The sequence below is a fragment of the Lethenteron reissneri genome, chromosome 38, assembly GCF_015708825.2.
Source record: "Lethenteron reissneri isolate LAM-NWPU_2019-01 chromosome 38, ASM1570882v1, whole genome shotgun sequence".
Taxonomy (NCBI): Eukaryota; Metazoa; Chordata; class Hyperoartia; order Petromyzontiformes; family Petromyzontidae; genus Lethenteron; species Lethenteron reissneri.
Window position 1 is genome coordinate 4,299,096 of NC_083816.1, and position 231,999 is coordinate 4,531,094.

General features: G+C 50.4%; 10 protein-coding genes, 3 non-coding genes and 1 pseudogene across 18 annotated transcripts; 6 read left to right on the top strand and 8 right to left on the bottom strand.

Moving 5' to 3' along the window:
* Positions 1 to 2,950: 2,950 nt before the first annotated feature.
* SNRPF (small nuclear ribonucleoprotein polypeptide F) lies at positions 2,951 to 7,110 on the bottom strand. Its single transcript, XM_061566910.1, has 4 exons — positions 6,932 to 7,110; positions 4,675 to 4,803; positions 4,183 to 4,247; positions 2,951 to 3,414 (listed from the first exon to the last, which is right to left on the bottom strand). Exons 1-4 carry the CDS (start codon positions 6,935 to 6,937, stop codon positions 3,348 to 3,350), a joined length of 267 nt encoding a protein of 88 aa, XP_061422894.1. The 5' UTR covers positions 6,938 to 7,110; the 3' UTR covers positions 2,951 to 3,347.
* A 13-nt stretch (positions 7,111 to 7,123) lies between these two features.
* MED20 (mediator complex subunit 20) lies at positions 7,124 to 12,777 on the top strand. The gene is made up of 5 exons (XM_061566908.1): positions 7,124 to 7,277; positions 9,657 to 9,799; positions 10,578 to 10,735; positions 11,069 to 11,164; positions 12,003 to 12,777. The coding sequence occupies exons 1-5, from the start codon at positions 7,264 to 7,266 to the stop codon at positions 12,237 to 12,239; spliced, it is 648 nt and encodes a 215-aa protein (XP_061422892.1). The 5' UTR covers positions 7,124 to 7,263; the 3' UTR covers positions 12,240 to 12,777.
* Positions 12,778 to 12,784: 7 nt separating this feature from the next.
* On the bottom strand, positions 12,785 to 16,259 carry CHCHD4 (coiled-coil-helix-coiled-coil-helix domain containing 4). Its single transcript, XM_061566909.1, has 3 exons — positions 16,103 to 16,259; positions 14,431 to 14,526; positions 12,785 to 13,804 (listed from the first exon to the last, which is right to left on the bottom strand). Exons 1-3 carry the CDS (start codon positions 16,122 to 16,124, stop codon positions 13,386 to 13,388), a joined length of 537 nt encoding a protein of 178 aa, XP_061422893.1. The 5' UTR covers positions 16,125 to 16,259; the 3' UTR covers positions 12,785 to 13,385.
* Positions 16,260 to 18,217: 1,958 nt separating this feature from the next.
* LOC133351625 (ubiquitin carboxyl-terminal hydrolase 44-like) lies at positions 18,218 to 36,394 on the top strand. 3 transcript variants are annotated; one of them, XM_061566962.1, is made up of 11 exons: positions 18,218 to 18,799; positions 22,712 to 23,001; positions 23,981 to 24,180; positions 29,130 to 29,353; positions 30,908 to 31,188; positions 31,395 to 31,856; positions 32,235 to 32,525; positions 32,777 to 33,035; positions 33,477 to 33,585; positions 33,969 to 34,186; positions 34,999 to 36,394. In XM_061566962.1, exons 2-11 carry the CDS (start codon positions 22,825 to 22,827, stop codon positions 35,217 to 35,219), a joined length of 2,442 nt encoding a protein of 813 aa, XP_061422946.1. In that variant the 5' UTR covers positions 18,218 to 18,799; positions 22,712 to 22,824; the 3' UTR covers positions 35,220 to 36,394. The 3 variants fall into 3 exon arrangements, with proteins under 3 accessions (XP_061422946.1, XP_061422948.1, XP_061422947.1); XM_061566964.1 differs by having other exon boundaries at positions 22,751 to 23,001; XM_061566963.1 differs by lacking the exon at positions 18,218 to 18,799 and having other exon boundaries at positions 20,759 to 23,001.
* A 5,026-nt stretch (positions 36,395 to 41,420) lies between these two features.
* LOC133351731 (basic proline-rich protein-like) lies at positions 41,421 to 42,741 on the top strand (annotated as a pseudogene).
* A 361-nt stretch (positions 42,742 to 43,102) lies between these two features.
* Positions 43,103 to 51,924, top strand: DNAJB9 (DnaJ heat shock protein family (Hsp40) member B9). Of its 2 annotated transcripts, none has more exons than XM_061566991.1 (3): positions 43,103 to 43,314; positions 46,784 to 47,027; positions 48,875 to 51,924. In XM_061566991.1, the coding sequence occupies exons 2-3, from the start codon at positions 46,799 to 46,801 to the stop codon at positions 49,408 to 49,410; spliced, it is 765 nt and encodes a 254-aa protein (XP_061422975.1). In that variant the 5' UTR covers positions 43,103 to 43,314; positions 46,784 to 46,798; the 3' UTR covers positions 49,411 to 51,924. The 2 variants fall into 2 exon arrangements, with proteins under 2 accessions (XP_061422975.1, XP_061422976.1); XM_061566992.1 differs by having other exon boundaries at positions 43,103 to 43,299.
* Positions 51,925 to 53,665: 1,741 nt separating this feature from the next.
* LOC133351610 (leucine-rich repeat neuronal protein 1-like) lies at positions 53,666 to 64,871 on the top strand. Its single transcript, XM_061566933.1, has 3 exons — positions 53,666 to 53,818; positions 60,020 to 60,745; positions 61,186 to 64,871. The coding sequence occupies exons 2-3, from the start codon at positions 60,229 to 60,231 to the stop codon at positions 63,135 to 63,137; spliced, it is 2,469 nt and encodes an 822-aa protein (XP_061422917.1). The 5' UTR covers positions 53,666 to 53,818; positions 60,020 to 60,228; the 3' UTR covers positions 63,138 to 64,871.
* Positions 64,872 to 69,416: 4,545 nt separating this feature from the next.
* On the top strand, positions 69,417 to 84,105 carry INTS13 (integrator complex subunit 13). 3 transcript variants are annotated; one of them, XM_061567051.1, is made up of 18 exons: positions 69,417 to 69,756; positions 71,137 to 71,302; positions 71,851 to 72,073; positions 72,915 to 72,989; positions 73,739 to 73,941; positions 74,445 to 74,525; positions 75,217 to 75,307; positions 75,502 to 75,630; positions 77,476 to 77,587; positions 78,331 to 78,432; positions 79,167 to 79,256; positions 80,023 to 80,201; positions 80,621 to 80,782; positions 81,268 to 81,422; positions 82,109 to 82,330; positions 82,669 to 82,808; positions 83,067 to 83,205; positions 83,705 to 84,105. In XM_061567051.1, exons 3-18 carry the CDS (start codon positions 71,855 to 71,857, stop codon positions 83,760 to 83,762), a joined length of 2,157 nt encoding a protein of 718 aa, XP_061423035.1. In that variant the 5' UTR covers positions 69,417 to 69,756; positions 71,137 to 71,302; positions 71,851 to 71,854; the 3' UTR covers positions 83,763 to 84,105. The 3 variants fall into 3 exon arrangements, with proteins under 3 accessions (XP_061423035.1, XP_061423034.1, XP_061423036.1); XM_061567050.1 differs by lacking the exon at positions 71,137 to 71,302; XM_061567052.1 differs by lacking the exon at positions 71,137 to 71,302 and having other exon boundaries at positions 77,476 to 77,560.
* Positions 84,106 to 88,727: 4,622 nt separating this feature from the next.
* NUP210 (nucleoporin 210) lies at positions 88,728 to 124,575 on the bottom strand. The gene is given in 41 exon segments (XM_061566890.1): positions 88,728 to 88,931; positions 89,062 to 89,151; positions 89,561 to 89,671; positions 90,293 to 90,533; positions 91,007 to 91,314; positions 91,860 to 91,971; positions 91,973 to 92,010; positions 92,674 to 92,800; positions 93,520 to 93,656; positions 94,375 to 94,598; positions 95,811 to 95,986; positions 96,926 to 97,100; positions 98,254 to 98,504; positions 99,236 to 99,367; positions 99,696 to 99,776; positions 100,467 to 100,646; positions 100,910 to 100,972; positions 101,157 to 101,292; positions 101,771 to 101,898; positions 102,380 to 102,508; positions 104,219 to 104,320; positions 104,752 to 104,856; positions 105,438 to 105,544; positions 106,119 to 106,320; positions 106,812 to 106,985; positions 107,593 to 107,814; positions 108,351 to 108,496; positions 109,770 to 109,968; positions 110,535 to 110,690; positions 111,467 to 111,604; positions 112,626 to 112,766; positions 113,586 to 113,692; positions 115,198 to 115,266; positions 116,194 to 116,337; positions 116,710 to 116,842; positions 117,650 to 117,800; positions 118,061 to 118,157; positions 119,033 to 119,164; positions 119,749 to 119,894; positions 124,025 to 124,131; positions 124,133 to 124,575. Coding segments are annotated over 41 exon segments (5,877 nt in total). The 5' UTR covers positions 124,274 to 124,575; the 3' UTR covers positions 88,728 to 88,812.
* Positions 124,576 to 127,684: 3,109 nt separating this feature from the next.
* Positions 127,685 to 133,289, bottom strand: LOC133351658 (large ribosomal subunit protein uL16). Its single transcript, XM_061567030.1, has 6 exons — positions 133,160 to 133,289; positions 132,372 to 132,430; positions 130,890 to 130,997; positions 129,746 to 129,884; positions 128,950 to 129,112; positions 127,685 to 127,947 (listed from the first exon to the last, which is right to left on the bottom strand). Exons 1-6 carry the CDS (start codon positions 133,180 to 133,182, stop codon positions 127,792 to 127,794), a joined length of 648 nt encoding a protein of 215 aa, XP_061423014.1. The 5' UTR covers positions 133,183 to 133,289; the 3' UTR covers positions 127,685 to 127,791.
* On the bottom strand, positions 128,597 to 128,729 carry LOC133351821 (small nucleolar RNA SNORA70). The gene has a single exon (XR_009756226.1). It is a non-coding gene; the product is annotated as a small nucleolar RNA SNORA70 (small nucleolar RNA).
* On the bottom strand, positions 129,368 to 129,504 carry LOC133351822 (small nucleolar RNA SNORA70). The gene has a single exon (XR_009756227.1). It is a non-coding gene; the product is annotated as a small nucleolar RNA SNORA70 (small nucleolar RNA).
* LOC133351824 (small nucleolar RNA SNORA70) lies at positions 131,505 to 131,632 on the bottom strand. The gene has a single exon (XR_009756228.1). It is a non-coding gene; the product is annotated as a small nucleolar RNA SNORA70 (small nucleolar RNA).
* A 7,157-nt stretch (positions 133,290 to 140,446) lies between the features above and the next one.
* Positions 140,447 to 212,471, bottom strand: LOC133351653 (filamin-A-like). The gene is made up of 47 exons (XM_061567020.1): positions 211,953 to 212,471; positions 181,073 to 181,324; positions 178,147 to 178,244; positions 173,915 to 174,062; positions 173,416 to 173,534; positions 172,834 to 172,911; positions 171,806 to 171,968; positions 171,302 to 171,502; positions 170,904 to 171,041; positions 170,404 to 170,530; positions 169,922 to 170,058; positions 169,019 to 169,212; positions 168,625 to 168,738; positions 168,302 to 168,445; positions 167,550 to 167,673; positions 167,283 to 167,443; positions 166,775 to 166,865; positions 166,386 to 166,555; positions 165,847 to 165,964; positions 164,884 to 165,140; positions 163,979 to 164,332; positions 163,497 to 163,740; positions 162,812 to 162,988; positions 162,225 to 162,387; positions 161,899 to 162,060; positions 161,252 to 161,445; positions 160,854 to 160,977; positions 160,602 to 160,758; positions 158,388 to 158,577; positions 157,498 to 157,739; positions 156,961 to 157,041; positions 155,367 to 155,445; positions 154,728 to 154,868; positions 153,962 to 154,090; positions 152,106 to 152,279; positions 151,279 to 151,437; positions 150,668 to 150,871; positions 149,253 to 149,405; positions 148,942 to 149,067; positions 148,185 to 148,460; positions 147,853 to 147,990; positions 147,291 to 147,406; positions 145,230 to 145,362; positions 144,636 to 144,812; positions 143,819 to 144,043; positions 142,860 to 143,072; positions 140,447 to 142,267 (listed from the first exon to the last, which is right to left on the bottom strand). The coding sequence occupies exons 1-47, from the start codon at positions 212,242 to 212,244 to the stop codon at positions 142,080 to 142,082; spliced, it is 7,845 nt and encodes a 2,614-aa protein (XP_061423004.1). The 5' UTR covers positions 212,245 to 212,471; the 3' UTR covers positions 140,447 to 142,079.
* Between the last annotated feature and the right edge of the window lie 19,528 nt (positions 212,472 to 231,999).

The window sequence follows — 231,999 nt, forward strand, 5'->3', positions numbered from 1 at the left end:
ACTCGTTGGTATACAAACATTAGCGATGCGTGCGTGGGATTAGGCCTCGGCAAGGTAAGGTAAAAGTTAAAAGGTAAAAACAACGAGCCTACCTTTTTTACCTTACCACAATACAATCACTGTACCCTACCTTTTACCCTTTAGCAGGTAAGGTAAAAGGTAAAAAGCAACGAGCTTACCTTTTACCCTACCTTTTACCCTTACCACATACAAATTACCCGATTACAGGGTAATTACTAGGGTACTACTACACATGAACAAGGTTTATAACGGTAAATGCTAGGTAGAGCGCTTTAATCATATAGAATACTCTCGATTATTCCAATTTTACACGCTTTCTTTTAACTCACTCTGTTGTCGTTTTTGTTGTCGTTATTGACGTTGTCATATCCTCAAATCTTGTAACTCAATTTTAACCCACTTCCTAATGTGGAATCGACTGCAAACTTGGTATACTTATGTCATACTCATGACAATATATTCTATCATAAAAAATGTATATATTTTTAAACATTATTTTGTATACGTTATGTTTCGGCTTGGGTATAATTGTCCACGCTCAACTGACGTTGGCTGTAAATCACCACGGTCCCCTTACGTTATGGCAAGCTTCGGGGCCACTTCCTGGAGTCGTGGAGTTCTGCCATTACGGGTACACTTAATAAAAGCGTGTTTTTTAATCAAGTTTGTTTTAATATTACTTATTAAATGGAGGCCACGGACTGCGCCACGGTGCTTTTAGCGTTAAACAAGGCACCGTATTTACCGGGTAATACTTCGCGCTTCCTTTACCCTACCGGGTAATTCTTCCGAGCTACCTTTACCCTACCCTTTACCCTTTTACCCGGTAAAAAGGGTAAATTACCTTACCTTGCCGAGGCCTACGTGGGATAGGGGAAGCGAGAGAAGCGAAACTTCTCCCCCCGAGGTTTGCGTGATGCGCTGCCGCGTGATGGTTACGGAGTGGGCAATGGTGCCCCCTTGTGGGTCGGATTTCACATGGAGCAAATGTAAACTCCGTTGAAAAAAAAAGAGCCGCATTGTCACACATCACTGCCCCTCCATTCATTCGCCGCGATGCCGTTTACCCTCCGCGAAGTCCAGCGAATCGTGGAAAACGCACATCTCCCCATCCACCAGCACGCACATTAAATATATCTCATTGGGCCCTTACTGCTGAAATACATTAACATCGAGTAGTAGGTTTTTACCCTTTTAAACTGGTACAAAACTGACACCAGTATAAAAGGGTAAAAACCCACTACTATATTTTGCCACTGGTAAAAGAGATCTCAGTGACATTAACATGTCTAGGATCTCAACAACGCCCCTCACCACGACTGCTTAAAAGCGCGCAATGCCCCGTTTGTGGACTCACGCGCTCAATTATCAACAATGCAATCCTGATGACGAAGTTTGGAAAGACAAATGGAGTTCACAAGACCCAACAATGTAGAAGATCTCTGGCTTCAATCTTCCATGAAGATTCTGGGCCACAACCCGTGAACCACATCCACTGCACAAACCATGGCAACAGACCGTGGTCCCCCAAAATTGAACCATTGAACATATCACGCCACAATGCCAGTTTCAAACGTGGAGGCATCATCACAGGGATGGACCAAATTTCGATTTAAAGCTTTCGTGACTGCAGGGATTCATCTTCTTGGTTCTTTCGGTAAAGTCACGTAGAAGGGAAGTAATAAAATAATAAAAATAAAACATAATAAAATAAAATAATTCTTACGACGTTTCGGCTACAACGCAAGCAGCCGTCTTCACCTGAAGACCAGTTTAAAAGGGTAAAAACCCACTACTATATTTTGCCACTGGTAAAAGAGATCTCAGTGACATTAACATCTGTCTAGGATCTCAACAACGCCCCTCACCACGACTGCTTAAAAGCGCGCAATGCCCCGTTTGTGGACTCACGCGCTCAATTATCAACAATGCAATCCTGATGACGAAGTTTGGAAAGACAAATGGAGTTCACCTGAAGACGGCTGCTTGCGTTGTAGCCGAAACGTCGTGAGAATTATTTTATTTTATTATGTTTTATTTTTATTATTTTATTACTTCCCTTCTACGTGACTTTACCGAAAGAACCAAGAAGAGGGATGGACCACTTCACGATCGCAATCATCTGACTCAAACGCCTTAATGTACTTTTCGTTGTCCCTCTACACCAGGGGTGGGGAAACTTTTTTTCTGCCAAGAGCCATTTGGATATTTATAACATCATTCGCGAGCTATACAAAATTATCAACTTAAAAATTAGCCTGTTATATTTGGTCAAACATTTAATTAACTCACCCCTGTGATGGCTGGAACTGCTTCTTTTCGGTGAAGCGTGTGATGTTAGCTGATATTGATGTTGCTACTTGCAACTGCTTTTCCAGGTTTGCTCCTAGATTTAATGCATTTTGAGTTCCGCCTGCAGTTGCCTTGGCAGGGCCAGATCAAATGATTTCGCGGGTCTCATAGGGCCCGCGGGCCGGACGTTCCTCAACCCCGCTCTACACCGACATCAGCCATACGGAAAAGCTGCTATCCCACCACGTTTTGACTCTCAGCCAACACCCCTGCAAGCAACAACGTGTCCTGCACAAGCCCACTTGACTTTGCATGTTCTTTCATGTGGTCCATCTTTGCGTTAATATAATTCCAAGCTTGCAACTCTCCAAGCTTCGTTGCATCACTTTCGAATTTTGTTTTTCTTTGTGTCAGCGTTTTTGATCCATGTCATTACAAGTCGTATGCACCAATTAAAATGTTCTCTATCCACACTGGAGTTTATCATCAATGTTATCCATAGGTCACCTTGGCGACACCACATGGGATCCCCTTTACTACTCGCAGCCCCAACTTTGAGCTCATTCCCACGCGTGTGTAGTGTGTGTGCGCGCACGTGTTATTTCTGTGTTCAAGCAGTGATGTCTGGAGACGGGGCTGTACAAACAGGATTTATTTCGTCTATTAAGAACACCGCAGGAATGGAACAACAATCACACCAACATTGTTGGGAGACGTGGAGATGCCGAAGAATCGCTTAGCGTAAAATCACACCTCGCTAAATTCACAATGTCAAAACCACGTGAATGAAACGTCAAACCAATATTGTTGGGATACGTGAAAATGCCTACGAATCCCTTAGTGTGGAACCACACCTCGCGAAATTCACAATGTTACGCATTTTTCTAGCCTCTAAATGCCGCTGAACAAAAAAAAACACCTGGGAGCATGGTACACGTTATTTGAAACGCTTTACAAAAACGCCTTAAAAGTTGATGAACTAATAACAAAGATGCAAAGTGAAAACAAACGGATGTGAAATATCTGGAGGCACGTCACTCCCTCATCTCCCCGTCCTCCTCTTCCTCCTCCACACCTCGCACGTACAGTACGTTGTTACACCTGCGAGCGACAAGAGAGCGGTCATGCACCCGTACAGTCAATTTGTCAATCCAGCAGCCCCATGCGGGTTTTGGGGGTTGTGTTGACCATGCTTCACCACGCTTGTCAGTGCGAGGTTTGAGATGGCGGGGAACATGAATGCGGGAGCTTAGAAGAACAGAAACTGATTTTGCTGCACTGGCCTCTGCTGCCCACAACCTCGTCCTGCATAAACAGGTCCCATAGGCTGCAGGTGGGGGGGAGAGGCCGATCAGTGGTGTTCAGGGATACAAACATTCTATAAAAACCATCCAGCCAGCTTGCACCTTCTCTGCAGCTGCTCCCCTTGCCTGTAAAATCCTCTGGCTCATTGCACCAGACACCCTTTACCACTGTTCATTCTGTAAAAACCATCCAGCCAGCTTGCACCTTCTCTGCAGCTGCTCCCCTTGCCTGGAAAGTCTTCTGGCTCATTGCACCAGACACCTTTTACCACTGTTCACGTGCAGGATCAAGACCTTCTTCCTGTTCCACTCATGACTCCCTCACTCCCGATGAACCATTTGTATTCACATCTTTATCACCTCATGTATTCGTAGTATTAAGAGATGCAGTCCCACTCGACACTTCATAAACCCATATTGCTTCGTATTATATTGTAATAAACATCTGCACGCCCTCACTAGTGTCACCTTTTAGCTTTCAATTCTCCTTATTACTCTTGGTGTTCACAACACCAAGCACGCTTGCGACCGGGGCAAAGCCAGCAGTTGTAGCAACACGACTCACCGGATGAGGATCTCCCCCAGGTGCCCTGCCAAGGCACCATCGATGAACTCCTCAGTGTTGGCGAGCTGCACAACACCGCATGGCAGAATATTGTATGAGACCGTACAGCAAGACGTACATTCCCGATTAATGTCAAGGTCACACTCACCATATTCAGGGTCCTCTGTGGACTACCGCCAACCACCTCTTGACTCACTCTACACTCCACACAATCTCTTGCTTCTCACCTTTCAACTCACTACTGCCCTCCATGCACTCTCCTACTGGATGGCAGTGGTTATTTGGGACGAGAGTTTGCAAAGTAATACAATTCGATACGTGCATGATGAGCAGAGAAACCAATTGTGATGAATTAATCGCTCAGCATCCTGTATTATTTATACTGCAGGTCCTGTGCAGTACATCGAGGCGCGTGGTTACTGGCCACCGCTGCCCAAGGGGCTTGTTAGTGTGACGTGGTCTCGGGACACGCCGCGCTGCCTCGAACCGCACCTGCATGTTCATGTAGCCATCGACGGACACAAGGTATCCCTTGTACTCCATGCCCCACTTCAGTTTCACCATCACGGGTTTTCCAGTCAGGCCGTTCAGGAACGGCTTCGGGTTCATAGGCAGTGAGGTCTGCGGGGAGGGAAGGCAAAACCATAATTGTTACGAAAATCATCACGAGCATCTTCATGATCACCATCATCATAACTGTGATGTGATAATCACTATGATCATCTCTATGAACATAATTCCCATAATTACGGTGCGAATTTTGTGAATGGCGGGAGCATAGAATGCGCAGCAAATCGCAACTTCCCTCTGCTACTCTTCATGCAGCCCCGCAGATGCTAATAGTCCACAGCGTGCGTGGTGGTAACCCATTCAATAACTATTCAGGGTCAACCCCTGCTTAGCTTCCAATGTCTGACACATTCCAAGGGTCTGTCACTGATTTGTGATTACATATTTAAAAGTCAAGCTTCAGTTCCAATATTCACTGTGTAATAGATTTAAAACATGTGATGGAGCATTACCACATGCCATCAAAATATGAACTGCTCTATATATTCTACTGCAAGGACGCTAAAAAAAAAATATTGCTTCCAACATGTATTTATTTAAATGTTTGATTTGAAATAGAAAAATCAAACAGAACAAATGTTAAGTTAAATAAAGTTATAAAACAATTCCAATAAGAAAGTAATAGGACTTTTCAAATCGCAAAAAATCGTAGCCTTTGTGATTTGCTAATCGCATTGTTTCAAATTGCGATTTCGATTTGAAATCGATTAATCGTCCAGCCCTAGTCGTGGGTTTGATCCCGACGCTCACGTCTGTATATTTGGAGTTTGCATGTTCTCCCCGGGTCCCCCGGGTTTTCCCTTTACATTTATAAACACGCGTTCAGATTATATCCATGTGCTCATTCGTCTCTCCTTCGTGTCCCCCCTCCCCGTGTCTCTCCCTCAGCGTCTCCCTCGTCTCTCGTCGTCCCTCTCTTATCTCTCTCCTCGCGTCTCCACCGTGCATCCCTCTCCCCGCCTGTCCCTTCCCCGTGTCCGTGTATCCATCTACCCCGTGTATCCCTCCCTGATCCATCTACCCCGTGTATCCCTCCCTGTGTCCCTCTACCCCCGTCTCTCTCTCGCAGCGTCTCCACTGCGCGTCTCTCCCCGTGTCTCCCTCTACCCCCGTGTCTCTCTACCCCCGTGTCTTCCTCTCCCCGTGTCTTCCTCTCCCCGTGTCTTCCTCTCCCCGTGTCTTCCTCTCCCCGTGTCTTCCTCTCTCCGTGTCTTCCTCTCCCCCCGTGTATTCCTCTCCCCCCGTGTCGCTCTACCCCCGTGTCTCTCTCCCCCCGTGTATTCCTCTCCCCCCGTGTCTCTCTCCCCCCGTGTCTCTCTCTACCCCCGTGTCTCTCTCTACCCCCGTGTCTCTCTCTACCCCCGTGTCTCTCTTCCCCCGTGTCTCTCTCCCCCCGTGTATTCCTCTCCCCCCGTGTCTCTCTCCCCGTGTCTCTCCCCCCGTGTCTCTCTCCCCGCGTGTCTCTCCCCGTGTCTCTCTCTACCCCCGTGTCTCTCTCCCCCCGTGTCTCTCTCCCCCCGTGTATTCCTCTCCCCCCGTGTCTCTCTCCCCGTGTCTCTCCCCCCGTGTCTCTCTCCCCGTGTCTCTCCCCCCGTGTCTCTCTCTACCCCCGTGTCTCTCTCTACCCCCGTGTCTCTCTTCCCCCGTGTCTCTCTCCCCCCGTGTATTCCTCTCCCCCCGTGTCTCTCTCCCCGTGTCTCTCCCCCCGTGTCTCTCTCCCCGCGTGTCTCTCCCCGTGTCTCTCTCTACCCCCGTGTCTCTCTCCCCCGTGTCTCTCTCCCCCGTGTCTCTCCCCCCGTGTCTCTCTCCCCGTGTCTCTCTCCCCGTGTCTCTCCCCCCGTGTCTCTCTCCCCGTGTCTCTCTCCCCGTGTCTCTCCCCCCGTGTCTCTCTCTACCCTCGTGTCTCTCTACCCCCGTGTCTCTCTTCCCCCGTGTATTCCTCTCCCCCCGTGTCTCTCTCCCCGTGTCTCTCCCCCCGTGTCTCTCTCCCCGCGTGTCTCTCCCCGTGTCTCTCTCTACCCCCGTGTCTCTCTCTACCCCCGTGTCTCTCTTCCCCCGTGTCTCTCTCCCCCCGTGTATTCCTCTCCCCCCGTGTCTCTCTCCCCGTGTCTCTCCCCCGTGTCTCTCTCCCCGCGTGTCTCTCCCCACGTTGCCGCCACAATGAGGCTCCCACTCGTACCGCCATGTTGGTGTCGAGTAGTAGTCGCCGCTACCCACGAAGGCCTTCCACGCAATAACGCGGGGATCGCGCGGTCGATGAAGTTATAGAGAGATAATCGCGAGCTGGTGAGGAGCTGGTGAGGGGCTGGTGAGGGGCTGGTGAGGGGTCGGTGAGGGGTCGGTGAGTTGGTGAGCGGAGGACCGCAGGAGGCGCCTCGCTTAGCCTAGGCCCGAGGAGGAAGTCACGCGGGGCGCGCGGGGCACGACGGGAGCCGTGGACCACGTGACGCCGCCGCGGCGCCCAATGAGAGGGCGCGCGCGCAGCTCGAGGTCACGTGGCGCGAGCGAGAGATGGGGGTGACGAGGTGAGGGCGACTCTTCCACTCAACTCACCCTCCACTCACCCTGTACTCACTCGCCCTGTACTCACCTCACCCTCCACTCACCCTCCACTCACCTCACCCTGTACTCACCTCACCCTCTACTCACCCCATCCTCTACTCACCTCACCCTCCACTCACTCACCCTGTACTCACCTCACCCTCTACTCACCCCATCCTCTACTCACCTCACCCTCCACTCACTCACCCTCCACTCACCTCACCCTCCACTCACCTCACCCTCCATTCACCCTCCACTCACCCCATCCTCTACTCACCTCACCCTCCACTCCCTCACCCTGTACTCACCCTCTACTCACCCCATCCTCTACTCACCTCACCCTCCACTCACTCACCCTCCACTCACCTCACCCTGTACTCACCTCACCCTCTACTCACCCCATCCTCTACTCACCTCACCCTCCACTCACTCACCCTCCACTCACCTCACCCTGTACTCACCTCACCCTCCATTCACCCTCCACTCACCCCATCCTCTACTCACCTCACCCTCCACTCCCTCACCCTGTACTCACCTCACCCTCTACTCACCCCATCCTCTACTCACCTCACCCTCCACTCCCTCACCCTGTACTCACCCTCTACTCACCCCATCCTCTACTCACCTCACCCTCCACTCACTCACCCTCCACTCACCTCACCCTCCACTCACCTCACCCTCCACTCACCCGATCCTCTACTCACCTCACCCTCCACTCACTCACCCTTCACTCACCTCACCCTCCACTCACCCGATCCTCTACTCACCTCACCCTCCACTCACCTCACCCTCCACTCACCTCACCCTCCACTCACCCGATCCTCTACTCACCTCACCCTCCACTCACCTCACCCTCCACTCACATCACCCTCCACTCACCCGATCCTCTACTCACCTCACCCTCCACTCACCTCACCCTCCACTCACCTCACCCTCCACTCACCCGATCCTCTACTCACCTCACCCTCCACTCACTCACCCTCCACTCACCTCACCCTCCACTCACCTCACCCTCCACTCACCTCACCCTCCACTCACCTCACCCTCCACTCACCTCACCCTCCACTCACCCGATCCTCTACTCACCTCACCCTCCACTCACCTCACCCTCCACTCACCCGATCCTCTACTCACCTCACCCTCCACTCACTCACCCTCCACTCACCTCACCCTCCACTCACCTCACCCTCCACTCACCTCACCCTCCACTCACCTCACCCTCCACTCACCCTTTACTTGCCTCACCCTCTACGCACTCACTCTCGACTCACGGACCCTTTACTCATTCACCTCACCATCTACTCGCTCACCCTCGACTCAGTCGCTCACCGTCTACTCACCTCACCCTCGACTGACTCACCTCACCCTCTACTCACCTCACCCTCTACTCACCCACCTCACCTTCACTCACCTCATCCTCTACTCACTCACCTCACCCTCTTCTCACTCAACTCACCCTCTACTCACCAACCTCAACCTCCACTCCCTTATCATCTACTCACCCATCTCACCTTCACTCACCTCACCTTATCTTCTACTCACCTAATTTAAATTTCATAGTCAGTAGATGTTTTAATTTACATTTTCTCTTTCCAAAATATTATCTGGCAAACACACCGAGACACCGTTCTTTATCGACATCAATACAGTTTTATGTAAACAGCTACCACTGTCACCTTGCTGCCATACACATTTTTGATCTGTAGAGAGAAAGTCGTCATCACTTGCGTTTACCACCCGACTCAACCTCAAATGAGTACCTGGTGTGGTGTATAAACATCGCCACTGGGGACACAAAGGCGGCCGGGCGTGGTGCTGGCCACCCAACCTATTGTGTGCCGTGCTGGCCTTAATAGGTGCTCGCTAACAGCACTTGCCCGAATAATCAGTTTTAGGCTATACGGGGGATCTTTGTCTTTTGGCGTCATCTGGTCCAACCCATGTGAGTGTGAGACTAGGCTCTAAGGAAAGCTGTCTCGGGTGTGGACCAATCAACTTCAAGGACAGTGCACATTATCAGAGTTATGTCTTTTGTTTGTATTATGACTGCAGGAATTGCGGTCTATGCCAGGGGTCGGCAACCTACGGCTCCGGAGCCGCATGCGGCTCTTTACGGGCTGCTTCTTGACAATATGTACAGTATGTACTCAGATGCATTGCGGCTCTTGAAATACTGAATTTTGTACCGAATTGGAAAGAAATGGCTCTTCTTGTTATTTTGGTTGCCGACCCCTGGTCTATGCAAACATGACTCCTTGTAAAAAAAAGGTGTCAGTTTTGTTGCCAGATAAAAGGGTAAAAAAACAATTATCATCTTTGTCTTTGTACCAATGCGGTGAACGGCGCCGGCGTGTGTGTGTCAGCGTGTGCCAGTGGCCGCTGGCAGATGGCAAGAGCATCCAGCAGAACGTGGAGATACTGGCCAAAAAGCTGGAGCTGATGGGCGCCACCAAGCAGGCCTCCTTCTTGGTGGACTGCGAGATGTACCACCCGGTCTCCAACACGGGTGAGGGGGCACGCACGGCGACTCACCTCGTCATGTGCAGTGTGATTCGTGTGCGAGTTTCGATGTGGTGTGCGTGAGGTGTGTGGTGGGTGTATGGTGTACAGTGAGGGAAAAAAGTATTTGATCCCCTGCTGATTTTGTACGTTTACCCACTGATAAAGAAATGATCAGTCTATAATTTGAATGGTAGGTGTATTTGAACAGTGGATTTTGTTGTTGTTATTCTGTCTCTCACTGTTCAAATAAACCTACCATTAAAATTATAGACTGAACATTTCTTTGTCAGTGGGCAAACGTACAAAATCAGCAGGGCATCAAATACTTTTTTCCCTCACTGTATGTCCTCGAGCTCACCTAGGCCGACTTGTCCTTCATTGAGTACCTGGTGCAGTGCCCAAACTTCAGCATTGGGGAGACAAAGGCGGCAGGCCGTGGTCCTGGCCACACCAGCCGATTGTTCGCCATTCCGGCCTTAATAGGTACTCGCTAACAACAGCCTGTTAGAGGCTGTATGGGGGACCTTTACCTGATGCTGTATATTTGGAGTTTTCATGTTCTCCCCATGGTCGCGTGGATTTTTCTCCAGGTCCTGCGGGTTTTCCTCCACATTTAGAAACGTGCATTTAGAGTATTTGGCTGCTATAAATTTCCACGTGATAAGCGGCTTCCTTGAGCTATTGCACTGTACGTAGCCAGGTGTGGGAGCATCTCCGATTGCCGATTGACCATATCGTTACCCCCCCCCCCCCACCGCTATAACGATTTCTCCATATCACAGGTCAGTCCATGAAGTACTTGTATGTGATGCACAACTCGGAGTACCCGCTCAGCTGCTTCGCGCTCTACGAGAACGGGCCCTGTCTCACGGCCGACGTTGGCTTTGACGCACTCATGCTGAAGCTCAAGGGCCTCTTCCAGAATGCCAAGAGCAACAAGGTGAGTGGTGAGGGGGGCGGCATGGCCCCCTGACTACCACGTCCACACTGGAGATCCAAAGGAGAGGCATTGTGATGGTTCAATCGGTGAAACCAAAGTTACATTTTGGGTTTTTATTGCGGACTCAGGACACGGGCCCTACCCCTAAATAAACCATAAAACCAAATACTATCTCTAACCCCAACTATATTAACCATCCAAACCCTAACACTTTCCCCATCTCATACCCCTACTCACTGTTTCCCGTTCACTCTAAGTGCTGCCGTTGCCATGAGGTGGCCGTGTGTCTGGACTACCTGCTGTATTAATGAGGCCGTTATCGTTTTATCGCAGGTTGAGGCACGAGGAACGCGCTATGTTTATGCAGACTTCCTCATCAAGCTCGGCACGGTCACCATGGGGCCCAGCTCCAAGGGCGTGTGTGTGGAGGTGCGATGCACAATTACAAGCAGCTTCCTCCCGTCAGACTCATGGGGGGCATGGTTTGGAGGGGACCGTGTGGTGGGGACGGCAGTCCGGGTTTGCATCTGTTAGCCAATACACATGACTTCTTTAAACATCGTTCACAATGGTTAATGATAGGTTGAACTCATAATAATCGTTTTTGGGTTAGATCGCGTTATTTATAAATGTGTCGTAACCCTCCACCACCCAACACGGCCAATCAGCAAAAAAGTGTCACGTTGACAAAAGACAAATAGTTCACTACTTTAGCCCACCGGTGTGTTGAAGAGTGAAACCACAACATTTACAGTTTTTGAGTAGCACGACATTTCGCTGGTAATTGCATCCAGCATCATCGGGCAATTTGCCAGAATGGTGAGGCTCTGCTCTTGCTCCCGGTCTTAAATAGAGCAGCAGCAGGGTGACGTCATCATTTAACTCATCAAGTGCAACGATTTGAGGTGGAGGGGGGGTTATTGTAATTATATACTAGATTGGTAATCAGGAAATTGTTACGATGTGAGGTTGAACTCACTCCAACGACCCACACAGTGGATGGGAAAGCCCTCATTGTATATACAAAAGGTGTTATATATTTATATTGTGAGCTAAAGTTCCAATTTTACTCTTTGGTTTCGGTAAAGTCACGTAGAAAATAAATAAATGAAATAATAGCATACGACATTTATCATGAACACAATCGCCAACCAAACCCTACCTACACCAGACACTGTCCCTACACCTAACAATAACCACACTAGCCTCGTGCCTGGCAGGCGCGAGCTGACACTCTGCTCGTCGTCTGGATGTGTGGCGAGTGCAGGTGGAGTACTGCCCATGTGTGGTGCCCAGTGACTGCTGGGGCCTCCTGCAGGAGTTCATGCAGGCCCTGCTGGGCCCCCATGCGCCCGTGAGTCCGCCCACGGCTGGCGCGGGCCGGGCCGACGGGGCCACTGGTGGCGCGGCACTTTACACCGCCGCTGACACCATGGTGCAGTACATGGAACTGTTCAACCGCATGCGCAAGCAGCAGGGCCCCTCAGCGCCCACACAACGCTAGTCTGTCGATTCGCGATTTGGATAAAGTTCTAAAAACTGGACAATTGTAAATTACTGACTGAAGGCCTGACCAAATCCCCTTTCATAGATCCCAGTCTCCAAGGAGGCATTTAGTCAAGAGCACCATCCGCTTGCTACATAATAACATTTATATTTATATGGCAGTTAACTTTTATATGGCAGCATATGTGACTGTGTTTCGAGACGCTCTACAGTGGGGGGGCAGAGGTGGATATCGGATATCAGGGATTTCTAGGTTATTTTCAGGATGTGGTGAAGAGAGGAGGGATGGGTTGGATACACTTAACAGAGCAGCCACAGGCAGATGAGAAGAGGAAGATGTAAAACCCAGAGCTGAATTGGAGAAGTGTCTCAGCAGTGTGGACAAAGAGAGTTCCGGACAGCAGGGCAGGCAGCAGAGGAGTGACCTCCCATTGAGTAGCGGTTGACTGGAGGTGAAAAACCTGAATATTATTTTGGTTTTAAGCATTCACAAAACAAATCTCATTGTATTATTTAATAAACCTCACAAATGTGTAGACGCTGTATTTGTTACACGTTTATTTAGACAAGACGAGGGCCGTTGGGGATGAACTCCACCGGCAAGCGAAACGTTCGGTGTTCAAGATCAGTGCATTTAATTCGTATGAATGTATGTTGAAATTCTTTCGCACTGTAAGTAGCCAACTGTGCTAATCACCCACATGGTGAGAAACGATGTCTCCAAACATGTACCAGCATCACAAATGGGTGCAACGCTTGAAGATCACGTCTCTACGCGTCACACACAAAGAGAACATGCGAATCACAGCATGAACCGAGAGTGGGCTTTGACTTCTAATTTAAGCGTTTGGGTCTTCACGACTCCGTTGGCCTTAGCTCTGAGATGTATAAATACAACTTTATACACAGCTCGTATCGATCAACGGTGCATCATGACCGCCCAACAGGCGATGCCGTTTACGGACAAAATCACACGTGGAATTCATCTTTTCACCTGCTTAAAACTCACCACTTGGCATCGTTTACATCAAACAACGACGACGCAAAGCAGGTCGCAAAATAAAAAAGGAAGAGTCAAGTAGGCATGGGTATGCGATGCCACGGGAAGCCCTCCTCCTGCACAGCTACGCGCGTGATATGCCCGTTAACTCTGACCCGCGGTCGTCGCACGATCAGTGACTGTGGCGGCTGCCACCTCCCCGTGCCCGCTCTCCGGGACCTCACTCATGGCTGGCGACTCAGTAGTGGCCAGCTCGCCGCCCTGCTCGCCTTTCGGTGCGTTTTCGTGCCGGTTTGCTGAACCCTCGGGGGCGACCGGAATGTCAAGGTCGTCATTTGCGAGGGCGGTGGTGGGGTCGTCGTCCTGCGGGTAGATCTCCGGGTAGCGCTGCATGCACTCCTGCATGTCACGGAAGTGGTCGATGCAGTCGGCACCGCGCATCTCCTCCTTGCTATTGTGGAAACAGGAGAAGGCTGACTTGAAGGCGTCGCCGCACGGCCCGCTCGCCATGCCACCCAGGCACGGGCAGTTCCAGTTTATCTCCCCGCTAGGCAGGATGAGGCCTGTGTGAGTGAGAGAGCGGGTTTAGCATTGTGGCATTTTTGCCTCGTCACTATTTGAACAAAAAATCTTCCTACGCTCGTGGTGCGTGCATCAAAATGTGCATGTACGAACGAACTTTTTTATTGAATGCGCTGGATGACCAAATCGCTCAGAAAGCACCCGGTCTTGCCAGATATTGCAAACTAATCAGCGTTAAACCTGGATAGCACTTAGATGATCACCATGGTTATTAGATTCCAAGATTTGGCGAGAATGGGAGCATTGCCAGTGATTTGCTCATACACCAGCAACAATGCTCATGCCTCTTTTTAATAACATACTTAATTAAACTCACAAGCACAGCAGTGGCACAGCGTATCGAGTGTGCAGGCAGTGCAACTGCACCAGGGCCCATGGTCCAAAGGGGCTCAGGCACCAGGCTATGAAGAGGTGGTGGTGGGGGGGGGCAGAAGTTGAGCAGTTGTGGGGCGCGGGGGGGGGCATTTAATTTCATGCACCAGGGCCCGTGCCATTCACGCTAATCCACAGCTTATAGATTTCTATCATTTTCAGGAGCACTGCGCAGCCTGTATGTGAGCTCTGTGTGTTAGGGTCATGGTGACAGAAGGGAGGGGAGGGGACGCACCCTGTTCATCGTAAGGGTCCGGCTCGTCCTCCTTGAGCTTGGCTTGGCTGGGCACCTCATGATCCTCCTTTGTCACAAATATCACGCGGTCCTTACCTGTGTGGGCAGCGGGGGGAGGGGCAGGGAGGAGAGGTGGATTTGTGCCGAGATAAGACCACGGCTGCAGCTAACCTGTAGACGTCCACAAACAATCTGGTCCAAGAGCTTTCCCATTCTTCATATATGCAGGAGCTAGATGGATTGTTGCATCGTAAGATCATGAGAGATGGCGACGGCTTGTGGACCGATAATGGATGATACTGTATAGATGTGTACATGTAAACAGTTGATGACATTGATGCCGTGAGCGATACAAAACCATGCTTTTTTACAAAACCGGTCACCACTGAAATATTCACGCAGACACTGCACGACCAGCCACCCTAATCGTTCGGTGATGTCACCTGGATTGTGCCCTTTCATAAAAATTGTGTAACGTAACCTCGCAGCGCAGTGAGCTTTCTTTAATGTGTACGGGAAATGGGCCCCAGTCTGGCTCCTCCAGTGGTGACTGGTGTCTCACTTTACTCATTGCCCCCTTACCCCTATTGGGCTCATCCAGCTCGGTCCGCTGAGTCACGAAAACATAGGTTTGCCAGGCGCCCAGGGCGGTGGACGTGGCGTAGAAGAGCAACTGAGATTATAGACTTCAGACGACTCGAACATAACAGACTTGGGGTCAATTATCAGCGAAACGTCGTACTAAAATTTTAAAATGCTGTTGATTCTCTCTCTTCAACACACCGGTGGGCTAAATAAGTGAATTGTTTTGTCCTTTGAAAAACGTGACACATTTTTTACTGTTTGGCCGTGTTGGGTGGTGGAGGGTTACGACACATTTATAAATAACGCGATCTGAACCAAAAACCGATATTATGAATAATACTGGTCGCGAAAGCCTACGTGTTATAATTACAAAGCATAACTTTTAGCTGAAGTTACAATTATACGGTCGTTGCAATTAATCGTGTCACAATTACAAGTGTAATCAACCCCACGTATGGTGCATGTGGTCCCCATCAACTGGGGGATTGCTTTTACAAGTGGGGCAGTGCCCCCAATATAGTTACTGCAGATTAATCTCTGCACGTTGTCACATGACCCTTCTCACATCGACCGAGCAGTCTGGCCGGACACGACTATGAACCCCTCAACCCAACACGCCGTGAGACGCGGAGAGGCCGGGTAGGGTGAACCCCGCGAACTCCACAGCACCACGTGTGACCTTCCCAGCGCTCGTGGTTCAGTCGGGATCCATCAGTGCCGGAGTGCTCCACCATAGGGAGCCTCCAGAGGGAGCCAGACCCCAAAACTCCACCCGAAGCGCATCCACGCCAGGAAGCATCCACCTACAGTCCTACAGGGACCTCCACCAAAGAGCACTTCCACCCTCAAGAAACCTCTACCACAGGGGGGGCCTCCTCTACCTAACCCCCCCAGGCTGCTCCACGCTGGGGACATGCCGGCTTCACGATGCTACCCCCCCCCATTCCGTGACATTGGGCGCATGCGCGCTTGCGAAAGCTGCGAGTTGTGTTGTAAAAGCGGCTTTGGTGTCGTTGCTCCCCCCCCACCACCACCCCCACCCCCCTGTACAGCCGCGATGTTCTCGCTGTGGCTCCCCGTCGCTCACCTTCCTGGCGGCAGTAGGACATTGCGTCGCGTGGCCCGGGCCGGGACTCAAACGCACGTGCGCGCTCAGCGCTTCGCACTCGCTGCGACTGCTAGCCCCGCCCACCACAGCACGTGACGCAAAGAGGACCCCACCCCCAACAGGCGAAGGGTGGCCGCGTCGAGTGCCTGACCGGTTCGCTTGTTACTCTCGACTGCGAAAACAGGACCCTGCGGGGTGGGCTGGTAGGAATAATACTTAGTACCGGTACAGAGATATCGACCGGGTATAGAGGAGTGAAAGAAAAAATTACTGTATTCTAGTGTAACGTTAATTAAAAGTGTTTGTTTTGACAAGAAACGCTGTGAGATTTAAAGACTCGTAGTCTTTCATTTCCAACACCACCCTCAACACCACCCCTCCCACGGACGGACGGACGGACACATTAATCTATTGGTGGTCTGGTCCACTTCGTTCCTACCAGTATAATTTATACTTGAATGGAGTCGAAATTGTTTTTGATTGATATGTAGCATTTTTGTTCGATTGATTATTAACTCAATTTGGAGCGATAAATTGATACGAAAAAATGTAAACGAGCACTCGCGGAGATGGGGTGGGCCAACCGCAGCGAGGGAGTGGGCGGTGGAGTTGTATCGATTCCCCAATCTTCGCCTTTAATTTGTCGATTCGATTCACAGATCGATTATATCATTTGTGACTACGGTGCCCTTCTAAATAGAGAACTACTGCAGGGATTTTCATGAAGAAATCATGCCCCAACATAAGCGGTGCATTAATCGATTAGTTGTGCATGCGATTAGACGCACGAATCGCGAAGACAAACTTCAACTATAATCGCTAATCGATCCATCTGTGCGTCATGCAAGCTTCCACGTCCGTAATGACATCATCACGTTAACACACGTGAGCACGCGAATGCCTGTGACGTCATTACGTACAATGGACGTGACGATATTAATTTGGAGCTTTCGTGACTACAGGAATTATTATTTGGTTATTTCGGTAAAGTCACGTATAAAGATAAAATAGTGAATTAAATACTAGCATACGACGTTTCGATTGCAACACAAGCAATCATCATCAGGTATAAATTCAATAGAAACACAAATCTAGTATACTTAGAAATGTAATGTAATACAACAGAGAGTCGGATAACATAACAGTCAACACCCTATCTGGTTGATTACGTTCTTCCTGAGAATGCTAAATTTGAGAGAGAGATTAAACACAGAACCAGAAACATAGACAGACATATAAGCAGACAGATATCACAGAGATACATAGAGAGCAGACATATGCACAAAAAGAAACTACGCCTCTGTGTCGAGGCTTTAAATAGAGAAAGGGGAGGGCGGGGGCGGGGAGAGAGGGGGGGTTAGAGAAATTAGCATGTCCATGAGTAGCACGATGAGTGGTACGGTACGAAAGCTTGAAAAAATTAGGAGGCAGGGAGAGAGACACACTAAATTAACTAACCTAGCAAACATTTCGAAATGTAATGCAATGCAACACAGAGGGTCGGTCAACACACAATTAACGCATAGCCTGGTTGATTACGTTCTTCCAAAGATTGCTAAATTAGAAGTTAAGTGTGAAATTTGAAAAACCCAGACACGAAGACCGATACACAAGCGGGGGTGAGGGGCGGGGCGCGGGGTGATGGGCGGGGCGCGGGGTAGGGGCGGGGTGATGGGCAGGGCGCCGGGGGTGAGGGGCGGGGCGCGGGGTGAGGGGCGGGGCGCGGGGTGAGGGGCGGGGCGCGGGGTGAGGGGCGGGGTGAGGGGCGGGGCGCGGGGTGATGGGCAGGGCGCCGGGGGTGAGGGGCGGGGCGCGGGGTGAGGGGCGGGGCGCGGGGTGATGGGCGGGGCGCGGGGTGAGGGGCGGGGCGCGGGGTGATGGGCAGGGCGCCGGGGGTGAGGGGCGGGGCGCGGGTGAGGGGCGGGGCGCGGGGTGAGGGGCGCGGGGCCTGGGGTGAGGGGGGCGGGGCCTGGGGTGAGGGGGGCGGGGCCTGGGGTGAGGGGGGCGGGGCCTGTGGTGAGGGGGGCGGGGCCTGGGGTGAGGGGGGCGGGGCCTGGGGTGAGGGGCGGAGCGCTGGGTGAGGGGCGGGGCTTGCGGAGCGCGGGTTCAGCCACGAGCCTCGCGGACCGCAGCACGCGGGGGAGTTGCGCGTCTCAGCTCCCCCGACTTAGACCCTCGACCCGGGGCCCCGGGAACATCGGTTCCACCCTGGAACCCGGTCGCTTTTGTAGTTCGACTCCTCAACTCGCTGACGCTGGCCCTCACAACTCGGCTATCGGAGGACCGGAGCCGAGACGAGACCCTGAACCCTGTTGGCGGGTTTCGGCTTTGACACGGGAGTCTGAAAGTTTCCTCTCTGAACCCTGACCGCAAGGGGACTCCAAGGAGACCTACGTTCAATTCCCAACCAAGTAGCCTGGTTCTTCTCCATCTCGGCTCCACCGTGAGGGTCACGCAGAGACCCAGCGCGGACCCTCGGCCCGGCTGCCGGCCACGTCCTTGCTGTCGTCTCTCCCCGTGTCCCAGCTGCCGCACGGCCCCCGTGACCCCGGGGGTCCCGCCGGGGTCACCGCCTGAGCGCCACCGAGACCCCCCTGTGGCCAGGAGACCCAGGGATATGGTGCTGCAACTGGGTTCCTTCCTCTGTCTCTCCTCCTCCTCCTCGTCGTGCTACAGGTAAGCGCGGCGTCTCGTCGTGCCCACGCCAGCCATGACGCCGCAACTTTGTCCGGGGAGGCCCCGCGGGGCCGCGGGGAGGAGGAGGAGGAGATGGAGCCGAGGCCAGAGAGGGCCCCGTGCTGTGCCCCTGTCACTGTCGCTTTGTCTGCCCGGGGGCTTTTGTTTGGGCCTCGCCATCACCCCGCTGCTTTCAACACCGTGGTGGTGATGGTGTTGGGAGTTGTGGTGGTCGTTGGTGGTGGTGATGGTTGGGAGTTCGTGGTGATGGTAGTTGTGATTGTGTTGTTGGTTAGTGGTGGTAGTGATGGTTGGGTGGTGGTGGTGATGGTAGTTGTGATTGTGTTGTTGGTTAGTGATGGTGTTGGGAGTTGTGGTGGTCGTTGTAGTAGTTAGTGATGGTGGCGGTGATGGTTGTTGTGATTGTGTTGTTGGTGGTGGTGTTGGTGGTTGGGAGTTCGTGGTGATGGTCCCCGGTAGTTGTTGTGGTCGTTCTTGTGGTGCGGTGATGCCAGCGGTGTTGAGAGGAGTGCGTTGGTGGTGATCATGGGGGCAGTGGAGGTTGTTATTGTAATGAGGTGGTGATCATGGGGGCAGTGGAGGTTGTTATTGTAATGAGGTGGTGGTGATCATGGGGGCAGTGGAGGTTGTTATTGTAATGAGGTGGTGGTTATGGGGCAGTGGAGGTTGTTATTGTAATGAGGTGGTGGTGATCATGGGGGCAGTGGTGGTTGTTATTGTAATAAGGTGGTGGTGGTTATGGGGCAGTGGAGGTTGTTATTGTAATGAGGTGGTGGTGGTTATGGGGGCAGTGGTGGTTGTTATTGTAATGAGGTGGTGGTGATCATGGGGGCAGTGGAGGTTGTTATTGTAATGAGGTGGTGGTGGTTATGGGGGCAGTGGAGGTTGTTATTGTAATGAGGTGGTGGTGGTTATGGGGGCAGTGGTGGTTGTTATTGTAATGAGGTGGTGGTGATTATGGGGGCAGTGGTGGTTGTTATTGTAATGAGGTGGTGGTGATTATGGGGGCAGTGGTGGTTGTTATTGTAATGAGGTGGTGGTGGTTATGGGGGCAGTGGTGGTTGTTATTGTAATGAGTGGTGGTGATCATGGGGGCAGTGGAGGTTGTTATTGTAATGAGGTGGTGGTGGTTATGGGGGCAGTGTTGGTTGTTATTGTAATGAGGTGGTTATGGGGGCAGTGGAGGTTGTTATTGTAATGAGTGGTGGTTATGGGGGCAGTGGTGGTTGTTATTGTAATGAGGTGGTGGTGGTTATGGGGGCAGTGGAGGTTGTTATTGTAATGAGGTGGTGATGGTTATGGGGGCAGTTGAGGTTGTTATTGTAATGAGGTGGTGGTGATCATGGGGGCAGTGGTGGTTGTTATTGTAATGAGGTGGTGGTGGTTATGGGGGCAGTGGAGGTTGTTATTGTAATGAGGTGGTGGTGGTTATGGGGGCAGTGGTGGTTGTTATTGTAATGAGGTGGTGGTGGTCATGGGGGCAGTGGAGGTTGTTATTGTAATGAGGTGTGGTGGTTATGGGGGCAGTGGAGGTTGTTATTGTAATGAGGTGGTGGTGATTATGGGGGCAGTGGAGGTTGTTATTGTAATGAGGTGGTGGTGATCATGGGGGCAGTGGAGGTTGTTATTGTAATGAGGTGGTGGTGATTATGGGGGCAGTGGTGGTTGTTATTGTAATGAGGTGGTGGTGATTATGGGGGCAGTGGAGGTTGTTATTGTAATGAGGTGGTGGTGATTATGGGGGCAGTGGTGGTTGTTATTGTAATGAGGTGGTGGTGATCATGGGGGCAGTGGTGGTTGTTATTGTAATGAGGTGGTGGTGGTTATGGGGCAGTGGAGGTTGTTATTGTAATGAGGTGGTGGTGATTATGGGGGCAGTGGAGGTTGTTATTGTAATGAGGTGGTGGTGGTTATGGGGGCAGTGGTGGTTGTTATTGTAATGTGGTGGTAGTGGTGTTGGGAATAATAATGGTAGTGGTGGCTGCTATGTTTGGATCATGATGGTGGTGGTGGATATGATGGTTGTTCTTAAGGTTATATAATAGTTATTGTGGTGGTCATGAAAGTGTTACAGGCATTTCTGTATTAGTTGTTGTGGTGTTTGTGATGGTGTGGTGGTCGTGGTGAGGTGATGTCAGTGGTGTTGGGAACACTGGTGGTAGTGATAGGTAACGGTGTTTTTCTCCGTAGTTTGATGAGACTTTGAGTGTCGTATTGACAGTGGTGGTGATGGTCGTAGTGTCAGGAGTGGTAGTTGTATTGATGGTGTTAGTGGTTCTTAAATAATAATACAAACTCAAACCCGCCCCGCTTATTCCTCATTTCGATCCTCAGTCTACTTTCAATAACTGCCCGAATGTTTACCACACAATTGCATGTCTGTGTAATACTATATATTAGCAATGAACAATCAACATAGTTACCAACCGTGTGCCCAGAGACATGTGTTTTTTAAAATATAATTTCGCATTACTTGATGCTGACATTCACAAAAAAACACGGGACAAAAGTGGACAAATCACGCAAAACAGAATGGGGAGGGAGGCAAGGCGCAGGCTTTGAATTGCGCCGAGAAACCGTAAAGAGGAACACGTGGATTCGATTTCTGTGTGCGTTTAGTTTGTTCTCCTTCCCACGCACCTCCGATTGGCACGATTGGTTCCGTACGGTGGTGCGACAAAAATCTAGTTTCAACATCCGTACGTACGTAAGAAAGCGAACAGACGTCGTATTGGACAGAGAAGACAAGCGAGCCGACCTGGGAAGGACAAGTAACCTGGAAGAGATGATGATGATGGCCCGTGGTCGAAACTCAAGGCTCAAGCGACAAATCAGAAGTCACACCCCGATAATAAAAAGCCACGAACACCACGGACAGATAGATCAAATCCGGCTCGCGTTTGCGAAGGTCCTTGATGGATTGTTAAACATCGCGGGTCCGTGAAGAACGGTGCGACTGCTTGCGGGAAGTCTTTATTCAGCAGTGGATTGATAATGATTGATGTTTGTTGATAGTGGTGGTGGTGGGAGTAGTGTGGTGGTGTTAAGGGATGATTGTGGAGGTGACGGATGTTGTTGCGGTGTGGGGGAATGGTGGCGCAAGTGATTGTCGCGAATATTTGAAACTGTTGTGGGATTTCCCTAGATCGACTCCGCCTTAAATGAGTACATGAGTGTGGTGTGTAAACATTAGTGCTTGGGACACAAATGTGACCGAGCGTGGTGTTGGCCACCCACCCCCTCTCGTGTGCAGTTCCGGCTTTCAAAAGGTGCTCGCAAAAAACCCTTTACAGCCTATTAAAATATATGGGGGGGGATCTTTGTCATGGTTATAGTAGCTGGTAGTTGGTGGCGGCTGGGATGTGATTGTGGTGGTGGTACTGTTGGTTTTGTTGGTCGTGGTAGCGGCGTTTTTATTGCTGGTGGAAGCGGTGATTATGGTGATGAGTGGATGTGCTGCGAGTGTTGGTACGGTGGTGTTGAAGCGGCTAGTTGTGGTAGCGGGTAGTGGTGTTGCCGGCAATGGTGATGCTGGTCGTGGTGCTTGTATTTATGACGGTGGTGGTAGTCGTGTCGGTGTTGATGCTGCTGGCGGTGGTGGTAATTGTAGTGTCGGTGTTGAAGCTGGTAGTCATGGTAGCGGTGGTGGTATTTATAGCGGTGGTGGGACTGTTGATAGTAGTGATGGTGCTAGCTGGTAGTCGGGGTAGTGATGGTGCTGGGATAGTGATGGTGCTTGTCGGTGGTGCTGATGAAACTCGTAGTCGTGATGGTGTTTATGGTGCCGAAGCTGGTAGTTATGGTAGTCGTGGTGATGCTCGTGTCGGTGGTGCCGATGGTGGCGTTGTTGATGACGGCCACACCGACTTTGATGTCCGCGATTGCTCACAGACGCTCAGTTCCGCGTAACAAAACCTGACTCTTCTGGAGGACGCTGCAAAGGTGGGGGGGGGGCACGTGCCGGTGAAGGCGGCGGAAGCGGCGTCGTCGTCTTCCTCTTCGCGATGGACAAGTGCCGCCACGTGTTCCGGCTGCGTCTCGCCCAGGACCACTCCATCATGAACCCGCAGAAGTGGCTGTGTGCCGAGTGCGGCACCACCGAGTCGGTGTGGGCCTGCCTCGGCTGCTCGCACGTCGCCTGCGGACGCTACATCTCGGAGCACGCCCTCCTGCACTACCAGGTGGGCCCGCAGGCTCGAAATCAACAAAAGTGACAAACTGCAGCTGGGCATTGGAATGATGTATGAGATTTAATGTGATGCAAGGGCACTGGCAGAGCCAGTGGCAGGGTGGGGTGGCACGTGCCCCCCCCCAATGATCCGATCGAAATTAGGAATTTCGATCGGATCATTGGGGTTTATTAGTAATAAATCGTCATTTTGCAACCACCACTGCCACTGTGTAGCATATTATTGTGCCAGGGACTCCATGATATGATAGGACAAGAGTCTGAGTCCATAATTCGCAATAAGTAACGGCGAAGCCGTTATAAGCGACTCAGAATTGTGCGCAGTTGCGTATACAGTTCACGACTTCCCTGAAAGCATTCACCTTCAGCGAGCGCGATGCTGATCACACACGGTTCGAATTCGACCCTCGATCGACGGCTGCGCTATTGTGCAAGGGGCTTTGATATATATCCTTGTGTACATATTTGTACTTTAGGTCACACGGTTCTTCTTTGATGGTCACGTTCGTGTTAGGTCAGTTTTGTAATATGCGCCCTATTCCATCTGGAGGTAATCTGCCGGAGCCGATTTGCGCTGCACGTAAATTACGCTTGCGATATTTTCAATTCCTCACAATGTGACAGTTGTTTTTGTTTGGATTTTTGTTTTTATTTATTTTGGTAAGCGAGGTCACTCTTGAAAATAAATTAGGCTACCCTGGTCTCTTGAATCACTCACCTGGTTATGCAAAACAAACTTGACGCTTGATATGCTGGGGCATTTAAGTGCCCAAAGATAAATTAATTTATTATTCCTTACAGGAATCGTTTATAAGAACTTAAAGGCTGAAAAGTTTGTCTCGAGATAAATACTACCAAAGCAAAAGTCACGTGCAACAAGTTCAGGGGGGGAGGTGGGGGGGGGAGAACAATACAGAGACCTTATTTTCGTGTTACACACCTGCCTCCCCACCCCCCTGCCCCCTTTGCAGAACACAGGCCACCCGCTGGCGCTGGAGGTGAACGAGCTGCACGTGTACTGCTACGCGTGCGACGACTACGTCCTCAACGACAACGCGACGGGCGACCTGCGCCTACTGCGGTCCACGCTCAGCGCCGTCACGAGCCAGCGCTACCAGCTGACCACGCGCAGTGGCCGCACGCTCCGCTCGGGCACCGGCGACGATGCACGGTGCGCACAGTCATCTGCCTCCTATCGTTGTTTTAAAAACATAACACCATCCCTGCTCTCCTTCAATATTCCTTTTGAAGACCCTATAATTTTTACTGCGACCTTGTCTTTCAATGACAACAAAACAGTTTCCAACGTGGTTAACAAACTGACCCCTATTAAAAATGGATTTCCTCGTGTCGGTCCTCTCGTGCCCCCTTCACCATAACTTCGCCAATCGAAAACCACTAGATGCAAATGGGGGAAAAAATTATGTTCAACTACTAACCTTGAGGTTAATCTTCAAATCTGTATGTCGGTTGGCCCTGGCCTTGGCCAACCTACATCCGGGTTATTTTTCCAAGTTGGTTAACGATGCTGCCGGTGACCACCCCAAAGCCCAATAAGAAGCCGTTAACGCTCATGCACCGCAAACGTCACTCACCGTTCATTCCTACCGTTTCGCTCCGAAATATTCGGCTCCCGTTTGATGTTCATAAACCTCGAGCATCCATATTAGTTCTTCCTGCATCCTAAAATTGTCCTGAACCAAATGCCATCCCACGCTGCGTAGATCTTCCATCACCGGTTCATGAAAAGTAGTCTGCCATTTTTCACAATTTAAAGAAAAGAACCCCCCTCTGTATTATATCCTCTACCAACAACCTTTACCGTGCCCTGTTCATCTACCCTTGTTCCATACATTACTCAAACAATTAATCATTCCATTTCTTCTAGAATTGTTCCACGTGATTTAAAAAAAAAAACTTTTGTCGCTCCCTTTCTTAATAACACCTCCTGATCAAATCGATAAAACTAACTACCATCCTAACTCTAACCTCCCATTAATGGCCAAGATTCTTGAATGTCACGTTCAATTATTTCACCAGTCATAATTTTCAACAGGACTTTTAGGATCCATTCATCTGGTTTTTGGACACAGTCCCAATCGATATTCCGCTCTGGATCTCTCTTGCTTGGTGCTTCTTAAAGCATTTGCCTCCGTTGACACTTTCGCACGCTCCATTATCCTCAAAAACTCCCACACAGCCTTGTGGGCATCTGATGCACTTCTTGCATGGTTCCCTTCATATCCATCTACTCGTAACTTTTTCATTTCTGTCCAAGGAATGTTTTTACCTCGCAATCCTCTACACTAAGATTTTCCATCCTTGGCTCTTTGCCCTATACCTTCTTCCTGTAGGAAAAACTAATTTCTAGGTTTGGTATTGGTTATCACGTCTATGATGACTACGCAGCCGCTCTGTTGTGATTGACCAGGCCCACCCCACATCCCTTTTCTTACCCTTCTTCCCATATCACTTCCGTCTTCAGTGGATTGCATGAAATTTTCTGCAACTTTAACAGAAAATGCAATCCTTATTGTTGGTAAGAGATCTACTCGTACTGAATGCCAGTCACCTTTTGTTCACTTAACCTTGCCATACGTCTACGTCAGTTTTTTTCCCCCGATTTTGTTCCGATGACGTACGTGTACATCAAAACCGGACGAAAATCGAAAATAACATTTTATTGGTACGGAGGCTCCCACAAGGCCATGCGGGAGGGCACGTGGCATCAACTATCGTAGTGCGGTCGCGTGACTACAGTTCTCTGCAGCAAGTACAAGGTCTTTAAAAACAACGGCGTGATGCTTCTAAATGAAATTAATGCCGAGCTGCTTGCCAGTTCCGAGATTCAGGTGAACGGGACGCCCCCTGCAACTTGCAGAAGTCTCAAAACAGGAAAGGGTTCATACAGACGTGGATATTGTCAAACGTGTATAATCTTGGGGTCCTCCTGGACTCAGAGCCATCTCGCTCTCAACATTTCACGTTTCTCAAACAGCTCTTCGTCTATGCAAGATTTCCCCGATCCACAATCCCCAACTCAAGATGCTACTGAAAACCTGAACCTCGTGCTTTTGTAACCTCCAGACTCCAAGATTTTAATTCTCCTATTTGGCCTTCCTGACACTCAACGTAGTCAACGCTGCTGCAAGGGCACTTCGGCACCCATAAATACCACCACGTGACACCCATTTAATTCTCCCTTCACCGTCTTCCAATCAGGTGTCAAATTCATTACAAAATTGCACTCGGCCGTAGAATATTGCATGACCTTGTTTTGATTCATTGCTCCTCTCATTTCTCCGTATACCCCAGCAGGACTCCTTCGCTCATCTCATCTTTGAGTTGCTAGGTCACACCAAAAATAAAGCGCGCGACTTTTGACCAGCATGCTTTCCAATTTGCAGCTCCATCTGTGTGCGAGCGACGCATTTGCAAGGGTAGATTCACCCAGGGTTTCCCCAGAAGGCGAATCCCCCGACGATCTTTAACTTGTTCCACTCAAGTGATCTTTACTGTAAGGTGGGCAACACCGGTCACTGACCAAGTCGGAGGCAATTTGAAGGGATTGGCAATTTTGCTTGTTGCTCCTGCCAGGTCACATCCATTGAGTGAGATGTGGGCAACACCTCAAAAATGGTGCCACATCATCTCCAAGAAATACAATCAAAGTCATATGCCCGAGTCAGAACCTCACCTCAAGCCAATGGCCCTACACAATCCCAACAGTCCACAAAGTCTCTGCATGGCTGCACAGCCCATCAGCTTCACGGAGTTTTAACTGGGAGGCCAGCACTGTGTTGCTGCAGGACCCCCAACCAGGCCACCTCAGTCCTCCGCCTGAATATCTCCCGAGCGCGAGCACCACCGCTGGTCGCTGCATCTCCTGGCCACCTTCGCTGAACCTCCTGCCGCTGTAACCTCTCTCTCTCCGTCCTGTCTGTGGCTTCCTCGCCTTCTGCGCACCTCTGCTCTCCAGACTTGCACTCTCACCAGGGCCCCAGCCTCGAAGGCAGATTCTTGCCAAAGCGCCTGTTGTTCCCGGAGCCTGTTGGTTGGATGTTGCACTCCTCAGCACTTGAACGCCTCCGTGGTCCAACACCTCCCTGTTCTGGCTAAGCCCTTATCTTACCTCAGCCAGCCACCACCCCCCCCTCCTGCTGCCTTGCCATTGGCCTATCGGGCCTCATTATAATTAGGGGTGAGTCACCTCTTTACACCTGCGGCCTTCAATTACCCCGGCTTGGCTTAATCAGCCCATTCATTTTCCAAGATTTAAATTATCCTTATTCAGACCAGCTGCTGCTGCCTTTGTTGGGCATCAAAAACTGGTTGGTTCTACCAAGCAGTCGATCAAGACAACCCCCCAGTATCAGAGAGCTCCCTCTCCCCCACCAACACGCAAATCAAATGTACTGCACTGCACTTTTATCACAACTGGGGATAAGGTTAACTTGTACGCGTGAAAGCGTGGAATGCACTCCCACTGCATGTCATCAAATCAGCTCCCTGTCGTTATTCAAATCGCACTTAATAAACACGTCCTTGTTTATTGATGCTTATAGCCAACGTGTGCTCGGGTTTCGTGATGTTCAGTGTTTTAGGGGGGGTTACTATTTGCATGCATAACGCGCCGTGTGAAATCCAATTGTTATTATCATTGTTCCCTGGACTCTCTTGGCTGTCGGGAGCTTGAGTTGCCGAATGATGTTGCCCCACGTGGTCCGTGCTCTGGCCGCCTCCGTGCTCCTAGTCGGGGTTTGTTTTTGTTTATCCTTGGTGTTCTTGTACATTTTTTACGACGTAAATATTTTTTTTTACTTTAAGATGTTCGTGTTGTGGGTTCAAAATGTTAAGCGTTTCAAGATGCAATTTGCATGCATGGCTCGATATAAAACGAATTATTATAATCTGGAGAAATTGACAATCCACAAATTATGTTCTAACTTTCTATGCATCCTTCCCACCAAACTCGATCCCGCTCATTAAGTCGATAAGCGCTCTCGTGTGTAAGATGCGGAGCCCTCACTGTCACAATGTTCAATCAGCTGTTGAGAAGAAAGTAAGAGGGAGAGTCGTTAAATACCAGTGTGGTATCTATAAATGTATCACCCTGTAAAATGTGTAGTAAAATAACAAAACTACACGTTACATTTATACATACATACTGGTACATTCTGTTGTGGGTAGCAGAGGGCGGTGCAGCAAAATCCATTGTTGTATTGTATTTCTGCACTCCCAGCTTCCACCAACCCGGCACTAATTGACTTGGCGAAGCACGGGCCAAATAACCCCCCCCCCCCCGCGACCTGCATGGCGCCGAGGCCCTCTCAGTCAGCAGTGGATTGACAAAGGGCTGCACATTTACTCGACGTTTGCACATACACACTGAACTACACCACGATGCATGCATACACATCGTGTACTTACATAGACGTGTGTATTGCATGGCAACACGCATAAGCATGCACAGCAGATGGCTTCTGCCTTGTGCCCCTAACCATTGCGTTGACACGGTGACAACAGTGCCACCATTGCTGCTGCCAGCACTGCCTCATTACCCCCCCCCCATGTTACTGCCAGTAGCCTAGTAGCATAGCAGCATGGTTGACATAGGAATGAATGAAATGCCCCCCTACCTCACCAGGCCATGGGCCCCGGTGCAGTTGCACTGCCTGCACACTCCCTCGATGGCTACACCGCCGCTGTACAGTGCATCTGAGCAGGAACGTTGGTGCCTTTGTGCGAGTTTCTCGGAATGTGCTGGATCTCCTCTGATCTTGGAAGCCCATCAGCCTCTAACGACCTGTTACGTTGGCATATTATTTGGTGACGCATTTGCGCACAAGCACAATGAACACGTGAAATGTGCTGTGAAGAACGGCCTTTGCCCAAAACGTCGCCTATTATCTTTTTTTTCTCTTAAGGCTGCACTGTTTTTGGCAATGTGTTGAGTTTTTTTGTAATGCGCGTGGTCTCCCATCCAAGCACTAGGCAGGCTTTAAAGCCGCTTTGCTTAGCTTCTGTGCCCTCAGCTTTGCCGTGTCACTATTCCCTACCGTCTCCACGTTTCCACCCGCGGCATTGACACGGTGCGGCTGCCTCTCCATGCCCCGGCAGGCCCAGCGAGCGGCGCGTGGAGGCCCAGCTGCGCGCCGAGGACCGCATGTTTACCGCGCTGTGGCACCGGCGCCTGGCGTTGGCGCGCAAGGTGTTTGCGGCGTGGGCGGGACTCACGGCGAGCGGGCGGCGCCGTGCGCTGCACGAGTCGGACACCGCCCAGGAGCAACGGCGCCGCGAGGACGCGCAGAGGGAGCGGCAGGAGCGCAGGCGGCGACACAGAGGTGCGCCGAGTTTTTGGCCGGTGACCGAATTTCTTAAGAACTGCTTTTTGTGTTTAGTTTGTTGTCCTTTCACCACACCTCCGATTTGCATGGTTGGCTACGTAGAGCAGAGGTTGCAACCGGGTACCCGATACCCGTACCCGGCCGGGTACGGGGTACCCGTTTGCGACCCTGGTGCGGCCGGGTACGGGTAGACCGTGAGTCACTGGTGAGTAACTGTTTGTCACTCATTTCCCAACGTCTTGTCTCTTCTCACAATTCAAGTTCCTAGAATCAACCCACCCGCGCCTGCAACATGGCTTCATCCCAGAGGTCACAATCAGGTACCCGATACCCGTACGGGTACGGCCGGGTACGGGTACTCGTTTGCGACCCTGGTGCGGCCGGGTACGGGTAAGGAATCAAAACCCGTTTTGTGACCTACATACGCCCGCGATGAGCCAGATTTTTCGTCAGATCTCAGTGGCGGGATTGAGCGTGCATGGGGCTTGAATGTGCGACGTGGCGGGTTCACCCCGGTTCATCCCCGGGGTTCTCTACAGATTCGTTTCACGTGTGAAGCCAAACACTCAGTGGTGGAACTTACACGATGTAGCAGGACCACCGGTGAAAAAGAGATCTTGAGATTCAGCGAGAATTTTGTGACCAGAGTTTGATTCCTAGTGACGGCCAACATCAGTGGAGTGCGATAGCTGAACCGGTCATGCACCGCCCTGCCACCGAATTGACAAGATTGGTGAAGCATGGTCAAATTACTTACTGGACATCTGTGAAAAAGAACTTCATAGCTCATCGGATTCCTCCAGTCTAAATATATATTCTGACTCACATGGCCAATGTAGTGTAGGGAGGCACTCATTCAGCATGGTTTGACAAAGGGGCTGTATATGTGTAGTCTATAAAACGTTTGGTTAGATTGAGGGAAACAGTTCTGGTTTATTTTCTCATAAATATAAAGAGCATCATCATCAGCTGTGATCAATCCATTGCTGGATGAAGTCCTCGCCAAGTCATCATCATCTGTCCTAGTCTTGCAATGCAACAGTCCAATGAACTCCTGCACGTATGAATAATAAAAACGTTTACCCATGCTACAGCGTGAGAAGGGGAGTAGAGTCAGAGATGCAATGTATGAAAAAGCAACGGGAAAGGGGAAGAGAATGAACGGAAAATGTGAGGGTATTGATGGAAGAGGAACGGGAGCAATGGGTCAGGAGAGATGAGGACAGGAGGAGGAAGAGGCTGCATCAGGGCCTCGATGCTGATGCACGGGGGAGCAGCGTCTATTTTCACAGCGAGCGGCAGGGGAGGAATTCGCAGTGGAGGTGGCCACACACAGAGAAGTCGCGTGATTTACGAGAAGTTTAAACTGATTGAGACTTTTAGACCATATAGTATATCCGGGTGAGAGTGCCCAGGATTCGTGATTATTTCTACTTTGGCGGATGTGAGTGGTAATTTTTGCTTCTAACAAGGCCCCCCGTACCCCCCCCCCCACCCAACTTCCCTGCTGCCACTCTCCGCCACCCCCACCTCGCTCCCTCCCCTGTGTAGAGGAGATGTCCAGCCGGCCCCCGAGGAAGAGCCCTCGTCTGAGCAATGTCGCGCAGCACCGCAACCACCGAGCGCCCGCGCCAACGCCAGCCGCCTTGCCTCCCCGTACCGGGGAGGCGGTCGCCATGGCGATGCTACTGACCCCTCTCCCGCCGTCGCCTGCCCCGGCGCTGCCTCCAGACGCACCGTCCCCTCCGCTGAAGCGCAGGCCGACGGTCACCCCCGGCGTGACGGGGCTACGCAACCTGGGCAACACGTGCTACATGAACTCCATCCTGCAGGTGCGAGTGGTACCGGCGGCGGCGGGAACAACAGCAGCGTTGCTTGCTGTGGTGGTGCTGTGTCAACACGGCATGTGGTCGCTTGCCTATTGGAGTGGATAGCCCGCGTGAGGGGGTTGCTCGCACGAGCGGGTTTGCCAATGGTAGCAGTCTCTGCCACTCAGCCATTGCCTGTGCGCCTGACATCGCTGTGTGCTACTGTGCAGGTGCTGAGCCACCTGCAGGCGTTCCGCCAGTGCTTTCTGCTGCTCGACCTGAGCGGCGCCGGCTCCGACCCCGGTGCGACCTCGTGGCCTCTCGAGGGCGACGATCCGACGGGCCCCCGGCGGCAGCGTCGCCATGTGGGGCTGGCCCGCCAGCTCTCGGAGCAGTGCTACCGCGAGGCCACGGGGCTGGGGCAGGCGGCGGCCACCGTCACGGACAGCGCCAGACGTGAGAGCCGCAGGGCCGGGCTGAGCGGCGGGGGTGGCGCAGAGAGAGTGACGCACGGGCAGCAGCAGCAGGTGCACGGGCAGCAGCAGCAGCAGCGGGAGGAGGAAGAGGAGGAGCGCGTGTCTCTCTGTCACGAGTTGCACACGCTCTTCAGGGTCATGTGGTCCGGGAAGTGGGCGCTAGTGTCGCCCTACGCGATGCTGCACTCGGTGTGGCGCCTCGTGCCGTCGTTCAAGGTGAGCGTGCGGGGCACCGGGCCGACGACGCGCGGCCAGAGTCGTACGCGGTGTCACTGGCACTCGGCGGATGGGGGGTTCACGCGAATGTTTGTGACGGTAGCGATGATGCGATGTACAGCTCACTCACCGGCGGGCTGAAGAGCGATTCTCACGACCAGATTTAGCGATAGACGCTGCATTTCGTTTTGGAAATGTGCCAAGTGTCATCGGAGAAACTTACCTTTTTTTGTCTAGATCTCAAATGGGAATCCAGAACCATGTCACTTGACCAGCCTTCATTTAAATTATGATGCGTTCACTGTGAATTGGCGGTAACAACGACGATGGGACGACGTCGACCGCAGTTAACATCGCGTGGACCGTGTGCGCCGGCAGGGCTATGCGCAGCAGGACGCTCAGGAGTTCCTGTGCGAGCTGCTTGACAAGGTGCTTCAGGAGCTGGAGGCGGCGGCAGCGGCTGCGGCATCATCCTCTTCCGCCGGGCCCGGCTCCCCAGTGTCGCCGGTGTCACCAGTGTTGCCATGGCCTCCGGGGCCGCCCCACGCCAACGCGGCGCCCGTGTCCCCGTTCCCACGCCTCCCGCCATCACCGCTCTCCCAGCGGAAGCTCGTCCGCCAGGTGCTACGGGTGGTGGCGAGCATCTTCCAGGGGGAGCTGCTGAGCCAGGTAGGGGCTTCCAGCCACCGAGCGATGCAGTCAGACGCTCACGCAACTGACCACCCGCTCAGCCACCCTTTCACCACTCACTCACCCACCCACCCAGTAAGCCAGCCAACCAGGCACCCATCCATTCGCCCACCCACCAACCGATTCACCCACCCAACAGGCTACCGATCCATCCAAACAGCCACACAGATACCCACACACCCAGCCACAATATGAATTCACATAGCCGTTTTATTTTCTCCTGGATGTAGGTGACGTGCCTGTCATGCGCGCATACGTCACGGAGGAATGAGCTATTCTGGGACCTCTCGCTCGACTTCCCCGAGCGCTACCACGGCCTGGTCAAGGCAGTGGAGAGCGATGGTGGTGGCAGCAGTGGCTGCAGCACTGGTGGCAGCGGTGCTGGTGGCAGCACGAACGGCGGCTGCACCCTCACCGAGATGCTCGCCAAGTTCACCGAGACAGAGGCACTGGATGGCGGGAAAGTGTACTCCTGCGACACGTGCAACGGTGAGAGCTCGCGCCCACACCTCCACCACCACCGACCACGCGACACCACACCACGGCATACTACACCATACCACGCAATTCCATGCTACGCCACGCCACACCATGCCACGCTGTATCACGCCACATCATGCCATGCAACACCATCATCCCGTGCCACATCACGTCACACATGTTTTATGTGCGCAGGAGTCATGTGCGTATCGTTCTAGATAAGCTGCATGCCGGATGTTCCGCGAATTAAAAAAATAGACAAGTTGCATACAGCGTGTAAATTGACTACGTAGCGATACAAGCGACGGCTTAGCTGCTCGGCTTGAGTTCGCATGGCATAAAGGATAGACACGCTCGTGGTGAACGAGTGGTCGCGTGCTCGTCATGCTTGTGGCGCGACCCGGTGCCACTCTCACCGGCGATGTCATGCTGCCATTCCGTGCCTGGCAGGCCGGCGACGTCGCTCCTCCTCCAAGCAGCCGATACTCACCGAGGCGCAAAAGCAACTGTTGGTGCACAGACTGCCGCGCGTGCTACGCCTGCATCTCAAGCGCTTCAGGTGAACTGCTGCCCCACGTGTGTCGCTTTGTGTCTCTCCTGTGTTTCTGTGTGTCCTCGTGTGTCCCTGTTTGTCCCCCTGAGTCTGTACGTACCTCTCCTGTGTTTTTCCTGCGTGTCTCTGTCCCTATGTATCTCTATGTGTCCCCTTGTGCCCTTATGTGTGACTGCTATGTATCTCTGTAAGTCCCGATGCGTGCCTGTGCGTTCCTGTAAATCCACAAATAGATTATTGCATTGTGAGACCATGAACGATAGCGACTGCTAGAAAAGACCTTAATTCAGCAATCGATAGATCATCACTGAAGAAGATGATGATGATGAGTGTGTGGGCGCAGCATTGTGTGAATTGACCTGTGAGCGACACGGTGTGGCCATGTGCAGGTGGTCAGGCCGAAATCACCGCGAGAAGATTGGCGTGCACGTGGCGTTTGAGCAGCGACTCTGCATGACGCCGTACTGCAGCCATGACGGTGGTGGCGGCGGCGGCGGCGGCGGTGGTGCCGACCCCAGCACATACGACCTCTCAGCCGTGGTGATGCATCACGGGCGAGGCTTCGGCTCGGGACACTACACGGCGTACTGCTACAACGCCGAGGGCGGTACGCTCATGACTCTGACCATGACCCTGATGCACATGATATATACGTGTGTGTGCGTTGTGTGTTTGTGATTTGCGTGTCATGTAATTAGGGGCACTGTGGTGGTGAGATGTTATCTCCCTAGCCTGGTTCCCTGAAGTTAGTGGGTTTGAGCCCGACCCTGACAATGCCTGTATATTTGGAGTTGATGGCGATTTTTCTCCAGGTTCCTCTGGTTTTGCTCTCCATAGCTAGAAACACGTGTTTTCATTATTTGGCTGCAACTATAAATTCCTCCACATGATAAGCCCCTTCAAAAAACTGTGTAGCCAGGTCGCCTCTGATTTTTTTTTTAAACTTATAGCTCAGTGGGCTTTCCCTGGTAAATAATTACTTTACATTGTGTGTGTGCTATGTGTATCTGACATACGTGTATATGCTACGTAACGGCTTTGTATCTCGCGTGCATGGTGTACGTGCTATGCGTGCGCGCTTTGTGTTTGATATTTTTGCGTGTGTGTGTGTTATGATCCGGTGAGTGTGCAATGTATTCAGTCAGACTTAGTGTTGGCCTTCTACCCCATCATGTGCTGTGCCGGCCTTCATAGGTGCTCGCTAACAGCACTTGCCCCAACAGTCTGTTTAGGCTGTATGAGTGACAAGTATTTGTCTTTGTATGTATCTGGTATTGCTCTGTTTGGCATGCATGCTGTGTGTGCCATGCATCTAGCATGCATTGTACGCGTGTTCTGTATGTACTGTGTGTGCGGTCTGCACGGTGGGTCCTGTGAGCATGGCAACGAATGTTCTGCGTGCGCGTCTGGCGAGCGCAGGCTTCTGGGTGCACTGCAACGACTCGCGGCTGGACGTGGTGTCCGTGGCGGAGGTTTGCCGTGCCCAGGCCTACATCCTCTTCTACACGCGGTGCCGTGCCGGCGGCTCCCAGGCTCCCGCGTGCCCCTCCAGCGTCCCCGCCATGTCCCCCCACGCCCCCCCCAACCGCGCCACCAACACTGCCGGGAGGAGGCGCAGGCGGAGGCTCGACCTCTCATGAGCTCTCGTGCTCGCAGGACAAGACTCTCGTGCACCCGTGCACGCACGACCAAGAAAAGCCTTATACAGGTGACCTCGCCGTCAGCTGGAAATGTCTGTGACACTAAAAGCCCTCTTGCTCCAAAGCCAGCCTTGCCTGGTCTCTTCTGTACCTGCTGTCTGTTTTACATCCGGTTCACAGCTCGTTGTTTGCAATGATGATATTTTTTTATTCAGTCGCCATACCTGCAGGACCTCGCGTTGTGCCGTGGAATGGCTCCCCGGAAGATGTTTCTTTCATGGGCCCCTCTAACCCTAAACTGGAATTCACACAATTATGCACTGTGCCGACTGATTTTAATGGAATGAATATGTCCTCAGGGCCGGAATATGCAAAATCAAGGCAATAAAAGAAACATTTTATATTACGATTTATTAATGAATTCGTTGATGGCTGACTATGAGCTCACCGCATATGAGATTCATTCACCGGCAGCTGCCCGCATTCAAACTAATGATCCCGACAGTGCCTGCTCTGTGCTTTGACGAGGCCGGTATGGAGTCGTCTTGAGTCTCTTCGCCACAAGTCATTATCAACGACGCTTCCCATCCCGCGCCGCCGGGGGCCCCCATGTGGCCGTGACGTAAATTCACTGGCCACGTTTCACGAGATCCGCGAGGAGAGGGCCACGCCTCCTAAGCCGACGGCCGAGTCGCGCTGACGTCGCTGCGTTTGGTCCACGGCTGCAAAGCGCGGTCGTCCTCGCCTTGCTGCGCCGTGTTTTTTGCTCCAGAACTTCGAGCCGCCCCACCGCGTGGGAATCTGGTCCAAGATTATATATTAAACTAAAACGCCAGCCTCGTGTTTCAGTTGTGCTTCGTTGTCGCCGTGTTGCCGCTTGTTTTTGTTTAAACGAACTGCACGATGTTTAATTGGCGTTTATAGATTTTGGGAGAGAGAGCGATTTTGTTTTTTTACAAAGTGCGAACGCACAATACTATTTTGTGTAATTTTTTTTAAACATGGAAGTGCCCTGCTGTGTAAATATGTACGGCCCACGGTTACCAGCAGTCGTGCGCTCGATTGCCTCAGCTCAGGACCCCGCGCTCGCGCTCTTGTTATTAGCAGGAGAAAAAGCTTTAATGCGCGAGCATTTATTATCGTGTTTTAGTATTAAACATGAGAGAGAGGAGGAGGCTGTCGCGTCTGTCTCGTGCGCCGTCTTGTGGAAATCAGACCGCGAGGTGCCACGTTTTTTCAGTTGAGTTTAAGGTCGCGTTCATTATTTATTACACACAAAGTTCTTGCCACAAATGAACCACGATACCTTGGTGATCTAGTCGAGGAGCATAAACCATCACGCAAAGCCATCCTCGCAGTGGCTTTTGGGTAACTATCGAACAAATACGGTCAATACATTGCGGCCGTCTGGATTGCTCTTCCGATATTAGGAAGCCACTGGAGCTATGCACTTTGAAATCTCGGTTGAAAACGAATTTCTTGAGAACTGATTTACGTTTAGTTTGTTGTCCTACCCCCGCACCTCCGATTAGCACGGTTGGCTATGTACGGTGCGAAAGAAGTTCAACACATACAATCCGGACATCATTTGTCCTCCTAAGGACAAAGTCAGCTTTTTTCCCGGATTGGTAAAAAATTAGTGGTCTATTGATAATTAGTGGAATCTTATTTCTTATTTAAGGAAAAGGATTTGTATGTCATCCAGTGGGTAAATACTGAAACACACTCTCAAAGTACTTTGCGATGGAATGTAAAATTCAACAATACACTGAATGGAAAAACTAAACGTTTGAAGACGAATTGAATAAAAGTACGAATTATAGACAATGTCCGGCATAGGCATGCCAGCCGTCAAGAGTCCAGAGAGCCCATGATGTTGAAGGAAAAACTCCAGTAGCCAGGCCCACTCCGCGGTCCAGCGCATTGTTAATCTGACCTCTGCGGCTTCTCAGAGGCAGACCCGAGAGAGAGAGAGAAACAGTTGCCGCCTTTCAGGTCTCAGGAGCTTGGAAAGGTCCCAGGAAAATTGTGTTTTTTTTTCCACCCAGACTCCGTTAAAGAGTTTCCACACCATCATATCCCAACAGAAAGCCCGGGAAAGTGGTGAAGGGAAATTCAGGGGAGAGCCATGAGATGGAGAGAATCTAGCCTGATGAGAGAAGGGAGAACATTTACTAAATAATTTCATGACAGCACCTATTTCCTCCCACATGATGTCGAACACTCATGCAACTGGCCAAACCTCCAAAAGCAGCAGGAGCCCTCCTGATAAAAATCTTGAGACTCGGCGAGGCTATCCAGAATAAACGGTATAAGCCTGAATCATATACTTAAATTAAAATTTGAAATTTGTGGGGAAGTTAACTTTGAAGCAAAAACTATTGACTCATGCGTTAACATTGTCGGACCGACGGACATGGCGACAGCTTGGGCCGAATGCTTTCATCCAGCGGTGGATTGATCATGGCTGATGAAGTGAGTGCTGTGTGGTCTGGGGTGAATGTCGGGGACGTTGGGTTTGGTTTTGTTTTCTCTCGAATTCCTCTCGAAGGCCTCCCCGCTGCAGCTGTGCAGCTCGTTCACTCGAGGGCCCTTCCCGTTGCCATCGCGGCCTGAGTGGCACGGACAGCTCCTGTTGCCACGGCAACGATGGCCTGATGATTCTGGGGTCAACTCGATCATTATTGGCGTGGTCAAGTCCTTGCGCACGTTATTGCTACTGGTCTTTGGTTGATCTCACGTTTTGGTGATGCTGCATTGAGGGTGGTCTTTCCCCCGCACCTCCGATTAGCACGGTTGGCTACGTACGGTGCGAAAGAAGTTAAATACAAATCACAACACCTGAATTACACTGCCTGCTGCTGTGAAGAAGCCACATTGTCTGAAACGTGGCATTTTTTAAATGTGGTTACCTTATAGGGCAGTGATATTGAGGAATGTGCTGCGCTTGAGTTGCCACAGTCTGCCAAGAAATTAATTCATCCGTGTAAACACGTCAACATCAATTTACCAGGCGATTTAGGACGGGTTTATTTTGCAAGGCAATAAACCTTGGGCCACGACACAAGGGCAAATATAAACACGAGACATCAATCTTGATTTGAAGCTTTCGTGACTGTAGGAATTCATACTCTTTGGTTATTTCAGTGAAGTCACGTAGGTATAAAAAAAATCGATCACGACGTTTCGATCGCAACAACAAGCAACCATCTTCAGGTGAGAAAGTGAAACAAGCCGCTGTGACAAGAGGATGAAATTCAAAGAGGGAACAAGGTGATAGATTAAAAACTCATTTAAAAAAAGTGTTTTGTTAAAACAACGGTTTTATTCACGGTCGAAGTACGTCAATGATGATACGCCTGCTTCCACATCAACGCTTACTTGAATTAATTGATTACTTTATGAATTAATCTTCAATGTACAACTTTTGTTTGTGTGGAGTGAGGGTGCCCTGTAACTCGTTGACACGGACCAGGCGCGCCTGAGACACGTGGCGCTTGACACACGTGACGCCCGAGACACGTGACGCTTGAAACACGTGGCGCCCGAGACACGTGACGCTTGAAACACGTGACGCGTGAAACACGTGGCGCCGGCTTCTTGGGCGAGGCGATTTGAGAGTTTCGGGCCCGCGGCGGTTTTTGACCTACACAAAAATATATAAATAATAAGGCGTCCATACTAAATGTAAATTGCTTTAAAGTAGCGGATTAATTGATTATTTGATGCCGATTTTGCTAGAGGCATGCATTGTCATCCGATCTGAGTACGTGTGCAAAATGTGGAATTGATTGGACAACAGGGAGTGGACGAAATTTTGATTACAAGATTTGACCACGACACAGGAATCAAGTTCAGTAAAACCGTTAAATAAAAGATAAAACTTAGCAAATGTAGAAATGTAATGCAACTCGGAGAGTTGGCTTGTTGTTGCGATCGAAACAGTCGTGATCTATTATTTTTCGATCTACGTGACTTTACCGAAAGCACCAAAGAGTATGAGACATCAATTGGGTTCCTAAGCCCCTTCTGTGCGGACCTCATTGTAATCTCCTCGTGTGCATGGGGTTTCTCTGGGTACATTAATACCCTCGGTTTACGTCGGGGGGGTGGGGATGCGTTCCTGAAAGTTGCGGCGTCGAATATCAAAACGTCGTAAATTCCCCACGAGAGCCAAATCAGAAGACAACGGAGTGTACGACGTTACACGCAACGTTACGTTCAATTACAAACAAACATGCCGTGCTCAACTCTAGTGTACAGCAGTAAACCTTGACACACACTAAACAGGGTACAATAAGATACTGTACACAAGTAATGTATTCCATTGGTACCTCATTTGCCAGTAAAAAATATGATAATTATTTTTTTTATCCTTTTATCTGGCAACAAAACTGACACCTTTTTTTTACGAGGAGTCATGTTTGCAGTCCGGTACATTTCTTGACGCTGGACGCAAACTATTTAGTGTACAGGGTAGGGGGTGGAGGCGAAGGCTGAGAGGTGACGATTAGGGGCCGTCCATAAATGACGTCACGCGATTTTTGACGATTTTTGCCCCCCCCCCCCCTTCGTCACACGGCGTCACAAAAAGTCAGACCCCCTCCTCAAATATGACGTCACAAAGCTCTGCCCCCCCCCCCCCAAAAAGAAAACATGCTTCAAATCGCTTTAAACTATTGTCATTGTAGTGCGTATTTAATGTGGCGCTGCACTCTGATGTAGGAGAAAACATTTATTAAAAAGTATATTTAATTAAGTAGAACGTGTTGTCTATATTGATTTAAAGTTGCGCATTTTCATGTGACGTCACATTTCTCAAACCTCCCCCCCCTCGTCACGCATCGTCACAAATGTCTGAACCCCCCCCCCCCTAGGTGCGTGACGTCATTTATGGACGCCCCCTTACGTGAAAGGACGGGCGGGCGCTGTCAGCGACTAAGTGCGGGTTGAGGTGAGCCACATCAAGATCGTGGTGTTAATCACGTGACGACGTATTGGCGAAACGACGTGGAAGGTCGACACCTAAATCGGGGTATTACTGTGCAGCACCCCAGTTTCACTTCCACGCAAACTAAGGCAGCTCTGCTGACAGCATATTGACCAAAAGAAGAGTCCAGGGCCCTCCTTAGATGGCGGTCCTTGCCTGGAAGATTGGCTGCTCACCATTGTTGATGAGACACTTAATGGTTATACTAGTCCAGACATCTGCATGTCTTGAATCAATGCTGCTGAAATTATGGACTGATGAGACACTTAATGTAAAAACTAGTCCAGTTATCAGTTTCAAAGACAATGCATATATTATCAGTGTGTTTTTTATTTGCATTCTGACCACAAGAATTGTGGTTAATGCAGACATGATTCCTTGTAAAAGGTTTCAGTTTGGGGTTTTAACATCTTAACACCTGTTTTGTTGCCAGAAAAATGGGAAAACCTATTCTCATAGTCCAGACGTCTGCTTGTCTTGAATCAATTCTGCTGAAATAATGGACTGATGAGACACTTCATGTAACAACTAGTCAAGATATCTGCTTGTCTTGAATCAATGCTGCTGAAATTATGGACTCACAGAAGGCCGTGCGTGCAGCTCATGGGGTTGTGTAAGGAATAATTGTATATTTATACGTAGAAATATGGAGACATTGCTTATTCATTGTGTTTTGAGTGAGTGATGCTTTTCTGGATAGTATGATGACATTGACAGAAAATCCGGGGATGTGTGTATTTTGTCGCTTAATTAAATTAATACTATTGTTGGACCACAAGCACACCGTGGCTCCACGTGGGTTAGAAGTCTACGCCTTTCTGATGAGGCCCAATGAAGTCAATACCAATGCAGTGTATGTACAAGTACAGCCCTATGTTTTTGTAAATGCAGGTCCTGGGTGTCATTTTCACCATAATTCACTGCACCAGTCAGTGCGGGTTAGCGAAAGCGGGGGGGGGGAGCATAGAAACTACAGTACAACAATTGTTCTTGGTGCACTGCTGTCCACTGCCCACATCGTGTAGCTGCTCAATAAACACAGGCAACTGGAGTGAACGTTTAATTAATTACCTAGGGTACAGGTAATGCCACTGATGGTTCATTCTTTCAATTGCAGTTATAAAATCAGATGTGGGGTCAGAGGCCCCCCCCCCACCCAGAGACTGCCCCCCCCCCACCCCGAGACTCTCCACCGCCACCCCGAGCCCCCCACCCCGAGCCCCCCCCCCACCCCGAGCCCCCCCCACCCCGAGCCCCCCCCCACCCCGAGCCCCCCCCCCACCCCGAGCCCCCCCACCCCGAGCCACCCCCACCCCGAGCCCCCCCCCACCCCGAGCCCCCCCCCCACCCCGAGCCCCCCCCACCCCGAGCCCCCCCCCACCCCGAGCCACCCCCACCCCGAGCCCCCCCCCCACCCCGAGCCACCCCCACCCCGAGCCCCCCCCCCACCCCGAGCCACCCCCACCCCGAGCCCCCCCCCCACCCCGAGCCACCCCCACCCCGAGCCCCCCACCCCGAGCCCCCCCCCACCCCGAGCCACCCCCACCCGAGCCCCCCCCCCACCCCGAGCCCCCCCCCACCCCTCCCCACCCCGAGCCCCCCCCACCCCGAGCCCCCCCCACCCCGAGCCACCCCACCCCGAGCCCCCCCCCACCCCGAGCCACCCCCCCACCCCAAGCCCCCTCCCCACCCCGAGCCACCCCCACCCCGAGCCCCCCCCCACCCCGAGCCCCCCCCCACCCCGAGCCCCCCCCCCACCCCGAGCCACCCCCAACCCGAGCCCCCCCCCACCCCGAGCCCCTCCCCACCCCGAGCCCCCCCCCACCCCGAGCCCCCCACACCACCCCGAGCCACCCCCCACCACCGAGCCCCCCCCCACCCCGAGCCACCCCCACCCCGAGCCCCCCCCCCCACCCCGAGCCCCCCCCACCCCGAGCCACCCCCACCCCGAGCCCACCCCACCCGAGCCCCCCCCACCCCGAGCCCCCCCTCACCCCCGAGCCCCCCCCCTCACCCCGAGCCCCCCCCCCACCCCGAGCCCCCCCCCCACCCCGAGCCCCCCCCCCACCCCGAGCCCCCCCCCACCCCGAGCCCCCCCACCCCGAGCCCCCCCTCACCCCGAGCCCCCCCCCCACCCCGAGCCCCCCACCCCGAGCCACCCCCACCCCGAGCCACCCCCCCACCCCGAGCCCCCCCCCCACCCCGAGCCCCCCCCACCCCGAGCCCCCCCTCACCCCGAGCCCCCCCCCCACCCCGAGCCCCCCACCCCGAGCCACCCCCCACCCCGAGCCACCCCCCCACCCCGAGCCCCCCCCCCACCCCGAGCCCCCCCTCACCCCGAGCCCCCCCCCCACCCCGAGCCCCCCACCCCGAGCCACCCCCACCCCGAGCCCCCCCCCACCCCGAGCCACCCCCACCCCGAGCCCCCCCCCCACCCCGAGCCACCCCCACCCCGAGCCCCCCCCCCACCCCGAGCCCCCCCCTCACCCCGAGCCCCCCCCCCCACCCCGAGCCCCCCACCCCGAGCCACCCCCACCCCGAGCCCCCCCCCCACCCCAACCCCGAGCCGCCCCCCTCCGGAGCCCCTCCCCTCTCGCCCGGTGCACTGTGGGACACGCTTCGTGGACCAATCACAAAAAGCTTCGTGTTGTAAGCTCGGAACGGACTCTACCAACTCATCGGGGTAGAAGGTAATATCGTTACAGTGCTGTACACTCGTCCAACAATACCACGTCACAAAACGAATTACTGCAACGTGTTTTCAGTGTATTACATCTATAATTATTACTGAAGAGTGTGGTTTGTTAATGGGAAAATGCATCTTCTTGTGTGAGTGTGGACGCGTTCACGACTGAGAGTTAAAGCCCCCCCCCCCACGTGGTTTGGTCTCGTCCGTTCTGGAAGCTGCTTGGCGCGTAGCAGCGTTCGTGTCACGCCTTCATTTTTTTTTACGAATTAAAATTGTAACATTTTAAACTGAATGTCGTCGTAACTGGTCAACATATGTGTTTTTTTGTTTTGTTTTAAACGTGTAAGTAATAGTGTTGCTGCGGTTTCGCTGAAGAACTTCACTACCTCAGGGGTCTTGAGGTATCTGCGCCCTCGGTAAAATAATAAAGTCACCGTATCATGATGATCATTTAGAACGATAATACTCCTACGTGCAAGTATAAAAGACATATGCTATTAACTAGAGCCGTGTGATGAACATGTGTGAACTATTTTAATCATTCGCAGTTTTGGTTGATTGGAGATACTCTACGTTAATAAGAGTAACGCACGCAATGGAGAGAGTAACGGTTATTGTGGGCCTGGGTGTCATGGAGTTGAGTGGTGATGGGGCATTGCGGTGATGGGGCTGTCTGGTGATGGGGCTGTGGTGATGGTGTTGAGTGATGGGGCTGTGTGGTGATGGGGCTGGGTGTGGTGATGGTGTTGAGTGATGGGGCTGTGTGTGGTGATGGTTTTGAGTGCGATGGGGCTGTGTGGTGATGGTGTTGAGTGTGATGGGGCTGGGTGGTGATGGGGCTGGGTGTGGTGATGGGGCTGTGTGTGGTGATGGGGCTGTGGTGATGGTGTTGAGTGATGGGGCTGTGTGTGGTGATGGGGCTGTGTGTGGTGATGGTGTTGAGTGGTGATGGGGCTGTGTGTGATGGGGCTGTGTGTGGTGATGGTGTTGAGTGGTGATGGGGCTGTGTGTGATGGGGCTGTGTGTGGTGATGGTTTTGAGTGCGATGGGGCTGTGTGGTGATGGTGTTGAGTGGTGATGGGGCTGGGTGTGGTGATGGGGCTGTGTGTGGTGATGGGGCTGTGGTGATGGTGTTGAGTGATGGGGCTGTGTGTGGTGATGGGGCTGTGTGTGGTGATGGTGTTGAGTGGTGATGGGGCTGTGTGTGATGGGGCTGTGTGTGATGGGGCTGGGTGTGGTGATGGTGTTGAGTGGTGATGGGGCTGTGTGTGATGGGGCTGTGTGTGGTGATGGTTTTGAGTGCGATGGGGCTGTGTGGTGATGGTGTTGAGTGGTGATGGGGCTGTGTGTGGTGATGGGGCTGTGTGTGATGGGACTGTGTGTGGTGATGGGGCTGGGTGTGATGGGGCTGGGTGTGATGGGGCTGAGTGGTGATGGGGCTGGGTGTGGTGATGGTGTTGAGTGATGGGGCTGGGTGTGGTGATGGTTTTGAGTGCGATGGGGCTGTGTGGTGATGGTGTTGAGTGGTGATGGGGCTGGGTGGTGATGGGGCTGTGTGTGATGATGGTGTTGAGTGGTGATGGGGCTGTGTGGTGATGGTGTTGAGTGGTGATGGGGCTGTGTGTGATGGGGCTGTGTGTGGTGATGGTGTTGAGTGGTGATGGGGCTGTGTGTGATGGGGCTGTGTGTGGTGATGGTTTTGAGTGCGATGGGGCTGTGTGGTGATGGTGTTGAGTGGTGATGGGGCTGGGTGTGGTGATGGGGCTGTGTGTGGTGATGGGGGTGTGGTGATGGTGTTGAGTGATGGGGCTGTGTGTGGTGATGGGGCTGTGTGTGGTGATGGTGTTGAGTGGTGATGGGGCTGTGTGTGATGGGGCTGTGTGTGATGGGGCTGGGTGTGGTGATGGTGTTGAGTGGTGATGGGGCTGTGTGTGATGGGGCTGTGTGTGGTGATGGTTTTGAGTGCGATGGGGCTGTGTGGTGATGGTGTTGAGTGGTGATGGGGCTGTGTGTGGTGATGGGGCTGTGTGTGATGGGACTGTGTGTGGTGATGGGGCTGGGTGTGATGGGCTGGTGTGATGGGCTGAGTGGTGATGGGGCTGGGTGTGGTGATGGTGTTGAGTGATGGGGCTGGGTGTGGTGATGGTTTTGAGTGCGATGGGGCTGTGTGGTGATGGTGTTGAGTGGTGATGGGGCTGGGTGGTGATGGGGCTGTGTGTGATGATGGTGTTGAGTGGTGATGGGGCTGTGTGGTGATGGTGTTGAGTGGTGATGGGGCTGGGTGGTGATGGGGCTGGGTGGTGATGGGGCTGGGTGGTGATGGGGCTGTGTGTGATGATGGTGTTGAATGGTGATGGGACTGGGTGGTGATGGTGTTGAGTGTGACGGGGCTGTGTGTGGTGATGGTGTTGAATGGTGATGGGACTGGGTGGTGATGGTGTTGAGTGTGACGGGGCTGTGTGTGGTGATGGTGTTGAGTGATGAGGCTGGGTGTGGTGATGGGGCTGGGTGGTGATGGTGTTGAGTGCGATGTGGCTGAGTGTGATGATGGGGCTGGGTGTGGTGATGGGGCTGGGTGGTGATGGTGTTGAGTGCGATGGGGCTGGGTGTGATGATGGGGCTGGGTGTGGTGATGGGGCTGGGTGTGATGATGGTGTTGAGTGCGATGGGGCTGGGTGTGGTGATGGTGTTGAGTGCGATGGGGCTGGGTGTGGTGATGGTGTTGAGTGCGATGGGGCTGGGTGTGGTGATGGTGTTGAGTGCGATGGGGCTGGGTGTGGTGATGGTGTTGAGTGCGATGGGGCTGTGTGGTGATGGTGTTGAGTGCGATGGGGCTGGGTGTGGTGATGGTGTTGAGTGCGATGGGGCTGGGTGTGGTGATGGTGTTGAGTGCGATGGGGCTGGGTGTGGTGATGGGGCTGTGTGGTGATGGGGCTGTGTGGTGATGAGGCTGGGTGTGATGGGGCTGAGTGTGATGATGGGGCGGTGTGGTGATGGGGCTGGGTGTGATGATAGTGTTGAGTGCAATGGGGCTGTGTGTGGTGATGGTTTTGAGTGATGGGGCTGGGTTTGACGGTACCGTGTCTTGATGATGTTAAGCGTGACGAGTCTGGGTGTGGTGATGCCGTGTGTGTGGTGATGCCGAGTCTGTTATGTGATTGATGCTGACGCTGCTGGGTTCACTGAACCTGTCTCGCTGTAGGAAGTAAATTCATCTCTAAATTTAGCGCCGTGTTGGCGTCACTGTTTTGGTGCCTCCAAATTTTGCGCTCTCTGCTCGAGTCCACCTCTCTCTGCCCCCCCTCACTCCTCTTCCCTGCACCTCCGATTGGCACGGTTGGCTATGTAAGGCACGAAAGAAGTTCAACATGTATACGTATATTGTATTTGCCGTGTGTATGTATACAGAAATGGATGTGTCTTATGTGATGTGTTGTGTGTGATATGATTGCGTGTAATATGTAGCTATTTTTTGTTGTATGTGATATGTGTTTATATTTTTGTATTTAGTGTGTGTGTAATATGTGGCGTGTGTTTTGTGTAATGTATGTTTTGTATTATTACATCGTAGGATCATGAGAAAGATGTGGCGTCTTTGGGATGCCTTTATCCAACAGTGGTTTGATCTTGACTGATGATGGTGTGTATTATACATGTTGTACATACGTTGTTTGTGACGGTTGTACGTACCCTGTATGACTGTATGTGCTGTGTGGTTCCCTTACTTGCCAAGTTACTCGTAGTGCCTGCATGCTCCTAACCGCCTCTGTCCCATAGGCGGCGCTGTGCATCACAGCTGTCCCCCCCCCCCCCCCCCCAGACAAGGCATGCTGCCTTCCCCCTCACTCACCTCTAACTCGCCAGTGTGTCCCCCTCTCCTCCCAGGCAGCGCTGTGTATCATGACGTCCCCCCAGAGTGTACTATCGAGTGCGCTGTGCGTGCTGCTGCTGGCGGAGCTGTTGGGCGCCACTCAGCAGCAGCAGCGCGACCACTACGAGGTTCTGGGCGTGCCACGCTCGGCCTCGCAGCGCCAGATCAAGAAGGCGTTCCACCGGCTCGCCATGGCGCACCACCCCGACAAGAACAAGAACCCCGATGCAGAGGCACGCTTCCACGAGATCGCCGAGGGTGAGCAGCGGCGCCCTTGTCAGATAGGGCATCCCCGTGGAATCCTGACCTCGGGGTCAGAATTCTTATACATATCAGTTGGACACTAGGTTAAAAATACTGTTGCTGTAGTTGCGTGGTGAAATCGGCTTGTGTGTGCGGGTGCCTTTTGGATTATTACATTGCGGGATTGCGAGAGGTGGCAACGGCTTGGGGAGTCCTTCATTCAGCAGTGGCTTGATCATTGCTGGTGATAACAATACGATACCTGCCTCCCCGCCTGGGTCAGCATAGTATGTAGGTATCTTACAACCGAGTTCAATTCCACATTTGTTTAAATGTCGGTACAAGACTAACAGGCAAACTCCCAACATAATTATCGATGGGAGAATGAGAATGACACACTGGATGGAGGGGTTAAAACTATCCCAGGGGGCGGGGTGGGGGGGTATAAATAATTTTGAGTACAGGGAGTCCTCTACTTGCTGATGGAGATGCGTTACGACGACCCCATCGTAAGTCGAAAATATCGTAAGTCGAAGGTGGCCTAGCCTACCCAGGAGTCTTAAAGAATGGTGATAATTTAGCAAAACAGAGCAATTTACAGTACCGTACTGTATAAACTATATACTGTATGTATTTATTAATTACAATACTGTATTGCACGGTAAAATGTAAAGTTAAAAAAACGAGGTCAATTCTTAGCCTGCCTATATGAACTGCAATTTAATAGAAACTTTTTTCAGGAAACAATCCTATCTGCTAGAATTTTTTTTAACATGCATTGAACGTATCGTATCGTGGTAACCTTAAAATGAAATCGCTAAAGCTATGTATCATACATGCATTGAACGTATCGTATTGTACTGTACTCACCAAGATTCTGTCCGTCGTCTGCATACTTGAACGATGTTAGGTTGTTGATGGCAATTTTGTCGTATCTCCATCGTAAGATCGAAATATCGTAAGTCGGACCATCATAACTCGGGGACTACCTGTATTTTAACCCCGCCGCCACACTCTACGCAGGCAACTGCAGAAGTGGCGTGTGATGTGTTAATGGCGACCACTGGGTGGCAGTGCTCGATTTCCCAGTGGCTATTTTTCTGATCGCTGGTTAGACTGGAGGGCACGTGACGTCGCGAGCCAACAATGGCGAGGGGGTAATAACTGAATGAGGTGTCCTGGGTTCGGATTATTTTCTTGGTTTATTGGTAGACTGGTTTATTTAGAAAATTATCCCTGTGTAAGCTCACACTAGGCGTCGCTGCAGTGCCCCATGCACCCTTCTTCAGAGTGCAGCGCTCATTGCATGACACTAAAACTGAAATTTGTAATGCTCTGAGCTGGAATTTAGACAAATTAATTGTAAAATCTTCTTTATAGTGCAGGTCTGCTTGTTGGATCTATTGCTGTAGCTTTTCGCTTTCAGCCTCAGCCACCAGCTACAGCCTCTGCGTAAGTCATCCCTGTGTGGTACATAATCTTCTCCACAGAAAAGTTCCCTGTAGCATCTCCATGGGGCCCCAACTGGTAGCCTGCCTGCACAAGGTCAGGGGCTAAAGGGATCTCGGAGTGGCATCGGTGGCAGAGATGGCGTGTACAGTTGCCGGAGAAGCGGGCGGATGATAAGATATTCATGTTCTTAGGATTTTTTTCGGTAAAGTCACGTAGGTAAAAAATTAAAATGAATAAAAGTAAAACATTTTTTTTATTAATTAGAATTTTTTACCTACGTGACTTTACCGAAAAAACCTAAGAATATGAATCCTTGCAGTCACGAAAGCTTCAAATCTAGGATGATAAGATGTTACACGTTCACTGCTCATGTCTGACTCGTGCCATTGTCTCCCTTGCGTCGCATGCAGCCTACGAGGTACTGTCTGACGAGAAGCGGCGCCGCGACTACGACACGTTTGGGTGGCGTGCGGGTGCTGGCGGAGCGCCAGGCAGCGGCTTCAAACAGCAGCAGCAGCAACAGGGGGCGGACTTCGACTTCAACTTTGACGACTTCTTCCGGCACTTCGACGACGCGCCCAACTTTGACTTCGGGAGGCAAGCGGGAGGAGGAGCCGGCAGTCGCGCCGACTCAACGTTCGGCTCGCACCACCAGCGGCCCCGGCGCGCGTCCGCCCGGCAGCAGTTTTTCGACACAAACGGCCTGTTCGAGGAGCTGTTCAGGGCCGACCCGCTCGCCGACTCCATCTTCAGCGGCGCCAGCGCCAAGGCTGGGAGCAGGGGGCACGCTCACGCGCACGCTCACGCTAGCGCGCACACTAACGCGCACGCTCAAGCGCACGCTCAAGCGCACTCGCATGGCGGCGCCAGGTCGCAGCACTGCCGTACGGTCACACAGAGAATCGGAAACATGGTGACGACCTACACGGAGTGCTCGGGGGCATGACACTGTCCAGCCCCCCCCTCCCTGCAAGCCCCAACCTTTCCCCACCTGCCCCCTCATCATCTCACCCAACCCCACGTAAGTGCTCAAGTGTTATCGAGCCGCATGCGGCAACAAACTTTCTTAAGCAGGTTGCTAAGTGGCTCAAGGAGTTTCTAATGGCCATGCCAGAGTCACTGAGCTGGCAACTGCTTGAGACCCTAGGTTTGAATCTGGGTTGCGGCAGCCTCCCTGTGATGATTAAACTGCCTTCTCAAGTGTAGTGAGCTGTTGGTCTCTGCCAGTATCACCAATGACTGCACAAAAACTTTTTAATTTTATTTCGTACAATTCGGTTTATTTCAACTCTTGAGGACAAAAAAATGCAGTTCAATAAGACATAGCCGAAACATTATTTGCAGGGCATGTAAATAGTGTGTTCCTCGTGTGGATAAAGTCGGCTTATTTCAGTGATTTGATTTGCCAAGTAGTTCTTAGGTGTCATCTTCTGGGGTCATTCTTGGACACAAGGTGGTACATTTTTCCTTTCTTATTTACAAACTTTCTATCCGCGATGTTGGCTGTCCACGAATCGCATCTGGAACTTTACTCGGCAACATCGAGTTTTAGAAGCATCTGCCGACATTGCACGTACGATGTTCGTAGACCGATATCTGCAAATTTAGCTATTCACAAGCATTTTCGGAATGTATTGCTCGTGAATAACGAGGGAATACTGTGCACTGTTCCCTGCAAGAGTTGTGATTGGAAATTCCTTCGTAAGATGACACCACAAATATCACATTTCAAATATAATCGGGAGAGCGGAAAAACAAGCTGAACTTAAACCGATGAGTTTAAACCTATCAGTTTTACATTTCTATGATAATTGCCGCTACAGCTGCTAATTTATTTGCGGCGGTCGCCTGTCCGTGTTTTGCGACCTGTGCTTTCCCCGTGCCCTCCTCTCACCGGGGCCCACCCGTGAGCCCAAGTGACACACGGAGGAACGCGCGGTGGAGCGTGATGGGGCTTTAACGCAGCTCCCGACATACGTAAAGTTTTTGGGGGGTGGTGTGCGGAGTGGGGCAGTTTATTCACCGTGACCAGACTGTGGTAAACATCGGGGGGGGGAGGGGGGTGGCCGGCGAAGTGCGACGGGTGAAGCCGTGGTCGCCATGAGCACAGTTTCATCGCCCAGTCAAACAAATTCCTTGCTTATTAAGCAGGGCCACGTGACGCAGGGTGCCTTGCCGCTGATCCCTGGGTCTGGACTGTGGCCAGGACGTGCCAAGTATCGGTGTACCCAAGAAGCATATGTGTGAGCATGGGTACACGTGTGTGAGTGTCTGTGGTGCATCTACTGGTCATCTCAGTCAGCCAACCCATGGCACCTGGGTCTGTCCCGGGACCTGTCAGCGAGCCTTCGACACTTCACGTGGCCTCAAAGTGCATCTGGCCTGGCACAGGCGCCGTGGTGACGTCACCGTCACTTAGTGGCAAATGGCGGGTATTGGTATTGGTGTCCCCGTGTGAGTGTCCGTGTTCCTTGTGTGCCTTTGTGTATCCATTTGTCTCCCATGTCAACCTCATGACCTGTGTCTTTGTCCCCATGTGTCTCTGGTCCCAGTCCCCATGCATGTCTGAACCCTGTGTATTTTTTCCCTCCCGTGTCCTCATTCCCATGTGTCTGTGTCTCGCGTTTGTCACGTTATGCGTCTGTCGTTCTGTCTATCCCTATTGAGTTGACCGCGTTGTTGACCGTAGCCTCTGAAAGCCAAGTGCAATAATGAAGGTAATTTTTAATTACTAATTAACTTAAAGCGCCCGCCGTCTGGAGGTGTGCGCGTACTATAGTCGTGGATTGTTAGTGATGGGACACGTGCATTATTACATTTTACTAAGCGGAACGTGAGAATCCTGAGCCTCGGTGACCGCTTCTACACGAGTTAAACCAGTTGATCGCAACCGTTTTCACCAAACCAATTCAGCTTCGTGCCCGAGATGGGTTAAATTCACAGCGGTTTCACAAAAAAACTAGTTTTACTTGGTAGCATACGAAATAGCGAAAACCAAATCAAACCTGGAATGCGCCCGATCTCATCCGATCTCGGAAGCTAAGCAGGCGCGAAGCATGGATAGTGCTTGGATGGTTGATCACCGAGCATTAAAAAAACAAACGTAGGCTGCTTTGGGGTTAGGTGGTGGGCAGCAGAGGGCAGTGCAGCAAAAATCATTGAACTGGACCATGCCCCCACGTCGACGCTTTCCACCTTCAACCCACACTGGCCAGCGTGGTTAGGTGTCGTCAAATAATCATCCCGCGACCCGCATGGCGTGTGGAAGCCCTCATCCAACGGTGGATTGGCAAATGTGGCCGTCTATGTACAGTGTACGAGTTGAGCAAAACGTTTGAACCGGTTTATTTTGTTGCGTGTAGAAAGGGCCGCCGCTGCTGCTGTTGGAGCGCTCGATTGTGAGCGAGGATTGTTCCTGAAGCAGTGTGGAGAGAGAGTGTTCAATAAAACGATGAAGCTCGCTCTGTCCCCGCGTGTTATTGTGACAGCGCCGTGCTTTTATTGCTGCAGCGGCAGCAACAACAGCCGCCACACGGCCCCCATGAAACCCTTCATTCACTGGTCAGTGGCGTACCGAGCTAAACTTTTGGGAGGGGGTGGGGTTGCAAGTTATTTTACCACGGTCCGGGAGGGGATCCTTGTGTGTGTTTGCCTGCATGTGTATGGTCTTTTGTGTGTGTATGAAATTATAAAAGACAGACACCCACCCCTCTTAATAGTCTTCAACAGACTTGGGCAAGTGCTGTAAGCGGAGCCCTTATTCGGGGCCCGAACCGCACACGTGAACAAAAAAAGATATATAAAACGTCAACGACAAAATCGTCATCTTGTGATTCCGGAAACCCAAGCATCGTGTTAAAGAAGAATTGGCCCTAATACAACAGGCGGCTCTTGCAGCGAGTCTCGCCGAGAATGTGTGTCCGGCTGTCCCACGCCAGTGTGAAGCTTTGTCAACGGGAGACTCTTTTTGAATTGGGCGTGCTCTTCGGGTGTGTGCGCGTGCACAATTACAATATAAAGGCGCAGCGCTGCAATAGCTCGCTCACGCCCACTGCTGACAGAAGGTCCTCCTCCACTCGAGAGAACTTTAGAGAACCACTCTTGGAGGCTATTTGGTCTCTTACACGCGGGCAATGCAGCTTGTAAGAGATGGGAATACCCATGCTGGAATGTATCTGTGAGCGTATTTTATCGTGAGAACGTGAACCCGGTGACCCGAGTTCCACTTGTCCCAATTGTCTTTTCCGTAGCTGTACGTGGGATCTTTTTCTTTTGTGTGTGGGGTGGGGGGAGAAGAATCGGCAAAGCGTGGGCATCTCGTTGCAGAGCAACACGGCTCCTTTGGATGCCCTGACCCGAACCCTAAAGCCTCTAACCCCTAACCACAAAGACAGCTCGAACCACAACGCTAACCACAAATCTGCTGTACTCCTAACCCGAGCACATAATTGATCAACCCTAATTCTAACCCCAAATCTGATCCTAACACCATCTCAACCGAACCGTTACCCCACACCGAATCCTAACACTAAAGGTTATCCAAACTTGAACGCTGACCACGAACGCTAACGATAATGCTAACACAAGCTCTTATGTTAGCACTCACCCCAACCTTAATTCAAGACCTAACTTTAGTTCTTGACTTTAATCTTATAACTGTAACCCATAACACAAATGTAAACGCTCACCCCGAACTCCTAAAACTCGAAGCCTAACGACTAACCCTGACCCTAGCTTTAACCCATATCGCTCTTCTACAGCTGCTACTGCTACCACCGTTGTCCCTGTTCCCTCAATGAATCTACCAACGGCGAGGATTCGGTCTGCCAGACATTTGACGTGGATTTCACCCACACCGCGTTCAACCACCACACCGCAAGTCACAACAACACAAAGACAAAGATGTCCCATATTGCCTTTTGTAGACTTTGTGCTGTAGAATTCCCCCCAATGCATCATCGTCTCTCTTCCCCGAGGCTCGTGCAACATTTACCTCTCTCTCTCTCTCCTCCACAAACGCGTTGACTCTTATTGCCTGTTACAACTTCAATAGTGCGGGTTGTTTCTGGCCGCCTGGCAGGTTTTTTTTGTCCCGTGATACGAAAACCACAAAAGTCCCCAATTCTATCCGCGAACACGGAGCCGTGTGTCGCAGACGGGATGGGAGGGGGGAGAAGTGTGGGGGCTGCTGGGCTCACCCACTGCCTCCCCCCACCGATTGAGGTTGGGGGTGGGAGGCTTACGGGGAAGAGAGAGAGGGAGGGAGAGTGCAAGAGCCGGCTAAGTCAGTGAGACGGCGACAGAGGGGAGAGAGGGAGAGAGTCGGGGAAACAGCTCCCCATCTCTGCAGACAGGTGAGACCTCTGCGCGCCATCGTGTTTTGCTCGAACTTACTCGGCCTCGACGCGACAATGTGGAGTGGGCACTTGAGTTGGGAAGGAATAGACGTCAACTCGGGCTCGCGCGTTGTTAATCTGGTGGTTGTAGAGCTCGTGCAAGACGTTTTAACATCGCTGATAACGAACAACAACGTTGCTGTGTTGGGGACAGTTTTTACCAGTTGCTTTGTTGTGTTTGTTCAAATTCAAACGGGAAATATGGTCACATAACCCCTCCGCTAACGAGTCCCAGGGCGTGGGGAGGCCCTCATCCAGCAGTGGATTGCCACAGGGGCTGCACGTGTAGTATTACATAGGGGAGGTAGGGAGGGGATAGATGTCTCAGTGGTTAGCGCACTGAACGTTGGGCCAACGTTCAACGTTTACTAACACGTGTCATTATACACGCAGTGGGGTTCATTCAAACGGGGTGCACACAAGGCTGGTCCCCTGCGAGAGGGGAGTCCGTGTACCTAACAGGGATTGGGTCCATGCAGGTTTGTTGTATAAGTTCAGCTGGGACAGTCCGGAACGCTGTTGGGTCATTGTGTAAACGGCCACTCCACATCCATCTCGCCTTGATTTAACCAACAACATCAACAATACTCTTAGGTTTTTTCGGTAAAGTCACGTAGGTAAAAAATAATACAAATAAAATAATAATAAATTAAAAGAACTCAATTAAATCACGACGTTTCGGAGGCAACACAAGTCTCCGTCTTCAGGTGGGACCGTCACAGCTAAATTTACTGCATCAAATCTAGCTGTGACGGTCCCACCTGAAGACGGTGATTTAATTGAGTTCTTTTCATTTATTATTTTATTATTATTTTTTACCTACGTGACTTTACCGAAAAAACCTAAGAGTATGAATCCTTGCAGTCACGAAAGCTTAAAATCTAAAACAACAACAACAATGCACACTTAACAACAAGGTAAAGGTCCACCCACGCGTTCAAAATGTACAAAGCTGGTTCATAGGATGGTCGCTATCGAGGGGTACAATAACACGGCGCTGTGGACGGCGTTGGGGGGTCAGGGGTCATCAACCTGCGGCTCCGACAGCGGCGTGCGCCTCTTCGAGGACCGCTTCGTGCCGTTGCTGATCACGGAACCGGCGTCTCGCGGTCACCACCACAGTGCACTGCGGCTCTTGAAATGTTGAGTTGGATCTTGACTTAAAGCTTTCGTGACTGCAGGAATTCACATTCTTTTGTTCAAAGAAAATAAGTAGTTTTTTTAGTTACTTTTGGTTATTTTCTTTGAACCAATCTACGTGATTTTACCGAAAGATCCAAATAATTTGTTGAGTTTGGTTTTGTTGTTTTAACGGATTCGAACAAAAATGGTTCTTCTTGTCATTGTTTTGATTGACGACCCCCGATGACAGAGTGCACTCTCGTGGCAGTGCCTTACGCCGATAAATCCTTTACGAGCAGCGCTCCGGGAAATATCGAGTGAGACGTGCACTCGAAGGGGATAAGCATGCGACGGTGCTCTCGCAGTCAGCGTTCATTGACGGACGAGATTCGTGTAACGGAGATTTCGTTGAAGGGGGTTAATTCAAGTGGATTCCCATCGGGGTTCATGCGAAGGGGGTCCCTGTAAGGGGTCCGTGCAAGGGGTCACTAATGGTGCCCGTGTCAGGGGGTTCATGCGAAGGGGGTCCCTGTAAGGGGTTTCATGCAAAGGGGTCCCTGTAAGGGGGTTCATACAAGGGGGTCCATGTAAGGGGGTCTATGCAAGGGGTCACTAATGGTACCCGTGTCAGGGGGTTCATGCCAAGGGGTTCATGCGAAGGGGTCCCTGTAAGGGGGTTCATGCAAGGGGGTTCTGGAGGAGCGTAGTCTCCAGGGCAGTGCCGTTAAGCCCCATTCCTGCACACGGAGTCGAGGACAATGGGGCACACGGCCCCTGCTGGGTGGGGGAGGGGCTCGAGTTAAGGACTCGAGGAGAGGGAGTGAGGGGGGCAGGGTGGGGGGCGATGGGGGCAGGGTGGGGGGCGAAGGGGGCAGCGTGGGGGGCTGACCCCTTCGCATTGTCTCCACTTAGGGGCAGCCCCCACCACCTTCTCCATGCGCTCACTTACATGGATACAGAAACACCACGCGCTCATACACATACACAGTACACACTGACCCACATGCACATTCAGGCATATACAAACAAACAAACAAAGATCCCCCATTTAGCCTTAACAGACTGTAGGGGCAAGTGCTGTTAGCGAGCACCTATGAAGGCCGGCACGGCACACGAGAGGGTGGGTGGCCAACACCACTGCCTGCCGCCGTTGTCTCCCAAGTGGGGATGTTTTCACATCTCAGCAGGTACTCATTTGAGGCTGAGTCGACCTAGGGTAGGCCAATGACCCGTTCAGACAATCACCACTGGTGTTGGCCCTGAGCGGGAATCGAACTCGGGTCGCCGGGTTCGTAGCGCAGCGCATTCATACACAGAGACACACACACGAAGCATAATTCTACACACACATACACCACTCAGAAATATTTCACAAACTCACCCCTCACCACATCTTCAAATCACCCCCCCCCCCATCTCACACTGCATCAGCCCCCCATCACCCCCCCCCCCCCATCTCACACTGCCCCCCCCCATCTCACACTGCCCCCCCATCTCACACTGCATCAAACCCCCCCATCATTCCCCCCATCACCCCCCCGCCATCTCACACTGCACCCCCCCATCTCACACTGCCCCCCCCCCATCTCACACTGCATCACACCCCCCATCACACCCCCCATCACCCCCCCCATCACCCCCCCATCTCACACTGCCCCCCCCCATCTCACACTGCATCACACCCCCCCATCACACCCCCATCACCCCCCCATCACCCCCCCCCCCATCTCACACTGCCCCCCCCCCCCATCTCACACCCCATCACGCTGCACACCCCTCCGCAGATCGCGCCGCGCTATTCACGCGTTCACAAAGCTCAGGGTCTGCCCGGGTCCCCCTCCCCCAGGGTCCCCTCGCCCCAAGCCCCCCTCCCCCCAGGCCCCCAGCCCCCGTCCCATGTGGATTAGCATGAGAATGGGGCGGGAGAGGGAGCCACAAAGCCCGCGGGTCCCCAGACCTCATCCATCGAGCAGCTGTCGCCTCCACCGCGGCGTGGACGCGGGGGCGGGGTAGGGGAGGGGGGTGGTGAGAGGCTGATGGGGGTGTTTGAGGTGATGGCTGTGATAGAAGTTATAGATGTGGATAGATCAGTGGGTGTGAGCGGCTGGTTTACCCCTCCACCACGCTGGACCACACCAAGGCGTTCATGACGCCTCCTGGCCAAACTCCATCTGGCAGATCCAGGAACAGGAGACCACTGAGATTGCCCACGTGGGATGTTCGGACTCTTAGTTGCGGAGGAGAGGCTTCTATTGGATAGAAGTTAGAGTTGGGAGTGGTGGTGGTAGGGGCAATGGTATTGGTGATGTTGGTGATGGTTGTGATATAAGGTAGAGTTGGGGAGTGGTGGTGGTAGTTGCGATGATATTCGCCACTATGAGTTAGTCGTGGAATCGGGGCCATGGACATTTCACAAGACTTTGCTCTTAACCTTCAATCTTAAAATTCGACTTTAAACACGGCAGCGATCACATTGGGGCCGCACAAAGAGTCCTCGCGGCTCGCACTGCAAATTGCTCGCTTATGTTAATTACCGGGCCGTGTTTAGTTGTTCCTGAGACGTTAATTATTAAACACCGCAAAGGTGGAGTGGAACTCGACGCCACCACACGGGCGAACAGGGGCCCACAGTTGCGGTGGGAGTGCTCTTGCAAAAACAAATTTGGCAATCTCGCCGCATTTTTTTTGGTTTAACCAGCCTGACTCTCTCTCTCTGCCTCTGGCCGATGAGACCCAGAAGGTCGAAACCGCTCCGCGTGTCCGCGTGCCTTAACGATTGACGCTGCTTGACAAAAGTTTGGTGTGGAAAGCCGAAAGGCTGGTCATTGATTCAGACGTCCATTTATAGTCACGTGGACATCGGGAGTTGAGGAGTTCGGCTTGGATTTCGCTTCTCTCGTAGTTTCTGGAGACCCGGCTACCCCCCCCCCTTGATCCCCCCCCCCCCCCCCGTGTTCCGTGTTTACCAGTCGACCACGGTCGCGTGTGAATTCACTGATGAAGGGGAGAGAGACAAAGGCGGTGGGAGGTGGAATTTGAGAAACCGAAATGCACATTCGCGCTTCGTGGCGAGGGATCTGGCACCTCGGGTCCCCCTCCCCCCACATGTCCCCTCCCCCACACCCAACCCCCTCCCCGCCCCCCTCCGGAGTGATCTCCCTGTCCCTCTTTACTGGTTCTCTCGATTGATCAGAAGTTGTTGATCTTCATCCGATCGCCGAGCGTCCATCATGGATGGACGCATTGTGCACGGGCAAAGTTGTGGCTTAGGATCATAATGACACCATCATCACGATTACCATCATATCATAAACACCACCACCACCATCATGATTATCATTACTCCGCTACCATCATCCTACCACCGCCTTCATTATCAATCGTCATCATAAATACCGCTACATTGTTGCTACCATCACTAACCACCATCATGAGTATCATCGTCAATACCACCACCACTATCACAATGTGGTGAAGTATGGTAAAACATTCGACCACGGCCTGGGGAGAGCCTTCATCTCGGCAGTGACTTGAACAATGGCTCAACATTCGTATTAATAACGCCCCCCAGCCAACCGCCATAGGAATGTGTAATTCTAGATTTGAAGCTTTCGTGACTGCAAGGATTCATATTCTTAGGTTTTTTTCGGTAAAGTCACGTAGGTAAAACATTAAAATTAATAAAAGTAAAATAAAATAAAAAATCACGACGTTTCGGAGGCAACACAAGCTTCCGTCTTCAGGTGGAACCGTCACAGCCACGACGGCTGTATCAAGTAAATGAGAGATTGCAGGAGCTACCACTCCGTTTATATAATGGTTATGTGTAATTGCCATCACCGACTCACAGGACCGCCAGCGAAGACTAGCGACGCGCCACGCTCGTGTGAGCACAGAGATGTTGTGACTCTCCCTTTGACTCTCCCTTTGAGAAGGCGTGACGCCGAGAAGCCGGGACTAAAAGCGGTCTTTATGCGGCTTGCATTGTGTCTGCGCGCGTGTGGTGGTGGTGGCGGCGGCATTGTTGGTGGTTCATGGTAGTTGTCCTACATTGGCATGCTGCTGTACGTGGTGGTGGTGGTTGGGAGGGGCGCGGTAGAGTAGCGGTTAGCGCGCTGCGCTACGAACCCCGTGAACCGAGTTCGATGCCGGGGCACGGCCAACACCGGTGACGATTATCTGAATTGGTTCCTGGGCCTTCCCTAGGTTGACTCAGCCTTAAATGAGATCCTAGTGCGGTTTGTAACTATCGCCACTCGGGAGACAAAGGTGACCGGGTGTGACATTGGCCACATTGTAGGTGCTCGCGAACAGCACTTGCCCCAACAGTCTGTTAGAGGCTATGCAGGGGATCTTTGTCTTGATGATTTAGCGGGATGGTGATAGTGATGACGTGATGATGGATATGTGTGTGTGATGATGTGGTGATGGCGATGATGGTGGAGTGATGGTGTGGGTGTGTGTAGGCGCGGTCGGTATTGTTGAGATTTGCCCCATCTCGGGCTGCCCCCGCCGTCTTGAGTCTCGGTGACCCATGACCCCTTGAGAGACAATCCTTCACAGCCACAGCTGCCATCGCCCGCGCAACAAAGCCACGTGCATTTTTGCATAGGGGGTGAGGGGCTATTGCATCCCAAGGAGCCGTGTGAATGGGGTGGGAGGGGTGGGGGTAGTGGGGGAAGGGGGGTGGGGGGAGGGTAGGGTTGGAACATGCACATCTTCGTAGCTACGGAGAGAGAATGGATTTCCAGAGGGTGACTGGGAGGTATTTTACAATCCAAGGGGTCGAGCGGTGGCGCAGTGGTTAGCGTATTGCGCTGCAAACCCGGGCGACCAGAGTTCGATACGCGGCCAGCCAAAGGCTACCACCGGTCCGCGACGTTCGCCTTGGTTGACCGGTCTTGGGTCTCGTGCGAGTTTACATCGGCTGTGGGGAGACAAAGGCCGTGTTGGCCTAAATAAGAGCTCGCTAACAGCACTCACCCCGATGACTCTGTGAGGCTAAACGGTGGACCTGTGTCTGTTTGTATCTCGCAGGGGACATTGCAACCCTTGCCACGACCACACATCCAATTTAAAAACATCTCCACCTCCAACACTCACATCCCCACCTTGAAAAACATCTCCGCAATAATTCCCACAAATCAACACCATCACTCGCATCTCTGCCTTCATCAAGCTAGCATCATCATCAACATTAGCCTCGTGACCCGCCCGCCTCCGCATCCCGTGCCATCGCCGGCACCATGCCCGCCACCGTGCGCTGGCTCGCCGCCTTGACCCTGGCGGTCGCCCTCGGGGCCGCCCTGGTCGCCGCCTCTCCGCCGGGTGACGAACGAGCGGCGGAGGACGTCGAGGAGACAGAGGAGGCGGAGAAGGAGGCGGACGAGATCGGTTCCACGTGGCCGAGCCACGACGAGCGAGACGACTGTCCCGCTCTCTGCTCGTGCTCCCTCCTCGGGGTCAACCGGAGCCGTGCCGTCGACTGCCGGGGGGTCAACCTCACGGCGCTGCCGCTGCGCCTGCCGGGTGGCGCGCAGGCCCTGCTCCTCACCGACCACGCCGTGGCGGAGCTGCCGCCGGGCGACGTCGCGATGCGCGGCTACGAGGAGGTGGCCATGCTGGACCTGTCCCGAGGCGCGGTGGCCGACGCGTGCGGCCTCCGCCTGGGAGGAGGCCCTGGGCCGTGGAGCCTCCGCGAGCTCCGCCTGGTGCGCAACGACATCGCGGCGCTGCGCTCGGGGTGCTTCGAGTCGCTGGGAGGTGAGGGACGGCGCGATCCCATTGCCATCGTGACCAACACAACTCCCCATTCACGATACCCTCGCCTCTGCTGCCCTTCCCGTGGTGTGCATACGGGCACAACGTTTTGCGTGACATCAAAGTTAAAACTGGGAAAAAGGACTGGAGTGCGGGAGGCCCTGCGTTTGACAATTATTCCTCCCCTTGGTCACTTCAACAAATGCGCGAACTTTAATTACAACTTTAATAATAGTGCTGATTGCTGATGGCAGTATTGACGATGATAATCTTGGCCTGTATTCAGCAACTGTGTTTAAAAAATAAATCCTTTTACAAGCGCCCACGTGTGGCCACGCGGGTAATGTTGTTTTCCTCTCTCTCTGTCTTCTCGCATGCCGATTCGCTGGCTTGCTCTCTCTCCCTCTCTCGCTCTCTCTTTCTGTCGCTCTCTCTCTCCCCAGGCTTGGAGTCTCTGTATTTGGGCTACAACCGCATTGGGAGTGTGTCGGGCTCGGCCTTCGCAGGCCTGGACAGCCTTCGCACACTCTTCCTCGACCACAACGTGCTCCGCTCGGTGGACGCCGCCTGGTTCGACGCTCTGCCCGGGCTGCGGGTGCTGGCGCTGGGCGGCAACCCGGTGGCGAGCGTGACGGACGGCACGTTCTCGCGGCTGCGCCAGCTGCGCAGCCTGGACTTGAGCGAGTGGCGCGTGTCGCGGCTCCAGGAGGCTGCGCTCGACGGGCTGGAGCATCTGGAGGACCTGTCGCTGGAGGGGAACCTCCTGGCCAAGGTGCCCGCCGCGGCCCTGCGCCGGCTGCCGGGTCTCAGGCTGCTGAGGCTGGACCGCAACCCGATCGTGGCGCTGCAAGAGGGCGACTTCCGCAACCTGTCCCGCGTGGAGGAGCTCTCCGTGCGGGACATGCCCCGGCTGGCGGCGGTGGACAGCGACGCGTTCGAGTCGCTGCCCAGCCTCGCGTCGCTCGACCTCTCGCACAACCCGCGCCTCTCCTTCGTGCACCGCTACGCGTTCCGCGACGCGCCCCGGCTCGCCACCCTGCTGCTCGACAACGGGGACCTCGGCGGCCTGCACGGCGCCGTGGCCCGCGCCCTGCCGGCGCTGCGCCGCCTGTCCCTCCACTCCAACCCGCTGCGCTGCGACTGCGTCAACCGATGGTGGCTCGGCGCTACGGCCCGGCGCGGCCTCGAGGTGGCGCGGCCCGAGCTGGCGGTGTGCGCGGAGCCTCCCGAGGCCAGGGGCCGGCCGGCCGCCGAGGCGATGCTGGCAGCGGCGGCGAGGCGCCGGGCCGACGGCGCGGAGCCCCAGGAGGCGTGCCTGCCGCTGATCGCGCGCGGCGCGCTGCCGGCGCGTGCGTCGGCGCGGCCGGGGTCCCTGGTCACGCTCTATTGCAGGGCGCTGGGAGACCCCGAGCCCACCATCTACTGGGTGTCGCCCGCCGGGGACAAGGTGACCACCGACACGCTGGCCGACAAGTTCTGGCTGGAGGCCGACGGGACGCTGAGCATCGCCGAGGTGCGCGAGAGCGACGCGGGGGTGTACACGTGCGTGGCGTTCAACTCGGAGGGCGCCGATACGCGCAGCGTCACCCTCCGCGTGGGTGGCGAGAGTGACGACGCCTCCCATGGGCACGTGTCCTCCGCCTCCACGTCATCATCGCCATCCATCCCACTATCAACCTCGTCATCCACCTCGTCGTCTTCCACCATCTCGTTACCCGCGACCGCCGCCTCTTCCGTAAAGCAGGAGGTAGAGGAAGAGGAGGCGCCGACCCTCGCTGTGGTCGAGGTTGATTCCTTCTCGGCGCTGGTCGCTTGGAGGGTGAGCAGTAAGCTGAGCAGCGGGGTGAGCGGCAAGCTGAGCGGCAGTGTGAGCGAGCTGCGTTGGTGGCACAGTGCCGAGGGCCCCCGTGGCGGTGCGCACTCCGCTGCGGTGGCACCGGGCGTCACCGAGCACCGCGTGGCAGAGCTGCAGCCCGGCACCACCTACACCGTGTGCGCGACGACTGCCGCCTCCTCCCGCTGCGTCAACCTCACCACCACCGCCACCGCCGCCGCCGAGGAGGGGGACCGCCGGGGCCCGCCGGAGCCACCGGTGCGGGCCCTGCGCCACCGGGCCGGCGCGGCCACCCGCCTGAGCCTCGTGTATGCCGTGCTGGCCGCCCTCGGCCTGCTGGGCTTTGTGCTGCTGGTGGCTCGCTACGCGCGACACCGGCTGCAGAGGAAGCTGGTGCAGGGTGCGCTGGCAGGGCCCTTCAATGCCGTGTACCCCCCGCTGAGCGTGCCCATCGACTACGATGACGACGACGACGACGATGATGACGGTTGCGATGGCGGTTACGGTGGTGGTTACGGCGGTCGTAGTGCTGGTGGTAGTAAGCGCGGATGCCTCATTTAGGGAGAGGTCAGAGGTCGGGTCAAGCGTCGGAGTCAGCGAGGAGGGGGAGGAAACTCGACGCTGCTTGTGATGACAGGGTCAGAGGTTATGGCCAAACAGGTCCTCGCAACACCAATAAATAAATTCATATGTTGTCAATCAATCAATAACTCAATTGTCAATCAATGATTCAATCGAATATCAGGAAGTGATAAGGTTCTGGTCGTATCAATAGGTACAATGTTTGGGTCACTACCCTGGTTTATCTTTTATTTTTCAACGAGGTGGGGTTAAACACTCGGTTTAAAACCGTCTTGGCTCAATAAACTCAAATGTTTGCCTCACGTTGGGATCTTAAGCAATTTAAGTTGGGTTTCGCGTCGTTTTGTAAGAATGAATGAATAAATGAAATGGGTTTAGACGCGCGTTTAAATGGTAAGTCGGGTTTAAACGTGCCCTTAAATCTAGCTTGTGAGTAAGACGAGTTTAGTTTTCGGTTCAATAAGTCATCTGGGTTTAGGCTCCTCGACAACTCAGAAACTCGCGTGAGCCACGTGTCACGTGGCTCACGTTATTATTGTTGTTGCTGTGTTCTCCTAAGACCTCTACAAACCCGAACCTGTAATCTGAAAAAACTGTGACCTCCAATCTCTAACCCCAAGCAGTAACCATTTAAACCCTGACCTGCTAACCCTACATCTGACCGTGGCTTGACCGTGAACTCACAATAGACATAAAAACGTAATTGATTTCGGTAACTTACCTATGTCTTCGATTGCCACCCCTGCTATTAATCGGAACGAGCACCTGGCCCAATTCAACATTTCGACTCGTGCAGGTTGCGTGCAACTCGTGCAGCCAGCCCTGAAAGGAGCCTCACGTGGTGATGAATGAGTGGCCTAATTCATTACGCCAGTCACACACACGCCCCCAGTCAACCCCTCCATTCCTGCCACGCTGCTGCGAACAGGTGGTGGTGGTGGTGGTACAAGTCCCAGTAAACATGGCAACGTTGCGGCCGGAGTTGGTGCCAACATTGGCGTCTGGTTTAGGCCCAAAGTTCCACGTTTACTGGGGCGGTGTAGGTGGTGGTGATGTGGTTGTGCTGGCGATGATGATGATGATAACAGTGGTGGTGATGATATTAGTGGTGATAATGATTATAGTAATCGTGATAATGGTAGCAATGATGGTAATGATCGTAATGCTGATGATGATTATAGTAATCGTGGTGATAGTAATGATGATGATACTAATGATGGTGGTGGTGACGATGATACTACATTGGCACTGTTGATGTGAACTCTAACAAAGTATGGCATTTTGTCACGTGAACTCATCGTAGGCTAATTAATGCTAATGCTAATTGCCTCTTATAATTGAATTTTGCCCCTTACGCCCGTTTTAAGTCTAGTTTTTTTTTTTAGCAATGCTCACTTGAATGTAGGCATTAGATGCGTTTCATAGAGACTTGAAAGTGTTTCTCGTGAGAATTCCAAAGGAATCGTGTACTGTATGCTGTATAATGTGTGTGGCTGTATTGACTAACTCGCTGCCTTAATTGATTGACACAGGGTCTTTATGTCTTGTTACCTCGGTGCTAAATTCGCGAGTTGTGGCTCTTAATCGATTAAAATGGCATTAATGACCAAGTTCAAGTAGCAAATGGAATTATGTTTTCTTATATCTTTCTCTCTGGGGAGGGGTGGTTTATACATAAATAAATGAATAAACGCAACCCTTTAAGTGATGTTTCATATTTCGTGTCTGGCCGCGGTGTCCTCTGCTGCTCCCCATTATCACCATCAAACCTTGTCGTTGTACCACGCGCGCGCATCCAGGTAATGACCGTATTCTCCGGACGAAGAAGGGGAAGTAAGAGGCACCTTCAATACAAACCTGTGTGCCCGGCACCAATAAAGTTATACTGCTTTGGTCTTTCATACATATGTAGCGGGCACCGTGACGACAAAGACGGTTGAAGTAGAGGCAACACGTAATTATTATCTCTTATCTCCGTTACAGCTTCATACTCGAAGAGGTAAAGGCCTCTTCACACGTTACTCTCAAGGGAGGTATTCCCAATCTGACTCGCCTACTCCCCACCTATACCACGACCCTCCTCTCCAGGAGACTATCTGACCTGGCTCAGCCAAGGCACAGGTCTCGACCACCGGCCACACGAATCCGGCCCTTACAAGGACATCGGGCTCCGAGGCTCTGGGGTTGCACCACTGGCTTGCTCCGCCCGGCCCTTAGACGGACAGCGGGTCGGAGGAGTCCCAGGGTCTAGCTAGCTGGACTTGGGTCTTCAGCTGGTTCTTCGACTTGTTCGAACTGAACTCTCTCTCTCTCAGGGTCTCGCCTTTTATACAATTCCCCACCGAGGGGCGGGGTTCTGTGAGATCACACACACACCCCACAGCCCCCTCCCCCCGGGAGGGGCCCTGGCTAGGGATATTACAACCGCCCCGCACAGGTAAGTAATGGAAGTTTAACCGGAGCTGGTGTGCGCGCGTTCCAATACCACCACCACACATACATAAAACGACAAAGATCTCCCTATATGTTTCTTTAACAGACTGTTGGGGCAAGTGCTGTTAGCGAGCAGCACATATGAAGGCTGGCACAGCACACGAGGGGGTTGGGTGGCCAGCAGCACGCCCGGCCGCCTTTGTCTCCCCCAGTGGCAATGTTTACCACACACCGCACCGGGTACTCATTTTAGGCCGAGTCGACCTAGTGGGGAGGGGCCCCAGGGACCCGGTGCAAGATAATCGTTGCTGGTGTTGGCCGTGAGCGGGAATCGAACTCTGGGTTTGTAGCGCAGCGTACTAACCACTACACCACCGCTCCACACGCACACAGACACACACACCCTATCCAACGATGTTTTAAATACGGGGTGTAAGAGGAGGATATACGGTATGTATGACCATCGAGGTATATATATTATCTAGAGAATACGGTATTTATTCCCGTTGTTAATTCACCGTCAGATGAAGGCATCACGACCCACGCGGTGTCGGTCACCGGGGAGGGAATGGATTGTTTGACCATACTTCACCACGCTGGTCAGTGCGGGTTTGTGAACGTGGCGGAAGGGAGCGGGGCGTTGTGGGTGGTCACGGGGGTCGGGATGGAGTGAGAATCCAGGACAGGCTTAGATCGATTTGTTGAAAATAATACATGCAGCACCGATACGGTTATGATTGCTTTGGGGGCCGTCCATAAATGACGTCACGCACCTAGGGGGGGGGGGGGTCAGATATTTGTGACGATGTGTGACGAGCGGGGGGGGGTTTGAGAAATGTGACGTCACATCAAAATGCGCAACTTTAAATAAATATAGACAACACGTTCTACTTAATTAAATACACTTTTAAATAAATGTTTTCTCCTACAACATCAGAGTGCAGCGCCACATTAAATACGTACTACAATGGCAATAGTTTAAAGCGATTTGAACCATGTTTTATTTTGGGGGGGGGAGCTTTGTGACGTCATGTTTGAGGGGGGTCTGACTTTTTGTGACGCCGTGTGACGAGGGGGGGGGTCAAAAATCGTCCAAAATCGCGTGACGTCATTTATGGACGGCCCCTTATCAGTGCCCTACCTTATTACAGACCAATGCAGACCTTATTGATCACCCCGTGCCCCTTATACATCTCAACGTTCAATCTACAAAGTCCCATCACAAGGGAGAAACGCAAACAAATAAGACACATTTTGTTTTGCCCATACGGAAACGGCTGTACGCTGTATGGACCTGAAAACTAAATTTCCCTGCACAAGAATACGGGATAAACCGTCGTATGGGTTGACAGGCTATGGGCCTACTCGTGCGAAAGACGTCACAGGCTCTACAACGTATCAGTGTGTAACAGACTGCGCGTGCTATTAACAGAATCATGGTGGTTGCATCCGCAGTGATAACTAGGGTGGCCCCTGGATTCGAACCTCTGGAACGCAAGCGGCCAACGCCCTATCGCTGGAGCACGCGGTCTAGCGGGCGGAGCGGAGGCGCAGTGGTTAGAGCGCTGAGAAATTAACCCGGCAACCCGAGTTGGATTCCGAGCCACGGCTGTGACATCGGTGGTGGGTGATATAAAAACCGGTCCTGTCCTTCCCATCCATCAACCCGAGCTAACCAGCGTGGAGAAGTATGGTTAATTTGTATTATTGGATCTTTCGGTAAATTCACGTGACTTTACCGAAATATCCAAGAATATGAATCCCTGCAGTCACGAAAGCTTTAAATCGAAATGATTAATTTGGTCAATCATACCTTCCCCCACCTTGTGATCATCAACATGACAAAGGGAGGAGGGCGGGCGGGGGCAGCTTAATCAATTGGTGGATTTTAAATGGCTGGAATGTATTAATTTTATATTTAAATGAAGTCACGGATCGGCAGTGGTGACTGTGCAGTGGGAGTCGAACCCATCCCTTCCTTGCACTGAGGCTATGGTCTCGGCGTCATCATGAACCAATGCAGAGGGGAGCGGGAGGGATCGATGTGCAGGCAACCCTACGGAGCACCATGGATACAGCAGAAGCAGCAGCAGCGGCGGCGGCAGAGATGGACACGCAGCCATGGACATTTCCGGTATGGGTCAGATACGGGCCAGGTACGGGCCAGGTATTACATAGAACCGCTAGATAGTGGCCTGGTATGAGCCAGTTATGGGTCATGTGTGGACCAGGTATGGCTTAGGTATATGGCATAGATATGGGTTAGGTATGGCTTAGATATATGGGCTAGATATGGACCAGTATGGGCCACGTATAGTCTAGATATATAGCCTGGATATGGGCCAGGTATGTTTATTAGGTATAAACTAGGAATATGATCTAGATATGAGCCACGTATGCGTTCAGTATGGTCTCGATATGGGCCAGGTATATGATCTTAGTATGGGACAGGTACGAGCTAGATATGGGTTATGTATGCGTTCGATGTGGGCTCGATACGGGCCAGGTATAGGATTGGTATTGTTACCAACCATCATTAGCAGTCAGTTTTTTTTTAGGTGGCGCCGAGACCTACACAGTATGGGCCAGGCATCACCACTTTATTAGAGCGCTTTGTCTCTCTATTGCTGGATGAATGCCTCTCTACGTGTCTGTCGTGTGGGGTTGCGTGACCATATTTCACAAGGCCGGTCGGTGCGGGTTGGTAAAGGTGTTGATGATGACGACTCATTCATCCAGCAGCAGTAGATGGATCATAGCCACAATGCATGGAAGGTATTTTATTTAACCTCAGACCTGGCATCATCACCATGAGCTGCGCACTGCAGGAATCTTCGGGTTACTGAATACTCATTAATCTGGGCTGATGATGCGAGTTAAAGTCTTGGTTGGCGGTTGACTAAGCCCATCATCCCTCCGGGGTCTATAAAATTAGTAACACTTTGTGTTAGACTCGCCTCCCGCCATGGGCACGTGGAATTTCCATCACTGTCTGTAAGTCGGAGATAAGCGCACCGCTTCAATGCTCATTTGACCAGGTAATCGTTGTATTTGTTACTTTCTTTTTTTGGGGATGATCATGACGCGTTCATCCAGCAGTAAATAGACCACGGCCGGTGGAGATGATAATGGTTAATCTCGCAGTACGCGCGCCTGGTACACAGGAGGTGGTGGGTTCGATCCAGCACCGTGAAGATGCTTGCTGCTGCATATTTGGAGTCTGCGTCTCTCTCTCTCTCTCATCATTAAGGTGGCTAGGAGATGTTAACTACCTCGCCTGGTACACAGGAGGTCGTGGCTTCGATCCCAACCGAGACGCCTGCTGCTGCTGTATATTTGGAGTCTGCGTGTCTCACTCGCCGTGGTGGCGTGGATTTGTCTTCGGGACCCTCCGGGTTTCCCCCTCCTCCTCCACATGTTTGGATCAACATCGCGAGTGAAGAATATTTGGTGGTGCTGCTGCTGTTGCTGGAGCCAGAGCCGTACATTTCCACATAATACGCTGATCTATCATTTTTTTTGGGCGAGGCCGCTTCTGAAAAAACAACTCGATGGTAAAAAAAATATCTAAAACCAAAGTTTCGTGTTACAGTTTAAAACAATTGAACCGATCTTAATTTTGGAGCTTTCGTGACTGCAGGAATTATTCTTTGTTTTTTTTCGGTAAAGTCTTTACCGAAAAAACCAAAGAACAATTGAACAATTGAACCGGTTTCGACATTCAGGTGTCTCATCAGCAGAGTCGAGGCCGGTCAAGGCCCCCACCCCCCTCATCCCCCCATCCCCCCTCCCCCCAATCCCCCCTCCCCCCCATCCCCCCTCCCCTCTGATCTGGCACCAACCCCCGCGGCTTCGCTCCGTGTCCATCACCACAAGTCGCTCGCAGCCCCCCACTGCGAGCACCCGACGGGATTAACGAGGGGGGAGAGGTCCCCTGGGGTCCCCTCGCATCACCGGGACCCTCGAAAGGCCGAGGGCGATCGAGGCGAACCGAGGGGTTCACCGAGGGGACCCGGGGGGTTGGGGTCCGTACAAGACCCCGACGCGATAGGCCTCATCCTACGGTCTTGCCTGAGCCGCGTGGCCGGGCCGAGGGCGAGGCGGAGCCCGCGCGGGGAGACGCCGCGCGTGGAGGGAGGTTGTGGTCAGAGTCGATGCATTTAAGGTAACTTGTAACTTGATTTGTTGTTCGTGATATTGTCTTGTGACGTGTCGGCGAGTTAATTGTATATTTATAATATTTTGATGAGGTGCAAGCGAGGTTCGTGCTGTGAAACGCGGCTGCCTGAGTTCGATTCCTGGCCACGGCTAACATCAGTGGCAGTTGTCCGACGGTACAACCCAATTCTTGATAATTGCTCTTTGGTTCTTTCGGTAAAGTCACGTATAAAGATAAAATAATAAATTTAAAAATAGCATACGACGTTTCGATTGCAACACAAGCAATCATCATCAGGTATAAATGAAATAGCAACAAAAATCTAGCCAGAAAACTATAGACAGACATATAAGCAGACAGAATATCAAGATACATAGAGAGAGAACACACATAGGCATGTATCTATTTATTTATTATTTTATCTTTATACGTGACTTTACCGAAAGAACCAAAGAGTAATTCCTGCAGTCACGAAAGCTCCAAATTAATCTTGATAATTGTTTTTTTACCCTTTTATCTGGCAACAAAACCGACACCTTTTTTTACAAGGAGCCATGCTTGCATTGACCACAATACCTGCGGTCGGAATGCAAACAAAAAACAACACAACTCTGATGTATGCAATTTTGCTACTGGCAAAGGAGGTTCCAATGGTGTAAATTATTACCCCGAGCTCTCATACTCTGATGGTGCATTGTCTTTGAGTTGTGCGCCTTTTGGCGTCATCTGGTCCAACACCATGTGAGACTAGGCTCTAAGAAAAGCTGTCTCGGGTGTGGACCAATCAATTTCAAGGACAGTGCATATCATTATCAGAGTTGTGTGTTTTTTGTTTACATTCCGACCGCAGGTATTGTGCTCAATGCAAACATGACTCCTTGTAAAAAAAGGTGTCAATTTTGTTGCCAGATAAAAGGGTAAAAAAATTATTATATTTTGCTACTGGCAAAGGAGGTTCCAATGGTGTAGCTCAACGGGCCCTGGGAATCGCTCAACAACTTTACAAACCCCCCCACTGACCTGCGTGGTTGATGTACGGTCAAGCGGCTCGAGTTACTGACACCGAACGGCGGGGGAGGTCTCCATCCAGCAGTGGAGTACTTTGAGTGAAACACTTCAAACCGGGTTTAACCAATGCCATGCTAACCACGACCTCTTAACAGAGAGGGCCATCGGGCTAACCTTTCCATTACACTGGGTTTAGGAAAACCCAGGTGGGTATTTAGAGTATATGAATGTAGCTTTGTTTGGGAAGCCAAATGCCTAACACTGAGGTCAGTTAAATTAGTATCGCTGTTTTTGGGAATAAGCGGTCATTGTCCTATAGAGAGGTACTGCCCGTGCCATAGTAACGTGTAATTTGTCACTCATTGGCTTCTGGTTTAGGATGTTCAGTGGGCATGGACACTGCCCATTGCGTGTTTGCAGCATGAAGACATCTTCAGCGTTTGATTTGACTTGGCCTCGTCGCTCATCCGAACCACGATCACAACCCACCTCAGCATTCTCAGGAATAATTAGACGTGCCTACGGCTCACAGAGCCCAACAAAGGTATATATTGTACATCGTTGACTTAATCCCTGCAGCCGCTAGAGGCCGCTACTTTCACCACAGTGTAAATGTTTGCTTAATTAAATTGAAATCTTGATTTGTGATCACTGAAATGAGAGCTGGCTTCAAACTCGTTACATGCGTAGTAGATACAGGTTTGCACGACGTGCGCATTGTTGCGTACCATGCTTGTGTTTGGCACTTGCATTGTCGTGTACGACACTTGCGTTGTGTACGATCGTGCACGACGATTGCGACGTTGCTTGCGATGCACGCGCACGTGTGTGTGCGTGCATTGTTTATGCCAGCTGAAACGCAGCAAGTTAGCACAGTCGGAGGCACAGGTGGTGCATCGGTCAGTCATCTCGGTCAGTCAACCCACGGCACCTTGGACTGTCCCCTGACCCCCTGCTAGCGGGCGGTCGACACTTCACGTGGCCTTAAAAGCGCACATGTCACCACGGCGCTTGTGTCAGGCTATCACCGCCATTCAGCGGCGAATGCCGGCTGCTGCTGTTATTATTGTCGTTTTCCGTTTCCTCCGGCAGCGCGATGTTCGGCCTGTCGCACAAGACGGCGTTGGTGCTGGACCACGGCGTGCACATGGGCGAGTCGTGCAAGCAGAGCGTGGAGCTCGACGTGTTCACCAAGAGCCGCGCCCCGGGGCTCATCCCACTGGCGCCCGTCTCCAAGTCGCTGTGGACCTGCGCCGTCGAGTCGGCCGTCGAGTACTGCCGCATCCTCTACGACATTTTCCCCAGCAGGAAGTTGGTGAGCAGGAGGTGGTGGCCATGTGGCTCCTGTTGGGGTGTGTGGGGTGGGGGCTTCTGAACATAATGGATGTGTCGGAGACACTTTGCATGTATACCTGGAGAAGCTTCACCGAGTCTGAAGAACTCATTTTTTTAGCAAGGGTCCTGCTACGTTAGGGTGTTTGGCCAACACCGATGAGATTGTGTGTTTGTAGTAAGAGAGAAAGCCGGAGAACACCCATGCAGAGCAAGGGAGAACATACAAATTATACACAGAAAGGCAGCCAGGTCAGGAATCGAAACCCAGGTTCCTGCTGAGAGGCACAAGTGTCAATGTTGTGCCGCCATGTTACTCAAATGGAGCTGGCACCGCTGATAATCCTTTATATTCATACCGAAAGAACTAAGAATATGAATCCCTGCAGTCACGAAAGCTTTAAATTGATAATCCTTTGAATCTGGGTATCAGCTGTCCACCCGTGGTTAAATATCTATTCGCGCCTCGTCGAAGGCCTCTATCATGACCAATGGTCTATCATCATGACCAATGGTCTATCTACTGCTGGGTGAGGCCCCTCATGTATTTGCCATCCCTCAGTTTTATGATGCTGCAATGTGTCTCGCTCCTGCACAAGAATTAATCTCATCCTTCCATTATCACAGTGGTCATCCTCAGCAGGCATATTGTCTCCTTTGGCTGCCATTTTTGTCAACTGAAATATTAAACTTCATGTTGTTAGGCTGTGCAAGTGCCAAAGATAGCAAGTTTAGTTTTAAACAGTTGTAATATTTTCTACAGCTATTGTGTAGCCATTTTCTGTTCATCGGTCATTTTCTTCCATCTCGTTTCGCTCACCCAGGTGCGCTTTATCGTCAGCGACTCGGAGGCGAGGTCACTCAACTCCTGGAACCAGGACGAGCAAAGCCTTCAGCAGGTGAGCAGGGTTTCCTGTGTCCCGGGAGGGATGTCATGTTGAGATAACCCACACGGTATTGGGAGGCCTTCGTCCAGCAGTGGATTGACAGAGGCTGAAAAATATTATTACGTTAGCAGCGATTGAGTGAGATATCATCATCAGCCATGATCTATCCACTGCTGGATGAAGACCTGTTTAATCTGCCACCACCTCTCACGATCATGCGACGCAATAATTCGTATGGTACCAGCACACACACACACACTGATTTCAGCGGTAGAATGGTGATTATTTAAATTTGAGTTCATTTTATAAGAATTTAATGTATTAAGGAACGCCTCGCTGAGTCTCAAGAGTTTTATATATGTGTGTGAATGAGTACCCAGAGAACCCATGTGCAAGAGGAGACAGCACTCAAGGTTTTGCACCCTGACAAATTTCCATGATCATGCAACGTAAATGGATTTGTAACAATAGATACTTAAATGCACAGTTCAATGCGCATATCGGTAGAATATGAATTTTTCAATGGATAAATCGTTTCGCGCACAAACGCAGGGTGATTAAACCAGCTTGTGTGAACCTGCTAGGTGGATTATTACATTGCAGGACCGTGAGAGATGGTGATGACTTTGGCACACTTTAATCCAGAAGTGGATGGTGGATTGTGGCCGATGATGATGAAATGTCACATGTAGAGCGATCGCCCACTTCCAATCGTCTCCCCCCGCCATCGTTTGTGCCACCGGCCTCCACGTTGTGCGCAGATCTCGGCGTCGCTCGCGATGGTAGGGCCCCCAGACCCGCGCTCGGAGCCCGAGTACTGCAGCCTACTGCAGGGCGTCATGGAGGCAGTGGAGGCTCTGTGCCAGTGCTCGGAACTGCAGCATGAGGCTCGCACCAGCCTCCTCGAGCGCGCTGAGCGGGTCTCCAACCGTGGCCGCATCCTCGCCATCACCAGCCTGCGCGGGTGCAACACGCTATCGCACACCGACTCGCACACACAGGCTATCTTTTCACTTGTGTCACTTTGCCGTCACACACAACGACTCGTATCGCCGTGTTCCAACTCCCCCACTCATGTTACTGTGCCATCGCACACCGATTTGTGTCAACACACGTCTAGGCCTCACCCCCAATCAGTCAGTGGCACAAGGGAGGAAGGGATTTGAGGGATAGGTGGCCATGTGACAATTGATTTTTGTTTGCGTTTGGCAACGGTGCCACCATTACAATCGCACATCCCTCCCTGAGACCAGCAGTGACGCAGCCATCCACCAAACCAAAAATTAAACAATGCTACCAACACATCTTGTTTTTCTCTTACTGTGATGCGTGTCCCTGTGTTAATATTTCTATCTACGTAGGTCTTCTTGTGCTCTGTGGCTGTCTGATTGATCATTGTGGGATGGTGCTCGCAGTTTCGCGGATACTGCCGCTGCGCTAACCTCCATATCGTTGATGCTTCGACAGGGACAGCCATGTGCGCATGCTGGAGGAGGCGGTGCAGGAGGCAATCCAGGAGCATAACAAGCTGGCCGCTGGCTCGGACAGGTCAGTACTGCCACGTCTGTACCGCCACCTCGCATCCCAGCACAATTAGGAGTTCACAAATCTTTATGGGATCCACTAACCCCTACCTCCAAAGCACCGGATCACAGGTGGGTGCCATCGTGCCCGGCGTCACTTCTATTCCCAGCACCGCACACCCCCCGCATACCTTAAGATGTCGTTGGATCCGATGGTATTGGCGTTGTGACCAATCTGACATTGCCCAGTCTGGAAGAGAGTCTAGTCTGTTGGTCCATGGTAACCTTGTCTGAGAGTCTTGAGTCTTTTACAGTTTGACTGTCAGAGAGTTGGGTTTGATGACCTTCACCTACACATGTCTATCTCCTGGAGTCTAGTCCAATTGCAGTCCAGCCTACGTGAGTCAAATCTGTGACATAGGCTATCGCAGGGTTCTGCAACTGGTTGCTCAAGGGCCGAATATGCCCCGAGGACATCTGTACTCGTAATATATATAGCATTGCATGGCCCATCAGCACACACTGAGTTTATTATGTGGACTGCCAGAAAATAGAGTTCAATAACGCTTACCTATGGATGGGCACCACCCCTCCCTTTGCTTGCACAAATTTGACTTTGCAGTAATCTTGCCTGGTGGATGTTTGTGTTTTTCCGGCGGTGATGGTGGCGGTGATGGTGGTGACGGCGGTGACGGCGGTGACGGTCTGGTTTGCAGCCTCATGCCGATTCAGCAGTGCGAGCTGGTGCTGGTTCACACTCACCCAATCAGCGACGAGAGCTGCGTGTCCGAGCACCGCAAGCGAGAGGCACGTGACCCGCTCAAACGCACATGCACGCACACGAGCACATACACACAACAATTATAACCTTTAAAAAAATACGTTGTTCGGACAGAAGTAAATATTCCAAAATGCTTTAAACCACAAATCCTGGTGCCCGACTGAAAAAAAACAGTCGTACCACTGTATCATATTGTAGCGGTGTGTTGTTTTGTGTGCAGCTGTCTCCGATCCTGTCAAGCGAGGTGTACAGCGTACGTGCCGGGCGCTACCTGCCTGCCAAACTGACAACGCTGGTGCAGCAGCATTTCAACCTGGCATCCACCACCATCACCAATATCCCCATGAAGGTGAAACAACCACCACCCTCACCAACACCACCCTTATCACGACCATCATCACCAACATCGTCGTGACGGTGATGCAACCATTACTACCACCACCACTAACGCCATCACAACAGTCGTGGTAAACTAACAACAACCACCGTTCCCCACTAAGTGGCAGCAACGTCACCAGGGCGCTTGTACCAGGCTAAGTGCACATTGAGATTATCACATGGAGTGTGGATAGTTTGCTGTTGGCAAGAGGTCACCGGACAGACCCAGATGTTATGGGTTGACTGAGATGATTGGCAGATGCACCACCTGTGCTCCCCACTATGCCAATTTGCTGTGTTATAGCCGCCCGGTGCTCCGCTCGTTGTTGTGAGCATTGCTCCTCTGCCCTCTGCTTTTGTTGGAGGGAAACTGCCTCCAATTTCCTAGTAGCGTCCTTCACGAGCCTCCACAGAGGCTGATCTTGACACCACTGGTACCAGTTGCTGGCAAGACCACTCAGCTCCATATCCTCCTGTACCACATCGGTCCATCTCTTCTCTTGCCTGTGCCATGCCTGTTTAGCCCATTTTATCCATCCAAATAGTAGCTGCTTGGGCATGCGGTGGGTGGGCATGTGGGCTACATGACCTAGCTAATATAGCCTTGCCTGCTGGAGGAGCTCACTGATGGGACTGTATCCAGATCTTTCAAGGATCTGTGAGCTCCTCGCACAATCCTGTCTGTTTAAACCCAGGATGGATCGTTGGCAGGCCAATCTGAATGTTTAAAACTGGCGCAGATGTTCCTTTAAAGGTCTCCACGTTTTGCAAGGGTAGAGAAGGGGGGGCATACCTGTGGTCAAGAAGACCTGGAGCTTTATGGGATGATAGGCCAGCTAGCTTCCACACAGCGTTACACAGCTGATGAAAAGATCATGCCGCTCTTCTGACTTGGAGTGAGACCTGTGTTGCCAAACCAGAGCTGTTCATAAGCACCTGCCCAGATACAGAACTTGTCCACTCTCTCCACCACCCCTATCACCAACATCACCACCATCACCAACAGCCATAAGGATGTGACACAACCACCACCATTACCACCACCACAATTATCTTCATTACCACTACCATCACCACCACCTTACACGCCACTCCTCACCATAACTAGCACAACAGTCATGTCCCACCAACATCACATTCACCACCAACACCACATAGCACAATGATGCGACACTGCGATCACGACTGCCATCGCCATCATCACAGCCGTTATCACCACAACTCTCATAATCGGGAAGGTGAGTGGTGCAGTGATAACACTTGTGCCTCTAGCAAAAGGAATGGGGTTCGATTCCCAATGAGGGTGCCTTTCTGTGTGGGGTTGTATGTTCTCCCCTTGTTCTGTATGTATGTTGAACTTATTTCACATCGTATGTAGCGAAACACAAAAAACAGTTCTAAAGAAATTAGTTTTGAATATAGATTTAAAAATGCATAATTCCAGTGGCTTCCTAATATCGGAAGGACGAGCGTTTCAGACAGCCGCAGAAACGGATCTGAAAGCGTGTGAGGATGACCGGAGTTCGTGTGATGGTTTACATTCCTTTAAAAAACACCCTCATGTAATGTCACTGGTATTGGACAAAACATCCCAATGCTGAAATATTACCTGCAAAGAACTCAATTGGGATCATGCACAGCAGCAACATTACCCCCTACTGTGAAAAGTTTCAGGACCCTCCTGAATCAAAGGGTCTTGAGACTCTGAATCTTTTCTGGGTAAGCGAGCGCAATAGTAACAATGACCACCTATTCTGGGTGCTGATTGCGTGCATCTGTGCGCCCTCACCCACTCCTCGCCGGTGCCACCGAGCAGGAGGAACAGCATGCCAACACTTCGGCAAACTATGACGTGGAGTTGCTGCACCATTGCGACGCGCACGCCGAGCTTTTTAAACTCGGTGAGTGGCGCCCGCACGCCTGCACACGTACGTACGCGGTTGCACGCGCAGCTCATGGCACACCGCACGCACCATTACACACGAGGGCATGTGCATGTGAAAGCTAATATCGTGGCAGGACGTACATGCGCACAGATATACAAACATTCAGTCACTGGGGCGCACACATGCACACAGATACAGCCAAAAACACACGCAGGGACACACACACACACGTGGATGCACATAGACAAAGATCCCCCATGTAGCCTTTAGCAGACTGCTGAGTGAGCAGCTATTAAGCTCTGCACATGAGGGGGTGGGTGGCCAACATCACACTCAACCACATGTCTCCTCAATGCCGATATTTACACACCACACAAAGTACTCATTTAAGGCTGATGTTGGCCGTGAGTGGGAATCTAACTCTGGTCGCCGGGTTCACAGCGCAGTGTGCTAACCCCCACACTACCGCTCAAAACAAAAACATTCACACACAAAGTCAAATCAACTACTCTAGAAAGTGTCTTCACATGCAAACGCATCGGGCAGTATTTATTTCCATTGGCTATCCTCAATCGGAAGCCAGTTGATGGAAATTCCACATGACTATGGAAGTTGAATTCCCACACAGTGATGCTAATATAACTGCCCTCAGTGTTAGTCAACTGTTAAATGTTCCGCAACAAACACACGTACACATACACTCACGCGGACAACACACGCACCAGCACACACACACACGCGTGCACCTTGGCTGATCGTTCTCGTTCGTGCGCCCTTCCTCTCAGGTGACCTGAGCGCGCTGACTCCGGGCAGCAGCGGCGGCAGGGAGGGCGTCACCAAGGAGACTGTGACACTCAAGTGGTGCACACCGCGCACAAACAGCATCGGTACGACCACAAGGTCCCCCCATGCCCCCACCCCCATCGGTTTCTACCCAAGTTTGATTACGTCACAGCCAGCGCTTAATTCCTCACTCAGTATGGGCTCGCTACCCAAGAGTGCTTACGGATCATCGCGCTCAGCAATGTGGACCATGCCTATCAAGGAGGCCTGGCTAGGGGCGGCTACTAATGATAGGCTGGACTAAACGGCAAGTAACTTCAGTAGTCCCAGCCACAGCCAGGGTGAGAGGTGCTGGATGTGGTATGCCAGCTGTGGAGATATTTTCCAGATCGCCAGTAGACTGGAGCGAACGACACGTGACTCATAGCAGTGATGTAACTGCAGTCTTCATAATTTCCACTTAACGTGACACAACTCTTAGAAGAAAGATTGGAATCAAATTTGGATTTTTTTTATGTGTTGCATGATGTGACCATGGTAACCCAGAATATGCCCGTTCACTTCAGATCCCAGAAGCTAAGCAATATTGAGCCTGGATAGTGTTTAGATGGGCAACCCCCATGCATGTCGTATATGTGGCTGCATGGTTGTGCTCCGTAATGGTCACCAGAAGGCAGTGCAACATTAAGTGCTCACCATGCACGGATTCCCTGCCTTCACCAACCTACACGGACCTTCATCCAGCAGTGGATTGACAAAAGTCCTATCCACATGAATGTGTAAGCCATTCGGTATTGTAACGGATTGCTGCTGCTACCCCCATGTGTGTGGCGTGAAGAGCTTCACTACTGCACCGGGGCATTCCGCATTTCGCCTGTGGATGTCAACAGCCGGCCTTCCTCCTGCCTCACAAACTTCCTCCTCAATGGTGTGTCGCTGGCGTTCTCTGAACCTTCTCAACCACCCCCAGCCTTCCCTGGCTCTCCCTGGCCACCCATGGTTTTCCCCAGCCATTCCTCACCCTCTGAGGTTTTCCAGGCCACGCCAGGCCTCACTGAATTTGGACGAGCAATTGCGAGTTGCATTAAACATCCTAAATTGTCTGAAATGTACGTTTTCAATCGTAGAACTGCTCTCCTGCACCTGGCTGTGATGAAATTCACCCGTGCCAATATCTCATAGTTATCAAGTTAAATAATAAGTTAAATTGGTGTTCGTGCCATTCTTATAGAGCAAGGCTGGTCATGAAGGTGCTGTACCACAGACAAGTATATTCTGCACCGGTTTCTTTGAGTTCCACTGTGAACCAGGCGGCGAGTAGTATTCATAGTTAATCTCACCACAGTATTAATCCAACCGGTAGAGCGAGCGGCTCGCAATCGGAAGGTTGTGAATTCAAAACCTAGTTGGACTTTTGACTCTCCTGCTATGTTAATGTCAGAATCTTCATCAGATTCAGAATATTTATCCTGGACAAATGCAATAAACCGTGAAGCTGTTTCACACGTGCAATATGAATGTGGATTTTCCACAACTGGCTCAGGGTTGTTAAGAGTAGAACCTCGCCTCTACTCATTTGAGCCAGAGCCAGGAAATCGCTTTGACTCGAGTATTAACCAGGGCCGCTTGCCATTCCTGAACCACGAACCTCCATCACTAGCGGCTAACGCGTTTCCGTCTCCTCGCTGCGTTAGGCCGCTCCGTGATGCTGGAGCAGCCACGCAAGTCCGGCACGAAAGTGATTGGGCACATGCTGTGCAGCCATGGCGGGGAGATCTTCCTGCACGTGCTCAGTAGCTCGCGCTCCACCCTGGAGGACCCCCCCTCCATCAGCGAGGGCTGCGGTGGCCGCGTCACCGACTACCGCATCACGGTGTGTAGTCCTGATCCTCCCCTAGGTCGACTGGGCCTCAAATGAGTACCTGGTGCAGTGTGTAAACATCAACACTGGGGAGACAAAGGTGGTCGGGAGTGGTACTGGCCACCCACCCTCTCGTGCCATGGTATTCATAGGTGCTCGTTAACAGCCCTTGTCCCATCAGTCTGTAAAGGCTATACAGGGGATCTTTGTGTTTTGTATTCCGGGAGAGAAAGTTGAAAATAACTTTGACGAGAGTTTTCAAGCCTCCTGATCGAGGCCTCCTTGCAGGGTTGATGTTAGGCTGGTGGCGGCTTCCGGCACGCTGGGCCAAGCCTCTCTTTGGAGTCAGGTTGTTTGCGAGTGCATATGTGTCGGTACCAATACGTGTATTTGTGCGAACGTGTGTTTGTCCCCGTGTCCCACACACGCAGGATTTTGGCGAGTTCATGAAGGAAAACCGCCTGGCGCCGGTGCCGGGGCCATTGCCTCGCGCGGGGGAGACCCCTCTGGACCGAGCACGAGCGCAGCTGGAGCGACATACGCGATACTGGCCCATGATCATCTCCCAGACCACAATCTTCAACATGCAGGCCGTACGCACTCGCGCACACACACACACACGGACAGACGCCCCCTGTTTAGTCACATTGGCTGTTAGGGCAAGTGCTGTTGTTATAGAGCAACGATGAAGGCCAGCACAACACACACACGGGTGAATTGACCATTACCATGCCCAGCCGCCTTTGTCTCCCCAATGCTAATATTTACACAGCACACCATGTACTTATTTCAGGCCGAGTTGATCTATGGGAGGACGAGGACCGGTTAAGATATTCATAACTGACATTGGCTGTTAGTGGAAATCGAATTCAGGTCACCAATTTCGTAGCGCAGTGCGTTTACCACTCCATTATTGTGTAAACACGTGCACACACACAGTGACATGGCTCCTTCTGGTACCAGTGGCACCACAACTCCTGACGACCGTGTGTTCGTAAATGAGTTGGGTGCACTTAGCCTGGCACAAGTGCTGTGATGACTTCAACGCCACTTCGTGGTCGTCGTGGTGAATGAGCAGGTGGTGCCGCTGGCGAACCTGGTGGTACGGGCGTCGCTGATGGAAGACGACGTGCTCGAGTGCCAGAAAGTTGTTTACCACCTTGTGGAAATGGAGCGCAAGAGTGACCCACTACCCATCTCCACGGCCGGGACCCGCGGAAAGGGGCCCAAGCGGTAAAGGCAGCGCACCCGTTGTTCTTGCGCAATCGCTTTCAAGATGTAGTCGGTTTTACTCGCAGCGTGTGGTGGTTCTTATTTTGAACCTGCAGTGTTATGGCCATAGTCGGCTCGAGTGTAAAACAAAATATTTTAGGAGTCAATGACAAAGGAGGGAACACGCATGAGGGGTACGTTCACCGCGGAGATAGAGCGATTAAATGAGCTTGTGTTCTGGATGGATTGTTGTATCGCAAGAGTAGGTGTTGGCCTTACGGAGGCTTCATGCAGCATTGGATAGATCATGGCTGATGATGAATAAATGCTATTCTAAGTCAATACAAATAATGGCATGATAGATTAATCCTACCCCTTTATGGAGTCTCAAAAAATTATTCAGGAGGGTCCTGCTTGGGGATGTTCGGCCAGTTTCATATTTAAATGTATTTTTCTTGTGGGAGGGAACCAGGGATGCCCTCCAATGCACTCTTCACAGATGGGTTCGCGAACCCCACTTGTACTGCCATCTCCTGCACCACCACCTCTCAGCCCATTGCATTTGCGGGTCTCACAATCTCTATACGATCCACCAACTCTCCCTCCCAAAGCAGCATTTTGCATGCAGGGCTTGTACCACCGCTACGGCCCAGCGTCCATAACGTTTGACGTCCGTGCATTCGCGCTTGTGCCCGTCGCCGGCGCAGGGACGAGCAGTACCGGCTGATGTGGAACGAGTTGGAGACGCTGGTGCGGGCGCACGCGGGGGACTCGCCAGGGCACCAGCGCGTACTCGACTGCCTGCTGGCATGCCGCAGCAGCAAGCCCACCGAGGAGGACGAACGCAAGAAGGGCAAGCGCAAGAAGGAGGAGCGTGAGGAGCGCGCCGAGCGGAGTGGCCTGCGCGACCCGGACGCCGAGACGGACAGGTGCCCCCCCACCGCTGCACTCTTCTCTTGCCCGCGTGCGCTGGCCCTTCAGGCCCATGTGCCAGTCTGACGGTATTTTAACTCGTGTACAATACTAATCCGATCCTGTGGCATCACGGTGCGGCAAAACATATTTAAACTTCCGTGTAGTAGTTTAACTGTCCCCCCCCCACCTAATTTTCACCTAAAGGAGTCAGAACCCGAACCCTAAAATGATCATGGCGGGGAGGGGGGGTGTCCTATAAATATTCTGACCCTGGGGTCTAAATTCACAACCCAGCGCTTGGAGTTACAGAGAATGCGTGATCGCCAGAGCTTGTCATCTTCCCACGCCACAGGTTTCGTGAGCGGAGCGGAGACAAGGAGGAAGCAGCGGAACCGGAGCTCATCAAGGACTCGCCGGACTCTCCTGAGCCGGTCCCCTCCAAGCGACCACGCTTGTCCTCCGACGAGGCAAAGCCTCTTGACAAGGCCCGGGGTAAATACTCGCTGGGGCCATCGTTCCTAAGCCAGTGTCGCCCTGCCCCTGTCCGTACCACCATACGCACACGCGTGCCACCCTACTCACTTCCATTTATCCTTCTCAAACCTGTTTACCCTACTCGCACCCATACTGCCCTACCCATGCCCACGTTCACTGCACTTATGGTTTTTTTTGCGGCTCTGCTTGCCCTTGCCCCTGCCCCCACCCCCTTTCATGCTGTTGCGACATGATTGCTGTGTTGGGCATTGCCAGGTCCCGTGTCGCTGCTGAGCATGTGGACAAGCAGAATGGACGCGCTGCACGCGAGGAAGCACCAGGAGTTCGCGGGGCGGCTGGTCACTGGTGCTGGTGGACGGGCCGAGCTCTACTGCCACCTCAAGGAGGATAATGGGTGAGGCGCCCGACTGCACATGGATGCACCCTTACCCCCCGTCGTGATTGACTGGTCCAGGGGTCGGTAGCGCACTACCGCCACATGTCAAGCTGGAAGTTTATAATGCCCACCGGTGTAAAAGTGATAACCTCTGACATGCTTCCCCGCCACTCCCACCGCCTAGGCAGTGGGTGGTTAGTGCTGACAAGCTCAGCCCCCTCAAACTTTATCACCAGCTCTAGCATACAAGTAAAACCACGTGGAGTTGGGCTTTGCAAGTTATAGCAAGGTCTCCACTAGCAGAGCACGTGGCGGACCAACGTAATTAGATCAGCGCGTGTGCAGGAGTTGGATGGATTGTGACTGTGTGAGGTGGCCTTCATCCAGCAGTGGATAGATGCCTGCTAATGATGATGTTGAACAGTGCTGGTTAGGAGTTTGTCGAGTGTGCCGTGTGGGTTTGCTTGCTTTGCCGTCGGTGCCGGCTCGTCTAAGCGGCTGTCGTCTGCGTTGTCAGCGTGTTTCCCAGCGCCAGCGCGGACGGGAGGGAGACGCCCAAAACGAGCCGACAGTGACGCAGGGAGAAGCTGGGTGAGCGAGGCCATTGTGGAGCGGAAACTGCGTGCGATCAAAACCACTGTGGCACTAGCCTGTCTCTTGGCTGCCCTACCACGTGAGATGACCCTCAAGTGTGTTCTGAGGGGTGTGTGGTGGCTAGTGGTGGAGTCTCAACACTGATTCGTGATGTTTGTAGTGCCGAAGGTTGACGTTTCCACCCCCCCATCGCCGAGTGAAGGAACAGAGCAAGTGACGCGCGTTTCTACAAATTCGTTACCCGGTGAAGAAAACTTTGTTTTTTTTAATGTGCTTTCCATATATATGCTGTAAAAAATACAATAAAACGGATCGTCTTTACAACTCATTTTTCTGTGCATCTTTCCGTGACTACCATCCTGTGCCACGATGAATTAACAAAGCCTCCTTATAACTTGTGTACTATTCCTGTTTCATAATTTACACACCAAGAGCAAAGCTGGGACTATTAGTCCATTAATCCACCATTTAAAAATGGTGGCCGCTTCTGCATGCAGCCTCCCAAATATGGTGACATGACTGGTAATGGGCTAGCGACCCCCTGCACCTGGACAATATACCGCTTTCTCGCAGGCCCTACGCAAAGGGTTTACCCTGTCCTACACCAACACACAGTAATGCGCTTAGTTTGTTACTATACCTTGCACGCACTGAGACCCAGCAAACGGCACACACCAACATGTATTACACCACACCACTCGAGCAAGGGTCTCAGATGCACATCACAGTACGAAAAGACGGCTTCATTCGCACGTCAAAACACTTGCACACCTCTTAATATTCTAGAGTCTAGACGCACTTAACGTGAACCCACCCAATAACACAATTTGGTGATGCTGCTGCTGCTACTGCTGCAGTAATGCATAAGCATAATTAAGGAAAACATGCATCAATAACACTGGCCTCAAAATAAACAATATAACTGCTGAAGTTTTGGGAAATTACCCTTCTTCATAGCAAATATAGGCCAGGCATAGTGTTAAGGCTTTGAGACTTTACACCATGGGGCCTGATGAGAATTCAATATTTAGAAATGTTTTCTGAGGACCAGTTGTAAAATCGGTGTATGAATAATTACAGAATAGTAGCTGTTGAGTAACAAACAAACCCTGCAAACATCAAAAAGTATTACCACTAAACTTATATTAAACGTAGAATTATAACATGTTGCTGGCACAGTGTATTGTGGGCAGATTTGCTCTTGTGAGCAAAAGCTAACAATGCATTTCTGGGCCCAAACATTTCAGCAGAAGAAAATTACCTGCCCTAAGATTTAATGAAAAACCAATCTGTGTCGAGCACTCCATAATAAAAGCTATGTCTTAAGTGATTAAGCACGGTTGGCTACGTATGGTGCAAAAGAAGTTCTACATATGAAGGTAAGACGTTCATTCAGTCTTGCCGGCTCAATGGGATTCGGTTTGAATGAGGCAGGTGTATGAGGTGACTCTCAATGGCATGTTATGCATATACAATCCACATTTGTAGCAGATATTTCAAAGCTCTTTAATGGTCATCTCCCAACAGTCAAGAACAATCACCTAAGAATAACAACAGCTGCCAAAAATGAACGTTTTTTTACAGTGGTGAATCACATAGGCTAATGTGCCTGAGCAAACAACACTCCGTACTTCCCCACACACACACACGAGTGGCGAGCAGCTCAAACAACAGGTGTACATCTCACCCTGGGATCCTGTCGAGGTGACGATTAGACCCGGCATCATACTTGCAAATTCACAGTAAATCTGAGGCCCGTGGGCGATAACACAGTGCTCATCACCTGTATTGCTCATCATCCTGAACGCTGTCGTCAAAAATACCGCTGGCATCAATCACAATCGGCAGTGGGGCTCATGAGCAATTGTTGTGGCGATGGGTTTAACGTAACCGTGCAACCAAGGCCGATTTTAACGCCAAGTGATGACAAAAACTTTATCCATTTCAAACTGTAAATGTTGCCCTGTACACTGTAAATGCTATGTTGCCAAATACTAAACGCATTTAATACATGACAGAGCCCCATGGCCAATGTTCACATTTCTTTATAATAGCCCCTGCGAGTTAGGTGTATAGGGTTTGGGGTTCGGGCTACCGATTGGCTGCAACACGTTATGTCAGAACAGCAGAATTTCTCACAGCCCTGTGACAGTCTCGTACATGCACGAGGGCTGCTGTCTCAACCAACAGTCCAACCAAGGCTCAGTGTGGGCAGCTGGGGGTGGGGATGGCTGGTGTATTGTTAGCCATGCCAGGTCCACATCATTGGACCTGGCATGACTCACGGGGAGTTGGCATCTTTGGCTGCCCCATTTATCCAAGGGCTGTCATCAGTGCTGTCTAAAGCACAGTGCACACACACACAATGTCACCTCTACAATCGTTCTGAATCCTCAATATGGGGCAGGTATCCTTCGATTTAGACGTTCGGTTTACAAAAATTCGTGTTCACAGCAATTAGCAAATTATGGACACTTCAATTAACGAAATAGAATTTCCGCATAAACGAAATTTCACATGCCACGCGCCATGAGATCAAACAAGAAGCACCCGGGAGAATGCGTCATTCATCCGCGACAGCGTCACGGTATATCTCCAGAGTGCAATAGTAACGCCTCAATATCACCTTTTCAGTCTTTCCAACATGAAGATGTTTTGGAGAGTTCCCTGAAAAGGTTATTTTTGTTAAAAAATTATTATTCAATCGTTTTAAAATGTATGTTCTTTATTATTTTTGTATTGTGAAAAGTGATATAGGTGTACATGTTTTGGTTAGGCGTTTAGTATGTCTGTCCGAAACACACCCCTAATTATTTTTATCTAATGGAAAAAGCCATTCCCATGTACGAAATATAATTTTCCGCGTGTTTTTTGAAGAACGCATCCCTTTCGTAACTCGAGGAATACCTGGATTGGTTTATGCAAAACTTTAGTTCCCACTGAATATTTTCCGGGTCACTGATCGACTGACGTGTGACAAAAGCAGCCACAGCCGTAGCGAGAGGTTTTATACCGCATGTGGCTACACATACTGGATGTGGCATGCCGGCTGCGGGAAACAATTTCCGTGTCGCCGATCCAGACAGCAGACTAGGCTGACGTTAAGCCCTGGGTGTTTTATGGTAGAGCTGGTCCCTCGCGTACAAATGGCTCTTTGCGAGGGAGCCAGCGTCCCACCAGTTCCCACTTAGAATCCTTCACATTCGCTGCTTACGTAGCGCGCAGCTTTAGGAGTGGTCCAGTGCCCATCGCAATCCCTGCAGATTCACTCACCGGGGCCATGTCTCGGCTCCAGCGGGAGAGAAGCAGTGGGGTTCCAAGGTTTCTATACCATGTGGTTCACAGGCATTAACTGATAAGCGGAGGCCGCCATTTGATTTTGGCATCGATTATTTCGTAAAGTTTTTACATTCACGTGTGTATTATTTCACTATATAAGCGTTTTTTGCTCTAAATCCGTAAGTAAAAATTTTACGTTAGCAAATCATCTGCATATAACTTAAAAGAATAAAAAATCTATTTTTCTCATTGTATAGAATTTTCAGTGTTTATGTTGAGTATTAATGTGATGGTGCTTTGAATGCTAATTAAGCAATTTGCAGGTAATTTTTCTCATTTGGCAAATTTGGAATGGTGCTGCTGGCACACATGGCCTCCTCTCAAATAACGTCGATTAACATCCGCTGTGAAGCAGACTGGTGCTTATTTATAATACACCCGAGTATCAACCAGGGCTTGAAATAAGAACCTCACCAAAAAGTGGCAAGTGCGCTACCGCTGGATCATTTCATCACCCCAAAAAGTAATCGATCCAATGCTTGATGAATGAACATAATTTGTACTAATTGATGACTCGATGCATCGTAACATGCCTGGTGGCTATAAAATGTCATACTAGGCAGGAGTACAACTGCTTATTCTAGAGCCGATTTATGTTTAGATTTCTGATACACAAGGAGAAAAGCCTAAATGCCCGACTATTCCAATAACAGCTGCCGGCCACCTTGTGGAACACAAATTCTGCAGAACCACATGGTATTATTTCGCAATTGCCACCGTATTAATGGAACCCTGCACTTCATAGCTTTTACTATTATACATGTTAACCCAAGAAAGCCGCACCGTGGAACGCAATAAAAACAAAAATTGTGCTAAACAATAGCATTGAGGCACCAGCGGTTCGCTAGGTAAGGCTCTTTTTGCAATGAATGTCACAGTTCCAAATCGTACAACCTGAATGGTACTGTGAAGCCGAATTCACAGGTTTGATTAAATACACTTCAAAAATAAGATCAATCTTAAAACAATAATAAGATAGCATGCATAAGAAAACCAAAGCACACTTATGTGGCCGCATTATCGTTGGAAGCCAATTTCGATAAGCATTTAACTTTACTTAAACAAGACAAAGCACTCGCAAAGCAACAGTTGCATGGCTCGAAAACGCTATATACGCAACAATATTCATTATTCGATTATTATTCAATTCTCTTTTTCAGTAAAAAAATATATACACTTCAGTAACTTTCCGTATAAGAGGGGAAAATACTGACCTTCGGTAGAACGTTGGTACTCGGTGGAACAATGTGGGAATAACCTGGATCGGTCGTTCCGCGTTATCACATTTACTCCTGTCCACCATGTGACCAGCCTTCAGGCCATGTGACCAACTCTCATGTAACCTGAGAGTAGCAGTTAAGAGTCCCGGTGCCTTTGGAAGTGCAAGCCCCCAGTTGCAAATATATGACCGGCCCGGCCAGCATAGTCTGCGATGTTCGCATTGCCTTAATCGCGACACGCATAAAGAAAGACAACACTATTCAATTACCATTAAGTGAGGAAAGCTCACGAAGTGCCTGTGTGTGAGTGCCGTGAATGAGTGCTGGCTTTGCCATTTGGTGTCGGGTGGGTGGAGGAGGCCGGTGCCTGTGGTGGTGGTGGGGGACAGTGCAGTTGTGCCGGATCGTGCAGGAGGCATCCCGGTGATGCAGTGCGTGGTCGGCGGCTGGCGGCCCCGTGGCCAGCGCCTGGTTAACTACGCCGGTGCAGGTAGTCCGCGGTCTCTGTGCTCCACAGTCGCTTGTTGGGGCTAGATCGAAGCGAGGCGGGGCTCTCGGGAGAATCGGAGCGCCACGGCGACAGAGGGGCGGCTGCGTGGACACACACAATCAGTCGCCGCCGTCCAACTCCCACGCGCTCACAAAGCCCTCGCACATGCGCCCATTGTTAATGTGAATGGAATTGCTCGCGGTTCGCACAACCGCTGGTGCCGTTACTCACCGGGGGAGTTGTTGTGGAGAGGAGACGCTCCACGTGGCAGGAAGGCCGGGTGCTGCACAGACTGCCCCGGTGCCACTATTGAGTAGTACACTAACACACACACACACACACAAACGACTTCATCTATTAAGGTTCGCACGGTGCACAAGGGAGTGGTGTTGCTGCTGTTACCACACAGCACCAGGTACTCATTTAAGGTCGAGTCGAATTAGAGGATGTGGAGAGAGTATCACACTTCCCACCAATGTTGCCCATAGCAGGAAATGGAACCCACATTTATGGGATTGTGGAGCTGTCGCAAACACTTTGCCACTCATTAATCCATGAATATAATGTAAAACGTGCACAAATTGACCTTTAAAACGACATTCAGGAGGCACGAAGTGTTACTCCCAGCTTTACTCATGCACACACTAGCTCCGCAAAACAGAACGCAACGCCAGAAACAAACGAGACAAACAAACAGAGCAGCTCCATTGTCCGCACGTTGCGATCTCACCGATGATGACGAGGGCAAAACTCAAGAGGATGAGGAAGAGGATGAGCAGGAAGTTCTGGTGGCCCTTCATCAGGTGCTGAAATGAGCCCTCACGAGCAGGCTCACTGGACACTGATGGAAACACAAAGACAAAGACCTCCCTGTATAGCCTCAACAGTCTTGTTGGGAAGAATGTCATTAGCGAGCACCTATTAACGGTGGCATGGCGCACGAGGTGGTGGAGCTGCAAGGACTCGAGTTTGAGAAATGCTGCACGTGGGATGAGCACTTGCCAAAGCTCATGTGAGCATGGAGGTTTACATTATTTGTCATCGTTTTTGACAGCGGTATGTTGAACTTCTTTTGCACCGTACATAGCCAACTGTGCTAATCGGAGGTGCAAAGCGGTCTTCAAATCTACTCGGAGAAAATGTGTAAAGTGACAGAATTAATATTTTAATAGATTTTGACAGCAGTTTTCCACGTCTGCTCAACAACCTCAACATCAGCAACCTCAACATTTTGCCAAGGACTTAAAAGGTATTATTCCAAACAGCTTACTACGTGTGATCAGCGCACATTCGCGATGGACCAGACCCACAAGATTTTGCGATAACGAATGCTCAAGACTTAGATGCCAGTTACCAATAGCTTCAACACAAACCTTCCATCTCAGCTTTCAAATTGTCAGAGGACCAATCGGAAACTCACATTCCGGTTAAACTACGTGTGGTGCTGCGGTGGAGGGCTCACGCGATGCCGCGGCTGTGGCGTCACCGGCGACCGCAAGGTGAACATGCAGCTCCTGCCGCTGCCCCGTGGCAGAGCAGCTCACGGAGACCACGGGGACAGCCTCGGACATCGGCCCTGCCGCCTCCTCCCCGTTGACGTGACGCAGGGCGGTGCTGTCGTCCGTCAGCTGCACTGAGAATTGCACCCAGTTGCCACCCAGGCTCCTGCGCTGCACCAGCACGAACGGCTTGTTGCTGCTCACCTAGGGCACGGCACCAACACAAAGAAGTAGTTAAGCCAAGCACCGCTGACTAGAATATCTTTGTTTACATTTGTCATCATCAGCTTCAAATGTCGCTTTTCTGACTGGGAAATTGATGATCGATGTTCAGTCACCATTTGTGTGCAACTGAGGCTACAAACTCCAAACCAGAGACTATGTAACTTTGTATTGCTCCAAACATAAACATGGGTGAGCGAGTGGGTAAGTGTAGCTGAAATTACCAATTCTCAGAGAAAGCAATCGAATGACTACACACTTCCCACTGAATCTCTTATGGTTGCTCTACATAATTTGAATACACATCAGCATTTGTTTAACAGCCTTTACTCTCCCAATGAGACTGTTGAAGTTGAAACTGGTCCAGGGTTTTCCAGCCTAACAACACAAACCACACGCGCGCACACAGCACCGGCGTGTCGAGCACGCGTTTTGTCGCGACGCTCCGGCATCACCTCCAGGTAGCGCAGCGCCTCCTCGGTGGCGTGCACGGTGAACATCGCTGCCGCATGTCGCCCGGAGAGTACCACCTCCCGCGGCTCCACGTAGAACGCAGGCAAGAACGGCACCACAGCCACGGCGGTGCCGTGGGCAGTCACGCCGCCCCCGCCGTCGTTGCCGCCATCGCAGCCCACGCCGTCGCCGCCGCAGGAAGCTTCGCGCACGGTCGCCCAGACGTGCACGCTTGTGGCGGCGACGCTCAGAGACTTCTGCTGTCCGGCGTCGGCGAGCGGCAACGGCGAGACGTCGCACGTGTAGTGCCCTGCGGTGCGGTCGTTTAACCCCACGAGCCTCCCGTCATTGCACGCTCGTCTTTGCATAGCAATGTGATGTACGATGATATGGACATCCATATACATTATCCTCATCATCAGCGACAAATCAATTTCGCTGCTGGATGAAGGCCCTGTTAAGGTGCCACCATCTCTCACGGTCCAATCATGGTCGTCCTTTCAAACGTGTTCCCTCCATTGGTTGCCACTTGGTTGCGATACTCGACTACTGGCCTTCATTCCTCCGAGCAGTGTTCACTGCCCAAGTCCACGTGTTAGATTACAGGAGTGCAGCCTCTAGCTTTTAACAAGCATTTAGAATCTAATGCACACGTTGACAGGACGACAATTTCCATTGCTATTTGCCAGTACAATCTCCCGTGTTTTCCTGCGGACATGTGTGTGCCACGTCCATCCATGTGATAAACACGTGTGTGTGTGTGTGCATCACATTTATGTGGTGTCCATGTTTCTGTCACGCACGTGTCTCGTCATACGTGTGCTACAGGTGCATACCGACGCCCCAGGGCCTCACCGTTGGCGACGTCGAACACGGGCGAGACGCTGAACGCCGCATGCGTTGTAACGTGCGTCACCTCGGGGTTGCTGAACTGCGTGTGACACTGGAGGTTGCTGGCCAAGGGCAGGGACATGCATGGCCTGTAGCTGGCTGGCACTGCACTGGCCTGTAGGTCAGAAACAAACACGGAAACACTCTGCGTTCAGCACTCGGAGGTAGCCAGCCGCAGGGCCATAGAGAGGTGGGGGTAGGTAGAAAGGTAGACTTAGAAAGAGTCGCGTGGGCCTCAGTTGAGGGCCTGGGTGGGGCCAGGTGGCTCAGGGAGTTTCATAAGGACTGCATCAGAGATGCTTGAGCCAGCACTGCCTAGATCCTGGGTTAGGATCCGAGTTCCAGCTATCCACTATTAAAGTCGGTTATGTAGAGCAGCTGACTGATGGTCTTAGTCACCGATTAGCATCATAAAAGAATTAGATTTTTACTTTCTTTGGCAAATTTTAGCTCTGGGGACTAAAACTAAAAAGTTTGGTTTGACTGCTTCGTCGTACAGGACACGCGAGTAGATGCACCATCTGATGTAGTAAACAAGTAATTTACGAGCCTAGGAAGTAGTTCCAGAGACCGGCCTTTAACATGGGGTGGTATTAGTGCATACAAATGTCTTTGTATTGTGATGACATGACGCTGATAAGTGGGAGAAAAAGAGCAATAACCAATAATATTTCATTACGGAATTTTGCAGTTATATATTTCTCCTTATATGTATTTTTCCAAACATTGAATGAGTGTTGGGACTGATAATAATAATCAAGAGGATTCATTTTGTTACCTTTCATGTTGCTTCCTCCTGACCCCAGCGTGACAGTCACCCTGACCCCCTCCGTCTTGGGCCAGTTGGTTAGAGCCATGGCGCCCAAGTACGTAGCCCTGATATTTTTCAAGGGCTGTACCACAACCTGGAGTGGGGGTGGGGGCAGTGAGGCATTTATTGATTTATTGGGTGTGTATACAATACAGTTGAGATGTATATTGCATCTGAAAGTGACCGCATCTCGAAATGCTGTACACCAAGGAGAGACGTGAGTTGTGAATTCGTGAGACAGGGGCATACTAATGGAAGCAGGTGTCTGTTCTGTGAGGGTAGGACTGGAGACACAAGAATTGATGGAGACGATCAGGCATAGGTAGAGGAGAAGAGGAAAGTCTTCAGTGTGGACATGAACAGAGATCTATCTAAAGTCTGCAGTGTAGATATGCAATGGAAGAGAGTTCCAGACAACTGACACAGCAGCACAGTAGGAGCACCCTCCCTTGGTTGAACAATGAGGGCAGTATTTCCAATTTCTTCAAACAGGGTAACCAAATGAACCTCAAAGTTGCTCTACAGATATTTACCAGGTAGTAAAAAAGCTAACGGTTACATAATCTTCATACATTATTGGAATTGCTAATAAATCTGCATCGTGTCCTCATTCCAGACAGTCGCTAGATGTGACCAACATTCATTACTATGACACAATGTTGCTGCAAGGAAAACCCAAAAGTGTCACCGGCTCTAGTGACAAATCGAAACACACTGAGGATTTTGCGACTGTGCATATTTGTTGGCATGAGAATGTTTCTCTGAACACTAAAATAACGAAAAATGTGTGTACATGTCCAAGGTGGTGCTTGCCTCGATGTAGGTCTTTATGAGGCCTGTGATCTCGTAGTAAATGTGGACCGTCCCAACGTCCTTAGCGACTGCAACTCCGGTGTGCGCGTCCACGAAGAGAAGCAACTCATCCGAAGAACTCCACACACCAGAGGAGCCTGCGGCAAGGTACAAAAATCGCACATCTTTCATCATCATCATCATCCATTGTACATAGAATGCAGAGTGAAGGATTACACCCATGCCGCAGCCATCCCTCAGGGTTCTGTCATGCTACAAATCATCTCTCTTCTGCACGTGAATTGATCTCATCGCTCCGGTTCACACTTCTTTCCATTGACCTATTTCTTAAGTCCCTTGGCTTTGACGCAGCAAGCCGAGGTGCCATCAAGAACACCAAAGCAGGCCACTCTGTCCTGCCACACTCCACTCTCCTCACAAGTCGAGCTAAAAAATCAGCTCCAGGTGGCTCCGAGAGCTAAATCCACATCAGAGATACTGAACCGGCTCAGCTGAGATCTTGGGTTCGGATCCAGATTTCAGCCGCTCATGATTAAAAACCAGGGTGTAGCAAGCTGTTAGTCGGAGCTAATGTGTGTGTTTAGGCTATTATAGTTCACGCGCACCTCACCCTACGTCAGAACATCCCCAGATATATGGAGTCGGAGCTCCTTCTTAAGTCACTTTCAAAAATGGGAACTTTAATACCTACCCACCCTCACCGGCAGAAAACACATTCGGCTCTGCGGTGTGTGGGAAGGGCGGCATGTCCCGGATCGGCCTATATGGACATCAGAGCATCCACTGGGGAAAGGCAGTAACCACCGTGGCGATGGGAGGGGTCGTTGATGCCGAAAGATGGAAGAAGCAACTCACCGTCCTGGGCCGTGAGAGCCGTCGACAAGCAAATGACGTCGCCAAGCGAGACGTCCGCCAGGCCATCGGCGGGCCCGATGGCGTGACCCACGGGCAGGGGCAGGAAGTCGGCCAGGCCCGGGATGTCAGGGTCCCACACCGAGAGAACGGTGGAGCCCAAGCCGCCCACCGCCGCCACGAACGTGTTGTTAGCCGAGCCGGGCCGCACCTGCGCCAGGTCGTCTCTGAGCACACGCGCAAGCACGAGAGCACGCACACACGCGTGTACGCGAGGCGCGTGTGCGGAGAGCATCACGCTCGAAAGTGGACACGTCTACATGGCGATCCATTTACAGACACCCCACTAAAATAACAGGCAGAAACCATACAGACAACAACATTTAAATACACGTCTCCCACTGATACAGTAAAACCTTGGATTGAGAGTAACTTGGTCTGCGAGTGTTTTGCAAGACGAGCAAACATTTTTAATAAATATTAATTTGATAAACGAGCGAGGTCTTGAAATACGAGTAGTACGTGTATACGCTTTGTCTGCCGAGCATCACGTGATCACAACTGATATACGAGTGCTTTGGATTATAAACACGTTTCCGGAACGAATTATGCTCGCGATCCAAGGTTTAACTGTATATATCGTTTAACACTCTCCTCTTCTGTAAGACACGGAGCCATCGCTTTCAAAATGCTCGATTGAATCACCTCTTGAGAAGAAAGCAAGTGGATCATGAAAATAAGTGAGATATTGGAGCATCAAGTTGTACACACTATGAATAAATTATTACCATAATTTTTAAATGAAGAGAAAAGCTAAACATCTAAGAATAGAAGTTTAAAAAACACAACCATTTGTGCACAAGCAAAAAACCCATCAGCAGTTCCTGCAGAAGTGCATTATGGTTATCTTGCATTAGATTGCCAATAGAATTTGAGCAAATGTGACCAATTGACAGCAGCAGTGATATATTGTTGTGGACTAGTTTGTCATAATTCTGACTCCTCAGTAGAGTAGTCACCAATGCTCACCAATGCAATGTCTGCCTCTAAGAACCATACATGTGGAGTCCTCACATCCCAAACATGGAGCCCATTATAGCTTGGCTAATGTCAACAAAAATATCGTTTGAATCAATTATTTCAGATTTGATCAATTTAGAACAGGGGTCCCCAACTCCCAGGCCGCGAACCGGTACCGGTCCGTGGCCTGTTAGGAACCGGGCCGCACAGCAGGAGGTGAGCGGCGGGTCCGCGCGTGGCCCGCCCGTTATTTTATTTACCACTTCCGTCCACTAAACCGGTCCCTGGTGCCAAAAAGGTTGGGGACCGCTGATTTCGAGGCATAGCGGGTCAAGTTGACCCCCGATCGGGTTTGTAGGTACTGGGCGGAAACCTCTCCCCTGCTTAGCAGCTGTTGTTGACTATGGCGGGCTGCTCACCTGTTGAGGGTGTAGCGTAGCGCGAGGCTGGCCGAGTGGAACACCTGCCCCGTGTTGTCGTGCAGGTGAGCGACGAGCGCCAACGAGGCCCCGAGCGGGAAGTACGGCAGTGGCTCGCGGCCCAGCGTGTAGAGCGGCAGCGCCACGCTCACGCGCACATATGCCACCGCCGCCACCTGCGGCACAACGGAAGCAACCCGTGTGCCACCCGGCAACAATAAACACCGGTCGACTCCAGAGATGAGTCAAACCAGGAGGTGTGGGATGATTTCAACCCCCCCCCCCCTCCATCTTGACGTGATTTCAGGTCACAATTCAGAGTCATGAATCCTGACTTAAAGCTTTCGTGACCGCATATTCTTTGGGTCTTTCAGTAAAGTCTTTCGGTAAAGTCACGTAGATAGGTTCAAAGACTTTACCGAAAGACCCAAAGAATAGTCATGAATCCGTTCAATATGTAGTCTTGTTTGTACCGTTTTGTCCAAATCTTTGTATTGTCTGTTGTGTATGTACTGTTCCCCTCTTATCTGAATGTTGTTATCGGAGTGGTGACATGACCCAGTGGCAGCCCGCTCGCCGCAATGTTGCAAAGGTTCACGGTTTTAATCCAGCGAACGCCCTGGTTATCACTGCGGGTGTACGAACCACAAATATACTACGTGTCGTGTGCTTCCTCGTGAGCATTAAAGATGCCATGACGTAATTTGCAAAAGTAGGCTATTGTGTGCCGGCATCATGACCAATATTTGAATAAATTGCCCACAAATTACTAATTTCAGATCATACATAACAGCAATTATCGCCCCACCCTGCAATATCATGGCAGGACCCTCCTGTTCTATCACTCTTGTTCTCGACTCTCATTGTTTGAAGTTTCGTGTTATTTGTGAACGTGTATATACCACACTCGTTTCAAAACAATTTTTTAAAATCAATCCTCTTTCTCTTGTTTCCCAAATGAATGTCCTCCCCACTGTATGGCATCTTGAGATGCCGTCAATAATATGTGCTTTGTAAATTCAAGCTGCACTCCACTCGGATTGGATATACGCAGCACAACAGCCGACTTCTTCCACTGCTGGCTTGCCGGCAACAAGGCCCCCACATACACGCACCCGTACACCGATGACCGCCGTCTGGTTGAGGCCGAAGGGCTCCTGGGCGGTGGCGGCGACGATGGCGACGCCGGTCGCAGCGCACGCCGTGACGAGTCCCTGCTCGTCCACCGAAACGACGGACCCGCCCAGGGGGCAGTCCAGCACGCGGTAGCTCACGCGAGACACCGCGTCCCTTTGGGCAAAAGGGGCAGAGGCGGCAGTGTGAGCGGACAAGTTAGCAGGAGAGTGGGGGGCACAGGCAGGGAGGTTTCTCTCTCTCTTCTTTTCATTGGGTTGTCACATGGCGGCTGACGATAAAGCTTAAGCAACGTCTTTCACTCCTTTCTGTGATCATGGCGACCGCCAAGATGTGATGTGGCCAAGCGGTAGCGCATTAATCGCTTGTTCGAATCCGGCAAGCCCACCTCGTTAATACTGTAGGTGCATTAATCATAAAATACTACGCGTCGTCTGCTTCACACTAGACGTTAGCGATCACGTGATGTTATTCGAAAAATGTGTAGGCCATTGTGTGCAGACAGCATAAACCATATTTTTACCAATTAGAAAAATCAGTTGTAAATTTCTCGATTTGGATAAACACACAAATTGTTGTCTCCTGCTATGGAAACTTGGCAGAACCTTCCTGAAAAAGTTGAGACCCACTGAGGCTTTCCCGAGTAAATAAATGCGATCAAAACAAGTTCAGCTTCATTTTTAAATCCTTTATATTAAGTTCGCTTGCTTGCTTGCTTGCCTACGACCGTGCAAATATTTCGGTCGTTTTTTAACCCACTTCCCGTGATCCAATCGAGCTGACATTTTCCACACAGACTCGTTGTGCGTGACAATTAATTTTCGTGAACATTTTTTTCCAAAATTTTACACTGTTAAGGGAATTTTTTAAAAATATTTAATTACCAATTGCTTAATGCTGGCAGACAATCATCTGACCCATAGGTGGCAGCCATCTCAAGCCAGAGGACGAGAGGACTCTAGCCGCCACGCATATAAAGAATTTAGAGTGAAAAACTTTGTTTTTACGGGTTAATTTTTTCATGGACTCCCTCTACTTCTTGCTCCTCACACATGGCAGTGCAAGGCCACGGATGGTAATGTTGGTCTAAATAATTTTTACCTGTCCAAACTAGAAGTCTGCATCTTTGTATATTTTACACCACAGTCGCTCGCTGGCCGAGCTTATTGTTAATGGTCTAATTTCAAAGGGCTGTCCAGTGTTTTTATTATTTTTATCATCATATGTACAAACAAGCATTCTAACGATCACACAAGCCCACGTTAACGTCTGCTGCAGTGACGGAGAACGTCAACGATCAGACACATGCCTGTTCGTGTGCAGGGGGAACGTGGCCTTTGGAGAGAGGAGCAGCTGGCGCGTGTCACCCTCCGGGTTTGTGATCTCCAGCTTCTCAAACACCTGGATCTGCACCTCGTCCGTCAGCTCCCGGACGCCGCCCTCAAACTGGCCAGCCTTGGGGTCTGTGGCCCTCACAGTCACCTTGAGTACGACGCGGCCCTGGGCGCGGCCCCGCAGAACCAGCGAGAAGCTGTGCCGTTCCGAAAGCTGCAGCGATGCCTGCACGCACGCAGGCAAAAGGCGCAAAGGTAAAGGTGCAGCCCTACAATTAGCTGCTCACACCAATGCTGGTGGAAGGCCTCCAGTAAAGGGAGTGCTATATGGAGATGGGAGTTGAAACAATGGACATTTTTATTAATACTGCCCCCACCTCTGTCCACCCAGCTTTAGAGAGCGCTAGAGGGTATTGGAAATACTCTTCCACATTGGTCAGAGGTCTTTGAAGAAGTGAGAGTACCCACAATTTTACTCCACCACACGCGATTTGCCAATTGACTAACTGCGGTGAACCCATTGACACTGCTGAGTGGAGAGGCGGAAGGGCGATTTAAGAAACTTACACCATTGCTTCAACTGCCGTGTCGGGAGAACGAACTGGTGACCTCTGGAATGCAGTTCAGTCTTCTGCGAACAATTTCACAATGGCAGCACGTATTGTGTTTCAATCACGTGTAAACCATCATTAATTTGCTGCAAACATCTTGATAGAGGACCGCAGAGTTTGGGCAACTGTTAGTGGCAGTTCATCACCTGGCTGCTGTCTTCCTACTTGTCTGCAGTCCCAAGAGCCTTCGGGTGCAATGAAAAATGTGCGGTGCGTTCCAAGGCTAAATATTTATTATCATTATTCTTATGATCGTCTGCTCTTCTCTACACAATTTCCAGTGTACTCTTGTGATCACACTGTCCGGTGTGCTCCCATGTACGCGCAGTCTCGCGTACTCTTATACCTCCGAGTGGCGGCCACGTAGTTCCAGCACGTCGCGCTTGCTGACGCTCCAGTGGAAGGTGAATGCTGGACGGATGCTGCCGAACGAGAAGGGGGTCTGCCCGCTCCCCTGCCCCGTCACGTACACCGGCATCTGCGGGTGGCGAAGGACAGTCGAAGGAAGCAACCAAACTTAAACATGCAATGCTGCCTAATGTTAGATTCAACTAATCATGTGGGTAACAACAATCAAGCAACTTCATTTGGTATACGTTGAAATGGCTTCAAGCAACCACTTAGTGCTAGCAACAGTAGCTGAAGCACCCAACATTACAACCAAGCAAACCCCTCCGCTTATCAGCACGAGGTATATACCAGCCGAGGAAATAAACAAGGACACTCCTTCACTTTTCAACACGAGGGAGGCCAATAGAGTACCATGATGCCCCCACGCTGCACGACTAAAGTTGGAGCCCACTCACCAGTGAGCCAGTCATGATGCGAGTGAGCGGCACGTGGATGCGCACACCGCGCAGGGGAACCACCTCCACGTCAACTGCGTCCTGCAGTGGAAGACAGTACCCAGGTGACAGGGGAGCACATTAACTCTTTAACTCCACCCTCCGATTAAAGAGAAACGGTCCTGGGGTAAAAAAAAAACAACGCAGCTCTCAACTGTGAAGACGTGCATGCCAATGGAATCTCAACAAGTAAAATGTAAGTGTGTAAATAACCACTGGCTGGTACTCATCTCTTGTCGCTGATCCTGAAACCGTAGAGAAAATTCCACATTGCTTCGGGCAAGGACCGTTTATGCAAATCAAGACACTGTTAAATTACTGCTGTACGCTTGATGAAGGTGTGTAGCAAAACATGGTCAGCCACTGTGGTTCTTAAAACTGTACATGTTTAATTATGGCTCTAGTTCAATGTATGCATTGAGAGAGATTATCACACACTCGGCTCGGCTATGTCGGTGTTGCGACAGAGCAGGTATCTCACATTTGGAAGACTCAAATAATTTCACAACTGAACTCAACATTCCTCTAGGGTCGATAAAACAAGCGTGCCTTTGTGGGAAGTAAACGGTGGTTGTGCTAAGGACAGAATGACCTCGTACGACTCGTCACCAAGATCTTCGGGACCAGCAGTGGCAAGGAGCACCCATCACCGCTTGTATGGGGCGCAGACACTTTAACACGAGGCCACAGGCACCACCGTTCGGGACTGGGTCCCGGCACAGCAGGGCGTACCTGTGAGAAGACGACAACCTTCCGCATGTCGGGATCGGTGGCCTGGATGGAGCCGAGCAAGCGCGTGGTGCCCAAGGTCTCCGCCGTGACGTGGCCTGCCGAGCCAACGCGCGCCACTGTGCCGTTCTCCAGTCTGAACACCAGGTTTGACTGAGGTTGGGGTCCACCCTCTGACATCACCTGCACGAGACGAGCAGCGGAGAAGGTGGCACAATTTCATCAGCAACCCGAGACTGAAGGTAGTGTAATTATACCACCCTTGCCGTCAGATGCTCCACCATCTCATTTACTCTGTAGTCTCAATCTAAAGCCTTCATATTATAGAGTATAAAAATATTGCTCTCAGGAGCTGAGTGTGTTTCAATTCCAAATGTAACCTCAAGCCTTGACTTGAATAAAATCGAGTTTGTGCCCTGTGGCGGTATCCTGCGAAACCTCCTCACCTGCATCTTGGCTCCAATCAGCAGCACCAGCTTGCGTGGGGACAGCTTGAACGGAGGAAACACCTGTGTAGTCAGTCACAAACACAGAACATACTTAAAAGACGCTCAATGTCGCACTACTGTCGGCATGGGTGGTTCACTATGAGGGCACTTTAAGAAGCAGGGCGGAGGCTGCGTTTAGAGGTAGAGACAAACGGGTGCCGGACCAGTGGGGACAGGTGCCACAGGTGTAATGAGCGCCCCTTACCTGTATCTCCCTGGGCATGGCGTTGATCTTGCGGCCAGTGCGATCCCGAGCCGATGCGGTGAGCGTGGTCTGCCCCACCGCCAGCCCATGTACCAGGTACGCCGCCGACACGTCATCAGGGGCCTCCAGCAAGGGTCTGGGGGTGAGGTCAGTGCAAAAACATCTCAATCTTGGGGAGCAGTAGTGTAGCGGTTAGCGCGCTGCACTACGGACCCGGCGACCCGAGTTCGATTCCCGCTCACGGCCAATACCATTGACAATTATCTGAACCGGTCATGGGCCTCCCCTAGGTCGAGTCAGCCTCAAATAAGTACCCGGTGTGGCGTATAAACATCACCAATGGGGAGACAAAGGCGGTCAGGCGTGGTGCTGGCCACCCACCCCTCATGTGTTGTGCCGGCCTTCATATGTGCTCGCTAACAGGACTTGCCCGAACAGTCTGTTCAGGCTATAAGGAGGGTCTTTGTTTCAATCTTGTGCATCCACACCTGCGTGGGTGCGTGCGCAATCCTATCAAAGGGAATTGAGATTTAACAGTGGAATCGTGGGATTCAAACAAGATTGCAGCAAGAAAGTGCGTTTGTGCATGCGTGTGTGTGTGTTTTTTTGCTCACTCCAAATTCAGGATATTCGAGGCAGATGTCAGCTTGAGCCCCATGTGACGGAGAAACTGGGTCAGGAAGGGCTTCCGCTGGTGATCCAGGACCCGCACGTATGCACGAACCGCCTTGCCGATCTCCACCTTCCCGTGCCGAGCAAAGGCAACACATCGACAGTGGCTCGCGAAGCAACAATAACAATGGACCTCCTTACTCATGGCCGAGGAGGACTTCTTTGGCGGGTTCACACATCAACACATACTCCAGTCACTTCTGTCACTACAAGAGGCCCTTACATTCATACAAGTGACCGAGGGTGCTACAATTGTAAATCCAGTATTGTCAGGTTTTGAATATTCCCCCTCTAGAACCCGAGTAGTATGGCTAGGATGTTTGCAGTGATGGATAAATAATGTTTGAGGGCCGTTTTAAAGTGGTAGGCCTCACGTGGCCTTGGGCCGCTTTAAATTAAATCATGGAACGCATATGGCCCATGGGCCGTAGGATTCCCCACCACTTGACTAAAGCTACGGAAGTGATAGAAATGTTCAAAATCTGTCGATGTTACATTAACACCAAGTAGTGAGCAACTGCGATAGATCTTCTTGGTCATCATGGCGGCACCTTGTCGAGGACGTCGATGAGGAGCTCTTGAATGTTGGAGACTCGGACCTCGGCACGGGCGGACGACGGCAAAGCCAGGCACAGGTCGAGCACCAGCAGGGACAGAGTGCCGGGCTGTAGGGGCACCACCTGGCATTGCCAAACGGGCACAATGGGGAGGGGTAAAGTGAGATGAGAGAGGGCCATCAGCAAAGGGTAGGGCTTGGGGGGGGGGGGGAGGCAACGAGAGGGAGTAAGGTCTGAATAAAGCCGAATGGGCAACACAAAAACAAACACTGGCCTCTCCCTGCACCAGCAGGGGACAGCACCATCCATTGACAGAAACCACTGTGTGGGCGAAGTTAGATAAGTGGCACAACGTGCGTTAGCTGTGAGGAACTATTTTAGGTAACCTAATCATTTTAGGCTCCCTAAAATGAATGTATGCATCGCTTCACCCATCATATATGTTCATCAACAGCCCCACCACATAAGGTTGGATGATGGGTGAAGGATACACAATGCAGTACCATACAGATGTGCGCTGGAGGAATCCCCCCCCCCCAAAAAAAACTCCACACCGTCCACCTGTGACGTCTCAATAAATGTGTGGTTAAACAGAGGTGCTATCCCAACACTCGGGTGTGAGAGCAGGGGTGCAACCGAGCGGAAACCCCCGTGGTGGTGTGCATTGCCGGGCAGCGCACACCCTCACCTCCAGCTCGCCCTGGGCTCTCTGGTACACCACTGAGCACACATCACACACCTGCAGTCGACAAGGTGAGGGGTGGTGGCATGGGCGACACCGAGAAGCAGCGAAAACAGCGCTCGCCGTTGCCTTAGCGCCGGCATGAGATCAACAGCAGCGGTGCACACGCACGGCAAGGGATGGATCCGATGAAAGTTTGGAATGTGAGGAACATGAGTTCTTGAGAAGAGAATATGGACTCTGAAAATAATGGGAGCCAGACTTGACACAGGGATGCATGTGGTATCCAGTGCAAACACAAGTTTACCACAGTAGTTCAGTAGATTAAGACATTCTTTCAAACTGAAGTAGTCAATCAATCCCTGACCTTTAGTTGAATATGAACTCAGATAACAAATAGATATTGTCTCACAAGACACACACTCAATGGCGGAGCCAGGATTTTCAGGTAGGGGGGGGGGCAACCCCTCCAGAAATGAAAAATGACAGGAGTTGTTAGTAAGTAAGGACTTGTCCCTTGCTTTTTATTCGACGCATGTGCGGCGATGGCGCAGCCATCGATCGAGGGTCGAATTCTAACCGTCTGTGATTGGCAGTCGTGTACTGTGTACGCAACTGGGGCACAACTATGCGAGTCACTTATGACTGCTTTGCCGTTACTTATTGCCAATTATGGACTCTATTGTCCTATCATCTCATAGAGTCCCTGGCACATAATAATATGCTACACAGTGGCAGTGGGGGTCGCAAAATGCCGATTTATTACTAATAAACCCCAATTATCGAAATTTGGGATTTCGATCGGATGATTTGGGGAGCACGGGCCACCCCACACCCCCCCCCCCCCCCACTGGCTTTGCCAGTGCACACACCTAGGTTATGTGTGTCCTGGGCTCTCTGACACAGGTTTGAATGTTGTAGTGACGTCAATTGCGCCATAAAAGTATTTTTGTGACATCACTACAGCACTGTAATTATGCTTCTGACCTTAAAGTATTTTTTTATGAAAGTTTGTGGGTGTTGCATATTTATTTATTCCCAGGTGAAAGTTCACTGAGCAAAAGTCTCTGGCAACAGAGGACCAACAAAGTCCTTGCACACAACAGTGAAATGTCACAAAGCGAACTGATAGTGGTCAGCCTTACACACACCTGCACAGCGTTGTTGACATCCTGGTGATTTATCTGCATGACGTCGTTGCCGCTGGCGTTGACGTGAAAGAACCCCGAACCTTCGCTCAGCGTTAGTGTCACCTAAGAGGGGATGAGTCGCACACAACAACAGCTGCCATTCGCAAAATCACCGCAGCGCTTGTGCAAGGCTAGGTCCACTTTTAGGTTGAGCAAAGTGTCGGTGGGACATGCATGCAGGATGCATGAGGGTCAATTGCCAAGACAGGCATTAGAGTAGTGTCTACATATCCAGCGACCAAGAGGAAGACCTAAGACCAGATGGTGGTATGATACTGTCAGGGCAGATATTGTTTACTGTACGGCAGCTGCGGGAACTGGCGGAGGGTAGAAACTTTGCCGAGGTGAGATGGCATTAACGGCTGTGGCCACGACGACATCTTGAAGTGTCAAAGGCTCGCCACGAGTCGAGTAATCAAGTGAACCAACTGACTAATCGTCCCAGCTATAGGCAGGAGTTTACAGACAAGGAGTGCCATGAGACTGGGCTCCACCTTGGCTTCAGGATGGTTGAAGATGGTGAGGTTGTTCGGGGAGATGCTGACGTCCTCCACGAGGAGCAGCTCGATGGAGGCCGAGACGGTCGGCAGTGTTAGGTCCTGCGGGTCGCGCACGCGCGTTTACGTTAACACGCGTCACACACGTGTGTGTGCAATATAGCGACGTTCAGGACAAACGGCCCACAAAGCGCTTAACGATACACACCACAATAAATAAGTACAAAAAAGACGAAGATATTCATAAACTCAAATAAATACATATCATTGTTAATAAACAAGTAGGCATGTAAATATTCTCCAAAAACCACAGAAATCTGAATAATTTTTACGAGTTTCTGGTCAAGAAATATTTTCTGTCTCTTTAGTAGTCTGTTATGCCTTGCTTATTCCATTAACTTTAAGGTAACATTTACAAGTGGGTTTGTAAAAATCCTAAATGCCTAAAAACGCGAAGCATAGCATCTTGAGCAGAACAATTGAAGTTAATTGGTGAATGGATGAGTCGTTAAGTGCCCAGCGATAAACATCCCAAAGTCACAAGACTACACAGACAACCCCTATCGAGAGCCACGCATGAACATGTACAGGGGACGTGTAGTTTTCCAAGGCACGGTTAAATTCAACCGCTGTGAAAGGAGGTGCCGTGAGTTTCATTTATTTTTTCTGTGCGAGCAGCCGACCTCTTTCCGAGCGAGGGTCTCCCGCAGGAGGTGGTCCGAGTACGTGCTGGCGGAGACCTTGATGGTGACGGTCCCTTTCTTACGGTGGGTAGTCACTCGCTGCACACCTGTGGAGACGAGACTCGTGAACGTCCACTCCCATCAGCTCGTTGCCGCCACCGCGTCAAAGCCAAAACCCTCTCCGGTGTGCATGTGATTAAAGTGTGCAAGCTCTCAAGTACACAGAAGGGACTTTTGCATCGAAAAAGGGAACAGTGGACGATAATCATCCAGCATCATGACTATGATTACTCACCAATTACCAAAACGTGACTATGACGAAACAAAAATGACTAGGTTGACAGAAGACCCAGACTAAGATCATGTAGTAACATTGTTAGATTGCAGTGCACTGAGGAATACCAAACACACTATTGGCTATGTATGTTCACCGATTAGCTGGGGGGGGGGCGGAATGCACGCCCCTCACACCAACATTTAATAACTAACAGTGGTCTATACGTTCGACTACTTTAGTCGGTTAGACTAAGAGAGGAACAAAATGTACAAACTAAGACTTGACTAAACTATGACTATATTGCAACTGCATGGGAATCGAGAGGGCGTCCCATGCTGACCAACAAAGAGGTCCTCTAAGCCAGGGAGAAAGGGTGGCCCCACGGCCCGTGGTGTGGGCCTCACTGTATGCGAGGGCGTGGCCAGTGCCGTGCTGCTGCTGGTCCTCATGGAAATGGAGCAACGTGGAGGACTCGGGGAAGGAGGCGAGGTTCTCGTCCGAGGAGAACCACTCCACCGCCAGCGAGCTGAAGTTGTCAAAGTGCTCGCCCTGCTGGTCCAGCGCCACCAGCAGCAGCTGCGCGTCGCGGTGGTTGGACATGGGCACCTAGTGGAGGAGGCGGGGGCAGCAATTGCAAACATCATTATAATCATCCATTACTGTTTCCCACCTGTAGCAGGGCGGACCTGGTAACCATACTCATCCAAAATAATTTTTCCCCCACTCTCCACTTTTCTTCTAAGGCCCTCTAATCTTCCTCTCAGGTTTCCTTGTAATTCCTTACCCTCCGACATTTTCTAGGGCCTGCCTCTCCGGGCCTCCTACCATCCATTTGCAGTTCAAACAACCGTGATAGCAAATGCAACTTAATGGATTGTTATAACGTCAAGATGCAACTGCAACTCAAGGCGGTGGACAAAACAGTGTGCATCATTTCACTGACAAAAGCAGTCAGCCTTAGGCAGACAGATAGAGGAAGCTCTTGAGCCTGGATTTGAACAGCCGGAAGGAAGCCAACAGTGCAGATGGCTGGAAGATGACTGCTACAGACTGTGATGCAAAACAACAACAATCATACACAGGAAGGAAGCACTCACCAGCTGCCGCTTCTGCTGGGTGAGTGGGCATGGACGGCCTGTGGACGTGGGCAAGTAGACGGGCGTCAGGCTGAGTGAAGCGGGGCGCGCGCACACAAAGCGCGTGCGCGTCCACTCCTCCGCGGGCAGCGGGTTAGATGCACTCTCGTGGTTCCCCACCGTCAGCGTGAGCGCCTGCATGCGGCGAGCGTCAGGGGGCACACAGGGAGGGGGTAACTTGGTAAACGATGATCGTCTGCAGTCAGAGTTGAGTTTGAGTGAAGCAGTGTAATTGACTAGGGGTGAATGTAAGCAGGGGTGGAGAACTTGCAGCACGTGGGCCCACTGCTTTATTTCCAAAAGACGAACGGTATTATCCTGTAGAGATTAAGCTACACTACGACCTACAGCCACAATATTTTCGACCTAGCAGTGCTGTGTTTCTAATTTCAGTGTCAATTCTGTCATTACACAGGAACCTATCTATACTCGGCCAAAACGCACATTATTTTCATGTTAAGGCGTATATTAATGTATCGCCCGCAAAAAGGCATCTGAAAGTCAAATTTGGCACTTGGTAAGGAAAATGTTCCCTTCCCAACATTAAGAATATATTCAATTGGAATCAGAATGCAAATTTCTATCATAGTGTGCCTGACTGTAACTTTAAAACCTTAATATGTCACAACAATGTTTCATTAGAGCAGAGCATTTGCAAAGGATTCTCAATAAACCATGAGCCTGGCACCAATTTGGCAGTGCATTTGCCCCCCTTCATAACAGTTGCCGTCACCAGCCCCACCTGTTCTCCGAGCGCGGTGCACAACACCCTGAAGGTGTGGCGCTGGTGCCACTTCTGCTCGCCGTGGCCCAGTGCGTGCTTCGTGACAAGGTCCTCGTTCTGAGCGTCCAGTCGCGCATAGAACTTGGATGGCTCCAGCACCCAGGGCCGGGGCCCACCCTCAAACACCACCTCCTTGGAGGCCCCCAGAGTGACTAGGGCCACGGAGATCGGGTCCACCACCTGGGGTAGGAGGGGGACAGCCCCGGGAAAAAAGTTTTGTTTTACGCAATATCGGTCATCTTAAGGTTATCATGGCTACGACATATGAATACCTAAAAAAAAGGGACATTGTTATTATGATGAAAAATAATAATAAATTCCAGACTTTGTACATCCATACTCTTTGGTTCTTTCGGTAAAGTCAGGTAGGTATAAAGAAAGAACCAAAGAGTATGGATTCCTGCAGTCACGAAAGCTTCAAATCTAGATTTGTAAATCCAATCTGGTTTAAAGGCTCCCCCATGCCATGTCGGTTATATGGGATGTTTAACCATACTTTACCATGCTGTTCAGTGTGGGTTTATGAAGTGCAGGGCGTCTAGGACCGATTCTGATATCACTAGCCATTGATGGCAGCTACAGCCATGAATCAAACTCGGGTCATCGAGTCCGTAGTGTAGTACATGAACCATTGTGCCACCACTTCTCCCACCATTATCATAAAAATTATCTTACACCTCAAAACGGGCATCGTCAATTGGAAGGGGGCAGCTCACCTTCAGCGGCAAGTAAGCGGCGATGGTGATGGAGTCGTGGAGATGAGTGGTGCCATGCGTGTAGGAGATGCTGATGGTCGTGTGTCCAGCCGAGAGGGCACGCACACGCACCGTCATGCAGGAGCCATTACCCGGAGGCAGGTTTCCTGGGATGGGGAAACGAGTAGACGTGTGCTCAGCCAACAACTTTGGAGTATGAACGTGACCGAAGGCACCAAGACCAAATCACCCGGAATGCACCCAATCCCGTCAGATCTCAGAAGCTGTAATGCAGCAAGATACAAAGTGTGTCGAGATGGCGAGGTGGTTCAGAGATCAGATCGCCGAGCCGACTCAAATCCAGGTGGCTGCGTGTGAGTTAACAGGCTTCTCAACAAGTGGAGTGAGCTTTGCCCAGTCACAAAAAAAACATCGCTAAAATTTAGTTTTTTTACTTAATTCAGATAAATTCCAGCTCTGACAGTTAAATTATTGCTTTTATTGGCATGCAACAAACACTACTCTCATATGTAGACCAGTGGTCACTTGAAGTGATCATAGGAGGTAGCTCAAGTGATATCCGTTTGCGTTGGCTATTCTGCAACACTGAGCGAAGCACTGCTTTGTGAGATATTCAAGTGGACACCTCGTCTCATGACACGCTGCCAATAGCTCAGTCGGAATAAAATTAAGGCCAAATTACAAAACAGAGATACAGTGGAACCTCGGTATACGACCGCTTTGGAATACGTCGAATTTGGTATACGTCGTGTTTTTTCGAGAGAAAAAATATCTTGGGATACGATGTCTTGCTTGGGATACGACGCGTTTGCTAGAACTTATATGGGTCGGGATGAGTCACCGTGTACAGGACCCCCGTATACCCCGTTCACGACTGAAACAAAGTGAGAGGGGCGGGGTGGCGTGAGGAGAGGGGCGGAGGGCGTGGGGGTGAGGGGCGGGGGGCGTGGGGGAGAGGGGCGGGGGGCGTGGGGGGCTGCCCCCATGGAAGGTGGAGCCCCGAGTCGAGGCACGCGCGACATGCAGGGTTGAGGCACGCCACGTGACCAGCGCAGCTGGCAGCAGCGCTGGTCACGTGGCTTCTGTATGCATTTTAGTAATTAGTGTCTAAATGATTTTATACAACCCCATTAATGTATAATATGCCATATAAAATATCATTTATTTTCCTCTGGAACGGATTATTTCTTTTCCCTTTATTTCTTATGGGAAAAATTCGTTTGGTATACGTCATTTTCGGTATAAGTCCTACCTTCTGGAACGAATTAACGACGTATACCGAGGTTCCACTGTACATTGTGTATTAATGGGCTCTCGCGTGTTTCTAGAGACAATTGTTTACCCTGTGTCGAGCACAGCTAGCACGGCCCTGTTCCCCACATGTGTCGGCATGCATGGAAGCTGGTAGCAGGCGCTTACCCTCGAGGACTTGAAACACGGCCGTGTTGGCGAGGTCGGTGATGAAGTGCATCTGCGAGCAGTCGGAGAACATCTTGGTCTGGCGTGTGGCCGGGTCCACCAAGCCGCTGGCGCGCACCGGCAGCTCTAGAACCGCGCCCACGCGCGCCTCCAGCTTCGAGCGCCCAAACGCCAAGTGGACTACCTCCAGCATGCGCACCTTGCAGAGTGCCACAGATATATACCTGTGAGTCACCTAACTCTTCGTTGATAGAATGGTTACACTTTACATACATTGTAAATAAGGCTCTCAAATGCACAATTTGATGAATGTATAACGGAACTAATTTCAACTTGTGATGCGCACAGTATATGCTCACTCTCGAAGAGAGACAAAGGGCGACTTCGACGCGGGTTGGACACAGGAAAGACAGCCAAGTGGTCAGCCAGCACCAATTTTCCCCACAAGCTCTGCAGTCCTCTATATATTAAGGTGTTAATGGACAATTAATGAGTGTTTACATTTGGGAGGACACCGGATCACACAGAGAAAACCCACACATGCAAGGGGGCAACAATCTGTCCCATACAGATAAAGCAGGTGGAGTCCGCATTTGCTGTACTGCCTTCTCCTGGAAAGTCAGGGTATGGCACCACGACGGTCATAGTTGTGTGCTACCATCACCAGGCTATCCTGACTATTTTCATGGCTGAATCGATAAGTTGTGGCATGCCGAGTAAATATGAAATATGAATCTTTGTTGGACTACCAGACCAGAGCCTCACCTTCATGCTGCCAAAATGGAGAGGGTTCTGCACATCCCTGGCACGGATTATACTTGTCCCCACCGCATCTGCTGTCGTCAGCAGCCCCCGCACCGTCACCGTGGCCACCTCCGTCTCAGTCGACGACCAGCTGAAGTTGCCGCTGCCGCCCTCAGCCTGCCGCGCACACCGCCAGGTTGTCACTGTTGCCGTCCACCAGGTTACGGGTGATTACAATGGCTCAATTATGAAAGAGCGCCAGGGGTAACACAAACAATCTTGCATGTGTTGGTTTTCGGGAGCATACGCCAAGACAGCATGTAGCATCTTCCGCCCTCCGGCGTGAACCCTTATGATCCCATTCTCGCAAAGCCCCCAAGTGAGCTCCCTTCCTATCCCCAAACGTCAACGATAACGGTTAAGCTGATGCAGTCACAAAGCTTGTGGTCGATCCCTCAGCCTCCTTCTCCACCCATGAGATCCTCTAGGAGAGAACCTGGTGGCAGCATCAACCAAGGGCAATCGACTGCCGTACAGTCATTGGCGTTCCTGTATTGTAGAGGTAGTCTCAGCTTGGTTTCCTGCCGAACATGCCGTTTTGACACAAAGTCGTCGCATTGGTAGCCAAAGATGAGTTTTAAACAAAACGAGCCACTAAGTATGTCTTTAATAATTGATTTATCCAGTAATGCATCACTGAGTTCCAAAACTCTTTCCAGAGAATCCTGCATAGGGATGCTTGGCCAATTCTGTTTCAATGTTTTAAATGCCAGGAAACTGGAGCACCCTGTAAAACCCAGACGTACAAAAGGGGTAACAGGCATAGGTCTGATAAGCTATTGTTCACCTCTTCATTTGATCAATTTGAGTTCCACTACTGAAAAGAGCTGAACCACGTGTGATCATGAATACTAAACTTCCCCCTACCCTTCCTACCCACCGCTCCCAGGTACCTTGAGCGTGTAGTGGTAATGCACGCGGCTGGGCTGCCACGGGTAGATGAGAAGGGGCGGCTGCAAAACGATAGGGTCAAAAATCTCCACCTCCTGCTGGTTTGAGATTGTCTGCGGGAGAGCTAGCGATTTTCCATTCTGCAGGGCACAAGATGACAACGCAGTTCCACAGCCGCAGAGGTGAAGAAGCAGTTATTTCGCAGTGCAGGTCACGCGTACACAATCATCCTAATTTCATCATTATTTTATTTTATGAAGCATAATTATTCGTAAACAGTGGTTCTAAAAATGCTGAACAATGTGAGCTGCTCTCTCCCTCTCCATATGCCATGTCCTTATTCTAAGACGTTGGAGATAATGGCCTTCCATTTAAAATCTCTCCATAGCATTTCTCAATAACTTTGCATTTAATACTCCTAGTATCATCCAATTGTTCAAATTTCTTATGTACTTAATTCAGTGTTGTCCAGCTTATTGGAGTTGCATTTTAGCATAAAAGGTTGAAAATACCATACAACGCGAACTAGACAGGGCGACAAGTCAAGTCTAGAGTGCCCGACATTGGAGAAAGACATACATTGGTCCAAATCATCAATCGTTGGAGGGGACAAAGGTCTCCCCCCCTCCCAAGGATGGAGCAATAACACCTGGAGTTATGGTTCAATTGAAGAATACATTTTCACTTTCAACACTGCGAATCAACAGCCACTGCAGGGGGTCATACAACCTATACCAATCAAAAAGACTTGTCTGTATTGTGAGCTTCAGAATCAATTTCAATTAATTATTGTGAATGAGCGGTTGAGTGACTGACTTTCTTGATGTAGTCTCTTGGCAAAAAAACTCAGTGAAACTAGCCAAGCCGGATGGGTGGCAGTTAAAGTTTTAATGCATTTTACAACTCTGAATTCAAATGTTTCAGAAAATTTTAATTGAATGTACAGACATTTTTTTAATTTAAACAGTTGCTTAACCTTGTTTTAATTGAACAAGGTTATATTTCAAGCATTTAATAATGATCAAGCTTTATATACATATTCTTTCGTGCAAAAAATTGAATGGTGTTTCGCAGCATTGAGTTTAAAAATGGAATTTTCTCTTTGCTGTACTAAAATCCAGGTCCTCCTTTTAAATGAGACTTCTGGTCTCACACACTCACCGGAGCCAGGACGTGGGCGAGAATGGCCTTGACCTCAGTCTGTCCCCGGTGCAGGGCCTGCACGCGATGCTGCGACCCATTCAGGTTCGACTCCAAGACGTTGAAGAATTTCTTCGGGAACGTTGTCTCGATGCGCACATTCTGTACACGTCAAGTCAATCCGAGAAGCAGAATGGAGTGAAAATTTCACATGGCGCTCGCTCTGAGTGTGGTCAATAAAAACCTCTAAGGTTCCAAGAGACAAAGGCTGCAATATTATGGACATGTAAAAAGGAAGCCCCCAGTAAACCTTCACTCAGTGGAAGGTTACTCATCCTCCTCTGCTGTATCCAGAGTCTGGAACTCCCAGCACCCAGCCATCCATATTGGCTCTCTACCCAAGTCCAGTCTCAAGACCTTCCTTTTTTCATCTGGCAATGACAGACCCCATTCTCCCACAAAAAAAAGACTATGCCCAATCTTGATTTGAAGCTTTCGTGACTGCAGGAATCCATACTCTTTGGTTCTTTCGGTAAAGTCACGTAGGTAGAAATAAAATAAAATAAAACAAATCACTATGCCCAATGTCTCTGCTGATCATCTTAAAGATGCTGTTGCAATTAAGACACTAAATAAATCAACATTGCATTATATTACTCTTTGGTTCTTTCGGTAAAGTCACGTAGAAAATAAAATCAAATAATAATAGAATATGACGTTTCGGTTGCATCACAAGCAACCATAATCAGGTAAGAATGATAAAACAGACACGAGAACAGCATAGGCAGACACACATGCAGAGAGAGACACACACAAAGACACACCGAGCGAGACACACACCATGACAAACAGAGACCCATAGACTTACACAGAAGCCCATAAGCTGATATAGACTTTTCACTAGATAAATCTAAATTGGGTATTGTATTGAAAGACAGCAGGTCCGCAGAGCAATGTGCATGATGTGCATCTGCCACTTACGTCGGTCAGGTGAATACGGTTGCCATTCTTGTCGAACACTTCCACCCTGATCCAATACTCACGCCCCACTTCCAACACCCAGTGCTCTCCCGGCTCGATCAGAAAACCTGCCGCCACATACACAACCCAAAAAACAAAGATCCACCTTTATAGCCTCAACAGACCGTTGAGGGAAGTGCTGTGCACCTACGAAGGCTGGCACGGCACACAAGGGGGTGGGTGGCCAACACCACACCCGGCCGCCTTTGTCTTTCCAGTGGCGATTTGTACACATTGCACCAGGTACTCATTTGAGGCCGAGTCGACCTAGGGGAGGTCCATCACCTAGTGCAGAAAATCATCACTGGGGTTGCCGAAGTTTGTAATGCAGCACGCTACAACGCCCCATATAACCCAACGCACACACATGCACACGTTCTCCCTCACTGATCCCATTAATGGAACACGTAAACCCACAAAAACAAATGTCTCTCATGTTGGATATATATACATGGTTTTTGTGTACAAGGATGATGCAAATCTTCCAGCTCTATTAGCGATAAACAAACAGGACTATCAAGAGAGCTGCCACAGCTTTCTCTCGTGACACCACTGCGGTATATGTCAACGAATAAGGACTGTCAATCAGGTAGAAATAATGTCTTGATAAGGAAGAAACTCAGAAAATGTCATTGCAGAGATATCACAATGGTACTTTTGTGGATTTTGTGAGGTTTTTTTCAACATTAACGAAGGCTGAAGGTAATGCTGGACAGCCAAAAACAAACACCCAAGTTATATAATATACATAACTAGCCTTTAGCGCGTCCAAGGACGGGTGTATTGCAGTAAATCTGAAACTTGCAAGTGAAAATCAGACCGCCACGTGATATTCATTGCATCAATTCGTGTGCAATTTGTAAGGGCGCGGTGACACAGACCTATTTCATTTTAAGGTTATAATCCCTTGTTCATCATGACGTCCTTTTTACTTTGATGTCTCAATAGCGTTACGGAGATCGCGTGACGTGAGGGTTCTGCCTTTGTAGTGAGGGTTGTAAGTTGACACCGAGGAAAAGGGATTAATAATGAGGGGCACTGTTCGATGTGAAGTGACGTCACCTGCGCATGATTGTTAATGAGGGGGGAGGGTGCTCCATGTGGAGTGACGTCACCTGTTCATGATTATTAATGGGGGCTGGTCGACGTGGGAGTGACGTCACGAGCGTTGCACAGACTTTCTTGGCTCATTATAGTAGGTAATAATAATGGGGGGGGGTCCATTTAGAGGGCGTCACCTGCTCATGATTATTAATGAGGGCGGGGTTCATGTGGAGTGACATCACTTGCACATATTAGTGGGGGGGGGGGGGAAGTACTCCATATTGAGTGACGTCACCCACTCATGATTATTAATGAGGGGTGGGGGGGGTGTCCATTTGGAGGATGTCACCTGCTCATGAATATTAACGAGTGGGGCTGGTCAATGTGGAGTGACAGTCACGGGCATTAAGGACACATTCCTGGGCAATTATCGTAGGTATAGGAGCAATGCGCTGTTAAGGTTTCGCCCTTCCTATGACACAATCTGAAGGGAAACTATGGGTGCGGGGGTCGTAGGTATGGCGCTCACCGAGGAAGGCGGCCTCGATCACGTAGACGGTGGAGTTGGGGAGACGCGAGACGCCCTGCATGCGAATGTCTGATTCCGGCGAGTCAAGGAGTCCCAGGTACAGCATACGACGTATGCAAATCACAGCCGATGGCCCAGAAAATACGTGGTGAAAATCGTACGCACCGCCTATTGCCAATGCCAGACACACTGGAGCTGGCAATCCACATGACTAGTCAACAAAACCCTGTCAAAAAAGATTCTCACACAGACCTCTTGTCAAAGCCACAGGTGGATAAGGGCCTCCTCATGCATGTCCAGAACGTGAAGTTAATCTGACCACACTTCACAATACTGGTCAGAGCGGACTGGTTAAGGCGGGGAGCATAGACGTGGGGAAATGGAAGTACAGAATAAGGGATTATTCTGCCCTGCCCTCTGTTGCCAACCACATTGGTCCATCTCTGCAAGTTGCGAAATTTTATTTCCTTGTCTCATGGCAACATGAAACCAATAGCACTATCTGAATATAGCTCGAACTAATCTATAGAACAACTTTTCTAAATATACACAAATGTATGATGGTCATATAGATCATTGGGATTGTTAAGAAAAGTGGGTTTGGGCAGGACAAATCGCTAGAAGGGATGACGATTGGTTGAGAATAATAATGGAATGTCAGTCAAAGAAGAAAAAGTGCTCCAGGCTATGTCCATTCCAGAAAAGGAGCAACGAAAACAGCTAACATACAGAGGCTAGGTGGCTTGTTATATTGCAGGGCCATGCGAGATGGTGACAGGTTTTGGGAGGTCTTCATGTAGCAGTGGATAAGTCAAGGCAGATGATGATGATAACGTCCTTCATCTACATTGGGATTATTGGCCAATTCAATCTTTAATGAGTGCTGTATGCGGGAGGATGATCATTTGTGGACTGTTGGTAATCGTCCTAAGAGGAAATTAGTCACAGACACGCTAATAAAGGCATCTCATTACACGCAGCAAAGGGTGAGGATGCTTTTGTGCACAAGGAGGAGGCTTGTCTGCCCCAGATTCTGGGCCACCAGGATGGAGGTCTGCGCATCCAGCCGGGCCACAGGCCCATCCTTCGTCAGCGGGCCCTGCAGCTGCAGCTCATACTGCTCCGACGGCATCGGGATGTCTGCACCAGGCAAACAGAACAAAATATACACGCGTGCAAAGAAAATTACACACCCTCAACCGTTTGGAAAATGCACCACAGTTGCTTGCTCCGCATGGAGGCGATGCTCGCATTAGACTGCAGCGAGGCAGATAGGAGTACACAAGGGAAAAGCTGTGCGCACATAATACACGCAGCACAGTCGTGTCACGTGACACATGACAAGGCATTATTATAGAGCAACAAAGGTGCCACTTGCTTTTTGTACACCATTAAAGAAATCTCAATAAGGTACGATGGTAGGACCGACACCAACGGTTGCAATCGCTCATTTTTCTGTATGGAAATCGACTGTTGTGTATATTGTTACTCCTGTGGAGGGGGTAGTTTTACCAATGAGACGGCCCTGCTTGACCTTGAGCACGTGGTAGTGGATGTGCGTGTTCACGAGGAGGTACACGTCGTGCGAAGGGCTCAGCAGGATGCTCTCCAGAATGAGGAGGCGCACCTCGGTCGCCTCCACGGCCTGCAAGTGCCGCCAAACATCACAGGCAAGCAGTTCCTTTGAGGTCAAAGTTTAACCATTTCATGTATATACATATATTTTGCATATTCTAACTAAACAACATCTCTTTCTGCTTCCTCCCACGCACTTAGATAAGTTAAGAAATATCTAAGTACGTGCTCTCCGATTGCCTGGATGAAAAGTGGACTATGTTCTTGCCCAATCCTAGCCAGCTGGCTCAAACACTCAATGAAGAAGCACTCCTGAACCTTAACATTCCCTCACATAGCCTCTTTTACCAAGCTCTTATAACCTTGCTCAAGAAACATGTTAACTCTTATCTAATACAACTTTGACAGTGCTGTTTGTTACTGGCCGCTTGACATTTTGGCCCTTGCTCAGTAACCATGTAAAAAAACAACAGCAAATGAGGTTGCATGCATTAAAAGTCTTGACTCCGTGGTATTGTCTGGATAGATAAGTGGCACTCACATATCAGTGCACTGCCCCATTCTAAAGAACTGCCTCTGGGAGGTGACTTCTCATTTGCCCTGCTGGTGAGACATTTGTCACATGACAACCAAACCAGACATTATGTAACCCACAGAGCGAGAAATTTACCAAAACCCAGCGACCTGTAGTTGATTCCCAGCTGTCGACAACATCCGTGACATAGGAAGACAAAGGTGGTCATGCATGGTGCTGGACACAGCACACATTCAGCGTGCAGTGCATGCCTTAATAGGTACTCGTGGCAATTGCTCCACAACAGTCTAAATGGCCAAGGGATCTTCGTCTCTGTATATTCGCACACATCGTGTTTCCCACCTTGTACAGGGGCTCTCGTATTTTGGTCTTGACGCGGGCGCTGCCCGTCTTGAGGCCAGACACGAGCATGCGGTCGCCCTGCCGGCCTTTCCTCTCCATCTCCAGGATGTAGGCCGGTGGCCGGTATGCCGCCTCGGAGAACCGGAGAAATCTGCATGCGCACAGCATTGTACAAACATGACAGAAATGCACTGGTTAGTAAAACACAAGCACACATCAAAGAATATCATAATTTAGCAAGCCCCTACACTACATTTCCGTTCTAAAGTTATTGTAATTTGTATTCCAATCAGATGATGTCTCCATTCACCATTGACCATCTTAGCAAGTGCTTTCTACTTAATATTTACACATGAAAAACTGTTGACTTGTCAATTCACAACTGTTCATGCATCTGTTGTTGTCCCTCACCGCAAGGCGTTGTGTCCATCGGCAGTGGACAGCACCTCCTCATCCTTGATGGTCGTCCAATCAAACTGCAGCCCAGCAAGGGTGGTGAACGTGTTTCCTGTAAAGGTGGAATTCAGGGAGGTGGAAAAGTGATTTGAACGTGATGTCACATTGTCACTTTATGTCACATTGTCACTTTACAGCAGCAAGGAAAAGCCTTGCTTGTGCAAACATTTTACAAAACAAACAACATTAAGGTTATATCGAATTGCTCCAAAAGGCCTATTACCAAGTCACTCAGAATGCACCCGATCTTGGAAGATCTCAGAAGCTAAGCAGGTTTAAGCTTAGATAATGCTTGGATGGGTGACCACTATGCACGAATCGGCTGGCGTTGGGCTGCCGCAGGGCTGCCTAGTGGGCAGCAGTGGGCGGTGCAGCAAAATACTGTACACTGTTAAAATGTAGTTCTATAATATCACCTTCATGAACTTGCACTGACCAGCAGTGGATCGACAAAAAAGTGATAAATGTACATGTATCCCTAATGTGTACAGGATCTTGAGTTGTAGTTACATTTGAACACTTCAAAAGGTCCAAATGTATGATATTGCAATGTACATTAATCTCAACTATTTGTATTTTACCAGGTAAGGCCCATTGAGTTATATAGCTCTTTTTCAGAAGTGGGTCACAAATGAGGGCTCAACAGCTATCATGTGGAAATGTATTGCAGCCAAATAATCTAAATGTGTGTTTATAAATTATTATTAATAATATAATGCCTTTATCAGTCCACTGTTGAATGAAGGCCTCTCCATTCTGAGTCAGTTCTGGTGGTTTGACCATACTTCACCAAGGCTGGTCAGTGTGTGTTCGCAAAGGCAGTTGCACCAGGACTGGTTCAGACATGACTCGCCATCTATGTTAGCGATGGCCATGAATCAAATTCCGGTTGCCCTGTGGCATTGTCAAACAGCCGAGTGCTCTCACCCTCGCGGTCGCCGGCCTGGATGGTGAGTTCCAGTGGAGAGTCGTCGAGGTAGAGTTCTCTCGTTGTCGAGACGATCTGGATGTGCTGGATAGTGTCGACAATCACATCGCACCGTAGAACTTGGCCCGACACTACAGGGGGGAAGAGTGGCGGGCGCACGTAAGGTAAATATTATCACAACGTCGCACGTTTCACAGTACCGAGCAAAAACGAACAAAAAAACATCCTACCACTTCCGTAAATGAATGGAAACTCATAAGACAGAAAATTTATGTGCAGTCTAGCAACAAATGATAAAATTATTCTATATGCAAAATGTGATTTCCAAACGGCACAAGAGGGATAAATTTGACTAAAGGATTGAGCTTCCCATCATGCCTTACACATAAAAAAGGACAAACAATATGTATCTGTCACTGGAAACATCTTAGGCACATTAATGAGATACTAGAGGGGATTAATTTTTTAGACCTCTTACAGTGAAAAGGTTCCTCAATCCTTGTCTACAGCCTGGGCTTGAGTAGAAGATGTGTCTTGACCAAGTAAATGGTCAGGGTGAAGGGATTCCAGACAACGGAGATGGTAGCGGAGATTGAGTGACCTCGAATTGAGCAAAGTTTGACCGGGGCAGATTGCTCAAATCTTGTGACCCATCCACTATCCGTGAAAGCAATAACCAGGTGGGAGCAGGTGAAACGTGTGTGTGGCTGCCCACCTGTGTCTTCGGCAATGACGATGGTGGTGAGGCGGGTGTGCTGGGCGGCGCGGGCCGACACCACGGCGCGGCTGGAGCACCGCTGCCCTGCATCATCGGTGCTGTACACGGCCTCCACGCTCGCAACCTCAGGCCGGGACGACTGCCTGGAGGGCGGCAAAATAGCAGACATCAAGAATGCCTCAGGCACATACGAGTGAAGTAGATAAACTTGAATAAATCGCACAAATGGTTATTCGAGAACCAAATTCTCATAGGGTCATTTTTATAAGAAAACATCGTTAGCCACCTAAAAATCATAAACGGCTACCATTTTTCCAAGATGGCTACCATTTTTGATGGTGGCCATCTATGATTGTGGCAACAATAACATTTTTAGGTGGCTTACGTTCTTTTCTGAAAAAGATACACCATTGTGAAGATATCAATCATATGTCATGCTGTATTAAAATGAAAACGATTCCTGTGAAAAAATCCAGGTGACTGTAGCAACTCAATAATTATTGTGTAGGTCGCCAGCTGACTTGGGGGGGGTGAGGTGGTCTTGTAATTGTACAGTACAAGTCAGAAATGTGTTATATCACAGTGGTGGAGCAATAAAGCAGTGGTCCTGTGCACTTCACCATAAATCTGGCGACCTGAGTTTAATTTTTGGCCAAGGCTGATATCAGTGCTGACATCTGAACTGGTCCCATGATCAAGCCGCACTGACTAATGTGGTGAAGTATGGTAAGAGACACTCTTAGGTTTTTTTCGGTAAAGTCACGTAGGTAAACATTTATATTATTTATTATATTTATTTTACCTACGTGACTTTACCGAAAAAACCTAAGAGTATGAATCCTTGCAGTCACTGAAGCTTCAAATCTAGAATATGGTAAGAAACCCCAGTGACCGATTAGGTCCGATTCGGCTTTCATCCAGCAGTGGCTGTACATGGGCTGTAAGGTGTCAAGGCAGCTCTCCGTTGTGCTCACCAAACCGCACCTCCGATTAGCACGGTTGGCTACGTACGGAGTGAAAGACGTTCAACATACATACATGCCTTCTGGCCACACCCTTCTGTGAGACAGACTCCGTGAAACAGAAATGGGTCAGCTCATAAACCGCAAATAAATGCAAAGTTTCCCTTCCCTATTACTCAGCCATTGCTTTTGCTGCTGATAAAGGCCTTTCCCTGCCACAGCCAAGACTGAGCAGTGGGCAACTTCCTGTGACACGCCTCCCACCACCAACACGCGTCGCCAAACCAGGTGTAATTTTTCAGCCCCGCCATGCACGCGAGCTGAATGAACTCTTAACGGCCATATTGCTACCGTGAAACTTAAACCCCCACGAGAGAAATTGAGCCTTTGGCGTACACTACAATCAGACCTAGGATAAATTACAATGGTGTCATTCGTAATGGATTTCAATCATAATGGAATTATGGTTTCACCGAAGATTTTTGCTGTTATTGTAATAACTAATCACAGGTCCGATTGAAAGCGGCACACCCCCAGTGGCCATCACCGCATCTGTTACAGTTCTGACACGGATGCCTGCTAATCAGCTGCACCATTCTTCCCCATAGCCCCACATATATAATCCATAGTGCCAGCTTCAATTTAATTTAGTTACCAGTCTAGGGAATTATATTGCACCGTGGAGTTCATGCTTGATTCTCTGCCAAGTGAGCACATATGTAACATATAAGTTAATTATATTACCCTCTACGCTTGTGTTATTGCAAACGGGCCGTATTTATATTTCTAAACTAAACCCAGCTGCGGCTTCTTCTACACTGCTACTGGTGCCAATTACAGTTAAACTCTCAATTTTCCGAGGGCGGATTACCCCTTGTTTGGGGATTAACCACGCTTGAATGAGATGAGTACAAAAGCTGCTTCTCACTCGTTGGGAGTCAGCGACTCAGTGGCCACAGCATGTTGGCAGGTACATTATTAGTTACAAACACAAAGACAATCCATTTTACAACATATCTTCATCCCCAGTCTACATAAGAAACGAAATAGACCTCTTTACAGCCCTAATGTATAAACGTTTTACGTTATCCGTGTTTCTGGCTAACACTCCCACCCATAACTCCAGACAATCGACTGTAGGTGTAAGGAACGTCGTCAATTTCCTAATCATCTGTCTCAATTCTTGGACAGACTCCGGCACGTAGCAGGCTGTTCCTGTCACTCAACGTAGTCCTGACACGACCACAGTTCCCCGCCTGCAGCTGCGAGCCGTCACTCCTGCACTGACTGATTAGTACAGCGTTGAGAAGAACCGTTTATCTTGGGGTGAAAAGGCATCTGGATATGTAGTAGTGGCTTAATCATTTATTTAAAACGTACTGTCATTGTGTGTACTCGAGTTACATTGCAAGTCATTGCAGAATGCACAATTGTATAATTATACTGAAGAGTCCTCTGTCTCAAGCCACTGATAGATTAAGGTCTCCCCTCAAGCCCTGTCATGTAAGTTGCTTGAACATACTTCACCACACTGGTGAAGGGGACCAAGACTGGTTTAGCTATCAAAAAGCCACCGATTTTATCCCTGGCTGGCTATCGAACTCAGCGGGCCGGGTCTATTGTGCAATTGATATATGTATGTTGACCTTCTTTCGCGACGCACGTAACCAACCGTGTTAATCTAATCGGAGGTGCAGGGAAAGGACGACAGACTAAACACAGAAAGCAGTGGTGTACTGTACATTCATACACAGTGCGTAATGGTGTGCACCTACACACAGAGTTAAATTGTGGCAGAGACCAGTCATGTCTATCCATTTCGCAGGCTTTTATTTGGTTTGGCCATGTTGTTTGTTGTAGTACAGAGTTAGACTGATGGCCTTAATCTAAGTTGTCTTGTGGTTGTTGTTGTTGTTGTTTGACTTGCATCCCACTGGGATTTTTGCACACAGCGTTGGTGTACGGTGCTTTTTGTGGAATATTTTCCTGTCTTTTCTTGGATTTTCTGTTTGCACATAGTCACATTAAGATGTTTTCTTGTTCATGTTTTTGTTTTTTGTTTGTTGCGGTTGCATCCGATTCAAGAGTCGAATGGCTCACAGGGCTATACCTAATAAATGAACTTGAATTCACCTTTCATAGGCGGTCTTCAACGTATCGTGCTAAAATAATAATTAACTCGGAAGACTGGCTTAAGCGAGCTCAGTCAACGAAATATCAGTGGCAGGTCGCTAATTATACTCTGCTGACCCCCACGACCCCCGTTAGTTTGGAATCTTCTTTACTCCCCCATCAGTTTCGCGCTAACGCTTCTCTTACCACTCCTCAAGCTTGTGCTCAAAACCTTCCACTTATCTTTCTCGCCGACTTCCTATATTCTATTTAAAACCATATATTAATTCCTGCAGTCACGAAAGCTTTAAGTCAACAACATATATTGTTATTCTTGGGTTTTTTCGGTAAAGTCACGTAGGTAAAAAACATTAAAAGAGAGATTGCAGAAGCTACCATTTACTTGATACAGCTGTCGTGGCTGTGACGGTACCACCTGAAGACGGAAGCTTGTGTTGCCTCCGAAACGTCGTGATTTTTATTTTATTTAACTTTTCAATGTTTTTTACCTACGTGACTTTACCGAAAAAACCTAAGAATATGAATCATTGCAGTCACGAAAGCTTCAAATCTAACATATATTGCCCAGTTTCTTCACTGCTTCTTGACACGCGTGTCCCATTTAGCCGCTGGCGTAAACCCGTGTCGAATGCGATTGTAGTGTCGATAAATATTTCACACCACGCAGCAAAGCACTCGAGTGTCTCGTTATAGCAGAGATGGAGTAACAGAGATGCCTATAAGTGGCATACTTATCTCGCAAGTTACACGCGGGGTGTACAAAGAGAGAATTGTGCAGTACTGTACACACACGTGGGGTGGACAATACCGTACTGTACACACACACGTGTGTGTGTATACAGTGTACACCATTAGGGACACAGACATTAAACACTGTAAACAGATGACCGTGACGGATGGGTAACACCGTACTGTACACACACACACACACGTGTAGGGTGACATTGGGAATACACAAACACACGAGTGTACAACAGGACGGGTTAGACTACGCGAGACGCAGTTGACACAACACACCACAACAACACCAAGTGCCGGCACCACGGCGGTTGGTGCCAGGCTAGGTGCACCAACCCTACAGGTCACGACGACAGACCCAGCCCAGTTGTTAGTGAGGGGGGTTAACCGATCGCGATGAATGAAAGATGCACATACACATGAAAGATGCACATACACACCATCTGTAGCAGCCGCTCTCCGCCTCCAATGTGTAGTTGATCTGCGAGGCGCCCGCGTACGGCAGCAGGATCTTGGGCACGTTCAGTTTCGACGCCTCGGCCACGTTCACCACCAACCAACAACAACAGCAGTGACAACAACAACAGCAGCAGAGCCGACAGAGACAGTCCAGAACGAGGCGGACTGCGGCCACTGATGAGGCGGTCGCCCCGGCGTGGCCAGGCCTCTACCGCCGTCGTCGGCTGCATTGCTCTTCTCGCCCCACCACCCTCCTCCTCTTCCTCCTCGTGTGGCGTTAAAGAATTATTGAATGAAAACTTCTAATCTCACGTCGGTGAGACCCGGACCAGCCTTGACGACGTGGTGGTGGTTACCTCAGCACGCACGAAATCTTCGCGGACTATGACGACGACGACGGCGTTGTAGAATAACGGTGCCGCGGCTGCGTGAGGAGAAACGACGCGGAATCTTCTCCTCCTCCCACCTCCTCGCTCTCTTAACTCTCCTGAGCGCCGCCGACAGCCTCGGGCAAAGCGTGCTCTCGCCACGATTATAACTCCCAGCCCGGATAAGCTGCGATGGAGGGGGGCTCCTCCTCCGCGTTGCGACATCGGGGCCGCGCGACTCGATCTGATTGGCTCCCGCCGCCCCCCCATGGAGCCAATCCGCGCTGGGAAATGTGAAGTGGTGGGTGGAGGGGGGTGGGGGCGAGGGGGGGTTTCCCGCGCGCGAGAGACGTTGTCACGTGCGCGCGCGCGAGACGTTTTGGCGCCAAAAAATGAAATGGCAATAAAATATTTTATATCTACGAGACTTTACCGAAAGAACCAAAGAGTATGTATGGGTTTCTTCAGTCACGAAAACTTCAAGTCTAGGAAAAATATTTGAGATTCATTATCTGATATTTCCTGAGGATTGGGGGGTGAGGAGCGGAGAGAGGGTGGCACCAGAAAATTAATCGATACTCTTCAGGAAAAAAAACAAGAACAAAATATATAATGTACAGTATATATGTTTGACATTATATCAGCAATTGTCTATCCACTGATGGATATTTGCTGCACATTATCCCGTGCGCGTTGCCTTCATTGTTATACCTGTCTCGTCCATCGTAATGTTTTAGCCGAGGTCACTACACACACAGTGACCGATTTATATATAACCCCCACTAAGATAATAGTAAAACAATGATATAAAAACATGTTATTGTTTAAATTACTCGACACGTATCCCAGACTCGCCGCCACATCCCGTCATAGGAACGTGGAATTTCCACCACTTACTCTGCGCGGGGGGGGGGGGGGGCGCTGTAAACAGGAGATGAGCACAAAAGCATAAATTGCTTATTTCATCGGGAAATCGCTTTGACTTTGCACATCACATTTCTGAAACACGGGGAAGGTACAACACATTGGTCGGTGGTAAAGTTGCCGCTTCAGTGCACGTGGAGTGGAATTTCGGGTTTCTCTCATTCAATCCACATTGATGATAGAGCAAATATCGTGCTGGCAACTTTGGACTGGTTTAGAATTTGGTATCTGCTCACCCTCAGTCACGCTAGCTTGTAAAACACATTCCTGCTGCGGAGGGAGCTGGTAGGAACGTTGGGTTGCTCGGTCAATGGCCTGCAGGGTCAACGGCGGCGTGGTGTATTCCGCAAATATGCCCGACTGTGATTGCGGGCACAAGCCGACGTGAGTAGGTTAAACGTTGAGTTTTATAAGGGCACCACGGGGTGACCAGCCCCTCCCCACCCAGCCCCACCCCTCCCAGCCCCTCCCCACCCAGCCCCTCCCCACCCAACCCCTCGCCACCCAGCCCTACCCCTCCCACCCAGCCCCATCCCCCCACCCAGCCCTACCCCTCCCACCCCCACCCAGCCCCTCCCCACCCAGCCCTACCCCTCCCACCCCCCACCCAGCCCCTCCCCCACCCAGCCCTACCCCTCCCACCCCCACCCAGCCCCTCCCCACCCAGCCCTACCCCTCCCACCCAGCCCCATCCCCCCACCCAGCCCTACCCCTCCCACCCCCACCCAGCCCCTCCCCACCCAGCCCTACCCCTCCCACCCCCCACCCAGCCCCTCCCCACTCTCCCCTTTCCACCCAGCCCCACCCCTCCCATTTTTGGATGCACGACGGACCGACGGACACAATAATCCCCTGTGGGCTGGTGTAACCAGAAGGTTCCTACCAGTAAAATACCGTACAAGTACTGGTCTACCAGTTGTTATTGGTAAGAGCACTCCCTCTAGAGTCTAGGTGATGGAACTCTTGTCAGCTGAAGAAGCAACGTTGCTTTGGTAAATACCCACGCACTATTAACAAAAGTGTGATTCTCAGCTCCTTCCCCATAGTAAATTAATAGTAATAACCTCGGGTAGTTTTCCTTTTTTTCCCGTAGAAAGGCTGCGAGTAAAGGTATACGTACTACTAATTGGCTGTCGGGTGGTGGTGGGTTTAACGACACATTTATATATTTACGCGATTCAACCCAAAAAAACCTGGATTATGAAAGGCATACTCGTGGAGATGACCCTTACCGGATCTGAACCCAGGGAGACAGCTCCCATACGTCTAAGGGGGAAACACTATCCTCGACAGAACAAGTGGAGTCCACGTTTATTTTCTCTACTTCCTTCTTTAAGCACTTTTTTTATCCATTAGCAAGTTTGCTATTTCAGACCAATATTATAAAGGTTTGTGCAATAAAATACTAGGCATTTTAAATCTGCGTCATTCAGAATGAAATTCCCAATTTTCACCCCGATTGTTTCAAACACTGTTGTCCATAAGTTTTTGTTGGGGTTAATCGCGTAAATGTTGTTAAACCCGCAACAGCCAATTAGTAAGTGTTGTCACGTAAACAGAACATGGCAATTCGTTACTAGTACAGCACACCGGTGTGTTGTCGAGCCAAGCAACATTTACAATCGGAGTACGTTTCGCCAGTAATTACAATGAGCTTCAACAGGCGTCAGCCAGATTTGTGGCTGTCGGTGGGTCAAAAGACATTTATATATTTACACGATCTAACCAAAAAAACACCTGTATTGTGGATATTGGTCGCGAAAGCGTACGTGTTAAAACGAACTTTGTTGTATTGTGATGTAGCTGCCTTGTTGCAGCAAAATCACAATAGCATGGTTGGTGATATCACGGGCAGTGGATATCGTGGGGTGGCAGTAAAGTACACTGGGCTCGTGTCTCCAGCTTTGTCACTTGGCTGCTTGAAACTGGCGATGCTTGGTTTTTCAGTGGCCGTCTGGTCTCCCTTACATGTTGCCGATTTTACATGTCATGGCCACTTTTTAAAATTGCTGTTGTAATGGGTGTTGCAACGAACCATTAGATGCCAAGGGTTTTAGTGCAAAATGTGGCTAATCCTTATTCCGCCCAAAGTCCCTTCTATACTGTTCAGCGTTCTCTGCGGTTGGCTTTGTAGCTGCCTCCCAGTCTGTATTTCAACGTGCTGATATAACCATCAGTTAAAAAAAACATCTATTATTTGCTCGACTCAAGTGCTCTACGCTGGACACCATGTGCAAGACTTTCAGGCTTGCGCTCAACAACAATTCTAAAACCAAGTATGGTGTATTCACTTGAATGCTCCATTTCTTTAAGAAAACCACTGGGTGCAATTAAACATCATAAAACAAATTTCAGAGGACAGGTTTTATTTCTCCAAATTCACAAGGCAACACATCCCAAGCTCATGCGGGTAAGCGGCAGAAAATGTGTGCCCAGTTGATGGTAGTTGTCTCTTCTTACGCGGCGTGCAGTGCCCGCCACTTGTTCAGGGGCCCGTGGTTTGGCATGTACTTGACACCCACACCATCGGGCATCACCGTCTTTTCAGCCAGCATTGCCTCAAAGTCTTTGCTGTCGAATTTGGTAAAGCCCCACTTCTTTGAGACGTGGATCTGTGGCACAAAGGAAGACCGTGTGTTAGTGTGCTTTACACAATTGAAGACACGAGGACAAGTTGAACTCATTGACATTAATACAATTACTTATATACCCAGACTCCTTTCAGGAGGGTTCTGCATTGGAATGTATCGCCAGAACCAATGATATTGTATGTTTTTCGCTATGGGGGGAAACCAGATAACCCAATGGAAAACCATGCAAAATAGACCATACAAATGCAGGGTGAACCATACAAGCTAAATAGACAAACTTACTGTGTAACAATTGATCATTTACAAAACTTTAATGCTACTTATAACTCAAGAAACTAAAAGTAACATGACACATTACAAACCAGCAAGAATAATTTTTTCACAAATTGCAGTTTTTTGGGACATGATCTGACATGAACAGTTCGCCAAAAGTTTATAGAGCAATTGGTTAGTTGCGATGGTTCACTATAAATACCTTTTCATGGACAGCTAAAGTATAAATACTATTTTTAACATACTGAAATATTTTTTCTTCTTGGTTCTTTCGGTAAAGTCACGTAGAAAGGAAATAATAAAATAATAAAACAATTAAAATAAAGGCGGCAAGTGGGCCCACACATTACATTTGTCTACAATGTTTTACATATAGTTAAATGTCACATTATGTATGCACTGTCTCCATGGTCCCTAAGCGTTTTCGTACAAGGAACGAAGATCTTACACAAACCAAGGAGTCTGTTTTATGCACCCATTGCACACTACCAATTAATGTAATAAAAGGTAGTCGGCTTAATAGAGTGCAAATTCACACCGAATTGCATAGACATACAAAAAAAATGAAATATATTTGTTCCATCATGGCACTTGAGAACCACAAGCATGAGGACAGCCATGTGCATAAAAGCTTTCTTGTGCACAGAGCCACAATGGGGTAAGGCACCGCATCCTAAGGCACTGGGGGGGGGGGGGGGGGAGAAGCAAATAATATAAATTGAAAAATTCGATGGGTGTTGTGACTTTCACCTTCTGGCGACCCGGGAACTTGAACTTGGCACGACGGAAAGCCTCTACCACGTGTTCCTTGTTGTTGGGCTTGGTGCGCACCGACATGATGGGCTGGCCGATCGACACGCGCGCCACTGTGCCCTGAGGCTTACCGAAGGCTCCGCGCATCCCTGTTTGCAGCCTGGAGAATGTACAAGACAGAACGGTTCCATCAATGCTGTCATCTGCAAGCACCACCCTCTTTATGTACATCATGCACATTTGTTTAGCAGCCAGAACACATGGAACAGTAAAGAAACGAATGAACCGTACATTTAAAAAAAGTAATAGGGTAAGAATATTAATCTTGGATGTGAAAATAAAGGCGGCAAGTGGGCCCCACACATTACATTTGTCTACAATGTTTTATATATACTTAAATGTCACATTATGTATGCACTGTCTCCATGGTCCCTAAGAGTTTTCGTACACGGAACGAAGATCTTACACAAACCAAGGAGTATGTTTGTTTTATGCACCCATTGCACACTACCAATTAATGTAATAAAAGGTAGTCGGCTTAATAAAGTGCAAATTTACACCGAATTGCATAGACATACAAAATGTATACAAATCCGAGAAACTCCAATTTAATATTTTAGCTTAACTGTTGATTAAAAAAATTGTATATGCAGCATCTATTTAAATATTTCGAATATATTCGTCAAAATTCAGCCTACAAATATGTATTCAACCACGACGATCCAGCTAAAATGATAAAACAAATGTCGTGCAACCTGCCATCGCCCTTGCCACATGGCGTCCTGGCACTGACCTATCGGCGCCTGCACAGGACAACATCTTGTTGATGCGGATGACGTGGAAGGGATGCAGCCGCATGCGGATATGGAAGCCATCCTTGCCGCACGTCTTCACCATGTACTTGTTGGCACAGATACGGGCGGCTTCCAGCGCTGGCATAATCACACAAAAACTGAAGTCACTCTACAATTCTCTGAACGTTGGATTTATACAGCGCCGACTAAACGTGATTGCATCTCAAAGATGCTGTACAATGGGAATATTTAATGATAGAGGTTGTTCGTTTATAAGCAGATAAAAAAATGCCGTTCAAACAGTAAAAAAATGTTATGCTGCAACAACGCCATAATAATGGTTGTTTGTTTGTCAGCTTGGAATATGCATGTCAACTTGCTAATCCTGTAACCAGGTGAGCCACTACTAATTACTAAAAGTCAGTCGAACAACTTTTTTTTTCAGAAGGGACCTACATAGTTATATTTTTATAAAGCATTTTTTGTGCAGTCCAAAATCCAAAGAACTGCACAGACAAGCTCACTTAACCCATTTGCTGTAATGCTATTCCCCCATGTCATCTCAATCCCTTTTGCCTATAGCACCCTTCCCTGCAACTTACATACAAAGCATTCTCTACACTTTCCCTACTCCAAACAAAAAACAAATCCTTGAAACTATGTAGATGTATGTTTTGCTATTTGTACAGCATCCTGTGCCATTTCCTCTCCGCTACACAGCCTAGTGGGTTTATTTTCTAATCACACCATTCTTAAGTGCAAGGCTATCACATAGGCGCTGTGGTTTCCAGACGAGTATAGTCGTCTTTAGGCGGCAATGTTGGTATGTGGTTCTATTCAATTTGAAATAAAAACGAATTTGGACCATGATACGAGCACACAGCCTACTAATTTTAAATTATGTCACGAGGTCTTTAAATATCCACTATAAAGCAGACGGTGCATATTTATGGTTAATACTAGTAGTATCAACCTGGGCGACCGCAGCATTACAACCTCTGCAAAATGGAGCAAACGTGAGCCCGCCCGGCCATGTCACTGCACCAGAATAATAACAAAATAGCAGCAAAGTTTATGCACGAGTTTCTTTAAAAAATGTGTATACTGAACGTTTTATAAAGAGACAGGATATTGCGCGCTCACCCTCCGAGGAGAGCTGCTCGCACTCATCTGACACCATGTGCGCGCATAGCGGGAACTCTTCCACGCGGGCCTTCTTGCGCCCGAGGTCGAAGATCCTGATCTTGGGATCTAAGAGAGATAAGTGGCAAGGATGAGTCATCATTCACTACAAATACGTATGGCTTAATGTGCACACTGCTTGTGTATAGGTAATTAAATCAGTATGTATACATGTACAAGTACATCCCTTTATAGATACATTGATTGAGGGCTTTGGTGGTTATTTCACCACGCTGGTGTGACTATGGGAATAGACGAGCAAAGTAAAAGCCAAAAGATTCTTCTGCACTGCCCCCCTGCCATTTCTGCTGTGCTTGGTGGCCACCAAATCACGATCAGAGTATACATTTTCATAGTTAACTTCCGGGATTTGGATATGTAGGGTGCATGCTGGGTGATTTAGTCGTAGGCACTTGTGTACAGGCCATAACATGTCTTTTAGATAGGAAGGGTTCTCCGAATCTCAAAGAGTTATTTCAGGGCAGCTATGCATTGCGTTTTTTGACATACTTTGACATTGTTAGGTAAATCTAACCTCCATGCATGTCTCAGACTACACGCCACGAAGTGAAATTGTGCTGTTTCCAAGGTCCCTTTAGGGCTCCGTATATGTGACGGAGATCTTACACAAACCAAGGGGTTTGATATGCGCACCAACGAACACCAACAACCAATTAAATGAAGGTCGGTTTGTTCAAGTGCTAAATTGAAGTTTACATTACAGTAGACCACTTCTAACTTGGGTCACTGTTTGGCCACCAGAGGGCAGTACGGCAAAAACCGTTGTACTATATTTTGTCTATGCTCCCCGGTTTCATCAATCCGTAATCAACAGCTTGAAGTGCAGTATGGTTTTACAAAATCACTTCCACACCTAGGACGGCGTAGCGAGGCACTAATCTAGCAGTGGATTGACCAAGGGATCGTACACGTACTTAATGATCCCCTTTGTAACAATTACCGCGATTTCGGATGCACATTCGGAGAGTTAATATAAAGAATGAGTTAATATATTGCTATTAAAAGTATAACCGTTTACATACGCTAACCATAATGACACGTGATGTTTGTCCCATTAGCGATTTTAAACACGCCATCCTATTGTCCTCATGTGCAGGGCCCCTTTTGTAAAGTTATTACTGCTGGATCGGGACCAACCACGCGTTTCAGGTCCAACAGGGGATTATTTGACCATACTTCACCACGCTGGTCAGTGCGGGTTGAAGGCGGGAAGCACAGACGCGACAAAAGCACATCACCAACGTGCAATGGCGTTCGCCGCATTGCCCTCTTGCGCCAAAGCCTGCTTCATTTGTGGCATTACATTTCAGTCGCATTTGACCTGGCACGTTACACAACCGCGCCGCAGCTCGGCACCCTTATAGGAGCGCTATTTCATTTAAGGATTATATTCATTTGGAGAGTTTTCATTCGACCACTCACCGGGAACACCGCGACAGAAGCGAGACTTCGGGTAGGGCTTGTTCTTGCAGTATCTGTAACTATAAACCACACGCACGCACGGGCTTGTTTCTCGCAGAAATGAGCATTGTAGTCTGTATGAACACGTTTTAATTGGACACATGCCACCCAGCAAACATAGCTGCATGCTAAAATTTTACAGATACGGGCTAATACTTGGGATGTTTTATTAAGCTTGCCCGAGGGGAAGCCGCCATTTAGCACTGAAAGCTGTAGAGCCAGGATTCCACTTTGCTATAACGGGGGGTTTTCGTCGAGGTATATGGACAATTATTCTTTATGGACAACCTTTTTGCCAATCCACTGCTGGATGAGAGGGCCTCCTTGTACCGTTTGGGTCGTGGGTGTCTTATTTTACCATATTTCACCACGCCGGTCAGCGCGGCCTAGCACACGTTGGGAGCGTAATACAATACAACACATATTGCTATAGTGTACTGCCGTTGCCTTCAACGCGACGGCGCAACAGCCTATAGCACCTACTTCATGAATGCTCGCTAATCCAAGTCTTAAACAGGCCACGTCTGCTTTGCTTCCGAGGAATTGTAAGGCGACTTGGTCAAAGGCGTGTCCATTCATAAATAAACTCGCTACAGTATACTTTGCCGTACTATAAACCGGCCCAAGTTGTTAAACTATTTAACTCGTATCACGAGTGCAAAGGCGAACGCAAAAATCCTAATTGTAACATTGTAACTAAATAGGAACTTTAGACTCGAGGCCTTGTGGCGGGACTAAGGCCTACTCACCAGCGAGCGGGACGGCGACCCATCTTGGTAGATCGCCTGGCGGGGCAGACAAGAAATACGAACGCATAAATATTGGTGCCATGTTAGAGCACCTATTTGTAAAATCGCACGATGGATTATCGATAACGCGGCCGGGATGTTTAAGGATTTCAACGGCGACTACCGACAACCACTGCAGCCATCTTACCTCGCCCGACGGAAAGGATTGTGGGAGGCCGCCGGAAGCTTCAAGGAGTCACGGACGAAACCATTTGGCGATGAAAGGGGGAGACCACTTTTAATTAATTTCCCCCGAAATTATGTAAATATTTCTGCTTGATTATTTCACCGCGCTAAAATAATAGTAAGTTAATAATTTTGTTATTTAACAGTCTATGTTATTCGCAATTCCCCTTTTACGACATTTTACCGATCGTTACTTTGAAGAGTAAAATAAAACCCCTATTTGCATCGACAATGCGCTCGCCTGTACGTGCTCGTGACGTCATCGCTCACCGTTATGATGACGTCATGTCGCATTCAGCGTGCGTCGTGTCACCTTACGCGGTGACGCTCGGCACGACGTGTGACGTTGTTCAGCCACGTTCGAGCCACTGCTGGCTCACAAAGCTGCCAACTCCTTATCCAGTACCTCTCTCTTATACTGGTAGGAACCTCCTGGTTACACCAGCCCACAGGGGATTATTGTGTCCGTCGTGCAGGGACGGGCTAGGTGGGGAGGGAGGGGCTGGGTGGGGAGGGGCTGGGTGGGGAGGGGAGGGTGGGGGAGGGGCTGGGTGGGGAGGGGAGGGTGAGGAGGGGCTGGGTGGGGAGGGTGGGGCTGGGTGGGGAGGGGAGGGTGGGGAGGGGCTGGGTGGCGAGGATGGGGAGGGGCTGGGTGGGGAGGGTGGCGCTGGGTGGGGGGTGGGAGGGGTGGGGCTGGGTGGGGAGGGGCTGGTCACCCCGTGGTGCCCTTATAAAACTCAACGTTTAACCTACTCACGCCGGCTTGTGCCCGCCCTCACAGTCGGGCATATTTGCGGAATACACCACGCCGCAGTTGACCCTGGCCATTGACCGAGCAACCCAACGTTCCTACCAGCTCCCTCCGCAGGAGGAATGTGTTTAGAGACTAATGCAGACCTTATTGGTCACCCCGTGGTGCCCTTATACATCTCAACGTTCATCCTACATCACAAGGGAGAGAAACATAAACAATAGGCATTTTATCTGCCCGTAGTGAAACGGCCGTACGCCGTGTGGACCTGAAAATTCAATTTCCTTGTACAAAGAATACGGGGTAAACCGTATGGACCGATAGTTATGCCGGTGTGGCAATTTGTTGAGTAACTTAAATACCAAAGTCGAGGTTTGCTAGCCACGAGATGACTTCAGGGGAGAGAGATTTCGTGTAGCTTTGCTATTCCCTTGTTGAGTTTGAATTTAGAAACATGCGTTTTTGGCTGCTATGAATGTCCGCGTGATGATAAGCCACTTCGTTTAGCTATCATTTGTGACCAGGTCGCTTCCGAAAAATAATTATTGTGAAGAGCTCAGTGAGCCTTAGGGACCGTCCATAAATGACGTCACGCACATAAGGGGGGGGGGGGGTCAGACATTTGTGACGATGTGTGACGAGGGGGGGGGGGGGGTTGAAAAATGTGACGTCACATCAAAACGCGCAACTTTAAATAAATATAGACAACACGTTCTACTTAATTAAATAGACTTTTTAATACATATTTTCTCCTACAACATCAGAGTGCAGCGCCACATTAAATACGCACTACAATGACAATAGTTTAAAGCGATTTGAAGCGTTTTTTTTGGGGGGGGGGCAGAGCTTTGTGACGTCATATTTGAGGGGGGGGGTCTGACTTTTGGTGACGCCGTGTGACGAAGGGGGAGGGGGTCAAAAATAGTCCAAAATCGCGTGACGTCATTTATGGACGGCCCCATACCTGGTAACATTAAAACATAGTTTAGTTTCACTCTGCATGTGGTTATTTCGGTAAAGTCACGTGACTTTACAGAAAGAACCAAAGAGTAATTCCTGCAGTCACGAAAGCTTCCAATATAGTAGTTTAGTTTATTTTTACGCGTGTTAAGAGTCGCGTTTGCACACGTTCGTGTTCGGCGAGCAAACAACCCAATGAATAAAATAAGGCATAAATAAAATATATTTCAAATAAATGAAAACTAATGTACAGTACGTGTGTTGGACTTCTTTCGCACCGTACGTAGCCAACCGTGATAGTCGGAGCGTGCGGGATGTCTATTCGCTAAGGAAGATTAAAGCAGATATACCCTTTAGAGCAGTGCCTCTTCACGCGGGGTGCATGTGCACGCCCTGGGGGTGCGAGATGCCCTTTCTGGGGGTGCGAGACGTGGACAGATTTTTTTTTTTAGAAGACAAATAATCTAAACACAAATTAAGCACGGGCACGTAAGGGGCCGTCCATAAATGACGTCACGCACCTAGGGGGGGGTCAGACATTTGTGACGATGTGTGACGAGGGGGGGGGGGTGAAAAATGTGACGTCACATCAAAATGCGCAACTTTAAATATAGACAACACGTTCTACTTAATTAAATAGACTTTTTAATAAATGTTTTCTCCTGCAATATCAGTGCAGTGTCACATTAAATACGCACTACAATGACAATAGTTTAAAGCAATTTGAAGCATGTTTTATTTATTTTGGGGGGGGGGGGGCAGAGCTTTGTGACGTCATATATGAGGGGGGGTCTGACTTTTTGTGATGTCGTGTGACGAGGGGGGGGGGGTCAAAAATCGTCCAAAATCGCGTGACGTCATTTATGGACGGCCCCTATGTACAACTACCTTGTTTCATCAAACCTATGTTAACATTATAAAACATTTTACGACTGAGGCTGCAATAAAAGTTAGGGACCACTGGTTGAGAGGGAGCGTTCATGAGCGCTCGCAAAGCTTCCCAGCTGTCTGGACGAGCCTTCTCTCGTGGATGCTCCTTCTGACAACAGCGGCGTTGAGTAATTGCAGGGCTGCACCTTTTCCTTATTTAACCAGCTACAGCCCACGTGGCATGGGTTCATCTTTGCCTCCGACGCAAAGTTGAGGGTTGGCCAAGTTCGCGCGCGGAAAATTGATGGAGGAAAGGAAAAAAAACCGAATGATGAGAACCCCAATGGATTGCAGTCCATCATAGCAGCTGCTGCTGCTGCCCACTACTCACGGGCTTCCTGGTGATGGTGCTCACGTCCCTTGCCAATAACCTTGCCGCGATCCACCGTGGGTGTCGCCTTCATGGGATTTCTTACCTGAGCCCAGAGGTCGGCAACCTTGCGGCTCTTTGAGGAGTGCAGCGCGGCTCTTGAAATTCGTAAAAAATAAATGGCTTTTTATTTTGGTTGTCGGCCCCTGACCATAAAAGTCCAATTCACTACGGAAGTCCAGTTTACCATGGGAGTCCAGTTCACCATGGAAGTCCAGTTCACCATGGAAGTCCAGTTCACCATGGAAGTCCAGTTTACCATGGGAGTCCAGTTCACCATGGGAGTCCAGTTTACCATGGGAGTCCAGTTTACCATGGGAGTCCAGTTTACCATGGGAGTCCAGTTCACCATGGGAGTCCAGTTCACCATGGGAGTCCAGTTCACCATGGGAGTCTAGTTTACCATGGGAGTGCAGTTTACCATGGGAGTCCAGTTTACCATGGAAGTCCAGTTCACCATGGAAGTCCAGTTTACCATGGAAGTCCAGTTTACCATGGGATTCCAGTTCACCATGGGAGTCCAGTTTACCATGGGAGTCCAGTTTACCATGGGAGTCCAGTTTACCATGGGAGTCCAGTTTACCATGGGAGTCCAGTTTACCATGGGAGTCCAGTTCACCATGGAAGTCCAGTTCACCATGGGAGTCCAGCTCACCATGAAAGTCCAGTTCACCATGGGAGTCCAGTTTACCATGGGATTCCAGTTCACCATGGGAGTCCAGTTTACCATGGGAGTCCAGTTTACCATGGAAGTCCAGTTTACCATGGAAGTCCAGTTTCCCATGGTGAACTGGACTTCCATGGTGAACTGGACTTCCATGGTGAACTGGACTCCCATGGTTAACTGGACTTCCATGGTGGTCCAGCTCACCATGAAAGTCCAGTTCACCATGGGAGTCCAGTTCACCATGGAAGTCCAGTTCACCATGGGATTCCAGTTCACCATGGGAGTCCAGTTTCACCATGGGAGTCCAGTTTACCATGGGAGTCCAGTGTACCATGGAAGCCCAGTTCACCATGGAAGTCCAGTTCACCATGGGAGTCCAGTTCACCATGGGAGTTCAGTTTACATTGGGCAGGGGTTGGTAACCTGCAATTGCGGAGCCACATGCGGCTCATTGAGGATTGTTTCGTGACGTTATTTAAGGACACCGTCTCGTATTCACCCACGTGCATTGCGGCTCTTGAATTACTGTTTTTTTTAACCGAATTTGAACAATATGGCTCTTATTCTTGGTTCTTTCGGTAAAGCCACGTAGAAGAGAAACAATACTTAAAGGGAAACAATAAAATAATACAAATATATTTTTTATAAAATAATAAAAACATATTTTTCTTATAAAAAAAATATTTTTAAATGTCGGTTTCAGGGCTCCTATTATGATGCGCATTGCGTTATCGAGGCTTCCCAAGCCGTACCTGCCAAGTGTCCGTTTCACCGCTGGATGTGGCACCGCTATCACCCGTGGCACCACGACACCACCCACCATTATGTTCTCGAACCCATGTGTGCCTCGGTAAACCCCAAGCATGCCACCTGCCCGTTGCTTCTTCGCACGCAATCGTCACTTTCAGATTTCGATTCACTTCCGTCAACGTTTCACGTTTCCGATCCAAGTTTTCAGTGGGCAAGACTCACTCATCCAAATCGTTCTAATTTAATCGCCGCGTTTGAACGTTTCCGTTAAAGATCAAACAACATCTTCAAAAAGAACTCCCATCCTGCTCTCATCTGTATATTTATATTTAATATATTTAGATTCCGGTCCACTTTCGACAAGAACCCTACGCAGACACCAACTGTATGCTATGCGTTGCTCCGATTGCTTTTGTTCAGCAAACGTGTTTCACATTCCTGTATTTGTTTGGCTTATTTACCTTGAGCCCCACGTCGGAGCCTTGTTTGTGACATTCTTAGTAGAGTAGAATACGTTTATTTAGTTTGTACAATAACCTATCACTGCCCATGTCCAAACAACAATATAAATGGTATGAAAAATTAGGTTTTACCCTTTCCGGCAATTAAAAAAAAGGTGTTAAGATGCAAAAACACCAAAGTGCTTTTTTAATATATAAAAGGTTTTGTAAGGCAACAAAAGTTTGTTTAATCCACGTACTTGCGTCGTGACATAGAATGGGTCATGTAGCAGCATAGCGCTGGCGGGGAAGGGGATCTGCAGCTTACAGCAGCCCTGACCGACAGGGGCAGGCCACGTGATAGACCAGAGAGGGATCTTGGGAAAAGGTCACGGAAGGGGCACACGAGGAACCCGCTGGTAGGTTCCAGAAGGGGGCGTGGCCAGGCCACGCTGGCAGTATAAGAGGGCTCCCCCCCCAGGGACCTCGGGGCTGTCGTGTGGAGTTGGGGGGGGGGGATCTGCGTCGTGCTGCTGCTGGAATCTTCACCATCGTCTTCGTCTTCACCATCTCGGCGTCGCCTGTCGTCAGGCAGCCTACCAGCTGTCGCGACTGGGAACCGTAGTTCATTTAATGACGAGTTAAAGTGTTAACCGTCAGGCCGTGTTAATAAACCGCGTGCCTCCCTAATCTTAGCGTCTGAGTCAGTCACTAAACGCGTGATAACGCATGCAAACACACCAATTATTCTATATGCGGTCTTTAAAACCGATTGGCCTTCAACAGAAACGGCTTTCTTTATGGCCGACTCAGTGTCAGATCAGAAAACGCCAATTGGCGAGCAGTATAAATGGGGTTCGCCACTTTGGGTGGTGGGGCAAAGTGTGGGTAGACAGACCCTCACCCAAGCCGTTTGGTCTGTGTGGAGTGTAGCCCAATTACAGCTCGCTTTAGTGGAGTAGAGAGAGCAAGTAAAACCAGAGCAGGGCTACATTATTACCCTTTTAAGAAACGAGCAAAACCACCCGATGTCTTGGGCTGCCTTGCCGTGTACATTCACGCACGCCCATCGCTGCGTTCACGGCAAATGTCGCTGCCAGTGGTTACCGGTTGCATTTTCAGAAGCAGGAATCGATTATATTAAGGGTCATCGATTAATAACCCACTTCCAAGAAAAAAATTCGTACCAATACTCTCCGGACTGGTCGACTCGTTGACAAACTCATCCCCCAACCACAGCAATATCGAGTTTCCACAACTGCCTTAGAACATAAACAGCCCTTTATCAAGCCACAGCTCGTGTCCCCATGGGGGTTATGCAAATGCGGCATTGACTTGGGATCATAGGAGTACAGTACAGCGGTGCGCGTGGAGTGTCCTCCGTAACGTCGCCCCTTGCGCCTGCCACGGGACAGACCATTTAAATCGCAAGTCGCCAAACCTCTCTAACCCATACATTTGCCTGGTGGCATTTTCAGTGCGGCTATCATTTTCTGGCCAACCACATTGATTTTTTCAAACAAATAAACAGGGGGCGAATCACCTTGTGATAATTTTTTTTGTTACATATTCGATCATCATTAATGGACCCGTGCACCAATGATTCAGCATCATGTCCAAAAGAGAAAATGGGTCTTCGTTTGGCCAATTTTGGAAGTAGAGCTTCAACTATAATAATGGGTAAAGTGCTGGTAGTCCCCCCCCCCCCCTCTGCTACGCCTTCTGGCCAACGTGGAAGAGTAGGCCAAATATCCTACAGACGAGGGGCCCGCTTGAGCTTTTCCTCATCAAGTCCTTCCGCCAGCAAACATCATGGGCAGGGCCATTACCTTTCAGCAGGATTATATGGACCAGTTGTGACTTGAGCCCGTATGCTGCCAGCGTGCAAGACAGTTTCGTGAAATTCCACTGTTGTTTCAAAGTAGAGCGTTTAAACGTCTAGGATTCAGTTCTGGGTCAAGAGTCAAAGTCTTCAGAAAAAGGTGTCAACAAAATTGGTTACAAATGCTACACTGCAAATCACGCAACTGTCGGTTTACGCATCTCTGCACGTTTTAGTGCGCACCTTTTCTTCGCTATAACCCACATTCCGATCAATATATCACGGCTCAAGTCCACGAGACGACAAAAACAACACAAGACGACGGACACGAGCAGAGGTGGCGCGGCTGTGGTTAGACTTTATTGTGCTTGGGGGAGGAGGTCGCTGTGGCGGTTGACGACCGCAGAGCAACGTGGCTCTCGCCGGCACGAGGCAGGAAAGAGTGAGAGGGCCGCAGGGCAGCCGGGGACACCGAATGCCACACAGCCACCACACCGACTGCGAGACACCCATGGAGGTTGCGTTTTTTTTGTTTGGGGGGGGGGGGGGGTCTCGATCTTGCCAGATCAGAAGTCTTGTTGCCTCGGTGGAGAGGCGGCATTCTAGTTGATCATCAGCTTGCCAGATCAGAGTTTTTAACATCCAATGGATGGAGCGTATTGTTGGAAAATTGGTTAGAGAATGAGTTAACCAGCGCAATTTCAATAAGTGAGCCTGGAAGAAAAAATTTCAGAAATAAAACCTGATATGCTTCCTGGTTTTTCAAATTTTTAAGTGGAAAAACCCCAGCAAAGTTTAGTTAAGTTGCATTACCTTTTGGGTTGGCCGATCGAGAATAACAGAACTAAACCTAAACATTTTTTTTGTCCATTGGTACAAAGGACTTTCTCCTCTTAAGCTGGCAACAACTTGGTCCACCTGGCGTGTGGGGCCCCTCCGTACATTCAGCGACAACCAGTGTTTGCGCTACAGCTGCCAGGACGGAAGCAAGGCATCATGCTGCCCTCTCCCCCAGCGATCATACATTCAAGCGGCCGCCGTTCACTGAAAACGAGGCCTTGGCGGGGATCCAGTTATAACAGTTCAGTGTCATCTGAGAGAAATAAGTCAAACTTTTTCCTTTTATAATTAGGCTTGTAAGTCGATACAAAAAGACCAAAAAGACATGGGTTGTGGGATCTCCCCTCCTGACCCATCAGAAGCCAATCGCGGCGTGCTTAACTGGGAGGTGTAGTAGCAGCAGCAGGTCGCCACAGCAACGGGTCCCGGGATTGGCCAAGATGTGTCCGAGTAGGCAGGCCCCTCAAGAATCACCTTCGGGTGACTTTCGTAACACTATTTGCTAAACTTTAGTCAATAGACTAAGCATCGACATAGAAAACTGAAGTCATAAAAAATATAAATTCGAATTACTTTAAATCGAGAAAGTGGTTTACATGAATAGCTACAGTAAACAGATCAACCAAGCCCAGACAGCAGCGCAGCTACGACAAGTAGCCCTGCCAATGTACAGTGTCTCACTGAAGACATTACAAAAATCACAAAAACCAATTCTACACAGGCAGATGCACCAAATAGAAAAAAGTCACCCATCAGCCACCAAAAACGAGATAAAAAATGCAGAAAGTGAGACGGGGTGGCATCGATCAAAGGCAACCCAGAAAGAACGCTAACAAAAGGGTCGGGGAAGAATTGTTCAATAGGCGAGCGACAAAAACTTTTCACAAACTACCACAAAACGTTAACATTTGCGTCACGCTCCCTTCCCAACCCGTCCCTCATGCCAGCTCACGGGCAAGCTGGCGTGTACCAAACCAAAACCCCACACGGATGCACAAGGGCGGCAACTTTACACAATAACATGCGGTGATTGTACACGGTGGGGCGGGAATGTCGAGTGAATTGTGAAGTTGCGACAGGGTGGACGAGTGTGGAGGTCGTTGATGCGGAAAGAGGGCAGGGGAGGAGGAGGAGACGCACGCGGCGGGGCTCTCTCGCCAGCCGCTCAGACGACGTTGACGACGTAGGGGCTGCCGGTGACATGCTCGTTGCCCCACATGAGGACGAGGATGTGCTCTCCGCGCTCCTTGAGGGTGTAGGAGACTGCGTAGGCGCCTTTCCCCGTGTGCTTCACCACCACTTCCTCGCACGGGACATGTGGCCCGTGGACGCCCACCAGAAGCATGTTGTTGCCTGTGACCACGGCGGATAAAAAAGTGGCGAGCAGAGTGGTTACGCAACGCCCGTTCCAGTAAAGTCCAAGCCCAGGTCTCCTGTCAGGGCTTAATTTCAGCCAAATTCCCACCCTTCCAATGGTCGCTGAAAATTGTCAACTCCACAGATGCCCATTTGAGGTTTAAGGTCCTTTTTATAGTAATAATATTATTATTAATTTCGGCAGGGGCCTGTATGGGTCAGCGACCTAGTATCTCTCATCGCTATGACCATGGCTACTATGAGCAATGTGCAACCCCAAAACTACAGTGATAAAACTAGTGATAAATTAAGCCGAGTCCCATGAAACTCATGTCAAAAACAATTGTTGGGTGTCTGACAGCACAATTTAGAGTAGATCACGTTGTTGTTTACCTGCAGACTGTGGCTACCACGTTCAGATTATCCAAGCATACCTCAGGGACGAACATGTGACTCAAATCACGATTCTCCATTGCAAACGTGGGGAGATTTTGATAATGCCGTGACAACCCAATGATAACCCCACGACGACTTTCAACCACCAGTTCACCAGCCTTAGCCCATTGCGAGACCCTGGAGGGCAACGCACCAGCCTTGCTGCAGTCGACAGTAAAGCTGTTCTTCTGGCCAACGTAGGCCTTGTTGAGGCCTGCGCCGCGTGGCACCACTTTGCTGGCGTCTGAGACGAAGCGCGCAAGACCCGGCGCCACCGCCGAGGTTGATTGGGCGACCGAGCGAGTCAGCGTGTCCACCATCACCGATGAAGACTCCTGGAATCCGGCGTTACCGGCGAGACGTGGGCCTGGTGCGGTCACACATTCATATGCAGGAGGCGGCAGCAGCAGCACGAGTGGCAGCAACACAAACATGTTTCAACAATGAGAACACAAGCAATGCAACCACAACAACATGGCCTCCGTGACCTCAACATTCCACATCAGTACTGGGGTTGACAGTAAATGGACCTCATCGGGTGATGGGTCTGCAAGCCTTGGCACCCTCTGGTTTCATTGATCATGGGCTCCTGGATCTCGCTTGCAGTTGGGCCGAGGTGGAATCAGTCCCGACCCAAGTCCTGTTTTCACAGCCCCCATTTCTCCAGGTGAGAGGGCCTCATGGTAGCCACTCCAGACCGGACCTTGGGCCACACAGCACCACTCTGTCCTCCTAAATAGAACGAGTGATGCTTCCCACATGTAAGGTTACGATTCTAATACAGTTATGTAATTTGGACTGCAGCTTATTCGTTGAAAACTATGAAAGGAATTAAATCGTGATTACCATCCATCTGTAAAAAACACCAACGTGTGCCTCCGATTAGCACTGTTGCTTACATAGAGTGTGAAAGACGTTCAAACGTACAACAGCCATAATTCTTAACTAAATTCGACAGGACGTGAACGAAAAACGCATCAGGCTACACAGACAACCCCCTCTGTTGGGCAGAAAAATCTGCAATTCTGAAACAAGGGGCACTGAATTACACATTCAACTTGGGGAGTCAATGGGGGAGCAGCAGCGTTTGGACAAATCCTAGCACCCACTCACCGGTGATCTTGGCCTTGAAGGGGCTGCCCGCAATGTGGTGGGGGCCCCCATACTTGACCGCGACCAGGTAGTTGCCGGGCGCCATGGGCGTGTAGCTCACGCGGTAGCCCTCGGCGCACTCGATGCAGTCCATGTGCACCTTTGAGGGCCCGTCGATGGTAACCGCCAGGGCCCCGGCACCGGCACCGGCTCGCGTGGTGTTCACCACAAATTCTGCCGGCGCGCCTGCACCACGGGACGGCACGGAGGGGACGGTCAGCGTAGTATTGCGAGAGGTTACCATTTGAGAACTCTGTATTAGTAATTGGAGTCTGTCGAGGAGTAATCCAGGGGGTCTGTTTTGATTCAATCTCCTGGCACGGCAGTTGAATGGGCAAGATCATAATTAAATTCCACCCATAGCCCTGTCCATTAAATATCATTAATAGACCTTGGATGAATTGCAAATAAATTATTTATACTAAGCATAATTAAGAATCGATTTAAAAAATTAAGCTGATGGATTGTTCAATGCTTTGTACAGTGGTGGGACGAGCGTTGTACAGTGTGCAAGTGCGTCCATAACAATCACGACTTTGTTTATAGCGTCGTAACATGGCAAGCCATTACAAAGATGCATGAGACCGAAACGGAAACTTAACAGCCATCTCAGTTATTCAACCCATATCACCCAGGTCCGTCCTGTCCTTTCAACAACAGTGAGGTCAGACACTGCACATGATAGCCTCAGTAGGAATGGCCTGGCAAGGGGAGGCGCTGTGGTAACATTACCGTCACTTCGTGGAAAACGCCGGCCGTTGTCGTCAGTCTTTCGTACCGGTAGTGCCGCCCTGGAGACCAGGCCCGTAGGCCGTCACAAGTCCGGGGTCGGCAGTCTGCCCAGGCTCGCCGACGCGCACCTTGAAGGGGCTGCCCGGCACGTGGCTACCGTCGAACTTGACGTGTACGGCGTGCGTGCCGTTTTCCCGCGGCACAAACCGGATCGCGTACTTGTCTGGCGACAGCAACCACAACGCCACACGACCGATCACGTCATTAAAGTTGACAACATTATTTCTAGATTTGAAGCTTTCGTGACTGCAAGGATTCATATTCTTAGGTTTTTTCGGTAAAGTCACGTAGGTAAAACATTAAAATTAATAAAAGTAAAATAAAATAAAAATCACGACGTTTCGGAGTCAACACAAGCTTCCGTCTTCAGGTGGAACCGTCACAGCCACGACAGCTGTATCAAGTAAATGAGAGATTGCAGGAGCTACCACTCCGTTTATATAATGGTTGGAGAGGGGGGGGGGAAGGGCCAAGTACAGCACACTTTTTATTCATATGACAACAACACTGGGGAAGAGACGACGAAAGAGCACTTGGGTCACAGCTATGGATAGTGTCACCATGGCGACGAATAACGTACCGTTGTCGAGCTCTGAGACTATGCAGTCCTCGATGGTCCCCGAGGGAGAATGAAGCTTTGCGTCCAGTTTCCCCCGCGCCCCGTTCAGGTTCACAGCAAACGACGCTGGTTGATTGGGTTTCAGCCCAGACTCCTGCAGGGGGTAGCAGGGCGGGGATTAGTGAGACACGGTCAAGTCACACCAGGGGGTGGTGGCAGGGAGGTTGGGACACCAGGGCAGCGGCACAATTGGTGGGCGGCGTTAGTGGGGGGGGGAAAAAAGTGGACGCTCTGCAAGAAGGTCATGGTTAGGGGACCAATGGACAGCAAAAACATGGAGATCCCTTTTGCGGTGTGCAGGGCTAGGATTTTTGTTTTCGTGCCAGCAGCAAGCCTTGGGCGAGTGGTAAAGGTTAGACGTTAGCAACAGGACTGGAGGGGGCAGTGAGATTTTGGGAAATCGGTTTCTGGGGAGGAGTGTTCACACAGGCGCGACACTCACCTGATCCGGTAGCGACGGTGAGAATTAACGAGAGCGTGCAGGGCGACGGGAGGGAACATGCAAACGACACGGTGACACGCGACCACGAAAGACACGCGCACCGAGACGGTACACAGACACACGCACAGGTTAGCGGGGCAGGGGGTGGGGGGTGGTAACGACATGCATCATTGCCCGCCATGACAGCATCAACACCCAGGAAAAACAACCCCAGATTACGGCCACAAAGTGAGCGGCAGAAGCATCGGCCGCCACCCAACACGGTGCTTCTGCCGACGGTGGCGAGGGGCCGAACAAGGACTGGCACTGCTGGCGGCTCCAGAGAGACCCAAGCCAAGGTGGGAAGGGGGGGGGGGGGGGGGGTGAGTAAAGACACTGCACGGGCATGGGGCAGCAAAATGGAGAGGTAAGGACACAATCCGGCAGAGCAGCTGGGCTTTAATAGCCAGGAAGCACGTTAGCGATTAGATTTTTATGGAACACCAAATAGATTCACTTATCCCAGAAAGATTGTTTTAAGTACAATAGAAGATTGTATGAACGCTCCAGTGTGTGGGACCACCACCGACAGACACGAAAGCAGAAGTTAAGAAAATAAGAATAAGAGCAGCAAGGAGTGCAGGAAGGCACCGGAGAAGAGAGAGAGAGAAGAGGGTGAGAACACAGGAACAGAAGAGAACACATTAAAGAGTGGATGAGGGTGTAAGCTAGACAAGCAGGCGGGTACAGACTGGCACAGGGAGGTGGTGTTGCGGCTGGCAGACGTCACAGGAGGATAGGAGGCGTTGCAGCAGGCAAACAGGGAGGCTTTGCAGGCGAGTGAGCAGCACAAAAAAAAGCCAAGCAGCAGCAGGGCAGCATGGGTGTCTCTGGAGCCCCGCGGGCCCCCCTGCAACATTGGGCTTCCCCCCCCTCCTCCCCCACCCCCTCCCTTTGGGAGGCGGCTGAGTGAGGCCACTGTCAGAGGCCTTTAGACGAGGCTCAGGAAAAACATTGGCGCTCTCTTTGCGCCCGGACGCCCGCGCGCCCCACCCCTTCCCCCTGGCCGCCTCAGGGTCATGGACAAGAGGTAAAGGTCACAGCAAGGATGGCAAGAGTTGAGGTAGCAGTGAAGAGGTGAAGGCTAGATGACCAAGGAAGGGTGTGAGGTGGAGGGCAAAATTGAGATGGGAAAAGGTTAAGATGAAAGTTGTAGAGTGTGAGGCCGTGACAAGAATGGGGTTATAGAATGAAGATGATTGGAGAATTATAAAAGGGTTACTTATAATGGAAAGTAAAAAAATGCGGGTTGATGTCTGTGCAAGGGATGAAGCCGAGGCCAAGATGGAAATGTCAAGAGCATGGAGGTTCATTCAAGTGTCAAGGTAGAAGACTGTCAAGGTGGGAAGATTGTGGCATCAGACGTTACCTCAGGGGCGGTAGGTCAGGTGTCAAGAATTAATGAGTAACGAGCCGGTGTCAGCAATAGGAAGTTTAGGAAACGAGGCAAGGGGGGGGGTCTAAAGGCTGGCGGCTGGGTGAGCGGGTGGGGGTGAGCGGGTGGGTCCTGGGCGCCAGCGTATGTTCTTCCGGGGCCTCACCTGAAGGCTCGCCACAGTGAGGCGGCGCGACGCGTCAGTCGAGGTAGACGCCGGCACCACAAACGGGCTGTCGGGGATGTGCTCGTCATTGAACTTCACCGTCACCTCGTATTCACCTTACGGGGGGCAGAGGGCAGGAGGGGGGGGGGGGGGTCAAAAAGTCGTGGGTTAATTACTAAAGAATATATTATAAAGAAAGTTAAATGCTTTCATTTATGATGGTTGGGCAGTTCTGGGGTCATAGCAGAGATATCACCACAAACGATGCTGGGTTCAAATCTGGGTTTAAGCCACCCGTGATTAAACTGGGTTCAAGCGTATCCATCTCAGCTCATGGAACAATTACCACACAAATCGATTAATACAAACTCAGGAATTGAACCAATGACATCAACTCACGATAGTGAGGAGGGGTTTAATCATGGCGGTGCCAATATAGGGTGCAATCGGGGTGTGTGGTGGATGATGAATGAGAATGATGATGAATTTGACGATGACGACTTTGGCGATTGCTGTGCCGGGCATAGTGGTGCTGTGGTTGGTGATGGTGCCCTGTGCCCACCGGGCTCCGTAACCACGTAGGAGACGCCGCAGGAGCCATCCTGGCGGTCCTCGAAGGAGATGTCGGCTTTGCTGGGTCCCTCCACGGCAATCGAGAGGCCCCCGGCCCCGGCCTCCCGCGTCCAGATCGTAAACTCGGCTGTGCAGCGGAGGAACAGGGAAGTTCCACAAGTCAACTCGAGTAAACAAACAATACCTTACCCATAAATAACGGTGATCTACACGCACACTTGAAGGCAGTGTGTCACCGTCTCAGCATAGATGGAAACGTTCAACGCGCACGAATGTTTAAATAGACGTGCTGGTGCGACGTGCGCGGTGGCCTCCTCTCACCGGGCGAGTCGACCACGGCGGACTCGAGGCCGGGCCCCCCGGCGTGCACCTTGTGGGCGCCCCCCTCGCCGAGCGGCCCCACCGTGAACTGGAAGGGGCTGCCCGGCACGTGGTGGCCACGGTACTTGACGCTAACCGTGTGCACGCCCATCTCGTGTGGCACAAAGCGCACGGCGTACGAGCCGCTCTGCCCGCCGCCCACCGCCACCATCTCGGCACGCTCGCGCTTCCCCGACGGGCTCGTCACCTCCGCAGACAGCTCTGCCGCATTGACCTCTGAGTCAGGGGGGGGCATGTGGGAGAGATGGTATCAAGTCAGAGATGGTGTCGAATTGGAGGGGGGATGAAGGTGGAGGAGTAATAGCGAGCAGGAGTGGGGATTAACCAAACAGGGAGAAAGACAAATTAAGTAGTAGTAAGAGTAGGGAGGAGGTTAAAGGAAGGCAACAGCGAGTTCAGGTAGATAGGCGAAGAGAGATAAGGAAAGGCGCCAGAGAACAGGAGATTATAGAACAGAATGTGGAGTTAAGGCATAGAGGAGAGATCGTGCCGAGTGGAGGGAGATGCCCGTGATTGTGCGAGTTAAGATGAGGACAGCTGAGTGGCTAAAAATCTGTCGCCACAGCACTCTGCAACAAAACTGACAACTTCATTTGAAGAGACATTTCCAGCAACAGTAACAAGTGCACATTGTATCGCGGGTGGAAAGGGGGGGGGGGTCGAAGGGTTACAAGCTCGGGAGGGGGGGCAGCTTTACCTGGCAACTTGAGGCTCAGGTCGCACATGCTGCCCACGGAGGCGACGGAGGCCGCGTGGCGCGGACGCGTGATGCTTTGCCTCATCACGCGGCCCTCCCCTGTCACATGCACCGTGAACGGGCTCCCTGCCACGAGCAAGGGCACACAGAATAAAGCAGGTTCTTGAAAACGAGCATCACATCTCTGGATTGTACAACTTAAAATCGAACCAAGCGGTGGCGAAACATCGATGGTTAACACTAGAAGGGTCACGCAAGGTCTACGCGAGCAGAGGTCGAGAAAGGGCGCAAGCGGTCACAACGGCCCGCACCTGGCACGTGCTCCTTGGCGAACTTGATGTTGAGGAGGTAGTCGCCGGGCTCCAGTGGCTGGTAGGAAACTCGGCAAGCGCTGTTGGCCAGCTCCTCGCAGTCCAGGTCGGCCTTGCTGGGGCCCTCGATGGACAGGCTGAGGCCTCCGTAGCCTGGTCAAAGTTCAAACGGTCAGACTATAATGCCTTGCCTGTCAAGGCTTTCGGGCAAAAGGGTGATAAAGGGAACCCCCACCAGCTACATGCAAATTCCGCACAAGTGGCAAATGTGCAGAACTCACGAGATGGCGACACAGGTTTCAATGCAGGAGGGGGGGGTTCATTTGAAAGCTTGCACCATTTATACTAATAGGGTTTTTCCCCTTTTTTCTGGCAACAAAACTGACACCTTTTGCAAGGAACGATGTTTACATTAACCACAATAATTGCAGTCAAATGCAAACAAAAAACAATACTCTGATAATTTATGCATTGTCCTTGAAACTGATTGGTCCACACTAGACAGCTTTCTTTAGAGCCTAGTCTCATATGGTGTTCGACCAGATGACGCCAAAAGGCATCACCTGGTCAAAGGAGGTCCCATGATGTAGCTGCTCATTATTACTCTGACAGTGCGTTGTCTTTGAACTGTGCGCCTTTTGGCGTCATCTCGTCGAACACCATATGAGACTAGGCTCTAAAGAAATCTGTCTCTGGTGTGGACCAATCAGTATTCAAGGAAAATGCATAAATTATCAGAGTATTGTTTTTTTTATTGCATTTGACTGCAAGTATTGTGGTTAATTGTAAACATGATTCCTTGCAAAAGGTGTCAGTTTTGTTGTCAGAAAAAGGGGAAAACCCTATTAGTATATTTTGGTACTGGCAAAGGAGGTCCCATGATCTTGCATCATTTAGTCTATGTGAATGAGGTCAAAATAAAAATGGATCTTTGAATTAACAATTTGGCTCATCAGCCCCAGTGCTGCTGATCTGCACTACCATTTTATTTACAATGTCCAAGGAGGACTTTGAGCTTAGTTTTGGAAACAAATGAAAATAATAATTTGCCTTACGAACACTTTCATATTATTGTGCACGATCGTTTCATTCGCAAAGTTATTGCTTATTTGCACAATATTTAATATTTTTCAATTACAATCGTCAAACTGCTGTGGGGCCAATAGTAACTTGTTGAATCACAAGAACTTTCCGCTCGTTCACTACGGGCAGAAACGGTGCCAATTTGGTTTCCGCAGCTGCTCACCTCTCCAAATAGCATAAGCGCGACAGATTTGTGCCCATCCGATTAAAACATTTACCGAAAAACAGTTTGACGAACGATAATGGGCCCGGGAGCCCACAGCCACGAGTAGTGGTCTCGTGACCTTTGAATCGTCACCCTGCCCGGCACGCAGCAGCCCCCACCAACGCACCTGCGTCGCTGGTGTCGACTATGAACTCCGAGACTTCGCCGGTGTGGCCCTGGCGCAGGCCGGCACCCTTGACGCGCACACGTCGCGCGTCGCCGATTTCGGACTGGCCGACCTGCACCGTGAAGGGGCTGTTGGCGATGTTGCGGCCGTTCTTTAGCACGCTCACCATGTGTGTGCCAGCCTCGCGCGGAGTGAACGAGATGCCTGCATGTACACAATACAAATATCGTAACCACTTGCGCGCCACATGCAGACGTAAACAGTAACGCTTGCAGGCATAAACACACGGAACAGTCACTGAGACACGTACAATAACGACTGGTAAACTTCACCATGCGCGTCCTAGTTGAGCCCCCCCAAAATATGGTAGCATTAAAATAAAAGTATCAAACCCATTATTAAGTATGGTGTGGCTGACCTGGGGTAGCTGTGTGGTTTGGCAGTGTGAACGGCTGGTGGCGTGGCCGTTTGTGGTGGTAGTGTGTCTGGTTGGCGGTGGTGGTGTGCTTTTTGGTGTCCTCTAGCCGACTGGCTGGTGATGCGGCCGACCAACTGGATCGCAATACTGGCTACTCGGCGGCACGGTCGAGCAAGCTGGGTGGCAGTAGTACCAATGTGTTCATTGGGCAAGCGCTTGAGCTGGCAGGGTTCCTCGGAGCCGGACGGCCCCACGATGCTGGCGCTCAGCACGCTGAGGTCAGTCTCCTGGATCTGCAGCGACACATCCTGTGCAGTGCCCACGCTGAGGTGAGTGCGGCGCCGACTGTCCTCTACGGGAAGAGAGGAGGGGCGGCAGGGATAGGAGGTGACGACGGCAGGGACAGGTTCAAAGTCTCAGCGCTAGGTATAGGTATATAGGTGCACAGATTCTTCCACTTTACAGCCAAGAGCCTGGCGACAGCATCTCCAACACAATTTCAAACAAAACATTAGGTAAATTAAAAGGAAAAGAGCAGAGTGATTTGTTGCTCAAATGAGCCATGCAGGAAAGTACCTCGGCCTCCATTACTGTGCTGAGCCAGTGGTGGAAATTGCACTTATCTTTGACTAGGGCAAGTATGCCCATAGGCCAACTACTGTTGAATTCTCCCACAAAGTGATATCCTTTTTATCGACCTGGGGAGGTATGATGGGCCAAGCCCATCTCCAAATGAGGATTTGAATTCAGAATCTTCCGATTAGGAGCCGCTCGCTCTACTGCTGAGCTCACTTCTCCATGGAGTCTTTGCGTACTTCACTTCGTTAAAAATATATGAATGGCACGACGCAAGTTCCAATGTCAAGCGCAGAAGGGTATCAAATGTGAAAGTTCCTGCGACGAATACTGTCACGCCATCTCGTGCCAGATTTCTACCAGATCATCTCTGCCACACCGGCAGTCTCCGGCAAATCCCAACAGAGGAAACACCATGAGCGAGTGCGATTTCCGTGCGGGTACCGGTGATGCGGGCCGAGAAGGGGCTGCCAGGGATGTACTGGTCGTCGAATTTGACGACGATGCTGTAGATGCCAGACGTCGTGGGGAGGTATGACACAGAGCAGGTGCCGTCCTTGTTGTCCTGGCACGAGATATCTGCCTCGGAGGGGCCCTCCACGGCCAGCGACAGCCCTCCTGCTCACCGTGGGCAAAGGGAAAAGGTGTGGAATTAGGAACAAAAATTAAACAATAAAGTCCCTCTTTTTTCCTCCTCCCCCTCTCCCCACAGGACTGCAGAGCCACGCCAGGGCCTTGCCAAGCCAAGCCAAGCCCGGAGCAGATCCGCAGGGCACTTGGGTTGTTTTAAACCGTGATGCACGCCACAAAACACGCCGATGACGTGGTGATGCAGCAGATGAAAAAAAATCGCGGCATTAGTACCACCTCTGACCCGTTTGGCTCCAAGCCATATTCGGATGTCTGAGACCAGCGCATAATAGGTTGGTTCTGGCTTGGTACAGCAAATAGTCAGTGGAAAACCACCAGTACTGGCAAGAACCCCACATGGCTCTGATGTTACGGTGGAAAAGGGGTAGACCACCTCTCCCTTTTTCTTGGTTCTTTCGGTAAAGTCACGTAGAAGGGAAATAATAAAATAATAAAACATAATAAAATACAATTCTCACGACGTTTCAGCCACAACGCAAGCAGCCGTCCTCATGTGAACAGGTCTGTCGGAAAGACAGCATCTGAATGAGCACCACCAAGCTTGGCAGCGTATATTTAAGCTGGGTTGGAGGGGGAAGGGCGCCTTGACAAAGACATTTGCATATCAAGAAGAATTTAGCATATTTATGGGAAATGCAGATATGGGATTAGTCACTACTTGTGGAATGCGTAGGAGGTGGGGGGGGGGGTTCAAAGTCATATTATGCCCGTGCATTATGTAGGATTAACAGCATCAAAGGGAGGGAGTAGGGTTAGCAGTAATAAAGGGAAGGAATTTTAATAGTAAGGAGCTGCAGCAGCTAAACCACCACGTAAAAAACTAAAATATAAACTACATCAGTATCACAATATACTAAATATACTCTCCAATAAGCTGAGCTACTAACAGTAAGTCATACATTACAATTCTATGTCACAAAAAATATAATATGCCTCCAGCTAAACTTTTTTCTCTTATAGCACACGGGTCTACCCCGTACTATATACTGCCATAGACAAACCCAACATTAAATGATATACTGCATTACTATACACCACCTTAGACTATACATTGTAATATTACACTATGTATTATTCTACCCACCCTACTGTATATTCACTATACAATTACGATACTATATATTACCTTATACATTATATTAAACATTACACTTTATACTATTTATTATTAAACAATCTGATATACACCACTCTGGGCAAGTGGGGTTAGTGAGCACCTATTGAGACAGGCACGGTGCACGCGAGGTGGCGTAGCCAGTACATAGATCCAGTTACCAAGTAGGGGATGAGTTGACCCATAGGAGGGGTTCATAATCACAAATCACTGATATTAGCTATGGCTGGGAATTTAACTCAGATTTCTTGAATTTATAGCACTGTGCATTAACTACTCCACACACACCAATAACGGCAGAGTGAAGAGTGCAAGACAATGCATTAGCTACTGATCCAATTGCCAGGCAACTGCCACCAACTGTCTTTGCCAGGCAGCTGCCACCAACTGTCTCTGCCAAGCAACTGCCACCTTCAGCTACAGTTCATCAGGCAGGCAACCTCTCAACATCGTGGCAAATGCGGTGCGGCAGTTGGACCTCTCAACATCGTTTAGAGGTGCAACTGCCGCGCTGCATTTGCCACGTGCATCTCACCCTCGCCAGCATCTTTGGTGTCGATGGTGAAGCAGGCCGGCTGGTTGGCGACGCCGTGGCTCAGGCCCGGTCCGTAGGCAGTCACGTTCCCGCTCTCCACCTCGTCCACGTAGAACTGCAGCGGGCTTCCTGCAGCGAGCATTAACAGCGGGGGCACGATTCTCAGGGAGTTCTCTTCAGGGTCACTGTAACACCATCAACACTGATAATTGGTTTTTTTACCCTTCTATCTGGCAACAAAACGGACACCTTTTTTTTACAAGGAGTCATGTTTTGCATAGACCACAATACCTGCAGTCATAATGCAAATAAAAAAACATGAATCTGATAATGTGCACTGTCCTTAGAGTTATGTTTTTTGTTTGCATTATGACTGCAGATATTGTGGTCTATGCAAAACATGACTCCTTGTAAAAAAGGTGTCAGTTTTGTTGCCAGATAGAAGGGTAAAAACCAATTATCATATTTTTTACTGGCAAATGAGGGTCCAATGGTGTAAATGCTTACCATCAACACTGCCCAGCACCTGTGTGTGTATCCATGTACATGCATACCTGTGTAGCTGCTCATCTCGAATGCCTCACTATAACTTGAATATCCATGTACTCATGTATCAATGTGCCTGTTTCGCAGTGTTATCTATGCATCTGTATACTTGTTTGTCCATGCACCTGCATTACTGTGTACTCGTACAGCTGTATCTTGACATATCATAGTACCTTTTCAGTATGTGCATCAACACCTGCCCGGAGTCACCGCTGCTCACCTGGGATGTGCTCTCCATCGTACTTGATGTCCATCTCGTGGAGGCCCTTCTCCACGGGCGAGTAGCGCACCGTCACCGTGCCGTCACCGTTGTTCACGATCTCGGGGCGATCCTTGCGACCCGAGGGCATGCGCACCTCCCCTATGCACACGCACGCAGTCAGTCGCGTGCACAACAAGACGACAGACACTCCGTATAGCCTTCAGACCGTTAGGGCAAGTGCTATTAGCGAGCATCTATGAAGGCCACCATGGCACACGAGGGGGTGGGTGGCCAGCACCACACACCGCACCAGGTACTCATTTGAGTCCGAATCGACGTAGGGGAGGACCAGGACCGGTTCAGATAATAGTCTGTTGGCCGTGAGCGGGAATCGAACCTCGGGGTCACCGGGTTCGTAGCATACCGGGCCAACCACTGCACTACTGCTTCCCAGGTACAGAGATAGATGCACGCCAATATACGTACAGACTGATCAAGACGAACCCCCCCATGTGCAGATGCATGTATACATACACACACACGTAGTTCAACAGCATTCTCCATGAAGAGCCAATGATAGTTGGGAGTGACCGAGGTGGGGTCTGCGAGTGGTGATGTGTGGGGAGGGGGGGTAAAGGGGGAGCAGGTTGCACTCACCAGTGACCTCACCACGCCTCACCACGAATGGGATGACGAGGCTGAATGGTCGCAGCGCGTGGCCCACCTGCTCCTGTGCCTGGACACGCGGCAAGAGACGCACACGGAACAGACCGTAAGCCTCCTCACCAGGCTGGCATGGAGAACGGAGGGGGGGGGGGGGGCGGGGGTCGGCAGTGTAGATAGCCCTACGCCGCCCAGGGTCGCCTTGGGTGGTGAGATTTCACACCGCAGTAAATGCTCAATTTCAGGCAGAGTTCACTCCGGGTAGATCTTGAACAGGTTCAGATCCCACTTGCCACTGCCGTTATCCCACGAACTGAAATCGAACTGAGGCTTCTAGTTTCCCTCGAGTGCACGACAACTCATGCATGCAGACAAGAGGAGCCGCACACACAGCAGTAAATATTGCTCACTCGACACGCACGCCCACGTTCCGGAGAACCACGAGACACCCTTAAAACCACTTCCTCATTGCTGTTGGTTAACCGACAAAAAAAAATCCTATGAATACAATGTCCAAACCAATGCGACTTGACAAACACATTCTGAGCCCATTAAGTAGCAATAACAATTTAAATCTACGACTTAACCTATTATCATAATTGAATGATTCAAATATTTTTCCATCCTTTGATCAAGCCAGTGGTGGATGAGCCCCCACCCGCACCGTGTTGATCATTGGGGTTATTCGGCCATACTTCACCATGCTAGTAAGTGCAGGGTGGCAAGACCGAACCAAGATCAGGTTGAATAATCACTCTGACCACTGTCAGTTAACCCAATTATTTATGGAGTTGGTCAAACATCCCAATATCGGATCACAAAGCTTCGGCGACTGTTGGCGGAGTTTTTGGTCGCCTTCCCCCCTTGTCTGTGGTTTTCCCGTGTCCGCTACAATCGCTCGGTGATTTGTAAAGTGTATTGGCTCGTTTTAAAAACGTCCAAATTAATATAAAAAAAATTACTAACAAAATAAATCAGCAATTAAGAGACGAGGCCTGAACACACCATCACAAAGAGGGGAGGTTGTGGGGGGGGGGGGGGGGGGGGCGAGCCGTGAGGCAGAGAGCGGTCTCCCACGTGCACGAGCTGTTAGTGCGGAGAGTGAGGGCGAGCGAGATTAGCGGTGGGTGCCCACACCGGACCCCCTGCACGCACCGCCGCTCCACTACGCAGCGAGACCGCACGGGGGCAGGGGGGGGGGGGAGAAGGGGCCTCCTCGCATTCCCATCACCGAGCGTCATCGCAGTTCTCCCACAGCCCGCTGAAGAAAGGTCCGGCAAGGAAAGAAGAGTAGTAGTAGAGAGCGTGCACATGGAGAGCAGTGGAAACATCTCGCGGCGGGAGACTCGAAAATACCACACATGCCCTGAAAGGCAAGTCCACAAACAAAGAGGTCAGCCGACTGGTGCGGGGAGCGGGGTGGTGGCAGGGGGGGGGGGGGGGGGGGGGGGGGGGACACCAGCAAGACATGCACAGTGCAGAATCCATGTTGGCGCATGCTGTTGCTCGGCAGGTGGTTCAGAGGACGAGGCCAAGGTGCCAGAGACATGTGGGGGAGAGACGAGGGGAGACACGCACGCACGTGTACCCGGAGCGGCTTTAGAGCGGACTGCTGCTGCTGCTTCACCGACACTCGCTGCTCCTCCACTACAGGCGCGTCCTTGGAGGCCTACGCAGTCCGGGCACCATTACCACCGTTACCGTCAGCGTTTGCCGAAGTTACCATCAAGTGTTGCGTTAACGGTGGTTAATGTTACAAAAAAATCGGTTGTGCACAGCGATGCGGTGAACGAGTGATGAGATTTACAGCATTGCTGGTGGTAAACTGGAAACTGGAGTTGAGAGGGACAAGCAAACAGGTGGACGGGTGATAAGAAATGCTGCAAAACACGTGGGAATGTGAGATGGAAGATGAAATTGACAGATGTGATAGTTGACAGATGGCAATTGTACAAGGTGCGATTCGTCAGGGGGCAAAATGTGACAACTGGATCCGTGCATGTATTACTATGCCTGTGTACACACGTTAATATTTTGTGCACATGCGCATGTGCTTATATAAGCGTCTGCACTTGCACGAGAATGCACACTCGCATGTGCTCGTGTCCAGTGTACGGGTGCTCACCACTAGGCGGAAGGGGCTGTTGGGGATGTGCTCGCCGCCATAGCGGATCGTGACGACGTACGGCCCTGGCGTGTCGGCACTGTACAGCACGAGGAAGTTGCCATCGGGCTGCTCCTGCACCTCCACGTCCACCTCGCGGCCCTCAGGGTCGCGCACGCGGCATGTCACTTTCCCCTTGCCCGCGCCGCGCGCGTCCACCGCAAACGCCGTGTTGCGCCCCAACGCCAGGTGCGTCGCTGGCGCTACGCACGTGGAGGAGAGATGGGCAGAGGGGTGGGACGAACAATAAGAATCACCTGCTGTTAAGCACCAGGCTTGTGTTCGAAGGAGTGAATTGTGGGTAATGGGTTCTCAGAAACAGGTGGAAAAAGGGGGCGGTAGTCGTTGCCAGGTCTCAAAAGCACTCTGCACAAAGTTCTGGTGGCCTGGAATTCGAGTCCTTCAGGTACCGAGACAGACAAAAATTAAGGATTCACCCCTTTGCCTTGTACATTTTATGCATTATCTTACTCCGCGAGAGAAGCTAACGGATTCTTTGTATTGTGACACCACAAGGGTAAAAAACACGGCAATGCACCATTCAAGTCCAACTACAGACCATGGGCCTGTCTTGGGGTGAAGCGGAGAAAGCTGCCAAAAACAGTCCCGGCATGTCGTGGGCTTGTTGCGACCTTATGCTCCACAGGGAGCCAAGATTAGTAAGATACCGTTAGCAAAATATTGGAGGGGGGAACATTTTCCTCTCAAAAGCAATTCCAAGTCACCGCCACGTACACCCCTTTCAAGTTCGGCCCAATTGCTTGTGGCCGTCATTGGTGGCAGCTGTGGAAAGCGACTCCCGTGACGGCGGTGGCTACGACGGCTACAACATTGATGGCACCGCCACTCACCTTGCAGGCGGCACTTTGAAGCGTCGCCGGTGGGCACCGCACGCACGCTGTAGGGCGACAGCGGGATCTCATCCCCGCCATACTTCACCACGATGGTGTAGCGGCCGGCGCAGTCCGGCACGTACCACACCGTGTAGGTTCCGTCGCCATTGTCGCGCACGCTCGCCTGCCGAGGGTGCCCCTCTGGGTCCTACCGGGGTAGGCGGGGGGGGGGGGTGGCGGGGGGGGGGGGGGGGGGGGGTGGCGGGGGGGGGGGGGGGGTTAGCCAAAAAAGTAACACGAGTAAGTAACAAAACACACAGGCACATTAAAAAGAAAACGAGGTAATGCATAAACAGGTAAATCGGTAGCGTTAACAAGTAAGTCGGTTAAGAAGCCTGGAATACTATGAGATCTCTTTTACCAGTGGCAAAATATAGTAGTAGGTTTTTACCCTTTTAAACTGGTACAAAACTGACACCTTTATTCAAGGCATTATGTTTGCAATAACCACAAACACAAGTAGTCAAAAAAGCTAACAAAAAGAAGCAACTCTGATAATGATAATAATATGCACTGTCCTTGAAGTTGATTGGTCCACAGCCGAGACGGCTTTCTTTAGAGCCTAGTCCCCATTGGTGTTGGACCAGATGACACCAGAAGGCGTACAACTCAAACAGTGCAATAGAGTATTGAGAGCTCGGGGTAAGCATTTACACTATGAGATCTCTTTTACCAGTGGCAAATATAGTAGTAGGTTTTTACCCTTTTAAACTGGTACAAAACTGACACCTTTATTCAAGGCATCATGACAGTGCATATTACTATAATTATCAGAGTTGCTTCTTTTTGTTTGCTTCTTTGACTACTTGTATTGTGGTTATTGCAAACATGATGCCTTGAATAAAGGTGTCAGTTTTGTACCAGTTTAAAAGGGTAAAAACCTACTACTATAAAGCCTGGAATAGTGTTTGGTTGTGAGATCCCCACAGGTGCGCGAGGGGTTGTGATGTCAACGTTGGCCAAGAGTTGGGGGCCTGCAAGTTCTGGAGCTGGTTAGGGTTAGCGGTTGGCTTGGATCGACACGAGGGCTGCAGTAACACTGCTTGGTGCTAGGGTTAAGGTCATTAGTAGGCAAACTATTTCTTTGAAAAGGAGGTATGGTTCTTAAAATTGAAGCTGCTATACAGTAGTTCCTAATGTAAGTTTTTTGGATTATGTCGTGTAAATGTGTCGTTAAACCCGCCACCACCCGACACAGCAAATTAGTAAGGATTGTCACAAACAGAACACGCCAATTCGTCACTAGTACAGCACACCGGTGTGTTGGAAAGCAAATCCACAACATTTACAATCCGAGTGACGTTAAATGTTGTGGATTTGCTCTCCAACACACCGGTGTGCTGTACTAGCGATGAATTGGCGTGTTCTGTTTATGTGACAAACCTTACTAAATTGGGTGTCAGTTGGTGGCAGGTTTAATGACGTATTTATGCGATCTAACTAAAAAAAACTATATTATGGATGATATTGGTTCTCAACGCCTACGTGTTAAACTATACATTAGTTATTATCCTCCATTAAAACCATGCATATTACCTTTAATAATTTTTATGTGCAAACATTATCCATAATAAGCGTACATGTCAAACTTTGTAACATTAGTTTCCATCTGCGACCTGGCCACAAATGATAGCCCAACGAAGTGGCTCATCTGGAAATTTATAGCAGCCAAATATTCGCACGTTTCTACGTGTGGAGGGAAAAATCCGAGGACTCGAAATGAAAATCCAAGCGACCAGGGTCTGGATCAGAGGTCGCAACCGGGTACCCGATACCCGTACCCGGCTACTCGTACCCGGCCGGGTACCCGTTTGCGACCCTGGTGCCGCCGGGTATGGGTACGGGTAGGCCGTGAGTCACCGGTGAGTAACCGTTTGTCACTCATTTCGGGTAGGGTACGGGTAAGGGTAGCGTACGGGTACCCGTACCCGGCCGGGTACGGGCACCCGGCCGGGTACGGGCCCCCGGCCGGGTACGGGCCCGGGTACGGGCCCGGGTACCCGGCGACCCTGGTGCGGCCGGGTACGGGTAAGGAATCAAAACCCGTTTGCGACCTCTGGTCTGGATGAAGCCCGCAACCTGTATACCAGGTGAAGTAGTCCACATCTTGCCACCGTGGCAGCCTGGGATGAGCTGCGTAAATGGTGTCGCTGCGCAGTGGGCGGGCCGTACCGTAACGAGCACGGCCAGCACACCCTGCCCCGCGTCGCGGGCGTCGATGGTGAACTCCACGGGGAAGCTGGCCTCAACGCCGGTCTTGTTGAGGCCGGGGCCGCTGGCGCGCACCTTGCTGGCGTCGTGCTTGGGAAGCACTGTCAGCTTGTAGGGGCTGCAAGCGGCAGCCACAGACACTGGTCAAACCCAGCTCGTGTTACGGTCGCTTAAAAGAAAACTCCTAAATAATGTCACCTCCCACAACATCACCTGTTGGGCACGTTCTCTCCGTTGTACTTGACGGCCACCGTGTAGGGCCCCTCCGCGGTGGGGACGTAGCGCACGGCGTGCAGGCCACCCGCGCGCTCCTCCACCTGCACGGGCTCCAGCACACCTACTCACGCCATCGCACAGCCGGGCGGCACAGTCACTCGGCGAGCCAGGGGGGTGACGACGGGGGCACGTATAACGATGGGTGTGAAACCGCTACAGCGGCAATGAGACTGTATAGGAGAATTGATGAGATGCCGGTGACGATAGTAACAGTGTCGGCATGGTGGTTGATAGTAATGGCAGGGTGGGCTGCGAGGTCACCGATGGCAAGAGGACAAGGACTTAGATGCCGGTAATGGGCGGTGATGCCAGCAACTGTGCCGATGGTGCCGCACCTTTCGGGTTCTTCACGGTGACCTCAAGCGGCGCCGCGCCGGCCTTGCTGCAGTCGACGCTGAACTCCTGCGGCACGCCGGCACGCACAGCGCCACCCACCCCAGGCCCCGAGATGCGCACGCGCTTCGGGTCCACGGTGTCTTTGACAGGCACGCGGAACGGGCTCCCTGCCAAACAAAAATCCACATGTTGCCTTCAACACTCGTGAGACAAGTCCTATTCGCGAGCAACTAAGTCCGGCATGGCACACGAGGGGGTAGATGGGCTGCACCACGCACCGCTGCGATAGTTTGCCCAGGAGCCCGAGTCAACCTAAGGTAGGCCCAGGACCAGTTCTGAGATGTCACCAATGTTGGTTGCGAGTGAGAATCAGATTTCAGGTAACCGAAATTATTAGTGGAGGATGCTAACGACTATACTACCACACGTGCGTATGCACACACGCGCGTGCACCACACACACAAACGCCCACATGCGCAAAAGGTCCACGTGCACATAAGCAAACAAGAAAATAACCAGGCGTGCATGCGTGCGTAAACACCTCCCACCTCAAAAACACACGTACACACACGAAGAAATGCACGCGCACATCCCCTCCCACGCGCTGCACGAGCACCACAGTCCGGAGTGAGCGTGCATGCGGTACCGGTGACAGGGGTGGCCGCCGTAGGTGACGAGCACGTCGTAGTCTCCCGCCGTCTCTGGGACGTACTCGACCAGGCAGCTGCCGTCCTTGTTGTCAGTGCAAGAGATGATGGCCTCCGTGGGGCCCTCGATTTGCAGGCCCAGGCCTCCAGTGCCAGCGCCCCTATATACGGTGGGACAAGGCGCAGGGTTGGCGACCGGACGAAAAAAGGGAGTGCAGATGGAATCGTCCTAATATTGCACAGTTTCCTAATAGTCTTGCAATTCAATCTTGGAATGGCACAAGTTCTAATAGGCCAAAAATACAATTTCACAAAACTCACGCACCTGGTCTCCACAGTGAAGCGGTTAGGCTGGTTGGTGATGCCAGACTTGAGTCCGGGCCCATGGACTCGGACCCGCGAGGGGTCGCAGCCCTCGTCGACGGCGATGCGGAACGGACTCCGCGGCACCGGCGTGTCCTCAAACAGCACGTCCACCGTGTGCACACCTGCAGGGTGGCGGGGCGTCGGAACGTGAAGTTGCTGACAACAGGACTGAGAAACAACTACCACTTAAGAATCCAATTTAGATCACAATCTAATATATGCGAGTTGATGGGTTCCCCCTGGACTGATCGCATCCCTCCATCTACGTGGTGGTCGTTTTCTTGGACGTGCTCTCTTTTGGCTGTCATTCAGTCACCAGTCTCGCCCGTTGCCCGTCACCCCTTCTGGTAATGCATCCTACCCAGGCCCGTTTACTTTTCCTTGTCGTAAACGCGATGTCTTGGACTTGTGTTTGTTCCACAGCATGGAGAGATGCAGTCTGGGGAATTGTACTACATTCTATATCCCTTGGTCAGTGTGGAGGTTACATTCCATGCACAGCCGACAGTCCACACTGACCAAAAGCTTTCCTCCCGCAGCACGTACCGATCTCGCAGGGAGTGTACTCCACAGCATAGGTGCCGTCACCCTTGGCCTTGACGGGCGCATCCATCATGGCCCCTGAGGGCCCGGTCACCCGCGTGACGACACGGGCCCCATTCCCCGCGCGGCCCAGAGCCCGCGCATCCACCGTGAAGCCTGTTGTCGCCTCGCAGAACACGCCTGCCAACAACGACAGCATGAACACCAATATTTCAACGGAATGGAGGAACCAGCAGTGCCAGGACAACAATTACCAATGACTGCACATTATGGTTTTCAATTCCAATAAATGACTGGTGTAAAAATTCCACGTGATTATTTTCACCATCGGAATTATTGCCACCAACTACAAAACCCAAATGCATTAAATCGCTGTTGTTGTTACTATAATACGGAGGGGGGACATTGTCGCCACTTCACCGCACTCACCACCGACACCACCCCTGAAACATCACTACGACATGACCACCATCACACAACCACTGCACCACTGCAATAATATAATATTACAGGAAACTGAAAAGAATACTGTCCTCATTGTGATCATCGGCCCATTCCGGGATTCTTTAACCATTCAAGTGCTGCTGGTGTGGAGGGAGGTGGGGAGGGAAGTTGGTCACACGCAGGAGCGCGGAGGGATGGTGGGGGAACCATGGGAACGCCACCGCTCCCCACCAGCAGCACGTACCTCTCTCCTCCACACCCGGGCCCGACACTTTGATGCCGCTGGTGTCGACGGCGGGGTCCACCGCAACCTTGGCGGGGAAGCGTGGCACGGGCTTCCCGCCGTACGTGAGCGACACAGTGTGCGGGCCGTGCGTGACCGGTGTGAAGGTGACGGCGTGTAGGCCGTCGGGCCCGCGCCGTGTCTTCACATCGGCACGCATGCCCGAATCCGACAGCACGTCCACCGCCAGGTCTCCATCGCCGGCCTGGATGCAACGCACACAAGGGGTCGGCGCAAATCGACCAACGTAAGATAGGTGGTGCGATACTGTCGGGGCAGATCTTGGAGGTTGTGCATTTGTGCCGTGGCTTGAGGATCGATTGTTCGCTAAAGTGATATAAACTCATTTATCTAACAGATTATCCTGGTTGAACTAAACCAACTTGACCAACTACTTTGTCCACGACGCCGGTAACCTCCATCCCTGCAACCCCGCCACTCACCTTCGAGCAGTCGACGTTGAAGGTGGCCGGTTCGCCCATCTTGCACCTCTCCAGGCCACGGCCAGACGCCACGACACGCGAGGGGTCGAAGGTCGGGTGGATGAGGGCGCGGAAGGGCGACCCCGGGACGTGCTGCCCCGCGAACAGCACATTGACCAGGTGCTCGCCGGCCTCGGCGGGCGTGTATGCCACGGAGCAGGTGCCGTCGCCGTTGTCCTCGCACTCGATGCGAGCTTCGCGCGGGCCCTCCACCGTGAGGCCCAAGCCACCCTCGCCCGCACCGCGAGTGTCCACCGAGAACTGCGCCGGGCGGCCCACCTCGCCTGACTGCAGCCCGGGGCCCGACACGCGGACCTGCGCACACCACGTTGTGGAAACAGCACATCGCATTTTTCCTGGGAGGCTCATACAAGCTGGTAGCCTCCCCCCCCAACCTAGCTTCCTTCATCAGACCCACCCCACCTTCACAAGCCAAAAACAGAAAAGTGCCATGGCCCATAATGTTACCGATATTCTTCTATGGAGACGCACCCACTCAATTCCTTGCCCAACCCACAGCTCGTGGTCACCTTAGCTCATTCCAAATATGACACTGCCTACTGTTCACAGGCTCCGCCCTACTCTGCCAAACCTTACCCACTCCACAGCAAGCCCTGCTCCTTTGCCTGTAAGCATGAGTAGAGTATGAAGCCAGTAATCTTTGAACTAGGGACAAAATCAAGATTGTTTGGTAGCCTTACATAGTTCAGTTTAATGGCACATTAGGTCACGGTCACTTCGAGGAACATAAAAACTTTTGCTATGAATCCTCGAGATTATATCTCCGTAGGATTGAGGTCATGGCAGTGGTTTGTAACATGGCCATCCTTGTTCCGTTGCGTCCACAGGCCTGGCAAAGGCCTCACCTTGGAGGGGTCGGGCGGGAGCGCGGCTTCGAGCGAGAAGGGCTCGTCGGAGATGGGCACGCCGTCATACTTCACGGTGACGAGGTGTGTGCCGGCCTCGCGCGGCGTGAAGCTACACTCGGAGCCCTCGAGCGCCGGTTCCAGGCGGCACGGCAAGGCCCGGCGCGTCGGCCCGGCCACGTGCACGTCCAGGGCACCCTGGCCCCCCGCGCCACGCTTCCCAATCGCAAATACAAACTCCTGGCCAACAATCGCCTCTGTAGTGGGGAAGGGGTGTTCAGGGAGATTTAACAGTCAGATGAGGGCAGTGCACAAGTAACAACACAAACCAAACAAACGCTCGCGTCTCCAGAATCACAATGCAAAATAACCATCAAGTGTCGAGAGAAAAAGAAATAACAAAATAACCAAGCAAACAGAACACCTCCAAGTTCCCACATTTGTCTGCACAAAAATCTCATTGGCCACAGCCTTCTGGGAACGCATCTCTCATCAGCAGTATATGGTCAACAAAAGCAAACCATGGACCAGCATTGGCAGTCTGTGTCCAATCAGCCAAGTCAGGTTTCCTTAAAAACAACGCTGGCGAATTGCCCAAAGGTTACGATGCCATTGGATGCAAAACTACACAATACACAAACACATAAGAACCATAGTAAAACTACGAATATTTAAAAAGGCCTTGACGAGCACCTGTCAGCATGTTATTGGCATATGGGCAGTCTGCAGGTAAGTACCCTCATAGCGATTCAACCAAATTTAACATCCGATTTTCATGCAAAGGGAGGAAACGAAACTATACAACATTTCATGGAAAAAAACAATCCAGGTTTGTAAAAATAAGACATTAGTCACTTGAATGAAGTTGTGACAAAGCGCATCATCACCGTGTCACAAACCCCCGAAGCCAACGTCAACTGTGATGGACGTAATGGACGGAACTGCGAGCGCGTGTGAACTCACTTTTGTCGAGGCCGTTGACGCGAACCTTCGAGACGTCGACGGCCGGAGTAACGCCGACGGTGAACGGGCTGCGCGGGATGAGGTCGCCCCCATACTTCACCGCGACCGCCATGTTCCCCTGCGGACACAGGATCGCCCATCAGCAACGCCGCATGGACACGCGGACAGACACTTTAGACACACAAAAACGACACACCCTTAAATAGCTTAGAACTTTTGGGGCAAGTGTTGTTGGCGAGAATTTTTGGGGCAAATGCTGTTGGCGAGCACCTTTGAAGGCCGGCACGACACACAAGAGGGTTGGGGGGCCAGTACCACGCCGGCTGCCTTACTTACCAGTGCCGATGTTCACACGCTGCACCAGGTACTCATTCAAGGTCAAGCCGACCTAGCGAAGGCCCAAGACCGGTTCAGAATATTCACTGGTCTTGGTCATGAGCAGGATTCCTAGTGCAATGTGCTAATACTGCTCCCCACACACACACACACACAGACCCTTGGAACATCTAAGAGCCCGTAGGACCCCAGCAGACCCTCACCGGCTGCAAGGGTGTGTACTCCACGCTGTGGGTGTCGCCCGGTTCTTCCCGGATGTGGAAGTCGCGCACCAATTCGCCCTTGCCAGCACCCGTGAACTCCACATTCACCTTGCCCCGCCCGGCCCCCTGCGCAAACACCTTGAAGTGCGTCGGGTTGCCCACCTGCACACCTGTGCGTGTCCGCCAGGTGTGGGTGGAGGAGGGAGACAGCAGTGCAACATTGGAATTAGCAAAGCTTTAGAGAAGGCACAGAGAAAATACAGAATTTCACATGGCCCATGAGGCCCGCTACTTTAAAACCGCCCACCAACGACATTAATACATCACCACGAGAATATTAGCCGTGCCCGCCGAGTGCTCGAGGGGAATACTGAAGAGGATGTCACCACCTGTCTTGTTGACGCCCGGACCCTCAGCTTTCACCTTGGAGGCGTCGTGGGAGGGGTCGACCTTAACGCGGAACGGACTCTGCTGGATCTCCTGCAGGGGTGAAATGGGGGAGGGGGGGGGGGAGGGGCATTGCCCGTTACCGTTAGAGGCGGCTCGTTGAACGGCGGCACATAGTCCACCAGAACCACAACACCTTCACCAAAACTAACAAAAGCACTACAACAGCTACCGTCGCCACCACCCTTACAACAACCATTACAACTACAATCTCCATTCTACTACGAGTTTCTCCAAGGGAGGCGTCTCTGGACCGGTTCAAAAGATTTCGGACACAGATGTTGGCCACAACCAAAAATAAAATCTGTGTTCATAGGACCGTGCACTAACCACTGCTCATCATTTCCCACAATTTACATCACCACCAGCCTCGCCGCCAACAAACCCACTATTGTCCCGACCACCATCTGCACTATACTACTTACGGACACGGTCACTACCAGCAGTCACCTGGTCAGCGAAGAGCACCATGATGGTGTAGCGGCCCGCGGCGGGCGGCATGTAGCGAACGGTGAAGGTGTCATCGTCGTTCTTGATGATGTCGAAGTCGAGATCCTGCTCGGTGGGGCCCAGCAGCCCCGCCGCACACTTGATGCCGATGCTGATGTCACCTGCACGGCGAAGGAGGGGGTAACGTGGGGAAGTCGTAGCGGTGAGCGTGGTACAACGGTACGCGCTGGCGGCACAGTAAGTGCGCTCGGTTGTGCCGCAACTCACCCTCCCCGGCCTCAGAGCAGTCCACGGTGAACTCCACCGGCTCCCCGGCTTTGATGCCGGAGCGGTCGACGCCCGTTCCGGATACCTTCACCTTCTGCGGGTAGCTGCCCTTGCTCACCGTCACCTGACGACACGCGCACCCACACACGCGGGTAAGGGTTTGCACACAGGCTCACACAGTGCATCAACATACACGGTTGTGCTGAACATCGTGCACGAATGTTGGTCACTACTCAGGGAGGGGGGGGTCTGGAGACACGACAAGATGCTTCCCCCCCCCCCCCCCCCCCCCCACTTTATACCCCCCTCTCAGATCTCACGCAGAGGCTGTAGCGCCATTCACAATAGCACCAACTTCTCTCACACGACTCAAGGGTTCAAAATCTCTACGTCTGCGTGATCTATGGCCAAAACTGCAAGGCGCCCAATCGCCACATCTCGGAAGCCAAGTCGGGTTGAGCACGATCAGCGCTTGCTGGTTGGGCACGACTACCACGCGTAGAAACGCGGGGGACAGTGCCGAGTTGAGATTTTAAAATCGGCAGAGGGCAATGTGGCAAAACCCACTGTTGGATTGCACATGGGTATACAGCAACATCCCTGTCACAGTAAAGAAGGGCCGTGAATTCCAGAAACGCAAGAGAACAGATGAGCAGTGGGAAGAGAGCAAGAGGGTGGAGGAGGAGACGCGCTGCGTGTCCTGCGCCGTCGGCGACAAACGTCACGACGGTGAAGGGAGCGGGGAGCCGTACCCGGTGGGGGCTGCCCGGCACGGAGACGCCGCCCCACGTGGTGAGGAAGGTGTGCTTGATGGCCTTGCGAGGCGTGTAGCGGCACAGGAATGTGCCGTCGCCATTGTCCTTCACCTGCACATCGATCGGGTTGCCCTCCGCATCCTGGACCGGACGACAACGATGACAAACAGGAGGAGGATGAGGAGATTGCAACAGCACAAGAGAGGGCAAAGATGTGATCCATGCCGAAGATGGTCACCAACACCCAGTGACAACAAATAACGGACGACAACCGCTTCGTGTGGTCAGCAGGGGCTGTTTGGGGTAGGTGGTGCCCTTACCTGTGCGTACACTTTCAAGGGGGCCCTGCCCCCCGCGCGAGCGTCCACCGTGAACTCAATGGGCTTGCCCACCACCACCTTGCCGCTCTCCAGGCCCGGCCCAAACACCTTGACCTGCGCCGCAGAACACGCACGTTACGTGACCTCGTGACCGCTACGAGCCTCGTTTCCTCAGTCTGTGCCCACTCTGCATTCACCCCCCCCCCCCCGTGACCACCAACATCATGCCCCTACCCTATACATTCCCCCCCCATGTTTCCTCTATCCCCTGTACACCAACGCCCTCACCCACTTTGCACAACCCCCGTACCCACTGCGTGCCTTGCACCTTAATGCCCCACCCCCCTCAACCACCCACCCCCCTGAACCACCCCCACGCCCCTCCCCCCCGTGCCTTGTCGGGATGGAAGTCTGCAGGGGCCGCGACGATCTCGGCCATGAAGGGGCTGTGCTTGATATCCTGGTCGTCGCACACCACGTGCACCGCGTAGTCGCCGGCCTCGCCGGGCCAGTACACCACGTCACAAGACCCATCGCCGCAGTCCTGGCACTCGATACGCGCCTGGGACGGGCCCTCGATCGAGAAGCCTGCATCACGGCAACACGGACAGATGCGTGTGGGCACACCAGACCATTACCTCTTTTTCCACCATACAACCGAGCAGTGCCAGGGCCACAGTCAGCCCAGTGCGGCTCAGGGGAGATGCCATGTTTGCTTTACCACTGCAGAAGGAGAGCAGTCCCGCCGACGCAACTAACGACTAGTTACGTTAGACCGTGTTAAAGCACGTAAAACGCGTGATGAAAATGGTCAGTGTCGGCCATGGCCCTGCTTTCTACCGAGCCAGATGCCCTGCGAAGCTAGCATTGTCACGAGTCGGTGCCGACTCGGAACGGAAAATAACCAGTGGGGAAAGGAGTGTACGGCGAGAGCCTTGCGTCCCGGCTTGGCACGGCTGTGCCAGTAGAATAATAGATAACAAGTCGTCCGTGTAAATCTACACAGGCTGCTGGGGAGCACCTATGAAGGGCCGGCACAGTACACAAGGGGGCGCCTTTAGGACGCCTGGCTGCTTGGCCCCTCTGTTTGACTGCCTCATGCGAGTACAGTGTACTAGCAAAGTCCATAACAGTACGCTCACAACAAATACGCCACCACGCCAAACATAGAATCAAATCCAGGACCTCAGGTGTTGCTTGCTCAGTATCTCCAACATGGTCATTATGAATGCCCCACTCCCCCCTGAGCCACCAGACAAAAATATCTCGTTAGTATTTAATCGGAGTGGGTGCTGACCGAGCGTGCCGATGTCATCCCCGATGGCCTCCACCACGAAGTGGGCCGGATGATCCACGAGGCCGGAGCGGAGGCCGGGGCCCCATGCGCGCACCTTCTGCTCCCCCGCGGCGGGGCCCACCTCCACCTCAAAGGGGCTGCACCGCACAAACACACGCAGCATCATCATCATGCAAACCTGCCCACGCACGCACACTCAAAACATAGGCGAGCACAAAGACAAAGATCCCTCGATAGAATGTTGGGGGGCAAGTGCTGTTAGCAAGTAGCACTTATGAAGGAAGGCGAGTGCATACATAGACGCACACGCTCGCAGGAATGCACAATAGTACACCACGTCCACGCACGGAGACACTTGCACACATGAGCATAAATATGCACATGCGCCAGTACATAATCGTGGACAAGGATGATGTGATGCAGACACACAGACGTGTACACATGTGCTGGCGTGTACGCCGCGCGTCACTGTGCATGCGTACCTGCGGGGGATGTGCTGGCCAGCCCAGGTGACTGACACCACGTGCTTGCCCTGCACGCTGGGCATGTACTCGCACGCATATACGCCATCGCCACCGGCCTTCTGACGAATAGGCTCCTCGTGCCCATCTGAGGTGACACAGGGTGGGGGAGGAGGGGGTGGTGAGGAGGGGGAAGGGAGCAGGCTCACCGCTGCCCATTCCCACCCATGCGCTGTGACGTAGTGGGTTCAAATGGTTTTGCAGTTATGCGCTTGTGTAGTCATGTGATTATGTAGCCGTGTAGTTAGTAGTTGTGCATGTTTGCGGAATCGTCATTGTTCTGGGAGTCAACAGCACGGATGTCATGGGGGGGGGAAGAGAAGAGTTCAAAACAAACTCTAGAGTCCATCGCAAGAGAACGTGCAGATCCTCCCACGAACCCCAGGTCGACTGGGGGCTTTGAAGGTGAGCAGTAACGACGTTGGCGACGACGCCACCGGCCAAGCGACAGCATGACTCACTTGGGGTCTTGAGCGACACCTTGAGCTCCCCGGTGCCGGCACCTTGCGTGAAGACGCGGAAGTCAGCCGCCTCCTTCATGCGGACGCCCTTGACCTGAAGGCCTCTGCCCGTGGCGCGGCACGCGCTCGCATGGCTCGCTGTTCGGCACAGTCACATATGCACACACACAACGATAAAGACAAAGATATTCCCCCTGCCCCCTTTAACCTTACACAGGCTGCTGGGGAAAGTGCTGCATGCGCCTATGACGTCAATCCTTGGTCGCTGGAGCACTGAAGAGCGTAGAGCGCAGCAAGAAGTCGTCAGGAGACCAGGAAGGTCCTTTGCAGCCAAATCTCAAGCACGGGTGGGGGGGCCCCGATGACGCCAACGGCTGGGGGAGAAGCGCGACGCTCACCCTGCGCGACGTTGACGGGGAAGGGGCTGCGCGGGATGGCGGTGCCCCCGTAGGACACTGCGACGCTGTGCGATCCCTCCAGCACGGCGCGGTACGCGCAGCGATACACGCTCTCGCCCCGGTCCTCCAGCTCCACGTCCACAGTGTCGCTGCGTCCCCGCGGGTCCGTGATCGCCACGTGCACATCTCCCATGCCCGCACCTGGTGGGGGGGGGTAGAGCATTGGTCACGTGGGGAGTTGGCATGTTCACCTTTTTGGAATCCCTCCCCCGATTCTAGAATCGATAGCTTGTACCTGCATGTTTGTCGTCAGTCTCGTACGTTCCAAATCGTTCTTTCCATTAGCTTAGCAAGGCGCATACGATTTGCATCTATTGAGAATAAACCACTCTTGCCTTGCATGATGCACACATCGCAAGCCTTCGAATCGATTTGATTGTGGGAGCTCCATGCCGGCCGTGTGGGGGGAGCGTCCATGCTGGTCAAGCCGTGTGCGAGTCATACCGGCCGTGTGGATGTCGAAGTACGTGGGTTTCCCGGCGATGACGCCATTGAGTTCCAGGCCAGGCCCCCGCGCCGTCACTTTGCTCGCATCCGCTTGAGGTTTGGCCACAGACACCTCGAAGGGGCTCTTGTTGATATGCTGCCCAGCAAATAGCACCGTCACCTGCAGGGTGCACACACACACACACGTTAAAGACAAACTCCAGTCCTGTCGCCACTACTGGGGTTACACAGTTCCCGTCAAAGCCACTCTTCGATTCCTCCTCCCATATTGGAGTACTCGATCTACCAGGCTAACTCTAGTCTCATCCACACTATTTTGACCTGCAGCGTGGTGGTTTAACAAACACTTCAACCACCCATCTACCTCATGCACCCACCAACACTTCTAAATCGCTACTACCGTGGGTGATGTTCCACGTGAGCTTCACGCATCGATTCCTTCACACACAGAGGACTACCAGACTGACTGTGAAGTCTCATCCACACCGTTGTTCAACCACCACGACTCTGCAGGTCTAAACACTTTCCGCTTCTTTCCTCACATGGCTCAATTTTTTGGAATTCCCTCCCAGTGTCTGTTCCCCAACACCTCCCGTAGTTCATATACAACCTTACCTCCATTCAAAACATTAATTCTTATCGATTGCAACTTTTAAAAATGGTAGCGTTTGTTCCTGGACGCTTGGGATTTGGGGCCTTTGTGGCTCTGCATTAAGGGAGAGGAGCTAGTGGCGAGTGAGGCGGCCGACACAGCCTGGTTCATGCATGGCTACCACCAACCCAAAAATCACCACCCAGGCTCAAACACAGCTCGACTTTCAGAGATCTGAAGAGCCCGGGCACATACACGGTGACACTGGTCACAGGCTGGACGCACCGTGATCATAGCCCGCTTTCAGTCCTGCCCTCCCTCCTACCCAAAAACTGCCCCCCCCCCAGCGAAGGCGTCAGTATTTTGAAGGAAAGTGCTAGGAGACAGGATAAGGCGCAGAGAAACCCCAGCAGCCGAGGAGAGTGTGCCTCACCTTGTGAGGCCCCACCACCTTGGGCGTGTAGACCACAGAGTAAGTCTGGTTCTTGTCCTTGACGGGAGACACTTTAGCCTGCACACATTTAAAAGTGAGATTTAATAGTCTCAATTATTTCAAATGGTACAAACGACATTAACATTTGTCAATGCACTACTGAAGGACTTGCAATGCTATTTAAAATGTTTTTTTACACCATTCTTCACCACGCTGGTTAGTGTGCGTAGCTTGAATGGTCCAGGAAAGATTCAGATATCACTTGTCACTTATGTTGGCCGTGGCCAGGAATTGAACCTCGGGTTGCCGAGTTTGTAGCAAAGTGCACACAAATTACCGCACCATTGAGCCACCGAGTGAACATAATAACAAAACAAACCACCAAACATGTCAGACATATTGGACCCGAGTTGAGGATGTTTTTAATGGAGGGTCTCGATTTGGGCAGCTTGACTCAATCCTTTACAGATAAGTTACAATGCATTTTAAAATATTAAATCGAACAATACTAAGTCACATGTAATGTCTCATGAAAGATATTTGCGAGTTTGTAGTTTTTCAGACATGTGCATGGCCACTTACCTCCTCCTTGTGCCCAGCAGGGTCCTCGACGAACACCAGGACCTCTCCCTGCCCGGCACTGATGGTCTCCACAGTGAAGGCCGCCGGTTTCATCACCATGTTCCCCATCGCCTCCACCCCTACGGACACCACAACACGTGTTCTTTAAATAAAAAAGTGGAAATATTTTCTCCGCCGCCCCCCCCCCCAATACCTATCACAATTGTGCCATCGGGGTCATATCATACGACGGAAAAATGCAGGGTCATGTTAAGTTGACCCTAACCGGAATTTAAACTCCTGACCTGCCAAGTGCAATGGAGCAGGAGCATCTGGTGTGATGGTGGCAGCTGGAGTTGGGTGTGATAGTTGGGCGGTGATTGGTCGATTCGATGGGTCAGAGGGCCTGGCAAGGTCGGGTGTGCTATGGCTCCGTGCCAGGTTGAAGGTGAAGGTGGCCATCATCCCGGATCTGGCAGGGGTCACCCACGGTGCCCCTCCCCCCAAACAAAAGCCTGACCTGGGCCGAAAGCGCGCGCCTTCTTGGGGTTGAGTTTGGGGCGGAGGGGAGCACCCGGCTTGAGCTTGGCCTTCGGGAACTGAGCCAGGTAGGTCATCACCGAGTGCTCGTCCACATTGGGGTCGACGATCTCCTCCGGGGCGATCACCTGGAATACGACCACACACACACACGGACACGCATGAGCACACGCGACCACCACTACAGCAAGTGCGCTCAAGGTTATGGCTCCGCATTACATCCTATGTAGCCCCCTTGTCTAGAACGCCCTTCGCCGGATAAGTATTCATCCTAGGGATTCCATTGAGAATAAAAACGGGCAAATTAATCCGAGAGTTATTACCAAAAAATTTGGGTGACAAGCCAAAAGAAAAGTGACCATTTGCAAATATTCAAAACGGATATTGGTCAAGCATATGACCAATGATAATTTGGATCTATATGTCGCAAAATGCTAGACCATCCATCACTCCAACACTGCCCCCTGCACAACGGATTCACAGACGGCATTCACCATCATCCAAACGTCTACAAGAGGCCATTGAATGGGTTTGATAACCTCAATGGATACAGGTTCTAAATTTCACACTTTGCAATGCGAATATGGAGCATCCGACATGGGGGGGGGGGGGGGGGGGGGGGGGGGGGGGGGGGGGGGGGGGGGGGGAGATACATACACATCAGCGAGGAAGCTGTGCACGTTTAGGTGGCAGTTGCAGGGCGAGAGATGGGAGTTTGTGACATAGTGCGTTGAGATTGGTCGGATTGTCAATGAGAGGCCACCAATTCAAGCCCAGGGTCTTGAGCAGCACAAATAGCCGGGAAACAGATTCCAGACGACGCGGGTCACAACCAGACGGGAAAACAATGGCTCCCGAGAGAAAGGAATTACTCATGCACACACTTGTTTGCTCACAAAGATAAAGTTCCCCCTAGAGCCTTAAACACTGTTATGCCAATAGTTTGAAGAGGACCTCCAAAAGGCCAGCATACACGAGGGGTGGCCAGTACACGGCACCAGTGACTCATTTACGGCAGAGTCGACCTACGAGGAGCCCAGTACCACTTCAGACACTTGTCACACTAATGTTGCTTGTGAGAAGGAATATGCTAAGGATTCATTGCAGTACACCAACCATTTCTGCCTTGTTCACAAAAAACACATTTGCTCGCTTATACAACGACTAATGACGATGTTATGTATTAGAATACTGTATAGGTTTGCATCAAACTAGGACCCATATCTAAGGGAGGGGTTTCTGTGCCTCCAAAACATCTGGCAGCTCACTAGTATTCATTTAAGTAAGCCCAATACTGCCAAGACAAATGTCAAAACTGGTCCAGAGTTTTGCGTGTGTTGAATGAATGATACCGAAAATAAAAAAGTCACTCCCAGAAGGTTGTGGTGGCTGATGAAGTGTAAAAATTAAAATAATGTTTTAGGCAGAGAAATAAAACATAACTGTTCGGGCAAGTGCTGTTCGCGGGCATTAAACGACAGCTTGAGCAATCCCAAGTCGTCTGATCCGAGGTAATCTCGCTAATCCCAGGTCACAATCGGGGCTCGGACACGTCCAGGCGCATCACCGCACCGAGACAAATATTACACTGCAGCCTACAGAATTGTTGGGGAAAGCGCCGTTAGTCAGCACCTATGAAGGATGGCACAGCGCACGAGGGGGTTGTGGATCACACCATCCCAGGCCACCCTTAGTATCCCCAGTGCTAATGTTTTTTACAAATGGATCAGATATTCATTTCAGGCCGAGATGACCAAGGGGAGGGCCAAGTCCTCCGGGGGTGTTAGCAATGGCTGGGAATCAAACCGAGGGCACATGGTTTATAGCGCAGTGCGTCAACCACCACACAACTACCTACCGACAGGCAGTTATAGGCTACACGGGGCATCTCTTGTCATGACCACACAGACGTACAAACACCGTACATTCACTTCTATCAGCCTTTTGTCAATAGAGCGATAAGCAATGTAGCAATACAACGTTGATTTAGGAAGTACCCAAACAGGCTGCGCATAAACAGCAGAGAAGCAGTTGGCCATGGGCAGAACAGAAAAGGTCTTGAGCCTGAACTGGGGACAGCAGGCGACACCAAATCATGTCGTGTCCATTCAAATAAGATCCTGCATCCACAACGCACGTAGTAAATCATGCGGTGAATAAATATTTTCTAAATCAAACTACAGCCAACAATTCATGGACAACCAAATCGCACGGGGTAGGCAAGCAGCAGGGAATTGTTACATTAATTATGCCAACAGGTCTAAAAATTGGTTTTCCTTGCAAGTGATAAGAGAACTTGTAATGCGCACGCACCGTAGCACCAGTCGTCACTCGCTCGTGGGGAAAGAACGACTTGGGGAGGAGCCACATGAGTGCCAAGGCCCCAAATCAGGCAGCGAGACGGCACCACCACCAACAATTGCCCAAGCTCAACTGTCCTCTAAATTAAAAATATGTTCAGCCAATTAATGAGTGTTTATACACGTGGGAGGTAACCCGAGCGCCGGGAGAAAGCCAAAGCAAGCGCGAGAGAGGGCAACACCATCACCCATTACAGACGGAACAGATGAGAGAATCCACATTTTCTGTACCGCTTTGGTCACAAGGCAGGGTAAACAGCACTCGGACGCCCATTGGGAGTTTCACAACATTTGAGAAATTCCGCCAACCCTCACGGCTGCCTCCACAAGGCGACGGGGTTTTACAGGCGGGTGCCGCCAACGCGTGCGCCTGTTTGTCATCTCACGATGGTCAAAACGCAGCCACAGCCACAACAGGGCACGGCGGGCTTTTGCACTCTAGCATTCCACAGTCTTCGTTACAAGCTGCCAAAACAGATCCCTGTTCACCCATCGGCCAGATAAATAAATGATAATAATATCTCCGATTTCGACACGACCGTGCACTGCCAGACGGCGCGGGAGGAGAGGCCGTGCAGGTGGGAGGAAGTAGGCGGGCAGGTGGGCACGCGGGAGGGGATGTAGCCAAGCGGCAGAAACAATCCCACGTACCGCCTCCAGGGCTGCGGAGGAATTAGGTAACGCCACAGGAAGCGGCGATTCATTCTGGGCGAGCTGCAGTCTCGCTCGCGGTGCTTTTGTTTTTGATTTCACGTCCACGGCGGTGCGAGGATGATACACGAGCATCGCCAGAGGCGAACGCTCTCACCCCAGGGTCCCGCACGCCCCGACCACAAACCCCCGTCTTGTTGTTTTAAAGAAAAAGAAAGTTGTTGAATTTGGCAGCGGAGCGAATGGGCCCAACCCCACCCACTACAGGAGGAAGGAGACGTGGGAATAATAATGCCTTTTTTAAAAGTCCGAATTTTGGAAAAATGTTATCCAGGAAAGCCCAAGACTTTATTCAGGAGGTTCCTCCACTGGGATGTTTGGCCAATTCCATTGACGAGTGTTTTCCTTCCAGGAGGAAACTCGAGCACCCAGAGAATACCCACGCAAATCACAAAAGGGCTCACACAAAGCTCCACAAAAAGGGAACAAAGCCGATTTTGTTGGCCGCGAAAAACCGACAAAACATCACCGATTTTATATATCCTTTTACGGTAGTCTCATTGGACTTGTATGTTGGGTTGTCATTTGTGCACCACTGCCAAAACAGGAGCAGCAGCATCACAAAACAATGGGTTTAAATTTAGAACGAATTGGATCAGGAGTGGGAGATTGAGTCGGTGCACCTTCAAGTAAGGATCCAGGTGAGAGCAGAGCAAGGCACTGGATGCAAGGAAGGAATCAATCCAGATAATACATGCACCTCGGAACCAAATCAGATCCAAAAAGGAGGAAATTATGTTAACAATTACTTTTGTAATCTACGAAAGCCAGTCTTGAACTCTTTCTCAGGGAGGTCCTGCATGTTCAGGCAACTTACAGCGAGTTGTTTATACAATTGGGAGGAAACCGGAGCAACCGGGAGAAAATACACACATGCAAGGGGCAACTCCATCACATAGATAGAGAACCAGTGGGAAGGGCCCCACATTTCCTGTACCGCCTTCTCCTAGCAAGCCAGGGCATGTGCCACCGACACCCACGGGAAGAATATTCAACAATCACACGTGAGATCCACCAACCTTCGCTTCCGACTCCAGCGGCAGATTAGAGGAGCGCGCGAGGGCCGCCCGGCAAAAACTAATTTGATCAAGCGCAAGGCTCTGGTTGGGGGACTGGGATTGATCCAGATGGGCGAACGCACCTGCGGTACACCGAGCCAGTCGTCGGCCTGCTGCATGGCCTCGCGAGCATTGTCCACGGGGGGCCGTGCATCCCACGTCTCCCAGTCGGGGCACAGACCTGCACGGACATAAAGGATTTTTAGGCCGAGGTTAACCCAGGGGTGGTTTAGGAGCAAGGTTGCAACCGGTGTCAAGGATGGCGGCAATTCAAATGGTCCAAAACAAACAGATCGACAAATGTACACAGACCATCCAAAAAACACACGCATCCATCTGCACCTCGACAATGACTCCCTTATTACACAAACACAGGGATAACAAATACCGTTATCACACATGCAAATTTTCACACAGACACCGACACAATGGACGCATGCGCACGCCGTATTATAACCGCGCATGCAAACACCTCCACGATGGCACAATGTAATCTGCACAAACCGGGCGGCATGGGCCATCACTGTGCTATGATCGCACCCGGTCACCGTCGCACTCCCCCCCCCCCACCCCCCGCTTCGGGGTGTGAGCGCTGACGATAGGTGAAGGGACAACGATGGAAGACAACGGCGGAGACAAAAGTGAAGGAAATTGCGGTATATATCTCGACGGCAAAGAGAACCAACAAAAATAAATATAGGTAAACCTATCCCACGATGGTATCACGGCAGTGGAGACCAGAGGCGCGACTGCGCTTACTAACAAAACTTGTGGAGTGGTGGTGCAGTTGTTAGCGAATCCAGCAAGCTGTGGAGTCTCAGCCCTGGCCATGAGCAGCTAATTATATTTGAAGCAGTTTTTCCCCCTCCCCACACACCAACCAGCATGGTGAGGTATGGTTAAACAATGCCCACAATCAAAGCTAGGAGGCCTTCAGTCAGCAGTGGGTTGCCGAAGGCTGCGAATTATTATAAACTGGGGATTCTGTGTGTGTGTAAGTATGTGCGTGGGTGTGTTAGGGCTTGCATACAGAATTTTACCCAACAGCTCAAGGCTAAACAGGGGATTGAGTGATTGTGTGTGCGTGCCTGTGTGTCTGTCTACACGTACCGTCATGGGCGTGTCCCCATATATTGCAGCTTGTCGGTCAATCGACTGCTGAAATAAGGGCTCTCTATGCTGCGTCATTCATGGGGGTCGTTTGACAATACTTCACCATGCTGGTCAGTGCCGGTTGGTGAAGGGGGCAGTTCACAACTAGTCCACGCTCCACTGATGTTAACCGTGGCTGGGAATCAAACCCAGACCCACTGGGTTTATAGCACAAACGCAAGAGCCGCTGTGCCAGATCTCCGCTTCTGTCCTTGGTGTGTGAATGCTAGTGTTAGGGAAGGGATACTACATATTAAAAACACGAAAAAAATTATAATAAGCAGGCCACGTTACTAAATTTCAGATGCTTAAAATGGTATTCTCGGATTGTCGCCACGGTAAGCCGTCATACGTCGCCAATTCTGCATCTTCAACTGCAAATGTCATATCACTTGTTATACATTTGGAGAATAATTTTTTAGAAGCCGACTCATCCCCAGTCTAACGTGTACCAGTGGTTTCTTAACCTTCACTCCAGCATGCACCCCTTTGATTCTCAGAAAGGCCATCTCACACCCCGAGGGGGTACGTGCACCCCAGGTTAAGAACCACTGACGTGGAGGATAGGAATCATCAGGTAAGGCCTCTCATCCCAGCTACGATGTGGACCCTCGGAAGGTCACCTTGGCGGTCACCCACAGGACACAAACTTGCCCCTGTGGCGAGCAGGGAAGTGGCGAGCAGTAGCAGTGAAGGTGGCCTTTCCGTTTTGGAAACGATTTCGTGCCAACATCTTTTCCGGTTTTTACCACGACGTCCAAAGTTCCTCTGCACGACGGCACGTGGAGTGGAACCGACACGTGCCGAAAAAACATGTGGCGCAACTTGAAAGCACATTGGAGGGCTGCACAGGACAACTGCAAAAACCTAGTGACTTTATTTTTACCTTTTTTCAAATTTGCAAAAAAATGTGGATGTATCAGTTCAATCACGTGAGCATTTGACACCATTACATTTCTTTTACCAAAGTTTCGCTTACTGCCAATTGATCAATCATTAACTCTCATACAGTCTCCCTGCCTCGTTCCGCAACGTAATTTTTTTTTTAAGTCTTTTATTTTGGTAATGAACCGTCCAGCATTGCTGCCATCTTAAGCTGGCCATTCCTCGACGTAGCCGGAATTCGCATTCACCGCAGATTTGTTCGCGCAAACTTCCCATCGTCATGGAAGCGACGGCAGGAAGCGCGGGGGTTTGGCGACGTGACAGAAGCAACAGCGACAACCCCCACCCCACCCCTCCCATGCGACTCATGCCCCTGATCACCCTTCCTGCGTCGCCCAGAGCGTAGAAACACTCTGAGACACCTCACCCACCCTTCTGCCTCTCAATGAGACCCATGGCCTCTAACATCTCTCCTCCCTTGGTGATCCATGACCAAATTACCAGGAATGTATTACAAGCCAAGCAGGGTTGAGCCCAAATGTCACTTACTAAGAAAACTCACTTAAAAATCGACCCACTTGTCCTCCAATTTCTAGCTCTCCCGCCTGTGCAATGCTCTCTACCGCCAGCTTTCTGCCTTCCTGTAAGACGCTCTGTACCCACCCAGCTCTACCCCAGCTGTCCCCTCGTCAGAGGTCGCAAACGGGTTTTGATTCCTTACCCGTACCCGGCCGCACCAGGGTCGCAAATGGGCACCCGCACCCGTACCCAGCTGGGTACAGGTACCCGTTCCCTACCCGAAATGAGTGATAAACGGTTACTCACCAGTGACTCACGGCCTACCCGTACCCGGCCGCACCAGGGTCGCAAACGGTTACCCGTACCCGGTTATCGGGTAGGGTACGGGTATCAGGTACCCGGTTGCGACCTCTGCCCCTCGTCCCCCACCGAGTGCACGGGAGAGACACCCACCGGGCGCACAGCTGTCGACGAGCGCCCCGAGCGCGCGTCCGTTCTGCCAGTCCTTGCTGAAGTTGCCGACGGGCATGTCGGGCAGCTTGTTCTGGATCCAGCCCAGCAGACGCTGCTTGGGCGTCTGCTTCTTGGCCTCCTCCTCGTCCTCCTCGCCCTCCCACATGGGCATGGAGATGGAGTAGTGCAGAATCAGAGTCCACACCATGCCCAGGATCAGCTTCAGGTTCCCATCCACGATGGCCTGGCTGTCTGTGGAGAGGAGGTGAAGAGCAGCGAATTAAAACACGACTGCCATAGCATCATTATGGGGTTATGGTCGTTGCTGACATCATCAGCAGAAGCAACATCATCATTTGAATGATTGTCATGGTCTTCATCACCAATCCAACAACATTGTTCTCATGATCACCATTTGTATTAGATTGCACTATTTGGTATTGTGCGTGACAATTTCTTTTTGCCAGGCTTCCCTTACAAGAGGTTTAAAACCTCAAGGGTTTGTTACCTGGTTAAAATGAAGGTGAAATAAAATAAAATTCAGGCGCATCACAACTACCAGTCATGTCGTCCATCACCACATCGTTATCGTCACAGTAACATGACAGCAGCCATAGCTTATCCACTGCTGGATGTGTCCCATTCGTCAAGATACATATTATTATCTACTGCTGGAAGAGCAAGGCTCAGAAGCCGGTGGGGGCTTGTGCTAACGGCAACCAATTCTACCACCTCGCAAAGCATTCACCTTCAAAAATGGGTCACAGCCGGCATGGCTTGCCCCATGCAATAATATTAGAGAGATCCGTCTGGGTGATGCAACGTGCACAAGAGACCAGGGTCGAGAATGCATGTCGTTTGATTGCCCCCCCCCCCCTCACCGTTACCAGCAGTAAAAATCAGCAGCAGCAACTTTATTCACAATCAGAATCACCGTAAATAAATATTGGCAGCAACCACCAGAATCACCACCATCCAAGGGTATCCCCTCCATAATTACCATCGAGACCAGCACACCATTCATCCATCACCAGTGCGCATCAGCAGCTCAACCACCACCATCAATCATCATTGGGAGGACAATGACTGGCTTAAACAAAAACCCATTTCATTTACTCAAGACTTATTGCAGAAACCACAAATTTCCTCGCGTGAACATGACATCACCTTCAAGGCCACATGAAAAATTGTAATAAATCCCAGCCACAACAACATTATAAAGTAGAGGTGGGGGGGACAGCATAGCGGGAACGGGGCTCTACCCCCCACTACACACACACCTTGTACATCCCTACCCCCACTATACACACACACACCTTGTACATCCCTACCCCCACTACACACACACCTTGTACATCCCCCCCCCTACACACACCTCGTCTCTCCCCCGCGCACCACACCCCGAACCCTCCCAGGAGAACATCACCCAATATGGGCATGCATCTCGGAGACACACGCCCACCTCACGGCTCAAACACGCACGGGACGAATGGGCGGACGCGTTGGGAGACGAACGGACAGGTAAGCACGTAGTCAAGCAGACCATGCATGAGGTTTTGTACCTTGGTGAAAACCTGTTTTTTGTAGCGTTTAGGTAAAAACTAGCAAGCAGTGGACAGTGGCATTTGAATGTGGGCAGACGGGTAGGCAGGCAGGTAAGATTCAGATACACCGTTCGGCTGATGGACGTGCCAGACAGACAGGTGGAAATAGAAAATAGGTAAACATCCATATACACACACACAGCCAGGTAGGCAAACACACAATCATTACAGCCAGATGTGTGCACACACACACACACTACAAGGCAGACAGACAAACGACCAAGCAGAGACGCAAGCAGACAGGTAGACAGGAAGAAGGGCACAGACAGATGAGCAAGGAGGTGACAGCCGAGGAGTTCTAAGTCAGCAGGCTGCGCCACACTGGAACGTGTCCGACCACGCCTGTCCCCGGATCGCAGTATCCGGAAACTCGCGGCCACCGTTTCACCGCTGGCACAAGGACGAGGGAGACAGGGCCGAGCATGAGCCAGACCGACATGGAATGTAAAACAAAATGGCAAAGACAAAACGTGCTGCGAGCAAGCACCTATCAAAAGGCCGAGGGGGAGTGAGGCACAGATGTAGAACAAGAATTTGACACACCACATAGCCAACAGGCCAATGCATATTAGTATGGAAAGCCAATGGGCCAAAGAATAAGTTCTATTTATATTTAGGCTTCTGCCCATAATGCGCCACAGAAAACAGAGATAATCTGTATCCCTGCCGAATTTTGGGGAAAGTAATTTGAGCAAGTGCTTGTTAACCCCTTTCCCAGTCCGATGACAGTTCTTCCGAATCCATCATTAGAACGGAATCTTAAGGACTAATAAATAAAACACTTCTTCTGACCTGAAGATGTACCGAGGTTCCCACATTGCCACGCGGGAAGGCGAGGCAGTTTGACGCCAGCTATCATTGTGCGCAGCCGTGTCGCTACAGTTCTCTGCGGAGAGGTCTTTGAAAACAGCGCTATGCCTCTACGTAGAATTAACAGAGATCCGCTTTCGCATTCCGAGATTCAGTAGTGAACGGGACCCCACCCTGCAACTTGCAGACTTCTCAGAACGGGAAAGGGTTAAGGAAGGCGCGGCACAGAGGTTGGTGAAGCGGGTGACCAGCTTCATCGTGCGTTGCGATAACCACGGCACCGCACACATTCTTTTGCAAAAAGTTCAGTGACCCGACTCTTTAACTTTAGGGCTGGGTTGACCTAGGGGAGGAACAGACTCGGTTCAGGAGGCCCATCATCCCACCAGTGATTATGTGCAAAGACCAGGAATTTAAACCTGGCTTATCAGGATCATAGTGTGGATCTGTCAGTGTCACAGCCAGATAAACATTTCCCAAGGGGCAAATCGTTTCCCTACCAAGAATTTGTACACATGTACATAGACACACACACCAAGACAAAGATCCCCTGTATAAGGCTTGAATAGGGTGTTTGGGGCAAGTACAGTACTGTTAGCAGTACTTACGGAGGCCAGAACAGCGCATGCCCGGCCATTGTCTCCCCAGTACCGATGTTTATACACCGCACCAGGTACTCTTTGAAGGCCATGTCAACCCAAGCGAGGCACAAGATCGGTTTGGATAGTCGCCACTTTTTGGTCGTGAGCGGGAAACGAATGTGGGCCCGGGGTTTTATAGCGCAGTGCACCAACTACTGCACTGCCACTCCCTGTATTAGAAGTTACACACACACGGTCACAAAGACAAGGAGAGAGCGCCTGTGTAGCCTACAGACCTGATGGTCTATGTGCTGTAAGTGAGCACCAATTAAAAAAGGTGAGCATTGAACGCAAAGGGGGGTGGGGGGGGGATTGGACACGACTTGTCCAAATGTCCTTACTGCACGTTCCCCCCCCTACCACCCCCACCTCTGGTGTATCCTGCCATCAGAACACCCCCACAGATAAAAGTCTGCAAACTAGCACATTCCTCATACAGACCCACACACCAGCATAAGCACACTTGTACAAAGCACATGTTGACATTGGCACACCAGCAACAAGCACACACACACGTTTCCATAGTGACACAATGCGGATGTACACAAACACACACACACATTAGTGAACATCGGAAACACAACCAGTGTAAAGCACAGATGCACAAACACACTTTTAGGATTGCTCGGGCAAGGTGCTGTTAAAAAAGCACCTGTTAGGAGGGGAGGTGGGGCATGGCCAGGAGGACCACCCTTGGCCCCCTTTGTCTCTCCAGCGGGAATGCCCAGGACCGGGGTCAGACATTTGTTACCGATGTTATCCACGGAGCGGGAATTTAACCCGCTGGGTTTGTAGCACAGATGGCCCACCACTGCATCCACACCCGTGTCTCGCAAAGCACCACGCCCCACCATACAGCCACACCATGGACACTCCAAATGCAAAAACACACAGCCACACTGGCCGCGACCTGCACAGATAAGCAATGGACACAAGACAAAGATCCCCATATTACCTTGACCAAAACTGCTATGGCAAGTGCAATTAAAGAGCAACTATTAATGTCAGCACAACACGAGGGTCAGGTGGCCAGTGCCACGCCTTACTGCCGCCTGGTCTCCCCCTTATTCTGGAGGGCCACAACCCCAACAAGTAATTATTCAAGGCAGAGCCGACCTAGGAGAGAATCATCGGTTCAAATATCCGCCACTGTTATTGTTCGCAAGCGAGAATTGAACGCCGCTCGATGCCCTGGTAGTGCGCAAGCCACTGCGGTAACGCCACCGCCCCCCTCCGCCGCACCAACGAACACAATACAAAGACACCACCACACACCGACACAGACAGACATGCAAGCGCTCCACACCTGTGTCGCATTTAGCACATGCACAGGGCTGAGGGGGGGGGGTCAGGGGAGCGATTAGGGAGTGGCCCTCGCATTCCTCAAGGAAAGGTGTGAAAAAGACGAGCACAGGGGCTCTTTCCTGCAGCCCGCCCAGTGCAGGCAGGTAACCACCACCCCCCCCCCCCCGGCCCCCATGACCAATGGGGCAGTTACCTGGCTTGTGCATACCGGTGATAGGAGTTACCCGTCCAGAACTTGCAGAGATACAGGTAATCTCAGGTTACACCGGTAACTAACCGTGTGTGGCGAAGAATTGCCACACCCCTGAAGAAATAAAACACTTCCCTTTTAACCTGGTACTGGGTTAACTACTGTATTCCGTATTTGTTATTACAAGCTGGGGAAACCAGTCCATTGATATTTCAGCCTCGGACGGCGCTAAGAAATGCGTGCAAAAACTCTGACACACCGACACCAACTCGCACATCCCTGCAGTGGTGCAGGTCAAGTTTCAGGTGGCCGAGCGTGCCTCGAGTAGCAGTCACCCCCCTGACCCATTCGGGAGGTGCTGAGCGATGGCAACTCTGAACCACCACTACCACCACCACCACCACCACACCCTCATTCCCCAACCTACCCCCCCCCCCCAGGTTTCCACCTCCGCCGTCTCCCGACTAACCAACATTTCTCACCTTGTCAGTATCCAGCCACCCAAATCACCCCATCCCACCCTGCCCCCACCCCATCGCCCCACCTCCCCCATTCTGTATTCAGTGGATGTAACTAATGCTCCAAGAGACTACAAAATGCCCTCGGTCTCTTTACAAGATTAGTGACCGCACCCAAAATCCAAAAAAACTCCTTTAAAAAGTTTTTTTAAAAACAACGGTTTTATAAACAACTTCGTTGAACTCACGGTCGAGAAGTACATCAATGATAAGACGCCTGCTCCCACATGAACGCCAACTTGAATTAATAGATTACTTCTGTAACTCGTTCACACGGAGCAGGCGATTCGAGAGTTTAGGGACCGCGGCGTTTTTTTACCTACACAAATATATAAATAATAAGGCATCCATACAAAAATGTTAATTGCTTTAAAGTAGCGAATTGATGCAGATTTTTATACAGGCATGCGGCGTCACCGGATCCGAGCACGTGTGCAAAATTTGGAATTGATTGGACAACAGGAAGTGGACTAACTTTTGATTACAAGATTTGACCACGACACAGGAATCAAGTTCAGTAAAATCGTTGGGAAAAAAAAAACCTCATCACGAGCCACCGCCTATGTACCGCTGGATGGAGACCTCCTCCACGTCTCTGTCTCAATCCCACACTGCTCCAGTGCCACTTCTAGCCATCTCACTCCTGCACATGAACCGTCATTAGCGTCACCACCAGCTCCACTAACATCAGCATCCAAAAGCTGGCTTGTTGAAAGTATGGAATAGAAAAAAATCAAGCCAATTAAAAGAATTGCTCCACCCGGTCCCCCGTTATAGCACCCCCCCCCCCCCCCCCCCCCGCTTTCCAAACTTCACTCAACGAGAAGTGAACACAGCATTCTCTACTGAAATCGCCCAGGGGGAGAAGGGGGGGGCATAATCACGGGACAGGTTCTTACCTGTACCGCATGCCTGGGGTGGCAACAGGCACTCGCAAACTCTGCACAAGTCACCACGCCCCCAACCCCAGTCACCACACAAAAATTCTGCTTCCCCTCACCCCCACTGTGCCAATAACAGATAGTCAGCCTTGAGCAAACCACTGCCGCGATTTTTCAATTTAATAATTCACCCCCTATAGAACTTGAACAGTGCAGATTTTATAACTCCATCTCATCGGTCGATGTACTCTGGCGTGTTCCATACCTTGGCTGCCACTGTCATTATTCATCACCATTTGGTTTTCATCCCTTAACGCCACAATTACCGTACTTGCAGCCATTTCGGTCGATCTACTACTGCTGGATGGCCTTCCACGCTGCACCGGTCGAGGTATTGTTTGGACCGTACTTTAAACCACACTGGCCAGAACCCCATAACTGGTTCAGATATCGTTCACCACCGATGTTAGCCGTGGCTGGGAATCATATTGGGTAATACCAACGGCGTTCAGGGGGTGACGACACCGACGGTGGAAAACTCGGTCAGATTCATAACGCAGGGTCAACCACCGCACCATTCCCCTTTAAAAAAAACATGAAAATCGTAAACAAAGTCCCCATGATGGAAGACCCCCCCTCCCACTGCCTGTTGCTGTCCATGTCTAGATAACCTCCATTCATCGGTGGAAAATCCATATCCTATGGCGCGCGCACCAGTTCATCCAACTGCGGGGGTTGGGTGAAGCAAGCCTGCTCGGTCACAACAGCTGCAGATAATGAAGTGGAATTCATTTTTATCGACCCGAGAAGGGGGATAATGATGCCGATGGGTCGAGTTGAGAAAATCTGGCACCTCTGGTCACGGTGGTACCTAGCAAGGATATTAAGAAGGATACCGGTAAGAAAAACACAACTCTCGTAATCAACTCTTCGTATTTTTGCCACTAACGTAAACTGTCAAAAAAACACGAGGCATGACCGCGCCCTTATTGCCTATACCTCTACGGTTGTTTACATACAGGAGAATAAACTTGCAACCCGTAATACGATCGACCAGACGTTTTTAAGGGGAATCTTTTCATTGGGTGCCAAGTTCTTTTGCCCGCAGCCGCAGTGCAGGGCACACGTGGCTGTAGGTGCGCATGTGCTACGGTGAAAAACGGTCATAGTAGTTTTTTTTCTCAGGAGATTAAGGTGCTATTACAATAGTATTTATATAGTATTGTATATACAGTACGGCAAGGGTGACCAGTATGATATACCATGCAGCATTAGTTTTCGTTTCAGGTGAAGACGATACCCATGCTACGAGCAAGGTATTATACAGGGCTCGGGGCGAACATGGTATTCGTGCAAAAGGCTTGCGTGTCAGTTAGGCGACTTTGGTAACAAGTGCAGTGTATATATATATATATATAGAGCTCTTATTAGGATCAAGGGCACTGTGGTGGCGAGATGCTAACTACCTCGCCTGGTATACAGGAGGTCGTGGGTTCGATTCGGTAGTCAGCACCATGCCCGGCCGCCATTGTCTCCCTCGTGGAAATGTTGACACTGCACCAAGTACTCATGAGGGAGAGCCGGCCTTGGGGAGGCCCAGAACTAGCTCAGATATTTGTCACTGGTGTTGGCCGAGAGCACGAACTGAACCTGGGTAGGTCAGGTTTGCGCCAACCCTCACATTCTCCACCACCTGCTGCAAATGCATACCCCCCCTCCCTACACCACCGCTACTAGTAGCCCCCACCCAACAGATAAACTTGTCCGAGCCCAGAGTTGCCAAGTGTCATTGGAAAGTACAAAGTGGCACCACCCTTAAAACAGAAGCCCGAAAAACAAACCGGAGCCTGCGTTTGGGTGGAGCCTGAAAAGGGGCGGTGTCTAAATAGGAGGGGGAGGGGTAGGGGGGAGACACCAAAATATCCTTAGAGAAGTGCATCAACCATGAACTTACCAATTGATCAAAAAAGGAAATTAAAGTACAGAATCAAAACAAGTGCACAAGGCAGCAAAGATGTGATGCCGCAGATGTGGCCACTGGTCAACGAGTAATAACGGAAAGTGGTTCACCGCCGTGCCCATAAAGGCAAGTTTTCAATCGGCGGATATTACCCACAGGTGACGAGAGATGGATCAGACGACAAAAATGGCACAGCACATGGCACTTAAAATTGAAGTGCGCCAAGCAGCATGGGAGAGATGGAGGCATGCTGGGAAGGACACCAAGGAACACAATAGTGAACAAACAAGAGTGTCTTGGGCAGCTCGAAGTAGTGATGACGACCCGTGGACGAGACTGGTGATGGAATAACAGCCAAAGGATGGAACATGCCCGAGGGGACAGCCACTACATAGATTGAGTGATAATACCGCACAACGATTTGCATAATATATCGTTCAGTACAGCAATAAACTTGTTTTACTTGTTAAAAGTTTATTACAAGAATTACCATTTTGGGCACGCAACTTTCATAGCAGAGTTCCTGCATTGGGACGTTTGATCAAATTATTATTAAGTGCTTCTGGCTAGGGAAGTGGCAATTCAGCGAAGGTCGGGAGAACATTCACTCGTGCATACAAGGGGACTTCGCAAAGCTCCGCCGCGACACGGATAAATGAACAAATCACGTGGTGTACTGCCAGAACATGAGACCCCACTTGCTGTACTACCAAGTTCCAACCACATTGTATTGTGGCAATACAATGTACCTACTACACCTACTTAGGAAATCCTGCATTACATCCAAACCCAACCAGTTAGTGTATTCTCCAGATAAGATGATCCCAACCCACCCCTTCCAAATTTTATAATAAAATATAAAAGTTGGGGGTGAGTCTAATAATCCAGTAGGTTTGTACATGCTTTTAGTAAAACATTTTGGAGGCACTGGCTCAAAACGCTGCGTGGCCAGCAAGAAACAGCATTCGCAGCTGTAATTTAATTGAGACCAAGGTTACAAAAACGAGCTTGGGAGGAGAAAGGATACGATGGGAGGGACAAGGTCCAAAGAGCTTTAACACCAAATCACAAGGTTTTAGCGGTGGAGCATCTATACTGTAATCTGGAGAGTTAGTATTTTGTGCGTATTCTTATTTACTTCAAAATAAGACATTGTCGCATAACACTAACCGTATTAAGTTTCCGTCCACGTGTGTATCTGCACTCGTTTCATCTGGATCGATGACGATCCATCAGGAGGTGGGGGGGGGCGAGGGAGTCTGGGAAGGTTTTAAAAACAGGAATAGCTGTGGTCGCAATTTGTCTAAAGCTGTGTACGCTTTAATAAAATATCAGCTGGCAAGCCTTTACCCGCTGTTCAATAGAGTGCCTTCATACTCTCCCACAAGGCTTCACATGGGCAGATTAAAGCTGATGCCAGGAGAACTGGCAGTGGTTGAAGTCACGATGACACTGACAGAAAAAAAATCAAATGTACCTCATTATTTTCTTTTTATAAAGGCCAATTATTTATGAGCATGTTCAGTTTTTACAAGTTTCGCAACATTGTCAAGTCGTACAACAACAAAAAACGATTCGCAGGGAAATCTAAGATGAAGGTCAAGAGATAATAAGACATTGCCCTTGAGGCCACCACCCCACGATCGCTTCCTTCCTCCTACCAAGTGTTGCAATCCTTGCAAAAATCACACTTGTGAAATTGTCAATCATTTCATCATCAACCATGGACAACTTTGGCCTTCCTCGTTCTCCTTTAAAAAAAAGTCTACACGACATTTAAGGACCGCTCTTAGTCTCATCACCAGCACCATCTTCCCCTTGGTCAACAATGCTCAAGGGTTACTCCAATGTCCATATCAGTCAACTGCACAAACATCCCACCCATCACATCCTCGTCCCAATTACATCTATAAAAGTTCAACTACAAACTTACAAATTGGTACCCCACCATGTCATTAAAAATATATAATCACATTCATAATGCTTCCGTCTCTACTTTGCGAGACAGACATCCGAGCTGCCAATCTGCTGACTCGGGCTTCATGACTCAGACCACCACAGCCACAATGACTGCATAGCAGTCAAATACAGTACAAAGACAAAGATTCCACCCCCTTTAGACTTATCGTATTGTTGGGGCAAGTGCTGTTCACGAACGCCTATGAAGCCCAGCATTGTACACGAGGGGGTGGGCGACTGCCTTCATCTCCCCAGTGGCAATGTTTACACACCGCACAAGGTACTCATTTTTAGGCTGAGTCGACCTAGGAGAGGCCCAGAACCGGTTCAGATAATATAATCGTCACCTGGTGTTGGCCGTGAAACGGGGAACTAAAATTCGGGTCACCGAGTTCATAGGGCAGTGTGCCAACTGCTGCGCCACCGCTCCCCGCAGCAATGAGCAGCACTGCTACATGCGCGCACATTACAAATGCACATCAGACACTCATTACACACCAGGGGCGAGTGCTGTTAGCTAACACACCAAGGTCACAGCGCACAAGAGGATAAGGCAGTGAGCCCAGCCAAAGCCACACCTATTGCCTTTGTCACCCCAGTGCTGAAGTTTACACAGTGTGCCAGATTTATCATTCAAGGCAAAGTTAAGCTAGGTTGAGCCCCCCCCCCCCGCCATTGATGTTATCAGTGTTCGGTTATCGTAGTGTACGCGATACCACAACCTATTTACTATTACAACGTAAGGTGTCGTTTCGTTTGTTACTAGACACTTGGCACGATTAACACCCATTGTGTAGACAAAGACCCCCCCCACCCACCCTCGACTGTTGGGGCAAGCGCTGTTAGAGAGCAACTATGAAGAACAATAAATGACACAGAGGGGGGGGGCATCATCATGCCCAGCAGTCTTTGTCTCCCCAGCGCCCATGTTTTACACACCGCACCAGGTAATCCTTATGAAAAAAATGGCAAAGTAGACCGAGGAGAAGCCAATTTTTTTTCCAAAAATATTCGCAGTCACCGTTATTGGTCACGAACGGGCGAGTCGCCGGGTTGGTAACGCAGTGCGCCTGAGCACTCCGCCACCACCTCACCACTGCCTGCATTAACACCATATGACTGCACTCCGTAAAAAAAACACACTTCACATCAATGCGTGCAACCCACACACACACACCACAGGCCTCGAGTCTCCGGTGACAAGATTTACACGAGCCGATGCCCGTGCCCCCATCGCTAGAACTCAAAACCTAAAATAAAAAACACAAAATCATGCAGAACTATTAAACTTCATTCCACAACTTGTTGATCTGGTCGCTGACAAATCTTAAGGTCGCTTCACGTTTGGTACATTATATTACGTCTTGGATGCAGAATGTAACAGTATTTTAGTGCAATTCACTTTGCCTTATTCAACTATGTATTAACATTAATTCTCTCTAGGTCTGGCTTTGTTGAATTTCTTCAAATTATTCAGCGTTTTAAAAAATAACCTGATGGGACCCAGGTCGCCCGATGCAAAAGGAGACCATGCCGTTTCACGAGTCTCAAAAAAGTGGGCAGATTTCACTTGCCGGTTTAAAATAAACACGACTCCAGCACCACCACCAACACGGATGAACGCAACTGCCACAGTGCTGCAACAGTTACCACTCTGGGCTTTGCGTTTCAGCGGTCGCCGGTTGGATTATTCCACCTCCTGGCACGGCAGGTGAAGCAAGTGGTTCAGGTTCTCAAATTCCATCCCCCCTCCCGTGGTTAGTCCACCCAGCGGGATACAATAGACAACAACCTTCGGATTGCCCGTTCCTTATGGTGGTGTGGTTCAGTGTGGATACCCTCCCCTCCCTACCTATTCCACCAGTCTGGTGAACATCAAAGAGTCGACCAATAGCCTCTAAGGAGCTTGGCATAGTGAATGGAGGCCCTTCCGCCAGCAGTGACATAAGCAAGAAATTGCAGGACTGCGCATTTACCTTGCACTGTAAACGGCTACGACTACCAAACCCAGCTCTCAGCCTCGACTAGAAATAAAACGGATAGTGGGTCACCTCGGTGGTCCAGTTAAATAAAGGGCAGCAGTGAAATTACAATAGTAGTCACCACATGTATTAGGCAAGCCGTGGGAAAGGGTGCGGAGGGCCGTTAGAGGATGTGGACGCGACGGGCAGGGTGGGGGGTTAATTCCCACGGTGGCCTTCGCATGAACCGTCTCGATGAGCAGCACTGCTCGTTGCAGATAACCCGTGTGGTGTTTTCACGCGGAATTGCACGACGTTTACTGTGTTCCCACATCTATGCACCACCTCACTTTGAACCCACATTGGTTAAAGGAAAGTATGGTCACACAGCCCATAGGACCCATAGCCGGCTTGGAGAGGCCCTCATCATCCAGCAGTGGGACGGCATGTACATTCGTGTCTTTAGCACGAACAATGACAAGCATCACCGGTGTGGCTTTTAACCGACTGTTTGGCGAGCAACTATGGAAGCTTGGCATGGCACATGTTGGGGATGGGTGACCAGCCACCCTCTGTGCTCATCTTATATAGCAAGGCACGAAAGAATCCGCAGACTACCTGCTGGATCTCCTCTCTGTTTTGAAGAACAAATGTGACCCAAGGTCTTCGCTCATTTACCAGCTTCACATTCCTTATTGCCGTACACATACTGGAGGAAGGGCCTTTGCTATTGAGGCCCCCAGGGTCTGGAATACAATTGCCAAGAAACTGCAACTTGAATCACTACCTATGAGATCTTCACTCAAAAAACTGCTCGAGGAGTTGTACACCCCTAGCTGCCACTGCTATTCAGTGGCCTAAAATTTTTGATACTCTTACTGATGCTCCTGCTGTTGTAGAGCGACTCATGCAGCCAGCTATGGCTACAGGGTTTGGGTGGTACATGTTTGTCGTTTATTGTGAAATTTCGGTCACAGTTCCTATGATCACTGTTACATTGCTTTTATGGTTTTATTTGTGATTTCGAAAAGTTGTTTTGGTTTGGCCATCTTTGTTGTAGTACGGAGTTAGAATGATGGCTTTAATCTAAGTTGTCTTGTGGTTGTTTGACTTGTATCCCACTGGGATTTTTGCACAGCGTTGGTGTACGGTGCTTTTTTCTGAAAGACTTTGCAGTTTTTTCCTGGATTTTTCTGTTTGCGCATAGTCACTTTAAGATGTTTTCTTGTTCATGTTTTGTTTTTTGTTTGTTGCGGTTGCACCCGATTCAAGAGCAGAATGGCTCACAGGGATTTATCAAATAAATGAAACGTTACAACGATTGGAACATTGCACAAAGATAGTGGTTGAGATAGAGGAGGAATTATTAAAAGTGGTGCAGTTAATGGTGGTAGAACAAGTGGGAGTGGTTAAGGAAGGGTTGGGGTAGGTCTGGTGGTAGCTGGGAGGGGGGGCAAGGAATAGCAGTAGGATGGGCTATGGAGAAGAGATGGTTTGTAAGGCAGGAACGGAAGCAGGTTAGTGAAGATAATTGTTGTGCGTGTGCAGAGGGAGTTGGTTTCAGTGTATGGTGAAACTTGTCGCACCGTACGTAGGCAACCGTCCTAAAAAAAAAAAATCGGCGATGCGGGGAGCAAGAAGGCAAATGAACAAAAGCGTGAATGGACACAAGGCCGAGTTGACCTAGGGAAGGACCAGGGCCGGTTCAAATATTTCTCCGTCACCGTTATTGGTCACGAGCGGTAAATCGAACCCTCGGGTCGCCGTGTTCGAAGGGAAGTGTACCAACCACTGCGCTACCGCTCCCCGCACATTCCATCTCCTCCCACGCCCCCACTCCCTGTACCCGCTAGAACTCCCTCCCCACCATCGCACCCCGCCACCCTGCAAACAAAGTGTATGTGTCGCGGCAGAGTTTCTCAGCAGGGGATTATTAATCGCGGTGAAATTGCAGTACAAATTATTATTATTTGTTATTAAGGTTCGGTTAAAACCGCGTGCCCTGCGGTCACCACGCCCTGACAATGCGCGCGTTCCGTTATCGCGTGGCCCGCACCCGCACTCAGAACTTCCTGTTTGTTAATTTTCGGGGTGGAAGAGTTGGGGGGCAAGTGGTTGTTGATGCGCGATTGTGATGTGGAAGAGTGGCGTGATGAAGAGGATGGTTGTCAATGCCAGGGTGGTATGGGAGTATGGATCCTTGCAGTCACGAAAACTTAAAATCTAGAATTAATAACCTCTACGGGGAGGAATTCCACTTATCTGTTAGAGCTTTGAACAGACGTGACAAGAAGTCACAGCTTATCGAGAGGCCAACTTTCCTCAAGAGATGCCGATTATTTTTTACCAACGTGACTTTACCAAAAAAACTAAAGAGTATGGTATGGGAGGTGTTAATGCGTGCGAATGGGAGGGGGGGGGGGGGGTCGTGATAGGGAAGGTGGTGGGATTGGGTGAAATGGTGTTGGTGTTGCAAGTGGTGATGGCAGAGGTTCAATGGTGGTGGGATTCGAATTGGTGTTGAGGGTAACCGGTGGAGGGGGAGGGGGGGGGTAGATGTGGGCTCGTGTTGATGACGAGGATGGATTAGGGATGGCTAAAGGATGCTGGTATCTAGGTAGACCCTAATGGATGGGGGGGGGGGGGGGGGGGGGAATGAAAATTGGAATGAACGAAGAGTATAAGTATGGGATTGCAAGGATGGCGTTTTAGGTTGTGGTCGAGGGGGAATTGATGGGCCCTCGCTAACAAGTGCTTAGTTGATATAAGGAGGTAAAATTTACTCCTAACAATCCCTAGTCAAACATATAATCCGTACGTGGTTTTGGATTATAGGGGCGGCAGGGGTAGTTGGGAGGGGGGGCCTGAGGATCGGCGATGGGTAGAATCGGGTCAGGGCTACCCTAAAAAAGGCACACGACTGCCATGCAGTTTGTGCAGTAAGACTTTAAATGATTTAAGGTTGAATTTAAGACTGGGGGAAATTTGCTCCCCTTCGCGTTGGAGGTCCGTTTCACAACTACTGCACAGTGTCCCCGAAACCACTGGGTAATGATTGGCACCGCTATACTCTAGCGGCCAGCAGCGGATCACCTTGTGGCAGAGAAAACGGCCCCGGAAGATGTCAACATACCCAAAAACGTAAGAAGTCTCTTCAGATGTCTTTTTTTTTATCAAAACCACATGTTTTATATACTCAGCAAGTAGTGTTCACCACATGGTCACGTGGCAATTACGTGGGACGCTGCCATTGTGCAATGAGTGGCCAGTACCACCCGGACTTCCCATCCAGACAGAGGTTTCCAGTTCAATTTCATCTCCCAGCACAGCAGTTAAATAAACGGGGGAAGTTTAAGAAATCGCCCCCACTCCCTCCACCTGCCTGTTCCTCCCATTCAGTAAGCATGCAACACTGCAGTCAATCTTTATTTATATACTTGAGAAATCTGATGAGCTATGAAGCTCTTTCGCAGATGTAGAGTCGACTGTATAGATTGCATGTGGTGGGGTAAAGTGTGGATAACTCCATCCCGTTTAAATGACTACCTGGCCGAGTACGATCACCGCGCTGCACCCTTCACTTTAAAACCAATTAAAAAGCATTAAATATAACTTGGACGTTACCAGATGTGTTATGTGCATGGCGAGATTTATGCATTTTGAGCTCAAGCCTCAATCGTGAGACAAATCCATGAACTTCTTTTGCACCGTACATAGCCAACTGTGCTAAATTGGAGGTGCGGGGGAAGGACAAACTAAAAAAGTATTTCTAAATAACAATTTTCAAAAGAGAAAAAAAATTGCATAATTCCAGTGGCTTCCTAATATCAGAAGGAAGAGTATTCCAGATGGCCGCAGAAGTGTGCGATGCAGCGGCGGTCTTTGTTTGATGGCTCGCCAAAAGCTGCTGCAAGGATGACCGAAATTCGCGTGATGGGGTATGCTCCTTGAAAATTAAACTCCAATAGGTCACGGACAGTCACGCCATCCCAGCGCCAAAGCAGTGCATCAGTGAGTCTATCATCCAGTCTGCCGAACCCTACCCAGACGGGGAGCGGTGGCAGTAATGGGACGTCCGGTCTGCGTCATTATGACCCCCCCCCCCCCCCCCCATTCTTTTCCCTTTACCTCTCCAACCCTATAAACACAAAGCCCACATCCATCCCAGCTCCACCCTTCATTGCACATGCTCCTGCTTGTGCACACATTCACAACTGAATGCAAGTTGATAACTGTGCACTCCAACACCCCCCACACCTCTAAATGCTCACACACCTACCTCCATCACCTTTCACCTCTACAAACTACATCCGACGCCTTAACGCACTACAAAACACACCCACCTACGCCCCTCTAAGCCACCCACCACGTGACCGTCTGGGCTTGCCATCATCATGTACGAGCCACATTCCGCGCATGGTGCAGTTTCACCCCCCCCCCCATCTCCCCTTCCCCCCATCCCCCATCCCCACTAATTTCCACCGTATTACCTCCCCCAACCTACGCCCATCTTCTCCCCACTCCAAGGCTCCCCCAGGTCATCACGATCCCATCTGCCAAAAAATGTGACCTCTGCCCCCCCCAACCCCCCTTTGGCCCCCACCCCCAACGTCACCCCCTCCAACCCCTCTCCCCAACCCAGAGCAGCTACGGGGGGGGGGGGGGGGGCCCATCTTTCAACACCAGCATCGCCATCTTCACCGCTCCTCAGCATCGATCAGCCCCGTCTGGGGGGTTTGCCAATTAATTCGGCTGGCCCTGGGAAACGGGGGCATCTCGTGGGGCCCGGGCGAATTGTCCATCCGTCATCAACGTGGCAGTGTGGCTACTACTGTATACAGGTAACCAGGGACAACGGCAAAACTACACCGGTGTGTTTGTGCTACCGTGTGACCGTGCACCTGTGCACGGTACCTGCCAATCGGTGAACCCGTGGCACCTGGATGTGTCCCGTGACCTCCTGCTAGCCGAGCCTACGACACTGCACGGTCCTCAAGGTGCACCAAGCTTGGCACCAGCGCCGGTGACGTCACCACCACTTAGGGGCCGTCCATAAATGACGTCACGCGATTTGACGATTTTTGACCCCCTCCCCCCCCCGTCAAAAAGTCAGACCCCCCTCAAATATTACGTCACAAAGCTCTGCCCCCCCCCAAAATAAAACATGTTTCAAATCGATTTAAACTACTGTATTGTCATTGTAGTGCGTATTTAATGTGGCGCTGCACTGATGGTGTAGGAGAAAATATTTATTCAAAAGTCTATTTAATCAAGTAGAACGTGTTTATATTTAAAGTTGTGCATTCTGATGTGACGCCACATTTCTCAAACCCCCCCCCCCCTCGTCACAAATGTCTAACCCCCCCCCCCCAGGTGCGTGACGTCATTTATGGACGGCCCCTTAAGGTGGCGAACGGCGGCTGGTTGTAGGTGCGCACACCTGTATTCATGTGCATCCACCTGTGCAACTTGCGTGTGTCCACAGTTAGAGCACTGGGCTTCAAACCCAAACACTAGAGTTGAATTCCTTAGCTCAGGGCTAACAAAGCAACCCAGGCCTTAAATGAGTACTTAGCGAGGTGTGTAATCATCAGCACTGCGGAGACAAACACCATCCAAATCTCTCCCCCCACCCAGCCTGCTCCCAGCTTCTCCCAGGCATGGGTGCAGGCCACACCACTCCCTTGTCCATGCAGAGTTGGCCTCTGGGTCGCTCGCTCATGGTGCTCGTGTACCTGCAGCCTGCATTGGGGGCACCCTGGACCTTGTCCGCCGTGGCAAGACCAAGGTGCCCGTGGACTGTGTGTTTGTGCATGACTATGTGCGCAGGAGAGAATATGGATTTGTGTGCAACATACCTATCGCTCCCCTTGCAAAGGGCACACACCGTTTCTGTGGGCAGCCACAACCATGCCAAGCTCGCCGTAGGTCTTCATACCCACATTACAAAAACGTACTTGCTACCTACAGACCTTCGCAGGCCATCCACACATCCATTTACTCCGCCAACCCTCCCCGTTGTCCTGTCTGCCCACCACCTTCCCTTCCCATCTAACATTCGTACCCATCTTCCACCGACGCTCACGCCACACTTTTGTTCACGTGCCAACACAGAAACCAACAGTTGCCATTTGCAAACGTGTGCTCGACGTTTCGTTGCCAGTCAAAGTGCACCTAGCCTGGCACGAGTGTTTTGACGAAGTCACTGCCACTTCACTGACCGAATGATGGCTGTTGTTGTACAGTACAAAGTAGTCGAGCACCTCTAAAAGCTGCTTCATATTTTTGTGGATTACACTTTGAAGCGAAGGTCACATTTTATCACGTCCGCTGTGTTTTTAGTATACACATCTACAATAAGTTTAGCATTGTGTAACCACAGCCAATGTAAGGGATGAGTGCCCGCCCAGTAAACAATGCGGACATTGGGCACAACGTTGCATATTTTCTGGCTTCGTTTGTGTAGATATTTTTTTTTTAAACGCGCCCTGAACATTTACCACCTCCTTATGGGCCCAGCAGCAATCCTGTAACGGTCGCCGCCAGGCCTGATGCTACCGTTAGTTTAAACAAGTAATATTTAAAACAATTAAAACATGCTTTAATGAAATGTACTAGTAAATGGCAGAACTCCACTACTCCACGAAGTGGTACCCGAAGCTTTACATAACGAAAAGGGACCGTGGCCAATTACAGCCAACGTTAGTTGAGCGTGGACAATTAGACCCAAGCTGAAACATAACATAAATAATGTTTTAAAATATTTATTTTTAATGATAGAATATAGTAGTGTCATCAGTATGACACAAGCATACCAAGTTTGCAGTCGATACCACATTGGAAGTGGTTTAAAATTCAGTTACAATATTTGAGGATACAACAACAGACAGAGTCAAATAAAATCGTGAAATAAAAAAATCGTGCCACTGCGCTCTATCCATCGCCTTTGCTCCATCTGTGAACGCGCGAAATATTCCCAGACTGACCCACAGGACCGGCAGGCACCCAGCACAGAGGACAACGCATCCACACACAGATTGGCGGCGGAGAGCGGGCGCAGAGTTCACATCGCCTTGTGAGATGAAGTCCCCATCCCCCCATCCTGACCACCACCCCTCCTACCACCCCACACCAGGACACGCGGGGAGTCACGGCCCTGGCTCAGCCTTCATTACCAGGAGGATTTTTTTTCGGTCTCTTTACTGACGACAAACTGAAAAGGATCTCCGTGGCAACAGGCGCATTCCTAAATCAGGCGGCGGGAGACTTAGAAAATGCCTCCCAGCACCCTCCCGCCTCCACCCCACTTCACCACCACCAACTTACTTGGGCTCCTCAGTCGCTCTACGCAATGCTCCACGAGAAAAACTTCACCCACCTCGCCATCCTCTAGGTCACCCAACAATCCCACTCGCGCACTCACTCGGTGATATCTACGAAGGAGAACTCAAACCCACCAACACTAAAAAACACTTCACCAGTCGCACAATGATCAGCGTACCGAATCACTCCCACTCACAACCAACAGCGGTTGTATATTCGAACCGGTCGTCGGCCTCCCCGATGTCAGCTCTGCTTCAAATGAGTGCCCGGTGCAGTGTGTGAACATTGCCACTCGGGAGACAAAGGCAGCCGGGCGTGGGTGCCTGACCACCCACCCCCATGTGCCATTCTCGCCTTCACAGGTACCCTCACACCACTTGCCCCAACAGTCTGTTCAGATTATATGGGGGATCTTTGGCTTTGTACATGTCTGTGTGTGTGCGTGTGCGAAGTGGTGTCACACCGTATGTGCAAGGAGCACAAATCACAAAGAGAGACGGCACACAATGGCTTCCTGTGTGATTGGCACAACCACAAAGGAGAGCTGTGTTTGGAGCCCGTACCACAAACCACACATCACTATCAACGTACTCACACCACACATGACACCAGCTACGGACTCACCACATCCAAACTGCTCACCACTAACCACATGCATCACCCTCACTACACAGTTTCACCACAAACCTACCGAAGACCACACAATGCACACTACGCATGTCACCAACACCATGCACACCACTCAAAAAGACAAAGATACCCTTTACCAGACTGTTGGGGCAAGTGCTGTTAAGAGAGCACGTATGAACACCAGCACAGCACACGAGGGGTTGGGTGGCCAGCACAATGGCTGGCAAGCCTTTGTCTCCCAAGTGGCGATGTTTACACGGTACAAGGTACTCATTTGAGGTCAATACCTGAAACAGGACCGGTTCAGATAATCTTCACCGGTGTTGGCATCGAGCTGGAATCAAACTAGTCATTGGGTTCGTAGCACAGGGCGCTAACCACTACACTTTCATCCCACATCCACAACATCCCACCCTAGGACCGTCATGAGCACCATCGTCGAGTTGACAGATCATTTTGTTCGTTCGTACTTCCTACTGCGTTGCGCGACTAACAAAGGAGTGGGTGGGCACCTACTGCGCAGGTGAGTGTCGTCGTCATGGTAATCGATGAAGAGATTAAGGCACTCACTACACTACTACAGCGTCCCCTTAGTCACCTCAACCCCCTACACCACAGCCACACCCATCCCACAAGACCCTTTCAGAGGCAAGGTTCAGGCAGGACACGTAGGGCCCTTCCAGGGAGGGATGTGGTGCACCTTACGTTCCACGTCCGACAAGAGCTATGAATGTACAAATTTAGAACTTCCTTTGCACCGTACATAGTCAACCATATTCAAATAGGAGCTGCGGGGGAAGGACAAACTTAACAAAAAGCAGGTCTAAAAAAAGGAGTTTTCAATATAGATTTCAAAAAGTACACATCTCCAGCGGCTTCCTAATATTTGGTCCAGAGAAAGTGTCCATGGGTTGACAAACGGATTGGTAGCCGGTGGGTGTTGGTGCATGCCACGGTAGAGTGTAAATGGAGATGTACCGCAACGGATTTGTGATTAACTTATTTAGCACGTTGGGTTACCTTGGTATGAGCAAATGTAGATTAACAAGGACCATGAACTTCCAAATATAACATTTCAACGCCACAATAAACTCCAAATCGAAATACAAACCCTACCCCCTAAACCCAACCCCCACCCCAACCATCTTGATCTCAACCCCCAGGGAAGAAGCTGCAGCATGGAGACAGTGCAGGAGAAATGTTGAATGTATGTCAGCGCCACGCTTTGGCCACCAAAAAACACGAACGCACCGCGAGACGCAGACCTAACGAACACGCCGCGTTGACATGTGATCTTTGCATTATGGTCTTCGTAATCTGTGTTGCATTTTTGGGGCTGGCAAGGGGGGCATGGGGACTAGTGGTTTTCATTTTGGGGGGGGGGGGGGCATACTAAATGTTGGTAACCACTGCCGAAAACTAAAAAAACTCCCAACATGAAACCTAACCCCTAGCAGCAACGCAATCCCCCCCACATCACCCCCCCTCCACCTCCCATACCCCCACGGAGCCAATCCTCGGCTACCTGCACAGAGCTCTCGCAGGTATGCAAGCACCAGCTTACCGCACCCGTTCCACGCTCACTGTGGAGCCGAGCAAAATATGTATGTTCGGTCACGCCGAACTCCTGAGGCCTGGCGGAAGGTCGCTGACAGACAGAGGCTGCAGAGGTTGTTTTGGGTGAAAGAGGGCGTGGAGTTGAGAGTAGAAAAGTTTAACAAGACCAGGCCGGATGCAGCAATTTGGCTGTAATTGTCTTAAATGGGGTAGGATACCCATGCTACGATCCGGCCCCGCTTCAAACTTAAGGGGCACAAAGAGTCCATGATAAAAAAAATTAAACACCAAAAACATCATGCGATCTGTTTATCAACCATGCATTCTACTGTAGCCCCCCCCCCACCCGACTTTACCACAGACGGTGGATAATTCTCTCCAAAGGATTACTACTGTGGCCTTCCAGAAAGTGGTACTAATTTGCAAAAATAAACCCCAGAAGGATGGGCGAAGTAAACCTCTTAAAATGGGATTTGACCGCTCAACCTTCGATTACCAGGCACTGGCCTCCACCCACCGAGCCACCTGGCTGATCACTAGTGGCCAAATGGTACAGGATCCTGGCCTGGCCCTCCCCTAAGTAGACTTGGCCAAAAATTTGCAACATACAGTGCAAGCAATGATGGTGGTGGGTGCATGAAGACAGCACAAGGAGTGAGACAACGGTGCTCGGGCCTGCATGCATGGACACGTGCCCCCACTCTTTACGCAAGTTTAATAGGTGCTCCTTAACACTTGCCAGGACAGTATAATGCTTATCAGACAATGGCTTGTTAAACCAGCGTACAGTTAATAGCCGTTGACCTTTAATAGAGCCTGGGTCCGTTTCCTGCACGTACAACTCCGTGTCATTTATTGTAAGACGGGAAGAGTAAATTAATCTATAAATGAAAGTATCAGCCATGATTCAGCGACTGCTGGATGAATTTCGCCATCGCTCATGGCCATGCGACACAATGACGCATGAAGTTCCCACAAACAAGCAGATTTCATTACTCCATCTCCTCAGTTGGAAGTGCCATCCGGTATCTTTTCCCACCTTCGCACAAATACCCGGCTAGTTAAGAGAGTGCACACCTTACAGAGGTCACCCGATTAAATCTAAACTGAACTTAAGTTCAGTTGCTCATGGACAAACACCACTGGGAAAGACGCCTTACCCAGGCACAAAAATGTCAGGCTTACAAATAAAATTGAGAAATAGACTACACAAATTATGTACAATGAAAGTATATCTTATCATTTTGCTTACATTATAAAAATCCATTAGTTTAAAAAAGAATCGGAATGGCCAGAATGGTGAAGTATGGTCAACCCACATCCCCAACAAGCCTTGATGCACCAGGAGTGGATTGAACAAGGACTAAATTGGTATTGCTATTTAAAAATTAAGATGTGCAAAAATGTTATACGAAAAGATGGTGGTGGCTTGGGGAGACCTTCATCCAGCAAGTTGATTGACCACGGGCTTGATGGTTTCTGGTCTTCAGTTAACAAAACATGTAAAGGATGTATATTTTATCTTCATTCATGAAGGTCACTTTTCCAAATATATTACTTATTTAATCAAAGCGAAAAATTGTAAGCTGTGATATGCCAAGTGATTAAATGGTACTTCCTAAAGACAAAAATATTTTTTATCATGACTGGAAATTGTTCCTTACCTCAAGAAAATTACAAAAAGTCAATACTTTTTCAGGGTGGGCCTTGCTACATTTGGATGTTTGGCAATTTCCATAAACGAGAGTTTGGCTTCGTGTGGAAGGAAATTGGACAAACCCCGCCACACGTGGGGGGAGATAACTTGCCACTGCAACCTCCTGGCTACAAAGACAGAGACCCCCTTGCAGCCTTAGCAGACATAGGGGGCAAGTGCTGTTAGCAAGCACCTGTGAAGACTGGAATGGCACACGAGGGGGTCGGTGGCCAATATCACGCCCAGCCGCCTTTGTCCAAGTGGAAATGTTTACACATTGCACCAGGTACTCATGAGGCAGAGTAGACCTAGGGGAGGCTTAGGAAGGGTTCCGATAATCGTCTCTGGTGTTGGTGGCCAAGTGGGAATCAAACCTCGGGTTGCTGGGTTCATAGAATAGCAGTTTGCACGCTACGCTATGGTTCCCCACACCAAAAACAGCCTGACACTTTCAAACACCCGGCAAGCCCCTTACCTGCTACATATGAAGGCCGATCCCCACCCCCGACTCCCCTGCTGGGCTTCCGAGATCCGACAATGGCAATTTTACTTATAAGACTGCAACTTTGTAGAAAACGGAAAGTTTTTTGCATGCTGTATAGGTTAGCGCAAGGCTTCATTCAATGCCAAGACCCCAATGCATTCATCATTAACACAGCCCCAAAGAGTAAAAATAAAGACTGTATATGCAATGTTGTGGACAATGGTTATGCGATTGACAAACGTGTTGAGTTATTGGTGTTTGTGCACCACTGGCAATGCAGCACCACCATTTGTGTTAAGAGTCAAATAAAAACTCACCCACAACAGTAACTTGATTTAGTTGGCTGTTGGGTGGTGGATGAGAGTTTAAAATCCAACATATCTTACACGATCCAACCCAAAAAGAAAGCAATTACGAATCATAATGGTCGTGAAAGCCTACGTATGAAATATATAAAATAATTGTTACATTAATTAGCATCATAATATTAAAACAAAGTTAGGGGGCAAAGTGAATATCTGCCTAGTCCGTTACATCCACCCCCTGCATGTGGGGTGGTATGTATTCTGAACAAAATTACCACTCGCCACTTGTTCGGAACAGGGATCAAGTAGTACAGCCAAAGAAACAGATACCGCCGATTCGGAACAAAACTTCGGAACGCAAATCAGAGGACCAGCAGGGAGGCTTCATCTCATGGGTGGAGCCACTGGAATGGTGGGTGCGGCATTCCGTAGCTCAGGTGAAGGAGATGTTGAGGATATATCGGTTCTATGGCAGTCCTTGCCATCACACAAACATTAGGTTGCTAAAAAGTGTATTGGTACAAATTCTTGAACCACGGGCAATAATTGTGAATACCTAGGACTCAGCATCATCTTGACATCACTGCCATTACCATCAGCCATTGCATTGTCCATTCATCGCTGGAAAAAAAAACTCTTCACATCATGGCCAATAATTAGTCCTGCCTTCGTCACATTCGTTTTGACATCAAAATGTCTTCATCTTTGGTTAAAGGCAGTTTTAAAAATAGAAGCAACATCACCACCAACACCCCCATTGTCCATCCACTGCTGGATGGATGGCCTCCTGCGCACACACCATGGTCACGACTCGTGACTGCCACCTTCAATTGTTTTAACATCTAAACATCACCCAGGGTTAGTGGCTTTTATTTAAAAAACGTGCACGCACACAGGCAGACGTGTAGATGGCACAGGAACCCGTGGCTGCGGCTGGTTACACAAACACAAGTGACGTTCTCCACACAGTTGACATTTAAAGCGGCACAAGGGGAAAGAATTCACTCGTTATTAAAGTGAATCACCAAACAGGGTCCCCCCCCTGCCCCCCACACCATGGGCTGTTGTCGACTCTCCCTTCCCACGTGTTTGGGGGTCGAGGAGCAGGGCCCGTGGTTACTGCCGCAGCAGTTAAAAATGGAAAAACAAAAAACCACGAGGAATTAGAGCGACGGCGTTTCGGGGGGTGGGGGGCGGAGACTCAACATTGAGGAGGAAACGAGTGGAGGAGAAAGGAAGAGAAGAGGTAGTCAGAGGAGTGGGGAGAGAAAAAGTGATAATGGGGAGAGAGAATAGGTGGTGAGAAGGAGAGAAGGGATAGGATTGCAGGAGGAGAAGAGGTAGTATAAAAAAGGGATGAGAGGTTGGAGAAGGGATGGGATAAATTCACGAGAGCGCGAAGATATGGTGTAGAAAGGAGGGGAGAGAGGACAGGAGAGATGGGAAGGAAGAGGATGTGTCCATAGAATTAAATGATCAGGGTGGCGATAGCCCAAGGAGGCCAACGTTTTGAGAAGGTATACCACGGGAGGTCAAAGTCAAATGCGCGATAAAATCAGCACAAAAATACAAATACATAAAGGAAGGTTGCAAACAAGCTGGGGCATATAATAAAAAGTTTCGGTTGTAAAACCTGTGTTCCGTGCAATCAGTTCCAGTGCAACCACTACCTTCACCTGCCCCACACAACAACCACATCAACAGGCATAGTGCCCCAATCACTGCACCACCAACTCCACTTCCCTTCCACTACACAGCACCATTTATTTCTTGTCCTTCTTGGTCCGTTAGCCCAAACGTAGCCTGGCATACAACTTGCTAAAGATCGTAAATATCCGAGCGCGTAGGAATATATTTTTCTAATCGACACATTCTTACATGCCCACCAACAGCTACAACATAACCCACCCATGCCCGTATCCCAGCACTGAACACTCCCTTAGAGACTGGACACTCCAAGAGTCACAAAGAAACTGAGAAGAATGCCCTGCAGGTGTGGGGGAGCCACCGTTGGGGTAGGCACAACCCACAGGCAGAGAGACCCCTTATTCAAAGCTGTGGACAACGCCCAGAAAAACAAAAAACCAGCGGAACACCTTTACTGTGGCCTAACCACTGCGGTTACCAACAAAATAAATAAATTTTGGTCAAATACTACAAGTGAAATAAGAACTACATGGTGTGATGGGGGGGGGGAGTGCAGGGGTTGATTCACAAGCTCAGGCATGCATCACTGCCACCTCACACGTTCGTCAATACTGCCTTGCGAACACATTAAGGGCGACGTTTCAGGCAGTGGCCTTCAGCAGCGTCAGCAGTAGAAACAGCAGACGCAGTAGCTGCAGCAGCGTTATCAGCAGCACCATAGCGCAGAATGAAGGTTTAGGCAAAGAGCCTTCTTCAGGAGCAGAGGTTAACCAATTTACAGTAGGAGACTACACTTAAGTGTGGGATCCTGAGAAAAGGAGTAACATTTTGAACAACTTCGACAAAGGAGCCGTTTTTAATTGACATATGAAGAAGTTCCCCATTGGCAGACCGTACCTGTGATGATTTCAAAGAAAAAAAACGCGCATGGATTTGAAAATGCAGTGTTCAATTAGGATGCCCACAGACGGATGGCGATCTTGCCAACTAGTGAACAGCCTGTGTTTAGAAAAACGGAAGCCACCAACACCGCAAATGCAGCCCACACAGAGACAAATGGCACGCCCCATTGGATAATGAATGCCACTTGATAAATTCGATGATTGGGCCCACGAATTACTAATTCCCACCACTGATAAGAGCAGAGACTTGATTATGAAGACCCAGTGTTGATGGGGGACGCACAGCTGGCGTTGCTGACACAAGTCCACATCAGCAACTATCACAGCCCCTGATCCCTGGCAAACTTTGGACTCTTCAGCACCCACCGCCACCAGCCGCTGGTAGCAGCAGCCCCTGACAATGCAGCACCAACCTCCATCACTGTTACTCGTTTCCATTACCAATCTAAAAAAAACACTGCCACTCGCGGGGCAGAGCTGAACCTGCAGCTCTGTACCACACCGACACCAGGGTTGTGTGTAAGGGGGGCTAGACTTTGGCTCAAGGTCAGATCCATAACCCGACCAGAGTCTGGGTGGTGCGCACACCGTTTCTGCGGCATGGGTGAGAGTGTGAGTCAGGGTTATGGTGGAGCATCATCAAGTTGGGCACAGTTAGGGAGATTGCGAGCGTGTATTTGATTGTGCTAGGTAAGGGATAGGGTGTGTGTGTGGGGTGTGCCCATGTACTGCAGTGCGTTGTGTGGGTGTACAGGAGATGCGAGTGAGTGTGCCATGGAGCAGCGGGTTATTGGGCGCGTTCTTCAATGCAGTTTGGGTGAGCACCACCACTGCAGTGTGGGTTGGGCTATGCCAGTGCGTGGGTACACACACAGGTGAGTTTTACAATGTAGTACGCACACACTAACACGCAATGTGCGTGTGTGTGTGCACTGCCCCAATGCAGTGAGTGGGTGGGCTTGCTCTTTGGTGCAGTGCGGTGCGTTGGTGTGCGCCGGTGTGGAACCGTGCCAATCAAAGCGCAGAACCATCGATTGGCACGGGGACGAATCAAATCTAAGCGTTGCTGCTCCATGCGGTTTGGGTAAGGAACGGGGTGGTGGGAATTTATGGAAAGTGTTTAATGTCTCAAGATTCATGCGCGTGTTGGGTGTAATAACAATAACAGCGCATCGCTTTGAGGTCTCAAGACCGTTTTTCAGGATGCTTAACTAGTGCCAGTCATGAGTGGTGTGGGGGGGGCGGCATTGTGCGTGTGGCACATGGGGGTGTAAGATGTTGGATTGGCGTGCGAGATTGCGCGTGCGATGCACGGGATTTGGGTGGGGGTGTGCCAGTTAAAAAATAAATACACGAGAGTTCTTAAACCGAAATAAAAGTTATAATCTCTCAACCTCGGCCTTAAACTCGAGTACTTGGTGCAATGCCGTCATGGATAAATCAGGACCGGAGGAGACAAACGTGGCCAGGATCCTTGGTGCTGGTCGCACCCACATTTATTGTGGACCACAATTGATCCTTATGGCAGTACCCCGGGGTACCAAATAATACAAAATGGGCCGAGGCAATTCAAGATTTTATTTCTGGGACACAATTTTTTCCAGGGGTGTTACTCAACTCCACGACTGGGGTAACCAATCAATCCGAAATCGGTGCCACACTCCGCGATGTCGAAACGCAGCGAGGACGATTGCGCCGAAACCCCGAACGCTTGCGGTACGCACCGTGGTGGTGCATCGTGTACAGCTTGTCGAGATGAGTCGATTGTTGATGGTCGGCGATGCGGCAGACTACAAATGACTGCATTGCAGACATTGTGCGAGAGCCGGGTACCGCCATAAGGTTCAATTACCTACATTTGGTCTTCATCAACACAAGTTCTCCCAGTCAGGGCAGGGGGTGGGAGTTGCCTCAGACAATCATCATCACCCTCCCCCTAACTCCATGCCATGTACCCACTGTGGCAAGGAAATTATTTGTCCTGGGAAAGGATTGTTCCCCACCATAGCAAATGTGGAATTCTCACCACTACCCCAAGGCCATCAACGGAGAAGAACATGTGCCCTAGACGAATTCGTTAGGGACACATTTGGATGCTTATTTGGTCAAAAATCATTTTATATTGTACCATTTTCTCCATAAAGCGTCCACGGGGCCCTCACCAAGTCCCAACTGCAGGTGCAACACTTAAAATGAATGGTTCTTACACGAAATATATATGGCTACAGACATGTCAAAGCACACCATCTCTAAGGAACTTCAATAAAACTCAACGTTAACTCTCAAAAGACGTTTTTGGAATTTAACCACCATTTAACTAACAAATGCGTCTCTTTTTTAATAGGACACAAGAAAATATATCCACAATACGTTTCATGTTACATTGTCCACCGATATAAATTCGTACCACCTAAGTTTAAGTGCCTCTGACGCTACCAACTGATTCTCTGGTATGTAAACTTGAGATTTGATGCAAGTAAGAATTGTCCGTGATCAGGCATAGTACGCACATTAAAGAGATTATTACATCCATCCGTGCAGACCTGTGTGCGTTTATCCCGTAGTGGGTGGGTTTTCTCCAGGCACGCAACAATCTCCTCTCGTATCATTCCCAAACGGAATGGGCCAAACATCCCAATGTAGCAAGCAGGACCCGCCTGAAAAGGAGTCTTGAGGCTTGCTGATTTTGGGTAAGTAGTAAGGATAATGATTGGAGGACGAGGAAGAGAAGGATTATACTGTTAAGAACTGATTGTTCACAATTCAAGCGAATATTTTATAATAAAAACAGTGCAATATAATTGTTACTGCCTACTCTACAACTTCAAACCAGACTAACCATTGCATATTTCAGTGCATGTGGCAAGCGTGCTGCTGGGAGACTGAAAAGTTTGTGTTACCCCCCAAACGGTAACTCCGTTTGTACGCGATTTAACCGCGTTCCTGACGGGCAAATCACCAACTTCCCAATCAATCAATAAACCCGTGCCGTGTAAACCACCGCACTGAACGCGGCGTTCCGGATAGGTCATGGCATTACCGCATCTCTCTGGATTTGTAATAGGACACATCTCCCCCCCCCCGGTGTATTCTAATAACAATGTTGAGTGTGCGCGCGTCTAATAAATCCGGTAGCCGTGTGTGCATGTGTGACCAGATTTGAGCAACTATTTGCACAGATTCTCAGTGCGTCTTACTTTCTGGAGTCTCGTATTATTCGGAGAATACGGTATTGACGCTCATGAGATTTTCGCCGACCACACAGCCAAGCAAATGTTATTTTTTGTTTTAAAAATCACGGTTGCTGAACAAAAGGTCCAAAAAGAAGTGTGGCGGAGGGGGGGGGGGATTCCAAAAAGTGAATATCGAAGGAAGAAGCGAAAAGTACTATAGTGTACCCCTGCAGTGTGGTGGTGCTCGAGTGATTTGATCGTGTAATCAAGTTGGGATGCTGATGACCTGCAGTGCTGTTTGGTTGTGAACAGTCAGATGGACCAGAGTCCTCTCTACGGAGTGGAGGAATCGATGAGTAATCAGTCTAGCAGTGATAGACGAGAGACGCTCCGATGTGAAAATCGAGAAATTAATTGGAGGAGGCTTGGCAATGTGTACGAAAGGCACTCGCTGCGTTGTTGTGGAGGCAGCAATACAAATAAAGGCACCGCCCTGAAATTGCTCGCTCAAACCACTGCTGGCAGAAGGACCTCTCGTCAAGGGAGAGACACTTTTAACTTGCGATATTTGGCTTATTCTTCCACAACTAGCCAGACCTCTGGCCAGCGATAATTGGCAGTGCCCACACTTTATACCATCACACGCGCAAGTTAGAGCCATTTGACGGTGGTGTAACCCCCCCATTTGCTGTGCGAACAAAACAAAAGACACTTTTGGCACAACACTGTTTCACAACTGCCACGCCGGGAGATCAGTCGACGTCCACCAATGTGCCAACCTTGACGACCACAGCGGCAATGTTCGAAACATTATGGGTAAATAAAAGTTTCGTAACTTTAAACTGAGTTTAAAAAAAAAAAATCAGCCTGTGAAAGCCATCAAATAATCATACAAAACGTACTCTCAATCCACTGCTGGATGAAATTCGTATCCAGTAGAGGTTTAATCACGCAAACTCTACGTAAGTTTCGGCATTACGGGTCTCATCAGCACACATCACTATTGACCTACCACGGATATCGAAATGAACCGCTCCTGGGTGGGCCCCCTTAACAAATCCACAATGACCAGCGTGGTGAAGTATAGTTAAACCACTCGCACAACGTATGGGGGGGGGGCCTCATCCAGCAATGAATTGCCCCCCAAGACCATCTAACAAAGTGAACATTATGAACGGCCCCTTAAGACCGCTCCACAGCGTTTGTCCTACTGACAACACTCGCCCACGCCATGGGAATGTGGAGTTTCCACCACTGGCTCAGGGCTTTTAATGACCGCCACACCACCAGGACAACTTCGCGTCCTGCCACCGCAAATCAAAACACTCGCTTACCTATGGACACCAGCTTGATGTTCTCCTTGTCCAGGAACTCGAGGGCCACGGACACGTTCTCGAGTTGCATCTGCCTGAAGGTGGGCCTGGGGTTGTGCTTCCGATACATCCTCTTCTGGCTGAGCACCTCCAGCAGGGCGATGAGCCGCAGGCCGTCGGAGAAGTCCTTCTGCAGGTCTCCGAGCCTCTTATTCACGCACTTGAGGTGCTCGTTGCACCAGCGTGTGAACGTGTTCTGCTGGATCTTCTTCCACGGAGCGTCCTCCGCCAGGTCTCTATCGGTGGCCGGCATGGTCGAGATGGTTGTTTTCGTGGTGGCTCCACTACCGATGGGATTTCTGGTGGTGGTTGTGGTGGTTGTTGTTGTTGCTGCTCGCTCTGACTTTCTCAATGTCTCTGCTACTGCTGCTGCTGCTAGCTGGCGTGAACTTTGCTGCTGTTGTTGTTGTCGCTCCTCCACCAACAAGAACTTGCACCCAGAGTGTCTCCACTTGCTGCGACTGCGGCGGTGCACGGGGTGTGGCTGCCTCTGCGACGCTTATAAAGGACCCGCGGAGGGGGAGGGGCTAGCAGGGAGTGGTGGTTGAGTGGTGGTGGTGGTTGTGGTTGGTGGTGGTGTTGTGTGGAGGTGGGGGACACTCACGAAGTTGGTGGTGGTGGTGGTGATAAGGGGTGGGGCGTGTGTGTGTGTGTACAGACACACCGACACATTGACACTGCGAGCGAGTGAATGACGTCTTCCACTTACACACACGCACTTACGCGCAACGTACACAGTGCAGAAACTGTGTACACACACACCTACACACCTACACACGACGTATACTGCAGTATATACTGTACTACTGTAATATATACACTCGAGTCTTCACACAGACACACCTGTACTGCACACTTCACGGTGTGTAACTTACACAAACAGTGCTATGCACACACACAAAGCACACTCACACAATGAACTCACTGCACTCACACACGCACGTGCTTTGTATTAATATAAAGACGCAGCTACTATAGTGCACAACATGAAATGCTCACTCGTACTGTATTGTAGTGGCACAAAGACAAAGATCCCCCGTGTAGCCTAACTAGACTTGGGAAAAGTGCTGTTAACGAGGACCTATCATTGCCGGCAAGGTACACGAGCAGGTTGCGTGATCATCACCACGAAAAGAAGTCACGGTGCAGACACTAAACGAATCCAGGCACACATACAGTGCACACACATTCAGTATGCACACACACACCACGCTTAGAAGTGTCTAGGGCCTTTGAATGTTTTGAAGTAACCCGTGTCACACACGTTGTGGTTAAGAGTCTGTATCCCCTTACCCACGTGTGCTGTATGTACACAACAGCAGTGTCATTGCCATTCCACACGTGTCATTTTACACTGAGTTTGCGTGAATATATGATGGAGATGGGGTCATCAAATCAGTTTGTGGGGCAGGTGCTAGGTGATTGTATCGCAGCAGGAAGCTTGGGGGATGCCTTCATCCAGCAGTGGACTGAGCGTGGCTGATGAGTGGTGTACCCCGGTTGCGTGCAAGTGCACTCAATAGTGCACCTAGCCTGGCACAAACGCTGCGGTGACGTCGCCATCACTCTAGTGACCCATTGGCGATTGCAATTCGTATGCACAATGTGTCACGCGTGTAATTTATGTACAGCACTATTTGTCAATTCACTGCTGGATGAAGAGCTCCCGCCGTTGGGGAGGAGGGTGGTGGGTATTTGACCAAACTTTACCACGTGAGTGAATATGGTCCAGTGAATGAATAAGTGTATATACATTCTAGATTTGAAGCTTTCGTGACTGCAAGGATTCATACTCTTAGGTTTTTTTCGGTAAAATAATAAAAATAATAGAAATAAAAGCAAATTATTTTATTATAAATAAACAAAAATAATAGAAATAATAATAGAAATAAAATTATTTTATTTTATAATAGAAATAAAATACAATTATTTTATTTCTATAATTTCTATTATTTTTATTATTTATTTTTACCTACGTGACTTTACCGAAAAAAACTAAGAGTAAGTATATATACAGTATAGCATAAGCACGTGTGCCTTAAATCTGTATTAAAATGTAGCGCGCACGTGTTCGCACTGTAGGCGCGTGGGAGGAGCCTGGGGTCCGGGTAGGAGGAGCCCCGTGAGTGGATGATGCCTCTAAAACTCTTCACTGTGGCTCTAACTTAACAACTCAAAGTTATTAACTTACGTTTATACCTCCAACCCTTAACTCTGACGTCTAACTTTAACCCTTCAAATGTATCGTTCCAACCTTTCAGTACTTAAGTTTAATTATTTACTTAATCGCTTAAATATATATCTCACAACATCGAACCCTTAACTCAACTCCTTAAGTTGTATAATTACAGCCCTTAACTCCAACTCTTAACTTGATACTTCTAACCCTAAACTCCAAACAGTTACCTAATCACCTCAAGTCCTTAACTCAAATCATCAATTCTAGATTTGAAGCTTTCGTGACTGCATGGATTCATACTCTTAGTTTTTTTCGGTAAAGTCACGGAGGTAAAAAGTAAAAAAAAATGAAATTAAATCACGACGTTTCGGAGGCAACACAAGCTTCCTTCATCAGGTGTAAAAAGGCACAGCAAAATAACAGCAAATTAACTGTTATTTTGCTGTGATTTAATTGATTTATTTTCATTTATTACTACTATTTTTTACCTACGTGACTTTACCGAAAAAACCTAAGAGTATCAAATCAAATCCAATAACCAAATCTCAATCCCCCTAACTCCAGGGGAACAGGTGAGGCAGGAAAAGAACCTCTCAATTCACCCCCTGCCTCACCTGGGGGACACCTGTAGCCAATGCAACCACTTAACCTGTAATGAAGGTGAGCGGCATCTCCCCCCCCCCCCAGCTAATTAGCATTGGACGCGCCTACGTGGGTTTAACATGAGTTGGAATGTTCCATTCTGATGTCGAGGTGCATGGGGGGGGGGGGTTCTGGGTGTGGTCATTGGAATGATGAGGGGAGGGGCCAGGAAGATGATTCATCTCCGGCACGGATAAATCATTACTCACCATAATCTGCATCATGATCGTCATCAGCAGCATCAATATAATTCGTATCAGCATTAATCATCAACAGCAGCGTAATCATTAGCAATACTCTTTAAAAGAGTTGATCACCAACTAGTATATCAGCATTGTAAACAATGGTGATATCGTTATTGTATGATCAATCATGATGAATCATCAAGCAACAACAATATAATTACAATTGTATATACAATATGTTGAACTTCTTTCACACCGTACGTTCGGAGACCGGGGATTGCCTGAAGAAACCCCCCACACACACGAGTGGCACACACTCAAAGCTCCCACACAGATGCATTCAAGAATGTATGGCTGTGTCTACGAAACTAACTGCAGTACAAAGATCAATATTTGCCCGTGTAAGCTGGTGCTGTTAGCAAGTACCTCTCGTTACGGGGGGGGGGGGGGGGTGGCCAACACCACGCCCGACTACCTTTGTCTCCCTCTTGCGATGTTTTCACATCGCACCAGGTACTAATTTGAGGCCGAGTCGACCTAGGGGAGGCCCAGAACCGGTTCTGATAATCGTCACCGGTGTTGGTACCGAGTGCGGAAATTGAACTCATAGCGGAGCGCGCTAACCGCTCCACCACCGCTCCCCACACCGCTAACTACATGCAGCCATGGCTAACTACATAAAACACACACACGCGACCCAATAAAGTGTCTCGTTATCTCGATGATAGTTGTTTGTTGACTGAAATTCCTGGAGAACCCCCACCACCAACAACAACCACCACCACCACCAACAACCCCCACCAACAACCACCAACAACCCCCACCACCACCAACAACCCCCACCACCACCAACAACAACCCCCACCACCACCACCAACAACCCCCACCACAACCAACAACAACCCCCACCACACAATCACGAGGAGACATCCCGCGCCTCCCTCCCTCCCAGCCAGACAAACAGGGAGTGAGTCACTCAGTCCCCACTGCCAGCCCACCCCCACTCATTCAACTTTACCCCTCCCACTCATTCCCCGTCACTCCCCATTCCCCTTACCCCCCCCCACTCATTCCCCGTTACCCCCCCCCCCCCACTCATTCCCCGTTACCCCCCCCCCCCACTCATTCCCCGTCACTCCCCATTCCCCTTACCCCCCCCACTCATTCCCCGTTACCCCCCCCCCCCCACTCATTCCCCGTTACCCCCCCCCCCCCCCACTCATTCCCCGTCACTCCCCATTCCCCCTTACCCCCCCCCCACTCATTCCCCGTTACCCCCCCCCCCACTCATTCCCCGTTACCCCCCCCCCCACTCATTCCCCGTTACCCCCCCCCCCCCCACTCATTCCCCGTTACCCCCCCCCCCCCCACTCATCACCGTTACCCCCCCCCCCCCCACTCATTCCCCGTTACCCCCCCCCCACTCATTCCACGTTTACCCCCCCCACTCATTCCACGTTACCCCCCCCACTCATTCCACGTTACCCCCCCCCACTAATTCCCCGTTACCCCCCCCCCCCCACTCATTCCCCGTTACCCCCCCCACTCATTCCACGTACCCACCCCCCCCCCCCCCTCATTCCACGTACCCCCCCCCCACTCATTCCACGTTACCCCCCCCCCACTCATTCCACGTTACCCCCCCACTCATTCCACGTTACCCCCCCCCCCCCCACTCATTCCATCATTCCACGTTACCCCCCCCCCACTCATTCCACGTTACCCCCCCCCCACTCATTCCACGTTACCCCCCCACTCATTCCACGTTACCCCCCCCCCCCCCTCATTCCACGTTACCCCCCCCCCCACTCATTCCACGTTACCCCCCCCTACTCATTCCACGTTACCCCCCCCCACTCATTCCACTTTACCCCCCCCCACTCATTCCACGTTACCCCCCCCCCCACTCATTCCACGTTACCCCCCCCCCCCCACTCATTCCACGTTACCCCCCCCCCCCCCCCACTCATTCCACGTTACCCCCCCCCCCTACTCATTCCACGTTACCCCCCCCCCACTCATTCCACGTTAACCACCCCCCCCTCATTCCACGTTACCCCCCCCCCCCACTCATTCCCCGTTACCCCCCCCCCCCCACTCATTCCACGTTACCCCCCCCACTCATTCCACGTTAACCCCCCCCCACTCATTCCCCTTACCCCCCCCCCACTCATTCCACGTTACCCCCCCCCCCACTCATTCTCCGTTACCCCCCCCCCCACTCATTCCACGTTACCCCCCCCCCCCCCACTCATTCCACGTTACCACCCCCCCCCCCCCACTCATTCCACGTTACCCCCCCCCCCCACTCATTCCACGTTACCCCCCCCACTCATTCCACGTTAACCCACCCCCCCCCCCCCCTCATTCCACGTTACCCCCCCCCACTCATTCCACGTTACCCACCCCCCCCCCCCACTCATTCCCCGTTACCCCCCCCCCCACTCATTCCACGTTACCTCCCCCACTCATTCCACGTTACCCCCCCCCCACCCATTCCCGCTACCCCCCCCCCCCCCCACTAATTCCCCGTTACCCCCCCCCCCCACTCATTCCACGTTACCCCCGGTTAACCTTTTATCCAGCTCCGTTATCGCTTCATTCCAAGTCTGTTTAGTCAGTTACCCCCACAGATCCGCACTATCCCAGATCCATTATCTCGTCAATATAAATCCGTTACCCAGCTCCGTTATCTCGTTATCCCAGCCATGTTTAGTAAGTTACCTTGGATACGTTGGCACGAGATCCCAGCGCGTTTTACCCCGATATCCCAGATCAATTATCTCGTTATCCCGTTAACCTAAACCTCGTTACCCAGGTCCTTAGTTACCTCGTTATCCAGTGATTCCCATATCCACGTTTGTAAGTTACCTCAGATGTATTATCGTGTTATTCCAATTACAATTAATCCATTATCCCCGTTATTTCCCGGCCGCGTTTGTTAACTACTGGCCATGAATCAGAATATATTTATACTGGGGGAATCCGATGAGCTGTGAAGCTCTTTCACAGACGCCGTGAGGTTGTGGCTCCGTGGTAGCGCAAGATTGAAATCCTGTTTTGGGAAGCGGGGTGGTTGACTCAGCCCATCATCAGTCCAGGGTCGACTGAACGAGTACCAATTTGTAAGGGGAATCAGCAGTGGTCGTCCTATGAACAGACTGCCCTCGCCATAGAAATAAGGAATTTCCACCACTGCGAACAGAAGGTGGGCACCAAGGCCAGGATATCAATGGAAACACATTTGAATGTGTAACAACGAATATTACCAACAGATGTATTCGTCGGCGCATTTTCTCCCCGCTCATATTCCAGCGCCGTTATCCCCGTTAACCCCCAGCCCCAGCCACGTGAGTTGCCGCTCCCCTCTCCCTCCTCGACGTTATCAGCAAGAGCCAGCAAACCCTTGTCACGAGTTACCAATCTACAGAGGGGGCGTCGCCACACACGCCACACCATGACCGCACCACGCAGGGTGTGGCGGAATTCCATGCAGCAGCAGCAGCAAACAGCAACATCAGCAGCGACATCTAACATCGATTATATATACACTGGTCAACACACTTTTTCTGGCATAAGGTATTCCAACGGTTTCAAGGTAATTTTGGGGTGCTGATTCCAAATCTGGCATCAGTTTTTGTCTATCACATCAGGTTTTTGAGATATCAAATATTGCATTTTCAATAAAAACTGCAGAAGAAAAATATTAAATAAAGGTGGATATCTACATAAAATTATATTATAAACACACTATCCTAAAAAATAGAGCACCATATTTTAACACTAAAGCAGTCACTGACTCGCAACAACTTGCAATCATATGTAACAGAGTTAATTTCGGGTAAAATCAATGAAAATGGGGTATGCCTATAGCATAAAAATGAGATGTGATAGAGCAAATATGAGATCAGATTTGGAATCAGCATCCTGAAATTAGTCTAAAACAGCTGCAAAAGTCCAGGCCAGAGACATTTTTTTTGTTTTGTTGACCAGTGTTATTCACACTTATAGATCGGGGGCCATAAGGTTCTAGATTTGAAGCTTTCGTGACTGCATTCATACTCTTAGGTTTTTCGATAAAGTCACGTAGGTAAAAAATTAAAAAATAATAGAAATAATAATACAGACAGTAAATCTAGCTGTGACGGTCCCACCTGATGACGGAGACTTGTGTTGCCTCCGAAACGTCGTGCTTTATTATTTTATTTCTATTATTTCTATCATTATTTCTTTTTTACCTACGTGACTTTACCGAAAAACCTACGAGTATGGGCCGTAAGGTGTTGATCAAGGTTGTGTGGGGGCTTCTTGGACCTCACAACATTTCGGCTGACCGGCTCAGGCTCCAAGCCACTCGGTTCGTCGCTTTCCAGGGAGCCGCACCAAGCGAGCGGCTCTGAGCAGTGGCTTGGTTCAGGCTCAGCTCCTGGGCCATGATGTTGCTGATGGCTGGGACCCATGGGCATTGCTTCTGAGCCGGCTCAAGCCCGTAAGCGTGGTTTTGAGCCAGCTCAAACTTGAGCCAGAGCCATGCCAATGAGCCGAGCCCTGACTCAGAATGACGGGCTTGATCAAGCCCATTAAAACAGGGGGCGTTGGGCCAACGTTGTGGTTAAACAGTTCCAAACGTATGCCAACGTTTACTCAGAGACTGCAGCAAAAAAAAAACAATGGAAAATCCTCGTCCGCATCATCACCGTCACCCCTCTCACTGCGGCAGTTTCCTCAGAGTGGGCATGGAGCCCATGGAGGGGAGGAGGGCAGTGGTGGTGGTGGTGGTGGCAGGGTTGTTGGGCGTCGTTGTTGTTCGCAGACCACTTGGTGCAGTGTGCTCAGATGGAATGGGCTTTGACATCTCGATTCCACGGCCGATTGACGCGTTTTTACAATACAGTAGATGCAGATCGTGTGCGAATATGGCATTTAAGCTCACGCAGCGAACGCGACGATTTAAAGGCTAGATAAGAAATGCAGTAGAGTATACACGGGACAAGCAGTGTGGAACAAATAGAGTATACACGAGATAACTAGTCCATACGTTCACTCTTACAGTACTAGCTCTATCCCGAACAAACTACCCAACCCGCCACTTGTACTTATCTCTAAAAGAATTTGCCAAACAGTCGACTATTGCTAGCCAAACACACTAACTAATTAGCCAACCGGCCACTATAGCTCCCATAACCCTAACCGATTAGCAAACCAGCAAAGGAAAGATGTATAAACAACACACCTACCTCGAACTAACCAGCCGACTAGCCACTCGCACTATCCCTAACCCCTAACCAGAGGTCGAAAACGGGTTTTGATTCCTTACCCGTACCCGTACCCGGCCGCACCAGGGTCGCAAACGAGTACCCATACCCGTACCCGGCCGTACTCGTACCCTACCCGTACCCGGCCGGGTATCGGGTAGGGTACGGGTATCGGGTACCCGGTTGCGACCTCTGCCCCTAACCAATTATCCAAACATCCACTTGCACGAACCCTGGGCCCCGTGCATGCGGCTAAAACCCTAACCCCCCCCACGATTGCCCCCTGCCTGCGGAGCGAGGTTATAGCCCGGGCAGAACAGAGAGGGCCGCACGGATGCAGGGAGGGTAGCAGTAGAAGTTAAATTCCCAGGTTGGCTTTTCGTGGCTTCTGTGACCGCGTAAAGAGGCGGTGTGCCGGTGTCGTTGAGAGTCTGGGTTCGAATCCGGGTTTCAGTCGATCAAGCGTGCATTGGGTTCTCAGGCGCTGCGAGTTGATGGTTTTAGACCAGTCAGGAATGACTCACAGAGAGATGCATATACTTACAATTCCGGCCGTAGACTCACATGGAGACTCATATACCCACATGGAGACGCACAGACTCACATACAGACCTATATAGAGACACATAGCCTTAAGCAGAAACTGACAAGACTTAGACAGAAATCAAAATATATACATGGAGGTGCAGTGATGTACATAGAGACTCATATACTGACATGAATACCAATTGACATAGAGGCACATGAGAAACCCACTTTTCTTTTTTTTAAAGCACATTATGTATAAAGTTGGTGTGTCTCAAATCAGACAAATCCAGTTTTGAGCATTACAATTTTCTGGGCAAGTTGCCTGAAACAGGGTTGATGCTCTGCTCACTGCGACAGTCCCAACCTGAACTTTCTTCGTCTCACCGACGACACGACCCCAGCAGCACGGGTTTGCACGGCGTGTAACCTTGAAAGCAAGAGGCCACCTTGTGCAAGAGGCTTACAAGACCTTCCTAAAAGCGTCTCCTTTCCCGTAAACACTTTCATAAGAATTGTGAGCCTCGGGTTACGAAATCAATCTCCCCAGTTCCCTACCGTGAATGATTGTCAGTCGTCATCAGCCGTGGCTCATCCACCGCTGGGTGAAGGCTTTTGACAGAGACTATTTTGGAAGACATGTAGATGCATAAGCTGAACAGAAATATGTCGGAGATGAGGTGGCACAGGTGAGGAAGGGAGAGATTAGGTAACAGGTGAGGTGGGAGAGAAGGGGAAAGAGGGGAATAGATAAGGTTGGAGGTGAGGTAGGAGATGGTGGGAGAAGTGAGAGATATGAGGAGAGAGATGGTGGAGAGAAGATATATAGTGAGAGATGATGTGGTAGAGTCGGTAGACGAGGTCGAAAGGAGACATACGATGGGAGAGGAGACAGTGAAAGAGGTGGGAGAAGTGAGGAGATAAACAGGGAGAGATAAGGTGGAAGAGGGGTAAGATGATAGGAGAGATGACGGGGCAGAGATATAGTGAGAGAGGAGGTGGGAGGGGTAAGATACGGTGGGGGATGAATGAGATGACAGATGAACAGAGAGGTGAATGAGAGATGGTGGGAGAGGAGGGGGCATTGACAGCGAGACATGAGGTGCGAGAGGAGAGGGAGATTTAGTGGGATATTCTTGCATATGGCAACAATATGCTGAGGAGCCAGATACCAATGTCGAGGTCAGCTGGCCACAAGAGGGCTTCAGGGAAGAACAGCGGGAGATGAGGGTGGGGGATGAGGTGGGAAATGAGACGGACACATGAAAGCGACGCGGTGGGAGATGTATGTACGTATGTTCATATTATTTCGCACCGTACGTAGACAATCGTGCTAATTGTAAGTCCGGGGTAGGACAACAACTCGAACGCAAAAAAAAAAATTATTAAGAAATGAGTTTTCAATCTGGATTTAAAAGCGCATAGCTCCCGCCGTGACTTCCCAATATGGGTAGCAGGTGCGTTCCAGACGGCCGCAGAGTCGCATCTGAAAGATGAGGTGGTTGCTGGTGGCGGTGGTGGGGAGACAGAGACGTGCGTAACTCAGGAATGCAGACGGGCACTCCAACGCGGCTTCGTGCTAAATCCGCGAGGCTTTGGGGCGCTGCATCCTCAGCCGCACAATGCGTACAACCGTCCACGGCCAAACATTCCCATCTCCCGGCTCTCGGTTGAGAAAATCGGCGAGCTTCAGTGGCATTTCGCTCGGATAATCATCGTCGTCGTCATCACCATCATCGCCAAAGCTTGTAGTTATTACTTCCGAAGCGATGGAGAGGAATGCGTCTTTTATAAACTCGAGGGACCAAAGGAAATCAAGGGACGAGCGAGGCAAGAAAACAATCTTGCAACAGGAATTTTGAGTTTTGTTTTGCTTGTTTTCAACAAATTAGTTAACAACACTGCGGCTTTAAAAGTGGGGGAAATATTATATAACAGGGGATGTTCACATATTAAGAAGGCAAATTGTCCGAAACGCCATCTATTGCACGTTTTACCCTTTAACATGTTTAGTGCTTTTGTTACTTTTTGCTATGTTTCACAATCATGCCTTTTTATTGTTTAGGAATTACATTTTTGACTCGGATATATATGATGTGAATAAGGACCATTGCCCGAAATATCGTCGAACATGTTCCTGTTAAGGCTACACACAGTTTTATTGACAAAAGTGTTGAGTTTTTATTTTGTTAATTGTGCTTGTGCAGCACTGCCATCATCCCCACCACTACCACCAAATCACGTGTTTCTATCGAGAACGCGAAACCAGTGCTGCGGAACAGTTGCAATAAATAAGATTTGATAATGAAGAAAACGTGTATGCATCTTTCCCACCATACGTTGCTCAGCGTGCTAATCGGAGGTGCGGGTAAATCGGAGACTCGGGCAATCGGAACGACCGACAGCTGAGCAATTGCTGCCGATTCGCTGTCAACCAGCGACGATACCTTGGCCAGTTCGTACCCGATCGATCAGTCGCTCAACCCAGAATCGCCGTCGCAACCGCTTTGCCCGCATCTGAGAAAATAGTTGCGCAAAGATATTGCACGGCGCATTCGAGATCGTAATAACCAAATCACAGTTGGGCACATGTTGCAATCACTTGCCGAGCAGATCGCGGCCGCTAACAAATCAAGTCTGTACTCGACTGAGATCAATAACTGGTCGCGCAACTGCACGCAATCACTTGTACAGACGGTTCACACAGAACGGTTCAGTTGCATGCAACTGGTTGCTTAGGTGCGGACCCGACCTAAGGAAGCTTCAAACTCGTGTTGCACATCCCGGGACACGCGGATCCATATTTGATTTTTGGATAGGACCACGTAGGTCGTAGTTCTAATACCAAGATTATTGTCAATTAACCCTCCACCACCCGACGAGATTGTCACGTGTTACAAATGTTATTATATTTATATTATGTAGTTTACTATTATTTATACGTGCCCACGTATTGAGGAATTTTAACCAATAAAGCTGAGCAAACCTCACCGGTGGCTTAATATTTTTTTAAATCAACACACGACGTCGCTTTCGCTCCAGCAGCATTGAGCTTCATCAGGTGATCCTTATGGCGGTACCCCGGTGTACTAAATGCCGAGGCATTTAATATTTTATTTCTGGGACACTATTTTTTCCAGGGGTGTATTTAACTCAGCGACTGGGGTACCAATCAATCCGAAATCGGTGCTACTCCACGATGTAGAAACGCCAAATCATAGCATAAAAAAAATCCGTTATCGAAAAATTCTAGCTTTGAAGAGTGCATCGTGTACAAGCTCGTCGAGATGAGTCGATTGCCGCATCGCCGACTCATCAACAGACTAAAAGTGACTGCATCAGGGACATTATGTTACCCCGAGGTACCGCCATAAGGTTCAGTTAATGAATTCCGTTTTCCGAGGACTCCACTCCTACACTACGTGGCCTGTTCGCTTGAGTTCTCTCACCTGGGTAAGCAACGCAAACTCGAACCCCAACACGTACGTGGATCATTGTGCATCGACTACTTTGCAAGTGAAGGTAGCTTGTGCTGCGAAGAAGAGCCATTGCCCGTAACGTCGCCGATGAATATTTGTTCTTGTTTTCAGTCCACAGTGTTGTTTGGTTTTGAGCAGAGGTCGCAAACGGGTTTTGATTCCTTACCCGTACCCGTACCTGGCCGCACCAGGATCGCAAATGGGTACCCGTACCCGTACCCGGCCAGGTACGGGTTCCCGTTCCCTACCCGTACCCGTACCCTACCCGAAATGAGTGACAAACGGTGACTCACCGGTGACTCACGGCCTACTCGTACCCGTACCCGGCCGCACCAGGGTCGCAAACGGCTACCCGTACCCGGCCGGGTACGGGTATCGGGTAGGGTACGGGTATCGGGTACCCGGTTGCGACCTCTGGTTTTGAGGCTGAGATAACGCCTGTTTGTTACCTCGACTTGGATATCTTTCCATCGCCAGCTGCAGAGGTCACGGATTGTTTACATTTTGCGCTCGGCTGGGATGGGGGGGTGGCGTTAATAGGTGCCCCCCCCCACACTCCACCTCCCACTGGCATATAGCAAAATAAATATACAGACAATACAACTGCTCATCACCACATCTGCCCACCGACATTAAACACACAATACTCTTAGTTTTTTCGGTAAAGTCACGTAGGTAAAAAATTAAATGAAAATAAAAACAATAAAAATCACGACGTTTCGGAGGCAACACAAGTCTCCGTCATCAGGTGGGACCGTCACAGCCAGATTAGCTGCATCAAGTGAGGGAGGGATTCAATATGTAAGCTCTTAAGTACTTGATGCAGCTAATCTGGCTGTGACGGTCCCACCTGATGACGGAGACTTGTGTTGCCTCCGAAACGTCGTGATTTTTATTGTTTTATTTTAATTTAAATTTCATTTTTTACCTACGTGACTTTACCGAAAGAACTAAGAGTATGAATCCTTGCAGTCACGAAAGCTTCAAATCTAGAATTAAACACGCAAGTTTTTTAAAAATCTTTTATATTAAGTTCGCTTGCTTGCTTACGACCGTGCAAATCTTTTGGTCGTTTTTAACCCACTTCCCGTGATCCAATCGAGCTGACACTTTCCACACAGACTCGTTGTGCGTGACAATGAATATTCGTGAAAAAATGTTTCCAAAAATTGACACTTTTTAGGACAAAAATATTATATTTAATTACCAATTGCCACGCATATAAAGGATTTATAGTGAAAAACTTTGTTTTTACGGGTTATACTTATTACACATCATGCTGCCCCTCCCCCTCTCCACTCTTTCATTTTGCCGCAAGAGGGCGCAATCTGGGCACGTTCATTCCTATCCTCGCACGTGATACGTGCGCACGGTGCCCTCTGGTTGAACTTCATCCACACCGTACGTCGCCAACCGTGCGAATCGGAGGTGCAGGATGGCAGCAGCAGCAGCAGCAATGATGTTTGGGAGCCAGATGCCAACGTGGGCCACGACGGGGAGGGCTTCGGGAGAGTGTTCGTGTCGTGTTGATGTTTCTCCTCCGTTGAAAGAGCGCAGGTGATCGTGGATTAGGGGGCGTCCATAAATGACGTCACGCGATTTTGGACGATTTCTGACCCCCCCCCCTCCCCTCGTTGCACGGCGTCACAAATGTCTGACCCCCCCCCCCTCTAGGTGCGTGACGTCATTTATGGACGGCCCCTTACACTCACACGGTCTATAGTTTGTGTTGCACGGTGTATCTCGTGTACTGTATCTCTTGGTGTGTCTCTGCGGGGTTGACGACTTACACGATCCACAGTTCGGGCTGCATTGCCCAGTGTCGCGCTACTCAGGCTTGTGGTGTTTAATCTTCCATTCGTGGAGATGAATGGAAAATCATAGGCCGTGTTGATGATGTTCTGATGAGGTTGATGGTTACATCAGAACCAAGGCCACCAAGGCCGTAGCCACGGAGTCATCATTGGGGGGGACCAAATCTTCCAGGGGGTCTGGGGGTCCCCCTCCATAAAAAAAAAATCTAAATTTGAAAACGAATTTGCTGCCTAAAATATTTAAAAATGCACTAACACATAGGGTGGAATTTGTTATTTATTTTTTACAATAATGTCTAATAGTGTATTGTATTACATTGCTCTGTTTTTTTATTTTTTAATTTTCTTGCTTCATTGTATGTAATGGCAGAGATTAGGGATTAATAAAGTACAACCATAACCACAATCATATAAACAGAAATCTATTTTATAGCAATATATTTGAGCATATTTGAATATTGGGGGAGGGGGGGTGTCCCCCCCCCCCTGGCCACACCGGTTTCATGGTACACCAGCATGTTGATGACACAAGAGGGGGGGGGGAGAGTGGGGGGGGGTCATCACCGACCCCGCTGCTGCCCCCTTATCCCAATCAGCAGCGGCGACGTGACGAGGTCGGCTTAATGAGCACGCGGTAATTAAAGGGGGAATGTGAATAATGAATATATGAATACGCGCAAAAGGTCAAGGCGGAGCGTTCTCCCCCGCTCAGACGAGGAGACACTCGCAAACACAATCATCGTCGTCGTCGTCACATCGCCCAATTAAGTAATGAGAGTCGTGTTTATTCATGTAAATCGTACGCGGACAAGAGAGAGACACTCACGAAACAATGGCGAATGTCTGTGATCCGTGATTACTGCGAACGCATCGACGAATAGAAAATGTTGTCATCGATTCTTACGATCGACTTTTATATATATATTTGTTGTATTATACATGTCACCACTAAACACGCGACCGAACGGATCGAGCGTGCGAGAGGAGGATTCGTGTGCTGCGATTACCTCCAGCTACTAGAGGCCGCTATATTCACCACTTCTCTTACAAAAATCATCTGAATCGTAACCTAACGGGGGGGTGGAGGTGGGCAGCGATCGTTACGCCGCCCCCCACCCCCCCGTTACATCTTACCCTATGACGCCACTCGAATGCGCGTGATGCGATGGTCGACATCTCCACAGTACTGTAGGCGGAACCAAGTCCATCCGTGGCAAAGGGAACGACCGCCGCTGCCGACTCCCCACCAAAATGTGGCCACGAAACTTTTTTTTCTGGAGAGGCCCTGCATTTGGGGACGTTTGGCACTCTGTGTTTAAATAGTACGTGCGCGCGTGTGCTCTCTAGTCTAAGGCACAAGCCACGAATCGATGAAACAATGACTTCGGTTCGAAGTCGATCAATTCTTCAAAGTTCAATGCCGGGTCTCGCCCACGGGTACGGACGTGGTCGAAGCGATCGCCCGCGGGCAAACCACGTCCCGCGACTCCCGTTTCCTACAGCACGACTTCACTCCGTAGTGGACCACTTCAAAAACAGCCCTCGAACGATATTTATCCATCGCTGCAAGCGTCTTAGCCGCACTAATCGATTTTTAGCGGGGTGGGATGACGATAATTCAATTTGTGCTTTTAAATTCATCGGCGTTCGGTTAACTGTTGGGTTTTTTTCCCCAAACTAAAAAAATCCTTTCGCGATGTTGCTGCTGCTGCTTCTGCTTCGTTGGCGGTGGTGCACAGACACGGACAACAGCTCAACACATTCGTAAACAACAACCGTGGTCTTAAAATAAAAATATATAATAGACGACGTTTCGGGCAACAGCCCTTCTTCATAGCCCATATAGAACTGTACATCCTAGCACATAAATATCGCTTGTTAGATTTTTTTAGTTTAAGGCCACAGTGTTATTGTCGGATGTCTTGAGTCGTAGTGTTAATTGTGATTGGTGTATCACTGAAAGCACAGCCCGAAGTTTTAGATGTGAGTTTGGCATTGACTTGGACAATGATTCTCCTGCCCTTCCCGAGGGAAGTACTGGACAACAGTTCTATGGTAACTCCTAGGCGCGTCACAGAGCATCGATGAACCGATCAAAATCGATTCGTATTGCTCGTTGTACGACGTACGCCTTCCCACTGAATGATACTAAATTGTATCGGCCTTGCGGAGATGATTGGCTGAGTCGAGTCCAGACCAGGATCTTGAACTTGCCGACGTTTCGGTATCAACCAGCAAGCGTGGAGTTACTGCCTGCCGCGGCTTTCCCGATTACATCTAATTACTGCAATGGGCATTGCTAAATGTGCAAATTAAATACAAACGTGTAATGCCATCATACCACCATGTCATTTGCATATCTAGCAAATATCGTCTTCTGCATCATGCCCGATTACATCCAATTAACGGACATTGCTGTATATGTAAATGACATGCTAATACTATACATATATTTCTACTTAATTTCGCGAAAACCTACACAGAAAGAAATAATACAAACGAGACGGGTTGTAACAAAGAGTCAACACATTAATCGATTCTTGAACCATTCAATCGTGACCCCGAATCGTGACAGTTCTTCTAAACACAGTTCTAATAACACTAATGCAACACGCGAACACGTTAATTTGCTTGTGACAGACCACATGGCCGGTCTCTCCCCAGCATGCCCTGCATTTCACATGACATCATCCCTCCACGGAAGGTTAAAGGCTCTGACCCTGCAATGTCTTGCTTGATCCACTGCTGGTGGAAGAGGCCATCACTACAGGAAGCTCTTAGGGTAGGATTTCCCAAACTCCAGACTTCACTTATTCACTCACATTAAGTCCTTCCACGCGCCGGATGATTGCTAAACACATCCCACGTGACGCCATAAGCAATTGACAGTGTCTGTGTGTGTGCGTGCACGTGTTCCGCCTTAATTGTTGAGCGAGACGCGTGGGGAGTGTTGAACGGTCACCGGGCGCATGCAGCGTGCAACGATGTCATTTGAATGGTGGTGGGTGGCGAGGCAGTGGAATTTAGAATATCCTGCGATAGAGGGCCTCTCCGGGTGGTATATGTTGGCCGACTCTTCTACCCACGCTGGCCAAACGTCTCGGGAGGAGGTGGGAGTCACCCACGCGTTGCCCCACCACATCACCATGATCTGCCGTTCGACTAGCTGCGGTGTTACTGCTGGGTAGGTGGTGTGAGTGGTGGTGGGAGAAGGGAGAGGAGGAGGGGGGAATGAACATTTAAGAAACTTCCACCAGTGCGAAACATCACAGCGTCACCACAGCAGCGTCAACGCCACATCACCGCCCGTGCGAAATGATGAACAGCACGGCCCGAGCAGAGCGACTCGCTCGAGTCGACCCCGCGTGGCTGGAGGTGCACGCGTGTAGGGGGTCGTGAATTAGCATTGTCTGGCATTGGAATTGGATGGGATTCATGATTGGTGGTGATTGATAGGGATTCGCATGACATCACGAACTAAGCAGGGCATTTTGGCACACGTTCCTACAGATGTATAAACTACTAAGCCCTAGACAATGTATATATACACACACATATAGAACTTTGCTTGTATATGTCACACATATACACGTATATACAGAGACAAAGATCCCCCCGTATAGCCTAAATAGACTGTTGGGGAAAGTGCTGTTAGCGAGCACCTATAAAGGCCGGAATGGCACACATGGGGGTGGGTGATCAACACCACGCCCGGCCAACTTTGTCTCCCCAGTGCTGGTGTTTACACACCGCACCAGGTACTCATTCTAAGGCTGAGTCGACCTAGAGGGGGCCCAGGACCGGTTCAAAATATTCGTCACCGATGTTTGTCGCTTTGAGCCGGAACCGAACTTTGGTCACCGGGTTCATAGCGCAGTACACTAACCACTGCGCCACCGCTCCCCCAGACATACACGCGAGTCACACGTTGGTAAAGTCATATAAACACAGATGCAGTACACATCTACAACCACATAGACATAGCCACACAAAGACAGACACACACGAAGACGTACACATGGGCTGACGCACAATAATTGCCCTATTAGACCACTGGGGCAAGTGCTGTTAGCGAGCCCCTATTAAGGCGGGCATGGCACATGAAGGGGGTGGTGTGACCAGCACCACATAACGCCCGGTCGCCTTTGTCTCCCTAGTGCTTTTGTTCACCCACATTTTAGGCCGAGTCGACCTACGCCAGGTTCAGACACCACGGAGGTGCCACTGATGTTCTGCATCGTGGCCGAGAATCGAACGAAGGTCGCAAGGATCGTATCGCGATTGCGCCAGTCACTGCGCCACCGCTCCCCACTACAGTCGGATAGTATCACACGACAGGACACAGATGTGTGCACACATACAGATAGTTGCACATACCGTATGTTAATATACAATGCGCATTTGCCCTTATTTGATTCGGAGGGACAGCCTAAGCAGGGATGGAGCATGGAATTGAACCCGATCCGGTTCACTGCTGACCAGAGTGCCCCAACGATTTGCACTTCAACGACTGTGGCTGGCTCAGGGGGGGGGGGGGGGGGGGGGGGTCACGATGGACGTGTCAGAGACACCGAGCCGGCATCGCTGAGACCCTGGGTTCGAGTCAGGGTTCAGCCACCCAACCACAGTGATTAACCTGGGGGGGAGGGGGGGGGGTCGAGTGTAGCAGTGAGTTGATGGTCTCAGCCGTGCCACTAGTGACTTACACAGAGACGTTTTGACAATACGTAGAGACCTATCGAGTGACGGAGACCGAGTTGTGATTAAACCAGGTCCTCGAGTGTCGCCGTGAATTTATGGTTTCAGCCCGGTCACCAAAGACTGCACAAAAAAAAAAACATCACATTCAATTTGGTTCTGCACTTCCAGTAAATAATTTGGCAAAATTCCAGCTCTGAGAAGTAAACATTTACGATGTTACTGCTATGTAAAAATGACAAAAAGGTAAAGGTTCAACCCTGTGAGTGGTGGCTCACGCCGCTGCTGAAGGGCCTCCACTACGGGGAACTCTGGATAGTATTTGGTCTACTCTTCCACGCTATTCTATTCTTGGGTATGGCAGCAATATGTTCAGCAGCGAGATGCCAATGTGGAAGTCTGCTGGCCATGACGAGAGGGCTTTAGGAGAGAGTTGTAGTTTTGCTGTTTCTCCTTTATTGATGGTGCACAGACCACAGTGTTTGGTCCATAGTTTGGGTTGCATGGGCATAGTCACATCTTCCACGCTGACCACACGTCTTGAAAAAGGTGGTCGTACCCACACTTTACTCCACCACACGCAACCAGATGATGATCATAGACTGTTGGTGAGTGAATCAATTTTTCCCGATTGACAGAGGCGGGACAATTTGAGAAACTCGCAGCGTTGTTTCAACTGCCACGCCAGGAGATCGCATCGAATCGACGACCTCTGGATGGCAAGTCCAGTGGTGCTGACCACTCATTACACCATGGCAACGTCCCGCGTGATTGCCATGTGATATGTCGTGAACACTACTTGCAGAGTATATAAAACATGTGCTTATAATGGCGTTAAAAAAAGGCATACTGAATGGACTTTTGGTATGTTGACGTCATCTACCGGGGGTCTTTCTCTGACACAAGGTGATCCACTGCTGTCTGCGAGCGTTGGGAATGGAGATGATGTGTTCGTCTCTATGATGCCCGCAGCGTAGCTGGATGGAAAAGTAAAGACCAAAGTACAAAGTGCATGCCGCTAGGCGAGTACCCATCCATATCTTCTTATATCGAGGGCTCTTGCTTACAGCGTCTAGCAGTTCACCGGCATTGGTTCGAGTAAGCCGAACTCTGCCGATGAAACACTGCATGTGGAGACCGGCCCAGAGTTTCGCTTGGACTAAATCAATGCTGCTGAAATCATGCACGCCCAGGAGGCCCAAGGGCAGTTGTGATGTGTAAAAAATACTTT

Excerpts from the sequence above, each read along its gene's own strand:
- DNAJB9 (XM_061566991.1), top strand. The coding sequence starts at position 46,799 with ATGACGTCCCCCCAGAGTGTACTATCGAGTGCGCTGTGCGTGCTGCTG. Across the intron at positions 47,028-48,874 it reads CTTCCACGAGATCGCCGAGG|CCTACGAGGTACTGTCTGAC; the intron begins GTGAGCAGCGGC and ends CGTCGCATGCAG.
- INTS13 (XM_061567050.1), top strand. Across the intron at positions 72,074-72,914 it reads TTTTCCCCAGCAGGAAGTTG|GTGCGCTTTATCGTCAGCGA; the intron begins GTGAGCAGGAGG and ends TCGCTCACCCAG. Across the intron at positions 79,257-80,022 it reads CACAAACTTCCTCCTCAATG|GCCGCTCCGTGATGCTGGAG; the intron begins GTGTGTCGCTGG and ends TCGCTGCGTTAG.
- LOC133351658 (XM_061567030.1), bottom strand. The coding sequence starts at position 133,182 with ATGGGTCGCCGTCCCGCTCGCTG. Across the intron at positions 130,998-132,371 it reads CTTCTGTCGCGGTGTTCCCG|ATCCCAAGATCAGGATCTTC; the intron begins GTGAGTGGTCGA and ends TATCTCTCTTAG. Across the intron at positions 129,113-129,745 it reads TCCTGTGCAGGCGCCGATAG|GCTGCAAACAGGGATGCGCG; the intron begins GTCAGTGCCAGG and ends TACATTCTCCAG.
- CHCHD4 (XM_061566909.1), bottom strand. The coding sequence starts at position 16,124 with ATGTCCTACTGCCGCCAGGAAG. Across the intron at positions 14,527-16,102 it reads GTCCTACTGCCGCCAGGAAG|GTAAGGACCGCGTGATATTT; the intron begins GTGAGCGACGGG and ends CTGCCCACACAG. Across the intron at positions 13,805-14,430 it reads GGACCCTTACGATGAACAGG|GCCTCATCCTGCCTAGCGGG; the intron begins GTGCGTCCCCTC and ends TCACTCACACAG.
- LOC133351653 (XM_061567020.1), bottom strand. The coding sequence starts at position 212,244 with ATGCCGGCCACCGATAGAGACCTGGCGGAGGACGCTCCGTGGAAGAAG. Across the intron at positions 166,866-167,282 it reads TGGTGCTCTTCGCTGACCAG|GAGATCCAGCAGAGTCCGTT; the intron begins GTGACTGCTGGT and ends TCACCCCTGCAG. Across the intron at positions 149,406-150,667 it reads AGTCGACACCAGCGACGCAG|GCTACGGAGGCCTCAGCCTG; the intron begins GTGCGTTGGTGG and ends AACTTTGACCAG.
- LOC133351625 (XM_061566962.1), top strand. The coding sequence starts at position 22,825 with ATGGACAAGTGCCGCCACGTGTTCCGGCTGCGTCTCGCCCAGGACCAC. Across the intron at positions 23,002-23,980 it reads ACGCCCTCCTGCACTACCAG|AACACAGGCCACCCGCTGGC; the intron begins GTGGGCCCGCAG and ends CCCCCTTTGCAG. Across the intron at positions 33,036-33,476 it reads CTCCTGCGACACGTGCAACG|GCCGGCGACGTCGCTCCTCC; the intron begins GTGAGAGCTCGC and ends CGTGCCTGGCAG.
- LOC133351610 (XM_061566933.1), top strand. The coding sequence starts at position 60,229 with ATGCCCGCCACCGTGCGCTGGCTCGCCGCCTTGACCCTGGCGGTCGCC. Across the intron at positions 60,746-61,185 it reads GTGCTTCGAGTCGCTGGGAG|GCTTGGAGTCTCTGTATTTG; the intron begins GTGAGGGACGGC and ends CTCTCTCCCCAG.
- MED20 (XM_061566908.1), top strand. Across the intron at positions 9,800-10,577 it reads CCACCCGGTCTCCAACACGG|GTCAGTCCATGAAGTACTTG; the intron begins GTGAGGGGGCAC and ends TCCATATCACAG. Across the intron at positions 10,736-11,068 it reads AGAATGCCAAGAGCAACAAG|GTTGAGGCACGAGGAACGCG; the intron begins GTGAGTGGTGAG and ends GTTTTATCGCAG.
- SNRPF (XM_061566910.1), bottom strand. Across the intron at positions 4,248-4,674 it reads ATGGCTACATGAACATGCAG|CTCGCCAACACTGAGGAGTT; the intron begins GTGCGGTTCGAG and ends GGTGTTGTGCAG. Across the intron at positions 3,415-4,182 it reads CTGGGGGAGATCCTCATCCG|GTGTAACAACGTACTGTACG; the intron begins GTGAGTCGTGTT and ends TGTCGCTCGCAG.